The sequence below is a fragment of the Rhinolophus ferrumequinum genome, chromosome 20 (genome assembly GCF_004115265.2).
Source record: "Rhinolophus ferrumequinum isolate MPI-CBG mRhiFer1 chromosome 20, mRhiFer1_v1.p, whole genome shotgun sequence".
NCBI classification, from domain to species: Eukaryota; Metazoa; Chordata; class Mammalia; order Chiroptera; family Rhinolophidae; genus Rhinolophus; species Rhinolophus ferrumequinum.
Genome location: NC_046303.1, coordinates 45963753 through 46224533, shown reverse-complemented (window position 1 = coordinate 46224533; position 260781 = coordinate 45963753). Strand labels below are relative to the sequence as shown.

The window sequence follows — 260781 nt, the reverse complement described above, 5'->3', positions numbered from 1 at the left end:
TAATTGTTACTTCTTCCTTAAAAAATGTTTGTTATTCCTTGCCTGGGGTACTGTTTCTTCAAACTGTGGCTCAGGTTCTCCTGCATGAGAACTATTGAGAGAGTGACCTTCACGTTCGGATTCAAGGGCCAGGGTCCCAGTGTGGACCTGAATTACAATGGGGCTAGGAATACGTGTTTTACTGAAGCCCCATGGTCAGTCTGGTGCATAATGAAACTGGAGAACCAGGCCCACAGGATCAAGTATCAACTTAGCAGATCATGAAAGACCCCTTCCAAGATCTATCTGCTGCTGAGGCCCGTAGCCTTTTCTGTTTACACCTGTGCTCCAGCCATAACGAATTACTTCCTTTCCTCAGCCCCTCCCTCCCCCACCTTATTCACACTATGCTCTCTGTCTCAAACACTCTCTTGTCCTGGTCTTGTGAGCCCTGCTCATCAATCAAAACTTAGTTCAAGTGTTGTTTCCTCTATTAAACCCCTTGTCCTGTTTCTCACCAAGTCAGTCAGTCATTTTCTCTGTCTATTCTGTATCCTATTCATTAATCAATGCACTTGAACTTTCTGCTCTACTAAACTAGCCCTCTACTAAACATCTACTAAATAGCTAAATGTGCTAAATAGAACTAATTATGAATGTAAGTATTTTCTTAAACATTATCCTGACATAGAGTAGAAAGTAAATGTCAGTTGAATAGATTAATTGAATCCCAGACTATAGCGCATGTCAAAGTCGGTAGTCCTGGTTTTGATTTATATTCCCAACCACCCTCTATTAAGTGTTTGTATTTTCAAACCTTATACCTCTAGACATGTGACTTACCCACATAAACACACCTGGAGTGATGTTTAGCAATAGGTAAGACTTCTTGCTCCTGGAGCCAGCTAATAAGCACAGTAGTCAAACATCAACCACTCACTTTGCCAAGAACTCATGCATAGTTTCCAAACTGAACGGCTCTGTTCTAAAGACATCTATGCATATTAAGAACTTTCTCATGATTAAAAAAAAGGATCATTTTGTGCTAAATGTGAAGGGGAGAAATAAAAATGCAATTTACAGTCTGAAGGTTTTTAAGAGAAACTCAAGAATGACAATTATATTTAGCCTTAAAATGTATTCTGATTGCAATATTTTTTTGAAATATGTTCTTTGGTACTCTTGATTGTAACCCATGAAATCATTCTAGTTTAATCCTTAATATAAGATTGGATTGAATTAAGTCATTGTGCTAGTTTTGGGAAAGTTCTGGCTGCTTTTGTTTTTTTATACAGATACCTCCTAATTAAACATGCTTTTAATGATGTTATTTTAGAGACCAAAAATTCTATTAACAGCTTTCTAAATAATGAGATGTGAATTAGTTTCAGTTTTTTAATACTCTGTTCTCCAATTTTGGATCTTTGTTACCCAGCTCTTAAAGGCCAGAAGCTCGTATTTTAATTCTGGCAGATGGAGAATTGCAAAAGCTTTGACCATGATTTTGGCACATAACCGCTCAATAAGCAGCCCTTGCATATTTTAAAAGTGCAAAGTAGATCAAGTTTTTATATCAACTGTACTTAACAGATTCGCTGCAATCTGTTCCCTCTATTTGTGTTGAAGGTGCACAAATCTTGTAAGATATTTAAATGACTAATATTTAGATCATAAACAGTTTAACCAGTGGAAAGCAGCTATGCTTGGGTAGCTCAATGAGAAGTATTTGTGCTCTAAACTAATAAATCGGCTTTATTGAATTAGCTGGGGAAAGGAATTCCAAAGATTCCAGTCATTTTGCATTTTTTTGAGATAACATGGCTTTATGTACTGTTATAATTTAATAGCATTTGTGACTTGAGAATTCTCGCCAATATTTCAACAAGAATATATTTTTTAGCTACTATGGATTTATACCCAAGTACCCAAATGTTAAAAAATAATTCTAAATCACTCCTTAAAGTACTGTTTTTCCTTTTTTATCAGTAATTTTTATTTTTTCCAGAGTTAACTTTTTTGCAATGAGAAATTTCGAGATCCACTCTCATAGCAACTTTCAAATATGCAATACAGTATTTTTTAAAACTTTTTTTTATTAGTTTCCGGTGCACAGAACAATGTAATAGTTAGACATTTATCATTTATATCCCTCACACAATGACAACCCCCCTGCCCCCATCCACTATCCCTCTGACATCGCACAGAGCCATTACATTTCCACTGTCTCTATTCCTAATGCTGTACTCCGCTGCTTGTAACTATATACATATATATATAAACTTGTAGTTGACATTCATTATTGTTCAGCGTCAGCTTCAGGTGTACAGTGCAGTGATCTGGCATCTACATCATCCCTGAGGTGGTCTCCCTAATGAGACAAGTGTCCATCGGATACCCTACAAAATCTTTACAACATTATTGATTACATTCCCCAAATTGACTTTCGTATCCCTGTGGCCATCTTGTGGTTACCGACTGTTTTCTAATCCCCTCACCTCCCCCCTTATTCCCACCCCACCTCCCATCTAGCAACGCTCAGTTTTTCCTCTATGTCTCTGAGATTGTTTCTGATTAGTTCATTCATTTATTCTTTTCTTTAGATTCCACATGTAAGGGAGATCATGTGATATTTGTCTTTCTCTGACTTATTTCACTTAACTGTTCTCTAGGTCCATCCATGTTGTTGCAAATTGTAAGATTTGTAATATAGTATTATTAACCATGCTCTACCTTACATCCCAGGACTTATTTTACAACTGGATGTTCGTGCCTTTTGACCTCCTTCCCCCATTTTGCCCACCCCATCCCCAATATTATGTTTTTCTGATAGAAAAATTCTTCAGTAGGATTAAGTTTAATAAGTACACAAATGTACAATGTATACAGCTGGAATATTTTAAATTATGTGCCTTTTTAAATTTTTTGTCTACTTATTTATAATCTATTAGAATATTCCCAATACCTTCTAAAACTAACATGTGGAAAAGCATTTAAATTTACTATATTAAACATGAAATCTAAGTATTTCACATTTCTCATTGTATTCAAAGTAAGTACATTTTCATGCAGCTTCTATGCAAAAAAATGGAAAATACCAAGCTAGGGATCCCATATATGTCTTATAATTTGAAAGATGTAGTAATTAGCTGAATTTACTATTAGAAAAAACACTTTTTAATTACAATTCTATATATACACATTTCATTGCTTCAGAACAGTGAATGCAGTTTATGGGGGATTTCTTATTATCCTTCAAAATAACAAAGTATTCTTAGCACCTTTTCAACCTAAAGTGAGCTGTCCATTTTAATGTTACTGTCAATATCTATTTTCATGTAACAGAAATAAACTCAAATTTATATGTAGAATTTTTTGAATTCAGACTTTGCTTTTATTTGAATTCGCTTGAACTTAGGAGCAAAGATTTGAAGTTGGATTCTTTGACTAAGGATTCCAAATGGTAGCATTTATTTCTGTAGCTGCAGGGTTGGAACATCATCGAACTCTTCCCCACTCTACCAGAAGAGGGCAGCAAAGCAAAACAAGGAAACATTTATAGGTCAAAAAAATCAAGAAAGGCTGTCAAGAAAATTCAGGAAGCTAATAGCCCAAAAGTTTTTTGGGGTGGCTTCACTGAAAGTATTTATGAAGTCCCTAATGCAAAGCCCTCACTTTGCAAGAGACATGAACAAATCTTATGGTACCAATATACCGTCATGAAGACTCAGGCCTGTCTAATATTATTAATCTTGCTGAATGTTTACCATGTGCCAGGCACGCTGCTGATTTCTGAACACATGTCTTTCTTAACTTTCACAAAAACCTTGCCAGGTACACATATTCCTGAGGAATACAGGCTTTAGGTAATTTAAAGTCACACAAAGTAGCAAAACCAGAATTTAAACCTAGCTCTTATTCCAAAATCCTTGCTTTTAACTACTGACTACTGTATACCTCTAGATTTCAGAGCAGCTCAGGGTGTAGATTTTAGCAGGCAAGAAATGTGTGTGTGCTAGTTAACTGACTAGGAGCTATTTAAGTCAAATGTCACTCAGAGGCTTTAAAACATACAGCTTGAAAACATGAAGGCCATGTGCGTGGTTTTCCTCCCTGTCTCTGTTTACTTCCTATCCTGCAGTAGGGTCATTTCTAGGGCAAAATGGGTAAACATTGCATGGGGCAGAAGTCATAATCTGGAATTTTGCCAACTTGGTCAACTTGCATTTCACAGTTAACTTGGTCAGCTACTGTAGTAGGTTGGAAATCACGGCCACAGTATTTTGCAGCCCCTCCCATGGAGATGGGGTCTGTCTTCCCACCTCTGGTGTGTGAGCTGGCCTCATACCCTGCTTTGACCAGAAAAACGCAGCAGATGTGTTTCTGGGCTGATTCCTAAGAGGCCCGGCTACTTCAGTCTTTGGGACCTGCTAGCATGTAAAGAAGCCAAGCTCGGCTACACCACAGAACAGGGAGAGAATGAGGAGAAACTACATGGAGAAGGTCCCAGCCAAGCTGAGCCCTAATCCCCAGAACTGGGAAATAATAACGTATGGTTCTGAAGCCATTATGTAGTTTATTATGCAGCAATATAGAACTGAAACAATAATGGAAAACAGAAAAAGTCGTAAGTTAAATCTACTGATGTTTAATGTAGAGTCCCCTTTTTTCCCATCTAGTATGACTTTTCCACTGTCCATAGTGTACAAAATGGCACTGTGTGTCCTCTTTTCCTTTTCACAGCATAGAGTTGGTAATGAACAGTGAAAATGTCAAAAAGCTGTAGCCAAAAGCCAAAGAATTGCCAAAGTCTTAAATCAAGCCTTAAATTAGGAATGTAGCCATTTATTTACTAACACTGTGAGCAGCTCCTACCTGAGCTCTAAAAGATAAGGGCATCCTAGTCGTCCTCTTAGTGATTGACTACCTTCTTTAGGGCTAGAATGATATACACACACACACACACACACACACACACACACACACACACACATATATCAAATTGATATATATATATATCAAATTTTAATGTGAAAAGTCTTAAGCCCATGGCTGGGAGTTAGCACAGATCTAAACAAATCTAAAATTCTTCCCTTTTTTTCTATGCCTCAAAACAATTGTTTGAGAATTTCTGATAGGTAGAGCTATGTCCATTGTCTACAAATTATTTACGTAATAAACATTCTCTATGTCCATGCACTGTTGTAAGTGGTTCATTTAGGCACTATCTTTAACACTCATTTTACAAATGAGGAAATCAGGGTACCGAAATAAGTAACTTGTCCAAGGTTACAATGCAGGGATATTGTGATCCCTCTCTGCTGGATGAAGGAGATGGGGGGAGGAGGCAGAAACGGGGTTCGGTGGTATTATGTATTCAAATAGCTCCATTTAAGTAATTCTTCCCAGGGAAGTAACCGTGAGAGCAGGGAGGCCTTCACATGTCATTTGAGATCCGTGGTTTGGCTCATTTGTCACCACTGGCCCCTCCACCCTAACCTTCAGCTTTAGTCCCCAGATATACCTTGGAATCTTTTACCTCTGCTTTGCTCATCTGGTCCAACCCAACACCCACCCCGTGTGTGGACAACCCTCACCAACTTCTTCAAACATAAAAGTGGAGTTACGGACCTTTCAAAGTACTCCACCAGTGAAACTTTCTTCATAAAGCCTTCCTACTTCTCAATGTATGACTCCCTTGATTTCTGGCAGAATCAGTTAGTTGTTTCTTACATTAAATCTCCTTAGCTCTAATATTCTAAGCAATTTTTTCACGTCATTTTAAATTAGTTGTTTATAAGATGTATCTTCCACATCAGCTTGCAAGCACCTTGAGTGCTAACCCAGTCTGCTTACAATGTGGGCTACGTGCACATTCGTTACAATCAAATCAGCTTAACAGAGGTGGCATTCAGTCAGGGTGAAGAGGGCACCTTTTTGAGACTCAGTTCCTGTTATACCAGTATAAACTTTAGAAACAAGTGGAGGTGGCATTTCTGGTATTGCCCCAGGGGAGTGTCAGTTTCAGGGTAAAGAAAAACAGTCTCACATCTTCCGTTCAAGCTAGAAAATCCTACAGCAATGCCACATAAGCAACATTTGCGGGGGGGGTGTCTACAAGTATAGGACACCACCTCTAAACAGTTACCAAGGGGTTTTAAGATTGTTTACGAAGCACAAAGTTTAGTAGAGACTAGCAATTACCAGTCAATAAGCTCACTGTACGTCGACATCATGAGTCAAGGGGCTGCAGTGCCCCCAAGGAGCTACTGGTCATCCCTTTAATCAACTAATTACCAGTTTTCTGTAGGTAGAGAGGCCGCAATTTTCCTTGAAAAAAGTGACATTTGGTGGTTCATTTTTAGATAAATAAGGTAGCATTTTGATTTTGTAAGCCATTTGAAATCGGGGGGAAAAAGACCTATATGTGCTTAAGAAAAAATATTTGCTTTTAAAATTAATTTAAAAAGTAAATGTAACGATATCCATTTCCAAGAATGTGAAAACATGATTTAAAAATCACTGTATTCTAAATAACACATCTTTTGGCTAAGGCAGTGTTTCTGAAACTTTTGTCATTATCCACCGTCCCCCCCCCCCCCACACACACACACACAAGTGGAAAGTTTAAATTAAATTTAAATTCTCCTTAGTGACAGAAATAAGGAATAAGGTTTTGTTGGACAGGGTTGCGGCTTGGAGGGGCACAAACCACGGTAATATCTAAGATATTTTTTCCGCCCCCAAGAACAAAATTACAGGATGCGTGGACCAAAGCCCATGAACAGACAGAACTACAAATTCGAGATTACAGCCAACTACTTGGCTGTGATGGCCCTTTGGATGTGTCTGAAAACACCAAGCCTCTCAATGTGCTTCTCACACGTCACGCTGGTTGGGGGTGTGCTGGGGTTCAACCTCATCTTTAAAAGGAGACAAGAGCTGCCCTCTCATAGTTTCAGGGACAAAGGGACATTTTGAAAACACTTCGAATATCGGGTCTAATGTTTAAAGAATCTAACAAATGTGTTTTCTTGAAAGGAGATAACTGTTATCTGATGATTTACCTTACCTGATGATGTCCCTTTCCTGAAAGACAGCCCGTCTCCTTGTTCTTTCCCACACATACCAAGTGTACCTTTAGATAGACATTTGTTTTTAATCCAATTCCAGGGAGGCTGTAATAGGTGTTTCCCTAAATGCACACTGTAATTTACCTTCATCACAGGATTGTTACAAGGATTAGGTTATTTAACGTGTAAAATGTGTAGCAGAATAAACTTTCTCTCCAGTCTAAAACCCAGAGCCATAAATTATGAAAGAAACAATGTATAACAACCTGAAAAAGAGAGATGATTGTGAAAGTGATTGAAGAGATTGTTGATACAATCACAATATTATCGTGTCTAAAAAATTACAATCACAATAATATCGTGTCTTTAATATGATCAATTATCCAAGCATGTGTTCAAATTTCCCTTAGAGTCTCATAAAATGTTTATGACAATTGGTTTGTCTGAAGCAGTATTTATACATACGAGATTCACACCCTGCTTTTACTTGATAGGTCTCTTAAATCTTTTAATTGTAGATTCCCCTCCCTTTTTTGTCTTGCCATTTATTTACTGAAGAAACTGTGTCATTTGTCCTGTAGCGTCTCCCCACGCTCTGGGTTTTGCCGATAGCATGTCTGTAGTGGTGGTAACATGTGCCTCTATTCTTCTGTTTCTTGTAAACTTGGTATTTGGATCTGGAGCCTTTCTCAGATTCAGGTTTGATGTTTTGGGCAAAAATACTTCATAGATGCTGCCCATCTTCTTATTACACCAATCAGAAGGCTCAGAATGTCTAGTTGTCTCAGTGGTTACGCTGATCAGTGCGTCCAGCTCTTCTGAGCCTGATCTATTCATTAAAGAGTTTCCAATAGCCTTTCATCTAATGTCATCCTCTTAATAGATCTTCCTGGGCTTTAGTGTCTGGAAGGCTGAAAATGTCCTTGCAGCTAGGGTGATGGGTGTGATTTAAACTGGGGGGAGAGGCAGGTTGGGAGGCATCATTCTTGATGGAGTGTATTATAGGAGGGGGGTGTGGCTGTGAACCTGTGGCTGTCTGGGGGGCTCCCCCATTCAGCAGCTGGCTTCTGATCCCGGCACCGCAGCAGTGTGGTGACAGCCCAGTGCCATAGCAGGGACCTGCGAGTCACTCCTCCAGAGCAGTTTCTTCAACCCTGCCAACCACTTATTAATACACCATGTGATAAAATCCCTTTTGGCTTAAGTTACATAAGGGTGGATTTTGTTCTCTGCATTGAACACTGACCAATGAATCTCTGCTAAGAAAAAGTATTGTCAGCAATTGTCAAACAATTCTGATTTTTCCTTTAAAAGTGAATCTGATTAACTTGTTAACAATTTCCTGAGTATGTAAAATATTCTAGGAAGATAAACCTTTTTAAACAAAAATATCATTTAGCTATTTCACATTCCTGTGTATACATTTTAAAAAGAAACACAGAAGTGCTTTTTAAACATTTAAAAATTAATCCATTAATGAAGACAGATTTATTGAAAGGTAGTTTAAATGTTGTCTTAAAATTGAAATTCAATGATGTGAACTATAAGGTATAAATCTTCAGAGCCTAGCAAAGAGATTTTTAGTCAATATTTCATTATATAAATGTTCAAACACAGAAGTCGAAAGAATGATACAATGACCTATATACCTTTCACCAATTCCACAATTAACATTGTTATATTTGTTTTATTGTTTTATCACATATCTAACCATCTATGCATCCCTCTAAAATTTGTACATTAATCCATTTTATTTTCTGATACATTTCAAAGTATGTTGCAAACATGAATACACTTCACACCTAAACACTTCAGCATAATAGGATTTTTTTTTTCCGGGTATATTAGTACTTGGCCACTGGAGGGCTTCCAAATGCCATAAAATGCATCAGGAAGTAAATTATAGTCTCCTAAGTGTCATATATTAGGGAAGGTTTAGGGAAGGAGCTGCACAGAGTAGAAATGGTAACAATTAGAGTAAAAGACCCAATCTGAAATCAAGTGAGAAGACTGCAACACCCTCATGACTCCTCCTTTTACATCTACTTTAACCATAAAAATAAAAAATACATAACTGGCCCCGTCTTCTTCTCAAATGGTTTGTGCTATTGAAGGTAGCAATTCTTTAGGTCAGGATCTCAGAAAACTTGATGGATATCAAGATGTTCTCTTTGTGGAAATGAGCTAGTGTTGAGACCTCCGTGTTAGCTGGTTGATTGTTACTCTGCATGAGGGCAGGGCTTAGAGCTTATCACTTGTCCCCAGGATATGGACACACCAGCGCATACCTGTGCTCAATGCACATTTACTGAAGGAAGGAATGAATTCCAGTGCTTCATTCCAAATATAATCTTCACACATTTAATGTCGTTACCAATCAAATAAGTGGTTTTTTGTTGTTTTGTTTTGTTACAAAAAATAAGCCTTCACATAAAAATAAGAGCATAGGTTGGTTATCCTACAGCTGGGGCTGCAACTTTACAGAAATGAACGTGTTCTCCATAGAGCAGCAGGAAACTCAGTGTCTGCCTACGCTGCACCCTGCTCTGGGGTTCAGCTGACTGGGGCGGGGGGGCAGGACCTGCAGAAGCCTGTCGCTGGGCAGAAGCAGCCCTGCCCACTGCCAGGACACAGAAAAGCTTCCCAGCATTTTGGGGGTGTGGGGACAGAGCCCCAGAGAGCAATTTCCAGGCTCTCGGCCTCACATAGAAAGGTGCTGGCTCAGGTAGTAAATGGCCATCAACTGTGATTGGATGGCCATCAGCTGTGGCTAGTTGGCCGTCAGCTGTAACCAGTGAGCCATTGGCCACTAATATAACTGCTGTGGCTACACTAGCAGCAAATGGGGGCTAGCAAGAAGATGGTGGTTGAGCTAGCAAGAGCAGATTGCAGAGAGGCGGATGCCGCCAGCGAGAATATAGTGGTATGACTCCCCCATCTATGGCTCCGTGGGTGTTCCTTTTTGGCCTTACCATGTCCTGCGTTATGTGGGGAGCGGAAGCTGAGACCCTGCAGGCCGACACATGGCGCAGCAAGCAGTCTCCTGCACGACAGGGGGGAACTTTTCAAACGTGCTCTGGGGTTTCCCAGACACAAATGTGAAGTTTTGAAATGGGGCTGATGTCTTCTGTGAATCAGTAGGGGCAAGAGTCAGTGGGATTTGAATCATTACTGTTAGTATTATTCCCATTTTGTACCTTCAGACTGGTGATACCTGAGGAAATTCAAGTATGTTGCAATTTTTAAATTACCTTTAACTTTTTTTTTTCAATGTAATCTCTTTTTAAAGATTTTTATTATGGGCAGCCAGTTAGCTCAGTTGGTTAGAGTGTGGTGCTGTTAACAAGGTTGCCGGTTCGATCCCCACATGGGCCACTGTGAGCTGCGCCCTCCTCAGCTAGACTGAAACAACTACTTGACTTGGAGCTGATGGGTCCTGGAAAAACACTCAAATAAATAAAACGTTTAAAAAATATGTATAGCTAACATACAATATTATATTAGTTTCAGGGGTACCTTGTAGTTATTCAACAGTACCCACCTGGTACTATGCAGAGTTATTACCATAGTATTGATTATATTCCCTATGCTTTACTTTACATCCCCATTACTATTTTGTAACTACCAATTTGTACTTCTTAATCGCTTCACCTTTTTCACCCACCCCCAAACCCTCTCCCATCTGGCAGCCATCAAAATGTTCTCTGTATCTATGAGTTTATTTCTGTTTTGTTTGTTTATTTTGTTCTTCAGATTCCACATATAAGAGACAGCACATTGCACCTATCTTTCTCTGTCTGACTTACTCCATCAGCACAATACTCTCTAGGTCCATCCATGTTGTTGCAGATAACAAGATTTCATACTTTTTACGGCTGAGTAGTATTCCATTGTATATATGTACCAGCTCTTCTTTATCCATTCAGGAACACTTAGGTTGCCTTCACGTCTTGGCTATTGTAAACAATGCTGCAATGAACTTATAGATGAGCACATCCCCTCAAAAAAACGTTTTGGGTTTCTTTGGATAAATACCCAAAAGGGGGATTACTGAGTCTTTCTTTGTCTGTTATAGTCTTTTTTTTTTAAACATTTAACTTAAAAAATTTTATTTTTTACTTTTTATTGGGGGATATTGGAGAACAGTGTGTTTTTCCAGGACCCATCAGCTCCAAGACAAGTCATTGCTTTCAATCCAGCTGTGGAGGGTGCAGCTCAGCTCCAAGTCAAGTCGCTGTTTTTTTTTTTTCAATCTAGTTGTGGAGGGCACAGCTCACTGGCCCATGTGGGAATCGAACCGACGACCTTGGTGTTATGAGTACTGCACTCTAACCAACTGAGCCAAATGGCCGTACTAGTCTTTGTTTTACAGTCTGTTTTGTCTGGTGTAAGTATTGCCACCCCGGCTTTTTTTTTTTTTTTTTCTTTTTCATGAAATATCTTTTCCATCCCTTTACTTTCAGTTTGTGTGTATCTTTTGATCTCAAGTGAGTCTCTTATAGGCAGCATATGTAAAGGTCTTGTTTTCTTATCCATTCAGGCCCCTTATCTTTTGATTGGAGCATTTAATCCATTTCCATTGAAAGTAATTGTTGATAGGTATGTAGTTATTGCCATTTTATTATTCATATTTTTGATCTTTTTTTCTTCATCTTAAAGAAGTCTCTCTAAGATTCCTTGTAACATTGGTTTGATGGTGATGAATTTCTTTAAGCTTTTTCTTCTCTGAGAAGTTCTTTATCTGTCCTTCAATTCTAAATGATAGCTTTGCTGGGCACAGTAATCTTGGTTGTAGGTTCTTGGTTGTAGGTCAAATCACTTTGAAGATTTCCTGCCAATCCTTTCTGGCCTGCAAAGTCTCTGTTGAAAATTTAGTTGACAATTTTATAGGAGCTCTCTTGTAGGTAACTAACTGCTTTTCTCTTGCTGTTTTTAAGGTTCTCTCTTTGTATTTAACATTTGGCGTTTTAATTATGATGTGTCTTGGTGTGGGCCTCTTTGGGATCATCCTGTTTAGGACTCTGCACTTCCTGAGCTTGAATATTCCCTTTGTTTGCTAGGTTAGGGAAGTTTTCCAACATTATTTTTTCAAATAGGTTTTCAATTCCTTCCTCTTTCTCTTCTCCTTCTGGTACCCCTATGATGGAAATGGCACATTTGATATTTTCCCAAAGGCCCTTTAAATTGTCCTCATTTTTGTTGGATTCTTTTTTCTTTTTTGCTGTTCTGATTGGGTATTTTCTGCTACCTTATGTTCTAAATTGCTGATTTGATCCTCGGTTTCTTTTAATCTACTGTTGAGTTAATGTTTTCTTCAGTTCAGTTATTGTATTCTTTATTTCTTTATTTCTGACTGATTCTTTTTTGTTTTTTTATCTCCACTTTTATATTCCCTATCTATTTGTTGAAGTTCTCCCTGAGAACACTGAGCATCCTTTTATAACCAATGTTTTGAACTCTGCATCTGGTAGATTGCTTGTCTCCATTTTGTTTAGTTGTTTTTCTAGAGCTTTGTTCTGGTCTTTCATTTGGGACCTGTTTCTTAGTCTCCCCTATGTTTGTTTCTATATATTAGGTAGGGCTGCTATGTGTCCTGGTCTTTATAGGGGCCTTATGTAGTTAGGTTTCCTGTGGGGCTCAGTGGTGTACTCTCTTTGGTCACCTGAGCCACACACTCCAGGTGTGTCCCTTGTGTGGGTTGTGTGCACCCTCCTCTTGTACTTGAGCCTTGTTTGCTGTTTGCATATCAATGTGAGGGATTGACCCTCAGGCTGATTGGTTGTGAGGACTGGCCATGCCTACAGTGGAGGAGGTGTTGTACAGGGGCTGACCCTACAGAGTAGGATATGCCTCAGCAGGGCTCTGATGCCTGCCCAGTCTGCCCCTTGGGTGTGTCGTTTTTGGAGGCAGCTGGGTGATGCTCCATCTTGTTTTGAAGCTGGCCACTGGGCTCATCAGCTCCAGGGCTACCTGGGAGGGGACCCACTATAGATCAAGTGCACCCACAGCCCATGCCCCACCCAGGGCTACGGGGCAGGAGCCACAAAGTAATCTGCAGATGGCAGAAGGCCACTTCCCATGCCGTGCTTGGAAGTGCCTCATGTAGTCAAGTTGCAAGCTGGCTACTGCTAGTACCAGGCTTAAGGCTGCTCAGCCAGAGGTACAGGACATGATCAAGCTAGATGCTGCTTGTCTGGGTTCCATGAACCTTTAAGAGACCCTAAAAAAGTCTGTAGCATGAGCAAGAGGCAGGTGGTTTTGTGAAAAAGCTTGGGTGTGCCCAAAAGTGGGTGGGGCGGGGTCTCAGAATCACCAGGGCATGGCAAATGAATGGTGTCAGCCAGCTTAATGGAGACTCAGATATTGCAGCCACCTGCATCTTTACGCCAGTAAGGGGGAGGGCTCAACAAAGAAACAATGGCTTCTACCAGCTCCTCCATCCAGGAGAAAGCTGCCCCTCACCCCCGTCCCAAGCCAGACAACTCAGTTCCCCCTTCCATATGTCCCTGCTGCCTCTCTAGTTGCTGCCTACAAAGGTCAGTGATTCCGTTGGTGAGTAAGTCTGTGCACGGTCCCTTTAAGAGGAGCACCTGGAACTCCAGCCACCCTCTATCTCACTGAGCCACAATCTCTGCTAGTTTTCACAACCAGAAACTATGGGGACTTCTCTCCCTGTTACTAGAACCCTGAGCTGTATGGCAATGGAACCCTTTGTTCCTTGGGGGGGGGGGAACTTTGCAGCTGATATATCCCTCCTGATTTGTAATGATTACACACAGGTGTGGGACCAGACCAGCCTGTTCTGTGTCTCTGCCCCTCCTACCAGTCTCCAGGTGGCCTCTTCTGTTTGTCCGTAGTTGTAAGGCTTCATTTCAACAAATTCCAGGCGATTCTCAATGATGGTTTTATAGTTTTATAGTTTAGTTGTAATTTTGATGTGGTTGTCAGAGAAGGTAAGCACAGTATTTACCTACTCTGCTGTCTTGACCAAACTCTTAAATTACCTTTTTTAGGTGATGATTTTGATACTTCCTTGGCCTGGAAGGGTATTTCGATATTCAGCACAAGTTAATTAAGCTAGCATACATCTCAACAGCTACTATGAGCTTAACAACAACAACAAAAAAAATTGTCTCTGCAGCAGAATGAGAGACAAATTATTTTTGATTGTGCCTGTATAGAGAGCAACATAATAATGTCAAATCTATCAGTTTTCCTGTTAGAGATCACAATGGCAGCCTACCTATGTGAAAATCAAGAATAGGGAGAATAGAGAGCTTTAAAAAAAACACTATTGGGCCGGCCCGGTGGCTCAGGAGGTTAGAACTCCATGCTCCTAACTCCGAAGGCTGCCAGTTCAATTCCCACATGGGCCAGTGGGCTCTCAACCACAAGGTTGCCGGTTCAACTCCTTAAGTCCCACAAGGGATGGTGGGCAGCGCCCCCTGCAACTAAGATTGAACACAGCACCTTGAGCTGAGCTGCTGCTGAGCTCCCGGATGTCTCAGTTGGTTGGAACGCGTTCTCTCAACCACAAGGTTGCCAGTTCGACTCCCGCAAGGGATGGTGGGCTGTGCCCCCTGCAACTAACAATGGCAACTGGACCTGGAGCTGAGCTGCGCCCTCCACAACTAAGATTGAAAGGACAACAACTTGACTTGGAAAAAAGACCTGGAAGTACAAAGTGTTCCCCAATAAAGTCCTGTTCCCCTTCCCCAATTAAAAAAAAAAACAACTTATTTAAAACAAACAAACAAAAAACACTATTAAACCACCTTGTATTTTATACTCAAAATAGGTATTTGGAGAAATTGTATGACGTAAGCTATAAAAGGTTAGATGTTCAAAGCAATCTCCTGCTACAGCTAGAGATTTGCTGCCCTCTTACTAAGGAAATGTATGATCTGTAGGGTGTACAACACTTTCAAACGGTCCAGTGATGACTTGTTAAAGTGTAACCCTAGACACATTACACCCTTCCCAGTGAGCCATGGGAGGCCCACTGCCACTTGGTGGAATGTGATAGGATCTAAGCATTGAATGTAGGTGGAAGGTGGTTGATTGAGACCAAATATTCATGTGTTCTTTGTCAGAACATTGTTTCTCTGTGTCATAGGTTCCAGCTGTCATTGATACACTCAGAAAAATAAGAAACATGCAGCGAGTGACATTTTCATAAAGGTAAATTTATCCAATTTAACTAAATTTCCTTTTTATCTGTTTTTATGACTTTCTTATTTATTTTGGTGTTAAGGTGTCCTCTGTGAATAGTGATGATGAATGACAGTTTTGTTTTTTTTTCCATTGTCCCTTCTTTGGTAAAAATGAAAAGTAAAAAACTCCATGATAGTCTCCAAAATTATTTCGGAAATTTTATGTACATAAAAGTCCAATGCCTAGACAGTCTAAAAAGCCTCTCCCAAATTAAGATCCTATAATGCAAAAAAATAAATAAAATAATCAATAATTCTATGGTTTCATTTTTCTATTGAACATGAAACTGAATAAATTGAAAACTACTGAAAGGTAGAAAAGGAATTCTCCCATTTTCAGTACCCCAAAGCATCTCAAATTCTCTCAAGGGATGTAGTAAAATTAATTGATAAAAGATAGAATTTCAGTTTTTGTTGATGAAAAATTTGGGGAGATGGATGGTGGTGATGGCTGCACAACAATGATAACGTACTTGATTTCACTGAACTGTACACTTGAAAATGGTTAAAATAGTAAATTTTATGTAAATGAAATGACGTAATGTGGCAGAGACTATTATAACCACTGAGTATTCATTCTTCCTTTTAGATTTATGTATGCCCAAGTCGTATACACCCACACATACTTATGCATTCCAATATGCTTTCCTGAGAGAGAAAAGGGTAAAATCACAGCTGCCATGCAGGGAGTTATACGTCACCATATACATGATACCTTTGTCACCATTTTTAATTATTTTCATATGTTACCTTTTAATAACAGATCCCCCTCTCCACTCCGCATGATTACTTGTGAGAGCCTCATAAAAAATGTGATACACCAAACTGTTATTTCACTGAGGTTGCAAGTGCTGCATGAGAAACCATCCAAGACAATGACATAAATGACTTATTATCTGCAAGTGAGAATTTTCTAGAGCAAGGTTAAAACAAGCACTAAAGGTGACTTTATAAAGCCCAAGGGGTTTATAAAACCATGTGTTTTTGTCTTTAAGTATTGATGCTTTCCATTTCATCATTTACTTCACTGGAAGTATCATGGAATCTGAGTGAAAGAGAGGTTGAATGAGAAAATAAATGAGAAGTTGTTAAAGATAGGCTCAATGCACTCTACAAGCAACCATATTTATACTGCAAGTTACTGGGAATGTCTATTTTCACTGTAACCAGGAGACAACTGGGAATTCAGCTTTTAGAACATTTTACTTTCCTTATATCATGATCAACACTTGGTTTCGTATTTCATTATTCGTGCATCTCTTTCTTTCCCTCCTAGACTGTAATGTTCTGAAGGGCACTGGTTGTGTCTTGCCACTTTTAGGATCCCCCAGTGCGTAAGGTCAGGGAGCCCAGGGTTTAGAACTCTGACTGATTAGGGAAGAACCGAAGAACAGCCCCAACAAGTGGATGCTAATGCTTTTTTTCTTCAGACCATAGCTGAGATTTCTGCTTGTTGGAGCACTCTTGCTGTTTGCTACTGTCTAAACATGGTTCTCCAGTCTGAAAATCCTCTGATGTCTTTCCAATAAACTCCCTTTTGCTTAAGTTAACCAAAATTGATTTCTATTGCTTACAACTGAACGCTGACAGGATAAAACAAAGGCAGCCTGCTTCTTCCACAATTTTCAGCAGTCTTTCCTGGTATCTAGCCATCTGAATCCTTTCCAGTTTTTATCACAAAAATACTCAGAATCATTCAAGCTTTAGTTCTGGAGATCCCAAGCACTAAATTTACATTTATACCAATTGTTCATGGAACAATCTTTGAAGGAAAACTATGTGGAGGAGATCCTTTTATGGATTTAACATTGGATTTTTAATATGCTACTGAATTGCAACAAAGGTGGAAATACTGGCTAAGACAGCCATAGCTAAAACAAAGCCAAGTAAAATCCAACAATTGTGGCTGATGCTAAGTTGGATGAGTCTTCTCTATGTTGAAATAAGAGACAAATACTTTATAGGATTGTATTAAGGCATGTGTGCTAAAAAGGAGAGAAGCAATTATTTTTTATTTATTTGGCACTGGGTAGGCTTCAGTTGGAAAAAAACTGTATTTAATTTTACATGCCATGCTGTATAAAGAGAAAAAAAAATAACTTGGAGAGTGTTCAGAGGAGAAAAGACACTGATTAAAGGTTTGTGAAATTAGACCTGTGAGAAATTATTAAAAGAACTGGGCATGTTCAGTCAAATACAAGACATTCAGGCAGGATGAACAATTAACTATAAGTATGTGAAGAGATGCTTCCCAAGTCTAAGGTTTGGGTTAAACAGAAAGTTAAATCATGGGATTAAGAGCACTAAACAAAACAAAAAACCAGAGCAATGGAAGTAGAAACTAAATATTGTGAAAACATTAAACTAAAAAGAGTTTAAGACATTAACAAATACAGCTATCTATAATCTGGAGTTCTGCATATATAATAATTAAAACAATTTAAATTTTGTACTTAAACAGAAATAATTTAGAAAATAGAAAAAACATTTGATAGGTTGCACTTAAAAATTAAAGCTCATCAGATCAAGTATGAAGGATGTTTTTAAGGAAAAATGTTGTATTTGGGGGCCTTCCTTGGGACCCAGGTTAGTGAGAACAGAAAGGAGCACTCTTTGTAGGGGTCTTATCTCGAAGTGGTGTGGTTCTATAGGATCCCCCAGGCGTGGCCTGGCTGTTTGGGGCTCAGTCTATGGTAATGGCTGAAATGTGTTGGTCCTTCTCACTCTCTTCTGCCTTCTTCAACTTGTTATAACTTTAGAAGAGTATGTATTTTTCTTGAAGTCATGTGAAATGGTCTTTTTGTCTACCTGTGTATCTTCAGAACCTGGTAAGACAACAAGGAAGCCCGGAGAGCATCGGGTTGGGAGAAGAAAATGGGGGCAGGCAGAGGTAGGATTATGTGGGGAGAGTGGCAGGAAGAGGCATGAATGAGGGAGAAGAGGTGCTTGGGTAGGGTCCTCTGACCTCGCTGTTGCATCTTGATCCAGGGTAAGAGTGGGACTTCTTCTACTGTTTGGTGCGTGTGGTTTGTGGCTCCCATGGTTTCTTGGTCCCTTTTGTCATGTTGAAGCCTCAGTTGTCTATTCCAGGAGTCCTGTCCTCTCTGTCAATAGCCCCTCCCAGGGAGGCTGAGTCATCGCACTCCTTCAGCATTGTTAGGTCACCAGGGCACTCCTCACTGCAAGTGGCTATGGGAGCTCAGACATCACAAAGGGCCACTGCAGGGGGTGGGGAGGCTGGGGAGGCCCAGATGCTCCGGTTCAAAAAAGCACCCACTGAGGAGCCTCGCCATGCTGACCTCACACCCCTCTCGTCTCCCCATGTGCCATTCTAGTTGTGAACGTGGCAGAGAAGGGTGCTGCCTGCAAGCCATTCCCCATGGTTCATTCTACTGTCTCCCACCATTCACTGTTACCTAGTGTTACACACATCTTATCTAAAATCAGCAGGATACAGGTATGGTAGCCTGATCTGAAATGACAGGAATTAGAGAATTGAGGGAAAATGTTTGAGGCCTGGTTCCCTTATGGTCAGTTCAGACAAGAAAGCTTTGAAATATCTCTGGGCAAGGTGGGTGTGTATGCATGTATGTGCACTACGGTTACTCGTGCACGAGAAATAAGGTTAAAGCTATGAAATAAGATCAAATTTAGTCCCTTGATTGCATCACATTGGCCCTCCCTGGAGTTCTAGGATTTTGGTGCCTATTAAATACCTCGCTTGTAGGTAGCTAAATGCTTTATGTGTGAGCTGACTGGGAACATCTGTAACTGTCAGAATGCCACATCATTCACGAATGAAGTGCTTCATTTACTAAACATTTACTGATCGTCTGCCAGAGTATTGGGAAGGAAGCCCTGCCTTCAGGGAGCTTCCAGTTCAGCTTCCATGTAAGCTTTAAAAAACAGAAATGGACAAAGTGCTATGGGAGGAAAGAAGGGAATTACAAAGGTCATTGATGCTCAAAAAAAAAAAAAAAAAGAAATCAAATTTTGGTAGAGATAGATAGATAGATGTTTATAGATATCATATCTGAATATCTTTTGGAGATCAGATGGCAATCTTTGGAAAAAAATTAATCTTCAAAGGGGAAAGGAGTTTTAACTTCAAATTTGGGGGGTAGAAGATAAGCAGAGCTCAGAAGTAGCTCACCTCCAGACCAGAGCTCACCTTTCTCCCCATTTGTACCTGACCCCTTTACAAACAGCAATAATAACAAATCTCTGGAAGACAGGAAGTATGTTGATGACTGACTAGGGCTGGCAGGACAATAGGGGAGACAGGGTAGGTGGTTTCTTTCTGGGGTGATGAAAATGTTGTAAAATTAGATTGTCATGCTGCACAACTTTGTAAAAAGACTAAAAACCATTGCATTGTAAAAAAAAATTACTGGAGTATGATTTAGTTATATTAAAATATGATTTAACTACAAAGAGAGCAGAAACCAGGCAAGCGCTAAAGCTACAGGCCCTGAATGGAAGCCTGAGGCCATAAAATTTGTACGACACAAGAAGGGATCAAATAGACTAGGCCTTCATTTTTTCTGAGGTGAGAGGTGGCATTCCAGAAAAAAACGAGTAGTCTTTTGTGAAAATCAGGATTCTGCAAGGGGAAGGCATAAAGAAGAGGGCTGTGGGAAATGAAGGAAGGAGAGCTGAGTTAGGAGATAACATGCAAGATCACACTCTCCTATGGCCTAGGTCATGAGACCTCTGTCAACCAGCATGCAGGCTGATCTGTAAGGGACTGAAGTAGCTGGACCAAGGCACAAGAGCTGACCCTCTCCCCCAACTGACTGAGGCCTCTTCTGCCCCGGCTTCCACCTTGGTAAGAATAAGCTCTCACAGATATATCACCCTGACTGAAGACTCCTGGCGGTGAGGATACCCGTCTGCCCACAGCTGATGACCTGGGGGTAAGGTAGAGAAACAGTGCGGCTAGAGACAGGCCCTGCAAAGCAGCAAAGGAACAAGGCCTGCTATACGAATTACAGAACATTAGTATACTCCAGACTCAGGTTAAAAAGAACATAATCTGATTCCCGATGGCCAAGAATCTAGAATAAACAGCTTTGCCCCTCTTTTGTCACTCCCACTGTGCTGTAAGTTAATAAAATAAAGGATATTAAGACTATGAGTAGACAGTTTAACTGTAATGTATTTTAAAAAACCTAAAACATTAGGAATCAATGAAAATATACCAAAATATTATCAGTGATTATTTCTACCTGGCTACAATTCCCTTACTAGACTTTAATTCCCACGGAGGCAGGTGATGAGACCGTAATAGACATTTAGTAAACATCTGGTGACTTGAATGAATAAATAAATGGATAAATAAACGGATAAATGGATATGTGTTAGTGTGGTACAATTATAGATTTTTGCTTTGCTTGAATATGCTTGTACAATTGACTAAACATGTTGTGTTACTCTTTCTGGTTCAAGTTGACTGACCGACAGTGCATATTTATCTCTTCTCCCCAAAGATGCCCCATTACAATGATAATAAAATAATGTTTTTAAAAGGTGTAAAACCACATGAGGAGAATGGCAGAAGCCATCCATGGCTGACAGATTACATTTCTGGATTACAAACCTGGGGGAGGACATATTTTGCAGAGATGGAGAGTCCAGCAGAGGGGACAGCCACTCCTCCTGCAGAACCTGGGAGAATCTTGGGAACAGAAAGGCCTAGGTCCTACCAAGAGCGAGGTATTGAGAGGAGGGGCCTCCCAGAACTCAGAGGGGGGATCCTGATACTGTTTTACCCGTTATGTGAATGGCTTAGGAATGGGGGAGAGGGAGGGGACTCCGGCTTTTAATTCTTTGGGTTATTATTATTATTATTATTCCAGCAGAGGTAGAAGCTGGGTTCCTTTAGATCTGGGAGAATAACTGTGGCAGTTGTGCAGGCACAGACTGAGCTACTTCATTGAAAAGGCTGTAGTGACTGGCAAATCTTAAGACAAAACGCCTTCACACGGGGCACTATTCCATCTAATAAATTTAACCCTTGGCCACTGCTTCATTTTCTCTTGAAACAGACCAAAAGAGTAAAAGCAGCCCAGATAGCCATTCCAAAATAAATTCAATTAAATCTTAAAAATTCCAACAAAAGGCATTAGCCTTATTTGCTGAGGTTCTAGAGAGTAAAACGACATAGAATGAATGGAGAGGGAATAAGGGGGGAAATGGTTCAGTGAAAGAAATAACTTTATAATAACTAGGGCAATACAAAAGTGGAACAGGATACTCCGAGGTAGCAAATCCCCGTTCACTGAGAACCTATGTGCTAAAATAACGGTCAGCCTCCACTCTTAGGCTTAGATGTAGTATATGTCGGGAAAAGGGCGTTGTCTTAATGGCCCTCCGAGTTACCCACCGAGAAATCACTCCTTAGCTTCCCAGACACTTCTCTGCCAGTCCCTAGGCTCAACTTTGCTGGTCACTGCCTAGAACTACAGGGAGTCTCCGTGAAAAGCTGTGCTGACCTCACCATAGTGCCAGAGGTGTGCGAGTGGCAAGTCATCTATATGAATGCGCGTTAGTTTAAGTTTTATGGCTTTATTTAGCTTAACATTGTAAATGCTTTTCCCTTGCTTTTGCTTCGCTATGGGTGGTACTAATGAGGCAGTTTGTTACTAGCAGTAGATAGCCAGAGTGTTTCTCTGCCTTTTTCCCTATGATATTGACTGTTTCACGAGACCAAATCAGTTATCTTTGTAGTATAATTCACATTCTTGATCTTCTTTGTGACTTCATTTAAGATGGTCACTTCCTTAATTATGCAAAGACCCAGGAGAAAATTTGAAATTACTTTCTTTAAGGGCTTGATTAAATTCTAAACCCAAAGTTAATTTCTTTCCAGGTTTGGTCTGGGGGTTGAGGGGCTGTGGCAATCCTACGGGTACAAAGATAAATCGGATACAGTCAGTTTGCTAAGCTGCTGAGGGAGGTGAATCAGGCAGGAAATTAAACCCACTGACCTGGGCTCTAACATTTAGTTATTCAGTGATTTCTTTGGTCCCCTTGTGTCTACTGCCACTGCACCATGTACTTGGGTTTTCCTTCTTCCATTTTTGCTCCCCACCAAATAATTCCTCACACAGCTATGAATGATCATTATATTAATAAAATGTAAGTTAGATTCCCCAGTTTTTAAAAGGGCTTGGCACAGTTCAGTACTTCTCTAATCTAACTTCTCTTCTCTAACTTATACTCACTAAATCTTAGGTATACAAATATTCATTGAGTCACACACAAATATTTCTGTAGTGCCTATTATGTAACATACATTACTCTAGACAAAAGAGAAAAATCTTTTTTTCGTGCAACTTAATGACCTTCTTTTTCCTTAAAGAAGCCCAGGGCCTTTGCACAAGCTAGTCTCTCTGCCTACCTAGAAAGCTTTTCTTTTCACTTTTCGTTTCTTTTCTGACTGTTCTGTTTAAACTAGCCTTTTCTACTTCTGATGTAGAAAGAACTGTTTATTTCCTCCATAACTCATAGCAGAGATTACACATACATATCTATATAGTGTATATATATAATTATATATTAAGTTTGTGTGTGTGTAATATATCTATCCTACGAGGCCAGGATTGTGTCCATGGAGTTTGCCACTGTATACTTGAAAGTTAGCAAGATCACTGTTAGCACATGGTAAGGGCTCAACAGCCATTTGCTAAGAGAATAAAAATTCTAGGTATACTTTTATTGAAAAGATTCACTGATGACAAAATTATCTGAATAACCTGTGATTTATATCATTTTATATGTACACTTCAGAAAAAAGTAGAAAAATCTCTGAATTGTTATTTATGGGCTGTCAGATTGGCCACCTGACCTATCTTGATCTTAGAAAAGTGAGCCATATGATAAATACCATGGGTGTAAAAACTCTAATTCTGAAGGACTCCACAGCCATCCCTACCCTCTCTGTATGGTGCTAGTTTTTATAACAATCTAAGCATATAAAACGTATATATAGTTCTAAATATTTGTCACCTTACAGCTATATGATTATAAGTCATGGGTGAGGGAAAAATAACCATGCATTAAACTGGACAAACAGGTTTCTGAGTCTATTAGAGTCCAAAGGTAGCGACAGTGTAGTAAAGTGAACAAAGCAAAACCAAAAATTGTTAAAAGCACAGCAGTGAAAGCAGGATTAAAGCCTTTGACGAGAAACATATTTCTGTGGAGCAGTAAACATTACATTCTCAAGCAAGTAGCTGTAGGTCACAGACGGCTGTGTTGGTCACAAAGGGACCAAATTAGAGACAATAAATGGATTCTTATAAATCCAAACCCACTACTGAAAAGCAGCCCTAAGCATAGTAGCATGTTTATTATCCCCATGCATATAAATTCCTTTTCATTCTGCTAAGAGATTATACACTGATTACAGAATATATAATCACAAAATACAGCACTTCCAGACTAGATATAAGGAACAGAGTTTTAAAATATCAAGTTCTCTATGACAGGATAAACTGCCTAAAGCAGTTATTGCATATTGGGCTCCCAAATAAGAGTTCATTTGAAAAAAGGGTTCTATTACTTTTTTAAAGGCCTGAAAATTACTTGTCTAATGGATGGCAGAACTATTACACATACATGTGGATTTTTAAAAATATAGTAGTATTTCAAAATGCTTTAGTTGACTTGCATAAATAAGGCCAAAAATGATCAAATATTCCATGGCCCACAAAGATTGAAAATGCTCAAAATATAATACACAAAAATATTTTTGTATTAATACATTAATTAATTAATGCATCTCTGACTTCCAGATTTTGCTGACCTACAAACAGGCTCGAGAGAGCCACGTGTGAGCTTAGGGTGTTATCCCTGGCCTTGAAATCTCTCTCGATCATTCTGGTTTGGAACCCTAGGCACATGCCTAATGTATGACTTGTATAAAAAGGACTCGTCTTTAATATCTGAAGGTTATGTAGCTAGAATGAAGCATGTTTTGCCTACAGTCCTCCCTGAATGGATAATACACTATTTTTTTTAAATTGCAGAAACAATTTTTAATCTTTAGTTTGACGTAAACATGGCTTTTAGTATGATGCCGACACGAACTGTGCCGAAAGGGCTCTGGAGAGATGTTCACAGCATCACACACCTGCACTGGTCTTCAGTCTGCTGGCACCAGGCAGCCAATACTGCTTCATCAAATGTGTGCTTCAGGCCTTACTGTGTGAGTGTAGAACACCCCACGTAACTGACAGCCTGCGGGTCCCGGGCCAGCTTCTCAGCAGTCTCTGGAGTGACAGGCTTCTGTTGGTTCTTGGCAAGTTTCTCAATCACAGAAGGGTCATCTCTGAGATCAATTTGGGTCCCAAAAAGCAAGAAAGGAGCCTTTGGACACTGGTGAGTTATCTCAGGCACCCACGTTTGTTTCACATTTTCAAATGAGGATGAAGAGACCACTGAACAACAGACTAGAAACATCTGTTTGTGGGTAACTCAGCAGTCATAATCTCTCATAATCCTCTTTCCCTGTGGGATCAAAAAGTCCAAGAGCATATGGCTCTCCACCCATCATAACCGTGCCTGCACAGTTGTCAGCAACAGCCGGTACACACTCAGGTGGAAGTGTGTTTGTGGCGTAGGTATCAGGAGACGTGTTTTAGCTACGGCACCATCGGCCACAACAGCGCACTGAATTGTCTGCATTGCTGAAACAGTTTTCTATCCACTTTAAATACTTCACATCCGATGACAACCCCAGCTTCTCGCCAGGGCGTTGGCCCGATGATATACTATTAAACTCTTCACAGCTGTGACTCCTGTGGGTGGGACCTTATGTCTGATTTTGGCTCCACTTAATGGGGTTAAATGTAACCCCATTTTTTCTTAAATGTAAAATTTGTCCCCCTAAAACGGCTGCATACTATCACCATGTGTATTTTGAGCTAAAGATCAAATATTTCAGAAATTCCTCTTCTTGTAACATAAATTATGCCAAACACAAATGTGAACAAATTGTTTTCCAACTATAATGGCTTTAAAAAGTAGGGAGTAAGTAGTAAGAAGTCAAGGAATCACTTCAAGTTAATTACTGAATTCAGAGACTGAATAAAGACAGGACATAGAGAATTTGGACTCGTAAAAATAAACCAACTCTTCCATGACTCCCCATTCATCTATCTAATCAAGATCTCCAAACTTTTTACCATGCAGCATGTATTAGTTTCTTAGGGCTGCTGTAACATAGTACCAAAAAAACCTGGGTGGTTTAGACAATAGAATATTATGTCTCACAGTATCAGAGACTAGGAGTCTGAGATCAAGCAGTTGGCAGGGTCGGTTCCTTCCGAGGGCTGTGAGGGAAGGATGGCTCCGTGCCTCGCTCCTAGTTTCTGCTGGGTTGCTGGCATTCTTAAAGTTGCTTGGTGCACAGAAGCATCACCCCAATCTCTGCCTTCATCTTCACGTGGTGTTCACCTTTTTACAAGGACACCAGTAATAGTGGATTAGGGGCCCACTCTATTCCGGTATAACCTCATCTTAACAAATTACATCTGCAATGACTCTATTTACAAATAAGGTCACATTTTGAGATACTAGGCGTTAGGAGGATTTCAACATAAAATTTGAGGGGATACAATTCAACCCATAATGCACCATAATACATGTATATTTATTTATAAGTTATTTACATCCAGGACTGCAATAAGAATTGTATACACTGTAACCCCCTACAAATGGAAGGAGTACTATTTTCTTTATGAACCCTAACCGCTGACCTTGCACACTCCCTGGATTACACACATCCCATCGGTCTCAGGATACAGTCCTTTGGCTTGATACATCCCACCTCCCGTGATCTGCCCTCTGCTTACTTCTTCTGCCTTGTCTCCTGTCACCCACAACATATCTGGCCTTCCCACCAGTCTGAACTATCTGCAGCTTTTCAACTTTGCTAGGCCCTTTTTCCGTTCAACAACTCTGCACATGCTGTTTCCTGTTTCTGGAATGCCCTCATTCTCTTTGCTTCATGTGAACACATGGTGAACTCCCAATCGTTTTCTGAAACTCAGTTCGTGTCATCTCTGGGAAGCCTTCGCGGACTGCTCCATGGGGCACGAGGCACTTTCTCAGTGCATGGAGCACCGTGTTCATATCTCTATTATTGTAAATGTCTATTTACATATATGTTGGGCTGAACTGATATATGACCATTTCTGACCTAAAAGAGATGCAATTTCATCTGGTTCAATTTAATATTTCACTAGAGAACAAGTGTAGTAAGAGGAGGGACTGTATTTTATTCATTTTTATATTTCCAGTGACTAAAACAGAGTTCAGCATAAAGTAAGTTTAATATATGCTTCTTGAAATTGAGGAAAGGCTTAGTGTAACACCACAAACATTCCACGTTCAGATTTTCCTTTTCAGGAATGGGTTATGAATTGACTCAATCCCTCCCATAAGAATGATTATTGGTTTAAGCTTCATCGGCTTTATTTACGTGTACAGTATTTAACAGTATTTTTCCTTGCTTTTGCATCTGTATATGTGGTAAAATCTCTTCAAAATAGACACTCATTTTTTAAAAATAGAGAAAAAGCAGAAAGAAGCTACCTAAGTATTGTTTTATAACCAACATCAAACTATTTCACTCTTTTACTTTCAAAATATTTTCCCTTTCAAATAAAAAATGTAAGTGATCATAAATAGGAATATAGATAAAAGAGCTAAATAAAGAGATGAACTGTGTAAAATGAACACGACCTTTTAAATTCCACCAATTTTTTAGTAAGAGCAAAGGTAAATCTAATTTCAGAATTTCAAGTTTTTCCCATTATTCAGTTTGTAGAAAAGCTGTGGTATCTGAAATAGTGTTTAAGTGTTACATGGATAGTTAAAAGGCAAGTGGGTCCTGCATGGCATGCAGAAATCTTCAGCCAAGTTAGGAAGCAGTACCTGGGGAAGCCTGTGCACATTTACCAGGAAGTGAACCATGGTTACCTTTTCCACTCTTCCTCATTAAAGCCCTTAAGGTAACAAATGTATTCACTGGCTCTCTGGCATGCCAAGGCAGTCATGAGCAAACACTTCCCACAATCTGGCTCGAGTCCATTTTAGAGACGCCTCTCCTTTTATGGCACTTCACGTCCCTCATACTTGAACTACAATGAACTTCTCACAGAGAACACCACACTGAACATGTTTTTATTCCGTATCTTTTTCCAAATGCTCTTTCCTCAGCTTCAAGTCCTTCACTATCTTCTTTGCCTACTAATCTTTAAAAATTCATCTCAAATATTATCTTCTCTGTGATGCTTTTCCTCATTTCTCCAGCTAGAGTTGATCTGCCTTTTGTATTTTCACTGTATAAAGTTCATGCCACAGAGATAGGGTAGGTAGCTTGGGAAAACGACTCCCTCCAGGATACAACATGAGGCACCTTCCTAGTTACAGTTTCACAAGAAACTGTACACCACACCTGCAGCTAGACAAAAACACAAACCAGTTTTATCTGGCAGGACCAGCATCCCCGGCGTGGACCCGACCTTTAGCTAATTTTAATGTCATTGCAATCTTCCTCCCCCCTTCTTCCACCTCCCCACCCCCCCCCCCAATCTAGTTCAAGCTGTTGTTTCTCAGTCTAGGTGTATAGGACACAGCTCCCTGACCCATGCTGATATTATGAGCCTTGTGCTCTACCGGGCTGAGGTAGTCGGTTGCCGCTTGTCAATGGGCCTCTCACAGTAGCTCACGGCAGCTCTCGCTGGCTGCCGGCCGCTCACGCTGGCCACCCGCCACTCCTGGCAGCCCACAGCAGCCTGCGGCAGCACACACCGACCTCCAGCTGCTCAGGGCAGCCCAGCTCCAGGGAGAGCTGTTGTTTACAGTCTTAGCTGTAGAAGGCGCAGCTCACTGGCCCATGTGGGAATTGAACCGATGACCTTGGTGTTAGGAGCACGTTGCTTCCACCACCTGAGCCACCAGGCCGGCCCTCATTATAGTCTTTTACATTGTGGTTACTGCAGCTCCTATCATGCACCTGACACCATGACAGTTCTGGAGGTACTAAATACATAAGAAAAATCAGGAGATGGAGGGTCCCACCCAGGGGGAGGACCCAGCTCCTAAGGGAGATAAAAACCCTGGTCAGGACTTCCTCTGGGGTGTCTCGACTCCCAACTTCGCCTGCACTTCCTTCTCAATAAACTACCTGTGCTTTCCTGCATCTGTCTAGCTCTTGAATTCTTTCTTGCAGGAAGACAACTTGGCTTCTGCTCCGGGTTGAGTCAACATCGGGACATCCCCAGAGCCTCCAACAACACCACCATTGCATTATTTTAACCATAGTATTATGATTTATCTGTTGAGGTCTATTTTCTCAGTTTATCATCACACTGTACTGGGTACACTACAGATATTCAATACTGTTTTTTGTATGAATAAAAGAATAAAAAATGAAATGACAGTCTGGAATAACAAAGCACCAAAGAAAGACTTGTTTGGAGACAGGAATTGTGACTTCAGAGTAAGCTCTGCTCCATGAGGAAAGAGACTGTGTCTGCCTTATCTGTTGCTATATTCCTACGATATGTGGGTGCTTAATAAGTACTACTAACTAAATACTTAATATATGTGGAAAATAAGAAAAGCAGACTCTCTAATAATCACTTGAAGATAAACTGAATAAGGGGATCTATAAATACGTAGTAAGAGAAGTACATCTAGCATAAGTAGTAGTATATAAAGGAATAAAGGAACTGTGGAAAAAAAATAACATCATTGATTAGCAAACATTTTTAGAAAATTTTCTGAACATGTCATTATAAAAATGAAAGATTATCTGGTGGAAGAAGCAATATAAATTGATGTAAATATGATTTATGCTTTCAATTATAGAGTGGTCATAGACATTAGTCTGTCAAGAAATAAGTATTAATATAATGATGTCCTTCATATTTGCAAAAAAATCTGTATCATGCCACTAATGTATTTGTGGGGATTTTTGTTTAATGTCTTCACCTTGGGCATCAGAAGTGGTATGTAATCCCCAACCTGAGTTATTTATTCCTTGACAAGCACACCACATTATGAATGCATACCTGTAGTTTATATTGGTGCTGCATTATTTTAGGCTTGTTTACCCATGATAATCGCTGAAGCACTTCCCTAGGCATCATCATCAATGATACTTAAGAGAACCATGATACCTCTACGCCTTTGTATGGACAGTTCACTGTGAAGAACGTCCACATTACTCACACTTCTCACCTAAATCAAGGTGATAGGCAAGAAGGTACACTGGTAGTATTTGTAAACTCAGATGGCAAGATTAAGACTTCAGGGCAAACTCCACCCAAATTACAAGAACTTTACAAACAGAAAGCTTATCCTCTTTGCTTGGCTCTTGGACTTGTCCCATCTGGCAAGGTTGGATTTAGCAAAATTGGATCTCAGGTTTCATACCTTGGTAGTTAACATTTCCGGGTACCTAACTTATACCTCCTTTTTTCTGCCTATTTTACTAAAGATGTAAAACTCCCAGTGACATTAGTCTAAAACTTAGTATTTTCCACTTATTGAAATCCAGTGTAGGAATTAAACAGAGAAAACACTAGGACTCAAATCCTAAGAATCGGAATTACAATGCAAACAAATTTAATCATAGCGTGGGTTAGATTTAAAAGTTAACTAAAAAAAATTGTTATTTATTTGATTTTTTTTTTTGGCCACTGAATTTTATGTTTATTTATTTAATAATCTTCAAAAATTTTTCCAATTACAGTTGACATACATTATTATATTAGTTGCACATGTACAACATAGTGATTAGACATTTATATAACTTACGAAGTGATCACCTCAATAAAACTCACCTGACACCATACATTACAATATTGACTATATTCCCTGCTACACTTTACATCCTCATGATTATTCTGTAACTACCACTTTGTACTTCTTAATCCTTTCCCATTTTTCACTCATTTTCCCAATCCTCCTCTCATCTGGCAACCATCAAAATGTTCTCTGTATCTATGAATTTGTTTGTATTGTTTATTTTGTTCTTTAGATTCCACATATAAGTGAAATCATATGGCATTTGTCTTTCTCTGTCTGACTTACTCCACTTAGCACCATACCCTCCAGGTCCAGCTCTAGGTCCACAGCTTCTCTGTGTTCATGTTGTTGTAGATGGCAATATTTCATTCTTTTTTATGGCTAAGTAATATTCCATTGTATATATGTACCAGCTCTTCTTTATCCATTCATCCATTGGACACTTAGGTTGCCTCCATATTTTGGCTATTGTAAATAATGCTGCAATGAACATATGGATGCACATGTCCCTTTGAAGTATTGTTTTGTGTTTTTTTTGGATAAATACCCATAAGTGGAATTACTGGGTCCTTTGTCTCTTGTTATAGCCTTTATTTTAAAATTTATTTTGTAGGGTATAAGTATTGCTACTCGAGATTTTTTCTTTATTTCCATTTTCAATGAATTATCTTTTTCCATTCCTTTACTTTCAGTCGGTGTGTCTTTCAATGTGAAGTGAGTCTCTTGTAGGCAGCATATGCATGGGTCTTATTTTCTTATTCATTCAGCCACTCTATGCCTTTTGACTGGAACATTTAATATATTTGCATTTAAGGTAATTATTGATAGATATGTAGTTATTGCTATTTTTTCATATTTATTATTTTTTTCTTCTTCCTAAAAGTACCTTTAACATTTCTTGTAATACTGCTTTGGTGGTGATGAACTCCTTTAGCTTTTTCTTGTCTGGGTAGCTCTTTATCTGTCCTTCGATTCTAAATGATAGCTTTGCTGTGTAGAATAAGCTTGGTTGTAGGTCCTTGCTTTCATCACTTTGAATATTTCATGCCAATCGCCTCTGGCCTGCAAAGTTTGTTGAGAAATCAGCTGACAGTCTTGTGGGAGCTCCCTTGTAGGTAACTTCCATGTTTCCCCGAAAATAAGACCTAGCCAGACAACCAGCTCTAATGAGTCTTTTGGAGCAAAATTAATATAACACCTGGTATTATATTATACCCAGTACTATATCATATTATATTAATTATATTATACCTGGTATTATATCATACCTGGTATTATACTATATTATATTATATTATACCTCGTCTTACATTATAGTAAAATAAGATTGGGTCTTATATTAATATTTGCTCCAAAAGACGCATTAGAGCTGATTGTTCTGCTAGGTCTTATTTTGGGGGAAACACGGTAACTTCTTTTCTCTTGCTGCTTTTAAGATTCTTTCTTTATTTTTAACCTTTGGCATTTTAATTATGATGTGTCTTGCTGTGGTCCTGAGTTCATCTTGTTTGGGATTCCTTATCTGAGCTTCCTGGGCTTGTATGTCTATTTCCTGTTTCCTTCACCAGGTTATGGAAGTTTTCTTCAAATAGATTTTTAATTCCTTGCTCTCTTCTTCTGGTACTTTTTTGAACATTGGTACACTTGATGTTGTCCCAGAGGCCCCTTAAACTGTCCTCCTTTTTTGGGTTATTTTTTCTTTTTGCTGTTCTTATTGTTTTCTGTTATCTTCCTTTTCAATTGCTGATTTGAGCTTCTGCATCATTGACTCTACTGTTGATTCCCTCTAATGTATTCCTCATTTCAGTTATATTCTTCATTTTTGACTGGTTCTTTTTTGTTTTCTATCTCCATTTTTATGTTTCCTGTCTCTTTGTTGAAGTTCTCCCTGAGATCATTGAGCAGCCTTATAACCAGTGTTTTGAACTCTACATCTGGTAGATTGCTTATCTCCATTTTGTTTACTTTTATTTCTGGAGTTTTGTTCTGTTCTTTTATTTGGAACATGTATTATTGTGTCCTAATTTTGGCTGCTTCTCTGTGTTTGTATCTATGTATTAGGTAGAGCTGCTATGTCTCCCAGTATTGGCAGAGTGAGTGACCTTATGTAATTAGTAGGTGTCCTGTGCAGTCCAGGGCACAGTCTCCCTGGTCACCTGAGCCGAGTGCTTCAGGTGTGTCCCTTGTGTGGGTTGTGTGTGCCCTCCTGTTGTAGTTGAGCCTTGATTGCTGTTTACACATCAGTGGGAGTGACTGACCTTCAGGATGATTGGGTGTGAGGACTGGCCCTAAGTACAGTGGCTGGGCTGTTGTGCAGGGGCTGACCCTATGGAGTGGAATTGGCTTATCAGGGCTCTGATGCCTACTCAGTCTGCTCTTTGGGTGTGTGGTTTGTGGAGGTGGTTGGGTGGTGCTCTGCTGTGGTCTGAAGCTGGCTACTGGGTTTATTCATTCTGGGGCCCTTTTGAGGGGCTCTGTTGCAGGCCAAAGTCAGCCGCTGCATGAACCCTGCCAGGGGACACTTGTTATGAGCTACAAAGTGATCTGCAAATGGTTGCTACTTGTGCTAGGTTTGGAGGTGCCTGAGGCTGGTAGGAGGGGTGGAGACTTGGAATGGGCTGGTCCCACACTCACATGTGGCAGTTATAAAATCAGGAGTAATATCTCGAGTGTGGAGGTCCCCCCTGCGGAGCAAGAGGTCCCAGCCCCACAACAGGCTCCCCAGCCCAGAGTTCTAGTGCCGGGAAAAGAAGTTCCCACAAATTCTGCAAACTGAAGCCAGCTGCCACTAGTGCTGGGCTTGATGCTGCTAAGAGCTATAAGGCATGCTGAGCCCAGATACTGCTTGTTTGGTATTTGTGAATTTTTGAGAGATTTTAGGAATGTCTGCATTCCTAAATGCAGCCATGACAGGCCATTAGTATGTAAAAGCCACTGAAAGTGGCTTGGTGGACCTGCAAGTTGGGTGGTGGGGTCTCAGGGAATCGCCAGGGTGGGGCAAATGGTGTTACCCAGGTTGATGGAGACTCAGATATGGCTCCAGCCTTTGTCTGCATGCTGGGTGAGGAGAGAGCTCAACAAAGGAACAATGGATTATGCCAGAACTTCTGTCTAGGAGAAAGCTGCCCCTCCAGCTCTTGCCCTAAGGCCAGAAAATTCAGTTCGTCCCTGTATGTCCCTGGTGCCCTTCGAGCTGCTGCCCCAGCACTGGAGCTCAGAGGGAGTGAGTCATTGGCAACTAATTCTGTGCGAGGGCCCTTGAAGAGGAGCACCTAGGACTCTAACAGCCCTCCATCTCATTCAGCCACAATCTCTACTGGTTTTCAAGCCAGAAGTTGTGGGGACTTCTCTTCCTGGCACTGGAACCATGGGCTGGGGAGCCGGGTGTGGGTCTGGGACACCTTGCTTCTCAGGGGGGACCTCAGCTCCTGAGATATCCCTCCCGATTTTTTAACTGCCACACGAGTGTGGGACCAGCCCATTCCAAGTCTCTGCCCCACTACCAGTCTCAATGTGGCTTCTTCTGTATATCCTAGTTATAGGATTTCTGTTCAGCTAGATTTCAGGTGATTCTCAATGATGGTTCTTGTGTAGTTTAGTTGTAATTTTGTCATGAGAGGAGGTAAGCATAGTGTTTACCTACTAGTCAGCACAGGAATCTGAGGTGAAGATACATGTTACCTCATGGCATTGTACAGAAATTATACAAACAAGCTTTTTTCAAAGTAGAATCTGTGAAACTAAAATAATGAAATAACTTTGTGACATTCACTTTTGTAATTTCTTGTCTCTAGTGACATGTACAGTATTTGCACAAAACTGTACATGTCACTAGACTGTGAGTCATTCCCCCCTTGGATTCTGTTAGACTTGCTTCAGACTTTCTCTGGGCAACTGAATTATGAAGTGTCTCTAGAAATTCAAGCCACTGTTTATATAGGTCTATCTGTCCATACCTTCTCCCTCTCTCATTCCTTCCCTTAGAAATAAACCTGGTCTATTCTTTTCTGTGAGATGAAATTGTGTCTACAAGCGCTGAGAAACACTGCATCTTTTTTGAATGTATATTTTCTGAATATAATAATTTAATTAACTGAAACTTCTAAAAGTGGCTGATGAAAGTTTGGATTTAAAATTCTTTTGCTTCCTTTTATCAGATAGGACATATTAGAAAAGAAAACTGGTTTAGAGTCAGAATGAACATGAAATTCCAGCTCAGTTTTGAAAAAAGTCTTTGAATACTTTTCAAAGCATGGGATGAAATGAAATATCCACAAATATGAGGCTTATATGAGGGACTCAGTAAACATTATCCTCCTATCCACAGTGACGGTCCGATAGTATGGCTGAAAGTATGAGGAGAGAACAGTTGTTCTGGATGTGATGTCTTCCTATTCAAGAAAAAAGTGAAGGATAAGTGGTAAAGGAAATTCACAAATTGGGTACAAGGTCTGTGTTTCAATCTAGACATTCTCTGAGTTTATCTTTTTTTTTTTTTTCAACTTTTACCACACTGAGGTTATATTATACTTTACTCTCTACCCACCAGTTTTTTTTTTTTGTTGTTGTTTCTTTGTTTTTTAAAAGATTTTATTGGGGAAGGTGAACAGGACTTTTTTGGGGAACAGTGTGTACTTCCGGGACTTTTCCAAGTCAAGTTGTTGTCCTTTCAATCTTAGTTGTGGAGGGCGCAGCTCAGTTCCAGGTCCAGTTGCCGTTGTTACTTGCAGGGGGCGCAGCCCACCATCCCTTGCGGGAATTGAGGAGTCAAATTGGCAACCTTGTGATTGAGAGTCCGTGCTCCAACCACCTGAGCCATCTGGTACTGGCCCATGTGGGAATCGATCCAGCAGTCTTCAGCGTTAGGAGCACGGAGCTCCAACCGCCTGAGCCTCCGGGCCGGCCCTACCCACCAGTTCTTAACTAAAATAGTTTCCTCTTCCCAGAGAACTGACTAGAATTACAAAACGTATGTTTTTTTTTTTTTTTAAGAGATTTGTAAGATTGAATAAGGCTGCCATCACACATTTTATAGGCTTCCTATCCCTTTCTTAAAATAAGTATCAAAATGGTCTGATGTCCTTCCATATAAAAATTCTGGCAGAAAAATTAACCCAAAAAGAGACATTTATGGATGGTTTTTATTTACTCTGTTTGGTCCTTTTTACTTTTTCTACCTTCTTCCTGCTTTGTGGTTGCTAATAGCTCTCCAATGAAGCCTTGAAACAATGGCTGCTCCCCTTACCTATAATTTTTAACTTCACTTTCACCTAGTTTGTTCTCCTTCCCCTATACTTGAGTACATCCTCAAACTGGAAAGAAGACTGTGGTTGAGCAAGTGATTAGGACACATTTGTTGTAAAATGACATTATTGGTTAAGAGGTGAGAATTCAACTCATCTGAAATGTTTAAGGAAAATACAAGCCGAAAGCTTTCAATCTTGGTAATTTCTGCCCTTTGTTTTTCTCCCTTATCCAAGTTCTTGGTAGGAGAGAAAGGGGTAAGAGCAGACAGGTTCAGTGCCCCCTCCCGCCCATAAAGGAGCTGTCCTGAAAGCCTCAAGCAAAGAATTCCATGATGTCATTACCAGCCCTAACAGTTAGGGAGGGGGGGAAGTCTACTTTTTTGTTTTTCTAGGTAGGCACATTGCACCCTGAATGAAATGAAGGTTCGGGTAGAAGGGAAGAAGGGGGAAACAGGTACTAGCCATCTCTGCCACAGACATGTTGAGTTTGAGGTGCTTTTTGCCGGAGCAGTCAGGTTTAGAGATGTACATTGGGGAGCTGTTACTATAAAAATAATTTATTGAAGTTATGGGCATGTTTGAAATTGGCTAGGAAAAAGAATAACATGAGGGAATAAAGGCCCTTGAATTGAAACTCGAGGGCTTCTACTATTTAATAATGTCTGAGAAGAGAAGCCTGAAAAATATCATGAGAAGGAGCTGATATGACGAGTCTGAATGTTTTTGAGATGTCCAAGCAAACTGACACTGGCAGTTGAATTTAACAGAAAATTCTCTCCCAGTGTCCCTACATTCATCCTTTCTTTTTAAAAAAGAAAGAAACCAAAATGTTTTATTTTAAATACCATGTGGCTAAACAAACACTATGAGTATTTTAATTTTTTCCTTATAACCTGATCTCATAATTGCCTTTTATTATTTAACCAGAGTTACTTTAATTATTTCTGTATGCAACACCTGTAGAATATATAGTATGTCCCAACCCTCAGATAGGTTCTTGTCTACTTCCTAAATTTATAGTCAGGGTGAGGGAAAGGATTTACATACTCATACAGAGCTCAGTATTGGTGGATGCCAGAGACATTAATGATGAATCTATGGTTCATTGGGTTCTCTTCTCATGTATGTATACATGGATTTCAAATTTGATAGGTATCTTATTTGTCTGAAAGAGCAATAATATGTTATGTCACTTAATAAAGTTTCTCTTCTATAGTTAATTCCAGTAGTTCTTTTAACAGGTTAGGTGTGGATGAATGTAACGTTGGTCTATAGGCTTTTTTACTTCAACAGTACCTAACAGAAGGTTTTCAGATAAATACAAAGAGACTAGCCTTAGATAATATGTTTTATTCTAGTTAATAGAGTTCTTTTTGAAGTTTATTCAGAGTTGCTTAACTCCATGGTTTTGAAGACAGCTGTTGAAGAATGAAAATTGACGCTCTTACTTTTGTCACTACTTTATCTGTTATCCAGATAGAGCTTTCTTCCTAAAAGGCAGGATGATGTCGGTGTTTTCCTCACAGCCCTGATCATCCCTATATGAGGCATAATACGACCTAAAATCTCATGCTATAAACTTGGTGTTATTTTACCTATTCGGATCAGCACCTAGAGCTTTCTGCTTCTTTGGAAAAGTTATAGAAAGGCATTCTGAGTTGTATGAAGTTTCAAAGTATCAATGTACTGATACATTAAGTGAAATGAATACATTAAGAAATGGTCACTATGACAGAAACATACATGTAGGTATAACTTGATTCATCAGAAAGCTAAAATTTTGACTTTTTTGTAGATGTACCTTGGAACTACTATAGAAGTACTCTATCAGTTTCTGGTGAAAACAATTAAATTGGCAAATCAGAATTCAGGCTGAGTGATTGACTGATCCCTTCAATAAACGTTTGGTGAGTGTTTAATGTGTACAAGGTATTTTGCTAGATTCTAGAGACACATTGGTGAATACGAGTGAATAAGAAAGGTGGTCCCTGTCCCCACGGAGCTTACGGTTTACTAAGGGAGACAGACGATTACAAGTAAAAAAAAATAATTGTAAAATAATTACAAACTGAAGGAAAGAGGATGCTGTGACAGAAAATAATGAAAAGAGAGCCACCCTAAGTTGAACAGTCAAGGGAGGTCTTTAATGACATCTACAAGAAGAGAGCACTGGGGGTAAAAGGGAGGAAGCGTTCCAGGTGGAGAAACAGCCTGGGCAAAGGGTCTGAGGCAAGAATGGGCGTGATCAAGGGAAAGAGCAAAAGCTAGTGTGGCTGATGAGCAAAGAGGAATGTGGCATGAGACGTTCAACTACCTTTTCACGTGGTATAAAGGTAGAAACCAAATCCTAGAGCCAGAGCCAGCAAACTATATTTTCTAGGCCAAATCTATCCTGCCTCCTGTATTTTTATAATGTTTTACTGAAACACAGCCACACTCTTTCATTTCTATATCATCTATGGCTGCTTTTTTGTTATAAGCAGTTGTTGCTACAGAGACCATGTGATCTGCAAAGCCTAAAATAGTTTCTATTTGGCTTTTTACAGAACAAGTTTGCTGAACCCTGTGCTAGGTGTGGACTAAATTAGAACTGCCATGATGAAAGTTGAAAGTCAAGCTTTAGGAAAACACAGAACCACCCTTTCTTTACAACTGGCCAGTGATGATTCAAATGAGAAACACAAAGATGAGAAGGTCAGTGTAATAGAGGCAGGACTCATGTCCATGCCAAGCCCATAGACCAGGGGTGTCCAAACTGCGGCCCGCGGGCTGCAGATCCATTTTTTATTGGGCCGCAGCAAATTCCAAAAATATATTTAGTTTACGTAAATAAACCAGGTGAGGCAATACATACTTCACATCGAGTGAGTGACCCGGCTGTTTGTGTATTTTACCGAATATGATCCTTGGTGAAAAACGTTGAAAAAAGTTTGGACACCTCTGCCATAGACCAACATTACATCCATCCACACCTAACCTGTAAAAGAACTACTAGAATTAACTATAGAAAAGAAAACTTATTAAGTGGCATAACATTACATTATTGTCCTTGCTATCGACAAACAAGATTGCTACCAAGGAATCTTAACTCTAAGGTTAATTCGGGGTTTCATAAAGCACAGGACCCTTTATCCAAGGGGGTCAGGAACCGGATCAACGCCAGATGATAGAATACCTGCAGAGTGCAAACACAGTTTGGCTCAGGAATATTAGAGGAGATCATGTACAGAAAAAACACATTCTAAGAGGAACCGAGGACAGTTCTGAACACTGCTAACAGAGCACAGTTCTGAACACACATTAATTACAGCTGGAAGTTGAAGTATATTTGCTTAGCCTCTGTCCCAGCAATTGACAAAAGTAGGGCTTGGATTAGCAAGCAAACAAAACTCTGAAAGCTACTTTAACCAAACTAAGCCACACATTTCTAGATCAGAAGTCAGACTGGGTTATCTGACCCATAGATGATTTATTTGACTTGCACAGTTCCCTAGGAAACTTCTTATTTAAAAAATCTAGATAGTTAGCAAATAGGCCCACTTCATTTCCATATGGGAACAATAAGCGAGAACTGAGAAGCAAATGTGCCTTGTAGATAAGGCATATTAATATATTCCCAGTTTTCCACAGTTCTCACTACTTCCTATTATATTACATTCAGCCTGCCTTATTATTATTAGTTTTTAACCTACCAAGACCATTTGGCATTTAAGTTTGGAACTTCTGGTCCTCATCTCAATAACATCACAAACCTGTACACTACATATACTTCTTTGCAACATGTATTTATTAAGCACTGACCATATCCCAGATACTATGCATATATAAATAATGCATGACACCTGCCCTTGGGAAGCCTGTGGGCCAGAAGCAGAGACCAGTGTGTTCAATGATCCGAGGCAGAGTGATGATGGCGCAAGGAAAGATCAGCGCTGACCTGGCAGGTCGGGGAGCAGGGTACTAGGGCGACGCCTGAACCACATCTTGAAGGGTAAGTATAACTTTATTAGGGCATTCCAGGCAGAGGGAACAGAATGGCCGGAGGGACAGGGAATGCAACTGGTTTGACAATTACACATGATTCAGAGTAGATGAAACAGAGGGAAGTTGTAGGAGCGCGAGAGAGACAGGAGAGCTGGGGTTATATCAGCATGGCTAGTGTCTACGCTAAAAAGTATGACTTTTATTCCATCTGGAAAAGGGAATTACTGAAGGGACTGAAGCATAACAAGGTCAGTATTCGAGAACTATAATTTGGTAGCAACATGGAAGATAATTTAAGAAGGTGGAACATTAGAGGCAGACAGACCTGGTTAGGAAGGAAATCATTGACAAAATCCAACTGACTGGAGGCGGCCTGAAGGCACGAAGCAGCAGTGGGATGGAGAAGAGAAACTGACCAGAGAGAGTGACTCTGGAACGTGAAGGGAAAAAGAAGCCAGAGTCCCAGGCTTGTAGCTTGAATGCTAAGGTATCGATAAGGAAGGCAGGAAAGTGATACACGGGGAGGATGGGACTGGGTGCTGTGAAGTCTGAGGCGTCTGTGATCACACAGGTGGTGACGTCCACTTGGCATCCGGGTAAGTCGGGAGTCAGGCCGAAGGTCAAGGCAGGAGACTGGGAACTGTCAGCATTTACATGTCAGGACACTGTGATGCGTAATTTCACACACAAGTGTGCAAATGAGATAATGAGCAATGACACATCCCTAATAATCCCAACACTTAAAAGGGAGAAAGTTAGGATGTAAAAGAGCAGGTAGAGGTAACGACCTGAGGTTGGGGGTTAGCAGCATAGAGATGAAGAGAATTAGAATGAGGAATTGAGGTGCTAGCAAATGTTTCGTACACATTAGGTAACACAGGTCCCAGGTTGGATAGGGAAAAAACTATAGAAAGAATAAATTAGTGTAGGGTTTCCACATTTATTGGGGAAATAAAAAAGGGTCATCCAGTTACATTTGAATTTCAGATAAAATACTTTTTTCAGTATAAATATGTCCCAAATATTATGTGGGTATATTCATACTAAATTTCTTTTCCTTGTTAATCCGAAATTCAAATATAACTGAGTATCTTGTATTTTATCTGACAATCACAATTAGGTGAAAAAGAAAGACCTAGAGTCTGGGAACTCTCCTGAGGTCAAAACTCCATGACTTCGAGGAGTGAGAAAGCTGAATACTCAAACACTGCAGTTTAGGATTTCAGGGATGGAAGGGTGATAAAAAAGATGAAGGAAGGTCCATTGAAGCTTATGGCTGAAAGAGAATGGAAAGGCAGGTCCAAGAGAAACACTGAGGCAAGAATATTGGATGGGTCATTAGCATGGACACTGAGGTCAGTTAAAATGATGGCTGGAGGGCAGAGGGAATAAACATGAGCCAAGTATCAAAGAAAGGAATCTAGTCTTGACAGGGAAGAAAAGGTAGGCTTTTCTAAAGCAGTGAGGCTTGGCTTATGCTGAGATCCAAAGGATGCGATGTCTCACAGGCACCTCATGTTCATCATGTCCAAGGTCAAAGCTTATCCCAAACTTGTCACTCTTCCGGTGTTGCCTAGCTCAGTGAGGTACCACCGTTCACCAAGTCATGCAGCTTAGAAATATAGGAGGTACTTATATCTGCCTCTGTCATGTCCATTATCCAAACTATCACATAAGTATCAGGTAAAGAGGAAAGCATTCTAGGCCAAGGGAACAATATATACAATATTCATATGTTGAAAGATAGCATGGTGCATTATGGTAATTAAAGATCTTTTCGCTTGATAATAGAAGAGGAAGGGGCTAGATCATGATGGGTCATGTAGGTCATACTAAAGATTTTGTTCTTGGGGCCGGCCCGGTGGCTCTGGCGGTTGGAGCGCTGTGCTCCTAACTCTGAAGGCTGCCGGTTCGATTCCCACATGGGCCAGTGGGCTCTCAACCACAAGGTTGCCAGTTAAACTCCTCGACTCCTGCAAGGGATGGTGGGCAGCACCCCCTGCAACTAACAACGGCAACTGGACCTGGAGCTGAGCTGCGCCTTCCACAACTAAGACTGAAAGGACAAATGACTTGGAAAAAAGTCCTAGAAGTACACACTGTTCCCAATAAAGTCCTGTTCCCCTTCTCCAATAAAAAATCTTTAAAAAAAAAAAAAAAAAGATTTTGTTCTTTATCCTGAGCAATGGAAGCCATTTTGACAGGTCTGAAGCAAGGAAAGGAACATGATCAGATTTAAATTTTGAAAAGAGCATTCTGGGTAGAATGGAGAACAGATTTGAGAAAAGTAGAATATAAGGAGACAAGAAAAAAAGGCTCGTGCAGTCATTCAGGTGAGAGGAACCAGTACTTGGAATTGGGCCCCAACAGTAGACATGGAAGGAAATGGATGGTTTTAGTGCTAGTAGAGATGAAGCCAGTAGGAACTGGTGATACTGGTGGGAATTCTCTCCTAGTTCAGTGTTGTTAGGAATGATCTAGTTGAAAGGCATGGGGGAGAAAACAGATAATTGAGTGTTTTATAACCATACTGCCCTTAGGCCTGGTTAAGGACCCTCCTGCTGCTGCAAATGGTCAAGGGGCCACACCTGCCCAGAACCTGCACTCCTCTTTTAGACTGGCTAGATCTCAGGGCAGACCCAGTTGCCGATTACCCATCGCTATTTGCAGGGGGTGAAGGGTGTGGACATAAGCTTGGACATGTCAAGTGCATACATGCATGGTCCCTTTTGGTGTGAAGGGTGAAAAGTTGGGAATGGGAAGGGAACGAGGTCAGTTAGACAACTCTAGAAGTCTGATAATTTGAAATGTAAACCTGGCCTTCCAAATTATTATATAAGTGACTTACCAAGGTAGTAGAGTAGAATATGCTTTTTGTTTATCATCTTGATTTATAACTTAAATATTTATAGATACATGGTATATGAGCCTCCATAGCCACATTCTTACTCAGGCTCTGTAAATTTAGAATCAAGCCTGATAAAAGAGTGTGTAATAGTATAAAACAGTATAGTGTAAAGAGTAACAAATTCATGCCAGTGAGAATTTAGCTGGGCCCTGATGTAGTCAGATTTTCCAGACATCTGTGTGGGAGATGAGAGAATAAGTGGCATGAGTTTCTAGGCACTATATTAACATATATAAGAAGCATTTTTCTATATCTGGGGGGGGGGGTCAACAATTAAGAAGCTATTTTAATTCTTTTTAAATTTATTGGGGTGACAGTGGTTAGTAAAATTACATAGGTTTCAAGTGTACATTTCTATAATTCATCAACAAGCTATTTTAATTGTAATGGTTTCAGCGTGATTTTGAAAAGCTTCTTGAATACAGAAGGCAGAAGTTCAAAGCATGGAAGGGAGCTTAATGATCACATAATCAAATTTACTCACTTAACAAATAAAACAGGTTCTGACAGATGAAGCACCCTGACTGAGGTCACAAAGCTTGCTAGTAGCAGATGATTTCTAGCCCTATCCTGTCTACTCTTACACCAATGCTACTGTTCATGAAGACATCTGTTGCCAGTCAATTCCAACTACAGTTTTCACTTGCTGGAAGTAAATACTTTCAGTACTTTAAAATTTTGAGGCACCTAAAACAAACCAAAACAAAAAACAAGTCCATAAACCACCATTAAACTTTGACTCCAAAATATTCTAAAAAACCGCCCCAAAAAAATTAAAAAAAGGGGTAGGGGACAAAATGCAACTTCAGGAGATCACAAATAAGTATTGGCAATCCTCGAAAGTTACAGGCACTTTAGGGCTCCTTTAAGGACTCAAAATATCCTCCAACTGGTCACCTGATCTATTTTTATTTTTACGTCTATTCCTTTTACTTTTTGACCTCATGTAAGACTTTAGAGTTAAATTAAAATCGTGCTCCTCGCTTCGGCTGCAATCATATTACTGTAACCCAGCTCCCCAAATTCCTTATCTTCTAAGCTAGAAATCAAAGCACACGCTTACAAAACATCTAACACTCAGGTTGCTAACTAAAAGCTCAACTACAGACACTTAAAAAAAAAAAACCCTTGCTTTTCAAACATCTATAAATATCGCAAACATATTTTTCTTGGAGAGTCTGAGTTATAATAATAATTATAATAAAATTAAAATCTTTAAGGGTCGAATCACAAAAGTGAAAAAAAAGTTCTCCAGGGCGACTCTTACCTTCAAGCTCAGAAGTAATCCGAAAGTTCTAGGTTTGCAGGAAGTTATCTCCCTTCAAGTATTAACAGTTGAAGATTTTAGCAACAGTAACAAATCTTGTGAAAACACCAAGTGATGTTTTTAGCCCCTCCCTTTACTCGATTACTGCCAAGAAGGAAAGACGTAATTCCCGGCAAAATTTTCTCTTCTTAGCTGAGAACCTGCGAATCTCGGCTTTCTGGGCGTGAAGAGGCAGAAAGAGACCTAAGGGACCCAAGAGAAAAATGATGAGAAAGTGGTGCAAGACAAAGTCATCGAGGCAGACACGAGAGCAACCTGGGCCGGGGAAGATTCTGGGGTCCGGAGTGGGTGTTCTTCCCGGACAATCACCGGCCACCCGAGTTCACGGTGGCGACAATTGGAAGACCCGCCCCTTGCAGCACTCCCGGCCACTAGCCGCGCCCCGCGGAGCTGTGACCTCCAAAGCGGGTCCCTTGGCGATCCCGCCTCTTCGACGAGACATTCGCACCTTTGATTGGCTTCTAGTGGGATCCCTCAATGTGGCTTGCCCAATGGAAGGCCCGGCCGGTGGCCCGGACGCTCCACCCCTCCCCCGCCCCTCGCGGAGGGCCCGCCCCTGCCTCGCGCCCGGGAGCGGAGGAGAGTAAATACAACAGGAGCGCAAAATGGCGGAACCGCCGAGCTCAGTGCACTGCGCTGCTGTCGCCGCCGCTGCCGTCTCGGAGAAAGAACCGTTTGGCAAGGTGCAGCCCGCCTCCCGGGACCCAATGGGTCCTCTGTCCGCCAAGAAGGTGCGGACTGAGGAGAAGAAGGCGCCGCGGAGACTCAACGGAGAAGGGGGCAGCGGCGGGAACAGCAGGCAGCTGCAGCCGCCCGCGGCACCTTCGCCTCAGAGCTATGGCAGCCCCGCGTCTTGGAGCTTCGCCGCTCTGTCTGCTGCCCCCTCCCCTTCTGCTCGCAGCAGTTTCTCTTTCTCCGCTAGCACGGCCGTCCCCTCCTCAGCCTCCGCTTCCTCCTCTCAGCCCGTGCAGCGCAAACTGCTGGTCCCTCCTACGCTGCTGCACGCCCAGCCTCACCATCTCCTGCTGCCGGCCGCCGCCTCCTCGGCCAGCGCCAAGCCGCGCAGACCCAAGGAGAAGCGAGAGAAGGAAAGGAGGAGGCACGGCCTCGGCGGGGTGGGCGAGGCCGGCGGGGCAGCCCGGGAGGAGAACGGGGAGGTGAAGCCGCTGTCGCGAGGTGAGTGCCGGCGCCCGGAGGGGGGAAGGGAGGGCGCCCCGGCCCCCGCCCCCCGCTCGCGCCCGCGGGGCTGGCGCAGGAGGCGCGCGGGGGCCGCGTGCGCCAGCCTGAAGGGGGCGGGAAGCGTCCGGTTCTGTGCGGGCGCTTTTGCCGTCCCCGTGGGTACAGGAAATGGAGCCCGTAATTTCGGTCGCAGCGAGGGGAATGGCCGAAACTCTTATTTTCTATATCGTTTCTGCCTCCTAGTTAATGCGCTGCAGGGTTTGTAGAATTCCGTCTAGAGGACCCGCCTGAGTGATTTTGGCTACGGAGGGAGATGGGAGGATTTGGTCTTGTAAAAGACGCTTGATTAGTAGACCTTCTAGACTTAATCATGGAATTCATATTTGTGACAAGCTCTAGCGCCAGAAAACCCTGTCAAAAAAGGGGTGTGGAGAGCCTTGGCGTCAGCTGGAAGCTACTAGAGGCCTGAGCTTTTCATCCCTATTAGGGAAATGAGGTAGTGTGCAGGCCCGAAGTGTGCTATTTCATAAGGTACCCTCCCGCCTCCCTCCTTTCCGCTCCGTAGTCTTAAGTGTTTTGAGTGGTCCTGTTTGAAATACCACCCTTCAGAAAGAATTTTTCAGCCATATTCTTTTTTTCCTGCAGCAAACGATAAAATCTGGAAGCGTTGACATTTTTTGGCCAGATCGAGTAGCTGCAAAATGTTTTAGCATCAGAAAAAGGCAAATTCTTAAGCGTCCTTTTCAGACACGGTTAGACAGTTTTAAAATGTAAGCTAGTCATGTAATTTTCAGAAAGTATTTCTTTAAAATATACGTATAGTTCTACCTATTTAGCTATTGATGCGCGAAGATCTGACAGTGGTACAACATAGAGACTGGTTGAAAATTAGATCTCTGTGTGATTAAAAAGCTTAAAGCACATAATGATCTTTACTATAAATATACATTGATAACACAGTATTGTCAAAGTATTTTTGTTTTTAAAGGAAAAATGAAATCTCAAGTGGTTTTAGCATTGCTGAAGTAATGGTAGCTTAGATCATGAAAAATTCTCTGTATATTTGAATTAGAATATATTTTCACAGTTTTCAAAAATGCACTACATGAGTATGTAGCAACAGTTACATACTCATTGATGTTTTGCCTGTAGCAAAGCTTTGACATCTAAGTATAGCCATCAGGTACTTTGGCACAAGGTGAAAAATCTCTCAGCTTTGGAGAGATACTTCTGGGAAAGTGGTTTTGAAGATGGAATTTATACTACTGTTAGTCTGGAATTTAGGTGGTTAGTATTTTGATTTAATGGTAACATTTAAAAGTTATAATGCCTGGAAGTCTGCATTTGCTGCTCGGTATCAGCCTTATTTGTGATGTGTAAACAGTATATTTGCTTTTCTAATTCTTTGAATGAGGAAGTGAGTATAACGTTGTCAGTGTATTGGAATGGCTGAAAATAAATATTCTTTAACAATTGTGACATAAAATATGGAGCACATAAATGGCCTTTAAAGTGAAATGGCTGTTAAAGAAAAAATTTTCTAGTCTTTTAAATTACATTTAGAATCCTCCTTTTGAAGGCTACTGCTTGCATTATTAAGTCTGAATATAAGCAGTGAAAGCTTTATGTTAAGATGTGGGGAAGATGATTTTCCATGACCTATTAAGGTCTTTTTTAGTGACTTAGGTATCAACATTAGTAAGATTTTCATTTTTTGACAAAAATGTTGCTATTTTATTAAGAAAAAGCTAAAAATCAAAGAGAAGGATTGCTTTTCAGTGTCTTGATGGTAAATTTAATGGTAAAAATCTTTCCCTCTTAATTTAGGAAGTACTCATATCCTTCTAAAGTTCAGGTTTAACTGAATTGAGGTTCTGTTTTAATCAATTAAGGAGATTCTTAAGCAACAGTGGTATTAAAATAAAATAGCAAAATCACATAGATGATTTAATATAGATATAATTGCAAATATAAAAGTCCTAATTTGTAGTACAGTTCTTGGAACTTTTTGTAAAAATCTTAGTAAATGGATAATAACCAAGTTGTTTTCGGTATACATACCCCTCTTTTTAGTGTTGCTCTCAGTTGGATAGTTCAAAGCATAGCGCCTGGGACAGCTCAGTGACCGCCTCACTTATTTCATAGTTCATTGGTTGAACAATCTGAATCAGAATCAGAAGTTAGCTATAAAGGCATCTAAGCAAGGAAGATCCTTCAAAAAACAAAAAAGAATTCCAAAATATCTAGCCTCCCAACTCCATTAAGCAATTAAGCTCCTCTATTTATTTGTAGTAAGTTTTTTTTAAAAAAGTCTTTAGTAAGAACCGCTAAATTTTTGCGTTGGCTACCATTGTAACACAAATTATTTATATTAAATGGAAGTGCATATGAAAGGGCTTGGCAGGTCATTGAGTAAATGTTGAGTCAGAAGCATGATAATTTGTTTTTTTATCCCTATAACAAATTAGAAGTAGACTTGAAAGTTAAGAGTGATGAACAACAGAATTATAAAAGCATACCCGTCTAGGTCCTTTGTATACGGGCTGATGCCTTACACACCTAAAACCTCTGAGGCCATCTAGTCATAGTGCTGTAGCTGACTTGTGTGATAGATAGCCTGAGTCATCAAGTAAAATGTATTTCTTATAAAAAGAAAACGTGCAAAACATTTTTGATTTTTAAAACTAGAAAATGACCAGACTTTGGTGCTTACAGAGGTAATGTACTGAACAGTTCACAGCCCATTTTCTTGTAGGACTGAATGAATTACTGAAGTGTGGAAGGTAAAGTGGGACATGTACTGAAGGTATCCCAACATTTAGAGTTACATTATAACAAAAAACAGAACATACATTTCATTAGAGAGCAAAATACTGATACTAGTAACCAATACAACTTTCATAGGTCTAATTTTTGTTAGTGTTTTTGCTTTGCATTTAACTTTTTTCTCCTTAGAATTGACCCTGTGATGTATCCCAAAACAAAACCAGAACATTTCACTGAATTTTTGCCTTGAAAGTGTAGTTATAGAATTTAATGAAAATAGAGGCTTTCCTTAGAAATGAATAATTTGAGGTATATAATTATTAGTGATTTTAAAGGGATACATGTTCAAAGATTTTCAAACTAGACTTTCCCCATCTTTCTAATATTATTCCACAATTTTAGGTTAAATTCCTATTTAGTGTTCATCATTATAACCAAATATTTGTCACTGCTGGGATAGTTTACTATGATTTTATTTTCATGTGTAATCTTTTATTTTCCATACCTTGTTTTTTCATTTGATTAGTTTCATCTGGCAAAGTCTTTGTATCCTCCAGCAGCTCCATAAAATGGTTTTCAGCACAATTTTCCACGTGGTCAGATCTGTCACATAAACTTACCAGTTCCGTTTGTTCTGTAGTCATCTGTTCCTTCTGTAGCTGTCCTTCCTGCTTTAGTCTGGATTGTTTCCTTTTAGGCCTGCTGCAAAACTGTCATCTTGGGGCTTCCCTTAGCTGACATTCTGGAAATTTCTTTCACTTTTATTGAATCTCTTTTTCTGGATCCCATACCTTCCTTTTGGTTTCTTCCTTCATATTGGTTTCCTCTACTATTACTGTGAAAGAATGAATGGGAATTTTTGGGGGATTTTATTTTTACCCCTTGACTTGACTGGCTGTTGAGAGATTTCTATTTTGGAAATCATTTTCCCTCAAATGTTTGGAGGTGTTCCGTTATTGTCTGGCTTCCAATGTTGCTCTTGCAAAATTTGATCTCCAAAAAGTTGTCTTTTGTTCTGTCTGGGAGATTTGAACCCTTTCACTGAATTTTAAAATTTCAGGTATCTTTTAAAAAAATGTTTTATGAGCTCTTGTTCATTGTTCCTGTATTATATATAGCGTCTTGTTCCCGTTTTTCATGGGTGCAACATCTTTTGTTATCTCATCTTTGACATGTTCTTCTGTTCCTTGCATTGGTTTTGGTTCCTATAACTTTTTTTTCTGTTTGTTTTGGTTTCTTTCTTTTGGAGGCTTTCTTCAGATCTGTGTGATCTTTAGCAGTTCCTTCATATTCAAGAGAAAGTTCCAAAAGGGGTGGAAGGTTCACTGGGCATGCATGAGCATGGCTTATTGACTAAAGAACCCTTTTGTTTTTACCTTTATTTCTTTTCTCTGGGTGGTGGATAAGAAGGCTTCCGTTTTCTTCAGAAAAATCTGTCTGTAAATGGAATAATGGAAAGAGGAGGAAATTGGCACAGGTAATGAGTTTAGATGGCAGTGTTCTCCTGCTGGGAAGGAGACGCAAGCTCGAGACGCAAGCTACAAGTCCCACCTTTCAGTTTATAAAGTTTCACTGAGTCTCCCTGTTTTTATGCCAACATTTCACCTTTGTGTGGGATGCCTGGAGCCACTCTGCTTCAGTTTTGTTGGAGACCATACCTCTCATTCTCTTACGACTGTGTGCGCGTGCGCTTATGTGTGTGTTGAAGGAGGGGTAAAGGGTTGGTTCTCCCCTCTTGCCTGCCCCAGCACCTCCAGTTTCTAAGCCTTTCTGGAGTAAATAGGGTTGTTTGTCATTATCGCTTTCTGTAGGGACTTACTTGAACCTTCCATTATACTTTAACCTTCCATTATGCTAAGTCACTTAACATTCCACCATCAGCTTTCTGTCTTTATACAGTACTTTGTATTTCAGGTTACAGTTACAGTGTTTCCTGCCTATATCAAAGAAGGAATTTCTGTTTCTTTTTCTCCTTATTGTTTGGGTATGTTTTTCAAGAAGAGATTTTAATGTTAGCCTTATTTTGATTTTTTCCTATTTGTCTGACATTGGTAAAGTCACTCAATCTTTTTGAGTCCATTTCATCTGTTACATAAGGATACCTTTTCCACAGCGTGATTATAATTACATGAACCTGGCGTATTGTTTTCATTCATAAGAGGTATTAGTTCCTAACCCTTTTTTTCTGTTTAACACATTGGAGACATTTAGCTTTCGTGAATTCGTGGATAGGTATACAGTTTTCCCATTGATATCCTGGTGTCTGGTATGGTGTCTGGATATTCTGGTATGTATTGGTATGATCCATACTAACTTTGAGAGAAATTTATATTTCAGAGATTTAAAGTCATTATAGTAAATGTCATTAATTTTTCACCGTCTTCAAGTGAATTACACTTTCAAATTACAGGTAAACTACCTAAAATAGAATATTGAAAAAATAATGATCCTTAATTTGTATTAGAGTAAAAAGAATCGTGAAATATTATGGCTTGTATAAAATCTTTTTGTGTGTGATTAAGGAGAATTGATAATAAAAATACATTCTTACCAACTAAACTAATATTTTTTACAACATTTGTTTAAATTTATGTTGTACATATTTTTTTCTTGAATGGTAGATTGAAAATATTTTTATCATGAAAAGTTTTAAGTAATACAAAAGAAACCAGAACAATATAATGAATTTTGGGTTTACCCATCATCCTTCTTCAACAATTATCAACATTTTACAATTCATGTTTAATTTCTGCTCCTCCACTTATTTTTATTCTTTGCTCTAGTATTTTAAAGCATATTTCCAACATATATTATTTTATGCCAAAATAACGAGGATTGAAATTTGTTTCCATTATAGAACTAATAATGCTTATAAAATTTCAATAACGTGTGTGTACTTTAAAGAGTGAAATTCTCCCCCACTGCCAAACTATCATTAACAGTTTGGTATATCTCTTCTGGAATAGATGTGCTTATATATTTTTTAGGTTAACTCTTTATAAAAAATTTGTTTTAAATTTATGATAAAATACGCATAAAATTTACTTACTATTTTAGCTGTGTAGTTTAGTGGCATTAAGTACATTGTTGTGCAATCACCACATTCATCTCCAGAACTTTTTCATCTTCCCAAAATGAAACCCATAGCCATTAAAGAATAACTCCCCTTTTTCTAGCCCCTCCACCCCTGGTAATCATCATTCTACTTTTTGTCTTTATGAATTTGACTACTTACATGAGTGGAATCATAAAGCATTTGTACTTTTGTGACAGGCTTATTTCACTTGATCTAATGTCTTCAAGGTTCATCCATGTTGCAATGTGTCATAATTTCCTTTTTAAGGCTGAATAATACTCCATTGTATGTATATGCCACATTTTGTTTATCCATTCATCCCATACTTAGATTCTTCTGCCTTATGGCTATTGTGAATAATGCTGCTATGAACATGGGTATACAAATACAAATATTTAGTATCAGAAAAGTAAGTAAGCTAACAAAAAACTTGTAACAGCTAAGTGACGCAGATTACTTGTGAAGACATTGTGCATTCAGCCACATCAGCATAGGAAATAAAATATTTCAGTTTGATGGAAGAAAGAAAAGGCACTTGCCATGTGCTGTGGTATTATCTCAATATTTTTAGGTTAAAATTCTGAAAATTTCCTGGCTTGACCCGAGTTGTATAGCTAACACATAAAGAATTTGGATCAACACCCATCTCTGCCAGGGTCAGAGCCTAACTACACAGAGTTACAGTTAACTTAATTTTCCCCCTTAGACTGTGATAAACAGGAAGAAGAAGGTAAAGATGAACTGGAAAAAATTTCCCTAGTTCCTTTTTTTTTAACTTTTTATTATAGTTTTAATTATACAGAAAAGTTGAAAGAATAATAATGATTCTGTGTATATTTTCCTCTTTGATTCAATAGCTGTTAATATTTTATCATATGTATACACTGAATCATTTGAAAGTTGTAGACATCGTAATACTTCATTCTTAAGTGTTTTAGCCTTCATTTCCTCAAAGTAACCACATAACCACAATAACATTAAAACAATTAAGAAAGTAATCACATAGCCTGTCTCTATACAAATTCTTCCAGTTATCCCCAATTCCCATATTGTACCCAAATACACTACATCTATTTATTTATTTTAATCTGGAGCTCTCCTGCTCACATTTTTCTCATATGACATTGATTTTTTTGAAGATGCCAGTTCAACACACCTGTTATATTGTAGTTTTTCCTATGTTCATGATTTTTAGACAATTGTTTTATTGTGATACTTAGCTTGATTCTTTATATTTCTTATAAACTAGAAGTTTGGTATAAAGCCTTATTAAATGCAGATTAAGTAGTTTTGGGAAAATTAATTTATAGATGTACGTCATACTACATTCCATCAGGAGGCATGGAATACTGATTGTGCCATTAGTAATGATGCTGAATTTCATCACTTAGTTGAGGTGACCATTGTCACCATTGTAATAGTTCGTTTTCTATTTGAATTTAGTGTATAATTTGTGGGGTGATGGCTTTGTGAGCATCTAACTCCCCAACCATCTTTTGACTAATTTATGTTCCTTGTCTGAGTCTCCTATTTCATTGGGGTTAAAGAAAGATGCTAAACTCTTTCTGAATAAAAAATGAATTCATTTTGGGGACGGGGAATTAAAAATAAATTGCTACTCTTATAGCTAGATTAAAATTTAGCAATCTATTTTGATATTGGTTACCAAAAAATATACTACAAATTCATTGGTATGACTAGAATCTTATGGTTAAACATTTTTCTTGAATTCTTAATAAACCATAGTTTGATAGTTTAATGCACAGTAGTTTGAGTTTTGGAAAGCTACTTGCAGAATGCTTATAGTTAAAGATCGATTGTAGTTGGCCAGTTACAACTGGTAATTATTACAGTGTTGGTACCATGGGCCCAAAATAAAAAACCCCTACCAGGTTTTTTAAATATAGTGGGTATACATTATAATCTCTACTCTGTAGTGTCCTCTGTTGACTAATATAAATGAACTATATACCTATATGAATTCCCATTTAACTAGGTTATATCAATTCTTTCAAAGCAGGCATAGTTTTAGTCATTTTATGATCTTTGCCTTGCACTCAATGATTGATTTGAAGAAACAAAAAACAATACTTTTTCTATTAAAAAATTAATTTGTCTTTGCATTACAAATTTAAGAAGCTATTCTTTTTAGCTTTTTTATAGAAAGGGTACTCATTTTATTTAGATATTGTTTAATTCAGAGACATTTTCACTGGTTTAACATGTATAGCAATATTCTGGAAAGCAGATGTCCTGGGTTTATTTTTCTGGTTAAATCATTGATGAATTTTATATCTTAAGGGAATAAGTATTCATCATCTTTCAGTTTTCTTCTTGAAGATAATGAAAGTACCAGAATTATAAATTCTGGCAAGCTTTTTTGAGATGGGTGACGAGCTGGTGCAATGAGTACTTGGATTAGAATATAAGCTTTTTCAGGACAGAAACAGCAACAACAATAGTTAACATTTATAGAACTGTGCTCAGCACTTTATATGTAGTTTTATTTAATTTTCAAAACTTTTTAAAAGTTCCGTTAGACATTAGTTTTTTAAAAGTAATTGTGGAAGCTCAGAAGGTTTAAGTAACTTGCCCAAGGGTATAAAATAAGTAGTAAATCTGGGTTTCAGATCTTTAGATAGATTGACTTCAGAGCTCTAGCTATACGCTACTGTGCAAATGGTGTTAATGTTTTTAAACACCCTTCTTCCAGAAATGTACCTTTCATTGTGAAAGAGTTTGCCAAATAAATGAACTGCACTTTGATGGAAAAGTAAGACTTAGGTAAATGGAGATGCTGGAGACTGGCTTGTTAGGCAGAGGGGACAGTGTGAGCAGGTTGTAGAGACTGGAGAGTGCGTGGTGTGTTCAGTGGTCGGGGAACCCAACCGTTTGGCTGCGTTGGTGATTTTGTACAAAGTTGGGAGGTAGAACAGCATGGCAGTTGAAAGACTTCTACAATTAGTCTTTTATTTGCTAGGAAAAGGAGTTTAGGCTTATTCCGTAGGCAAAAACAGCAAGGCACAGTTGTTTTAGTAGGGCAATAAAATAAAATATTCAAATCGGTATTTTTGATAGTATTGTGTAAGGTGAATTGGCTGAGAGAAAAATTAGAGACAGGGAAATGGGAAACTAAAATGAAGTGATTTTCGTGGTACAATGGTTGGTACTCCTAGACACAGAAAGGAAAAGGTTTTGAGAGGGAATATGTGATAAGGCATCATGATTATCAAATACATATGTAACAATAAAGGAGGGTTCCTATGTAATTCTGTGGTTTCAGATGGAGAAAATAAGCATATCATTGAAAAATGTGGGTAGGTCTGCAGGAGAACTGGTTTAAAAAGATGGATATGAGTTTGAGATGCAGGCAAATACCTTATATTAGAATTCTGTTATAAGATGCAAGTGAGATTTACTGGTGAGTCAGTTGGTAAGGTTTAAAAACGTTCTGTGTATAGATTCTTTTCAGTAAGTGTCTGTGTGCTTCAGTATGCATGTGTGGAGAGGACCCTTTTAAAAGTCTCCTTACAGTGGCACATGCTTTTTCTGTGAGGAGCAAATAATCTCAGATTCTCTCTGTAACCAGCTATTCACAGACTTTAAAAGGTCCATAAAAAACCCTCAAGATTAGGCAAGGTCTCTTAATTTTCCTCTGGTCTAACAATTGAACCGTTTATCTTCCATTTGTCCTTCCCTTCCTCACCTCCCCTGCCATTCTCTTTATCTCCGCTGCTCCTTATTTTAGCATTTGGTTTAAGTTTGGGTCCTTTTATATAGTACTCTTCTCTCTGGCTTTGCTAATTGCCCTGTTAATTTTCTGGTTTCTTTTGTTCTCACTCCCAAAAATCTTAGCTTAGTGCAGTTTTAGATCACATATTCAACTGCCTCTTGATATAACCACTATTAGATATCTCATAGAACTGTAAAATTAGTATGTTCAAAACTCTTAGTCTTCTTTACCCAAATTTGTCGTCCTTATCTCAGTGCCATCATATATACACAGTGGCTCAAGCTTGAAAACTCGATTCTACACTTTACCATCATCCAACCTGTAGCCAAGTCTTGTCACTTCTAGTCACTATCTTGCATACGTGTCTACTTTAGTTCCATTCTTTCTACTAGCCTTAGTTCAAATAACTGCCTCCTTATTGGGCTCCCTGCTTCAGATCTGTGATCTTTCAATTCATTGTTCATACCACAGCCCAAATGATAACTAGAGATCTAAATGCATATTTGATATGTTACTTTTCTGTTAATATGATGATGTTCAAATTCCTTAAAATGTCATCCAAGGCTCTGTATGATCCTATTCTTTTTCAGCTCTTCAAATTCTCCCCAGTACTCCTTGCTGCCTAGAACTTTCTCTAACCCATTATCCTTCCATTCCTAGTTCCACACTTCTATACCTAGTTATTGTCTCCTTACCTTTTAGGATTCACCTTGAAAGGGAGGCCTTTCCTATTCTCTGGGCTAGGTTAGGTCCCCTTACTGTTTCTTCCCATATCACTTTGCACTTCTATCTTGGCTTTTCTTCACTTCATTTTAATCACTTGTTTGGTTGTCTTCTCTAGACTATAAGCTCTGTGAAATCTGCAGCTACGATCATCGTGTTTCAGGTCAGGCCCTTAACTGCTAGCTACTTGATAAATATTTGGAAAATGAATGAGTTGCTCTACATTTGAGTACTTTTTGTCCGCTCAGAAGAGATGTCTTATTATTCAGGAAAATTTTGGCAGGTATTTCAAAGTGAGAACAGCAGAAAGGTGATAATAGGATGAGACGTTGATCAGCAGCTCACAGACAATGGGCAAATTGTTAAGTAAGCAAAAGAGGCAGGTATTTGATGGTATGAGAACTATTAATAGAAAGGAAATGAACCTCGTGGATAATGCTGATTGAATTATGTTTGACTAATGTTATCAGAATTGCCATTTTGTGTACTCTTTAATCTCAGGAAAAACAAAAACAAAAACTTACCACCGCATTGTACAAAGAAGATATGTTTTTAATCTGAGTTTGTTTTCTGTCACTTCAAAAAGTTCCCTGTTGCCATTCAGTGCTCACCCAGGGGTGATCTGTTTTCTGTCCCAATAGTTTTGTCTTTTCCAGAATGTTACATAAATTGAGTCATATACTTACTCTCTAGCTTTTTTGTCTTTGGATTCTTTTTTTTTTTTTTAATTTATTGGGGTGACAATTGTTAGTAAAATTACATAGATTTCAGGTGTACAATTCTGTATTACATCATCTATAAATCCCCTTGTGTGTTCACCACCCAGAGTCAGTTCTCCTTCCATCACCATATATTTGATCCCCCTTACCCTCATCTCCCAGCCCTCAACCCCCTGTCTTTGGATTCTTTCACTTAGCGTATTGCTTTTGAGATTCATCAGTGCTGTTGCATTAATTAGTTCATTCGTTTTTATTTCTGAGAGGTAGTTAGTTCATTGTATAGAGATACCACAATTTGTTTTTTCATTTGCCTTTTGATGGCCATTTGGATTGTTTCTAGTTTTTGATGATTATGAGTAAGCCTGCTACAAACATTCACATACAAATCTTGGGGTGGATATATATTTTCATTTCTCTTTAGTAAGTAAATACCTACAAGTGGAATTGCTGGGTTGTGTGGTAACTTTATGTTTAACTCCATAACAAACAGCCAAACTTTTCTAAAGTGGCTATACCATCTTTCATTCTCATCATCCCTTCAAATTGTCAATTTACTAAATTTTCACCATCCTGATAGGTATGTAGTAGTATTTTATTGTGGTTTTAATTTGCAGTTCTCTAATAACTAGTTATGTGTAGCATCCTTTCATGTGTTTATTTTCCATCCCTGTTTCTTTGGTGAAATGTCTGTTCAAATTGCTTATTATTGGATGTGTTCTTGTTATTAAATCTTGAAAAGTTTTTACACATTCTGTGTACTAGTTTTTTATGAGCTATGTATTTTGCAAATGCATTCTCCCATTCTGTTGCTTTTCTTTCTCTTAATATTATCCACACTTTTTTTACAGTACAAAATATGATTTTGATGAAGTATACTTTATAATTTTTTTCATGGTTTGTGCTTTTTGTGTCTTAACTAAGAGAGCTTTGCCTAACCCAAGGTCACACACAAGTTTTCTCTTATGTTTTCTTTTAGGTGCTTTATAGTTTTAGATTTTATATTTATGTCTACAGTACATTTTGAAACTTGTATATGTATCTTTTTGATTAATGTGAGAATTATTTTGTAGTTATCTCTCCACAATCCCATAGGGGATTTTAATTAAATTTATTGATTAAATTAGGGACAGATTGCAATCATTACAGAATTATCTTTATACTTAAAAGCTACATGTATCTCTTTGCCTGTTTTTATATTCTTTTATATTTATATAAAATTTATTGGTATTACAGATTATGAATTTCTTCTGGTATTTTGTTTTATTTTGGGGAGTTTTTTTTTTTGCAGATTATTACTGGTATATAAGAAAGCTTTTGATTTTTTTCTACATATACTTGATAATTGGGTATATAATTTTATAAGGTTATCAAGATTATTTTTCATCAGGAACAGATTGAATTATATAGTAAGATACTTTGTAATATTCAGGAAGTGATTTCTTTGTGGTACTTCAAGCATTGTGTTTGTCTTTGAAACCTGAAGTCTCTATTAGCAGAGTATAACTATTCAACTTGACAAACATTTTAATACTTAGATGCTGTGGTATGTGTTAACGAAAATGACAAAATCTTTAATATACGATCCGTGCCTTCAAGTAACTTAAACGTTGTAGTAGGAATACTAGAAAAAGTAATGATAACAGTAAGTTAAATACCATAAGACAAATGGAAAGTACTGGTGGTACTAGGGGCAGGCAGATATGAAGAAAAGGAGAAGGGATGCAGGAGGGAGGAGGGGATGTTTGAGAGAAACTGAAAGACTGTGGTAGCATTTCAATAAAGAGATAAAGGAGTTCTAGGTAGAGAGATTATGTGAAGTGTTAACATTCATAGGAACTACATAGGAAAACAATTGTGCGACATCACAGAAGCTAAGGGAGGAAATAATTTCAAGATCTTTGATTCTCTTTATAGCCCTGACATTATATGTTGTTAATAAGTATTTTTATTGTAGCCCTTTATGCTTAGATTTTAAAATGTCAATGTGTTTTATAAGATACATTTTAACATTTCTCTGAAGTCAGTACCTGTCTTGTGCATACTACATAACTTACCCCAACTTCATTAATAATAAGACGACTTTGTAAAGGCTACATTATCTATTGCTGTGTTACAAACTCACCTAAAACATGGTGGCTTACAACAACAACCATTTTATTTATATCTGATGATTTTATGGGTCAGGAATTCCAGCAGGATTGGCTAGATGACTCTGCTTCACGCAAGGTTGCTCGGGGGTGTTGAGTTGGTGGCTGGTCTTGTCTGGTAGGTCCATGTGCCTGTTGCCTTGTTCAGGGATGGCCAGATGCTGAGCTGAGCCCGTCTCTCTGTTCATGTGTTAGGGCCTCTCCATATGATCTCTTCATCAGGATAGTTGGGTTTCTTTCATGGCAGCTCAGGACTCCCAGATACCTGGGTGGAAACAGCAAGGATTCTTATAAGCTTGCTTTGGAAGTCTGAACCAGTTCCTCCCTATACTCATAGTAGCGCCTTAGGCCTTAAAGATACATTTGTTTTGTAGAATTTCATTTAGAGCACATTCTAAATTGAAGTGAAATAGATCAAGCACCTATAGGAGAGTTACTTGATATTAGCTAAATATATAACATTTTAAATTTATAACTTTAATTGGTTGTATGAAAAAATATAATTAGTATAAAACAAGAGCAGTGATTCCCACATGTTATCATTAACCAGAAAGAACTATGATTTACTATTTTCATTGTAGAGTATAATTTTAGTTAAATTATATAATTGTATAATGTTGATTTAGAGGTCTAGAAGGCCCCAGGTTGTATATGAGTCACATTTTATATGACAGCTGTTGTATAAGACTCAGCGCTAGAGTGATTTAATTCTGTAACTTACATACCAAGTATAATGCCTCTCTAATTAATGTCTTGGTTTTACAATATACTGAGAAGAGAAGTAATTGTACTTCTGTTTTGGAGCAAATCTTTCCTGGTAAGTCAGTGAGGAAAACCTGATCTGAAATTTTTCATTTTGGCAAGAGAGGGAGCCCATAACTTTTTCGTGTTATGCCTGGCTTGGCTTTCGTGTGGGTATACACGGATTTATTTTTTGTTTTCCTGTTACTCTTTCTGTGTTCTTGTGACTACTGTCGCTATACTACTTTGTCATTCAAATGCACGTTACTAGATGCTTTCCTAATAAAATTCTTCTATTTGTATTTAATAATAATAGCCACATTTGTCAAGTGCCTATTACATGCTGGGCATAATGTTGGAAAGAATGTATATATTGCCTTTAATCCTTACAAAAAGTCTAAAAGATAAGTGCTGTTATCTTTGACAGATAAGAATACTGAGGCACAACACAGTTAAGTAACTTGTTTTGTGTCAGTTACTCAGTGGCAAAAGTGGAATTTGAACTTAAACACGTCTGACTACAAAGCCTCAGAAATTTCCACTGTATTACAATACATTTAGGGTTTCTTAATCCAGCTGTTCTAAACTGTCCCATTTTCAACATTCTGTTCCTTTGGGGGTGGGGCTTGAATATGTTAGCTAAAGCAACCTGTCTGTTCCTGAATCCTGAGAGGTAAGTATTGTTCAATTTGAACTTCCTCATAATCTCTTCAGGCAGAAAGTTTTTTGCATTATGTACAAAATATGGGAAGTTTGTTACTGTATGAGTCATTATACTACATTTTCCTTTTTATAAAAAATAGAAACAGAATCAAGGAATACTAGAAAAGAAAAGGGGTCTTCAGAGATCAGTTACTATAAACCCCTGATTTTGTAAGTAACTGGAGTGTAAGTACAAGCCCCCAATGTTATAAGTAGAAGCAGCAGAAGCTCCACAACTCTCTCAGTTCAGTAATTCACAAGTCCTATGTTCTTAGTTGACTAGATCTGCACAAGTCTTTTGGATCTCAGGGTTCTTAACACGTATCCATTTTTACAGTTGTGTCCAGAAGGACCATTCACCTTTTTAGCAGCTTCCCTGAATATGGATGGGCGAATAACTCTAGGGGGAGGAGTGAGGTGTTTTAAATACCATCTACCTTGTGTTTGTCAGATCTCAGCCATCCCTTAATTAGGAAAGAAGGGTTTCTTTTCCGTCAAAGTTTTTGGAACCCATTTCTATGTTATTTCTTCCCCTATCATAGAACTACATCTACTGGGGAATACTTGGTGCGGAGAGTTAGAGGTAGTGCTTACATGTGCAGCTTATAAGTTAGGAACTATTATTAGCCAAATACCATAAAACATTTGTGGTCCAAATAATTCTCGTTATGTTTATTGATTTTCTTTTCTCAAGCGAGGTATGAGCTTTTAACACTACACTGGGGAACTTGTTAGTTGTCCTAGTTCTCAGTCTCTTCCCCTGGGAAAGTCTTTTAAATGCTCAAACCCCAACTATTTCCACTTTAAAATGAGGACATTAGGTGAGATTTCTAAATTGCTCCTATAAAAAAACCAATTCTGTGGAAATTTTCTGGCAACTGCCCCACTCCAACACTATCTTAGTATTCTTCTGTTCTCACGCCTCACTATATCCTGTTTATTTCTAGAGTCTTTTAAAAGCATTTTCTTTCATATATTACATCACGGTTTCTCTAATTTGTCCTCTGCTTGTTTCTTATGTGGGCTCAATAAACATTTTAGTGTCGGCTGTGGGGGGAATGCAAAGAGGAAACCTGTTTATATTTCTTGTCTTTAGAAAATTTATAATGTAACTGGAGAGATAATTAACTGCCATGTAAGAGACACTCTGTATTGATGCTCGTCTTGTTTCTTACTTTTTCTGTGTTTTGCTCTTTATTTTTTGTCTTCTGTGACTGCTGACCCTTCAGATGTTTATCACTAGTAATTTGTTTCTATTTACTTTAACCCTTTTCTTCTGGAAACTTCATTCATATCTAGCATCAATTATGTGCAAAACACTATTTTAGGTTCTATAAAAGATAACAAAGATGAGTAAAATATGGTAACTGCAAAAGAGTTTATAATCCAGTAGGGCAGATAGAGCAGCTACACAAGAATCAGAATTTAAATCATAAGAGAGGGAGGAGGAGGCCACGATCATTTCTAGTTGTAGGGATCAAGGAATGCTTAATGCATGAAGCTGAATTTCACCTGGCTCTTGGAGGGTATGTAGGATTTGGGTAGGCAGGGTTAGGATGGGCGAAGGCATTCTAGCTAAATGGTGTTAGCAGAAATGGTGGGAGTAAGACATTTGAGTAATAATGAATCAGACGATCTGGAATCTTGTGTGTATACACATGTGGTTGTGTAGTGGAAGAAATGATTAAAGATAGGTGAGTCCTGACTGAAGATTCTTGAATGTGGGAATTTTCTTTTTTTAGGTAGGGTTTGTTCATTTGTTTAAAGCAGAAGAGAGTGACATGATAAACTTCGCTTTTCAAGGAACATTTATTGGTCACTGTATGCTTAGTGGATTGGTGGAAAGGAGAAATGTGGTTGTGGCTATGGAAAGGGAAAAGAAGACAGACGAACATATTTCAGAAACATAGACTGAACTGAGCAAGTGATTTAATGTTAGGGGAGAACATTATAAAGGAAAGAAGTATTATAAAAGATGTTGAGGAGTTTTTGAACTGAGATGTGGGAGGATGTTGTGCCATTAACATAAATAGGGAATTTAGAAGGAGAGCTTAAACCTTATTTATATGAGAAAGATAATTTTGGTGTTAAATATTTCTTAAATATTTCTTATGGAGATGAAGGTGTGGAGCTTGGCAGAGCTTGGGTTGGGAGATTAATTTGGGGATTCTTTTGCCTAAAGGTTATAGTTTAAACTGTAGGAGTGCATTTTTTGAAGTATAAAGACGGGAGAAGCATGCCAAAGATGGATCTTAGGTGAATGTGCAAGTTTGGATGGGAAGATCGTGAGGTTTTGAGTAGTAGGGAGGATAGTGCAGTTTTCCTGAAACTTACCGAGACGTTTTGACGAAGAGGTCAATAATGTCTATTGCAGTGAGGACGAAGAGAAAAGGGCTGAGAAGGCATTAGATTTGGTTGTCTTGTTTAGCTTTGTTGGAGAGGGAGGGGGTGTGATCAGTCTCTTCCTTTCCCATTCATTGTATGTGCAATCCTTTCTCTTCTTTTTCCTGTCTCCTTCATCTTTTACTTTCCCTTTATATTCTTACCACTTTTGTAATGGTACTTTCCCTTCTGCCTCCCCACTTGACTTCTGTATTATTTCTCTTTTTCTTCTGGTTCCTGCTAGTTCTCAGATCTCTTTCCAGCCATACTTTTTCCTGGTTGTTGGGTTGCGGGGGCGGGGGGGTGCAGCTGTGGCGGGCAGATCAGTGTTGTTACTCAGACCAACCGATTTCATGGACTGCATTATTGTAGTGTGAATTATGGCACAAATCCAAAGCAGGCAAAACTGTGATAGCAAGAAGCCTGTTTGAGGTTTGTGCTTACAAGAATGTATGGCTGAAAGCTCTAGCAATGAAATTCTACCAACATTTCTTAAGAACTGCCAGTGTGGATTTTTATGACACTTCTATTAAAAAATAAAATCTAGGGAACCTATATGAAGATACTTCTTCATATCAAAATTTGTGATTTAATGTGTCATACTATATAGTATGGGTTTCCTATCTTTTTCTTAAAAGCTGTTAAATGTAACAAATTATGTATGTATACATATGCAGAATATGTATGTATCATATTTTCTCCGTTTCTTTTGTTCCTGTCTTTGTTAACTATAACAGAACTTTGAAATAATGTATATAAAGTGAGGTAGAAAAGCACTTGAACAATTTTAATGAAGGGAGAAGTTTGGAAAAAGTACGATTATTTTCATGTATGTGTGTATATTAATCATGTATGTGTGTATATGTGTGTATATTCAGTGTTATATTTTGAAGTGTTTTTTCTTTTATCTTCTAATATACTTTAAATGATTCTAAATCTTTTAAAAAAATAATTGTCTGAATATAATTGTCAATTATTCTTTCAGAAAGGAGATTTAGACTAACAGCTTAATTACACAAGTAATATGTAAATAGAAATCCCTTTCTGTTGTAGAAATTTCAAATAATTTAGAAGTACATGAAATAAAAACCAAGAATTCCCTTTGTTTCTTCCCCAGGAGTAAACCCTGTTAGGTGTTTGTATTTGTCCTTCCAGACCTTTTTCTATGTATTCACATATACACATACATACACACTCACAGAAAAGACTATATAGCTTATTTTTAAAAACCTAAATATACTATATGCATTTTTCTATAACTTGCTCTTTTTACTTAATAGTGTGTCTTGGAACTCTATTACATAGTGTTAAATTTATACACACGTGTGAGTGTGTATTTCTTTTAATTAAGTTTTACCTTTATAAATTTGTATAAATGTAAATTTCAGTAAGCTTTTAGTTTTAGAAAAGTTGCAAAGATGGTATAGAGTTCCCATGTACTCTGTACTCACTTTCTCCCATTATTAAAATCTTACATTGTATACTACATGTGTCACAACTAATGAACCAGTATTGATACATTATCATTAACTTAAAGTCCATACTTTATTAAAATTTCCTTAGTTTTTACCTAAAGTCTTTTTTTTGGGGGTCAAGGATCCCATCCAGCATACCACATTACATTTAATCAGGTCTGTTTAAGCTGTTGGCTATGTTTCTGAGTTTCTGAGACTTTTCTTGCTTTTGGTGACTTTGACAGTTTGACAATACTAGTCAGGTATACCCATTATGAAATGTTCCTCAATTGGGATTTGTCCAATTTTTTTTTCTTGTGATTAGACTAGGGTTATGGGTTTTGGGGATGAAAACCATGACTTTGTAAAATTTTTTTTTTTTTTAAAGATTTTATTGGGGAAGGGGAACAGGACTTTATTGGGGAACAGTGTGTACTTCCAGGTCTTTTTTCCAAGTCAAGTTGTTGTCCTTTCAGTCTTAGCTGTGGCGTGCTCAGCTCAGCTCCAGGTCCCGTTGCCGTTGCTAGTTGCAGGGGGCACAGCTCACCATCCCTTGTGGGAGTCGAACCGGCAACCTTGTGGCTGAGAGCCCTCCCTCCAACCGACTGAGCCATCCGGGAGCTCAGCGGCAGCTCAGCTCAAGGTGCTCTGTTCAATTTTAGTTGCAGGGGGCGGAGCCCACCATCCCTTGCGGGACTCGAGGAGTTTAACTGGCAACCTTGTGGTTGAGAGCCCACTGGCCCATGTGGGAATCGAACCGGCAGCCTTCGGAGTTAGGAGCATGGAGCTCCAACCGCCTGAGCCACTGGGCCGGCCTGTAAATTTTTAAAATAAAATTTAATTAAAAAAACCAAATTTAATTTAAAAAATTGAAATTTAATTAAAAAATTAAAAATATATATAATGAGACATGGTCTTCTCTCCATTCTCTGCCTCAAGCTATAACTCTTAGTTCTCATTTTTTAATTCCAAATTTCTGAATAATGTGCTATTACCTTTTATTTTTTTATTGATTAGTTCTAGATATATATTGCATTCTTGTTAAGGGAGGTAAGAATTTAGCACTTTTATTACCTAGCTTCTTTTTTCTCTCTCTTATAATTTCATAAACCTAAAACAAAAATCAGTGCTTATTATGACTTTAAAAATGCTGTTCAATGCAGATAAGAGATTCTTTTCTGTGTGCCTTCTTGGTTGTCATATAGTTAAAAATTGCCTCTTTTTCATTTACATACATACCTATTGCTTCATTTTCTGTTCTCTGTGTTTTGTGATAAGAGTTAATCTGGCGATTCCCCTTCATTCCTGGAGGTCTTGTTTCTGCAATGCTCCTCCGTTTCTGTACTTTGATCTGAGCTGCTTACCCTTTGAGCCAGCTGCACAGCTTTCACACTTGTATTTTCTAGTGTGCTGTCCTGTGCTGTGCTGGTTTCTTGAGTCTCACGTGGTCTCCTCTGTTTACTCAGTGTACTTGAGCACACTGCAAGTAACTTCCTAAGAAAGGCATCATGTGCGATAAACATTTTTAAACGTTTGCTCGTCTGAAAATGTCTTCCCTCATATTTGATAGTTTGGCAGATTCTAGACTTCTAGGTTAAAAATTATTTTCATTCAGAATTTTGAAGGCCCTGCTGTATTGCTTTCTAGTATCTACTGTTAAGTTGTAGAGTACAGCTGATCTCTCATGGTTAGCTGATCTCTCATATGTGATGTTTTTGTCGCCCCACCTGGAGGCTTTTAAGACCTTTTCTGTATCCCCAGTGTACTGAAGTGTCGTGATGTTGCTGGTGTTGCTGGTGTATGTCTGTGGGAAGGGGGTACGGTGGTAAATTCCGTTCTTTGTACTCATTCCTTGATTGAAATCTTCATTTTGGAGACTGCTCTTTTCTGAAAGAATTTCTTTCATGATTTTTTAAAGTATCTTTCTTCCCTATAAATTCTGTTCTTTTTCTGAAATTTCAGTTAATTTGATATTGCATTTCCTGAAAGATCTTTTAGGTCACCTTATTTTCTGCTGTTTTCCACTTCTTTATCTTGTTGCTCTGCGTTTTGGAAGATAATCTCAACTTTATCTTCCATATTTTTAATTAAGCCTTTTGACTTTGCCATTGTATTTTTAATTTCCTGATTCAGTTCAGGTTCAACATTTTAGGGAAGTATAATCAGCTTGTTTTTATTTTTTACGTTTTTTACAGATTTTATTGGGAAAAGGGAACAGGACTTTATTGGGGAACAGTGTGTACTTCCAGGACTTTTTATTGGGGAACAGTAGTGTATTTTTCCAGGGCTCATCAGCTCCATCCAAGTCAAGTTGTCCTTTCAGTCTTAGCTGTGGAGGGCGCAGCTCAGCTCCAGTTGCCGTTGCTAGTTGCAGGGGGCACAGCCCACTATCCTTTGCGGGAGTCGAACTGGCAACCTTGTGGTTGAGAGCCCGCGCTCCAGCCAACTGAGCCATCTGGCCACCTGGGAGCTGAGCGGCAGCTCATTGACTCATTGACTTCATTCTAGTTGTGGAGGGCGCAGCTCGCTGGCCTATGTGGGAATCAAACCGGCAGCCCCGTTGTCCAGAGCTTGCTCTGTAACCAACTGAGCCTCCCATCTGCCCCAATCAGCTTGTTTTTAGCTGCACCCTTTGCCTTGCCTAGGATACCTGTCTTGAAGACTGTTTAGTTTTTCCACAAAATGAAAATTCAATGTTTGCCTTAAGGTTTGAGATTGAAATGACTAGACTGTTTAGGGTGAGGGTGGGAAGACCGAAGTTCAACTCTTATGTAAACTTTTAAACATTTCCCTTGTTTTAAGATCCCTCTGTGTGTGTGTATACATATATATGTACACATATATGATGTGTTTACACAAATGAATATACACATAAATATATGTGTATATATGTGTCTACATATATACACACAGGTAATGCATATACACATATATATGAAAGACTTGGATTCTCTTATAGATTTACATTTGTATATAACTTGCAGTTTTTCTCTAACGTCATTCATGAACATTTTCCCCATGATAATTGTTACTCAAACATGATTTTTAATAACTTCACAATTTTCCACTTATGAATATACCTAAATTTATTTAACCAATCTCCATATTAAACATTTAAGTTATTTACAGTTTTTCACTATTATAAATAATATGGGATGAGGATCCTTGTACAGATATATTTGTGCAGACTTGGTTATTTCCTTTTTATGAAACCTTAGCAGTGGAATAGTGGAATCAAAGGAATGATCAATTTTAATAGTTTCTCAATATGTTGCCCTCCAGTAAGACTTTCAGTGTATACTCATTATCATTGTGTAGAAGTGTCTGTTTCACTTCACCTTTGCCAGCACTGGTTATTATTATCGTTAAGAAAAATAGTTTGATAGATGAAAAATGGTTTCATATTGTTTTAATTTGTATTTCTTTGAATATTGATAAGGTTGAACTTTTTTTATGTTTATTTGACATTAATGTTCTATTTTTCTATTTTTAATTTTCTTTTTAAATATTTTATTAAAAATAATTTTCTATTCTTTGTAGGTATTAAGTTGTAAGATAACTTTATATAAAAAGAGCTCTGCATAAAAAATTAACCCATTGTCTTTTGGGAAAAATTATTTGTCTTTATTGAGACTTACCCAGAAAAACTGTGGGTCCTTAATGTTATTGGAGGAGTAGCTTCATTAAATCTTAAAGTTTTTTGTGAAAAATGACCAGGACAGTTAGAAAAGGGAAATAAATTTGAGGAACTACTCCTGGGAGGGTTTAAGGACTAAGAATTCTCTTCCTTGCTGTGGCTTGGCAGAGGAAAAGAAGAAAGGATAAACAGAGATCAACCTAGAGCATCACATAGGAGAAAAAGTCGTAATGTACACTTACTGGACCGATTTCATGTAGTAAACAAGCATTCATCGAGGAAGAGCCTTCTCTACTCCAGGACCGCATACTGGTCGGGGCAAGGATGGTGACAAGGATACTGTGTTTGTAACTGACTAGAATGCAGTGTGACATTTGCTGTACTAGAACTAGAGATAGAGAACCTGCTCACTGTATTATTTGGTATAGTACTAATGGGCCTCGTGTAGTTACTTAGCACGGAACACATTATTCATAGAATGAGCCTATCGGTGGCTGCCAGAAGTTACGCCTTTCAACTCTATTACCTGGAATGATAAATGACAGCCGAGATAATAAAAGTGAAATGGTACCCAACCTTAGTTTTGAGCAGTTAATTTTTTTTTTCTGGTCATCAATATGAGTATTTTTGTTATAATGAAAATACTTAGTTATATTTCTTGTATTTTTTTTAAAAAAAATACTTTAAAAGCAGGGAAGTATGTAGTACATTTTTGAACGTTATTAGAATGGTTTAAAAAAGCGGCAATCTTCTGTTATCTGGAAATCTGTGAGTTAAGTCAGAAGATTCCAGAAAAATAGGTTGTTGATGTATTATTTAATCTCGTGAAAGGATTCTCTAACAGTGCTTTTCATGTTTTACTTGAGTGATTCCTTTAATATTTTTATATATATGTGAGTGTGTATTTTCATCTCTACGTTATTATAATGACTTTAATACTGGTGGAGACTCGTGAATTTTATTATAACCAGATGAAAAAAAGGTTTTATTTTATTTAAGAACTGGTTTTCTAAAGTGGTACTTTATAAGAATCAGCTGATGTCTCGTTAATTTTAAGATTCTTTAGTACAGCACTATTATTTATTTTTATCTCTTGCACATAAGTGCTCAATAGAAATGAATTGGGTTAAGGAAATACGTGTTATAATGATGCATATGTGGCATATACGCTGAATTGTGAATTGACCATACATTTGAAAATTCCATTTATATTTTGTTTTAAGTTGTTTTAATCAATTATTTTTTATATCTTTTACATACAAGACATGTCTTTAGCCCATGTGTGTTTTTCCATATATATAATTTATAGTTTGTTCTGGGTTGATAATGACTTAGTCATTTATTCCATCTCCTTTCTTCCATTCTTGTATTCCTTTTGCCTCTTTAGGTTCAAACTATATCATGGGTCTATCTGCATCTGTTTTCCCTCTGTGCCCCTTTTTATTTTTTAAATAAAACGTGTACTCCTTATGTTAAGTTGGACTCTTCTAAACAGATCATTTTTTGTTCTTATGGTGGAATAATTCTTACTTTTATTCTAAGAATTGTGATGGGAAGATGAGCTACAGCTTTCCAAGCTTTAGATTAGACCGTGAAGAATAAAACTATACAAATTCTTGGTCATGAAAAGGGAGGAGTAAAAACTAAGAATGACAGTTTTTGGAAAAAACAATGTTCTAGTAAACACGATGCCAGGGAGCCATTTTCCTTGTGAAAAGAGCTGGAAGTGATTTTTATAAATATGAATGCATGAATATGAGAGCAGCAGACTTGAGGTTTTTAATGACAGTGATATTCTGCATTCTTATGGCCAAAAATGTTTATTATTGCTCACCATTATGGATTATATCTATGTCTATGTAGATATAGATAACAGTATTCTGCATTCATAAGGCTTATATCTTTATAAAATGCTCTTGTGTATATTTCTTATTTAATCTTAACATAAACTTCATTTTACATCTGAAACTGGAGATCTGAAAGTTTATTACTTATCAAGGTTGCAGAGTTTAAACTTGAACCTAGGTTTTCTGAGCTTGTGGGCTTCCAACTTTCTTGTAGCTGTAACATGATTGATTACCTGTAATATGGAAACATGTAACAAAACATTTTTATGTTATCTGTAACATGATTACAGAAAATTTAATGGTGGAATGTAAAGTTGGATTCTGAAAAAGGATATGCTCTGACAAGCAAAAATTGTAGGAAAAGTGAAAGGTGGGTTGAAAGACCTACACAAGTGTGTAGTTTGGGACAGCGGTTGTGCCAGAAAAATGGTTTTCTACTATGGGCATATTGGATGGTTTGTGTTTGTTTCTTTTGCTTAGAACGTTTTGGATGTGGGATGGGAGGTAACTGCAATTATGTTGTCAGTCACTCTTCTTGTCTTGCCTTTGCAGTTGCTTTTGTTTCTACAGATGTTTTTGATATAATGACTTCACACGTTCAACTTTCATTGAACTATTTAACTGTAGCTGAACTTTAAGGCATTTTCTGACCCTTTTCCCGACCTTGTGTTATGAAACTAATATGTTACTATTACAGAAACTTAGATATTTGTCACTCAAAAATAATGACTTTTAATAATTTGCACTATTGACTTTCAGTTGGTTTCTGAATGTGTGTATATTAGAATTTTGTTTTTTTTAAATTGGGACGTGTAAGGACAGGAGGTGTAGATGGGAAATCTCTGTACCTTCTTTTCAGTTTTGCTGTGAAGCTAAAACTGCTCTAAAAATAAAGTCTGTAAAGTCTACCAATACATACGTTTATAAATAAAATCTATAAAAACTTTGGTCATACTATATCATAGTTTTATTTCCTGAGAAGCTAATATAATTTTATCCTGAAAAATATTTTGCCACTGTGATAGATTTATATCATATTCTTTATATATGCCATTAAAATTCTACATTTATTTTAATCTATGTGGTTAGAAGTCAGGATCGTGGTTATCCTTCGGGGTACTGCATAGAAGGGAACACAGAGGGGTTCTGACGTACTGTTCATTTTTGTGAAAATTGAGCTGTTTGCTTTTTTCTGTATTAATATACTTTAATAAACTTTAAAAAGTTTAATAAGATTAATAGGGGTAATGGGAAAAAGAAATGGAGCAACATTTCAGATGACTGTTTTCTTCAGTTGTGATTTTAAATGATATATAGTTTATGTTTTAAAAAATGTGTGCTTGGAAAATAATAACATATATATGTATATGTATTTTATGGCTGGATGATGGCCTATAACAGGATTTTAAGGATTTAAATTTCAAAAAATAAGAGTAGCAAACTAATCTGAAGTGTGAGAACAGCTTAATTTATTCTATAATTTAAGTTATATGTGAAAAGATGAGGACCTTATCTAGCTTACTCATCCCTGGACCATAACCCTTTTCTTATATTCAGCAATGCATATTTGTTAAGTCAATGAATCCTTGCTTTGGTTTGGTCTACCATCAACTGTCCTCTCATCTACTTTCAGTATTACCACTTTTAAAAAAGCACTTTGTCAGTTTGATAGGTGAAAATATCTTATTTGAATTTGTTTTTTATTATTAATGAGTGTAAGTTTTAAGGTGTTTCTTAAATACATGGATTTAATTTTTTGAGAATTACCTATTTAAGTAGCATGGACTTGAGTTTTTGAGTGTGGCAGCCACTGTGTAGTGGCATGTGACTGTTGACCACTTAAAGTGGAGCTACTTGAAATTGAGATGTGCTGTAAGTGTAAAATATGTGAAATGTTTTAGATACATTGTTTAAATAAAATATTTTATTAAAATAATGTCACCCATTTCTTTTTGTTTGTAATGTGACTACTAGAAAAACTTAAATTTACATTATGTGGTAAATGTTTCTATTGGAGGGTGCTGATCTAAACAGTAATCTAATCATTAAGTGACTAGGATCTGAATAAAGGTAGTGTTTATAAAAAGGAAAGTAAGGAGGGATTTTAAGAAAGTATGCAGTATGCATATATACTATATAATCTCTGTTACATTGAAAGATATTTTATGGCTTTTGTAGCTTCCAGCAAGGCTTTGTAATCAATAGTACACTGTTTGAGGGCAAGGACTACGTCACTGTTTTTCAACACTCTACATCTTTTGCTGGGTTCACAGGCAGTGGATTGAGCAAACAAAAATTAATAGGACATCAAATAATTTTATAAACTCAGAGTTTGAATTTTTAGATTGCAGGCAGTGATTCCTAGAGTTCTTATACACTTTACTTTAATATTGTAATATCACCAGCTAGACAGATCCAGTCATACCCTTTTTAAAAGGTGGAAGGAAGGTTAAGGGAACTAATCTCTAGTTTTATATGTAACCGGCTTTGAGTCATCATTTTATATTTTTCTTCATTTAGTCTTTACAGCAATTAACGAGAGAGATATGAACCACCATTTTGCAGATTAGAAATTGAGATTAAGTAATTTTTCCAACGTTATGTTACCAGTCTAGATATGCCCAACTTCAAAGCTAGCACTTTTTCCACTGTAGTTTACTGTATCAATTAATGTTAGCCAGTTATTTTAAGTGATTTGAAGTTAGCCTAATAATTTGACATGAAGTAAAAAATAATCTTTAAAAATTACATGTATGATAAATTTTGACAGTTTATGACGTGTGTATTATGTATTTCATGTTTAATATATGAAAGGAAATTTAGAAATGTTTCCCAAAACCTGAGAGGAAGAAAAAGGCATGTTTTTATCCATTGTGATTTACTCGGTATATTGTAATTCCAGAAATTTCATTATAGTTCATGGGGAAAAATACAGTTGTAAAATAGTTTAAAATATTTCCTTTATTTTGTCTTTTAGATAAAATCAAAGACAAAATTAAAGAGAGAGATAAGGAAAAAGAGAGAGAAAAAAAGAAGCATAAAGTCATGAATGAGATCAAAAAAGAAAATGGAGAAGTAAAGATTTTGCTGAAAAGTAAGTTTATATGCAGTAATTTTAGTTGTATTATATTGTTCAGTATACTTGTTGGCTTAGTGATTAACATAAGAAGTGTTATTTGGTGCTGAATTTTGCTGAGAATAAATATTAATGGCCAGAATACAAAAAGTAAATGTAGTAGTGGGGAGTTCAAATCTGTATAGTAACATGTCTTTAGTATATTTATTTAGTGAGTCATTAAAAAGTAACAGTTTAACCTTCATTAAACTGTTAGGTTCCTTAAATTATTTAAAAATGGGTTATCTGATTCTGTGTTTTCATTACTAGTCTTCATCCATATTTAGATAATCTAAAATAAGAGGCTAAAACAATTTTTAGCCCCATAGGGATGATGGAAGAAGTGATCTTTCAAATATTTGACAGTAATCATCTAGTCTGGGATTTAAAGGGAACATTTTACTCTGAGCTAAATGAGAAGATGTACTGTTTTACTGTATGTTTTTTACATGCTTAAGAATATCCCGTTTTTATTTCCTGTTTTTTCTCTATTGTTAAAATTATCTTTAGTTGCTATTTATACATGGGGTAGGTGGTTGGGTAATAATACAAATCCTATCAATAAATCTGAACTGTTTCAGAGAGAATTTGTGGTAGAATAGAAGTAAGGACAGTCTTAAATTCACTCAGCAAGGTAACGAGAATCAGTGGCATTTGGTTACTAGAGAGCTAACAAATTCATTAGCTGCCCTATCAAGTTGATAATTTGCAGAGAAGAACATGTAAATGATTTTGATTAATTTCATATTGAATTTGCGTGTTGATAAACCTTTACATCTACGTAAGGGAGAAAAGACCAAGCATATGCAGTGAAATAACTGGTTAATTTATATTATTTTAGATAAACAGTATTTCTACAATATATTTTCATTTCATTCTTTGTCATATTTCCAGATGTTCTTTGGTGGCACTTTATTTAAGCTTTATTTATTTGTCAGAACTTTATTTTCTGTAAAATTCTTTCGACCTTGAAGAAACATGTCAGAGGTTCAGTTGATGGCTACTTAGTCGGTGCTCAGGGTCTTTTTGTTCTGTCTTTTCTGCCAGTGTGTTTTATCTGGGTTTTCTAATTAGGTTGTAAGCCTTTGAGGCAGGAATGGCACCAAACCACACCAGTGCTGTTAACAGCAGCTAAGGGTTAATGCTTGAAATGTTTACTTTATCCTAATGGCTTAGTCAAAAAGTCATATTTTACTGGTTTAGTCATTTTCTCATCCATTTGAATGTACAATGATGTAAATTCCAGTCTCTTGGTTGAATGTTAGATTCCTCACATGCCACTGATGTGTAATATGTGACTCTAGAGATTACATATGCTGCAAACAAAATTTAAAATAGCCTAAAAAAGTGGAGATTTTTCAGTAATATGCAATAGTAACCTTGACTTAGATGAAAAATTGAGGTAGTATTTTGAACTGAGTTAAACTGAAACCTAGTGATGATAAGGAGGAAAAATGAAGTAGAATTGGAAATGAATTGGTGACCTTTGGGATGACAATGGGAAAATGTATTTACTGTAAAATGAAGGTAAATAATAATGTAATTACTGCCTTACAGGATGCTGAAGATTAAATGAGATAAATTATGGGAGAAGTGCCAACTACAGTGTCTGGCCCACGGATACTCAATAAGTGGATGAGAATCTTTCTTGTAAACATATATGAAAGATTAACTCTTATTAAAAAACAACAAAACTCTCCTCAGTGGGTAGTATGTAGATAATTAAATGAATAAAAACATGATTCATTTTGGGAAACAGTGTCTGTCCCATTGGAAGCACTAAGTGTTAGCTATTGTTATTGTTATTATCCAGAAAAGAACAGTTTGCTCTGATTGTGTGGCCATTTCCCAAGTAAGCCTATGGTCAGGGAAAGGCACACTTCAGTATTATTGGTGTCTGAGAGCAACAACAGAATCAATTTGGTGGGGCAGTTTACTGGTATGTACCATTGGGTGCCCCTTTTTCCTTTATGGCCTTCAGCTTTTATTCTCTCCTTACAGTCTTCTCCTTCTGATAATGCTAATGTTGCAAGCGATGGCACACACAAGCATTGTTTGATGATGGCATTTGAACATCTAAAATAGATACTAACTCTTACTCTACAACAATCCCATTTCCTCCAGGTTTTCATTAAAAACTGCATCAAGTTGAGTATGACTAGAGATATATACACAGTTACATACATGCTAAAAAGTTTTTATTGATGCAAAAATCTTGTAAATGTCTTTCACTGATAAAATAAGATTATTTGGTTTATTAAAAATAGTTTAAGGAACAAATAAATGTGAAACATAAACTTATTTAGAATCATCCTTTTATATCTATGTCTACCATCTACTTATATGTACCAGCCGTTTTTTTGTTATTTATCAATAAGTTTTTAAGAACTTAGATGTTATGATTATAGTCTGTTTGAGAGTATATTTTATCATTATAGCATATCAGAGAAGCTTGCTGGTGAGCAGGTGGAATGGGAATTAAAGAAGCCAATGTCCAGGTTATTGGTAGTGTACTGAAAGTCACAGGTAGCTAATTCATTTCAGGAAGGTGAAAATATTGCAGTATGACAAAAGCAGTCATTACCCAGACTAAAGGTTGAAAATAGCTAATTACTACTTTTTTCCTATGTATGATAATAGAATTATATACCAGGGTGCAAAAACAAGATATGCACATGACTTGTATTCATCTTTTGTTATTGGTATATATTGAATATTACAATTTTAATATAGTTTTTTTCCTTTCTTAAAATGTGTATACATTTTTTGGCACCCCCTGTATTCCCATTAGAATTATATAAATTCCCATATTAGATATGAAATCAGATCCAATTTTTCTGGGCAACCTTTAATTTTTTCTTTATTGAACACTAAAAGTATACTAAGATTAGTGGTGGAAATTGATGCCAGTGAATTTGTGATTTTTAAAGTTTTTTTAGTATATATAATTAGCCATTAACAACACATACTGTTTTGTATCTTTCTGTGTGTGGTTTTTTTCCATCTCTGTATGCCTCTCTCCGGCTTTGTGTGTGTCTGCATCTCGCTTGGTGTCTGATTCTCTCTCTGGCTCTCTATGCATGCGTGTGTCTGTGTTGCTCTGTGTATGTGTATCTGGGTTCACTGTGTGCATGTGTTTGTGGATCTGTGAGAGGCTGGTCCCCCAACAACCTTTACTTTTACACTTTCTGAGGGTCCATATTACTTAGGCAGTAATTCTGTTCTTTCTGTTGTGGATACTTATCAGTATCCTTTAAGAAAAATAGGTCTGATTTATTGGACTCTGTTTGAAGAATTATAGATTTTGAGTAATTTGTACTTGAAATACCTCTTAGTATAAAAGAAATTGATATTCAAAATGATCTTGTTTTAAGTATTTAAAAATTTCCTGCATATACATCTATTGCATTTCCTATGGCATTCCAAGACAGGAAATGAATGAGAGATTATATAAAACCTTAAAATTTTATCTAGTGAATACCGGTGCCTTTAAATGTAAAGAATTTACATTTACATCAGATTAAATTAAATGTAAAGAATGCATTTTGCCTATGTCCATCATGGGTCTTCAAGACTACTCCCAGGTTTGATGATTTGCTAGGGCTCACAAGATTCAGCATGTAAGTTGACTCATGGCTATGTTTTATTATAGTGGAGGAGGCGAAGTAAAATCAATGAAGAGAAAAGACACATGGGGCAATGTCTGGAGGAAACCAAGCGCAAGCTTCCAAAGTCCTCTCTATGGAGAGGAGTCACACAGGTGCACTTAATTCTTCTAGCAGTGAATTGTGACAACATGTGAAATATTGTGACAACATGTGTGTCTACCAGGGAAGCTCACGAGAAACTAAATGCCCAGGGTTCCTATTAGGGGCTTCACATAGGCACCATCTCTATAGCATGTACCAAAACTCCAGACTCCCAGAAGGAAAATAGATGTTCAAAATAAACTATATAGTTTGTACAGATAGTTTAGGCACAGTAAGCCACTCTTATCAGGGAATGGTGGGAAGCTTCCCAAAATACAAGTTCTCAGATGCCAGCTAAGGGCTAACCTTGCAAGCAGGCCTTTCTAAGGATAGAGTTCTCAGACATGTTATGTTAACCTTTTTCTGCACACTGTGTTCACTTTAGTATTTAATTGCAGAGTAGTTTGTCGTGGAAATTTAATTCTTTGATGCTCAATATAAGAATCTCTTGACTGATTTCTTATTAGTTTGCATTTTTCAGTTTCTGAATATTATACTACCTTTTTCATCCATCCTCATAACTGGAAATAGACTGTTGTGCCTATTTCAAAGTAACATTTAGTCTAATGATTGGTTATTTTCTGTTTTAACTTTTCTAAATGTGTTAGGCATACCTGTAATAGGATACTAACCTTGTATTTTATTCAAGTGAAATTCTGTTTATCTTGGAAAACTTATTTAATTTGTGCAATTTTACGTGTATTTTCAGTTTAGTTATTAATTACATCTAAGTCCTTTAAACTTTAAGTTCTATTTTTTGATTGACTATTGCCTTTTTTCCTTTACTCATTTAGATTTTGCTAATATGTATAAACCTCTCTTATCTTTCATTTTGATTAACTTCCTGTTTTATTTTGTTCATTATTTATTTTGTTTTGAAGATATTAACCTGAATCTGATGTTTTGATAGTTCATACCAAGATAGCAAGTATGAATTTGTTAATTCTTAACTAGTTGCATGTAGACTTGTTAGAGAATTAACACTTGGCATTTTATGACTTTACAAACCTGTGTAATCAATAATTGACAGATTTTTATTTTTGCTTTTCATGATGATACCAATTTGGTCTTCATTGCATACCTACGAATTTTTAGAAGTGATAGTTTATTGTTAACATTAAAGTTTCCTTTTTAGAATTGCTATCAACTTGAATTTTTGTGTTTTTTATTCCTCCCAAGGTTAGGAGTTAGTGGTATTCATATGTTACAAAACTTTGACTGAAAAGGAGACCTAGGGAAAAACCTATAAACCTCAGGTAGTCTGTTGGTGAGAGAAATCTTTTCATTCATAGGTTGATTAAATGTTCATCGATAGCAATGTTCTAAATGCCATGAGGAATGTGTGATTGTGGGAAAAAGTATCACTTCATTCTGAATTTATGTAAAAGTTACTTGTTTTACTCATGCAGTATGTTAAGGACATTATATACAGGTATCCTATGAGTGAAAAATAATAACTTTACATGTCACATATATTTATATATGTGGAATATATAATAACTTGATAAATTTAGAGTTTAGAGTGAAGTGATTTCAGTTCTAACTAGAGAGATAAAGGAAAGCAAAATGAAGGAAGTGACATAGAGCTGTTTTTAAAAGATGGGTAAGGAAAGAGTTCAGTAGTAAGTATTGGCCAGGGCAGGCGTATTTTAGGGAGAGGAACTGCCTTTGTCAGTAGTAGGAAGATAAGTTAGGACTAGGTATGTCTTATAAGAAATTGTAAGTAGTGCAGATTGATCAGAGCTTGAGGTACGTGAGGGCATTGTCTTTGAATTCCAGGCTGGAGAGGTTATATTTTATTTGGTAGTCATTGAGAAACCTTGAAAGCAGTTGAGCCAAGGGATGAATATCAAAATAATGTGTAAAACTTACAGAAAGATTAATACAGCTCAAACATTCAGGATGAGAGACAGTCATGAGGCAGTTAGACCAATTAGACCAAAAATAAGGTGGTTGTATCAAGGAAGTCAAAAATAGTTAAGGATGAGCCGGATAATTCTATTAAACCTTGGAGAGATCAGGAAGGATAATTCGAGAGAATATCATTGATATTTGAACATTGTGGGAAAGAAAATTTGAGTAGACTGGAAGCAGACCCAGAATTTAAGAGAGAAGATGGTAGGGTAAAAAAGAGAAGGCACTGGACGTAGAAGTGTTTTTTTTCCCCCCCATAAGTTTGATAGTCAAAGAAAAGGAGAGAATTATTAAGTGTTTTTGGAGTTGGTGGGAGGGACTTATATTTGGAAAGCAGGTAGGACATCTCACTGGAGACAGAAAGGAATACGAGATGTGGAGATGGAAAAATTTAGGTAAAGCACTAGTTTGGGAAGTTTTAATTCATGGCAGGTTATCTATAAAAGTGAAATAACAGGTGAAAACAGTGAATGCCTTATTTTCTCAACTGTTACCTTAATGGCTTTTTCATATTATTTTAGGAAGCATAATTTCTTGAGAGAATATTTACTTTTTTCTATTTTTCTTATTGTATAGAAGCAAATATACTCTGATAATGTTAAGTGTTTACATATACACTTAGATTCTATAGCAGTATAGTCTCTGGATTAACCTTTTATTCTTTGGAGTTCTAAATTTCTGAGCCCAGAGTCTACTTTCCTTTGGTTACAGAAGCTCATTCACATATGGCTTATAATGTCCTGTGTCTTTTTCTTTTTTAATTTTTAATTCATTTCTTTATCAGTACATGGGTATCATTTGTACTTAAGAAATGATAAATTATTCTAATTTTGCCATCTCCTTTACAGTATCTGGTGGGGTCTTCACTGGGAACTTTGTAAATTCTAGTGGACCTGAAACAGCCCATTTTAGATGTAAGAGTAGTTTTCTGAGGAGGAAATACGTTAAAAGCTAAGGAATTGCTGTGCTTGTTGCTGTTATACTGTGCAAATATTTTTCTCCCTTTATGATTTATAAATTTTGACACCTGTATGCAATTTTTAAGAACTTAGATAAAGTAAAAATTATATATATGTATATGTGTATATATGCATGTACATATCCATATATATATATTCAATGGGAAACATCTGGAGGGTGTTATTCATATTGACTTTTATTCAGCTTTTCATTTCTGATTTTCTGCATTTAAAATGTGAAGATTATGCTTTCCGAAACATTCATTAATTTCATTACTTCATAAACACTGAGCATCTGCTACATGTCAGAAAGATCATGTCGTCTTAAGGCTTTGTGTGTAGAGAAAAGCAAAGAGACTGAGTAAATTATGATTATCAGTACTGTGTAAAAGGAATCCCAAATGTAAACCTAATTTTGAGTACACTTTGCTTATTTATCATAAAACAGTTCTTAAAGCGTGTTTTTTTTTAATTAACAAAAACATGGAGTCTCAAAAAAAAATTTTTTTTCCCAACAGGTGGGAAGGAGAAACCAAAAACAAATGTAGAAGATTTACAGATTAAAAAGGTAAAGAAGAAAAAGAAAAAGAAACACAAAGAGAATGAAAAACGGAAGCGTCCAAAAATGTATAGCAAATCGATTCAAACCATCTGCTCAGGATTGCTATCTGATGTGGAAGATCAAGAAGCCAAAGGCATCCTAAATGATAACATAAAGGATTACAGTGGAAAGAATTTGGATATCAAGAGCTATGATTCCAAAATTCCAGAGAACAGTGAGTTTCCATTTGTCTCATTAAAGGAGCCACGGGTTCAGAATAACCTCAAAAGGTTGGACACGTTGGAGTTCAAACAGCTCATTCATATTGAGCACCAGCCTAATGGAGGTGCGTCAGTTATCCACGCCTACAGTAATGAACTCTCCCACCTGTCTCCCGTGGAGATGGAGAGGTTTGCAGAAGAGTTTGTGGGTCTAGTATTCAGTGAAAATGAAAACTCGGCCGCTTTTTATGTAATGGGTATTGTTCATGGGGCAGCTACCTATTTACCTGACTTTTTAGACTACTTTTCATTTAATTTTCCCAATTCGCCAGTGAAAATGGAGATACTGGGAAAGAAGGATATAGAGACAACGACTATGTCCAATTTTCATGCTCAGGTAAGAAGTTTTTAGTTTTTTTAAAAAGAAACTTGATATATTTTAGACAAGTTTCTGTTCTTTGCTTCTCATTTCACTCTAGGTTAGAAATAAAAAGGTAAGAATACAATGAAACCTTTTGGGAATATTAAGAATAAATTACATTCTTGATGTGAACATCAGAATTTAAACGTGTGTCTGCTTCTCTATTTTTTCTTAAAAGTAATTAATGAAGTAATTAAGATTTCGTTGTCCTTTTTTGCAAGAATTTATCTTGGAAATGAAATGAGGGAAATTAATTTAGCTTTGTATTTTCCAGTCCTTCCAACAGTTCTCTTTACCTGAAAATCACCTAAAATTATCTTCTTGGTTTATGTGATAATGCCTTAAAGGCATTTAGCATTGGGTCTGTTACATAGTAGGTGCTGAATAAATGTTGGTTATTAAATATATTGTGGTACAAGAGAGTTAATTGTGTGATAATGTGAGAAAATTTGCATTTTATCAGTGCATATATTGAGCTAATTTCCATTTCCTATCCTTCTCTATGGTGTAGAATATATATTAAATTAGGAAGCAGAGGCAGAATGGAGTCTCCTGGCCTTTGAACGGGAACGTGGTCCTATCTGAAAGGCTGGTGCTGTTGTCACCCACTCTCAGATCAGGGACTGCTTAGGCCAGGAGATCAGCCAATTTCCACACTTATTGGTGCTAAAATGTCTGGTTTTCTAAGTAATAATTGACATCATTATAGTTTGGAAGGAGGAAAAAAAGTCAAGAAAGTCTCAAAGGGATCTTAGTGATCGTCTGTCCTAACCTTTCTCAACTTACAGATAAGCAAACAAACACAGATAGAAGTAACTTACTATTTTAAGGTTGGCAGCAGTGTCAGGAATAGAACAAAATCTCCTTAATCTTCATCCAGGAATGTTTTCCTTATTCTGAGTGTGTGTGCATGCGCGTATTTTTTTTTTTTTTTTGATATGTGTTCAAGTTACAGTCTCCACCATGATAGTCTGATGTCCAGTCACATCCACACTTATCAAACCTCCCGCTTCCACAGTATAGTTGGTATATATCATGTAATATACTGTAGTCTGGAAAATATGGTAGTATTTCAAGTTTTAATGTGTGTGGCGGAATTAATCTCTAATATAACATGTTTAAGAATCAGAATTTAAATCTTTTTTAGAGCTGAAAGGGAGCTATGGAGCACCTATCACTAGTCCTATCATTTTATAGAATTCCAGAATGGTAGTAACTTCTTTGAGATTATACCTGAGTTTTAGTGGTAAAACCAGTCTAGCATCTAGTAATAGTGGCTGTTGTTTATTGAGTACTGACTATGTCAAGAACTGCTATAAGCACTTTATATGTAGTAACTCATTTAATTTTCATTACAAGCTCATTTTAGTGAGAGAAGAAATAACTTGTCTAAAGCCCTTCAGTATTAGATCATTCATTTGTTATTCATTATATTTCTGCTAAGTGCCAGGTTTTATGCTAGGCCTCTTGATTTCTAATCCATTTGTTTCCACTATATCACAAACTTTCTCACTGTCATACTATGCAAATTTATTTCAGTCATCTTTTAAATGTCATAATTCTTTCATTTGCTTTTCAAATAGCTTTTAAGGTTAGGAATTATTAATTTTAAATAATAAGAATTTTCATCTCAGCTTTATAGTAAGTACAACATGAAAACCGTGCTTTTGTTACTAAATATTAAATGAAACAACATGGTGGGACCCACTAATCGTGCCAGTATGTGGCCAGGGTGTGGGTCTCAAGTCCTTCAGAGCCGCCTACCCTGGTTGCTGTCACGTATTCAGGGTACTTGGCTAATGCATATTGCACAGAGGAAACTCTAGGCAGATGCACCGTCTTTGTTACCGGCTGTGGCTCTGGCCCATATCTATGTGATCTGTCAACGGCGAGGACTGCTTTAACCGCTTCGGCTTGAGGCTTATTGGTAGGAAGCTGCCCCTGCAAGGTCCATGTTCCTTTATCCCAAGATCCACCAAATCCAGTCATTCTTACGGTGTGGGAAAGACCATCTAGTGGAAAATTGCCCTGAACTGCTCGTTTGATACTTCTTCCACACTGGATTCTTAGTTTGCGTGGTTTTTGAAGAGCGTATGGGACTGTGGATGTGTTTTGGTAGTCTCAGGTTTGTTCTTATGCACTGGCCCTGTGAAACTGAATGGGATCCAAAAGACAGCGGAAGGAAAAAACCCAGCATACTTACTGTAGTTTAGTTTTATTTCAAATTTCTTGACTCTTCCACTAAAAGCTCTGTCTGAACCTAATTCATGGTATCCCTCCAAGAAATACTTTTTTAAAACCATGTATACAATTTCCTATTTAGGTAAATGCTTTATGAATTGCAGGACAGACTTATAGACATGTATTTAGAGCTAACCCAGTTTATAGCTTGAGGCTTTTCTTGTCCTGAATGTGAGAACCTTTCTTCCACATTTAATTTGTAGAATGATATATAGTGAGCGCAGTGAGTTGTGACTGAGTTAGTGTGGGTACCTGAATGCACTCTGCTATGGGTTGGCTAAAAAGGAAAGGGGTCCAGTCCTGGTTCTGCCATTTACTACCAGCTGTGACACTGGACAGCTACTTAAGCTCTTTACATCTCAGTTTCCTCACTTGCAAAGTAATGATAATGATGATAGTACTCAATTCACAGCGTCGTGGTTAGAAATGCTTGGTAGAAGGTAACAGGTTATACAAAGCGAGTTGTTGCACTTAGTGCAGTGTTATAGTCGCTTTCCATTTTGTTAAATAGGTGATGACTAGCTTCTGACTGAGGACTTTTAAGTGTGTTATTGATAGTAGGGGGTTCAGCAAGTACTGAAGATAAAAAATTACCATAAATACTTCATATATAGATAAAGAGTTGATTAAGTTGTGGTATGTATATACAATGGAATGTTATTTGGCTGTAAAAAGGAATAAAATACTGATACATGTTGCAGTGTGGATGAACCTTGAAAACGTTAAGTGAAAGAAGCCAGTCACAAAAGCTCACAAGTTGTATGATTCTGTTTATATGAAATATCCACAATAGGTAAATCTATAGAAACAGAAAGCAGATAGGTAGTTGCCAGGGGCTGGGAGAAGGGGGAAATGAGTAACTGCTTAATGGGTATGGGGTTGTCTCTCTTTTTTTTTTTTAATTGAGATTTTTTTTTATTGAGATAATTGACATGTAACATTGTATTAGTTTTAGTTGTGCAACATAATGGTTTGAGACATATGTTATATACACACACACACACATGCATATATATATAAATGATTACTACAGTACATTTAGTTAATATCCATCACCACACGTAGTTGCAGTTTTTTTCTTGTGATGAGAACTTTTGTGCTCTACTCTTAACAACTTTAAAGTGTACAGTCCAGTATTGTTAACTGCAGTCATGATGAACATTACAGCCCCATGATTTGTTTATCTTGCAATAAGAAGTTTGTACCTTTTGACCACCTTCACCCTTTTCATACCATCCCCACCTCTGACAACCACCAATCTGTTGAGTTCAGGGGTGTGTGTTTAAATTCTATAAGTGACATCATACAGTATTTGTCTTTCTCTGACTCATTTCACTTAACATAATGCCCTCAGGGTCCATCCATGTTGTCACAAATGGCAGGATTTCCTTGTGTTTTTTTTGTGTGGCTGAATAATATTCCTGTGTGTATGTGTGTTTTCTTTATCCATTCATCCATTAGTGGATACTTGGGTTGTTTTTATTTCTATATCTTGACTATTGAAATGCTGCAGTGTGGGGGGGTTGCATATCTTTTTAATATAGTGATTTTGTTTTCTTTGGATAAATACCCAGAAATGGAATTGCTGTATCATATGGTAGTTCTACTTTTAATTTTAATTTTTTTAAATAAACCTTTTAAAACTGATTTTTAAGAATAATCTTTTTATTGAAGTATAATATGTACACAGAATGCTCACAATGTAAATGTATAGCTTAATGAATCTTTACAAAATGAACACACCCATGATTTTTAAAAGTAGAATATTACTGGTAGCCAGAGCCCTCCCCAACCCCCTCTTTATCCATACTCCACACTTCACCACCACGTGCTGTATGTATACACAAACACACAGGTTACCACTCTGCTGACTTTGAACACCAGATAAATTTTGCCCGATTTAAACTTTCATATAATAGAACCAAATAGTATGTACATTGTCATGTGTGGCTTCTTTCCTTCAACATTATGTTTATGAGATTCATCCATCTTGTGTGTAGCAACTATTTATTTTCTCATTGTTGTATGGTATTCCATTGTATGAATATACCATGATTTATTTGTACTGTTTACTATGGGTGGATGTGTGAGGTCTTTCCAGTTTATGGATGTTATAATAGGGGTGCCATGAGTATTTTTGTACATGTTTTGGTATTTTGGTGAGCATACACGTATTTGTTTCTGTTGGGTATATACATAAGATTGGAATTTCAGGATCAAAAGGTATGCAAATGTTTATCTTGACCAGATACTACAGGTTTTCCAAAGTTATACTAATTTACATTCCCACCAGCCGTGCTCCACGCCCATGGCCATACTTGGTAGTGTCTGTCGTTTTCATTTTAGCCATTCTGGTGGCTGTGTAGTAGTATCTCATTATGGTTTTAATTTGCATTTCCCTGAGGACTGAGGAGGTCAAGCACCTTTCTATATAATTATTGTTCAGTTGTATATCCTCTCTTGTGAAAGGACGTGGTCTACTTTTTTCCGCATTTGCCTGTTGGCTTTTTTGTCTTAATTGATTTGTCGTTCTTTATATATTGTGGATAAGAAGCTTGTCAGCTATATATGTATTACAAACACTTCCTTTCACTGAGTGGCTTATCGTTTCACTTTTTTTTTTTTTTTAAAGATTTTTATTGGGGAAGGGGAACAGGACTTTATTGGGGAACAGTGTGTACTTCCAGGATTTCTTTCCATGTCAAGTTGTCCTTTCAGTCTTAATTGTGGAGGGTGCCGTTCAGCTTCAAGTTGTTGTCTCCAGTCTTAGTTGTGGAGGGCGCAGGTCAGCTCCAGGTCCAGTTGCCGTTGCTAGTTGTAGGGGACGCAGCCCACCATCCCTTGCGGGAGTCAAACCGGCAACCTTGTGGTTGAGAGGACGTGCCCCAACCAACTGAGCCATCCGGGAGCTCAGCGGCAGTTCAGCTCAAGGTGCCGTGTTCAATCTTAGTTGCAGGGGGCTGAGCCCACCATCCCTTGCGGGATTCGGCAACCTTGTGGTTGAGAGCCCACTGGCCCATGTGGGAATCGAACCAGCAGCCTTCAGAGTTAGGAGCTTGGAGCTCCAACCACCTGAGCCACTGGGCCGGCCCCTCGTTTCACTCTTAAGAGTGTCTTTTGATGATTACAAGTTCTTGTGTTTTAATGTAATCTAATTTATAAGTTCCCCCCTCCCCCACTTATGATTAGTGCTTTTTGTGTCCTCTTTAAGAAATCTTTGTCTACCTCAAGGTAATTAATATATCCTGTGAAGTTTTCTTCTGGAAAGTATTTGTTTCACCTTTCACATTTAAATCCCCAGTTCTTCTGGAATTAATTTTTGTATATGGTGTGAGGTAAAGATCAAGGTTCATATTTTTCCTTATGGGTATTCAGTGTACAGTCATTTATCAAAAAGACATTCATTCCCCATTACGTTGCATTGTCACCTTAGCCATAGATCAGTTGATCATATGTGTGTGGGTTTTTGGGCTCTCTTTAATTTTATTATTCTATTTGTCTTAATTGATATAGCTTTATAATAACTCTTGATATTTAGTAGAGTAAGTTTATCAATTTTGCTGATCTTCAAGATTTCCTTGATTCTTTATATTTCCATATACACTTTACAGTTAGCATGTCAGATTAAACAAATCTGCTGGGATATTGATGGGGATACATTGAATGTATATATAAGTTTGGGTAAAATTGATGTTTTTATAATATTGAATCTTCCAGTCTGTGGTCATGGTAGTTCCCTTTTTATTTTCCCTCAGTATTTTTTGGTTTTCAGCCTACAGATTTTACACATCTTTTGTTAGACTTATTCCTAGGTATTTGAGGACTTCATTTAGTTAATCACGCTTTCTGAGAACTTGGAAGCTTTGAGCACCTCTTAGTATGTGACATTAGTACTCATCTTCAGAAATTGGAAATGTGCTTGTACCTCATTTCTCTTCCAGGGAGCGTCCCCTTTCCTTCTTATCTGTGGCATTATCATGCATGCTTATTAGTAGAATCACATAGTGAAGCTATATATTTTGGTGACGTCAAATGAATTTGATGAGGCCTGCATACTGCCCTCCAATTTGTCTTTAAAAGAATAGGTTGAGATGATAATATTAATTGAGCTGCTGTGTTTTGTGATCCTAGGGGAAGGAAGAGAGTTACAAGACTGGAATGTAGTTTCACTTAATATTAATCATAACAAAGACAAGTTGTGAGCAATAAAGCCCAATCCATGTTCCATTTATTCATGCCCAGGAATAAAGTTGATGATTTGGTCATGATGACTGCTCGTTAACTAAGTTCAAAAAGTTAGGTTCAGCAGAACCTGTTTTAGTTGTGAGATAATGCTTTTTACAGAGCAGAGGAAAGCAGACCTGTAGAGAAAAGGTTCAAATTAAAAAATTTTGTAATCCAGTAACTCCTTTAATTTCTTTTTAAACCTTTTATATTATGAAAAACTTTTGATCCAGTCAAAACCAGTCTAAAAACAGTATCGAAAAGATTCAGAAACATGTGAGAAGAGATAATGGAGTGAGTTGATAGAGAAGAGAACAAATCTGACCTTCATTCTTTTTATTTAATCTTAGTTTGGAAAATACGTTTAGTGTCAAAGAAATCCATGATAATGGTAATGAGTATATGTAATTAACACTTTTTAATGGATAAAATATAGTGTATGTATAATAATGTTAAAATATATTTTTTGTGTTTTCTTATATTCTGATACTGTAACCTGTGCAAATAGTGAAGCTTGGAATGTTGTAAATAAAAACCCAATAGTTTGAATTTTAAGACAGTCCTCATATGTCCAGGTGTAGATCAGGCCTGAAGAAGCAATACCACCAGCGTGGCCGCTCCACTATATGATGGCATAAGTTGTCACTGCAGCCATTTGTAGTCCTGTGAGTAGCATTCCCCTGATTGTATAACCTGCTGGCCCTGACTACAGTGGCTTGTGGGACCCACACCAAGTTTATGTTGGGTTTGCATCCTGAGGAGACTAGTTTTTTTTTTTCCAAATATTAAAATCAGAGAACCAAAATAATTTGGCATAAATTATGTGGAAACAAATGATACAGCCATTTCTGTGATCGTTATAGTGACGGTGTGTATCTCTGTAGTAGTATTACTGTGTATGTAGTTTTCAGAAAAACTCATTTTGCACTTGTTCAGCCTTAATTCTTGAAACATGTTAATTTGAGATTGTTTTATGTATAGTGACACACACACACACACACACACACACAGACAGACACACAGACACACACAGACGAAGGATCAAGATATCCTGTTCTTCTGTTTTCCATCTTTATCTGTTTCCTGGCTGGTTGCCTGAACATTTTGAAGACCATGTGGAATTACATACTGTGCTAATAGGTCGTGTCATTTTTCTAATGTTGTGGCTCTGAGGTGAGTGGTATAATTTCATTCAAACTGTATGATAAAAATCTGTTTGAGTGTAGAAACATACATACATGATTTTTGCTGAAAGTTTGAGACCTATCTGTATCGGTTCTTTTTTGTTTCAGTAAACAAATAAAAACCCTTAAGGCTTAGTGGCTTTAGTGGCTTAAATTTCTCACAATTCTTTGGGCTGACTGGGCAGTTTTTGTCTTTGTCAGCTCAGCTGGGGCGCAGTGGCCTCATTCCCGTCTGGTGGTTAGTGCAGTGTCAGCTGGGGTGATGATAACATTTCTCTCGTCGTCTTGCAGGTTAGCTTGGGCTCATCCACATGGTGGGAGTTGCAGGGTTGCGCAGAGCTGAGAGAGGGCAGTTCCCAGTGCGCAGGCTCGTCTGTGTTGTGTTTGCTTATGTCTCATTGGCCGCAGGAAGCACACAGCCAAACCCAGACGCACCTCTTGATGGGAGTGGCACAGTCACGTTGCTCAGAAGCGAGTATACAAACTTGGGGAGAATTTTTGGCCAAGAATTTTGCAATCTTCCACATCCATCTTAGTTTTTCTACTTTATTTCAAATATTCACTAGGACATTTATTGTTCTCCTGTTTCTTTGATGGTAGGGAAACGAAAAGGCAAGTAAGACAGGGATTTTACTTATTAAGGAATAAAAGAGATTTCTAGCTTGTCCTCAGTATTGAATCAGCACGCAGTCTGAACCCTGTATTAAAAACTGTGAGACTATGAAAACAGGAGCAGTTCTAACTACCCTTCCTGCTCCCTCAAACTCCAAATCTTGTTTTATATTTTAACCTGGTTCTCAGTTGTTTGTATCAAATAACTTAAGTTAAGGTGTTAATTCATGATTAAATGACAGTGTTTTAATAGTGAAACAATTATTAAACCTGATCTGATATTTGGCCTTGCAAGCAAGCCTCTCTGTAGAAGGAGGGGAGAAAAGTGACATTTGTTGAATTCATGCTGGGGTCATTCACTGTACTAGGCCAATGAAGAAGACTTGACATGCCATCTTTGAGCCGTTGACTGCCTTTGTACTAAGTTGTCATTTTGACTAATTGTGTCTGTCACATCCTTGAGTGCTTATAAACTGATCTATACAAAATATTATGGTAGGTACCAGGTGATTGAATTGAAAAAGGAGCCTTTTCCCTTTATTATACTAATTTAAAAATGAATAACACTTTTATTCTTATTTTAGTTGAAGAAGTTATGTGGATATTTTTGAAATAAAATGTCGATAAATGTCATTACCTGTGTATTTTGATAGATATGCCAGATGTGATGGCGAATGGCTCCCTCTTGTGGCACACTCATTTATGTTTTACATTGCCTCAGTAAGAATACGAGGAGCTGGCCTTGTTTTTAAAAATGAGACTTCCCTCTCTCATCTTTCTACCCCTTCCACCACCCCACCTCGTGGCCCCCATAAAACCAACCAGCAAAATCGAACCAACAGCGTCTTCTGCCCTCACCCCCTAAAAATTTTGGCTCTAATTACTGTCCTACTTTTGTATTTTCTTTACTGATGCTGATAACTAGCTAGAAACATCTATAATATTCCCTGTATTTATTATAGATCACTATTAAAGTAGTCTGTGAAATTTTTAATATTTTGAGTGTTGATAGTTATACTAAAACAACTATAAGAAAAAACAGGTTTTTTTGTTTGTTTGTTCCTTTCAATCTTAGTTGTGGGGGATGCCGTTCAGCTTCAAGTTGTCCTTTCAGTCTTAGTTGTGGAGGGCGCAGCTCAGCTCCAGGTCCAGTTGCCATTGCTAGTTGCAGGGGGCGCAGCCCACCATCCCTTGCGGGAGTTGAACCGTCAACCTTGTGGTTGAGAGGATGTGCTCCAAACAACTGAGCCATTTGGGAGCTCAGCAGTGCTGAGTTCAGCTCAAGGTGCCGTGTTCAATCTTAGTTGCAGGGGGCGCTGCCCACCATCCCTTTCGGGACTCGAGAAGTTGAACTGGCAACCTTGTGGTTGAGAGCCCACTGGCCCATGTGGCAATCAAACCGGCAGCCTTCGGAGTTAGGAGCATGGAGCTCCAACTGCCTGAGCCACGGGGCCGGCCCCTCTTCATGGTGTTTTGAATTATTTATTTCTGCATTTGTTTTTTCCCTTGTTACAGCAATTGTTATAAGTAAAAGAAGAGAAAGCGGTATTAAGTCTTAACGATTTATATTTGGCAATGTGTTTCCTGTCAGGAAGGCTACTTTTTTTTTTTTTTTTTTTAGCAAGCCACTTCAGAATCATAAGCTTTTTTTTTTTAAGATTACATGAGGAATAATGAACAGGATTTTAATTTAAACATAACTTAATTAAATTACTCATTTCCCATTAACTAAAACTTCTGAGATTTTTTTATTGGCACTTACTGGCAGTGGGTACAAGAAGTCTCCTATTTCCTGCTTTTTCTTTCTCTTTATAACATTTATAGACAGTATATGAGGGGAAAAGTGAAAATGTAGTCATGATGGTGATAGGTTTTTGTAGGGAGGAGATTTAGATTTAAAATGTTAAATATGCATTCTAAAAGGCACTATTTAAATACAAGCTTTTGCAAATATATAAATAAGTATCGTTCCTGTCTTTTGTCATCTTTTGAAGGTGCTATGCCTAAATTGGGAGGAACACTATTATACTCTTAATAACTCTGCATTTGTCTTTTAGGAAGCATATAGGATACACTTGAAAGCAGTGACATGTTTCGATCTTTTCAGGTTAATTTTTTAACTGCATCAGAAAACTGTGGTTTGAATAATATTTACTGAAGTGAATAGAAGCAAATCTATACTAATTTCATGTCCATTGTCTTCAGGACATGAGGTTATCCAGATAAGTGATTTTTCTAGACAATGGAATCATATCTTAAGTAGCAAGATTTTAATGAAGATATCCTTTTACTGAGCATGTGCAGCTTAAGTTAGCTGTTTCTTTGCAGTCTAGGTTTGTCATTATCATCTATAATATCATAATGTCAGAGGGGAGCTGTACCTGTGCTTGCCTCTTTCCCCTCTGCCCCCTTCTAAATTTGTCGGGGTTTTTTTTATCCTTTATCATTTTAGTGATTAGAATTATGCCTAATATAGAAACATATATATGTAAGAAGAGTACCCTTTTATGAGTCACAGTCTTTGTGGTATTTATTTTGGCTATTTAGATATTCTTTCAACCCTTACCTGTTACCGTCCTCTACCCCCACTGCCCTTGAGTTGTGATTGTTGGATAGGTGAGTTATAGAGAATTGAGGGTTTTTCCTTGTGATGTTAAAGATGTACTTTTATTTCATGTAATAGAGGAAACTGGGTGTTTGTTGCAATAAAATAGTTGTTACCAAATCAGGAAGTATTTACTTTTTTCTGGAAAGTGTGTGGATTATATTCTTTTATTTTAACAGCTGAAGTGCCATCTATATATTTTATTGAGGTATATACTTTTTGAATTTGAATAAATTGTTACATGTAATTTGCCATGTTTAAGGTATTAATGGTTCCAACTGATTCAGTATATGTTTGAATTATTAAACTAGAAAGTTGTGTTAAATGGTATATAATTAAAAGTTATATTACAATGTACTTAAAAATTCAAATTAGTTTCACAAACTCAGATTTTGATGGCTCCAATTTAATTTAGTTTTAAATTTAAATATATTTGTATTCATCCTATTGGGTTATCAGAGTATTATTTTGAATATGTAGAGAATAGATGTTTTAGAAGAAAATTGCTATATTGTTTTAAACATGATAGCTAAGTATACATAGTTTTTATAAGTACCATACGTTCTAGTGGAATTTACCTCAAGTTTAGTGGATGAACAGGATGTACTTTATACTCTTAGCACATTTTGCTGAAAAGGGAGAGATACCTGTACTTTTATTAGAGCAAATTACGTATGTAAATGAATTTTATATATATGTATTTTGCCATGAGATGATAAGAACTAATTATAAAGATCCAAATAACAAATTTAAGATTGTAATCCAAGTAGTAGGGTCTATGTTACTTTATTCTTTAAAATTCAGTTTCTCCCAAATAACCTTTGCAATGTTTGTGAGTTTTATTAGGACCATACTTTACAAAATCATCAAAAGATTTACCCTCTTTTTAGGTAGCTCCAAAATAGACATAGGAGGGGGAGGGAAAATCAAATTTGTCCTAATTTATGTAATGTATTATGTTAAAGTTTTTAATATTTAGGTCTGTATTAATTTAGACATGTGTTTTATTTTATTTTTAAAGAAAGAACAACATTTGTAAACTTGGAAATTAATGCAAACGTGTAATTTGAATGAAATGACATGGCTAGGTCAGTAATATTCTCTTCAATCAATGAAATGATCATTCTAACCTAAGATAACATCTAGTTAAATCAAAGTTAGTAAACTACTTAAGTTATAAAATAAAACATACTATTTGTTGTGAATATTAACCACCCAAGAAGCTTTACCCATTCTTTGTTAATAAATGATACATGCTTTTACTTAACATTTAAACACAAAAATTTTACTGTAAGAGGACTGAGTTAAATTTGTTGATAATTAGTTCTGGTTTTCTGATTATTAATTGTATCTGTCCCTTCTCTATATAGTTCAGTAATATTATACTAGAGTTTTTATTTTGTGTTTTAAAACCGGGATAGACACAGGCAAACTGAGACAATTTGCTCCCCCTAAATTTAGTGGATACAAAGGTTAATCCAGAGAAAAAGATAGTTAGGATTTAGCTTAAAGCTTGTTTATGTAAAGAAGTTGTTTTGCTTAAAAAGACTTGTTTAGGGGTGGCTGGTTAGCTCAGTGGTTAGTGCGTGGTGCTGGTAGCACCAAGGTTGCTGGTTCGATCCCCCCATGGACCACTTGTGAGCTGCATCCTCCTTTAAACAAACAAAAAAATTTGTTTACTAGTTTTACTATATGAAAAGGCATGGGTTTCTTTGCAGGGTTTAAATGTACTTGTGAAAATTCAGGTACAAATAATTCTTGAGACATAGGCTGTTTTATGTTTGATATTTGAAGAATACCCATTTGCCAGCACTCTGCAGTTGGCTGTATATAATTATTAAGTTTTATTCAGCAATCTGAGGTAAATCGTTCCAGTTAAGGAAACTAAAACTCAAGGAACTTAAGTGATTTCTGAAAGTCACATTGCTGGTAGATAGCAAAGGTAGATTTGGGACCTAGGACACCTGTCTCTAGTAGTTTCTCTGTCTCAAGTAGTTTTTCATCAGAGTTAGAAATGTAAACTGGGTCCTAATTAATATGGTAAGATCTGGAAGAGAAGATCATTCCTGATGGCCTTTTAGGTGTACAAACCCCTAGTGATGGTTAAATGTAACGTTTTCAGTGTGTACTTTTGAAAATTCTGACAAAAAGATAATGAACCATTTAGGGAAATGCAAGTACATGAACTTTCAAATATAATTTCAGTGGCATTATTAATTACATAGTGAACTCATGTATTATAAGAAGTTATAATCAGCTGTTTATCTCAACTGTTTTCATAAGCCATGTGTAGGAATAGCTAGAGAAGTTAAAATAGCTTGATTTAATGTAGATTTTTTTAATGCCTTTTCTTTTACTGTTTTTAAAGGCTTTTTGTTTTGTTTTGCTTGCCTCACATATTCTAATATTCTTGGACAATATGTTTAGTGTTACACAGTGATAGCAAGCATTGTCTTATGTGTAACTTTTAATTAATTCCATATCCTTCAGGTAAAAAGAACGTATTCTCACGGTACTTACAGAGCTGGCCCAATGAGACAAATCAGCTTGGTGGGAGCAGTTGATGAAGAAGTGGGAGATTACTTCCCTGAGTTCCTTGACATGTTGGAAGATTCACCATTTTTAAAAGTAAGAGAAAACAATATCAAACAATCTAAATTGTGGGTGTTACTTTCAAGCTACAGGTGATAGAGATGGCTGCTTCAGAATTACAAAAATTTTTATTTCATTTGAATTGGAGGGAAGGAAGAGATGAGAGAAACTAAAAGTAAATTCTAGTGTAATGTGTGTTTGTGACTTCTCCCATACTAATTATAATGGCAAAGCTTTGTGGTGGATCAGAAAGTAACACTTGCCTGTGGCTGGCACTTGAGGAAATTAGGTTCCATTTGTTTTTTAGCTTTTTATAAACTGAGTACCAGAAGACTTAAGAAGTACAGGAAGGAATCATTATGTTTTGTACATCTGAAACTAATTTTAAAAAAAAGTACAGGAAGGATGTCTACTAAATGAAAGTGCTTAGGAGAAGGGAATGGCAATTTGGCATTGTGGAAAATTCTGGGAAATTGTACATCTGTATTTCATTCTTGGCTATAGTGAGGTGGGTTGGACAGCCATTTAACTTTCTGCGCTTCAGTTTTCTAGTCCATAAAATAAGGCATTTAAACTATGTCGTTTTAAGGCCCCTTTAACTTCTTTAAATAATTTCTAGCTAGATTTCTTTTCTTCAACAGTCTCTGCCTTTCAGAAAATACTTATTTCTTGTGGGCTGCTGGGGCTGTCCCATTGAGAGAAATCTCTGAAATATGTAGTTAGGTTAATTATTTAATTAGTAATTCGAAGGTCAGGATGTAACAAGATCAATTTATCACTATTTGCCACTTAATCTATTAAACTTCTTTTTTCACTTCTGCTTGCTCAGTTTTCTTGTGTATGTGTGTATCTTTTTCACCCCATTCCATTTCCCTTTTCATTTCCTTTTTTATTCTTTGAAACTTTTTGTTGTTTTTCTGTTTCTCCCAACTAGTGACATATAATTTGATTGAATTTATTTTGAATGGTATTTTTAAAATACCATTATTTAAATAATTGTGTTTCAGATTTTAATTTTAAAACAAATGAGCTACACATTCTTTCTAGAGAAATTCAGTTTGACAATTCTCCCCTTTTTGAAAAGGGGGTATTGGATGAATGGTACTTTAAAAATACCATTCTTACCACTCCATGGACCCTTAGTCCTTTCTCTTTTCAAAGATTTTAATCTCTGCTTTTAGACTAGCAGTCTCTTCAAGCAACTACTAAACAGAAATAAATTTTTATTTTGGTTTGGTTTTCCTTTTTGTTTTATCAAGTTTTGATTATAACTAATGATAGAGTTATCTATTTTTTTTGAGATAGCCATTTTTTAAAACTTAATCGTTCATTTTTGTAGATTCTCATGGAGAACACTTGCTTATTTTGCCAACTTATTAACATCGTATATTTGGTAAAAGGAAGAATAACAAATGATGAATATAGTGTATCATATCTGTGGCAGGGTTGAGGAGGGAATCATCCAAGAATAATTATTCTCTTCATGTGTTTGAAATAGAATTTTTTGATGGAGAATGTGTGAGTATATAGGGATATATTCAATATAGGTATACATTTCAAATGTTTAAGTATGAAGGTGTATATGAAAGTTTGTTGGGGGGCAATATTTTTTAATGTATATTTAAAGTCACATTTTGAAAATAATTGATTTCTATGTAATTATTTGCCTCTAGTGTACACTGCCATGGGGGACACTATCTAGTCTAAAACTAGAGAGTCGAAAAGATAGTGATGATGGTCCCATCATGTGGGTACGCCCAGGAGAACAAATGATCCCTGTGGCTGATATGCCAAAGTCACCTTTCAAAAGGAAAAGGTATGTTGGATACAAATTTTTATTGCCGGGGATGGGTGTTTGTATGTTGGTGTGTATGTGTTAGTTGAAAATTGGAGGAAGGAGGAGAAAGTGTAAGGCATAACTGGAATGTAAATTCAGAAATGGCCACAAATGCTGAGGTAATTAAAAAAAAAAATCCAAATATAAACAAGACATGGGAAATGTAGGCAGATAGCAATAAATTATAATTATGAATGGAAAAAAAACATCATTTACAACAGAAATCTTACATAAACTATTTGGAATAAATTTAATAAGAAATATGTCAGAACCCATACTAAGAAAACCAAAATATCTTATAGTGGATATAAAATAAGACCTAAACAAATGGAAAACCCTGCTGTGTTCTGGATTGTATAAAAATGATATTCCTCTGAACCTTTTAGCATTTCAATTGGACTCACACTTCTAGCACTGGATAAAACAATTTTAAAGTTTATAAGGAAGAATAAATAAAGCCAGCAAATAGCCAAGAAAATTCTGAAAGATGAGTGAGGGGGACCTTATGTTATTAGATAATAAAAATTATAAAGCTCAAAAAGATCATTGGAATAGGATCAAGTACACAAATAGATCTAAGTATATTGGGAACTTAATATATGAGATAGGTGGAAAAAGGAAGATTTATTTAATGAATAATGCTGGTATAATTGGCAGTCCATGTGCAAGAAAATAAAACTGTAGCCACGATATTATACAAGAATTAAATTTGAGATTTAAACATAAGATAAAAAATAAAAATATTAAAATAAAAATTTTCGAGCCTAGGAGAGACCTTGCTTAGCAAGATAAAACAATATAATGACAACAGTATTTGAGAGAAAAGACAACAACGAAATTGACAACTATGATAGACTTGACTAAAACGTTTGTAATACTTGACACTCTAAAAGTTAGTATACAAAGAGCATTCCCAAATGGCCAAGGTAAATGTAAAACCACCCAACAGGAAAATAGGCCTCAGACAGTATAGTAAAAGATTTATGAGATGTTATTTTTACCCTTTACATTGGCAAAATTATTAATAGAGCAGTAATATTGCAGGCTGTTAAGTATGTGAGGAAACGGTCATTTATATATTGCTGGTAGAAGGATGAGCTGCTATAATCATTTTGTGAAAGTAATCCAGCAATAACTCCTAAAATTTAACATATGCGTATGTACTTTGATCCAGCTCCGCTACTTTCGGAATCTGTCCCAAGAGATAAAATCACTGAAAGTAAATGTGTAAGAATGTTAATGGCAGCATTATTTTGTAGTGAGAACAATATTTAAAATGATTTGAATGCCCATTAATAGGGGAATGGTTGACTACATTTTGATACATTCCTATTAAAGATTATGGTGAAATAGTTAAAATAAATGAATTATTTATGTTTGTTGATCTGGAAGTGTCATGGATACATGACACTTGGAAAGAGCAGAAGGTAGAGTAATATGTCCTGTGTGATTCTGTTTTTTTCCTGAGAAGAAATGAAAAAATATGTATAAATGTATATTTATGTGAGCACAGAGAAAAGTGTGGAAAAATGTATACTAGGTCAACATTATTGGGAGTGGAGTGGGTGATGCTGGGGGAGAGTGTATCTTTTTCTTAGATACCTAAAGATGGTTTCACTGGTTCCAGTGATTATTAATTAAAAAAAAAAAAAGACACCAGGGAACAGTGGTCATTGAGTAAAACTGTAGGTTGCATGAAGTAGGGACTGTGTTGTGTTTGTTACTAAATGTGTCCCTAGCACCTAAATCAACAATGTCTAGTGCTTAGTAATAAGTTTTTATTGGTGGAACGAAATTTTTATAAGGTAATTTGTAAGTTGGTAGTAGATGGTAAAATTGGTGTTTCTTAGTGGTTCTTAACTTGGATATATAAATCATTTTGAGAATCTGAATGATTCTCCCCAGAACAATGCAGCTATACGTGTAATTTAAGGGAATTCAGCAGTCCCTGAAGGAACTCGCCTGCACTTCCAGGATTACAGTCCATGGTGTATGTGATAACTTCATATCACATTACAGTCTGACCAAACTAATAACAACACTGCCCCAGGCACTGTGCCAAGTGCTTTATATAAAGTCTTCATTCATTAAAATATGGTGTTAATGAGACCAAACTTGTGGTCTTGAAAGCCTGTTAGCTTTCCACAGGAAGCAACCTCATCATGTAACTTTCTGGCACCTGTAGAACATTAATTACAAAGAGCAAAAAGGTTGTTAGAGCGCCGTGGCGCGCATGCGCGCGCGTGTACGTGTATGTATATGTATGTGTAATAAGACTGTAATACAGGAGTGCACAGAGAGCAGTAAGTGGTAGAGTTGAGGTTGGGAAATTAGAGAACTCATAAGGAAGAGTGGCCCTAGGGGATAGACTAGGATGAGGAGAAAATTATGGGGCGATCCAGATTTGTCTTTGGAAGTAACAGAAAAACCATACAGGAAGATTAATAAGATGATGACTCCCAATCAGAGACGTTCTTCTCACCCTTTCCTGCTTCTGCAGCAAAATTGGAGAGGGTTTCTGCAGTGAGTGAGGCTAAGTCAGTAGCTTCTGTATGTATATGGATTCTAGACAGTGAGCAGGGGAAGAGAAGGCCAGTGGGAGATGGCTGTCCTCAAAGAGGGAGAAGTTTTTCCTATCTGCCCCCCTAAACCATGCATGTTTTGTGGAAGCAGTGTTATACCTGCTATTTTCTTGCTTTTTTTTTTTCTTTTGGTCTTCTTCTCACTAGAATATAAACTCCTGCAAGAGTAGGGAACTTGTCTGTTTTATTCACTGCCGTCTTGTTCACTAGCTCCAGTGCCTAGATAATACCTGCCATATGGTTAGGTGTTCTATAAATATTAAATTAATGCATCTTTTAAAGTTACCTGTTTGTGCCCGATATATACCTTTCTGTGTTAGCCATGTGACATGATTGGGGGCATGCTTCTGCAGATAAGACCCGAACCTCAGGTGGAGATTCTGGGTACAGGGAAACCTAGGTAGACCACACCACCTGTAATTTAGTTTGTTATCTAAGTGTACTTAAAACTGCCACTTTTATGAAGGGTGTTTGTTAAGAAAAGGAGTGGATTATATATGTGTTCTTGTTTGCACTTGTTCATTTTAAAAATAAAACTTGATTTGGCAACAGGTGATTTAAAATTTCCTTTTGTCTGAATTACATGATTACTAAATGCTTAATGGCAGTTAAGCCTCAGTACATTAATGAGAATGTTTGAGGGCAATTAAACCTTAATACGTAAACCTCTTTTCTCCCTGCTGCCCTCTCTCCTCTCCCTCCCCCTCCTCTCTCTCTCTCTCTCTCTCTCTCAGATTTATATGGGAGTTTCCAGTGGTGCAATTGGTTAGTGCGCGATACTTCTATAAAACATATATAAAACATAAATGTAATTTTTTTAAACAGAACTACCAATGAAATAAAAAACCTGCAGTACCTACCTCGAACTAGTGAGCCCCGTGAGATGCTCTTTGAAGACAGGACAAGAGCTCATGCAGATCATATAGGACAAGGTTTCGAACGACAGACTACAGCTGCTGTTGGAGTGTTGAAGGCTGTGCACTGTGGAGAGTGGTATATATTAACTACTGCTACTTTAATGAAAGTTTTTCTTAGCCTCTACGTTTTTTCTTGGGAAGTTTCAGTAATTCTTACTGTGGGGGAAAAAGTCTTATTTTTCCCTGTATTTGAATATTGTGACTGTATCACTGCACTAAAGAAGATTTTCAATTTCTAGAATCTAATTTTAGCTTTTGGGTTTGACAAATAATTTCATTTTCTAAGTGACTAGAGGTGAAAACAAGAAAAACTAAGACTCACTTGATGCTTACTGTACGCCCATTTACAAATGTTCATTTAATTTTCTCCTCTACTTTTAGGCCCATATTTATCACACAAAGAAACTGAGGATCAGGGTTGTTAAATAAAATCATCATAGTTCTATAGTTAATAAATGGTAGAGCTGAGTCTGATTTCAGATTTGACTCCAGACTCTTGTGTTTTCTCTTTCTACTGTTCTACTTTGCTGCTCCCTACTAAGGTTTGGTATCTATTTAGTGTTTTTTCACCTTACTACCCTGTTTCCCCAAAAATAAGACCTAGCCGGACAATCAGCTCTAATGCGTCTTTTGGAGCAAAAATTAATATAAGACCCAGTATTATATTTTTATGTTATGTTATGTTATACCCGCTCTTATGTTATAGTAAAATAAGACCGGGTCTTATATTAATTTTTGCTCCAAAAAACGCATTAGAGCTGATTGTCCGGCTAGGTCTTATTTTCGGGGAAACACGGTATATTATTTTTTTTCCCAGCTTCACTTGCAAATTTCACTTTGAATCTTTTCATAGATTAAAAAAAAAAGACAATTCTCTTTAATATACTAAAGGTATTATTCCATACATTCAGAAGTTTTCCATTTATTAAATTGATAAAAAACATAGCAAAGCTATATTAATACAGTAAGATGAGTGCTCAGTTAGGCTTTTGTTTCAAACTGAGTATTGTTGGAGTATGAAACTTAAGTTGGAATATGCTATTTTACTTATTAAAGCAGTGGAATTAAATATTAAACATGCAAGAACATTTTCTAAGTAAAAACAAACTTTAATTCTGAAAATATAAAATGTTAATATTGCAGTTCTCTAAGATTTTATGAAAAATATAACCTGTATTTTGTACATGAGGAAATTTTATTTTCAAGGGCTACTAATATATAGAATTGACCCTTTTGTTCAGAAGGGAAAATTTATTATAAATTGTTTTTAATATTTTATAAATTATTTAAAAAATATTTTATAAACTAATACTGAGTGGAGAGGCCAGTGTAAACTGACCTTCTTTCTTAACATAAATGAAACTATCAATTTCAGACATGCAAAGGAGCTAGTACTGAACTAACTTTACCCTAAGAGATCCTTAGGAAAACAGTATAAATAGTTTATAATTCAAAAATTTATACCTGAATTTTGTTTTAGTTAAATGGTAATTTTCAAACATCTGTGGTTATTGTTACATAGTTTCCATGCTCTTCCTATTATCTGATGTAAAACACCAATTTTGTCAAAGAGTAAAGGCTAATTTATCTCTGGAAATCATTACAAACTCATTTCAAATTATTGAAGTTTCTCTTGAATGTTTGGTACAAAGGAGTTAGGAGTGGCATCAAGATATACTTAGGGTGAAATCTGATTTATAGTGTTCAATAAAGTTAGCCGCATTTACCTACTTTCTTTTAGATAAATGTTCCTGCTTCATGGCCTTAGCACTTTGTTTAAATCTCTTCTAAGCTTCTTTAAATTATTGTTGGTATATGTTCTCTTCTCCTTCTTATGTATGATTTGAGATAAGAAATTGTGTCTTGTCCATCAGGGGCCCATCATAGTTCCCAGTAAATATTTATTGATTAAAAAACACTTTTGTGGCTAGCAATTTCATAGAGACAGGGACTATTCCCAAACAGCTAATAATGTTAGGTGGCCAAATTTAAGAATATTCTTGAGACAGATTTTGAAATGAGATATCGCTAGCTATGAGTTTCCCCATTATTATAAAATACAGTTTGCTTCCTTTATCAATGCTGCTTTAATTACTAAAGCAAGAAAATTTTGTTAGTTCTATCAGAGGGCTTTATGGCTCTGATGCAAAACATGGTTTATGATCCCTTTATTATTATTCCTTGGTGTTAAATTAAGCTATCCTAAGGAAGTTGATGCTTTATTTTCTCCTTAGTGTTTTGAATTCTGCTTTTTCTCAAGGGGATATTAGGGATTTGAGTATTATCTTCTAGCCAGGCTTAGCACCAGTTTGAAGTAAAACAACTGGGATTTAGACTTCATAGAAATCTTCAGTTAGATAGGTTTGTGAAGTATTGATCAAATCATAGCACGTTTTTGGTATTATGAAGGATTCATACAGATTTATATATTTGAGGTTGCTTCTTTGAAATCCAGTTTTTTTAAAAACAATCAACCATTGAAGTGTAAGTTACTTTCAGTGACAAACACCTATTATATGTATACAGTTTGATGTGTTTTGACAACTGTATATGGCCATGTTACCTCTACCATAACTAAGGTACCGTGTTTCCCTGAAAATAAGACCTAGCCAGACCATCAGCTCTAATGCATCTTTTGGAGCAGAAATTAATATAAGACCAGGTATTATTATATTATGTAAGACCCGGTCTTATTTTGATATAAGACTGGAATAAGACCGGGTCTTATGTTAATTTTTGCTCCAAAAGATGCATTAGAGCTGATGGTCTGGATAGGTCTTATTTTCGGGGAAACACGGTAATAGAACATTTTGTTTCTCCCATACTTTTGGTAATTAATCCCCTTCCTTACCCCAGGTCCAGACATCTATTAATCTGTTGTGTGGTTTTTTTTTTGGCTTCATAGATTAGTATTGCTTAGTCTCAGATCTCATGTGAATACCATCATACATGTTGCCTGACTTCTTTCTCAGCATGTTTTTTGAGATTTATCTGTGTTGTCACATGTGTTAGTAGTTCATTCCTTCTTGTTGCTGAGTGGTATGTCATTGTATGGATACATCACAATTCATTCACATGATGATAGACATTTCAGTTTTGGGTTTTTATGAATAAAGCTGTTATGAACATTCACTTACAAGCCTTTGTGTGAACATATGATTTCATTTCATTTCAGTAAATACATAGAAATGGAATTACAGGGTGTTAGAGTAAGGCAAAATAATTGTGTACAGAGAAAATTTTAAGTCTACAAAAGAAGTACTAGAAATATTAAAAGTCTCAGGGTAAGACAATATGGAAAAGTCAATTGTATTTCTATATATTATCAATAAACACTTGGAAAATGTAATAGAAAAAAATGATGCCACTTACATAAGACATAGCATAAGAAAACTGAAATAGAGAGAAATTTTGAAAATATGTAACATACTGAAAACTATTAAACACTAATGAAAAAATTAAAGATTTACATAAATGTAGAAATACACCTTGTTTCTAGACTGGAAGTCTATATTATTATGTCAGTTCTTTCCCAAATGATCTATAAATCATCTCTATCCCATTCAAAATCCAACTACGTTTTCTTATAGAAATACAAAGACCCTACGATAGGCAAACAGTCTTGGGGAAAAAAACCCCAAAACAATTGTGGAGGATTTATACTGTACTGCCTGTCATTTTAAAGCTTACTTTGAAGCAACAGTAATTAACAGAGGGTGGTATTGGTATAAACATAAACTTTAAGATTAATGGAACAGAATAGTATCTAGAAATAGACCCATCATTGATTTTCAGTGACAGTGTCAAGATAATTCAGTGAGGAAAGGAGTCTTTTTAAAAAATGGTGCTGGAACAACAGGGTGTCCATAAACAGAAACAAAAATTAGAAACAACAAACCTTGACTCTTAGTTCACACCATACAGAATAATTAAAATGGATCATAGAACTAAATATAACCATTAAAACATAAAATTTGTAGAAGAAAACATCGGACGAAATTTAGCATTAGGCAAAAATTTCTTGTACCATAGAAGAAAATGATACCATTAAGATAATAAAAAGGCAGGCTACAGACTAGGAGAAAATATTTGAGATGTACGTGCATGTGCATATGTGTATAATGTATCCAAATTTATATAAAGAACTCTTACAATTCAAGAATAAGACAACAGTCCAATTACATTTGGGCAAAATATTTGAATAGACATTTTACAAAAAATACACAAATGGCCAATAAATAAGCACATTAAAAGTTGTTCAATATAATTTTACTGTGAGGGAAATGCAAATTAAAACCACAGTGAGAGAGCACCACATACCCGCTAAAATTGCTAATAATAATAATTAAAAAAAATTTTTTTTACTGGGGACTATTGGGGAACAGTGTGTTTCTCCAGGGCCTATCAGCTCCAAGTCGTTGTCCTTCAGTCTAGTTGTGGAGGGCGCAGCTCAGCTCCAAGTCCAGTCGCCGTTTTCAATCTTAGACGCAGCCCACCATCCCATGAGGGAATCAAACCGGCAACCTTGTTGTTAAGAGCTCGCGCTCTAACCAACTGAGCCATCCGGCCACCCTAATAATAATTTTTTAAAAGACCATACCAAAAGCTAGTGAAGATGTGGATTAACCAGAACTTGCATACACTACTCTGGAAACAGAAAAGTTTGGCACTTTCTTATAAAATTAAACATACACTTAACCATAGGACCTGTAATTCCATAATTCCATCTGTTCCTGGAATTAAAACTCCTCTTGGTTTTTGTGTATTATCATATATACCATATCTGTATTTTGATTACATACATATATAACAATATGGAATAACCAAGAGAGATATGTGTGCATATATGAAATATACATTTTATACATGATTGTATATGGTATATATATGTATATATGTGATATAACACGTGATAATATTTATGATCACACACTAAATAGTGCTAATTCAATGTCAATATTACTGATTTTTGTGTTTATATTTTTGTGATTTTTGTGTCTTGACAGACTTTACTAATTTTATTGATCTTTTCAACAAATCAGCCATTTATTTCATTGATTTTATTTTTCTGGTTTCTATTTCATTATTTCTGCTCTTATTTTAAGGGAAGAACTTAACTCTTCTCTTTCTAGCTTAGATTATTGATTTGAGACCTTTCTTCTTTTATGATACAGTATTTAAAACTAAATTTCTAAGTACTGCATTAGCTATATTCCACAAACGTTGATACTGTTTTCATTATTATACAGTTTAGAATTTTTGTTTTCCTGTTTCGTGTTTTGTTTTTTTAAATGGTGGATTATTGAGAAGAATGTTTACTTTTCAATATTTGAGAATTTTTTCCAGGTTTTTTGGGGGTGTTTTTGATTTCCAGTTTAATTCCCTTGTGGTCAGAGAACATGCTCTGTATAAGTACTCTCTTAATTTCCTGGGGTTGGTTTTATGGACGATCTTGATTAATGTTCTGTCTGCACTTAAAACGATGTATATTCCGCTGCTGTTGGGGTTATCGTGCTCTACTAATGCCAATGAAGCCAACTTTCTTGATAGTACAGTGCAAGTCTGCTATGTTCTTTATATCCAACTGTAATACTGGATTTGATTGTTTCTCCTTTCATTTTTGCTAGTTTTTTTTTTTCCTCCGTGGATTTTTCTTTGGTAACAGCTTTATTGAGATGTAATTCATGTAACAAACAGTTCACCCACTTAAAGTGTATATAATTCAGTGGTTTTTAGTTTATTCAGAGTTGTACAACCATCACCACAATTATAGGGTATTTTCATCACCTCAGAAAGAGATACACCTTGTTTATGGATTGGAGTTTTTAGCTATTACTCTGTGGTCCTGCATCCTCTTCAGCACTAGGCAACTGTCAGTCTACTTTTTGTCTCTTTATATTTGTCTATTCGAGATATTTCATATAAATGGAATGTTATGTAGTCTTTTGGAATTAGCTTCTTTCATTTAGCATGTTTTAAACATTGTTCATATATTTTGAAGCTCTGTTACTAGGTAACTACACATTTAGAATTTCTTCTTCTTGATGAATTGACCTCTTTATCATTATAAAATACACTTTTATTCTTGGCATAATATCCTTTGTTTTGAAATCTACTTTGTTTGATGTTTACTATAGTCATTCTAGCTTTCTTATGATTTTAGTGTTTGCATGTTACATCTTTTTCCATTCTAAGTCTTTTCACTTGTGTCTGTATTATTGTTTCATGTAAATAACCATATCTTGCTTTGAGTCTTGTTTTTTTTTTTAAATTCCAGTGATAAGTTTTGTATTTCAACTAGAATATTTAGATCACTTATATATAAGTGGTCCGTCAGTAAATTTGGATTTATATTTACCATGTTACTTTCCCCCATTAGCCTCTTACATTATTTTTTCCTTTTTCCCTCTTTTTTAGCATTCCGTTATATTGCCACTATTTGCTTATTAGTGATTGCTCTAAAGTTATCACAGTCTACCTTCAAATAATAGTATACCTCTTTATGTAATGTGTAAGAACCTTTAATAGTATACTGCCATTTATCCCCCCCACCCCATTTCTGGCCTTTGTGCTAATTGTTGTCCTACATTTACTTAACATATGTTGTAACCCTCCCTCCCATATGCTACTTTAGCTATAAGGAATTATTTTTAAAGAGACTTTTAAAATGAGAATAAAATACCTTTCATGTTTACTATTACTTGTGCTCTACAATCCTTTGAATAGATCATCATTTTCATCTCAATTTCATTTTCCTTCAGTCTAAAGAAATTCCTTTAATATTTTTTGTTGTACTGGTCTTCTGGTGACAGATTCTCTCAGCTTTTCTTTGTCTGAAAATGCTTTTAATTCACATTTTTGAAAGGTATTGGTGGTGGATGTAGAACTCTAGATTGACTTTTTCTTCCAATACTTTAAAGATAGTCTGTTCTCTCCTGGCTTGCATTGTCTCTGATGAGAAGCCTGCGATCATTCTCATCCTTCCTTCTCTGTATAGTGATGCATGAATTTTAGATTTTTCCCTTTATCACTGGTTTTTAAAAATTATGATTTTGCCTTGGATGTTTTTTTTTTCTTTTGTATTTAGTTGCTTGGAATTTCATTACGAAATCCATTTTTGAGCATCTTCTGTAAAAATATATTTGTGTATTCCTAATTAATTGAAGAATTTGGGGATTTTTTAGAATGTATTTAAAGACAAGCAAATAGAGTGGTAACGGTTTATTTTATTATAACTTTTCTATTAATCCCAGCAAATAGAATGGTGCCAGTTTATTTTATTAGTACTTTTTAAATGAATGTCTCTTCATTTATTAAGCATTACTCAGGGGATTTAGGTATCATTGCAGTTATATGTCTTTATTGAAAGAAAGTATTCCCTTCCCCTCTATTTAACTGTAATTTTTATGTAGTATTTTCAACTTTAGAACTTAATTTGTCAAAGTATTGATCTTAACTTTAAAATAGAACACTTAGTTTTTTTATTTGCGTAATTAAGCAATTCAAATTATTTTAATTTTTCAAAATATGGTTACCACATAACTATAATAAAATTAGGTGAGTTTTTATCTGTTTAGGTCTAAACTCATGGCATTATCCCTTTGTTTAAATATGTAAAGTGGTCTTCTAATTACAATTTAACCTTATTTCTAAAACATTACTTTGGTTTGACTATAAACTGTTTTTGCTTTGAATTTAATAAGACTTAACAGAATGACTTACTAATGACAGATTCTTCCTTATCTCATGTTCTTTCTTTTTTAGGCCTGATCAACCACGAATAACCAAAGATGTGATTTGTTTTCATGCTGAAGATTTCTTAGAAGTAGTTCAACGAATGCAGTTAGATTTACATGAACCTCCACTGTCCCAGGTATATTTTAAACTGTTATTGTCTTCAGTTTAATTTTTATTGTGGAAAAGACTTATTGGTATTCCTTGTTTCTTTTTTTAGTGTGTCCAATGGGTTGATGACGCAAAACTTAATCAACTGAGGAGGGAAGGCATTCGCTATGCCAGGATTCAGCTGTATGATAATGACATTTATTTTATTCCAAGGAATGTTGTTCATCAGTTCAAGACAGTCTCAGCTGTATGCAGTTTAGCATGGCATGTTCGGCTCAAGTTATACCACTCAGAGGAGGCCACTGTTCAGAACACAGCTACTCATGAAACGGGCACATCACAAGATTCTGTGTCATCAGTTCTTGGACCTCACACTGACAACATGATTTGTGCTGTAAGCAAAACCTCCTTGGAGTCTGTTTTTTCAGACAAACTGCATTCTAAATATGAAGTACAGCAGATTAAACATGAACCTCCTGCATCTGTTAGAATCAGTGAAGAACCTGTGAATGTTTATGTTCCTGAAAAGACTAGAGCACCGAATAATGTGGATGGCAAGAATGTTAAAGCAAAATTGGATCATGTTCAATTTACAGAATTTAAGATTGACCACGTGGACTCCAAATTTGAAAATAGCAACAAAGACTTAAAGGAAGAATTGTGCCCTGGAAGTCTCATAAGTCTAGTTGATACAAGGCAACATAGTTCAGCACATTCAAATCAAGATAGAAAAGATGATGACATTTTGTGCTAAATTTGTACATACCATTTAAAATCCTTTTTTAAAAACTTAATAATGTAATAAAGATTCATGAATTCTGAAAGCAAGCCAAGGACTTGCTCCTAAGTCTGTTACAGAATAAGTTTATGTAGCTTTGTAACATTCCTCAGTGCCTGTCCATAACTGTGAAGTATCAAAGCACTTAGGGCCAGATGCACTGTAAACGTTGCAGGTTTAAACAGTCTTTAAACAGTCATTTGAGTTGGAGTTGTAGGTTTTAGAATAGAGCTGACATTAACATACATATATATATATGTTACATACATATACACACACATGTTGTATATGCGTGTGTGTGTGTGTATGTGTATATATATATATGTATGTAACACATATATATATTTTGTAATATGAGCCAGAATTCTTTTTTGACAATTTAAGGCTTTTCCATAGAGCTTATTTATACCTTTTTTTTTTTCATTTTAAATGTGTCAGCACTGTAGTGTAAATAGCTTTAAAAAATTTTTAGTGTTGATTTATACTGAAATGTGAGCCACTTAATAAAGGTTCATAATAAATGTTTTTTTGTTGGGTCTGCAAAAAGACAAACTGACAATTCAGTTAAATCATTTATTTGATCTATTATGTGTCTGCTGGTATATCCATTTAGAGTGGTAAAGGAGCGCAAATGTACATATCCAAATCAGTGAATATTTAAATTCCCCACATTGCAAGCATTTTTAAAACCAAGATTCAGTTATGAAAGCATATTTATATATGTGTGTGTATGTATGGGAATATACATGTATATCATATTTTATATAACTTCTTAAATTGCTGAATAAGATGAATATGTGAAACTTCTAGCCCTACTCCCTGAAGTACATTTTAAAATATTTATATTCAACATTAAGAAAGCAGTTTAGGTAATAGAAATCATTTTGTAAAGTTGGGAGAAACGAGGTCTGTTAGTGATATCTAATCCTTCTAATTAATGAAGTTTTGTGTCCAGATTACGTAGCCCTAACACACATTTTCTTCGTAGCGTATGGAATAAGAAGTTGAGAAAATTTTCTTATTAACAGGCACCTATGCTATACTTAATACTAAGTAGCTGAGTAAAAATCTTTAGTTACAGAAAGTTTAGTTGTGAGCAGTTAAAATCCTTTTACATTTTTCTTGCAGAACAGGAGGAAAATATGGCAAATATAAAAATCTTAAAATAAGGGCAATGACTCAACTGCCATATACAGAGATATATCTAACAAAATAAGACATGTTACCTCATCTTTCTAAGGATCCCTCTCCCTACCCTAATAAGGTTGACCCTTGAACAGTGCGGGCTTGAACTGCATTGGTCAATTGAAAAAAATCTTTGTAAGTGGACCTGCATAGTTCAAACCCTTATTCAAGGGTTAACTGTACTTCTTTTTCAAAAGAAGCTCTAGAAAGTAAAATTGGGGTAGGAAACAGGATTGTTAGTGCCTAGCTAAAGATGATTAAAACATCTCTTCGATGATGGACTTCAGCACTATTTCAGAGTGCTTCCACTACTGTAATTGAAAGTCAAACAAATGTCTTTAATGTATGCTGTGATATAAGGAACTCTGCTCATTGCGGATCTGTTTTATTTGTCTTTGTTTTTTTTCTGGGCTTACACTTTTGGTTGATGACTTTCAACTGGGATTCTTTGTGCTGCCATTTGGACTAGAGTTGCTGTTCCCACTTCAATGGTTGTTACAGTCTCATTTCTGGGACCCATAAAACTGCTTGTCTTTCTGGTTAAGGACAAGCCGCTTATCGTGTTTCCCTGAAAATAAGACCTAGCCGGACAATCAGCTCTAATGCGTCTTTTGGAGCAAAAATTCATATAAGACCCGGTCTTATTTTACTATAGGGAAACAGGATTTTTCCTGTTACTATAGGAAAGACAAACTGTGAATATTTACTATAAGACCGGGTCTTATATAATAAATATAATATAATAAATATAATATATAATACTGGGTCTTATATTAATTTTTGCTCCAAAAGATGCATTAGAGCTGATTATCCGGCTAGGTCTTATTTTCGGGAAAATGGTAAGAAGAGGGATTTCACCAGAAAAAATAAACTGTGGTAATGTCATTTCTCGCCTCCAGTTTAGAAGGGTAGACAAATATTGTAGGAAATCTTGATGGTTTGTAGGAAATCACTGTATTTGCAACATAGGAATTTTCATGGGATAAGGAAGGTATAAATCATGATAATGTAAATAGAGACTTTGTTTTATATGTTACTGTCTTATCCTACGCCTCACCATTTGAATCTTTTCTTTTAAGCTAAATTTATGTATTTGCACCTACATTTTTGGGAGACGAAAGTTCTAAACCAGTATTGAAAAATAGGAGGGGATGTGTTTCTAGTTTTCTTTTTTTAATTGGAGGGTGATATTTTAACAAGATTTGTTTCAGTTAACAATTTTCCAGTAGCATACACATAGATACATGAGATCATACTGTAAAAAAATGTCTTTAGGGTATCCCTCCAAAATATGAGCCTTAAATTTTTAAAGATATATGAAAAACATCAATAGTGGTTTCTTTTAGGTATAGTTGCCAATATAACCTATAATCAAACTTTTCCATCTTTTGAAAATTTGTTTTGTAAAATGCATACATCTCTCTCTGTCTCAAGGTGAAATATAAATGAGTTCATATTTCAAGATGCAGCCTTGTCACCTTGAATAATGCTGTGTTTCTTGTCTTACGGGGTATAATTTAAAAATCCTCTTCAGATGCAATCTGAGAACTTGTTGACTACCTTTGTTACACCCAAATAATTTCTATTTCAGTATTGCATTGTATTAATGGTTTTCTAGTTAGTACATTCCAGTTCCTTATCTGAACACAAGTTTTTTGCTGTTATTTCCAATTTCTTGGACCAGAACAATAAAGAACCTAAGATACAGTTTCTATATAATCTTATATTACATAGAATAAACAGTTATGTAAATTAAATTGATACGCAGACCTTTACAAAAAGCTAAGGCACCTCAGTGGTGTCAGCTACAGTGTTTTTTTTTTTTTTTTTTTTTTTTACTTTTGTTCATACCCTTTTAGCTATCTAAGTAATACATATGCCATACTCAGGTTAGCTGGATAGCTACCAAAAGAATTAAGCATTTGTGATAATTAGTTGAAAACTTTACAAAAGCCATATTCATTATCTTGTCACTAAGGCTGTTGACCTTCAATAAAGATTAGGCTGACCTAGCACAACACTCTGTGTGCGCGCATGTGTGTAAGATATTTGGAAATACTATGTTTGTTTCCACATATATTCATTTTTAATCCATCCTATAACTTTGGGGGGGGTAAGAAAGATTGTATTTCTTGGGTTAAGTCTTCACTGAGTGTGAAGTGTTCCTGAGTGAAAGCTTTTTTTTCCCTCAAACACATCGCAGGTAAGCATTTTTGTAAATAACAGATTGGCACTATTTTCATAAATTTGCATTCAGTATTTTTTGTCATGTAAAGCAAATATCTCAAAATTCATTTTACATTTAGCAAGCGTGCAAGATTTGTTTTTGAAGATGAGAGGAATTTTCCTTGTCTTCCACCTTTCAATAAGTACTAAAATTGATAATATTTTTAACCTTTGTTTTGTAATTATTTTCTTATATTTGACATTTATTTTTCATCTTGTCATCTTTAAAAGTTCTTGTTTCTCGTCTTCAACAGAAACCATAAGGTCTTGAAAGTGATTCCAATCTGAAAAGCTTTTTTTCTTAACTAATTATCAAAAGTTGCCATGCCAACAGAGAATATTGAGGATTGCTTTAAACAAGGTCACTAGTAAGGTGTGCGTGCTGGGTCGGCGTGGTAAGTCACCTTTTCCTTGTAGACAGGACTGTTTCTGTCTCGGGGGGAGGACAAAAGTTCCACTGTTTTCAAAATAACTTTCAAGCTGGTATAAAAAATGACATGAAGGATTTTAGGTCTTCACAGTTGTAGAATAGCTCTTAATCTTTCTTCCATCTGATATAACTACTTTGATTTGTAAACAAAATTTTACTGGTTTTAGAATGTGCTTTTTCATGAGAGTTATGTTTGATATGTTTGGCAGCGACAGTATACCTCAGGTAGATAATTAAGAGAACAATTCATGAGAGGTATATAAGTCCCTTTATTTCTGTCCTGCCTTTTTTGTTCAGTTCTTCCTGTAACTGCACATTGCAGATGGAAATGATCTCTTTTTAGAATGTCAAGGACATGGAGCGTAAAAGCAGAAATGTCTTTCCTTTTTAAGTTTACAGGCATTGTAAATCATATCTAATGGAACAGCAGGGAAAAGAAGAGGAAAACATCTTGCATTTCAGCTTATCTTCCCCTCCAGGACTTCATACCCAATTAGGGAATGTGAATGAGCTGAGAACAAAATATGGGCAAATAGAATTCATGTTAACTAGAAATTGAAGGTAAAATTTACTAGTTGTATGTTTTATTACTATTATAATAGTGCCTTCCAAGAACTGCACTATTAAAATATGAGACATTCTACACATTTTGAAATTTAGAATTTATGCCTCCATGATTTTAAAATGTTATGTCTTTACACTTTCCTCTAAAACTCATTGCTGTTGTACTACTGATGACTACTAAGTAAGACTCAGAGTCAAGTCAATATAGTTGCAAATATTTTGAGTAATAAAGGGTTCATAATTTTATTTAGAAAGACAGTTTGATCTCCCCTCAAGTTTTTTCTTTTCTTGGAATTTTGTTTTTAACTGAGCCAGATTTTTATGTAAAAAATCTCAGGTCTGTATTTAAAAAAAACCACTTCTCTCAAGTTTGGCTTTTGTTTATGCTCTTGTTCCATCTCTTCCCGACTGACAGAGTTTAGAAATCTCAGTCTGCCTTCACTTCCTCATTTCACTACAATTACATTTAATCCTCAAATTTAATCACTCAGCTGAAATGTTTCTCTCAAAGGTCACCATTTGAGTGCCAAATCCAGGGGCTGCATTTCTTAACAAGTGCTTTTACTTCTTAATACCCAAGACCTATCTGTTCTTTTTTGTTGTTTTTCCATTTTTTTGGATGGCTTCTTTTGCCTGTCCACCACTGTTTAAAGCAGTCTCCATGGTTCTTTTCCTTTAGGTCTACACTGGGTCCCTGAATTGTCTTTATCACCCCCATGACTTCAGTCAGCCTTGATTTCTCACTTAAGCTCTAATGATCCTTGTAATCAAATCCAGATTCTCTCTTCCCCCCAAGCATTAGCTGTTCCTTTTTCTCCTGAGCTGGTTATGGCATCACTATCTCTACAGTCATCTGATAGTCACCTGATTTATCCTTTTCCCCTGTATCATGCGATTTTGTTGACCCCAGAAATGTTTATAATTTGTCTACTATTACAGATGTTTGGTCATTGTAGATGTTCATCTCACTTGGACTTTTAAGAAAGGCTACAATGTTTTAGGCTGCCTGCAGTCCTCTGCCCTTGCCTGCATTGCAATCCATTCTTTTTTTTTTTTTAAATTTATAGTTGACATGTATTAGTTTCAGGTGTACAACAGTGACTCAACATTTATGTATCTTACAAACTGATTACCAGAGTAGTAAGTCTAGTACCATCTGTCACCTCAATCCATTCTTTATGTTACCACTAGACTAACCTTCCTCAAACAGATATGATTGTTATTCTTCTGCTTGGAAATACTCTGTGGCTCCGTTCCCGCAGAAAAGGCCCAATGCTCAGCACAGCACTGAAGAGCATTCATGATCCAGCCCCTTCTTTTCAGCCTCATCTACCACAATCTCTCCATTTGATGTGCCCAGTTTTTGGCTTTACCAGATGGCAGTACTTGCCATTCTGTTTGTGCACTTTTAAAATTCTTTGCCTTTGCTGGGGAAATCTCTGCCTGCAATACAACATAGAGAAATCGTTTTTCAAAACTCCAGTTAAACATGATCTCTTCTGTGTATCTTTTACCGATAATTTCAAACTGTCCCCTCACCCCGCAACTGGTATAGAGCCAATTCTTCCCTCTGCTTGTGTCGCTTTGTTCACATCATTTACCATACATGTTAAGTACATGTTGGGTTCTAGCTAAACCATGAGCCAGACGTTACAGATTTTCTTTATCCCTTTGTATCCCCCAAATCTAATATATAGTACACTTGGTGTTCAGTAAATATTTGAAGGAACAAAAGATGAACTTGAACTTCATTGGGGGTAGGAAAATCATGTAGGTTTTTGTAATTTAAAAAATTAGATCAGTAGGCACTATAAAGAAACAATTTCTATTTTGTACTTACTTCAGCCTTATTATGGATAAAGTTTAAGAAGATACCTATTTGACATCTAGGCCCATTAGGCAATATGTAGATAGTAAGTATTGTAAAAATAAACCTGTATAACTTACCCAACTTTTTTTCCCTTCTACTAGAGATGCACTGAAAATGATTACAAATTAAGAATAAAATTTATACCTAATGTGATTAAAATGGCAAATATATAAGAAGCACCTTAATTTCTCATAATCTGAAGCAGAGTTTATTCCTAAATCTTATTTGGCAAGATAAAGTGGTTATCTAGTTAACAGATAGGTATTGATTAAGCTTATATGGTTCTCCCTATTGATATAAACAACATGAATTAAAAATATTGAAACAAGATGATAACGTAGTGGTTTTAATCTGTAGTATCTATTCTGTTGTAGGATTGGTACAAGGACATAAAGGTGGCACCTTTTCAGACATCTTCCTGTAAAGCTACTTCACTGGAGTGTTAGGCTGAGGGCATTTGTAGCAGTACAGCTGTGGGTCATTAAAGGGGAACATTCCACTTACATGATATTGAGAAAATAGTTTAGTCTGTATTTCTCATCTGTAAAGTGGGAGGTAATACCTATTGTTAATTGGTGGCGAAAATTAAATGACAGAACATGCCAAATGTTTACTTAGCACATTGCTTGGTATATCATAGACACTACAAATGTCAGCTTCTGATCCAGGAATTAAGAGAGTAAAAATAGAGAGCTACGTGCTGGCTCACCCTAATCATTTCACCTCTTCCACACTTCTCCCCTATGTATTCTCTCAAATTTTGGGCAAAGGATAGGCATCTGGGAAGAGGAAAAAGTTTCATCAAGTGGTCAAGGTGAGGTACGGTGGAGGTAGGAGGACACCAATACCTAACTTCTTCCTAGTTCACTATTGCAGGGCTAGCAATTCAAAATCATGTCACATACTGCCTTTTCCTGATACAAGCAAATTATAAATTCATAGTGTATAGATGATAGTGGCAGTAAATTTGTTTTGTGGTATAAGATTCCAGTATGATTTAGCTAACTTGAATTCAGGGCAAGCAAAACGAGAATAAAACATTTCATATGTAACGTAGATCCCTCATAAAACTTTTAATCAAGTGTGTATCATTTGATAACTGGTATCTTTTGTAGGTGCTTTCTATTTTCGTTTTTCTTCAGTAGGAAATCTATTTGTGGAAATAGCATTTGGAGTTAAACGTCTCCATTTATCGATGACCACAGGCTAATTTCATTTATCTAGTCTTTAGTTCTTCATCATTATAATGAGGGTTTTTTCTTTCTTGGCTCTAAACATTCTATAATTCCTGTGTACCTTCACTGTCTATGCCATGAATTATAAGAACACTTAAAGAGTGATGTTTACTGTGCAAACATAACCAATCAAGATTAAAGGAAACTCCTTTGGTAATTTGTGTCTTGTCTTGTAATACTAAAAAGACTCTGATAATTTTCCTAAGAGAAATAACTACTTTTCTTGATGACACAGGTACATGGTAATATGCTTGCCCCTATATGAAAAATGGTGTTATGGTTTCCTCTCCTTTTTTGGCCACCGCTTGTGTTCATTAGTCAACATCAGTTCCTCTGCTTATTTGGTGCACTGTGAAAAAGCAAAGTGGAAAGCAGATGACCCTATTTGTAAGCAATATATTTTGTAAAACTTAAAATTAAGCTTTAGCTATCTGCTATTTTCTACTTTTCATATTTTCAAGCCTTATAAAGTTGTTTTGTTCACAAGTTGCTTTTATTCAGAATTTTTGCCCAAACCAGATTAAGTTACTTCTTGTCCATGCTGTCCTGAAAAATAATGGCTTCACTAAGAAACGTTCATTTTGCAAGGTTCTTTCTTAAGGCAGTGTTAGTTCTTTTCACACTGTTAGTAAACATCCCTGTATTATAAAGGAAGTATAACTGAAAACAAACCTAGGAAGGCATTTTTCTACAATGCTAATTGTTTATGTATATTCTGTTAGTTTTGCTTTTTATATCTGTGAGCATGATTCCTATCTTTTATGTCTTTCATTACTTAATGTTTTAAATATATTCCAATTACTGAGGCTGTGAAATTGATTTATAATAAGAAATATATCTGGTCTTCATTCCCATTCTTGGCACAGGAATTTAACACCCTTGGAATTGCCTAAGTGATAAGTTTGATACAGGTGTCTTTTGAGCTTATGTTAATGAGGTGACTTGGAAAGCTCCTTGGTAACCTAAGGATGGGGCTGGTTGCTAGGGGAACCAACCGTGTTATTAAAGGATTGTAACTTTTCAGTACCTTCCTTCACCCCCTAAGGTAGAGGGGCTAGAGATTGAGTTCAGTCACCAGTGGCCGATGATTTTTACCAATGACTAAATCAAGCCTCTATAAAATCCCTAAAGGACAGGGTTCGGAGACCTTCCAAGGTGGTGGACACAAGATGGGAGAAGAGTGGTCATCTAGAGCAAGGAAGCTCCATGCCCCTTTCCCCATACCTTGCCCTGTGCATCTCTTCCATGTAGCTGTCCCCAAGTTACATCCTTTTATAATAAACTGGTAATCTAGTAAGTAAAATGTTTCTCTGAGTTCTGTGCGATACTCGAGCAAATTAACTTGAGGAAGAGGTCATCGGAACCTCCAGATCTATAGCCAGTTAGAGCACAGGTGACAACCTGGATGTGCCATTATCATCTGAAGTTTGGGGTGGGAATTAGTCTTCTGGGACAGAACCCTTAGCCTGAGAATGTGATGCTGTCTCCTGGTATATACGTAGTGTCAGAACTGAGTTAATTTCTTGGTGGTGTGGGGAAGAACACATCTGAATTGGTGTCACAGGGAGGCACACATCAATAATTTACTGTGCTGCTTCAAGTTGTTTAGTGTGGCACATACCAAATTAAGGAAGAAAAAAGGTCTACTTTCTAGGAACCTTCCAGATACTATTACAAATGATTGATCCTCACATGTATACAGGTTGGTTATTCTGTTACCTTTTACATACAATTCTTACCCAATTTGTCCCACTTTTCCTTTTAGCAATCTCATACAGAATTTGTTTTTGCTTGTTTTATGACCTAGCTCATGGTTCAGCAAGCTACTGCCCACCACCCTTATATGGATATTTTTTTGTTTTTGTATGGACTGTAAGGTGAGTTTTAAATGGTTGAAACAAAAATCAAAAGAATATTTTCATATGTGGAAATTATATGTAATTTATATTTCATTGTCCATAAAGCTTTATTGGATCATAGCCATGGTCTATGGCTGCTTTCTTGCCACAAGACCTGAGCTGAGTAGTTGCGACAGAAAGCTTAAAATATGTACTATATAGCCCTTCACAGAAAAATTTTGCTGACTCCTGGCCTGACTACCTATGGGCTGTCCCTTCTTTTTCTTTTCCCTTAGATAATACTTGCATGAATACAGCTTTTACTGAACTACAAAATCCTTCTGTCTGGTTTCTCAGAAATGAAAGCTTTCTTCTACTTTTGAGTTTAATCATAGATTCCAGAGACCAAATAGTTTGGGTCTCTCAATCAAATTAGGAATATCTGATCAAGTCTGGAACATTATGTTCCCCATATTAACTATTCTTCTCAATTCTATTTTTAGATACCCAAAATACGAATATATACCAATTATAATACAGGAAAACGTGTAATTAATCTTTGTATTGTTTAAAATTAATTTTTATTAATTTTTATTGTTTACAGCTAGCTCTGTAGTTTCAAACAAGGAGTTAAGATGTATTAGGTTGGTGCAAAAGTAACTGTGGTTTTTGCAATTATTAACCTTTTAAACCACAATTACCTTCGCCCAAACCTAATACTAATTTGTAGTGTTATGGCTGGAACTTTGTCAGGTTATCTGTCTTTACAAAGGGTAACTAGACCAAAATGTTATATTCAAGCAATCCTCTCAAGTATTAGCAGCCAGGAATCCCTTTCTTGTCTGTCAGGTATTTTTAAAACGAACAAAATACTTTGATTCCTCCCAAAGCTATAAGTGAGGGCTGTATAAGGCCAGAACAGTCACCCTGCTTTAGGGTTATAAGGTAATTACTGCTGCCTATGCTTCACTGGAACTGGTTAAGAACCTTGGTGGGACAATCTATAATTTCTCAAGTCAGAACACTTGCAAGAGTGAAAAGGCACTAACTCCCTGAGACCCCAGGATAAGAGGCATAAACGGGGCCTGCTCTGACCTACCCAGGGTGTGTCGTTCCCCTAACTTTCAGAAGAGACAAACTTCTGCTCTTTTAATACACCACCTCTAATTCATTTGTCCCAAACAGAAGGCAGAGGTAACAAAGAGCTTAGATAAAAATCTGTCAAACTCGCAGATTCTTTCTGAATGTAAACATGAAGTGACAGCCTTAACTATTTCAGTGGTTTTTTTCCTTCATAATTATTTAGAAGCACAAATGACCATTTACTTTTGTTGTAATGGGGCCATGATATATTAAACTTCCCAAATATGTAGATTAAAAGGTTCATATTTACTTTAAATATTGACAACAGATTACAACATATTAATACTTACAACAGATTATTTAATAGTCAAGTAGAAATATAAAGTCCAAAACAAACTTTATTTAAATAGGGATAATAAGGATATTAATAACTCAAATATTGAATAATTAAGCTTTGGGTTGATTCACAAAGACTATTTTATGGAAGCAGTATAAAACTACATTTGGTATTTTGGTCAGTCAGTTTTCTGGTATTCTTCAAGCTTGCAAAGACTCAGAATGCTTTAATGACAGCTTGTTGAACAGCAATAAAATGAGATGATGTCCTTAGAAGTCAGTCTCTCACAAAAAAGACGTTATAGCCAAGCTCTAATAAAGCCCCAGCCAGTAAGGCCCACAAAGGAATGAAGACGTAGGACAGATTCATGGTGGTAAACTGTTCCAGTTTAGCACAGAGTGCAAGGCAGAAGGCTAGTTTAAGTAACATTGCAATGAGGTACCAGGCTTTTTTTTTAATATTGTGTGATCCATGTCGAGGGTCAAAGCCAGCCTTACATCGCCCAGCCATTTTCACAATCAGCATGACAAGAAGAATAGTATCAAATATCCAGACTGGAATAAATATGAGGAACCAGTTCCAAGGTGCCTTCTCATCCAGTTTCAACACCAACATGATCAAGAAGAGTAATGTGAAAAGCCAGGTGAGTAGTACTCTCTGAGCCAAGGACATTCTCATTTAAACAGTTTAAAGAGGCTGTTGCAGAGTCGAAAAATGGGAAATACACCCTAAGAGAAGGAAAAAAAGTCAAGATTGTTTTGCTATCAGAAAAAAAAAAAAAAAAAATCACTTCCATTCCTGGTGAACAAAGCTGGCTCTTTTCCCACTCACAGATTTCCTAATTTTGAAAACATTCTATCATTCTTCCTTTCAAAACCTGTAAAGTTTGTAGCCATCTTTAACATTATATCCATTATTATTTTTAGCTCATGACAAAATACAATGTTTTAATACACCCACTGGGTATAAACTCTGTTCAAAACGTCTCCAGAACAGTCTGTTCCTTTTCATTGCTATCACTCAAGTCCAGGCACTCATGACTTTTTTCTGCACCTCAGGGATGTTCTTAACCTCTTTTTGTATATTTGCACACCTACAAATTATCATTCAGTTTCAAGGAGAAAAAGCATCCAAAATCAAAGTGAAAAAGGAGGAGGTGGTATCAAGCCAAGAGTTTTAGTAAGGAGGGAATGGTTAATAAAAATTAAGAAAAGGAAAATTGAGAATTAAGATTGTAAAGAGATCAGTGGGCTAATATAGAACAGATTAATAATACTGTGTTTCCCCGTAGTTTAATATATGGGTGATATATATATATATATACACACACACACACATATATGTATATATACATATAATTTTATTGGGGCATATTGGGGAACAGTGTGTTTCTCCAGGGCCCATCCGCTCCAAGTCATTGTCCTTCAATCTAGTTGTGGAGGGTGCAGCTCAGCTCCAAGCCCAGTTGCCCTTTTCAATCTTTAGTTGTAGGGGGGCACAGCCCACTGCTCCATGCGGGAGTCGAACCAGCAACCTTGTGGTTGAGAGCACATGCTCTAACCAACTGAGCCATGTGGCCACCCAGGAGCTCAGCGACAACTCGTTGTCTTCAATCTAGTTGTGGAGGGCACAGCTCGCTGGCCCATGTGGGACTTGAACCGGCAGCCCCGTTGCCCAGAGCTCGGGGTCTAACCAACTGAGCCATCCATGCGCCCCTAATCTTATGTTTCTGTTTTGTACTAATACTATATGATTGGATATGTTCTAATATCTGGAAGGTCTCATACCTACTCACTGTTTTCTTTTCCAGAATATTTTGTATTTGTCCTTTCATTTTTCTCATTAATTCTTAAACACTTGGAATTTTGATTGGGAATGCATTAATCTAATACTTAGATATAAGCATTTATTTACTCTTCACATATAGGCTTATAGTATATTCTATACTTATTCAAGTTTTTTATATCAAACTTGTTACCATTTGTTAAAAGGGCAAGTAGACTAGCAAATCACAAGCTAGACTGCATGCAGTTGGGTGAGGAGTTATCTTCTGATAACACCAGCTGACAACATTTTATCCCCCTTGAAACATTGGGAGAAGATGAACAATAAGACATATATAATGAGACTGAGAAAAGGTCAAGAAGAAAATTTCAGTAATGGAGGAATCCAAGTATGATTATGAACCGAGGGATATAAGCCACTGGGGAATGATTGATTGAAGATAAGAGAGCACACCCGATGGAAAGAAGATCAAAGTGATTGTGATGATAACAAAAGCATGAGTGATAGAAGTAAAAATACATAAACATGAGAAACAAAGAAAAGGTGAAGAAATTGGGTAGATGAATCAAATGCCCTACACTAGTGTGTGTAATAAATTACATTGTAGAACGAACTGCTGTTCTGTGCTACATCTCTACTACTATAAAAACAGTGGGTGGCTACCATGGCGCAGGAATATATGTTTTATTTCAATAGTGATTTATGAGTCGTCTAAATCCGCTTTCCCCTTATACTCATCTGCTTGCACTCAATTTGTTTACTTAGCTGACAGACATTTCATACTGTAGTATGAAAAGTAGATGCTTTTGCTCCCAGGAAGGCATTTTCTGTGCTGGTCTCCTTTCCTCGCCAGATGCTGTCATAGTGGGACGTGGGACTGAACTTGGAAGAAAAGGTGGAGGGGTGTTTACTGATTAATAACTACGGATGGATTTCATCCTGTAGATTGTTTGCCTAATCCTAATCTCCAATCTATCTGGCCATTTTGTCAACCTTTAAAAAGTTTACAATAAAAAAAATGTTTACAATAATATTCTTGCTTATACATAACTTTTCCATCAGTCACTGGATAAGTCAAGCTTCATTTTTTCTCATATAGGACTGAGTAGCAACTACGTAGTCATAGGAAGGGTCGCTGCACTCAACACAGGTATTTAGGGACTGGAGGTGAAAAGGATGCAAAGAACAGTCTTGTGGCTACAAGTTTTATAATGGGGGATGCCACAAAGTTCTCAATGCACTTGTGCTAAAATAGCCTCAACCGGGAAAAACTCTGCTGATACTGAAACGACGCTTGAAGAATTGTGGATGCTGGGCTAAAATGATTACACACGACCCCAGTTTTATTAATTTAATAAATCTTCATTAATTTAAGCGATTGTATTTGTTTCCTACTACTCCTCTCTGCTCAACGGAAGGGGTTGCATCCTCCAAAACAAAAATCTAATCTACTCAACTTAAATATTTTCAATGCGAGGTGGTTATTGCTGGTACTTTGAAGATAGTTAAGTATTAGTTCATATACTTCCTTATCCAGTCTTTAAACTGTCTGTGTTGCCCCCAAATGGGAAAATAAAGGGACCTGCCCACAGCTTCAGCGTCTCGGGGGCAGTTGCGTGTGGATTCAATTTGTCCATGGTGCGTCTCACACCACCTCCACTTTCCCTCTCTCGCTGCTGCCAGTACTATTAGAAGTAAATACGCCTCAGGTTAAAGGCAGTTTTGCTTAATGAGCCCACAACACAGAATTCCGCTAAATAAGGAAGGAGTCGCTTTCGAAAGGCCCCTGCTGCTAGCCTGGGCCAACGTAATCATCCTTCAAAGAGCGTTTTGCTTACAACTTACCTGATTTTCGGACCTACTCGTCCCTAGAACTTTAGGACTTTATCCTAAACTATCTTTGCCTTCCGACTTCAAACGGCGAGGGTCGGCCCGCTGCGCCCAATCCCGACCCCTTCTCCCCGCATTCTGCGCTGCGGGCCCAGTACGTTTTTGGAGTTAAACGCGTTCCTGCACGACAGGATCCACAATGCACACAGAAGCCTGGTGCCAGGCAGGTGTACGTGCGTTTTGCGCTGGGAGTGTGAGGGGGTGGGGGGCGGCGACACAGCCCACGGAGGCATCCGGGGGCCAGCGCCGGGGCACCAGGGGGCGAGTGCACTTCGCGGGGGTTGCGGGGGGGATGCCGGCGCGTCCGAGCCCCGGACTCACCTGACAGCGTCACTGGTCGGATACCGGAGAGGGGCGCGAAGATCGGGAAATTCGCCAGTTCGGATCTTCGGTCTATTCCACACTTTTTCCCCCATTAAAACCAGAACCCATCACATGATAATCAAGAAAAAGATCTCAGTTCCGCCTCTCCAAACGACCGCGGTAGACGCTTTCTCACTTCTACCTCAGGGCCGCGCCCATATCCGGGGCAGGTTCTCACCGCCCCTGGCTCTACCCTATAGGTAGAGAGGACACCAATCTGGTTTCAGAGTCCCCTATCCCCGCGGTAATTGGACCATTTGGCCGCCAGTGCAAACCAACCGACCTTTCCTTATGTTCGGCTTTGCCAAAAGGGCGGCAATAAAAGATCCAGCTACTCCGCCTCTCTATTGCTACGGGCTACAAGGGAAGTCAGTCAAAGTACAGCCTGGAGTATCCGTAGTCCCATTGGGCCCACAAATGCCAATCAGACCAGCCAGCGCTCGAATCCGCCCCCGCGAGGCGCCCCGCCTCTCCTCTCTTCTCTGCCAGCGCGCGGAGACTGCAGGCTCCAGTGCAAAATCCTGCGGGAGAGGGGGTGGGGCGACGGCTGTGGCGGCAGCGCGCCCGTCCGCAGCCTCGTTGTGACTCCTAGGTCTCCCGCGGCGGCGGCGGCGTTGCTCTCCTCGGTGTCTCCCGCGCACTCCAGCCGCCTCCTAGCGGCGCGGCGCCCGCTTCTATGGTAAGAGCTGGCATCACCTTCGTGCTTGGGAGGGCGGTATGGAGGTCGTTGGGTTCTGACAGAATCCTGAGGATGGAGCAGAACCGGGTGGAGAGCGGCGGGCGGGATGGAGGTGGGGGCTCCGGGACCAACGCATCGCCCTCTACCGCCGGTGACTTCCCCGGCAACCACTGGCACCTGCGCCCTAGCGTCAACCGCGGTCCCCTCGGATCATTTGGCGGGTGGCAGAGCCACTCAGCCGCCCTCGGAGCCATCGCAGTCTTGGATCCTTGAGGGGCCGAAGCCCAGCGCTGCCTCGCGTCCCTCCGCCCCTTCCCGCGGCCCCTCTCCTCTCTTCTCTTCCTACCCCCTGGTGCTGTACTGGGGGTGCGTCGGGTCCTGGCGGGCGTGAAGGGGCTTCGGGTGGCTGAGCCCAGGCCGGCGGCCGGAGAAGCAGGGTCGGGAGGAGGGGGCGTCTCCGCGCGCTGGAAGCAGGCTGGAGGGAGGGTCGCTGCCCTGCATCCACTGAGCAGGCAACAGTTTGGTTTTCTGATTCCTGCACTGACTGCGAAGCGGGTGCTGAAATCCTTCGCACCGGCGTTAAGGGTTCTTTCTCTTGTGGAAAGGGTAGCGCGGTCCATCTAGCGTGCTTCACCTTATCTTATTTTTATCTGCCTGATATTTACAGTCAATGTTCTGGTATTGCTCCTTCTGGGCGTGGCTTTCTAACTCAGTACCTTCTGTTTAACTTCGGGGATCATTCTGCCACTAATCTATCACCCTTTTTATTTTTAGCCTGGCAAGAAAAAAAAGGAACTGCTTTATATGTCAACATATACTGACTAGGGAAGTACAGAATCTGGAACAATTTATTAATCTCAGTATCTATATACCAAATAATTTTTAAGTTCGTTGTGACTATATTAAATAATCTAGAGTTTACACTTATTGTCTTTGTTAATGGTATATCCTGCTTACTTTGAGACTTTTTTGTTGTTCATGGTACTTAGATTTTAAAGTTTTGGTTAGCTTTAGCCAACTAGACATTTTAAGAGTCTTCTTTTTTTCTCTTAAGATTTTGGCAATAGCCTTAGTATTTACTGTAGTTTTTAGGGATTATGTATTTTTTTAAAAAATTGTTTTCTCCAAAACTAGGCTTTTTCATAGCATTTTTAAAGTTGGGAGGTAGAATTCTGAGAATTTTGAAGTTACGCACTGTAGCCTAGAGAGCCTGAAGATAGCATGACAATTTGAAATCCTTTTTGTAGTAAGGGTTGCTGAGTTTAAGAGAAGGAAATGGGTGTCTCCTGTCAGTTGTAGTGGCTCAGCCTCCAGATTCCAGAGGAAAGGAATATGAGGTCTGGGTAGAATGAGCCATGCCTGAGACTAGACACAAGCTGGTTCCAGGAAAATTTCTTGCTGAGGAAATACCCTGCCTCACACACAGGTTAGTTGTCTGCGGGCATCAGATAGTATTAAAGTAAGAAGTATCTGTGTTCTAATTTTCACCACTTCCTGGTAGGGCATGAAAATGTGGTACAGGCCACTCCTGAATAGTTAAGCCTCCAAGAATAAACTTTTCTGGAGTCCAAACTGGCACTGGGCGGTTGGCCCTAAAAATCAAGTAGGTGGCCTAAGTAGTTTTTAAACTATGAACCTTTTTGGCTGGCCCATTTAATGCAGAATTGCAAGGAAGTTGTAACGAAAAATGCTTCACTAGACTAAGGCAAAGAAAATTCAGGATGGCATGTCAAAATAAAGGATCAAAAAATAACTGGATTGCTTATAAATTTATCTCATTCAATCCTTATAATCCTGTGTTGTGATGAGTGTTGCCCCTATTTTATAGGTGAGTTAACCAAAACTTAGGTTAACTTTTGTTCAAGATTTCTCTCAGATATCAATTTAGTGGATTTGGGAGTCACATCTAAGCGATCCGATTACCAAGCCTACATTCCAAGTTGTTATGCTTTACCACCACAGTAAAAGTGGCGTTTTAGAAACTTGGTAGAAGGAGACTAATAAGTGGAAAATAATGCTGCAAAACCATAAACTGAATAAGAGTATTACACATAGTCAGTACTACTTTAAGATCATTGTATAATAGGCACTGTTGAGTGTTGCTGGGGATATAAGTATGGACTCATCTTTCCTGTCTTTGAGGAACTTTCATTTAGTGGGAGACATAGATATTTAAACAAATAATAATAATATATACTATAAGAGAGTGTTGTAGTGTGTGGAAAGAGAATTCAGTTTAAATTGAGACAGACCTGCATTTGAAGTCCTGTTTGGCTTTGTGACCTTAAACATGATAGCAAGCCTTTTTCAGCTTCAGTTTCCTTATCTGTTAAGTAGAGAGGATAATACTTCAAAGGGGATTACTAAGCATTAAACAAAATATGTAAAGTACTGGCACATTGGTATGCCCTGAATAAAAAAGAAAAAACGAATAATTTTAAGACAGAATAGAGAAGGGGTTGGGGGCTTAGCAGGGAGCTATCACCAGAGCCTTAAAAAGTGAGTGGTAGTTTTCATTGGTGGGGAAGGAAGGTATTTTGCAAAGATAGATGGGGAGGCAGGGGCTCAGAACAGGAATATGGACAGTTGAAGGAATGGCAAGTAATTGTAGCTTTGCATAAAAACTATTTGTGAATGCCAAATTTAAATGGTAATTGTATATAAATGTGGCTGGGCAAAGTGAGTACTGCCCAATTTTGGTGGTTGAAAATTACATACATAGATACTGAAATTATAGGGAAACCTCAAACGTTTGTGCATTGTTGTATTTTTATTATTTACCTTTTAGTATTTATTTTCCCCAGTGTCAATTAAAACTTCATTTCCAAACCTGTCCAGCTAAGCAACTATTTCATTGTTTTCTTGTGAGATTTCATTCTAAGCTGTAAAAGAAAACTAATATCATTGGAGGCATTTGCAGTTAATATGTGGAATGTATTTTGGGATTATTTTTAAAAGAAGGAGAATCTTTAAAAAAAAGAAGGAGAATCTTAAAGTGACTGTTGGCTTCCATTCAGCCCTTTATGTAGTCTGTAGCCACATAGACTCAATATTGCAAAGCACGCTTTGCATACATGTTGACTCTTTTCTGAACCCAAACTTGAGACATGACAGTAGGACAGAATGTTTTAAATTGGGACTGTCCTTGAAATTCCAAGAAAAAGTCCCATGCTTATAACTGCCCCTCAGTTTAGCACAGAATCATAAATAGTCAGATTGGATTTATAACTGTGTATCACTTGATGACCAGAATCATATGACTAAGTTGAAAATATAAAATGACATTTAGGCAAGCTGCATTTTTAGTCCAACTCATTTGCCTTATACAAATTGCTAAAATGATACAAAATTATAGAGATAAGTTTTCAGATGAGGAAAACCAATTGCTTCCTAAAACAGGTAGTTTTAGAGCACTAGGAAAGAAAATATGCTGGTCTTCATTCTGAATCGTGAACAGGAACTGGGGCAGGAAATGGCTGTGGCTGAACCACCACTACCTGATAATAATCGTAACGTGATTAAATTTGACATTTAATGAAAGGAAGTAAAGGGGCAAAAAGTGCACTGTATGCAGCTTTCCAGTTTCAGCAATGGTAGGGGAAAGAAACTGTTAAAAGTATATCCACAGAAATTTTGAAGACATGTAGTAAACACTCATGTATGTTGTGTGAATGAAAGCACCTTAGTGAAACATTCAGAAAAAGTTCTGTGACAGATAGTAAAAAATACTTATGTGGCACAGGTTTTGGTGCTCTGTAGACCTAGGTTCAACTCTGAATTCTGCAGTCTACCAGTTGTGTGACTTTAGACTCATTAGGTAATCTTTTTAGGTTTACTTTTATTTAATCATAAACTGGAGATAACTACTTTGCAAGATTTTGAAAATTAAATGAGCTAATGTATGGAAAGCACTTGACACATTGTCTGGCTTATAAGACTTAGAAAATGGTTGCTGCAATTATTTGACTACGTTAAATGGATATGTATATGTGTGTGTGTGTGTGTGTGTGTGTGTGTATATATATATATATATAAATATATATATATAATTTCAAATACAGTAAAGAAAGCCAGAAAATGGCAAACAAACAAAAGCTTAAAAGGAAGCAATAGGATGTTATATATGTAGGTGATAGGTAGAGTTGAATAAAGAATCAATTCATTGCAGCCACATACAAAAGAAGAGAAAAGATAGAGACAGCTTCACATTCTCAGACTTTTTTTCTGAAGAAAGTAGGTCAGACTCATTAAACCAGATAGAGTAAATAAATAGGGTTTTGCTATTCTAAATGGCAATAAAAAGATCACTGAAATTGGGTCTCTTGTACTGTAAATTAAGTATAGGGAAAAGGACTTACTTTCTTAAATCTCTTAACCACCTTCTCATCCCTAAAATTCTTTTAACAGAAAATCCATTAATAGTACAGTTATAAAGAAGGCTTTAATTGTGAGTAACCCTGGGATATAGCAAGGTAATTTAACTACATAGGTTTCCCAAATGTTGATTCCATATATCCCGTTGCCTACTGTGTATCTTGTAGGCACTGAATGTCTAAAGGTGCCATACTCGTGTGTTGAAAATAAATATACCTTCTTGTTCCCAAAGCTGTTTTTCTTGTATTCCCTGTCCTAAGGAATGGTTCTGGTGTTTAAGCTAAGAATCATGGAGCACCTTCATTCTTTTACTTTTACTCCCCATACCTTTCATGTTTAATCAATCATTACATCTAGTCATTCTTTCTAATAGTTATCTATCTTTTAATGCCTGTCCCAACACCCACCCCAATATTTAAAAAAATCCCCATTGCCACTGACTTATTTCAGACCCTCCTCATTTCTTCCCTAGATTATCATTACTCTCCTTTTAATTTAGCCTCATATCAGTCAGCTTTCCATAAAGCTTTCTTCCAGAATAATTTTGCTGAAATACTAACATAATTATATCAAAATTATATCCTTACTGCCTGCACATGATAGTTAAATGTTTCGATCCTCCATGGGTCTTAAAATTAAGACAGTACTTCACAACTTGCATACCTATGCCTGGAGGTTGTGTGTGTGTGTGTGTGTGTGTGTGTGTGTGTGTACTACAAAGAAATTTTAACTACAAATTCAGTTTCTTTAATAGGCAAAGGGCTATTTATTTCTTTTTGAGTGAGCACCAGTAGTTTGTATCTTTCAAGGAATTTGTTGATGTAACCTAGGTTGTTAAATTCATTGGCATAAAAGTGTTATAATATTTCCTTATTTGTAATTTCTGTAAGATATATAGCATTGTCCCTCCTCTCTTACTCCTGTTAATGTGTGTATTTTCTCATTTTTTCCTGTTCAGTCTGGCTAGAGATTTCTGTTTTATTGATACTCTCAAAGAGTTAGGGTTTGGTTTTCTTTACTGATTTTCTATTCTCAATGTCATTGATTTCTGTTCTTTGTTATGTCCTTTTTCTGTTTACTTTGCATTTTATTTGCTCTTGATTGGGCTAGAATCTTAAAATGGAAACTAAGCCCATTAATATATTGTCTTCTAATATAAATGTTCAATGCTATAAAAAATTTTAAATAATGCTTTGGCTGCATCCATAAGTTTTCATATGTTGTGTTTTCATTTTTATTCAGTTCAAAAATCCTTGCTGATTTTCTTTGTGATTTCGTCTTTTACCACATTGGTTATTTAGAAGTATGTCTATGAGTTTCCAAATATTTGAAGATTTTTCAGGTAGTGATTTCTGATTTAATGTCGTTATAGTTAAAGAACATACGTTGTATGATTTGAATCATTTTAAATTTATTGAGACTTGTTTTATAGCCCAGAATATGGTCTGTCTTGGTAAGTGATTCATTTGTACTTGAAAAGAATGTTGGGTGTTCTATAAATGTCATTTAGATAAGTTGATTGATAGTATTGTTCACATCTCTATTCTGACTGAGTTTATGTCTATTCCATCAATTTCTGAGAGAAGGGTGTTGGAGTCTCTTACTATAAATAAGGACTTGCCAATTTTTCTTTGCAGTTCTATCAGTTTGGCTTCATATACTTTGAACTTCTGTTACTTGATGCATAAATATTTAGGACTGTTATAATCTCTTGATGAATTGGATCCCTTTATCATTGTGAAATGGCCCTCTTTATCTCTGGTAATACACCTTACTCTGAAATCTACTTTGTCCGGATTGCCACTCCAGCTTTATTCTGAATGGTATTAGCATGGTATATAACTTTTTCCATTCTTTTACTTTTTACCTATTTCTGTGTTTATAGTTAAAGTGGATATCTGATAGCATATAGTTGGGTCTTGCTTCTTTATTCAGTTTCCTAATCTCTGTCTTTTAATTTATATCATTTACATTTAATGTGATTATTGATATTGTTGGATTTAAATCTACCATCTTGCTATTTATTTTTTATTTGTCCCATTGGTTCTTTGTTCTTTGCCATCTTTTGTACTATTTGAGTATTTTTGTGACTCTATTTCCTTTATTTGCTTATTTAGTATTTGTAGGTTGTTTTTTTCTTTTTGTTGTTTGTTTGTTTGTTTGATTATAGTGGCTATATCCATCTTTAACTTATCATAGTCTACTTTTGAGTAAAACACCACTTCACATATTGTATAAGAACCTTATAACAGTATACTCTCATTTTCCCCTCTCAACATTTGTGTTATTGTCATACATTTTAGTTCTACGTGTGGTATAAATGCCACAGGTTACTTTTAGTTGTTTAGCTTTAAATGGTCAATTCTCTTTTAAAGGGATTTAAAAATCAGTTTTAGAAAAAAAGTTTCTTAAATTTAACCACATGTTTAACATTTTCAAGGCTCTTCATTCCTTTGGAATTTCTTTTCCATCTGCTATTATTTTCCTTTTGCCTGTAGGACTTCGTTTAGCATTTATTCTAGTGCTGAACTACTGCTGATAAATTCTTTCGGCTTTCGTATGTCTGGAAAAAGTACGTTTTTGACTTCATTTTTTGAAACATATTTTTGCTGGGTACAGAATTTTAGATTGACAGTTTTATTCTTTCAGGACTGTAATGATCCACTGTCTTCTCATTTGCCTTTTTCCAACATGAAATCTACTATTTTCCTTTTTTTTTTATGTTGGAAGTGTCTGTTTTCTCTGGCTAATTTTAAGATGATTGCTTTACCACTGGTTTTAAGTACTTTTATTATGATGTGCTTTTGGGGTAGTTTTATGTTTCTTATGTTTGGGGTTTGTTGAGATTCTTGGGTTTGTGGATTTATTATTTTCATCAAATTTAGAAAAACATTGGCCATTATGTCTTCAAAGAGGGTTTCTGTCCTCTTCACTCTCTCCTCTCATTCTATTACTCTGGTTACACATATGTATATTAGGCCAGTTGATATTGTTCCACAGCTAACTGATGCTGTTTATTTATTTTTTTCAAGTCTTATTTCCCTTGTTTCAGTTTGAATATTGTCTATTGCTGTGTCCTCATGATTACTAATGTTTTCTTCTACCAGTTTCTGATCTGCTTTTAATATCATTTAGTATATTTTTATTATTAGACATTGTATGTTTCATCTCTAGAAGTTCTCTTTGAAACTTGTGTATATCTTCCATGTCTCTCCTTAACATGCTCATAGTTTCTTCTATTTTCTTGAATACATGGAGTCTATAATAGCTGTGTTTTTTTAAATTGGGGTAAAAAACACATAACATAAAATTTATCATCTTAACCATTTAAAGATATACACTTCAGTAGTATTAAGTATATTCACATTGTTGTGAAACAACTCTCTAGAACTTTTTCATCTTACAAATCTGAAACTTTATACCCATGAAACAACACTTTTTCCCCTTCTCCTAGACCCAGGCAACTACCCTTTACCTTCTCTCTCTAAAAATTTGACTATGCTAGGTACCTCATATAAGTGGAATCATACAGTATTTGTCTTTTTGTGACTGGCTTATTTCACTTAGCATAAGGTCCTGAAGATTCATCCATGTTATAGTGTATTACAGGATTTCCGTTAAAGCTGAATAATGTTCTATCATATATATATATACATGTGTGTGTGTATATATATATATGTGTGTATATATATATATATATATATATATATATATATATATATATACACACATTACATTTTCTTTATCCATTCATTCTTTGGTGGACATCTGGGTTGCTTCTACCTCTTGGCTATTGTGAATAGTGTTGCTGTGAACATGGATATGCAAATATCTTTTCAAGACCATACTTGCACTTCTTTTGGATATATACCCAAAAGTAGGATTGGTGTATCACATGGTAGTTCTATTTTTAATTTTTTGAGGAACCTGCATACTCTTTTCCATTGTGATTGCACCACTTCACCATTCCACCAACAGGAGACAAGGGTTCCAATTTTTCTACATCATTGCTAACACTTGTTGTTTTCTGTTTTATTAGTACTAGCCATCCTAATGGGTGTGAGGTGTTGTCTCATTATGGTTTTGATTTGCATTTCCTGAAGGTTAGTAATATTGAGCATCTTTTCATATGCTTGTTGGCCATTTGTACATTATCTTTAGACAAATGTCTATTCCAGTTCTTTGCCCATTTTTTTTTGAGTTGATTTTTTTGTTAAGTTGTAGAAGTTCTTTATATATTCTTGATATTAACTCCTTATCAAATGTATAATGTGCAAATATTTTCTCCCATTCCATCAGTTGTCTTTTCACTCTGTTGATGGTATCCTTTGATGCACAAAAGTTTTTAAGGTTGATATAGTCCCATTTGTCTATTTTTTCTTTTGTTACTTGTTCTTGGTGTTATATCTAATAAATCATTGCCAAGTCCAATGCCTTGAGGTGTTTCCCTTAAGTTTTCTTGTAGCAGTTTTATAGTTTTGGGTCTTGCATTTAGGTCTTTAATCCATTTAGAGTTATTTTTGTTTATGGTTTATAGATAAGGGTGCATTTTTATTATAACTTTGGCATGTGGGCATCCAGTTTTCCCAACACCATTGGTGGAAGAGGCTGTCCTTTCCCCATTGGGTGGTTTTGGCATTCTTGTGGGGCTAAGAGATATTTGTGGGGCTTTCCAACTTTGTTCTTCTTTTTGAAAATTATTTTGGCTATTTGGAGCCCTTCGCGATTCTGTCCCCTTCAGATGTCCCAATCACAAGTCCCACATTTGTCACCTGTGCTTCTGACCGACCTGTTGATCAGATATTCCCACATCCCCCGAGGGTTCCATTAAAATCTAGAATGTCTCACAGAACTCAAACTGTGTTTCCCCAAAAATAAGACCTAGCCAATCAGCCCTAATGTGTCTTTCGGAGCAAAAATTAATATAATACCCGGTTTTATTTTACTATAAGACTGGGTATAATATAATACTGGGTCTTATATTAATTTTTGCTCCAAAAGATGCATTAGAGTTGATTATCCGGCTAGGTCTTATTTTCAGGGAAACACGGTAGAAACATGTTACTTACTAGATTACTGGCTTACTGTAAAAGGATATAATTTCAGGAATAGCCAGATGGAAGAGATGCAGTGGGCAAGATGTGAATATGTGAGAAGGGTGTGGCGCTTCCATGCCACTCCCAGAATCTCCACATGTTCAACAACCCAGAAGCTCTCCAAACCCTGTCCTTTTGGGTTTTTATAGAGGCTTAATTACATAGGCATGATTGGTTATATCATAGACCATTGGTGATTGAATGCAATCTCCAGCCCCTCACCCCTTCCAGGAGGTTGGGGGTGGGGGAGAGGGTGGTAGGACTGAAAGTTTCAACCCTTTAATCACATGTTTGGCTCCACTGGCCACCACCTCCCAAGTTTAGGTTCTTTTCAAAAGTCACCTCATTAACATAAAAGACATCTTTATCACTCATCATAGGAAATTCCAAGGGTTTTAGGAGCTTTGTACCAGGAATGGAGAGTATTACCAAATATATATTTCTTACTGTGAATCCAGAAAGGGATTACTCTGACATTCCAAGGGTATGTTATCTTACCATGTTTCCCCGAAAATAAGACCTAGCCGGACCATGAGCTCTAATGTGTCTTTTGGAGCAAAAATTAATATAAGACTCAGTCTTATTTTAATATAACATAAGACTGGGTCTTATATAATACCGGGTCTTATATTAATTTTTGCTCCAAAAGGTGCATTAGTGCTGATGGTTCGGCCAGGTCTTACAAAGATTTACCTTTGTCAAGGAAGCTACAGGCCAAGGATGTGACTACCGGCCACAACGAGCTTTTAGTTAGGGATTTTTATGTTCAGACCATCTTACATGGTTATTTTCAGTCTCCTGAGCTTGTCAGGTTTTACATGTGGCCCCTTTTCTATCCACAAGAAAAACATGATACGGTCAATATTTTATAAAGATAAATGGTGAAAGTGAAGAAATGAGTAGAGACTGTTAAGAATAGTCTTGGCAATAGATGATAGTCCCAAGCCTGTGGTAGTGGGACTAGGAAGGGGTTATATGACAGATGTTGTTGGCAGTATGACAAATAGACGATATTAATTTATTCCTTCATATTTATTGAGTGATTCCTATGTGCCAAGTATAGAATCTGTGGTGGTGGGAAAGGGAAAGAAACAAGAAAGATTCTAGGGTTTATTGCTCGAGTAGCAAATTGAGGAAAGAGTAGATTTGAGAGGGGAAAATGAGTCTTATTTTTTCTTGGGGGTAATTGTAACAGGTTCATAGAAGAGCTTTATCTATGAGTCTGTATTTTCTGTTTAGTATCTTGGATTTATAAGAAGAATTGAAACTGGTTGTGTTCCCTTTACTTCTTTTTGTTAGAAATAATAGAAGTAAAAGTTTAACTTTTTTGTATTTGGTATAAAAATAAACATTAAAAAAAGTAAATATAGGGATTTATGAGTAAAAGTAAAGTATGATCACAGAATTTTCTTTCACTAAAACCAAATGAAAGAATGAAAAGTGGGTGGCTAAAGAGAGGGCAAAAAATGGAATAGAAAAGGACAAAAAACGACTATGTGCAACCTTATGCCAAATACTTCAAAAATGGAGGCCAAAGAAATAATGAGAAGATACAGGGTGTGTATGAGAGCCCTTGTAATTCCAGTCCCATATTCCAGAAGCCAGACTAAGGAAAGATGAGGCCTACAAAACATTAAACTCTCCCTTCCCCCATTTCCTATGGGTTATAGAAAAATATACTGAAATCAATACAGTTTTCAAACTGAAGTGTGTGTGTGTGTGTGTGTGTGTGTGTGTGTGTGTGTATGTGTGTTAGGCATGGCCAGAGGAATGAGTCGCGGGGGACCAAGATTGGTCTATTAGAATTTATTTGGCATGTTTGAGCTGCGGGAGGTCAGGCTAGAAAAGACCATAACCTCCCCAGCAAAGAGGGGTATGGAGTTTTATAGGAGGGGGCAAACGAGGCTGTTCCTCCTTCAGTGCTTCAGGGGGTTTCATTGCATTGTCTCTCGCAACAAAGGGTTTCAGGGCCTGACCAAGCCCCCCCCCCCCCCCTCCATACCCTGGCCCCAGGTCTTCATACCCAGGCCCCTAGGAGATAAAGCAAGACAGGATTAAGACAAGATGGCTTTTAAGATAAGGTTTCTGCTCCTGGCCTAAATATGACTTACCAGTGTGTACACAGAAATAAAAGTGGTCCCAGCGAAGGTGACAGGGGTGGTAGGTTGTCATGAAGAACCTGTTGGGTATCAGAGTAAGTAGGAGCTCTATTTAGCACTTCCCACATTAAACATGATAAACGATTAAAAAAAAGTAGCATGACAATTTTTACAGGTATACTACAGGAAAAAAAATGACCATGAAAAGACTCCTACATAGAAAAACTGGTATCCTTGGAATAGAGAGTCTAATAAATGGAACAGAAACAGTATTCAGAAATAGAATATAGACAAAAATTTCTGAAATAAAAAGTACATTTGCAGATTGAAAGGCACCAAATACCAAGAAAAAAATTATGAAATGATTAAAATTGACTATACCCTAAGTCACTAACTTAAAAAATAAGGAGAGAATTATTTTCGCATCCTGGCCAAAAAAAGAACATGATATATGTAAGGTTGGGGAGGGGAGTCTAGCTAGCTACAAACTTCTCAGTTATGTATGGTCAGTTCCAGAAGACAATAGAACAATGTTTGCCAAGTTTTGGTGGGAAAAAAGTGGTGAACCAAAAGTATTGTATGTGGGGGTGTCAACATAAGAACATCCAAACCTATAGAAAAAATTTATAGAAGTTTATTCGCGTTTGTTTGAACCAAACTGAGGATGTGCCGTGAAGCAAGATCTCAAATGACTGGAAAATGCTCCAGAGAATGGCAGATTTGCAGTTCTTTTTATCAAAGGAGAGATTAAGGAGGGTTACATGAAATCCCTTGGTGGTAGATTAAGGGGGCAGGAGAAGGCTAGATGGGGTATCTCTCTGATTGGATAAAAAGTAAAATGGAGAGATGCATCTTTTCCACTGGCGGGTACAGGATAGCTAACATTTAACATTTACAGTAAATAGGGACAGCATATGGGCAACAAGATTATGTGTTCCCATGGAGGTGGTTACAACTCACCTCCAAGGGTTCTGGAAAAGAACATCAATCTCACCTTTCAAAGGTATGTTGTATTAGATGCACAGAACAACGGACAGGCCCGCTTAAGGCAAAGACTAACATTTTACTACGAAAGTTACAGGCCTAGGGTGTGACTACCCAGCATGACCTGCCCAGTTAGTAACTTGTGATCACATCATCCTGTCAGCTTACTTTAGGTCACTGAGCATGTCAGGCCTGACATGTGGCCCCCTCAGCTTGTCAGACTTAACTGCGTAGCCCCTGTTTTCATTCACAGGGAGGAATAAACTTTCCTTTACCCCCAAGATTCTTTCAGGAGCAATAAATAAACCTGAGACTGATTAGCAAGAGAAAATGACCAAATTTAATTATATAGTGTGGGAACCCCGCATACATGAGAGAGTCAGAGACCCCACACACATGAGCGGTTCACAGACGGGGAAATGGGGCATTGTCAGTTAAGGATCACCGTAAGGCTTCAGAGGGCAGGAAGGTAAGAAGAGCAGCTGTTCATACTTAAAAGTTTGTCCTGTCCTATAGAGAGATCAAAAAAGATTATTTCTGATAACCTCTTACTACGGACAAGACCCCTAATTAAAATTCTTCTAGTTAAGGAGAGGCAGAAGTTTCTCTTGACCTGCAGGGTCTTGGTTGCCTTTAGCTCAGTCTGCATACCACAGAGGCACATCTTGGGAGGTCACTTGTTCTGAACCCCTATATATACCCAGCAGTGTCAGCCAGATTTGGTTTGTCTGTTAATAGCAATAGCTAAAACCATAAAGATTTATAGTCTTGGATACACGAAGTAGAGAGGTAGGCAGACCAGACTTCGTCTGGTGGCTTCACCAAAGTCCTCCCAGGTACCTTCCTCTGTGACTTCACCTGGCTGCTTCTCTCATTGTCACTGTCCATGGTGGCTCCTGGAGCTGCGGCCATTGAAACAGCATTCCAGGGAGCAGGAAATGGGGAGGGAGGGAAAAACCAAAGGGCTTTCTCCAACTGAGTCAGATTCTTTTAAGGGGCCTACCTGGAAGTTCCGCCTAATGCATTTGTTTGTGTCTGGACCAGAACATAGTTGCAGCCACACCTGGCTGCAAGAAAGCTTAGGGAAGGTCTGTTTTGGGCAGCAAGCTGCCTAGCAAAATTTTTGCAAAAGGAAGATGGTAGAGTAAGGGGAGTCAATTAGCAATCTCTGGTAATTTGTCACACATGTCCTCTTCTTTATCAAGCATTTTGTCTTATTCCACTCTGACTTCCATCTCCTCCACTCCATTGAAATTGTTCCTGCCAAGGTCATTTCTAACCTCTGTTTTGTTAAACCCAGTGATCTCTTAGCAACCTACTTTATCCTTTGTGAAAAAGACTCCCCTCTCAGATTCTGTGACATTACCTCACCTTTCTTTCTACTCATTTTCTGTTCTTGGCCTCTCTTACTCCACTTCCTCTGAATAGTAGTAGACTTGGGGCTGGGCCTTTCTTTAATTATACTCTTCTTAGGTGACATGATCAGTCAGTCACATGATTGTATTGAAGTGATCTGAGAAAGGCACAGATCTTAATTAAGTGTTCAGTTATGACACATGCATATACCTGTGTAACCTACCTCTGATTTTAAATATTGACTGTGTGTGTGGCTCCCAAACTCATCTCTCCATCCCCATTTTTATATTCAGCTTCAGATCCATGTACCTAATTACCTGTTTGACTTCTTTATTTTTATGTCTAGTAGGTGTTGTCACCTTAACAGGTCGAAAACTAAATTTTTGTATTTACTCTCAGAAAATGGCTCAAGCCAAAAATTCGGATTCCTCTCCCTAATCCTTTCCCCCAACTTGCTCGATCCTAGTCAATTCCCAAATCTTAACTGATTTCATACGTAATAAAACTCAAAACCGCTCACTTATTGCCATTTCTGCTGCTTGCTCCTGAGCTTAATAAACTGTCAGCCTCTGCCTGGGACTCAGACTTCCTTAACTAGTCTCACCACTTCCCCTCTGAGCTCCTCAGTCAGTCTGCTCTGTGCGCTGTGGGAGTGGTCTGCAAGTCACACGTCACTCCTTGGCTGGAATCACTTCAGTGCCTGCCTACCTGCCTTTATAATCCAGATATTTGCTATGGCGTCTATGATGCTATGGTCCCTACCGCCCTTTCATTCTTCATCTTGAACCACTGTCACCTGTGTCACGCTGGCTTCTTTTCTGTTTCTTAAAAATACGAGGTTCATTTCCACTCAGAGTTTTAGTGTTTTGTTTCCTCTGCTCAGGATGCCCTCCCTCAATTCTTGACATAGCTGACTGAGCTTACCTCTCAGATCTCTGTTCACATGTCGTCTCAGAGGGGACTTCTTTAGCCATCCTTTCCCCGAGTATCCCACCCCCCCAATCACGTCTGCTTGTTTATTTCCTTCATGGCACTTTCTCAACACAAAATTATCTTATTTGATGTTCATTTTCTATCGTCTCTCCTTGTGATGTAAGTTTCATCAGGGCAGGGACCTTGTTTCTTGTTCACTGTTGTATCTTCAGTGCCTAGAACAGTGCAATATTAGTAAGTGTTCAGTAAATAAATATTTTTATTAAATGATCAGGTACTGCTTGGAACATCGCTAAAGTATTTAAAAATAAAATAAAGTGAATTTTATTCATAGCATTTTTGATGAAACATAGTTAGCAATTTTTAATCTCTAAAATCATTTTGAATATCTATTAAAGTTTTAAGCCACTTGAATATCATTTAGTGAATTAATTTTTTGACAGAGTACCTGGAACACTTACTTAGTTAACGTTTCTACTAGAGGCCCATAGGAACATATCTGTGTTTGAGTGGAGCTTGGTTGGTTGATGGTAAACAATTTTGTGAGTAAATAAGGAAGTTAAATTATTTAAATAGATTGTATATCATTGATTTTTCCACGTGACAACAATCAAATAAAACAAGAATCACTTACCAAATACACTGTCGATTTGATATTTAAAGGACCTTTTAATTATTGTTTTTTAAAGCCCAAAAGAATACTCAAGGAATAGTAGAGATTTTGTGGGTACATGCTAAATTTAAGAAACCCTAAAATTTAAGTTATTTTCAAGGACATACAGGGTGAGGTGGTTGTACCCATGAGGAAGTTCTACAGTGGGCTTTGTGTGTGGGATTAAGATTGTAACTCTAGGAATTCTGTTCGATTTCACAATAGCACCAAAGTTTATGTAAATACAGATTTAGAGAGAAGTTACTTGCCTATAATTTTTCTTCTTAGATTAGGTGTTATCTTCTAGCCCAAAAAACACAGACTATGCACTGGTTCCATGAAGGAAAATGAAAATTACAAATATTCCTTTTATGAACTGACATAATAGAAAATGTATAGCTCTGTTGATTAGACCTCATTTTGCATTTCATTTTTTCTATCCTAATGTTGAAAACAACTTTAAACATATAGTATGTGGTATTTATTCTTCACAACATTTCTATGAAATAATATCCTCATTCCAGATGACGAATTAAAAACAGTCCAAGAAATTGTAACTATTTATGAGTCACATGATTAGAAGGTAGCAGCCCTAAAACTAGTACAGTAGTTCTCCCTTATCCACGATGTAGCTTCCCGTGGTTTTAGTTACCTGGGGTCGACTGCTGTCTAAAAATATGAAATGGAAAATTTCAGAAGTAAACAATTGATAAGTTTCAAATTGCTCATTGTTCTTGGTAGCTTTCTGAACTCTCATAACGTCCAGCTGTGTCCAGGGGGACCTGAATCATCCCCTTGTCCAACGTGTCTGTGCTGTAGACATTCCCCGCCTGTTAGTCACTTGGTCGTCATCTCGGTTGTCAGATGGACTCTTGTGGGATCGCAGTGCTGTGTACAGGTGACCCTTATTATACTTAATAATGGCCCAAAGCCATGCTCATAGCTTTTATGACAGTATGTTGTTGTAGCTGTTCTATTTGGTTATTAGTTACTGTTGTTAATCTCTTACTGTGCCTAATTTATAAATTAAACTTTATGATCAGTGTGGATGTACAGGAAAAAACATAGTATATATAAGGTTCAATACTGTCTGTGGTTTCAGGCATCCATCTTCTGTAGGTAAGGGGGGGACACGGTAGAAGGTTTCCCTCTACGAGAGTTTCACGTTTTTGTGACTTCAGTATCAATATGAAAAATTGGATTTGAACCTTAGCATTTATTACCTTTTTAAGGGCAGAACAGCTTTGTTCCCAGTTTCTGAAGTCTAAAAGTTGCTAATTTTAGCTGTGGAGGAGGCAACTGAGTTATATTTAACTTTAGCATTTAGGAATGGAGTTAGACTAGACTTGGCAGATTTGACCTTAACTCCTTTTTATTGTACTATTTAGGTCTGCAAATTGTTATATATTGGTGGATTAGTTCATACCTCGGTAAATAAATGTGTCATATTTATAATACTTCACGATATTTTTGTACCTCTTAGTGTTGGGAAAGAGTATGGTTTCTGTGTTTGTGCTTATATTGGGCTAGTGCAGGTGTTGGACTGGTAGAATTTTCCTTTCTGGTCCTTAAACTTACTCATCTATGATGGTGGTTTGGTTGCCAGCTTTCTTATTTGGTTTATAATCATTGTTATTAATACAGTTGACCCTTGAAAACAACTCCGGTTTGAATTGTGTGGGGCCACTTATAAGCGGATTTTTTTCAATAAATACACAGTTGGCCCTCCATGTCCAGGGTTTCACATCCACAGATTCAACCAACCGCAGATCCAAGAAAGTATTTTCCATCAGTGGTTTGGAATCCGTGCTGTGCCATTCGATTTAAATTCTTTTTTTAAATCCTTGAGCACACATGCACGGATTATGGTATCTGCAGGGTTCCTGGCACCAACTTCCCCCCCACACACACACACAACACACACAGATACCGAGGGACGACTGAAGTTTTGGGGATGTCTAAAGTTATGCGCGGATTTTCTGCTGTACTGGGGTCAGTGCCCCTCCCTAACTCCCGCCTTGTTCAAGGTTAGCTGTATACATGGAAAGCTATAGGAGAATGCAGAGATAATAAAGACATTGGACCCCAATCCTCTTTAAGAAACTGTGGGGGCACCCCAGTGTAACGGGAACAGAGAACAGGATGAGGAATCTTTAATAGAGAAATTTTGGAGAAACTTTTAGAGAAAGTGGAATTTAGAAGGCCTTCTTGAAATCCCCGTTGTTTTGGAAAGAGAAGTGTTAATATTGGCACAGAGGTGGAAAAGCGTAGGAAATGTGGTATGGTTGAAACATAGCATGTATGAGAAAACAGTGAGAAAAGTCGGGTAAGTCGGTTAGGGTGAGATTTTAGAGGGTTTAAATACAATTCTAAAGGGTAGTAACTAAATATGATTCTGAGGGCAGTAGGGAGTGATATAAGGTTGTTTGTTGAATAGAATAACAACTAGTTCAGGGCCTGAGAAGATTTACATAAACTACCTTTTAAAAATAACGTGTTTTCCATTTTGTCTAAGTTTCTACTGTGTTAAATTCCATATATGTAACACTGATTTAAAATATTAATGTTTATGAGTGTGCTAATAGGGGAATTCAGAGGAACTACTGTGCGTTACTCAAACTGTTACCTGTTTAACCTTTATTGAATTGTGGCATGTGTGGCTAGATGGCACTGGCGAGAAACTGAGGCCCAGAAAACTCAGAAACTTACTCAAAAGCACACAGCTCTTAATATCAGAACTGGGATCTAGAACCTAATTCTCCTGATACTTAGTCATTGATTTTTCTCTGCTTTACTTCCTCTACTGCATATTATAATTTACGGGCTACTTAATAAGACATAGAGAAAGAAATATGCCTTTTTTCCCCCTTAAGAGTGTTTACGTATGATGCAGTTTTATTTAAATGCCAGATTTATTAGTACAGATCAGTGCTGGAAGAGACATTAATCTTCAACGTTTTTTAGGCTAAAAGAATACCTGTAGGAACTCTTCATCTTAGAGGAAGTAGGATTTGAGCTGATTTAAAAGGATAAATGAATGGAGAAAAGGAATGGGAATAATAGCACAAGCAGAGTGTCAGGGGTGGGTAGAAATTGTTGTCTGAGTGTAGTGTGAGTCACGCTGGAACAGAAATGTGTTACAGAATAATGAGAAAAATACATTATAACGTGTAGTATTTGATAGATTGATTTTTTTCTAACAGGGAATGGTTAAAAAACCTACATTTGTACAAAGAATACTCCTGGGCATTACTGTATTGATAGTGAGATTCTGTAAGACAGACTTACATACTATCACTTCATAGTCATCTTTCCTGCACCCTGGTCTTTGAAATAAGAAAATGCATTTTGTATGAACCTTGACGTAGTAAAGAATAATTTCCGATGTTTTGACAAGGTATAATGATTAAAACAGTTAAACAGAGAATTACCTCAGAGAAACTTGTCTATATAGTAAGATTTAAATGATATGCTCTGTGGTTTTATAACTGAATTATTTCCATAGCTTAATACCCATCCTTCTATCAAATCAGTTGGTCAAAAAAAAGAAAAGGAAGAAGATTTAAGATCCTCTGTTCAAGACGAACAATAAGCTTTCTGTGTTTTTTTCCTGTAAATTAACTTTAATACCATAATTCAGCATTAAAAGTGAATTATCATGAACTATCATGATAATAGAGACTATAAATCTGTATTCCTAGACTGACAGAATCAAAGAAGTAGAAAGGCTTTAGAAAAAACCTTCATGACATCATTTGTTGAGTTATTAATTTTTGTTGTTTATACTCATGTGAAATTTGCGTGTCTTTGAGTATACTTTGTCAGATGTCTGATTCAGAAATCTTTCTCAGCGTGCTGTAAAACCTGTTTTAAAAATAGGTATGAGCCACCCTGTGTCACTGAAATGTTGTTGACACAGTGGAAAAACTATTAAATGAGTGTACAGCAAACTTTACCATTACTAAAGAAAGGTGTTTTTCTTTTTTTGAAAACAAAATTGACTGAATTTTTATTTCTGTAAATTCAAATAAAGATAGTTGAAATATTTAGAACATTTTTTATACCTAGTATATTGTTATAGTTGATATTTTGAAATTTATTTCTAACTGTAGCTTGGTGTAAACCAAAGTATATAAAGAATTTTTCTTTCAGATCGTTTTATTCGAAGCAGGCAACGTTTTCTGCACTTTCATTGAAGTTTTTAAAAAATTATTATTATTTATATGTGACCATTTAAGTATTCCCCAATACGTTAAATATATCATACATTTAACAGATTGAGTGAAGAAAAAAATTCTTTCACATTTTATGTAAATGTATATTATTTACACTTGGGGTTAGGAGCGAGGATCTTTATCTTGGCAGGCAACATGGAATTTTTGTCAGTAAAGATTAGGTAAAGTAGAAGGAGGTTAAAGTGAAAAGTTGATATTCTCATACTTTTTGTACTGTTTTTTTTTTTAACAGTTTGCATTTGTCAAGGCAGACCAGGAGTGGGGCGAAGGAGAATTATAATCAGTTTGGAAAGCATACACAATTGTCTTGACAAAAAAATATAATGAAGGTGTAATATTGTACTCAGTAGTCCCCTAGCAGAATCAGTGGAGAAAATCCTCGAGGGTGAAAGAAATGTGGATAAAGCTAATGAATCACCCCCAGAAGCCTCCAGGACAGGAAAATCAAAATGGAAGATTTAAGTCAATACTTCCAAAAAAAAAAACCCCAGTGAGAGAAATGGAGGTACCCATACCTGACTGAGAAACTTTGTGGAAGTGAACTTTGAAATCTAAATAATCCATATGTATATAGTTGAGAATGTACATTGTGATTTTATGATAATCAGGTAGCTATTTTTTTTTAAATGTCACCAAAAACTGATTGCATGTATACCTTCTCTAAACTGTTTGCCATGTTTAAAAAAGGAAATATAAATACTTAACCAGTTCATGGATTGCACAATTTTTTAATATAAAAATTAATGATACACAACCAAGATTAGTCTAATCAGCAAAGCTATCATTTAGAATTGAAGCACAGATAAAACAGTTTCCCAGACAAGGAAAAGCAAAAGGAGTTCATCAATACCAAACCAGTATTACAAGAATCTCAGGGTTCTTTTCTTGAGGGATGGATAGGTATAGTTATTCCTATTGTACAAGTGAAAGAAACTGAGGTCACAGAGATTAAGCGACTCCTTCAATATTGCATATTAGATAGAGGAAGACAATATTTGAATCCAGGTCTTTTGACTCTATACTCCTCCTATGACAAATACCAGGGCATTTGTCAGGAATTTCAAAACATAGTTTGCTTGAATTTGATCAGTTACAGATAGAATCAGTATTTTAGGAAAGATAATAAATTAATCTGATCTATAGCACTGTCAAAAATACAGGCACTAAATAAATTCTGCCTTAAACTTTATAGGTTGATCATTTGAATGTTTGAACTTGCTGATAATGATTCTCATTATATTTCAATCCTAATCTGCTTGCAAGAATGATACGTAAACTTTTAGTATTTTATTTACTTGGGTCAAGTATATTCGTAGCATCTGTACGTTTGCAGATCTTCACATGCTGTGATCAGCTCAGCAGGGTGCTTTACTCCAGGATTTCCCTGAGATCCTGGTGGCTTTGAATGGTCTTGTCTGGAATGAGTTTGTTCTGGGGCAAGTGTATCTGTGTTGGAACCTGTTGAGGCTCATCCTTAACACCACACCTGAGGTGCCCTCCATCCAGCCTGGTCTTACAACTAGAAAAATATTCCAGAGTTAACTGGAATCAGTCTGGAATTACTTCTTTCTAGAAATTAATTCTTCAAAAACTGTTTTAGACAAACACAGAAAAAAATGCTTTGGAATGGTCTGTGGTAAATTTCTAAATATTAGCAAACTGGGATATCTGGGAAGTCCTTCATGTTAATTAATCCTATGTAATTAACTATAATATTGGTTATAAATTAACTAGGTTTCTCCAGTTATTTGATTTTAGTTCAACTTTGTGTTTACTGAGTATCAGGGAAAATTAAATATGATTATAAATTTTGGCATTTCTATCAAGCCATCCTTTAGCAACAGTAATTGACACTAGTTCCTAGGTAGAAGCTACAGCAAAACTGGTCTGTTTAGGAGTGAACTGATTCCTATCATATGTGAATTTATATATGAAAAATTTCCAATATAACCGGGGAAATTCTGATATTTATTTAAAAGGCTGATTTAAAAACAAACACAAACAATTCAACTATTTTGTAAGAAAATTGAAGTGTTATATTCATGTAGAAAGAGCCTTCTTTTATTATGGCAACTGATTTTGTTTACTTAAGGAACCTGTTGCTAAAATAGTAATGAGGAAGAGTAATGTAAGTGTAGTCGTACACCCTTTGCTCTACAAGTAACCAGAGTGCTATATATGCATGTTGTGCAGTTTCCTTTCGGAAGGTGGAAGTCATTTGTATGTTTTTCTCCCTTGCACAGCTTAAAATGACGAATGTGTGATTTCAGTGGAATAAATGGCGTCCAAAGTCACTGATGCTATAGTCTGGTATCAAAAAAAGGTAAGTTGATAGTCAAAGCTTTTAACATCTTTAATGTTTTTATTCTAAAAATGTGTGTGTGTATGTGTGTGTGTGTGTGTGTGTTCACACGCGTGCGTGCTATGGATTTATATCAGGTATTACCTAAAATAATGACAAATAGATTTCAGGATCTTTTGGGTGGAAGGGGAAGAATATTTTGGTTTTCCTTGTGACAGTTTTACTTCTAAATGGTTTCAGAAGTAAAATAAAATAAAAAATATTTTTTCTCCAGTTTTTACTTCACATATTCAGAGTAGCTAGAGTGATTATTTTCAGTTATAATATAAACCAAATTTCCAGGATGATGAATATAACACTTTTATAAAAGCATTAAAATTTAAAATTTTTCTTGCATTAATTTCTTTTAAAAGAAAGCTTGTTTAGCAGAGCTGTTATAATTTTATAGCTATTTTACATAAAAAGAAACAACAGTTTCAATCTGTTTCTTGTAAGTTACAATTCAACAGCTGAATCTTTTCAGTAAAATACACCTTTGGGGACTGTATTTTATAAGCTGAAATATTAGGATGTTTATTTTGATGTTTTAGGATCGTTGTCATAACTACTTAACTAGCTGTATCATCCGGTACATTTCAAAATATGCTTTACCAATGTAATGTTTTCTTTATAAAGTGCAAGAGAATAAATGCCTTTTTAAAAATATAGTAAGTATACTGTTTACTCCCAAAGTGTGTTGTTTACACTCTTTAAATGTGTATTTTATTATATGTAGTATCTTAGATTTTTAGTGTATGTAGTGAATTATGTTTGTTTTCATATTTTAAATCATTCTTGATCCTTATTCTTCAGGTTCCTAGTAACAAAATATATTGAAAGCTTTTCCTATGTGGGAAAGTCAGACAATTTTAAAATTTAGTTGAATTGGAAATAAGTAGTAATTAGAACACTTTAAAGATTAGACAAACATAAGAATACTGTTCATCTTTGGATGTGTTGTTTCTTTTCTGGGTAAAACATATGGCAGCTATACAAGATCACCTTTTTTATATGAGGTACTAAATTGGAAGTAGAAGTGTTTTTATTCTATTAATTCAGCCTTTTGTGGTTCTATATGGGTGTCATCTTTACTTTTAAACTTCCAATCAATTTAAAATAAAACTAAATTAAAGAATTAAAGAATTAAACTTAAAGAAAAATTTTATTTGCTACTTAATTCTTTGAAAGCGTTTCTCCTAATTTCTATTTATGAGAGTTGATAATGTTTTTTAAGCATTTTATCTATTTGGCTTTTTATGTAAAACACTTCAAACTTCACTGAAGATCACTTGTAGAATGTACTAGGTTGACTTTTCTTCTGATCCGAGGGTTTGAAACATTATACTCACATTCAGTTAGTACAGTGACACCCTTCCTGTCCGAGTGGGGGCCATTTACCTCACAGCTTTGGATGTGTGTAACAAAAAATTCTCCAGAGCAAATAGAACATGTCACAAATAATATCGAACAATTGTAGTCACACATTTTATCTTAAGTCCCAGAATCATTAACCAGATTTGATTTGCTGTATATTTTTTCTTTTGCTTTTAAATGTAATTTTCTTGAAGAAATACATGGGACTACTTTGAAAGGTTAATTAGTGTTTCAAGGCTTATTGGAAATAAAAAGCGCACCCCCCAGTAGTCCCTCTTCTATCCTTCCCCATTCTCTGAGTTCTGCTCCCCAGAGACAATCACTTTAAATTCTTTATAGCTCCATGGTTCTTAAATCAAAGTTCTACTCCGCATCACTGGTAGGGAGTTGGGGAGGATGGGTTGCAAATGTAGGGTGTGAAGTTTTGGTTTTCATAATTACTTTTGGGGGAATACTGACGTTTGTGGGTAGGAATAAGATACTAAATGTCATGCAATACAGTAAACTAGAGTTGGCAAACTTCTTCTGTAAAGGGCCAGATAGTAAGTATTGTAGGCTTTGAGGGCCATAAGGTCTCGGTGGCATCTACTCACCATTTTCACAGTACAAAAGCAGCCATAGACAAGACGTAAATGAATGAAATGAATAGGCTTGGCCATGTTCCAATAAAACTTAATTTACGTAATAGGCAACGGGCTCGATTGGCCCACATGCTTCAGTTTGCTGACCTGCCTTCTAAGAAGCCCTATACTACAGAGATTTACCTTTCTCAAAATGCAATAGTATCCTACTGAATAACACTGTGTGGGGTCCTTTTTATGGTATTTTCCTTATGTTCTTAAACACACTTACCTTGTCTTTACTTGATTATTTTATTGTAGATGTTACTTGTTGATTTCTGACTGTATGATAAAGATTTAGCTTTTTTATGAACTCCCTCAGTTCCCCTTTCCGCCCCCCATTACCCCAATAACTACAGATTTTGGTTAAATCAGTATTCACGGCTCGTGTTTGTATATGCATTGTTTAGAGCTGCGTCATATAATGTACTGTGATAGTGTTTCCTGTCTGTGCAACTTTTTCCCCCCTCTCCCCTAATTCTCCAAAGTCTGTTAGAACCGGAAAACTCCTCGTTACAGTCAGTCCCATTCAGGTATTCTAGCAGTTCCCTTTTTTCTTTCTCCTGAAAGACCCTCTTAGAACTCTCTGTCCTCCTGCTCCACCCTGGACAAATTGTTCTGAAGTCATACCTCTCATCTGCCATGTTGGTATTGCTTTTTATCATCAGCTTGAGAGTTCCCTTCACTGCTTTTAGGTCTTACAGATTTGTTTTTCTCTTAAACAAGTGTTTACAAAAAAAAAGTCCTTTTAGAGATATTTATGTTTCAGTGAAAAGAAGGCTTAAGTGCTAAAGCTGATACTTGCTGATTATTTGATCGTGGGCAAATAATTTCTTTGGGTCTCACGTATCACTTTCCTACATTAACTAGATAATACTTCTCAGCCTCTTTTCAGTCATATGCATCCCTTTGAAATTGTGGAAATTTTTAAATTTTCAGGATCTTATTTCCAGAGAAGTGTATATAATGTACATACACACAAAATTTCACATATGATTTTAACCCCAGGTGACGAATTCCCGTTAGATGATTTTAAAAGTTTTAATATGTTTTTATTTTATTAGTATCATTCCATAGTATCCAGCTTATACTAGGAGGTATCACTATAAATAAAAACCAAGAAATGTTCACATTCATTTTCTTGAGTATTTGTTTGGTTTTAACTCACTTTAGAGTCACCTTTCCCACTGGAAAAGGATGACATTTTCATGTTTTGTTTTGAGTACTGAACACTAGCTAGCCCCAAAGACCATTATTTGATTTGTGGACTGTTGTAAACATGAGCTGTGATATTTGATGTGAAATTTCCTGGAGAAAATAAATAAAAACAAATTGTTTTAAAGTATTAAAATGTGTGTGGAAGATCTAATGAAGGATCAGGTACCTTTTGATGAATTATTCTTTACATGGTTTATTTAGAGATTTTTAAAAGTCCTTTAATATCTAATTTTAAACTTAATTTTGTAGCATCCATAACCATGCATAATTTGAACGTTATTATTGAAACAAATTTTCAATCATTAATTCAGAGGAACAATTAATGCCTCAAGAATGGTGACAAGGAGAAACCAGAACAGTTTTGGTTAATATTGGGCTATTGAATGTTTTTTTATAAGGCAGTACTCTGCTGTCGTATTTCTAGTTTTCTGTTCCTAAGGAGAGGGGATTGTTTGTCTTTTGGAAGGCATCCTAAATAGGGGCTTAAAGTTATAATGGGTTCAAAGATAATTGACACTAAATATTCCTTTAAAAAACTGACCCCTAGGATTCTATTGTAAATATGCAGGTCAAATTTGAGAGATTGAGGTTGTATTCTCAGGAGATGAATACATACGAGAAGGGTGGCCCAGAAATAACCTCCAAATTTTAAAGGAAAGAAAAGCATTGGCAGTACTGTAGAGATAGTAAAATAGTGAACTTACACGTAGCTCACAGAACTGAGGAAGGACTGTGTTACATATAGACCTTGATCATTGCCTTTCTGGAGCCAATAGCCAGCAAGAAAACTTGAATAAATATATTTAATGGCTTCTAAATAGGAGCTAACAGTCGGATTTATTTAGTAATATAAATGAGAAACTAGCTTGAATAACATGAATTTGACTGATTAATCAGTTGGGAACTTTAAATTCTCTCCCTTTTTAGTAAGGTTCAGTTGTGTGTGTGTGTGTACGTACACACACACCAAGTATATAAGCAGGGCATTTCAGAGCGATAACTTGCCCAAGGATGTACAGATGGTTAAGAAGCATTAAATCGCAGTTCTCAACTCCAAAACCTATGCTTATTTACTTTTAAGATTTTCCTTTCTGTATCAGTCAGGGTTTTTTGCAAGTAAGACAACTTCAGCTCAGACTATGTTTAGCAAAACAGGGACATTTATTGGCTGTCAAAGTAAACCATGCAACGTGGTGACGCTTTTCTCAGCGTTTGCCAAACCCCAAGACCAGAGCCCCATCAGATGTGTCTGTCTGCCTCTTTCCTTCCCTGTTCCTAGAGCTGGTGTGTTTCCTCCTATCACAGGAAACTTCCTCCAAGTTGTGGGAACCTACCCCAAGGCACCCCCACACCCCTCCGCTTTTAGCTCTGTGAGAAGAAAGGAAGTGTGGAGGACGGGCATAAAACGGATTTCTTACCCCAATCTATTGCTGCCCTTTTTCCCTGTGGGAAGAGCTACTTTGTGACGGAATCCATTATCCTGCACAGAGCCTTAAGGCCTGGGAGTATGTACCTAAATCCTCAGAGGCGCTGAATCCTGTAGTCTAAGCCGATCTTGGAATTCTGTTGCTGGTGATTGGCTTAGGAAGGGGCCTGTATTCCAGTTCTGACTAATGAAAGAGGAAGGCATCTGGAAAAATCTTCCATCTCTTCAAAAAGGCCCAGCAATAAAAATAGCAAAAATTATATGGCATTTATTATGTTCCGGGCATTTTCTAAGACCTTTACATATATTACCTAATTTAACATAGTAAAATGAATGAAATGAAATAGAGGATCTGTTTCCTGTCTCTGGACGTTGGTGGGTGAGGTTCTGCTGCTTGGAGCTGTTGTTGTGAATTTGCTGCCATGAGGGGAGCTTGCCAACAGGCTGAGGACGGCAGAGTTGAAAGATGGAAAGAACATGAGTTTTTCAGGACTTTTTGAGACACCGAATTAATTAACTCCAGAAATGTTTTACTTTGAGATTTCTTATTGTGTGAGATAATAAATCCCCATAGTTTTTTCAGTCACTTGACGTTGAGTTTTATTTCCTTGCAACTGAAAGCCTTCTGAGTGATACACAAGAAATGCTTTCTGATCGGATATGGTTTCCGTACAGTCCTCTTCTGCTTCTGGATGGTTATAGTGGTAGATAGAAAATTAAGATCTACCAAAATAGAGGTACTTAGCCTCAGACAAATGGGCTTATTACATTTTCTCTTTTAGGTTTTTTTTCCCTCGAACCATATTCTCATATGTACCATTAAGTCTTTAATGTAATTTTAGACTACTGTGCCCGTAATGTGGTATGGTTGAATGAGCACTTGTATTTGATTTTATGGCATTTACTAGCTTGTATTGAAAATGTTACTTAATCTCTCTGAGCCTCAGTTCTTTTATAAACTGAGGATAGTAATGCTTCCCCTGTGTGCCTCTCAGGGTTGTGCAGAAGTAAGTCAACTTTAAATATGATTTTTAAAAAGTTTTTTAAAGTGGCTTATGAATTGTTCAATACATATGAAGTATCCCTTTTTAAAATAATATTAGTCATGTACCGTATTTTACCGTGTATGATGCGCACCCATGTTTTTGGCCCAAATTTTCTGGGGGGGGAAATCTTTCATTTTAATTTTTTTAATTCAAAGTTTTATTTGTTTTTATTTAGGTGCTTGTTTTTTGTATTCTAAAGGCATGTTAGCATTTATTTATTATTGCACTTTTAACTCATAAGCATAAATAAAAATTAAAAACATTTATATAGATATGGAATTAATACTACTCATGATAATGTGCATCCTTATTTTTCCTCACAAATTTGGGCAAAAAAGTGCACATTGTACACGGCAAAATACGGTATCTTATGAATTGGAATATAATAGATGAGAAATTAGAATGGGTTTCAGTTCTCCACAGTTTCTTTAACGACCACATCTGTGCTGTACATACTCCTTCAATCTGGCCAAAGAGGTGAGTATGCGGCTAAGGCAAGATCGGAGATGGTCCAGCTCCTTGGCCACCATGACCAGTCCAGGTTTGTCTGATGACCTGAACTCTCCTTCTACAGACTTTTTTTTTTTTTTAATTAGAACTGATGGAAAAGATTCTTGCTTCTTTCATCAAGGAGCTAGAAGATGAAAGTGTGGAGCCGCCGTTAGGCGTGTTACCTCAACATGAAGAAAGCTGTGGACAGTAGAAGAAAATGAGGCAACACTGAGTGGGGCAGGAGTGGGGTAAAAAGAGGCAGCCAGAGGCCAGTCAGCTCTCCGGGTTCATTGCACCCTGAGATTATCTTCACCCCACTTTTGAGGTGTTTAGCTGTGACAGCCAGTAAATTTCCTCTTTTTGTGGAAACTAGTTTGACGTGGATTTTTACTTAACAAAAGAGGGAGTCCTAATGCATAGAAGCTATATTTTATTGTAAATTTTATTGAGGTATATTTATTGAGAAAACCACACAGGTTATAAGTGCTCAGCTTGATGAATTTTTACAAACTGAACACGTTTGTGTTCAGGACTGTTTTTGTCCTGTTGTAAAACAAGACTCAGGTCAAGAAAGAGAATGTTACAGCTCTACAGAACCTCTGTACTGCCTGTCAGTCCCAACCCGCCCCCTGTGGTGACTGCTCTGTGAGGCAGTGTGTCTTCTTGGGTGGTGGGGTTGGGACTGAATCCGTGTTCTGGAAAGCCTGTATAATTTTGGACAAGTTGCTTAACTTCCTTGAATTTCACTTTCTTTATGTATATAAATACTATCTTATATTTATTTGAAGATTAATTGATGGTATATGTAAGTGTTCTACACAGGCTAAGCCTCCAATAAACGGGAGTTATTTCCATTACTTATTACTTCATATTCACACTTATCAGAGGAATTGCTCCCCAACTTGTCAGAGTGCTTTATTTCATGCATTCTAAGAATTTACATGACGCTAAAAAGATTCTTACTTATAAATGAGAAAGCTAAAATGTCAGACTTCTAATACCCAGTATTAGAATAGTGGGAATTTAGTTGATGTTTATTGTCTAACAGCCAGCCATACAGCAAAGTCATGATTAAATGTAATTTATAAACCTCAACTTTGCTTCAGTCATTGATCATGTTTTCCACCTCTTCCTTTTCATTATCACTTACCTGCCAAAAAATAAGACTGTCATAGCAGCAATAGACTGGTTAGTTTAGTTGCTGAAATATGTACCTTTTCACTTAAGATTTTTCTTCCTCATTTTGGTCATAAAGTTCTTAATTTTCCACCCTCATGCTCTCTCCAGTTTGGGGATCTCTAGCATAAATTAAGTTTTAGTTTTATTTACAAGAAAGAAAGAAAACGTATAGACTACTGCTATACAGTAGTCAAGATAGTTTGATTTTAGAGATCATGTAGTTCCTTTAAACTTTTTGCTTTATAAATAAAAAACCTAATGCCTGTACACATAATAACTTTTTAATAGTCGTGAATTAGTGATAAAACCAAAACTCAGGTCTGCTGATTTTCAGGCCACTCTTCCTTCTGTGCTAAAGTTGCTTTAAAAAATAGATAAAAATTTTTTTATAAAATTAATTTGCTTAATTTGAGACGTTTATTTTTTCTTTTTTTTTAAGATGACTTCTGATGAGAGAGTATCTGAGGAGTATACATCTTTTAAAAAGAAGCTATAATTAGTATTACATATACATATGTGTTGATATCACAGTAATGGTACTGATGGTGATGATGGTGTTATACATATTATAACAGCATCATATTTATACATATGTAAATCGCATTTATTTTTCAGAATGCTTCCATATGTATTTTCATGGTTTGATTTATTGTGATGAAATGGATTAACTCAGTTGTTATATCAAGATATTATAGGAAGTTGTGTAAGTTTGCTGTGACTTTTGTAATGAATGATCACAAACTGGGTGGCTCAAAACAATAGAAGTTTATTTTTTTCACTGTTTAGGAGGTCAGATGTCCAAAATCACGTGTCAGCAGGGTTGGTTCCTTCTGTAGGGAAGTTCTGAGGGAGAAACTGTCCCAGGTGCCTCTCCAAGCTTCTGGGAAACCCAATCTTTAGTATTCCTTCCGGGCCTTGTAGATGTGTCTTTCCAATCTGCCTCCATCTTCACGGTGGCTTCTGTACTTTGTTTCTGTGTCCTCTCCTCTTCTTATAAGGACACCAGTCATTGGATTTGGGGTCCACCCTAAGTCTAGGATGATCTCATCTTGAGATCCTTAGTTAATTATACCTGCAAAAAACCCTATTTCCAAATGAGGTAGCATTCCAAGGTACTGGGCAGACATGAATATCTGTTCATCTCATCGAATGTATGAGAATGTATTTTTTTCTGTAATTGCAACAGTCTATTGAACAACCATCTAGAGATCTTATCTAGTCTAGAGATCTTGTGAACTACCCCAGGAATTACAGAATTTCGAATGAGCAGTACTTGTTCATTGAGATAGCAGATTCAAATCCCATGGGTAAAGAAAATGGTTAAAAAAAAAAAAAACCTCGGACTGTTCCCTAGCAGTATACATAGTAATGTTTACAGGCTCCAAGGGGATCTATATTCAGTACTCCTGAGTATAAAAGTACTGGGTTCACAAAAACAGTATCAGTAGAAAATTCTTTATCTGTTTTTAAGGTTCTTGAGACATCTTTTCACCATGTTCAGATACTGTGAATACATAAACACCCAAATACTTAGTATTTATTCCATGTTTGTCCTCTTTAGAAGTTGAATATTTGGTAATAGAAAGTTTTTGGTTTTGTTTTGCAAATACTTTGATACGTCAGAACTAGGAATTTCTACATAGTACATAACTTCTTTGAAATGCTGCAGTTCTCATTTATTTGCTTATGACTTTTCATTGATAAATGGAATGGCATTAAAAGGAAACATTCATTTGCCTACAGCAGTTGCCAAATACAGTGTCTAAAAATTAGTTGTTTACACAGGTATGAGGAGATCCAAGAAACAATGTTATTGGAATAGAGTTGAAAATCTGTAATGAATAAAGCTTCTTATTCCTGTTGGGAGTTGGGAAGAAAAATATTTTATGACATACTACTGGAAAACTAGTCTCTAACCTTTTTCATTTTCTAATGAATAGATTTAAAATAGAAAGGTTAGTCAAGGATATAATGTTTGCCAGTTATATTCCAAATATCTTGCAGTCAGTTTGTCTTTAACCATGGTAACAGACATGTTGGTAAAACAAGTTGGTAGGTTGCCATTGGCAGCCTAAAATTAGGCAAATGTACCAACTTTGAAAAGGCCTGAGAGTGTCTAAAACACTGGTATTAACCTGCTGTATGCTTATAGTTCCACAAAGAATGACATTTATAAATGCTATATAACAGGGTAACTTAGAAGCTACCTCGTTCTTTGCTAACTGGCCCATAGAATTTATTCAAATGAAAGTTTAATTTGGTACCAAGGATTGATTCACAAGAATAAAAGTGCTGGAGAAGGTATACAACCTAAACATTTCCCATCTAAATTTTTGCCCCAAATTAATATCCTTATTAAGATATATTATATCTGGTCATTTAAAGTGAAATGTTGCTTTAGTTTGCTTTCCGTTTTTGGTGTCTCCCCCGACCCTCTATGATGCGATTAGAATTATAGAGTTCTGATTTCTGTGGTTTGTGGAGAAGTGGGTTGTGTGCATAGCTTTTAACAGGTAAAAGACAGTACATAAAGAGGAAATAAGGTGGCCTTATTAAAATTTAGTTCTTTTGGAGCTTTGGGGAATCAGAAGATGAGATCTTATATTTCCAATCTCAATGGTAGACATCATTATATATTTTAAATTACTGCTGGATGGCTACTGTAACACTTTATTATGTTTTCTGTTTTTATTTAGTGTTATAAAACTAGAGAAACTTGCTAGATGAAGCCTCATTACATTGACTTCATATAGGAAAAATTCAGTACATTTTGTTTTACCAGTACAGTTTGACTTTTAGAATTAAAGATTTTTATTGCCTAGACTCTCTTTCTCTCCAAAAGAATCATGCCCTGGTAGAAGTTGCACCTATCTACTTTAAGTGGCATTTGTGATGGACCTTCTATGTAGCAAATACTGAGTACCTATCTTAAAAGGACCCCACATCATTGTCCCCAGTGATGCAAACAAATAATTATTGTATTTTATGGTAAATGCTACAATAGAATTATCTTTAAAGCACTATGGGAACTCACATAAAGTTCCATGTAAATGTGTGCTTCTGGTCACCATTCTGTTAATATTATCTCCTAAATATTGCTCATATTTGCTGTGATCCCCCTTCTTTCGTTGTTTCTTCATTCTTGTTCCAGTTAAATATTTTCTCCCCACAGCCATCAGAGTGGGTTATCTGAAATAAAAATTTGATCTTGTTACTTACCTATTTAATAACACTCTTGCATATGGTATAAACTCGAAGTTTCTTCACAAGGCCTTTAAGAATTTTTCAGATCTAATTTCAGTTAGCTTTCTAGCCTCTTCCAGCCCTCAGCTTTTACTAGCTCCGTCCATCCAACAGATACAACTTTTTGAAGTCTCCCCAGACTGTTTTCCACCTTACTGCTTGGGAAGCCCACTCCTGGCCCCCTTCCCCCCCAACCTTTTTTTTTTTTTTTAGTGGTTTTTGATTTTAAAAAAAAATTTTTTTTTTTTTTTTAAATTGGGGAGTATTGAGGAACAGTGTGTTTCTCCAGGGCCCATCAGCTCCAAGTCGTTGTCCTTCAGTCTAGTTGTGGAGGGCGCAGCTCAGCTCCAAGTCCAGTCCCCGATTTTAATCTTTAGTTGCAGTGGGCGCAGCCCACCATAACCCCTCCCTGCCCTTTTTAAAACTAACTCAGATTGGTCCTTACAACTGAAAGCTAGAATCTTGCCCTAAGGACGTCTTTCATTATCCCGTGGAGACTGGATTAGGTGTCCACTGCCTGCTTCTATGGAAAAGTTGGGTGTGCTCCTTTCATGGCAGAAGTATAGTGCTTTTTTCTTTTCTTGATTCTTTCTGTTTTTACAAGTTTACAAAGTAATGTGGTAATTACCTAGCATCCTCCAAAGTCACCAGTTGTTTGTTTGTATTTAATTATCTGCAAACTCTTGGCTTTAAAGATAGTTGATGTGTTTCAACCTGTTGCAGTTATTGCTGCCCCGATTGTTTTGTGTTGCCAGTAGGAGCTTATTCAAGTTGGCTTCTGAGTCTCTGACAGGATCTAATAGGATTTGACTGCATTCCTTGAGGGAACAAATTTGAAATGGGAGCAGTCCTTTCTGTGTAGGGACAGGCAACACTACGGAGAGATCTTGATCCTTTTTTACCATCCTAGATATAAATATCCAGAGTCGTTCACGGTATAATTATAACCTAAATTCACTCTGTTCCATCCACCAGCAATTATAGGGGCATCTCTTTTATAAATTGTTATTCTTCGACCTCTGAGTTACAGTGGCATTTTGTTTATTCTAGCGCTTACCACAGCTTGACTTGCACTATAATTAATCCCCTTGCTAATCTTTGTATCTCCATTATTTATTTCAGTGCCTTACCTTATAGTTGGTACTTGGTAAGGGTTTGCTGCTTTGATGACAGCAGTGCTGTCAGAAGACGATACTTCTGGTAAACTTTTAGTTCATGTAGTTCTTCATTATTGTGCTGAGTTCCTGTGCAGTGCCATGCACCAAGCTATACACCTACTTCAAGTGACTTGATTTAATTTATTTAGTTGTAACATGTGAAGTAGTCCCTGTATGCTAAATATCTATTACATTCAGTACTAAATATAATACGTTAGCCTAGAGTCACTGTCCGGTGGGGAGGCGAAAGTGTAATGGCCAGCATTACACCTTTGTAGGTGTATCTTCAGGCCAAAAGACAAAGCAGGCGACTCCATAGAATACAACAGAATTTATTATAGGGTAATTTACTTCCTGGAAGATTGAGTTGGAGCAGACAGAAGGCCCAGTACTTTTGTGCAAATTATTCTCTGCTATAGACTCCTGTTACTGTACTGTTTTTATATCATAAAAACCATACCTGCTGGGGGTCTGGCCATGCCTCTGGGTGACCACAGTTAACTGTCACCAGTTTGGTTTTCATCTTGATTGTCATCCAGGCCGTTGCTAACAAAAGTAGTTATGGTTACAGTTTAAGGAACACAGATAATCATTAAGTGGAAAACTCTGATACGCTTACTAAGGACAGTGAGGTGGGTCACGTCACAGCATGAAGGGCCATAAAGACGGGATGGTTTCTGTTCACACCCACATTTATACAAGGAATGTTTCCCAAAGTGTGTTCTGCAGGATGTGAGTAGATGTTGGTAGAATAGAGGGATTTTGTGATCAAATAAGTTCGGGAAATACTGAGTTAGACAAAGATAAACAAGTTTTATGATGACAGGTTTCATAGTGTGAATAACTTGCAGTGTTATGGGGCTGCATTAGAGACAGAGAAGGTATAATTTCTCAATTTATTTGACTTAAGTTATTTTCCTTGTCTCATTAGTACAAGAAGATAATACTGGTCTGTACAGCGTAAGATTGCAAATTCTTCTCAAGGCACTTGAAAAAAATTAGTACTTTAGCACAGTCTTATTATCTAGATAAATGGTTCATTATAACTTTAACAACTATTGTCAGTGAATATTTTATTTCTTCCTAAGCCTGTAATGAAAATTAAAGGTGTAACTTCTGTAGGCATACCAGTAGTCGTTCTTAGAAGTCATTTTATAGCCATCTGGATTCTTGCAATTACAGCACACCTTTTCTTTCTTTTTTTTTTTTTTTTAGATTTTTTTGGGGAAGGGGAACAAGACTTTATTGGGGAACAGGGTGTACTTCCAGGACTTTTTCCAAGTCTAGTTGTTGTCCTTTCAATCTTAGTTGTGGAAGGTGCTGTGCAGCTTCAAGTTGTTGTCCTTTCAGTCTTGCTTGTGGAGGGCGCAGCTCAGCTCCAGGTCCAGTTGCCGTTGGTAGTTGCAGGGGGCACAGCCCACCATCCCTTGTGGGAGGCGAGGAGTCGAACCGGCAACCTTGTGGTTGAGAGGACGCGCTCCTACCAACTGAGCAATCCCAGAGTTCGGTGGCAGCTCAGCTCAAGGTGCTGTGTTCAATCTTAGTTGCAGGGGGCAGAGCCCACCATCCCTTGCGGGAGTCGAGGAGTCGAACCGGCAACCTTGTGGTTGAGAGCCCACTGGCCCATGTGGGAATTGAAATGGCAGCCTTCGGCATTAGGAGCACTGAGCCACCAGGCCGGCCCCCAGCACACCTTTTCTTGACCAGTGAGGACAGTGGTCCAGGTCCCTAAGATTCTAATTCTGGGGAATCTGAACTAAGCAGTTTATCTTAACTGTTTCTCCATTTTGATTTTACCCTATGTAGATAAGTCGAAGGAAGCCAAACAATATTCGACTTTGAATAATTTACATGTTTTGTAGTCTCATTTTTTGTTTCAAATGATTAAAGAACAGCAGTAGTGTGCTAGGTATTTTTTAAAATACAAAGATATTTTAATACTCTTGGCATTTAAATTACTTTAAAAATATAATACAGCTTTTCATGCTATTTATAGTAAATGGTTAGAGATATTTAAACAAGGACGCTGCTGTAGTCTTGAATCATTATGTACACATTTCTTTAGTCAGGGTTATATTTTAGAATAACAAATCAGAGTATAACCTATGACAAATACTAAAAGAATGTAAATAATGCATGTACATTCCTTCCTTGTCTTATGCTACAATATGAAGGAAAAGGAAGCAATTAGGTAATTTATTGAAATGACATGATAGCTAACATTTATTGAGCTCTCCTGTGTCTAGTACATCTTGTTAGTTCATTAGCACATTGAATCCTTATAGTTACTCTATGATTACTAATAATATTAACTGTTTTACTATGTTTAGGGCTGATAAGTCAGACTTCATGAAGACTTTTGTACATCCTCATTTGCTTTCTTGACAGAGCCTGATAGCTTCCTTCCTAGCAGGGCAGCCATGGAGAGTCAGTAGAGGCAGAAGTATCTGACAGTGATTTAGGGGTTAAATGCTACCCTTCCTTTTAGCGAGTAGAGCCAATGCAAGAGGACATAGGGTGGTCTTTGTGAAGGATGTGAATGAAATTATGGTTGGTATGGCTCAGCTGTGGAGTCAGTTCATCTGGATTTGAATTCCTGTATTCTTCTATGTACCGCTTAACTTTGTACAACTTAAGGTTTAGTAACTATAAAATAGGAATAGCAGTAATATCTACTTCATAGAGTTGTGAGGATTAAATGAGTTAATACATGAAAAGTGTGCCTGGCACTTGATAAATAATAAATGCTATTTATTATTATTATTAACAACATTAACTGCCTCAATTGGCAAGAGAGTAGAAACCAGAGACCCTAATATCTTTAAGTAACCAGGGGTGGGGCCTTCCATCCAAGTTGGAGTCCTAGTCAGTCCGTGCTGCAGTGTTTAGGTGTTGTTTTAGAGATCAACAACCTGTTATGCTATTTTGGGTGGCGTAAATGATTTTTTGTTCTGTTCAATGAAATAACCCAATACCAGTACTGTTTTTACTTTCGTGTCACCTGTAATTTTTTTACATATTATTTTTCAAATAAAACTTCTCATGCAGATGTTGTTATTACATAATTTCCTGAGTAGAAGGATTGGGGGGAGAGATTCCTAAAAAATGGGAAATTTCTCCGGAAATCTCTCTCTGCTACAATAAATGAGATAACTCAGAGAGGTCAAAGTAATTTGACTGAAGTCATAGAGTTAGTAAGTGATGAGGCTGAAATTTAAATCCAGGAATTTAGTTCTGTGCCCTTACTACTACTTAGTTCCCCTGTTTTTAAAAAACAATAAAACAAATTATTTTAGAGTGAATATAAATATTCTGATTTATAATTTCTCTTTTAAACAGGGTAATGTCCTAAGTTAGTCGTAGGACTAGGTTCCATTTTTTAAAAAATTGCTTGCATTTCTCGGTACAGAGGATTCTTTTCCTGAAAGCACATTGGAGACAGAGTAAAGCAAATACTGTGGTATCAACAGACTATAGTCTAATATTGTTAGATTATAAAAATCAAATCAAAATGGAATTAAATATTGTCTGATACATAGAATATCCTAGATTGATGTCATATATGATGCAAATTAGAACAAGATTTCTTCTTCATTCACTTGGCTATCAAAAGTTTCTATGAATGAGGAAAATCCTCATTTACCCTTAAGCAAAAATGACTATACAGAAATGCAGACCATTGCTAAATAAAAAAGTGAGGAATTCTTAAGAGTACCTGAAAGAATATTCAGGTGACAGTTACTCAGATTTACTTTGTTTCTCATAGTGGGTGCAGGCCATCTCCTCGTGCTTTGTTCTTTGGAAAGTTTCTTTAACTGAAATTGTTTTTGTACCTGTGATGTTTAGAGAAATGCTCTGATATGCTTTTGCTTTGTTGAATAAGTCAAAAATGGGAGGCTAAGAGAGCTAGGTTTTCCAATAAATACTTCAATTTAAGAATTGCTTGTTGTCTAAGTGATTTAATATGAGCTTAAATTCCTTCATGGCATAAACTGTTCTTAATATGAATATTGCATTATTTGTCATCCCTATTTACAAGTTCATGCCATAGTTCAATTTATCTAAAAATCGGAAATTTACTCAGCTTTCCATTGTATTTGAAATATTAGGTCATAGAATTAAGAACTTATATTTTTATTTTAATGTTGATCCAAAAATTCAAGAGAGATCATATTGATGAAGTCCAGTTACAGAGATTTTCTCTAATTGTATATGATGATATTTTTCTGTGCTAGACATAGCTGCTATTAAAAACGAAATAAATGTCTACTGTAGACTAAGTGCTTTGCTAAGTGATTTACTTACTATCACTGTCTAATTTTCAAAATGTCACTGAGGAAACATGGTCAGGGTTTCTTTATTTGGTTTGTTTTGTTTAAAGTGCTCTAGTCACTGAGTAAATGGCAGAACCTTGGTCTGCCCAGATCTTCTGTCTTTAAAGCCCTGCTTGGTAAAAGAAAAAAAAAAATTCAACATCATTTACTGTCATAACAATTACCTGGTCATTCAAGCAAAAATTACATATTTAATAATTGCAAACAAGTTTTCTATACATATTTTAAAATAAATCCTAAAACTCCAGATAAAGCAAATTTAGCAAACATTTACACAGCATAGACAATTTCTTTATAAAACATTTATTTTCTCAGTTGCTGTGATCTATAATTTGCACTACTAATGTTTAAATGTCTCAAACCATGTAAATATGCAGAGCCTATATAAATATGTAGAGCCTATACATTTGCAAGTTAATGTTAGGCCAATATTTAAATTAATTAATTATAATCTAGCATATATACCAAAAAGAAAAAAAAAAGCAGAAGCAGGCTCTGGAGTCAAAACTTGATAGAATTTTTTTTTTTAATTCCAAATTACCCTAGGATCCAAGGACACACACACACACACACACACACACACACACGAGGTCAGACAATTAAGTTTGAGAACTCATCCTAGAAAAAGTGCTACAGGCCTCATTGCTGAATATCATTATGGTCACCTTCGAAGTACTCCCCTTGGGAAGCTATGCACCGATGCCAGGGCTTAGCCCATTCTTCAAAGCAATTTTCGAACTCTTTCTGGAATGGCCATCAGAGCTGTCGTTATATTACCCTTGATGTCCTGAATGTCATCAAAATGTCTTCCTTTCAATATTTCCTTTATCTTCAGGTAAAGAAAGAAGACATTGGTTGACACCCTAATAAACTTTAATTAAAAAAAAACATAAAGAAGTCATTGGGGGCCAGATCAGGTGAGTAGGGAGGGTGTTCCAATACAGTTATTTATTTACTGGCTAAAAACTCCCTCACAGACAGTGCCGTGTGAGCTGGTGCATTGTCGTGATGCAATAGCCATCAATTGTTGGCGAAAAGTTCAGGTCGTCCATCTTTTTCACGCAGCTTTTTCAGCACTTCCAGATAGTAAACTTGGTTAACTGTTTGTCCAGTTGGTACAAATTCATAATGAATAATCCCTCTGATGTCAAAAAAAGGTTAGCAAAATTGTTGCAACAAGTTCGCGAGCTTAATTGTCAAATGTGTGTGTGTGTATGTATTTTTTCCTTTAAATACTTGTTATGTTATTTTATATAAAGAAATCTTACAAAAATATAGCTTTTTAATAAAGCAGTTTTATTGATATATAACTTAAACATGCCATAAAATTCACTTGTTTGTTTTAAGTGTACAATTCAATAATTCTTACTAAATTTATAGAGTTCGTAACCATCACAATCTAATTTCAGAACATTTACTTCATCCCCAAAGGAAACGTCTTGCTCAGTTGTAGTCACTCTTTATTCCCACCTCCACCACCAGGCATTCACTAATCTACTTTTTGTCTCGTAAGATTTGCCTTTTATGTACATTTCACATAAATGGAATCATTCAATATGTGACATTTTGTGTGTGGCTTTTTACTTAATGTTTCTGAGTTTCACCCGTGTTGTAGCAGTATGGTTACTTCATTCCTTTTTATTGCTGAGTAGACTCCTATCGTATAGATGTATCAGATTTTATCTATTCACAGTTAATAGACATTTGGATTGTTTCCACTTCTTGACTGCCATGAATGATGGAGGTATAAACATTCATGTACAAATCTTTGTGTGGACATGTTTTCATTTCTCTCGGGTAGATAATTAGGAGTAGAATTACCAGGTCATGAGCATCAAACTGTTTTCCAAAGTGGCTGCTTCATTTTACATTCACATGGGCAGTGTCTGAGGATTTTAGTATCTCCACATCCTTGCCAACACCTGTTATTGTCTGTCTTTTTTATTATGGCCATTGTAGTGTGTGTGAAATGGTATCTCTTGGTGGTTTGCTTTGTATAGCTTCTTTTAATTGATTTTATATTTTGGGTATTATAATTTTAGTTTGAATTTACTATATCTTTGGAGATCCTTGAAGACTTAAACTTAAAAATCAATCAGGAAAACAAAAACCCACAAAAAACAAGGCCCTTGGGGGCTGGTATCTCTTGAGTTTGAATCTGGTTCTGTCATTTGCTATTTTGTGACTGAGCAACTTATTGAAATTCTCTATGTCCAGTTTTCTTTAAAATTGGGATAACATAATCTACTTCAAGTATTATTACAAGGATTAACAATGAATTTGTGTAAGTAAAGTAGTGGGCCCAGAGCTTCCTATGTCATGGTTGTTGTACTAGTTAAAAAAATGACAACAGGTGATGTTTATTGAATACTTACTATGTGCTATACACCGTTCTAAGTACTTTACATGTGTTTAATCATCACAGCACCCCTGTGAATAGTAATTACTGCATTGTCCTGATTTTATAATTGAGGAAACTAAGATTCAGGGTAGTCTGGTAGTTTTCTCACGGTCACATAGAAAATACATGATAGAGCGGAATTTAAACCCCGTTGGAATGGGCTACAGTATCTGCACTCCTAAGCCGAAAGTGATTCCACTCCTGTCTTCACATCCAAATCTGGCCTATTTATTCTTCCACTGTTCCCTCCCCTGGCCTTTGGCTCTCAGGTGGTTGTGGGTGGAGGCATTAAACATGGTGTGTGTGTCTTATTCCCTGCTTGGACTTCAGTCTGTGAATGAACAGCAATAATTGGAGCAGCACCTATTGTTTATCCATACAAGTATTATTTTAGCTTAAATGTATTTGTTTAGTCTATTGGAAGTCTTTCACATATACCAATTAGCTTGGTTTCGGTCATTATTATTTAACTAAGTTAATTCTTATAAATGCATATTTGACTAAGAGAATTATGACCTATGTTGTCAATGAATCCCTTTTCTTTAACTAGGTGGGAAGATGAAGTTCATGTTATTTGGAGGTTTTTTCCCTTAAGTTTGATACATAAAATATGAGCATCACTGTTAGTGGTAAAATGAAGACAAAGTAAAGTTCATATTTGTTCTTTCATTGTGTTTTGATGATTTAGAAGCTCAGGAAGTGAACCCTTAATTTTTTTTAAGCTGTTTATTACAAGTTATAAATATTTTTTTAAAAACTATTTTAAATAGTTAATTTATTTTAACTATTTAAAAAATAATTTCCACTCAATGTTGAAATAACATTTATTGAAAAATCCAAGTAATTGTTAATTGGGTAATGTTAAATTTTATGGGTTTGGCTGTAAAAGCTTTAACACCTGGGAATTAATGTTACAGGTTTGTTAAATAGAACTTTAGTATTTACCCTGGATGATTTGTTGACCCTCCGATTGATTGGTAAAGTAAGGCACATTTGAATTATTTCATATGATTAATAAACAAAACTAATGATCTTGATTTCTTCACCAATAGGGTCTTCACAATTCATGATGCAAGGTTAGGTTCAGCAGAAAAAAAGTTAAATTATCTTTGCCAAGATGACTTCTTGGGAAAGGTTATTAATTGGGCAGTACCTTGATTAATAAATCCACTGAGAACATACTACCATGTACCAGCAAGTTGGATAATAAACAAACTTCGTAAATTATGCAGAGTGGTGTTGGTTTGCATTAACAGCAATGTTCTCATTAAAGTTGAGCCAGGAAAAAAAACACCAGTGTGCTCTGCTTCTCCTTTTCACTGCACGTAACGTGCACCAGCAGCAGACAGCCAGGACCTGGGAAAGAATGGCAAACCAGGGCTGTGTTGGGCCCCTCAGCAGCAGTATTTCTAGAAACTTCTCTGTAGGGCTCTGTTGTTAATGTTACTATTATTCCCCTATATTAGCCACTTCTGTTTCTCCTGTATACCTGACATTTAGAATATAGAGAGAATCTGATTGGTTCCGCTTGAGTCAGCTGTCTAGCTTTGGATCGATGTGGGGGAAGGGCATGTGCGTGATCAAATATAACAGACATGGTCTTTGGGAGGCCGCCTCAAAATATACCCTGTTTCCCCAAAAATAAGACCTAGCTGGACAATCAGCTTTAATGCATCTTCTGGAGCAAAAATTAATATAAGACCCGGTATTATGTTATATGATTATATTATATTATATTATACTATATTATACTATACTAAACTATACTATACTATACTATGCTATACTATATTATACCGGGTCTTTTTATAGTAAAATAAGACCAGCTTGGTCTTATTTTCAGGGAAACATGGTAAGCGGGGCCTCAGTCCTTTATGCTTAGTGATGTAATGATTTTACTTACATATAAATGAGAGGCAGGTGTTGAATCAACTAGATACTTGTTTTTTAATCTTTAAATTACAGATTTAGTTCCTTATTAAAGATGAGGGCTTTGGGGGGTTATCGAGGGACCCCTGAAATTGCACTGTATCTAGTAAGTCTCCCTAGCTCTGAGAGTCTTTAATGTCTTGAGGACTGAAGGGGAACAGAAGAGAGGAGTCGATGAGATAGTCATGGCTGCTTCTTTCCCTTATATGGTTGTTGGTGGTGCCCTTCTCTCCTTGGCTTCTTCCAGAACTTGGAGTTCTCCCAGCTCTACCACGGAGCTGCTTGCCAGGCTCTCTTCCTTCCATCTCCTCCCTTTCCTGTGTGAACCAGTTGAATTCCTTCCATCACCACCTAATGCAATTTCAGTTACCCTTCTGCCGCAAGAGACCCACATGGAATGTTGTTTCCTTGGGCACTGGTATATTTTAGGATTTTGGTTCTTCATCTCATTTTTTCTCCTAGGCTACATCCTGTTAGCCTAGGATATAGGTATGTATCTGCCCTTCTATAATACTAGAACTTCTGAAAGTTTTGTTATTAAGATATAACTTACTAGCTCAAAATTTCTATTATAATTATATCCTAATATAATTATATAACTCATAGGAAAAGCCTTATTTATTTTTATAATGAGCCTTAATTAAATTGATTTTGAGCAGTGGTAGTTGCTTTCTTAACGACTTGCCCCCTCTACTCACAGTACTTTTCCATAAGAAAATAGATTCAAAAGCACCTAACTCTTGATGCTACTCATGGTATTAGCTTCCATTTTTTCTTGCTTTTTTAATGATGTTTTTATCATAATTTAAAAGTAACACATGTCTATCATAGGAAAAGCATAATAAAATACAATCACTCAATTACCCTATTGTGAATTTTCCCCAACAAAATTACGATCATTGTATATAGTTTTTTATTACCTGTTTTCATGAAACGTACCCAAAGTACTTTCTCACATCACTAAATGTCCCTTTCAGACATAATTTTAATGAATATAATATCCTATTGTATAAATATGCCATGAGTTATTTATTAAACCTTTCTACTTACATACAGCATTTATATCATTCAACTAACTTCGTATTTCTTTACTGGCTGTATAAATAGAGGTTTCTAGTAAACAGAGAGGAACATTTTCAGGCTTTTGGGACGTCAGTTCCCACATCCACGTGTGTAACCAGTCTCCCATCTCGGCCGCCGTCCATCCTGTGTATGGGTTCCTCCTCCATCCCGTTCACGCCCTGCACCCTAGGCCTCCTGTTCTCAGCGTTCTTGGGCTCTGCCACCCACCTCAGGATATCCTCCGTGTGGATGTCCTACTCGCCCTCCTTGGGGTTTAGCACCCAGGGCTGGGTTACCCCACGTGTGCTCTCCCTCCCCTTATACCACAAGGTGCCCCTCGACACCCCACTTGGGCTGGTACCCCACACCTGGCCACCTCCATGTGTGAGACTGACATCCTGCTTTGGGCCCCCATGGCTCTGCTGCATCTAATGGCTTTAGCCCTGAATTGTTCCAGAGAAACAGGGGGAAGAGAAAGGCAGACATACAGTTTGAAGGCTTACTGAGGGGCCTTGTCAAGTGCATAACGTCATGCCTGGAGTATTGTAGGTATTTGGTGGCAGGGTGTGTGTGTGTGTGTGTGCGCGCGCGCGCGTGCGTGCCGTGTATGTGATTCCTCCTCCTGATCTGGGCTGTTGAGCCTTAGTGGTAAAAGAAAAAAATGCAGGGGCGGCCGGATGGCTCAGTTGGTTAGAGCACGAGCTCTCAACAACAAGGTTGCTGGTTCAATTCCCACATGGGATGGTAGGCTGCACCCCCTGCAACTAAAGATTGAAAATGGTGACCGGACTTGGAGCTGAGCTGCACCTTCTACAACTAGATTGAAGGACAATGACTTGGAGCTGATGGGCCCTGGAGAAACACACTGCTCCCCAATATGCCCCAACTGAAAAAAAGGAAAAATGCAAACATAACCCAGCTGACCACTTCTAATAGGCTCAAGTGTATCTGCTCTTCCTGGTATCCGTGTTCTGACATTCCAGTTAACACTGCAATCTCACTGCCCTGGAGGTGCTTTCTTACCTTCCTTGTCCCATTTCCCACACTCTCCAGCTTGATCATGGCTTTGCCCGCCACTTCAGTGAGATCAAGATTATTTGACACGAATGTGTTTACCTAACCCCCTCAACATACTTCAGTATTTTTAGCTCTCCCGACTTTACCTTCTTTCTTAACTCTTTCCTTATTTAGCTTTTACTAGAGTATATTATCCCAGTTTTATTCCTATCTGACTCATTTTTCTAAGTCTCCTTTCCTGACTTCGATACTTCTCCCCTTCAGTTTGAATATGTGTTTCTCTTAATACTTTGTTCTTGATCTCCCTAAAGCTATTCTATTTCCCAGAATTATCAGATTGCCCACATAATGTCCAAAACACCTAGTTTATGCTGTTGAGTTCCAAATTTTGTACCTTCCCAATTCTCTAGAACTCTAGCCATAATTTCTAGCTGCAACAACTTTTTAAAACTTGTTTTTATTCCATGCCATGGTTAATGATACCAGTGCAGTGCCAGGTATTCAAGCCAGAAATCTTCATTTTTTTCCCATGCCCCCATATCTAGTAAGTTTCCTACCCATGTACATCTTACCTCACAGATACTGCTCTTTTTCACACTGTCTCTCACTCATGTATAGTACAATAGTGCTTATTTCATTCTGCTTTGAATTTTAACTAACTCTCTTTGGATTTGAATCTTCGGAGAGGCAGATTCTACCGTAGTAATCTCTCTCTGCTGAATTAAAGAATACTCTTCCAGGCTTTTTTCTAAACTTGAGTCAGTGTTTTATTATATCATTAACTGGCTTTCCCTAGGCAATAGGAACTTGGCCATGATTCATGATTTGATTATATGTACGTGGCCTGTAATAGACTATTCTCAGGGTTAATGCCGGAAAGGGTGTGGTTGAGTCGATGCATACATAACCTGACACAATATGTGGGAAGCATTTCAAGTGGATTTAGTTGTTATTACTTATAATGAATGGAATCTTTGCTAATTAGCTAAATTTTAGTATCTGCAGATGAGAATGCATTTTCAAGTTTTGATGTTTTGATCTAAATGTCAGAGGCTAGCTAGACATGTATTTTAAAATTGATTCAATTCTGTAAATCTATTTTCTTTCTCGAAAAGTTATGTTCTCCCACTGAAAAAGGTTTTAATCTTTTAAAATAGTTTTATTTTCTATTTTCCCTTTATTCAAGCAGTTTTACTTTTCTGTAGTGACACTTTTGGTTGTGATATGATTGTTAATAATTGATAGCAGAAGTAGTAAGTGATAGTTGAAGCAAAGATATTGCAAAGAAGGCTCTTTGCTTATTATTATTCATATTTATTTCATGATTTATACTTCTTTCCCCAATTAGGATATTTTAACTTTGAATACTTACCCATTTCATGTCCTCCCTTTCCCCAAATAACACTAGAATTATAGGGGAATATTTTAATGATTATTACATCAATAATTGGATTTAAATCTATGGTTTGGTTCTCATACTTTTTTTTAGAGTTCCAAGCAAAGACTGATTTAGAAGAGTTAAAGATTTGGTAAAATAATTTGGTAATTATTATACACGCAAAAGAGTTACTCGTTCTTGCCAAGTCCTCAGAACACTTGTTTTTGTCTGATATCATCATTCACCGTCTGTATTGTGTCATTAAATGATTCAACTTCCTCATTGATCCTCATCATTAAAGTCAGCTGAGTGTTTGCCTTCTATAGGGGTGTGTGTGTGTGTGTGTGTGTGTGTGTGTGTGTGTGTGTGTGTGTTGTGTGTGTGTAAGTGTAATGGCACTCAGAAACATTGGACAGTATTTTAATTAAAATAGGACATTGTAAGAAAATAGGAGAATAGAATAGGATAACATATAAATGGAGACGTAATGCGAATTGTTGGGCAAGATAGTAGGGTAGAAACAAGGCTTTTTAGGAGCAGTTATAAGGACTTAGGGATATTCCTAGGCATTCAATGGACAAATTTGTTTGAGAGGCAGTATTTATGAACAAAAGTACAGCGAAAGGCTGATTGATATTCAAAGCACTGAGAGCTTTACTTTGGAATTAGAAGTTTTTAAAAAGTCAAGACAATTAATTTTTACTAATTCTGAGTAGACATTTGTCTGAAGGTTAATAAGTAATCGTAATGGTTTTAAGTGGCCCTAATTATTTCTTCAGTAGGTTTTAGCAATATGAACAGAAATACTGGGTATAATTTCAGAATACCCACCAGGACAACATAATTTAGGGGATTATATATATTTTTTCTTTCATTGGTGTTTAATATTTTATTCTTAGATCCACTATTTTTGCTCAGTAACTTTAATTTTGTTGTATTGCTCAATCCCTCAATTTCTCTTTTTCATCAATCTTACAGATCATTGTGAGAATGAAAACCATATAGTTTAGGTGTCTAGGCAAAGAAGATTTGGAGTGCTGATATCTCTGTTTTCATTTATAAGCTGTAAATATTTCTAAAAAGTATTACATTGGTTATAAATTAAGAAAAGGACATTTATCTCCACATTCTTGTTTTTGCTTTCTTCCTTGTACCTTTCCCTGGACATTTCTAGCTGCCCTCATTGGTTCTTTTTTCATAGTAGCATTGAATCTTTACTCTCCACATATTGGCACATAAAAAAAAAATTGTGGCCATCCAAATCATCATTAGTGAGTATAAATATTCATAAATTAATTTAGATATAGTGCTACTTTATCAATTTAAAAATGAAATAATTGAGGCCTAGAGGAGAGATTTTCCAAGAAAGGAAAGAACTAATATTCACAGAGCATCAAGTATTTTGATTAAAATAGGTGATGCAGAAGTAATTGCGGTTTTAGCAATTTTAACCTTTTAAACTGCAGTTACTTTTGCACCAACCTAATATGTAGCAGACATTATTTTTTTACAGTCCATTTTTATGAAGTAGGTCCCCCCCCCCTTTAATTTTAATTGGGGAATATTGGGAACAGTGTGTTTCTCCAAAGCCCATCAACTCCAAGTCGTTGTCCTTCAATCTAGTTGTGGAGGGAGCAGCTCAGCTCCAAGTCCAGTTGCCGTTTTCCATCTTAGTTGCAGGAGGCGCAGCCCACCATCCCATGCGGGAATTGAACCAGCAACCTTGTTGAGAGCTCGTACTCTAACTCACTGAGCAGTCCAGCCTCCCCTGAAGTAGGTTTTCTTGTCCCCATTTTAGAGGCTCAGAGGTCAAGAAACTTGCTCAAGAGCGTCAGATTATTCATGGTGGAGGCAGGATGGAAATCCAGTTTTCTTGCACAGCCCAGGGTCTTTTCTACTGTCAGCAAACTAAGGCAGCGGGGAAAACAAAGGACTTAAAAAACAACACTCTAAATATAGCAAAGGATATATTCTGATTGATAACTTTTACCTTTATAAAAAGACACAAAATATAAAAATAAATTATCTTTGGTTGTACAGCTGTTAAAATATGGGACTTGCCATAGCTGTAAAAGCTACATGGCTTTGCCTATTAGGGTCATAATAGTTGATGATGCATGTACAAAAAAATAGTCACAGAAAGTATAGAATATATTTAACTATCCATCTAGAGATGGCAAAGATCACTAAGAGCACAGGCATCTTTTTTATTTTTTTTAAAGGAGAATTTCTGTCAAAATATTCTTCAACCTCTTGCCTTGAGAGTATTCTTGTCATGCTTTTAACAGACATACTCCAGGTAACAAAGGTAGACTGTATTTGTCCCGTCACATGATTGGCCTCTAATGTTTGTTGAATGGGCCAAGCTAGGAAGGGATTTGGGCTTTAAGTTTTTGAATTAAATTTGGTGTTCATGAGAGTTAATAGCTTGTTTTAGAGAGTTTCTGAAATGAGATTCCACAAAATGAAACTAATCCACAAAATGATAGTACTAAGAAAAATTAAGACTTTGACTTATAATATTATTGTATGTCTGTTCACTAGTTAAGGAAATTAGGTGCTTAAAATATGTGTGCAAATCTGGGCCTCAATTTGCCCTACTTACATTTATTTGTGAATTCTAAATCTTTCATCTAAGCACTTAATCTAATTAAACTATTGGTAACTACCTTTTTGAAGAGACCTTCTCTTTAGCCTCTTGATATCTGAGCCAGTGCTGTTCTGAATGTGATGGCCTAAGGGGTAATCAGATCGCCCATCACTAGCTTTTCAAATGGTTTTCCAAAGATACTTCTTTTCTAGAATTCCTAAGTGATACTTGTTTCCCATTTCACCATGTAATTATCTAGGTTTTAACATTCCTACTCTTGGCGCTGTCATATTCATTAACAAATATTATTTTTTTTTAAATGTCAGAGCTAACTGGCAGATAGCTAGGCAATCGTTTTCCTCTCCCTACCTCATCCCTCTTCATCCCTGAATTCCCCTCCTTCATCTCCCTCTCCCTGTCCTCCCGTTCTTCCCTTTCCCATTTTGTTTATGTCGGTGTATAAAAAGATACATCACCCTAAGTCTTGAGATGATGTTTCTTTTCTTCAGTCTAAGTCTCACTTTTCTTGCTCTATGATTGACCATAAGATTATGTTTCTTTCAGGGGAAAAGCTTGACCCCAGCCACAGGTGTTGTGATCTGTCTATTAATACTATCTTGTCAGATTTCAGTGTGCAATAAAGTGAGGCTTTAAGTCAGAAAGGGTCTTTAGAATCCTTTCCTTTCCCTTCTAGTATCCTGCCATCACCCTGATTTCATGATGCCTTTGATGTGCTACACACATATTCCAAGAAACAATCAACTTTCAGAGACGATTCAGTCTGAATTCAGATATAAGAGTAATTTTTTTTGAATGGCATGCTTATCACTAAGCAGAACCTTGAACATCTCCTGAAGCACCTGCATTTAGGTTAACAGGCACACTCACTGTTTTCTTCAAGAAAATGATTTATTGGCTTATGTAACTAAAGGATCCATTCTGGCAGTATTTTCAAAGCAAAAACAAAGTTTACTGCAAAGGAGAACTGATGTCCAGTGTACAGACATTTAATTGCTTGTAATTGAAAATAACATCTAGTTAAAAAAATTAAGATCTCACAGGGTATTCGATTACAGTAAAAGTTATCCTTCCTTTCACCCATCAAATCTTTGAATAAAATTGATTCTCCAATAAAACAAGCCATCTTTATCTTTTTTATCTCCTTTTCATAAGAATATCCCACACCACCACTGCCCTTTTTTAGGGTTCCATTCTGCTATTTACAAGTACCTCAGTCTTGAGAAAGCTTTTCCACTTTTAGCCACTGCTTCACTGCAAGGTTTATTAGAGTTTTCTTCACCTTTTTAAAGTTTGTATTAATTTTTTACTTTTCAGATACAATTGGCATACAATATTAATATCAATTTCAGGTGTCTTGTAGGCAGCATATGTAAGGGGGGGGTCTTGTTTTCTTATCCATTCAGCCCTCCTATGTCTTTTTTTTTTTTAAGATTTTTTTTTTTTAATTGGGGAAGGGGAACAGGACTTTATTGGGGAACAGTGTGTACTTCCAGGACTTTTTTTTTTTCCAAGTCAAGTTGTTGTCCTTTCAGTCTTAGTTGTGGAGGGCGCAGCTCAGCTCCAGGTGCAGTTGCTATTGCTAGTTGCAGGGGGCGCAGCCCACCATCCCTTGCGGGAGTCTAACCGGCAACCTTGTGGTTGAGAGGACCCACTCCAACCAACTGAGCCATCAGGGAGCTCAGCGGCAGCTCAGCTCAAGGTGCCGTGTTCAATCTTAGTTGCAGGGGGCGGAGCCCACCATCCCTTGCGGGACTCGAGGAGTTCAACCGGCAACCTTGTGGTTGAGAGCCCACTGGCCCATGTGGGAATGGAACTGGCAGCCTTTGGAGTTAGGAGCACGGAGCTCCAACTGCCTGAGCCACCGGTCAGGCCCCCTGCTATGTCTTTTGATTAGAGCATTTAATCCATTTACATTTAAGGTAATTATTGATAGATATGTAGTTTTGCCATTTTATTATTCATATTTTTATATTTTTTTTATTTTTAAAGAAGTCCCTTTAACATTTTTTATAATATTGGTTTAGTGGTGATGAACTCCTTTAGCTTTTTCTTGTCTGGGAAGCTCTTTATCTGTCCTTCGATTTTAAGTGATAGCTTTGCTGGGTAGAGTAATCTTGGTTGTAGGTCCTTACTTTTCATCGCTTTGAAGATTTCATGCCAATTCCTTCTGGCCTGCAAAGTTTCTGTTGAGAAGTCAGCTGACAGTCTTATGGGAGCTCCCTTGTAGGTAGCTAACTGCTTTTGCTGCTTTTAAGATTCTTTCTTTGTCTTTAACCTTTGCCACTTTAATTATGATGTGTCTTGGTGCTGGCTTCTTTGGGTTCATCTTGTTTGGGACTCTTCATGCTTCCTGGGCTTGCGTATCTGTTTTCTTCGCCAGGTTAGGGGAGTTTTCCATCATTTTTTCAAATAGGTTTTCAATTCCTTGCTCTCTTTCTTCTCCTTCTGGTACCCCTATAATGCAAATGTTGGTACACTTGACATTGTCCAGAGGCCCTTTAAACTGTTGCTCTTTGTCATTGGGAGGGTTTGGTCCTTGGGCTGGTTGGTTGTGAGGACTGGCCATCACTAAGTGGAGGAGTTGTTGTGCAGGGACTGACCCTGCAGAGCAGGATTCGTTTTCTCAGGGCTCTGGTGCCTGCCCAGTCTGCCCTTTGGGTATGGCATTTGTGGAGGTGGTTGAATGGTACTCTTGTATTGTCTGAAGTTGGCTACCAGGTGAGTTGGTTCTGAGGCCTCTTGGGAGTGGCTCTGTTGCCGGTCAAGGTCAGCAGCTGCCTGTGCTCTGGCCAGGGCCACTTAGTATGAGCTACAAAGTGATCTGCTGATGGTTGCTGCTAATGTCAGGCTGGAGGCTGCTTAGCTATAGGCACAAGGCACTCCGAGGCCAGATGCTGCTTGTTTTAGGGTTTTGAATCTTTGAGAGATTTTAGGAAAGTCCGCAGCATGAGTCAAGACAGGCCGTATGGAAAAGCCACTGGAAGCAGCTTGGGTGGGCCCACAAGTTGGGTGGGACGGGGTCTCAGAGAATCACCAGGGCAGGCCAAATGGTATTGGCCAGGTTGATGGAGACTCAGATAGGGTACCAGCCTGTGTCTGCACGCTGGGTGCAGGGGGTGCTCAACAAAGGAACGATGGCTTCTGCTAGCTCTTCTGTCTAGAAAAGCTGCCCCTCCAGCTCTTGCCCTAAGGCCAGAAATTCGGTTCTTCCCTGTATGTCCCTGATGCCCTTCGAGCTGCTGCCCCAGCACTGGAGCTCAGAGCGAGTGTCTGTCAGCAAGTTAGTTCGCATGCGGTCTCTTTAAGAGGAATGCCTGGAACTCCAGCAGCCCTCTGTCTCACTCAGCCACAATCTCCACTGGTTTTCACAGCAAGAAGTTGTGGGGAGTTCTCTCCCTGGCACTGGAACCCTGGGCTGGATAGTCTGTTGTGGCACTGGGACCCATCATTCCTCAGGTGGGACCTCCGCAGCTGAGATACCTCATGAGTTTTAACTACCACACATGGGTGTGGGGATCAGCCTGTCCACGTGTCTGCCTCTCCTACCAGTCTCGATGTGGCTTCTTCTGTATGTCCTTAGTTATATGTCTTCTGTTCAGCTAGACTTGAGGCAGTTCTCAGTGATGGTTGTTCTGTAGTTGTAATTTTCATGTAGTCATGGGAGGAGGTGAGCACAGTGTTTACCTACTCCTCTATCTTCAATTTTCCACACCTTTTTAAACCTGGAGCTATTGAGGACCATGCTGGTGTTGCACTGAACCTGGTTATGCCAAAGGCTAAGATGCATTTTTTATTTGGTCTGTTGCATATGCATTATTTTATTTTCCCTGATTGTAGGATTGTGGGACATATATTTCCATGTCCATAGTTTTGAGTCACCTTGAAATAAAAATGCACTTCTTTTTAAACATAATTTAGTGCATTCTTTTGTGCATGAAAACAAGATACTATTACCAAAAGAATCATTAAAACACATTGGTATCTATTAGTTTGGGTTATTATTTCACTAAAAAGTATGCAGTACATTGTAATAGTTACACATTTTAAAAATAAATTTTGATTGGATTAAGCCCAGTCATTCTGAATTATCATGTTAGAGCAGAATTACTCCTATGGAATCTATTTTCTCATACTGAGCTTTTCTGACTTTAAGGAAGATGATTGTTTGATTGAATTCAGAATTTAATTGGGTAAGGAGCAACTAGTCACTGCAAATCAGTTCTACCATTAGGACTGACCAGTTGGCTATAGCTTACCTTAGAGCTTTTTAACCCAGCTTTATGGAGACTGATGGTTGTTGTGGTTACGTGTATGTAGGTTGTTCAGTCTATCTGGATTGGTCTAGGTGTTATAAGCTTTTAATGTGCAGGGTATATTATATCATAAAGTGATTTTAAAAAGAAGAAAAGAGTCACAGAGAAGACATGAAAAAGAAAACAGGACTTAAAGGCCAGAGATATTAGTATGAATAAATAATACATAAGAGAAAATAAAAATGAAGGGTTCTTATAGAATCATATGACAAATTTTATTTTACCTCCTTCACACCATCTTTAAACCATTCTCTTATTCTCAGTTTCTCATTTATTAAAACAAGATTTTAAAAAATAAAAAGACTTGGATAGAATGATGTTGTGAGTCAGAAAATTCTTTCCTGAATTTCCTCATCTATTAGTTTTGGTTATTATTTCACTAAAAATAATATCTGCCTATCTCTGGTCTCTGTCTGTCTCTGGTGTCTTAATTGTAATTATCTGAAGTAATTTTAATACCTTAGGATTCTAATTTCAATTAATGCTAATAATGAAAATTCTCAGTTACAACTGTAGGCTATTGACCCATTTCACTGTCCTGTTGGATACAGGGGATTAAGTGGAAATGGAAACAGTAGGAGCTAATAGCAGAGAACTTGGGGAAGAACAGTAGGAATGTTTGTTCACCTGCCCAGGTGAAGGTGTGGAGTTCAGAAAACTTTCCAGCATCTGAGAGTAGTAGGCATAGAAGCTGCTACAAGGGATTCTGCTTCTTGAGGCTTTCCCTGTGTCTTCAGTTGCTTTCATGACTTTATTTTTCATTTTAAACCTTAATTCAAGTGGTAGTTGTGGTTCTACATGTTCATGAATTTTTAATTCTATAGAATTCTTTTCTTTAAAAATAACTCAATAAAGGATTTATCACTTGGGAGTTTTTTCTTGAATATATCAGAAATGTCACAATTGTGTTTATTTAAAATAAATGATTTCCTAAGTCAGTGGTTTTCTAACTTTAGCAGTGTATCAGAATCATCCGGAGGAATTTTTGAAACATAGATTATTGGGTGCCACACTTGCATTTCTGACTCAGTAACTCTCTAGGGTGAGGCCAGACAGCTTGCACTTCTAACAAGTTCACAGGTGATGCTTAAACTACTGGTCCTGAACCCATACTTTGAGAACCACTGCAGTACAGTGTGGACCACAGACATCTGCGGCAGAGCTGAAGCTCATCTGTGCTGGAAGAAGAAGCAGTGATACCTATTGGATGGGTGCCCACCATGATCATTGCATGTAGTGTTATCTTTTCTTTCCTTTCACAGATTGGAGCCTACGATCAACAAATATGGGAAAAATCTGTGGAACAAAGAGAAATTAAGGTAATAAGTTAATTTCATTTTTGCGTATTCTGAAACATAGTTTTGTAAATTGATTATTCAACACATTTTATTTAGTATCTTTCTATATACTATTGAGGTACAAGTTAATATTACTTATTCTATCCAAACTTTTAAATAAAGAAGGTAAACTCTTTTATGATGGTATAGTTCTGTGTCTTTACCTCTGATTTTATTTTCTTTGCTTTTTAGCATCTTTCTGTTCTTCTCAATTTTAATTTTTAATGATTATTTTTTGTCAGCTCTTTTTCCCTTTCACTTGTCACCTTATACTTCTAGTTTGCTTTTCCTCCTTTTTGATGCTGTCATTGTTCTGTACAGTTTATTAAACTGGTAAGTATCTCAGGATTTTTCTCGCCTGAGTGATCCTGTGCAAATGCTGCTCTGCTTAATTAAGATCTGCTTTTGGTGCTACTAACAGAATGACTTGGACGCAAATAGAGTCGCTGAAAAGTTGGTCATTTTAAAAAAGAATTTAGAGAAATAAAGCATTAATTAAAATGTTTTTGTTGTAAGTAGTTTCTTCTTGAACATGTAATCACTTAAGACACTCATAGGCTTCCTTGCTAGCATGAAAACTATTTTTTAACTAAATTTATTGTTTCTCAACAATCCTTTTTGGTAATAAGATTTCTATTTTTCATTTGCTTAAGTAATACTAATCAGTGTGTTCTTGCACAAGCTAAATTTTATCTGGGCCCAGAGAACGTTTAAATGCTTGACATTTTCTATTTTGTACAGAAAAGTTTACATTAAATTGAAAACCAATGTCCCAGATACTTAAAAACCTGTCCAAAAAAATCTCAGTGTTTAGATAATTTAGTCATCTATAATGAAGAGCAAAATTCTTTTCCATTTGTTAAACTATTTTCATGAAGAAGTAATACAGTTAACAAAGTTTCAGTAAGTACCTACTATGTATTAAACATAGGATTAAATCATGGGGACAAAAAATGAAATAGGTTCTAATTTTGTAGATGAGATACATAATTATAAATGAGACTAATCCAGTTAAGAGAGGAATATGTAGGTCTCTTTAGGGAAGCACAGGGGGAAGTAGCCCTGGAGAAGTTAGGAAAGATTTCACAAAGGAAGTGACTCATGAGATAAATTTGAGAGTCATTAGGGAGAATGAGGAAAACATTACAGACAGAATGAAGAGCATATGAAAATATATGTAAAGGAAGGAAGGAGCGTCGCTCCCCAAGGAGCTTGATTGGTAATAGGTTAGATGCAGGAAGTAGATTAAGGTGGTTAGTAGTAAAACTAGAAATGAAAATGGAAATTAGATCATGAAGGGGCCTGGCTGCCTTATCCAAAAGTCTAGACCTTATCTGAAAAACAATGGGGGAGACCAGTGAAAGATTTTAAGCAGAAAATTTATGTAAATTTAACAGTTTTACTCAGGTAGCACCAAGTATGATGGGAAATACTAGAAGAAGAGCAAATAAAGAATTGTTTTAGAAATATCCAGGTATACTTGGGTAAGAGATTTAGGAGTCCTCAGTATGTAAAGTGTGTGTGTGTGTGTGTGTGTGTGTGTGTGTGTTATGTGTGTATACATATATGTGTATATGTGTGTTACATATACATTCTCTACACATTATATAGATACAGCTATAGGAGTAAGTAGATTAACATTGAATGATGAAAGAAGAAAGCTGAGAGTGGAACATTGGGAAACATTAATATTTAAGTGAAGGTGAAGGAAGAGATTCAAGTGAAGATGGAAAGAGAAGTAAGGATCCATGAGACAACAGTCTGGCGAGAGGGTCATGAAGAGTTGGGATACTCAAGCAAATAGAGAATAGCAGAGAGGTCTAGCAAGATGCCTTAACATCTTTCATTCTTTTTGACAGTCTTTAACTTGGACAATAAATATTAAGTACTTTGAGAGGCTGTGTTACTAGTTGACACATTTGGATGTTTTTTTTTTTTGAAATTTAAAAACCTCAAAAAATATATGTATAATATTTTAGTTTTAAGCCACTCACCACAAATTACTTCATAGTTAAATAATTTCCTCATTTTTGAAAGAATTATTTTGGTGTCTAAATAGTGGTTAGGGTAAGAAAGGATTATATTACTTGGTATGCTGATAGGATGAACTTAGGGAAGGCCAAGACCTGTAACTTGTTTCTAAAATATGTCTGTCTTTAAAGAAAGTACTTGGTAATAGTAATCGAAGAATTAAAACAGTATTAAAACTTACTCTTGTTATTTTGAATTAACAGAACAATTTGTTGAACCTAAAATCATTCTTGCTAAACATTCTAGAGGCGCATTATTTATAGGGTGAAATAATTTTGCATTTATTCTAAGAAAGGTAGACAAGTGTATAACTGGTGTATTAATGTTAATATTTGATATTGAAAAACAAAAACACCATACTGTTGTGTAGAGAATACTGTACCAAATGTATTGAGTTCATCCTTCTATGAGTATTATGGATTCACTCATTATCTGTGAAAGCAGTGAACAACAACTAAAGAAATAAAAGAAAGCCATGAAATTATATTTCTTGGAAATGCTTATTTTTTTAAATTAAAGGTCCAGAGTTTATATTGCTAAAGCGTTATATAAGCCTTGTAAATTGCAAATTATGTTTTCTTAAACATTTAAAAAAAGTTGTAACTGAAAACTCATTTTCTGATCCCCTTAACCCAAATTATTTAACACTGAATATGGCATTTCCCCGTTTTAGTACCTACCAGTTTGTTTTTTTCTCCTCCCCCTTGCCTCCTACTAGAGTTTTAAAGCTTCAACAACAACAACAACAACAACAAAACTATGCTATTTAAAGTCATTATAAAGAAAAAATGGGATGGGGAAAACTAAACAGGATGTCCAGAAAGTGAAACTGTTGGAATCTAAGTGTTATAATAGTTCCATGCACGGCAAGTCTGGTTCATTAAACAGAAGGATTTTCTAAACTTAAGCAGCCCTTTTAAGTTTTTTGGCTCAACATTATCTGTGTACTTACAATTTCTTTTTAATTTAGAACTTTATCCTCTTGTGTCATTGTACTTTAGGAATACAGTATAGGAATTTAAGTATATTCAATAAAGAATATATTATTTGAATTTTTTGAGATTAATTGTATTCATAGTACCTGATTATTTCTACTTTCTAGTTAAAATGGTGATTTTTAAAATCTTTTTTAAAAACTAACTTAGTTTTCATCTTTTGTTTGTTCACTTAAACTTTTTTGTTATATTTTCTTTTTATTGAGGTAGCATTGGTTAATAACATGTAACTTTCAGGTGTACAACAGAATTCAATATCTGTATACACTGTAGCATGCTCACCACCAAAAATCTATTTTTCCCACTTCAAATTTTTGAAGTTCCATAATTATAGCTAGTACTGAAAATTATGCTGTTTTATGTGAATGTATTTACTCTAAACTAATTGAAAATTTTCCAACTTAAAATATCTACTTAATTAAAATCAGATTTTATGAATACTCATGTCTTGGTGCTAATATCATTTGTTTTTGTGAATAAAATCATCAATGTTAGATATTTTATCAGTGCAATTTTTCTGTTTTTAAACCCTTAAATATTTTGATAGGCTACCTTGAAGGGGAAGTTTTATCAAAACTGGCAATTATGCTGTGACTCTACAATGTTAACTCAAAATAAGTGTTTTAATGAAATATAAAATAGGAAATCACCACATATAAAAAGATCAAGTAGAATGAGCATAGTGAAAAACAATATAATTGCATAAATCAAGATAATTTATTGTTCCTCTTGTAAGGACTTTAAGTTCTTAAAACAGTCTTGGTAAAAATTTTAGGTATACAGCAGTAAATTAAGCCTTAGATTTGTTGTAAAGCATTGGCAATAAGATTATTTTCAAATTATTTTTAAAAGAACGTATAAAAGACAAGTAAATTAAAATATGTTACTGTTTCCAAATTTGTTGGCACTAATAAGGGTAAAATCTCATAACAATCTTCATACCAAATCTAAATAGTGCTCTATTAATGAAATTTTGTTTAAAATATATGTATTATTAGAGCTATCTTTCCAATAGCAAAATATCAGGAATGATTTATAGTCTATCAGCCACTCTCTCATGACATTAACACGGGAAATGAAGTACAGATACAGTCGATTCTCATTATTCACAGTAGTTATTTTCTGTAACACCAGGAACACTGAGTTAGTGAATATTCACATTACTGTTAGGGGAAATTACTGTATTTTGCAGTGTATAATGCACACTTTTTGGCCCAAATTTGTGAGGAAAAAATAAGGATGCACATTATACATAGATAGTACTAATTCAGTTTCCCTGAAAGTTTGCGCTAAAAATGTGGGTGCGCATTATACACTGCAAAATACGGTAAATTCCTGCAACCCTCTTATCACAATCCTTTTGTCAGCTGAGCAGTACATAACCTTGTTTTATGTGTCTCTGTTGAAAGACCCCTTATTTAATATGTATTGTTGATTCATTAATATTGAACTCATGGCCAACACACTATAACTTCATGCCTGAACAAACTTACTTTACACGTTTTCTAGAGGCACATCCCACAGCCTTGCACCCAGAAGCACTGGAAAGTTCTTCAGCACTATGCCTGGGGGCCATTCTAAACAAAATTACCAACAAAAAAAGCAGAAAAAAAGCAAAAAAAAAAAAAAAAAGCACTGAATAGACTGTGAAAAGGACACTTAATTACAATATGAGAACTGAAACTAGAAGGCTGTGGGTTGCCTTGTTTGACCTCAGCTGGGAATGTGCACATTGCGTGACTCAAATTTTTTGCCACTGTCACTGCACATGTCTTCAAACAACTGCAAAAGAACAGCAAGTACTGATTTAGGGGTACAAATAAATCTTAGTGAGTAGGTGAATTTGCAAATACGGAATCTATGAATGTGAGGATCAACTATATAAAATTATTGTGTCTATATCTTCAATCCTGACCATTTCTTACTCGTTTTTCTGTCTCTGGGTCGTTTGTAACTTAACATGGACAGGCTGTTTGCAAGGGTTCAAAGGTTAATTGCATCTTGATTTTAGGGTACATTTTAGGGTACAGTTAATTCTGAGCTCAAATGCTGTCCTCTCTATGGTTTAGATGCAAACAGTAGTTAATCAGATCTTTAGGTGATTGTTGTTACTTGGATTAGGACCAAAGCACTGCGTAGGCCCTTGGTTAATTGAATGAATAAACAATTCATCTAAACACTGTCATCTCTTAGCACTTGGCTCCCAAGGAGTTTAGCTCCCAAGCTCTTCCAATTCTTAACATCCTAGTCTTAAACTATAAAGTGTAATTTATTTTTTCATAGGTTTTTTTCCAATGATTTTGATCTCCACACTTACTCACATTCTGTACACTGGTGGCAGAAACTTAATTTTAGTGTTCAGTAATTCCTAGTTTAAACTAATTCAATTCACCATTCCAGCTTTCCCCTTTTCCATCGCTGGGCATGGCATCTAAGTTCTGAGGTGATTAGGTGGCATTGTGGCCTGGTTAGTGGTTGGCATGTGAACATAGTGGCAGCCCTGAGATATACATCATCCTCTCTGGGTCTCAGCTGATACCACTCCTACCTGCTGGCATCTGCTGAGAAGTCTGCATCCCCGTTTGTCCTCAGCTGTGTGGTCCACTGCTTTCTGCAGCAGCAGCCTCAGCATCTCACACTGGAGGGCCCTTCAGAGCCACCCCAGCAGCCTCCGCACTCTCCTGTGCACATTTGGGGCCAGTGCAGGCTACTATACATCCGCAAGGACTGGTAGCCAGAGTCTTTGTTTTAGAATATTAGTTTTTGTGATACGCAGGTATCGCATGTTACACACATCCTTACATTTATCTTTTTGGAAAGTAATAAAATTTATTACAATACTACACTTATATTCCATTTATAACAAATATATAACATATTTCTGTTTGGCATTATTACTTGAAATTTTTTTTTTAAATGGATGTCTTTAGAAGTTGATTCTTTTCTGCTCTTCTGGATTTAAATATACATATAGTACATATATATGTATATATATATATACACATATATATATGCACAATTCTACTAGTACTTTTTTATTAAGGTTTAATTGACATACAACATTATATTAATCTCAGGTGTACAACATAATGATTTGGTATTTGTATATATTGAGATATGATCCCAATAAGTCTAGTTGACATTTGTCCCCATACATAGTTACAAAAAAAAGTTTTTTTCTTGTGATGAGGACTTTTAAGATCTACTCTCTTACTGATACTACTTTTAATATATTATAGGGTTTAAGGAATAAACCAAAGAAAACAGCGCATGTGAAACCAGACCTCATAGACGTTGATCTTGTAAGAGGTGAGCCTTGGATAAATAAATGCTTAATGCGATTACAAAATGACCTTGATGAAACAGAATTCAAAATGGGTTAGATACATATATATGTAGAATTAAAAGCAATGTGAGCCTAATTGAAGGCAAGAATAGTATAAGGAGAGAATTTAAGCATTTAAATACTGTTATTAGTCTTTCGTCCCACCAAAGATCATTCCAAGAAATAGTAAGTGCAAAGGCAAAACAGCTCATGTTTGCTTTAGCAAACTATAAGCCTTGGTTATAAAAATTAGAGTGGTTAAAAAAACTAATTTTTAAAATTTACTTTTAAATTATAGTTGACATACAATATTATATTAGTTTTGGGGTTAAAGTGGTCATTTCAAATTCCTAACTGGAACTGACATTTGAATATCATCTTATATTTATAAAATGTGTGGGAGAAATTCTGTTATTTCAGTTAAAAAAATTTTTTTCAAAGTACCTGAGTGAATACGGTAGCATGAAGAATGTTTTTAAAAGTGTCTACTACCCAAAATTGGACATTTCTCATTCATAGAATAGTAAAAAATAAAATTATACATGTTTTGTTCTTCAAATATTGAAATTTTTTCTCTAAGGAAATTAAAGAATGATAAATGTACAATATCATTTTATTTTACTTTCCTCAGGGTCTGCATTTGCTAAGGCAAAACCTGAAAGTCCTTGGACTTCACTGACTAGAAAGGGAATTGTTCGAGTTGTGTTTTTTCCCTTTTTCTTCCGGTGGTGGTTACAAGTAACATCAAAAGTCATCTTTTTCTGGCTTCTTGTCCTTTATCTTCTTCAAGGTATAATTAAGTGATCAAAATGTGTTTTGCTTTTAACTTTCAGGATATATTTTTAGTGTTACTAAGGCTTTTTAAATGATATATAGTGCTACTGAGTATGAAGATTTTCATTTATTATAATATTTCATTTAATAAGATACACTAATTTGATACTAAAAATGTTTGAGAAAACAAAGCAGTTATTTTCCAATATTATGAAAATTTGAATCTGTGGATGGGTAAAGAAAAATACAAATTGAGAGGATTTTTAAAACTTAGGAAGTCTCTCCAAATGCACCCCCTATGCATACATACCATACCAGTCTTTTTTTATACAAGTTCATTTTTCCTGCCTCAGCCATGGTTTATTTTTTCTTTTAACCACTGTGATCTGAGACCATCCTCATTCTGTATTGAAATTCTACATACATGTAAGTGCTTTTCAGAGATTCTTGTTTAATTCTCACAACAACCCAGTGAAGCATAGGTACTATTATTGTGCCGAGCTGTAGACATGGGATCCTGAAAGATCTGAGGTCCCAGTCACACAATCACCAAGTGAACACAGGTTCGAGTCGAAACTGTCTGACTCAGAGCCACAAACTGAACAGCTGCTGCTGCCTCCCCAGCCAGCAGCATTCTAGCGTGCACTCACAGCAGCGGTATCCAATGCAGTGTTTGCACAACACTCTGCAGCATTTGGAGACTTAACGAAGAAACCACTCACTCTTCATCCCTCTTCACAAAGCAATGATTTTAATTTGGTTGGTACTCTCTCAGTCTTTTTTAATGTCTGACTGTTTTAAAACCACGATTGTAATCTTGAATGATTATTTAAATACGTTTTATCAGCAAACTAAGTAAATTATAATTTCTTTTGAGTAAAAGAAAATATAATAAAAACTCAGACTTTTATTTAGGTTAAGTTGTGTCTTTTAAGTCAGGGTACATCTTATATGCATAAAAGGGAGTGAACTATGAAGATTTTGTGATTATTGTTAATAGAGTTTAAGCCTGTGTTTTTCTGATTAAAGAAATAACACATGTTCATTGCAGAAAATTTAGAAAATGTAGAAAGAAAACTAAAGGAAAAAAAGGACCCATAATCTTGCCTTTCGGTTTACTTTGTAACATGTTTGATATAGTTGAGATTATTCTGTATAAACAATTGTATTTGTTTACTTAATGTCATAACAAGTATTAGAGACTTTATAAATATAATTTTAAATTATTAGAAAATATCCTACCTTACATCAATATTGGGCATCTCAGCTTTTTGCTGTCTTTTGCTATTATAATTAATACTAAAGTGAACATATTAGTTTGTGAAGTGTTTTTATATTTTGAATTATTTTCTTATGTTAAATTCTTAGAATGCTGTAATTAAGTATAATAACATTTCTAATGATTTTCATACAGTTTATAATTGATTTCAAGAAGTTGACCTTTGTTGTTGCTAAGTATTCCATTATATTATATGAAAGTTTTTCTAAGTGTATTTTTAGCTTATTTTTTATTGAGTTACTTTCTTGTGTTTCCTTTGCTCCCAAAAGTATTTAAGAGAGCTTAATATAAATATAGTTACCTTCTAATGCTTTCTAGCTTACCTAAAGGATTGAACTTTATTCTAAAGTAGTCAGAAATTGCAGTTGCTTTGTTAAGAGAAATAATCAGGACCATTGATTATAACCACTGTGCATTGCGCTTTTTTAATATTGTTGCTTTCTAATATTTGAAGTAAACAAGTTTCTAGTGTAACTATTAATAGAAGTTTACAAATTGTGTCTGAAATTCACTTACTGGATTTCCTAAGTTCTTTAGGGAACACAGAGTTCAATCAGGCATGAAAAAGACATTTTTCAGTTCATAACTGAAGTTTAACATTGTAAGTGTTCATAAGTGATGAACACTGAACATGCTCCTCATAAAGCTTAAAGAAGTGACTTAACCTGCTCCACGTCGCACCGCCGGTGACAAAATCGTGCTGTGAGCCTTATCACCCTCAGCAGCCTGTTGGTACCTTCAGAACCCCCTGTGCCTCTATCTCGGTGCATATAAAAGTAGGGTCCACTCTTCTGAGTTACGTCTTCATTCTCTCTCCAACCCTCATCTGAAAGGTAGAGAGAATCGTGTGCAGTCAAATTTGGTTTTATATTACTACATACAGGTTTTTACTTCAATTACATGTCTTCTAAGTATCTCAGCTTTATATTCTCAGCTCCATTCCTCCTTTTTGCTTGTATCATTTTTCGCGCAGGTTCCTTTATATCTTCTACGTTCTGTTTACTTACCTTTTGAATTACAAATACAAACCAGCCATTTAAAGTCTAAATTGTTTCCTAGTTATCACTAACTTCAAGATGTAAGCCAAGTTTTCAGTCAATCCCTCGTATCTTTCCCCAGCTTTAATTTAAGCGACTGAATTAGTTCTTTGCTGTTTCTTAAACATTCTGTGCTGCTGCTTTTCTTGTTATTGTTGTTGCCTATATGCCTTTGGATATACAACTCTCTTTGCCTGGTAGCCTTTTTCCATTTTATTTACCTAGTCAACTCCTATTTGTTCTCTTAAAGTTAGATTAGGCATCGGACATCACCGCCTTTGAGAATCCTTTCATAGCCTCCCAATTTAGTTACATGTCTTTCCTATGTATGTTATAGCATTTATCATAGGTATTCTAGTAGTCTGCTTGGACTGCCATAACAAAATACCACAGACTGGGTGGCTTAAACAGCAGAAATCTTATTTTCTCACAGTTCTGGAGGCTGGAAGCCCAAGGCAAGGTTAGGTGCCGTCAGGGTTGGGGTCTCGTGACCCGCAGATGACTGCCTTGTCACTGTCCTCACATGGCCTTTCTTCTGTGTGTCAGTGGAGAGAGATCAATGGTATCTCTTCTTATAGGGAAACTGGTCCTATTGGATTAAGGCCCCACCCTTATGACTTCATTCAACCTTATTACGTCCTTATACGCCCTGTCTGTAATACAGTCACATTGGGGGTTAGGGTTCAACATATGAATTTGTAGGGTAGGAACACAATTCAGTTCATTATAGGAGTTTTAATTGTTTCTTTATATGGCCACCTTTTCCTCTAAACTGAGGAGGGACAAGGTACATAGATTGTGTCTTATTTGTCTTTTTACTCCCAATGCCTAATACCCACCACCGAATCCAAGAGATTGACAGACCTGAAAATTGAACTTTAGAAATTTTGTATTCCTGATGATTGTCCCTAGAGTTCTGCAGTATCTGAAGCCCTCCCTTGGAACTACTTGTGCCCGCCCGATAAACACTTGTGTCTTGGTTGATCTCTTGCAGAAATTTCTAGAAGTACTGTCTAGCAGAAATCTTCAGCAGTATTGTCTAGTTCACAGGACTGCATTAAATGATCAAAAAGTATAGCTTAGAGAAGTGAATGTTTTCTCCTTGTGTCTTCTAACCCTTAACTAGGGCCTGGGGGACAAAAGGGAGGAGGTGACACCAGAACCACTGGAAGGAACACGGCCACTTTGAGAGAAACAGAGGGAGAAAGAAGGAAAAAGACAGGAATAAAGTGGCTTTCCCTTCCTCTTTTCTAGTGCATTCTGTTGGCAGAATTTTACAAACTATAACAACCTCCTGTTGAGATTGAAAATCGTTTTTAGGTTCCCAGCCCTAGTGTTACAGAGAATGGTGGTCATGGGGCTGAGAGTACAATTAAATAACCAGCAAGAGGTCATATCAAATTGAAGTTCGTTAAGATGTTTTTTGCACCTAAAATTTTGAACCTCGTAAGTAGCATTTGCATCTCCCTCCTTTTAAAAGATAGTTAAGTTACTGATAGGTAATAAAAGTATCATTTACCAGTCAATATTAGGTACACATTTACTGTATGTAAGGAACTTTTCAAAGTGTTTTACATGTATTACCCCACTTGAATTCTATGTACCTATATACATTTTTTATACAGAGGAATAACCAAGGCTCCAAAAAGTTAAGGAACTTGATCAAGGTCACATTAGAGTTCATATTAAAAACAACAAAAAACTCAATTTTTCCAAATTCCAGACCCTGTTCTAAAATAACTAGAGAATTTGCATTAAATTCCAGGGTAATTCATAAAGATGATTAGCATTTTTAAAAATTTAAGTCTTTTTTTCTTTTTAAAGAAGCTTATTACTCAAGAGACTACAAAGCTGAAATTTGTTTCATGATACTTAATAAACATATTAGAAAATAAAGTGGTGTTTTAAGCTGAAATCTTGGTATGCTAGACCAGGATTCTTTTAGTTGCAGGTGGCAGAAATTAAATATAATCTAGCTTTTGTAAAAAGTGGTTTTTAAATTTTTATTCTTATCATAAAAGTTTTCAAAACAAAAAAACAAACAAAAGAAAACACCCCAGGAAACTAGATAAATTTACGCAATAACCAGAGTGACCATATGTTCCAGTTTGCCAACTATCTTAAGTTTACTTGTGTTGTCCTCGTGCTTTTATTAACACCTCTCATCTCACTCTCAAAAGAGCCCTAATTTAGATGATAAATTACATAATCACTCTAAACACCCATATGCCCATCTCTTTGATTAAATAGTTAACATTTTGGTATATTTAATCTGTTTTGTTAAAGTAAATTGTATACATCATGACATTTTACCCCTGAACACATCAGTATGTGGCTCTTCAAAATAGGCTCATGACACAATATTACAATGATCACATCTAACAAAATGAACAAAAGTCTCCTAATACTCAAATTTCTCCAGTTGTCCCAAAACAGAATTAGGTACTTGTTGGGCCCATGGTTCAAGCAAGCATTGCTGAATCTAGAGGCTCAGGTGATTATCTTCACTTTTTATGCTGTCGCCTCTGCTTTCCTTATGGTGGTCTCATGCTTAGGGAGGCTTTTTCTGAGTGGTGGCTGAGGTGCCTCTGGCGATTTCATATTTCCATAGATAGTCCTTAGTGTTTGTGATCCAGGAGGAAGGCCTTCTTCAAGCACCTCTGTTAAGCCCTGAAAACGATCCCGATTGGCCCTGCTCAGGTCGCATGCCCACCTTTTTATTAATGACTGTGCCCAGAGTGAAGACTGTGGCAAGGCAAATTACATGTCTGTTCCCGAGGTGAGAGAAATCAGACCATTTGATTGGCAGATAAGGAGGCAGATTCCCAAAAGATAGAGAGTTTATGTCTAGAAAGCCTAAGGGATGCTGAGCAGGCAAAAGCAAGATTTCTTCTTCATGTGGTAATGGTTAGCATTAATGGGTGTTTAGTGGTTTCCCTGAAAAATATTCCCAAGTAAATTTGTGTTATTAATTCTGAGTAGCTAGACCTCTATTGAAAAAAAGGCTTTTTACAGCTTTATTATACACTTACCATAGACTTGCTTATTTGTTAAACAAAGAAATAAGTGCACTTGAGGTTAGTGTGGTTCTATTGATTGTCTGAGCTCTTACCAGGAATGGCATTAGATGCATATGCATGTAGTTTTCATTGCAGTGTTAAGGGGTGTAGTTTAGAGACCCCATTGGGTGATATCTTGTTCCAAGAGTTTATTACTGAACAGCATGGTTAGCCAGCGGCAAAAAAATAAGAATTTGATGGAGCTTGTCTGGAGTAACATTTACACTCATTTAAATTTAGAAAAATAATCTGGCAAGAAGCAGTGTTAAAACAGTTTTTAAAGCTTTGAAGAAGTGACGGTCAGCTCTGTACTTAAATGCGTTTCCTTTCCCTCTTTGTAGTGGCCGCAGTAGTATTGTTCTGCTCCGCTTCTAGCCCACACAACATACCTCTGACGGAAGTGATCGGGCCCATATGGCTGATGCTGCTGCTGGGCACGGTGCACTGCCAGATTGTTTCCACCAGAACGCCCAAACCCCCTCTAAGCACAGGGGGCAAAAGAAGAAGGTATTGTCTGCTTAAAAGTGATTTCTGCAACTGGAATCCAGGAATTGTTCTTCACTTGAATAAAATGGGATCTTGTAAAGATGTTCTTTCAAATGAAGCGTTGAGCTTCAGAATCAGCTACCAGATGATTTAGTTTCTGTATTTGCTACAAGGCCATTTTGAGACCACCTGCCTGTTTTTGTTTTCTTTTCTTGAAGCCCATTTCTGAGGCATCTAATATCAATGTAGGCAATATATGTTAAGTGGAGTGGCTAATAATTCCCACCATTTACAAAATGTTGTTCTTATAAGATGTTTTGGCAAAAACAAGAGCCAAGAAAAAATTTCAGCTAAATTGTATTTATTAAATACTATTTGAAGCTGTTTAATATTATCCCCTAGATTAAGTAAACATAGCAAATCTCACTGGCCACGCAACAAAATGGAGTTTTATGTGAAGGGTCTTTCAGAGCAATTCTTCTTTTGAATATTGTTGCTAAGATATTGTGACATTTGCAGTTTTGGGATTTTGAGATATAAGCACTTTTTATTTTGAAAAGATAATACCTGCATTAGATAAATAGCATTGCTGATCAATTAGATTATAATGCTTTTCGATCTAAATTTTCTTCTTTCTCATCTACAGATAAGTGGCATTCACCTAGTGAAGAAATGCTTTTATAAATATCTGTCTAATGCGATCTTACAACCTAATGTCCACTGACCTGTCCATATGAGCGAGGAATGATACCTTAACATTTATAGAAATTGGTCTTGAATATGTACTTTATATTTGGGTTAACTTTTATCCAGTAAATCTGAATTTCATTATGTTAAATTAAAGTTCCTGTGTTTTATGTTTACTAAAATTTTGAACATAACTACTGAGAAAGTTGTTGTTAAAATTTTAAAGCTACCTTCCGTTCTTAATCTCTTCTGATGAAGGAAATTAAGGAAAGCAGCCCATTTGGAAGTACATAGGGAAGGAGATGGTTCTAGTACCACAGATAATTCACAGGAGGGAGCAGTTCAGAGCTACGGTACAAGCACTACGTACAGCGTTGGCGCTGTCTTCAGAGACCTCTGGCATGCCGCTTTCTTTTTATCAGGGTTTGTATTTATTCCGGGTTTCGTGTGGTATAGAGACGCACTATCCCTTTTCTGGCCCTTCAGTCTCTGGTATTGATGACTTTAAATATGATAGCCCTATTATGGATTTTGGTTTGATAAATTATAATGCTACAGATAATGAAAAAATAGAGACCATGAATTTTATTTTGGAATATGTGTAAATATATAGGAGAGAGAATATATACCATCAAAATATATATAGTTAGGATTTCTTGATTTTGGCTTCTTTTGTGATTTCTAAAGTACTATTTTACTTCTATTAAATTGGTTATTTTTATCAGTACTCTAGGTCAAATTGGCTTACTTAGTGTCTTGTGAGTTGTATGGTACTTTAATCTTTGCCTCAGTTAATCTAACATGATGTGAAATAAAACATAAAGGCATTGTTATTTAAAAGAATAAAATATATTCTATAGTATGAAATTCTATTTTTGTGTATTGGGCTTTTTTGTATAGTTCGTACCACAATAAAGATTTACCAAATACGGAAATGTAATTATGGCAAATTTCAAAAATAAATTCAACGTAACTCAATCTCATATTTTTATTTTGAATAGTTAATTCAAAACATTTAAGAGTTTTATTACTAGTGCACATGTACATATAATTTTTAATATAGTTAAAAGGCTATGATTAAAATACTGAGTATAACTGATAAAGGTTGCTGAGTTAATCAAGAAAAGGGATACTGCAAATAACTATTTTGGTCACTTTTGTTAACTTCTCTACTAATATCATTGTTTCATCAATTTGTGATTGTGCTCTTCTGATAAAGTTTATCATGCATTATATAATTAAGCAATTCTATCCTGGGCATATTTTAATTGATTGCAATTTGGGGGAAATTTTCCAGAATTTTAATAGTTTGCAGTCACATTGCATGAAGTTGCTTCCTCCAGAGGAGGTACAGATTTACTTTTTAACTTGCATTGGATCTGTGTCTGTCTCTGTTAGTCTTTCTACATATATATGTAGATAGATAGATAAATATACAGATCCATATATATATATGTATGTATATCTATCTATCTATCTATCTATCTATCTATCTATCTATCTATCTACCTACCTACCTACCTACCTACCTACCTATCTGGCTCTCCTTTCTAAGAGTAGGATGTGACAGTTTTATCGCTGCAAAGTCAGTTTCTTAAACATTTCTCAAGATTTCTTGATAAGCAGTTATAAATTGCATAGTGGATATGTTTTGCTTTGGGAAATCATTTACTTGTTTTGGTTGTCCAAACCTGATACTGTATTAAGTAGTATTCAGAATCCCACCAACAACAGTAGGTTGGTGCCTTTGGAATTCTACCATGTTTCTCAAATGAGAAGTCAGACTTCACTTTCCCTCCTTACGGGCTGTAGAATGACCAGTCATTGATATTATAATAGCTAAATCCCTTTGAATTTATTCCCTTTTATCATGACAACTATCTAAATGTTTTTAAAGATGCACTGTTTTCAACTATCTCATTCTGGGGCTGATTTGCCAGCATATGAATAAGAAGACTTTTTTTTTTTTCCTTTAAAGATTTGATTGGGGAAGGGGAACAGGACTTTATTGGGGAACAGTGTGTACTTCCAGGACTTTTTTCCAAGTCAAGTTGTTGTCCTTTCAGTCTTAGTTGTGGAGGGCGCAGCTCAGCTCCAGGTCCAGGTCCAGTTGCCATTGCTAGTTGCAGGGGGCACAGCCCACCATCCCTTGCGGGACTCGAGGAATTGAACTGGCAACCTTGTGGTTGAGAGCCCGCACTCGAACCAACTGAGCCATCCGGGAGGCAGCTCAGCTCAAGGTGCCATGTTCAATCTTAGTTGCAGAGGGCAGAGGCCACCATCCCTTGCGGGTCTCGAGCAGTTGAACCGATAAGCCCACTGGCCCATGTGGGAATTGAACCAGCAGCCTTCGGAGTTAGGAGCTTGGAGCTCTAACCGCCTGAGCCACCGGGCCGTCCCTGAATAAGGCTGTTTTAAATATTAGTTTTACAGAAAGATCTTAGGAAAAATGTTAATTTTAGAAATTCTAAACTGAGTTCTGAAATCTTGATAATGTTTTGTTCTCTCAAGTCAGAAAGGGCTTAAACTGAAATACCAGCTGCGACTTAAAATTGTTTCTGGAGATAAAAAGTTAAGGCATCTGAATTAACATAACTGATGGGGAAATAAATACCTAACCACACAAGAATCTAAGTTGTGTGTCTGGTGTCTTGTCGGTTTTCTAGATATTAGGATGAAAACTACTATTTTTACATCTTGTATTTATAAGTTGGAAAGGCCCTATTTATCATCTCTAACTACATTTCATTCTCAAAATAAAGCTATTCTTTTTTTTATTAGTTTCATGTGCACAAGACAAAGTAATACTTAGACGTTTATCATTTATGTCCCTCACACTGTGTGAACCCCCTCCCCCCATCCACTATCCCTCTGACATCGCACACAGCCATTACATTTCCACTGTCTCTATTCCTAATGCGGTACTCCGCTTCTTGTAAGTGTGTGTGTGTATATATATATATAAACTTGTAGTTGACATTCATTATTCTTCAGCTTCAGTTTCAGGTGTACAGTGCAGTGATCAGGCATCTACATCATCCCTGAGGTGGTCTCCCTAATGGGACAAGTGTCCATCGGATACCCTACAAAATCTTTACAACATTATTGATTACATTCCCCAAATTAACTTTCGTATTCCTGTGGCCATCTTGTGGTTACCGATTCTGCTTTCTAATCCCCTCACCTTCTCCCCTAGCCCCACCCCCTCCCATCTAGCAACCCTCAGTTTTTCCTCTATGTCTCCGAAACTGTTTCTGATTAGTTCATTCACTTATTCTCTTCTTTAGATTCCACATATAAGTGAGATCATATGGTATTTGTCTTTCTCTGTGTGACTTATTTCACTTAGCATGATGTTCTCTAGGTCCATCCATGTTGTTACAAATGGTAAGATTTCTTTCTTCTTTATGGCTGCGTACTACTTCATTGTATAAATGTACCACATTTTCTTAATCCAGTCATCTACCGATGGACATTTCGGTTGTTTCCGTGTCTTGGCTATTGTGTATAGTGCTGCAATAAACATAGGAGAGCATAAAGATTTTTGAATTAGAGTTTTGGATTTCTCCGAATAGATACCTAGGAGTGGAATTGCTGGATCATAAGGTAGTTCCATTTTCAGATTTTTGAGATACCTCCATACTGTTTTCCATAGTCCTGCACCAATCTGCAGTCCCACCAACAGTGCACGAGAGTTCCCTTTTCTCCACAGCCTCACCAGCACTTGTTGTTTGTTGATGTATTGATGATAACCATTTTGACTGGGGTGAGGTGGTATCTCATTGTGGTTTTTATTTGCATTTCTCTGATGGTTAGTGAGGTTGAGCATTTTTTCATATGTCTGTTTGCCATCTGTATGTCCTTTTTAGAAAAATGTCTCTTCATGTCCTCTGCCCATTTTTTAATTGGGTTGTTTGTTTTTTTGGAGTTGAGGGGTGAGTTTTTTATAAATTTGTGATATTAACCCCTTATCAGATATATCATTGGCAGATATCTTTCCCCATTCAGTAGGATCCCTTCTTGTTTTATTGATGGTTTCCTTTGCTGTGAAAAAAACTTTTTAGTTTGATGTCATCCCACATGTTTATTTTTTCTCTTACTTCCCTTGCGCAAGGGGATATATCAGTAAAAATCTTACTCCGGGTAATGTCTGTGAAGTTTCTTCCTATATTTTCTTCTAGGAATTTTATGGTTTCAGATCTTACATTTAAGTCTTTAAGCAATTTTGAATTTATTTTTGTATATGGTATAAAGAGGTGGTCCAGCTTCATTTTTTGCATGTGTCTGTCCAGGTTTCCCAGCACCATTTATTGAATAGACTGTCTTTACCCCACCATAAATTCTTGCTTCCATTGTCGTAGATTAAATGGCCATATAGGCATGGATTTATTTCTGGGCTCTCTATTCTGTTCCATTGATCTATGTGTCTTTTTTTATGCCAGTACCATGCTGTTTTGATTACTGTAGACTTGTAGTATAATTTGATGTCAGGTATCGTGATACCTCCCATTTTGTTCTTCTTTCTCAAGATTGCTGAGGCTATCCGGGGTCTTTTATGGTTCCATACAAATTTTAGGATTATATGTTCTATTTCTGTGAAAAACGTCGTTAGTAGTTTGATAGGAATTGCGTTGAATATGTATATTGCCTTAAGCAGTATGGACATTTTAACTATATTAATTCTTCCTATCGATGAACATGGGATGTGTTTCCATCTATTTGTATCTTCTTTCATTTCTCTCTTCAGTGTCTTATAATTTTCTGAGTACAGGTCTTTTACTTCTTTGGTTAAATTTATTCCCAGGTATTTTATAGTCTTTGAAGCAATTGTAAATGGGATTGTTTTTTTTAAATTTCTCCTTCTGATGTTTTATTGTTGGTGTATACAAATGCAACTGATTTCTGAATATTAATTTTGTATCCTGCTATTTTACTAAATTCATCTATCAGCTCTAATAGTTTCTTGGTGGAGTCTTTAGGGTTCTCTATATATATCGTATCATGTCATCTGCATATAATGACAATGTTATTTCCTTCTTACCGATTTGGATGCCTTTTATTTCTTTTTCTTGTCTGATTGCTGTGGCTAGAACTTCCAGCACTATGTTGAATAGAAGTGGAGAAAGTGGGCAACCTTGCCTTGTTCCTGATCTTAAGGGGAATGGTTTTATCTTTTCCCCATTGAGTATGATGTTAGCTGTGGGTTTATCATATGTGGCCTTTATTATATTGAGATATCCCTCTATTCCCATTTTCTTAAGGGTTTTTATCATAAATGGCTGCTGGATTTTGTCAAATGTAAAGCTTTCTTTTTAAAGCAAGGCATACATAGTATTTCTCATAAAAAATTAGGAATTACTGTAAAAGAACTATGCACCTGAGAAAACAAAGCCAAAGAAAGTATGAGTTTAAACAGATATAGAAGTGAACCATATTTTCTAAGGATTTAGTATTTTAATTTCAGTGAATTATAGTCTTAAATTGGCATGATTATCGTTTCTACTAAAAATATCAAATAGGAAGAATTACATCTAGCTTGCATATCTCTTCAGCATAATACCTATTTCAGAATTCGGTTAGACCCTAAGATTTATTTCTTGTCCTTTAAGATTCATTTGACCTTGACAATATTATTGAAAAACAGTCAATAGGAATTATGCTCTTTTTTTCAGTAGAACAAGCAACATAAACTTGGTGCTTAAGACACAGAGACCAGAATAAAACCAGTTGCCATGTTAACTCATATGCCCTACTGACCTACCTTAAAGATTTCTGTCCCATTTAGCCTTCGTATTTACTGTATTTAACACTAGAGTCACAGATTTAATAAATTGGTTTTCTTTACTTAATGGAGTACACTATATAATATAAGATAAAGTGGAATGCAGTCCCAGCAGAGATTTTTGGTATTAAGGATTAAAATTTGTTTTTCAGTGACTTTAAACAGTTCAGTCATTTAAGCTGTAAATTGGGTGAAGCTCTGTTGCCTGTCTTCCACAGACAAGGATGAAGACCGTGTAAATGCCAGTATAGCCCAGATTTTAAAGACTATCTTATGGCCATACTAGATAACTCATTAAATTTGCTAAAATCACTGTATTTTAGAGTTGGACTGGTCCTAGAAAGATTACAAGTACCATAAATAAACCTAATTTGTTACACACTTCTCAAACTTATGTGTTGTAGAGGCTACCTGGAAGCCCAAAAGTCTTTGAAGGTCTATGTTAGCACATACTCAGGGTGTGTGAATAGCTCCAGATCGCAGGGATACAGAATATGTCGGCTCCTGTGTCACTTTCTTATATCTGAGATGTTATGTATTCTGTTTCCTTAACCTCCCCTCTCCGCTTGATGCCTAACCTTGTGGAAATGAGAGTAGAACTACCAATTTCATACTATGTTCTAGAACAGAAGTTATCTGCTACTGTTAACTTTCCCTCTAGAAACTCTCTAATGTCTTTTAATGCTGAAAGAATGATCTTCAGTTGGATCTATTCGTGTACCTCTGAATATTTTTGAGAGCACCAACAAATACTTCCAACTTTTCTTTTCCCATGGCAATACAGAGTATCATAAGTGTTTTTGATTACCTGACTAGCTTTTTAATATAGAAACACGCTGGTTTTCATGTTTGGTACAGTAGATTTGAGATTTTATAAGTAGATTTTATAAGCTAGTAAGTTCTTTAAAAGCTCTGTTAACTTTTCGTTTAAAGTGTTTAATGTGAAAAACACATCCAGTGTTATGGTTTATTTATGGTGTAGATTGTACATTTGTTCTCATTTTTTCAGAAAAGACTAAGATCATCATTGATAAATGATGTTCACAAAAGTTCTTAGTTCCCAAAAGAACTAAGGTAATTTTATGCATATATTTCTAAAGGTCATTTCCTCTTGAGAGTATTTTTGACATAGAGCTATTATCCCTCTTGAATGTCAAGCATAATACTTTAAAGAAAACACTACACAGGTCATACCATCCAAAGATTAAAGTGGCAATCTAGTTATAAAACTGTAAGCATTGACCATTGCAATATAATTGCACATTATTTCTTTGCAAATGCTTTTTGTTCAAAATCCAGTGCAGGAAATACTGTTTAAATCATGGAGTAAGTAAAATCAGTGTAGACTTGTTGTATGTTTCCTGTTTTCAAAATACTGCTAACCTCTCTGCACAGATCCTGTGACTCACGGGGTTTGGGTTGATCTAAGAAAATACTGTTAACTCTCGTTTTAATAAGTAAATGTATTATATGCATTAGGTGTAGCTATCAAAAGGTAGATATTTTGTGGATAGTACTAAACAGTACCATTTCTTTCTGTATGTGAATTCCTAATACCAGCTTCTTTCTACCCTGCTTTTTATTTTTGGTAGAGAATGATGATTTAAGGAATGATACGTGTTTGTTTTAAAATCAAAATGCTATTTACCTTGCTTCAGTTTGTTTTGTACGTATTTTAAAGTTCACTTAAATAGAAGTAGCTTTCCTTTAAAAAAATACTCAAAGAATTTTACAATATTTATTTGTTTAATAAGTCTTATTCCCACCACCTTTCCTTAATATTATTACTCCCTAAAACAAGGGAAGGGGAGAATTACTTAAACATGTGAGTCTCGGTAACCTGTGTTCCTTTTGAGAAATTAATATTCTGTAAAGTTTTAACTTTCAGCTATTAACTGCGATATGAATGATACTGTACAGTCAATGTGAAACTAAACCTCACCTGGAACAGTCACAATTTTTGACCCTTTTTACCTGCATTAATTGCAATTTAGCTCTCCTACCATTTCTCCCTTCAGCCTTTCCTCTATGCTCACATCCAAAGAATTCCCCTATCAGGGTGCAAATCAGTTTGTACTTTTAGGGACAAGTTTCATGTGTTTCACATTTATAAAGACTACAGGGCAGTCACTTTGTAGAATGTCCCTTAATTTGGGTTTGTGCCAGTGGTGCTCTGGGTCTGGCTCCAAGTGACTTGGGAGAGTCGAATATGCATTTCTCTTCCCAATTCAGTGTTCAGCATTATCAGTTGGTACTTGCAATTGACCATGGAGGGATTATGTACACCATGGAAATCAGGAAACACTACAAATAAGGACTTTGCACCCCTGGAGAGTTGGTCGTTCAACATTTAGCAGTGTCCGGCTGGGTTAGTAGTGTGATGTTTCTTCACGATTAAACTTACGTATTTTTGGCAGGAATATCATAGAAGTGATACTTTATTCTTCTCATTGCATCCTATCTGGTGGCAAGCAATGTATATTTTGTTCCCTTTCTAGTGATATTTACATTAATCGCTTGATTAAGATAGTATCTGCTTGTAAGTTTATTTATTTTTCCCTTTTTGATCAATAAATGTCCTGTGTGCGCATACAGTACGATTATGAAAACAACTCATTTCTCATCCTACCTTTTCCTTCTAGTTTTAGCATCCATTGATGATTCTTGCCTGAATTATTATTATGATTGCCAAATGGTGACTTTTCTAACTCCATCATTCCTTCTACATTTATTTGTTGGCATTCTACTTTAAGGAAAAGCTTTCCCTTATTTATTTACTCATGGATTTATATTTTATTTAATTTGTTACTTTCATTTATTTTGATGATCAGATTGTCCTGAATTTGGCCAGTGAAGCCCCTCTGAGCAGTTTCTTTGTCTTTTTGACATGTCCCCATCCTTCTTTGAGCACTCCCTTACTTCCTGGCACAGTAGAATGTTTCAAGTTCAACTTGTACTTCCTCTGCCTCAGCCCTGGAATCAGCCATTCCTTCAAGGAGAGTATTCTGTAGAAACCAAGGTCTGAGTGCTAGGTGTGCTCATTATTCATTACTATTGGCGTGTTCAACCCCCAGGCCTTCGATAGGAGAGCTAGAAACTGTGTGTGTGTGTGTGTGTATCCCTTTACGTTTACATTTATTTCTATATGTTTCTAGATATAGCATAAACCATAAATTTGCAATGATAGCTCCAATTCATATACAATACCACAGAGTTTATTTTATCTTTTCTCCTTTTTATTTATATTTTCCTTCTCTGTCACTGAAAAATAAGTTCCCATTGTCCTCAATATACTTACTTATTCTATTAATCTTCTGTATGTAGCCCATCTCCCAGTCCTGCTGGGCTGCACTTGGCACCCTGCCCTAAAATTGTCTTCGAATGGGCTGCCGCTACTGTCCCACTCCAACAGTACTCTCGCAAGTGTTATTATTACCAGCCACTGCCAAGTTGCATGATTTATATTTTGAGCTTCTTTGTAAAAACTCTGATGTTGTACATGAACTTAGTATTTTGTCATTTCAGCTTGGTTTGCAACTTACCTGCCTTTAGTTCATGAGAAACATCAGATAGCTACTATAGCTTAGTAACTTACTGTTCATGACTCCTGAGAGTGTTCCACATACTTTGAGGAGAGAAACAACCCAGAGAAGATTGGAAGGAGGCAGGGCTAAGGAAGGGAGTAAGTGGGAGATAACTGAAGGGTACCGTGTGGAATGGATGCTACTAGCACTGTTTCCCCTGCTTAACATAGGTGATACCCTGTCCTGGGAAGGAAAGAATGATCCTTAGAGCCGCAGTTATTACTAACTCAAAGCCCTTTTCACTGGACCCTTATCTTTTGGCCTCTCCAGTGCTGGTTCACTCTGCAAGTTTTCAGCCACTTTTTCTATTTTGACCACTGGCCTCCAGGCCTGTTTTCAAATGCCTGCTTATTTTAGGATGTTCCTGAGTGCTTCCATCTTTCCATCTTTCTTCCCAGATAAATTTCTCCTCTTGCATATCCTGTCTGATTACTGGTTCTACCAACTTTCCAGTCTTCCTTCACCTCCTTTTGCCCCCTCCCTTTCTAGCCCAGTATAATTTCCATGAACCTGGCACTAGATGTAATTTCCATGAACCTTTATAACCTTTCCAAAAAACTCCTCTATCTTTGAGTTCTCCCATTTTTATAAAGTAATTTCACTTCCCTTGGTCTTTTCCCACATCTTCATGGTGCACAATGTTAAAGGGAGAGATAAAGGGAACAACTGGTAACTGGCGTTTCTATCACTTTCTTCCCTGGGCAGAAAAGGTCACCAGTTTTCTCTGCAACTTTTATTTTCTGTTTTTGCCCTTTCTCCTTTCCACTGTAATCCATTTTGCTCCCTCCCAATGCCACTCTTAAATGATCTTTGTTCTATGGATCATTTCCTTGGTCTCTTCATGTGTCTTAAGGTCTTATAGAAAGAAAAGGGTCAGAAGATCGAGCTGAGTTTTGCAACTCTGTGGAGATGTATTGTGAGTGACTAGAAAGCACTGAACCTCTGTCAAGCATATGGGAAGTATGGTCTGTCTGTCCCCTTTAGCACCTTGCAGGAGAAGGTCAGGAAGGAGAGGGGTTGTGTGTATAAGACAGAAACTTTCTCGGCTTTGAGGAGTGCGTTAAGAAGAAATACTAACGGCAGTTTCCCAGAGAGTGGGCAGTTGGAGGTTATGTGGAGAATATAATTAACCTCATAGTCAGGCGGTCTTAATCTAGTGCAATGTTTGCCTCTAACTGGCTGTGTGACTTTAAATAAAGTCAATTAGACCTCTTTTAATTTCTTATTCCAAAATGAGCATGTAGAATAGCGGAATGCTAAGGTCCTGCACAATTCTAAAACATTCTAATAGAACTGAGTAATTATAACGTTAAAGATAACTTTTTTGGTGCATTTTTAAAACCTTCTGTTTTTTTTCATCTACATGAAGGCAATATACTAGTTTCATTTTTCCTTTCTTGCAAAACTGGTACTCTGGGGAAAATTCAAGGGGATTTATTTAAATATAATTAAATACAATTGCTCTTTAATAATGTTTATGATAGACTTAATCTGCATTGAGCACGTACATTGTATTTCTACTAACCATTTCCTTTGGATAGCCGTTCTTACACTCATTGGAGTCTCTGAAGAGGACTCCTCAAACATTTGCCTATTGATCAGAAATGTCTTATTATTTCCTTTGTTGTAGTCTATGTATTGAGAAAAAAATTAATTCCTATAATGCCTTTTAGGTACTTATAAGCTAACATGATTACTAATATTTTTTCAGAGTATTTCAGTGGGTGAAAGAGGTTATTTTCTTTGTGTTCTTTGTTTCTACTTCTTTATTTAGAACCTTGTATAAATTTTTCCCTTTTTGCACATTTTTTTATGTAACAAAGGTCCTATGTCTCCACTGTCTGTTAATTTATCAGAGATATATATTTATATATATCAATGGTGATACAATGGTAATATATTTGGGTAAATGAGAGTATTAAAACTAAGTTAAACCACTAATTGCAATGTGACCTGATAATTAACTGAGATAGTTTTATAAATAAAACTTTAAAAATATATTACTAACCATAAAAAATGGGCAAAATTTTGATTTAGATTTTGCTCAAAGACCAGGTAATTTTGACCAAGAATTGTTTGATAAATTAGGGCATGTCCTTAAAATTGCTATTTGTAAGACCTCAGAACATATAAAATAAGCTGAACTGGGACATTGATTTATAAATTTATTTTGCATGATGGATACTATATTTCTCATTTATTGTAAAAATAAGATAGCCATTAAAATTCTGAGAAATAACTACCAGATTTTATTATTAACAGATCATAATTTGTATCAGTAACCCATCCAAAGTAAACTAAGTCCCCATAACATACTTCTGCATGGTTTTTTTTAGATCGAAGAAAGCAAAGAATTCAATTGATAAATCAACTGAGACTGACAATGGTTATGTATCCCTTGATGGGAAAAAGACTGTTAAGAGCAGTGAAGATGGAGTACAAAGCCATGAACCTCAGTGTGAAACTATTCGACCAGAAGAGACCACCTGGAACACAGGAACACTGAGGAACATACCCAGCAAAGTGAGTGTGATTTTTTAAAATAGTTTGCTTGTGTGATTTTACGTTAGCTAATGAGAAGTGACTTAGACACAGCAGTTGTCTTTGAACTATGTATTTTCTCCAGAATTTATTCTGTGAACCTTTATAAATCACGTGGATGAAGCTGAAAATCAGATGAAGTAATGTGAATGAACTTGAGTGCCAGTATAACCTGGCACCTTCTTGACTTGATTAATGACACCAATTTTTCTAAATGTTAAAGCACTTTTAATTTATAGTTGATACTTATTAAACCGTATCTTTTCTTGTCCCATTTCTGTGTAAGAATTTGCTTTAAATGGAACGTCTGAATTTTTCTAGAATGTAAACTAGGAAACTTTTCTTCCATTCATGTTCTCCCTAAGAAAATATAATAGTACCTTGTTTCTTCTACCTTCGTTAACTTTGGTATCAGCACATTTATTTTGTTTTTAATTGGAAAAAAATTCTTATCGAGGATGTATTTGTTAAGATAACGTTTGTTTACTTTTCCAAAATAATAAAGAAACTGGGTTTTTGTAACAAAGCATAATGTAATATCTTCTACCTCTGTTTCACTGAATTTTTATTTTGGTTAAATAATTTATTCTCTAACAGCTGTTATAGTATTAAAATACGATCAAATTGAAAGATGTTGCCTCTGTTATATTTAGGAATGTGAGCATGAACATTTGTGTTGAAGAAAATATGTAAAGAAAAGAGGATTCTCTTAATTTTGAAAGGACTATGTGTTACCCCTTGACAGTACATGTATTTTCAGTACCAGTAGGTACACAGTAAATAGTATGGGGCTGTAATGAAATATAGTCGGTCCCTTATTTGACTTTAGATTTTTGAAGCATTTGCTGTCTGATAACGTGAGCCTCACATCACTGTCATCACTCAGCAAATACGTTTTCCATCAAACAGTTTTCAAACACGTTTGCAGGTATGTGTTACGTACTAAACTTATATGAGAGGACCATGAAAGTGTCCATGACACTTATGCTCTGGAGTCTCTCAATTTCAGAATTTCTGAAATCTGGATGTCTCTTACAAATTGATATGTATATAATGTTGTTTGATACGTGCACGCATTCAACTGTCATTCACCTTCTCCTGCCTCGTAAGCCAGTGATGGTCTTATAATTGATCACATTTTCAGTTTGTGAAAATAGTGTAATTAGTTCCATCTCAGTTCTCTCACCTTATTTTAAATGGTCTCTGTTCTGTTTTTATCCTAAATTTTAATTTTGTAAGCTACTTCAAATTCTTTTGTGAACAGAAACGTTATAGAACAATATTTGACAAATGGCTATTGAATTACTTTTAAAATACCAATATAGTCACTGATTTAAAACATTGTTTTCAGAAAATTAGGTGGTACTGATCAATTATCTTGAGGTTTTTGAAGGTATTTGAAGCTGTATGTGTATATGTATGCATAATTTAAAATTTTTCATTTTTAAAACTACAGGGTAAGTCAGAAAAGGGCAATAATCTTCTTTGTGTACTCCCAATTTAGGATACCCAAAGGACAATAACAAATGTCTCTGATGAAGTCTCCAGTGAGGAAGGTCCTGAAACAGGGTACCCATTACGCCGTCATGTGGACAGGACTTCTGAGAGCATTCTTCGGAATAGAAAGTCACACCATTATAAGAAACATTACCCTAATGAGGTATATACTTTGGCCTTACATATGTACATACATTTCTATTCTACTATGTATGTTACCAATTTACAACTTCTTTCAACAATTGAATATAATTATTGAAATAACATATCTCCCATCAGTATCAATATCTTACTGTTGTATGATCAGGATTTATAGAGTAGCAGTTTTAGATTTATGTGTTGCACACATGATAAATAGCCACATATTTGTACTCATTTTGTGCATTATCTCTGAAGACTCATACATTCAGTTTTGTTTTTATTGTTAAAGAAGAACATCCTGGAGAGACAACCTGTGAGTTCCTGTGTTAGTCTTTTCTGCAATTTCAAAGGCTTTATAACTTCTTGATTATAGCAAAGTTATTATATTATTGTAAGTAATTTCCTTCATGTTACTGTCACCAGTTATTAAGTTGCTCATACTATTAAATTCAATCATTTTTCTTCTTTGATTCTATTTTTCTTTATTAATGTTTGTTTTTTTCTAAACCTTTTTCTAACTTTATCAAATCTCTTGAAGTTACCACATTTCTTGAAACTATTTACCGCATTTTGCTGTGTATAATGCGCTCCCGTGTATAATGCGTACCCATGTTTTTGGCCCAAACTTTCAGGGAAAAAAATCTTTCATTTTAAAATTTTAATTTAAATTTTGTTTACATTTAGGTACTTGTTTTTTGTATTTTAAAGGAATTTTAGCAGTTATTTTTTAACATATTATAGCACAAGAAATTTTATGTAACAAATAATTACAAAACACAAGAACCAGATATAAAGTACAAGAAATTTTATGTACCGGTAACAAACTTAGAATATTTACGCGTCATAGAAGGCTAAGAACTCTTCATCCTTGCAAGTTCGTAAGTTCAACTAAACCAATTATCATATCCCAGGGCATTATTTTGCATATGGATATCGTTATTGATTTCTAGAGTTACACTTTTGACTCAAGCATAAATAAAAATAAAAAACATTTATATAGATACGGAATTAGTACTACCCATGTATAATGCGCATCCTTATTTTTCCCTCACAAATTGGGCAAAAATAGGGCACAATATACACGGGAAAATACGGTAAATAGAAAAAGAATTTTATTCAGTTGTATTTTCAGTTTTTATTTGAAGGATAGAACATTTCATTATCTCGCTTCAAGGCAAATGAATTATTTCTTATGTCACTCTTTAGTAAACATAATCTTCTCTTTTTGGACTATATTAGCATATTTTTCTTGATGGCTTAGGGTTAAACTTTTGAAAACTCAAATATGCTGTGTTGGAATGTGAATACTTGGAGGGTTTTAAGAAGTGAAGAGTTATTTGTTCTTTAGATGTTCTTCTCTGTGATTTTACCTCTAGTTAATCTTTCTGGTGACTGTGGCTGTGTTTCTTTTCTCAGTGTCTCTATCAGACAGACACTAATTCCAGTGTGTCTGCTCATTGCTTCTTCAGCCACATCATCTGATGTCCTATCCCCTGTTCTGAAACCAGATAACCATGCTTGTGAAATCCGCAGTCTTATTCTACGTACAGATAGAAGTCAGTCAGTCCTGGAAGGGATTCAAGATCTCCTATAGAAGAAGGTCTCCACTTTTCTATACAATAAGTTATTTGGCTTTAGAGATAATTATCACACCCCCATAACCTTTGCTCTTTTTTTGGTTTGTGCTGTGTTTTGAAGTATTGAGATTCTTGAAGACAAAACAATATTCACCAACCTTAACTTTTAAATAAATATGTTGCTTAATAGCTTCTAGATTTCATGCTAAGTGAGGCTTATAATTAGGTAGTAGGCATTGGTTATTTTAAATTTTTTTTAACGATGTAAAAGATTACATAAAAATAAAATTGGGTTTTCAAATTCTCCACCTGTAAGATGAGGAACTTTAGAAGAGCTAAAAAGCTGCATTTCAGTTCCAAAAAATAGTGACTCTCAAATCAAACCAACTTCAAAGCATATTTTTAAAAAGCAAAACAGAACCTCCTTTGAATAAGTAAAATTGAGACAGAAGATTTGTAGTGTTGTTTTGCGTCTTTATGTATCTATTACAATATTCTCTTTAAATTACCGGTGATATTTTTTCTTTAAGGATGAACCACAAGTAAATCATTTGGGGAGGCACTTTGTGCATGGGTGGGACTGGTGGGCTTGACTGTAAGATGACTGGTCAGGGACCCAGCCATTTGTTTAAGCCTCCCAGGTATCAGTATCTATAGATCTGCTTTTTTAGGGGAATTTAGTTTTTTAGGAAGTATCATTCAATCTTTGGTGAGATGGAGTGGCAGATATTATTCTAGGCTACCATGGCGTTTGGCCTCAAGGGGCTTGGGGATGAGGTGGTGATCTTGTCATTTAGTGTGTAGACTTTCACTTAACCCCCACTTTGTCTGCCCCATCCTCACCCCAGTTTCTTACCTTTTTCTATTATATACTTTATCTGGTTGGCTTCTTCCAGTCTCCAGTGGTAAGATGGTGGTGGAATAACTTGATTATCTGGGGTGTAAGGGGTATCCTGGGGAATTGATAGCTTCTTTTAAGCATTTGTCCTATTTTCTACTCTGTCCTGCTTTCTTAACTCTACAGCGTCTTTCTATTTTTATTCCCTATTATAGATTAGCTTTACATCTAATAAAAGTAACACTTGATGGCAAGCATAATGAAGAACCCACAAGCTTGGAGTCAAACTTTGGTAAAATTATTTCACTTCTCTGAGCTTGTTTCTGCCTCTACAATGGAGAGAGAAGAAGAGCAGCCTCAACAGATGGTTAGGATTAAATAAGATTATGCATAATTGCCTGACACAAAGCATTCCAGTGATAAATGCTTATTCCCTTAAAATAAATAATTTTTCCCCTCAGAATTTTATTAAATGCTCAGTTTTAGATAATCTGTCTAAAGATTTGAAATGAGCAGAACAAACCAAATTAAATGAGCTATTAACTTGAGCTGTTTTCTTCCATTCTAAACTTTGCTATTCAGCAATGTGTAATGGAATTCACAGCGACCATTTAATCACCTAAATATTGCAGGTAAAATACTGTTTGAAATGTAAGCAATTTAGACAGTAATTTTTATATTTTACATTTGTAAAATGGCCCACTTATTAATCAGTATTTGGCAAAACACTTTTATAAGGAATTATAGACATTTCTTTATCATTGAAATTGCCCATTGTTTTTTGTTCAACAGTCATCAGGCCTTTAATCCTGTTATTTCTATATCTGATTAGCAAGTCTGCATCAGAAATTAGTGATAGATTATAAGCTAGCTTTAGCAAAAATTTTAAAATTATCAATTACCGATTGCTTAATACATTCTGTGTCTTACAAGCTAATGAAAACTGTTGTGATGAAAACTGTTTATGCTTCAAGTATTCTGCTTGACATTAGTGAATCTGAAATATTTTTGGAGTGCTTTATATAAAAAAAAATAACAGACTAATTTTTTTACCCTTTTCGTTCTGTCATTTTTTCTCTTTTTATTTCTTGATTCATTCTCCTACTCAACTCTTTCAAAAAAATTTTACTTCTCACTCAGACAAACAACCCTCCTCCCACATGTACTCTTATACACTAAATATTGATTCATGGTGCCCCATTCTAATATCAGTGAATTAATTATTGATAATGTATCTTACTCATTCAAGATATTTTGTTACCTGTGGTAAGGATGGCAAAAAAAAGAGTGTTTGGTTTCTGTCTTTCGTGGACTTATAGTATATTTGAGTTATGATTTATTTGAGAACAGAAAATACACAAACATTTAATTAACACAGACAATAATGTAGATGCTGGATAGCAAGGCGAATTTTATTGCCAAATGAATTTAAATAATAATTCACTTCAGGGACAAAGTGTTTACTCTAAGTAAAAGGCTTTAAACTAACATTTGTTGAGACCCCGCTTTGTACAGGTTTGTATTAAAAGCTATAGTGCTCATTTAATTTTCAGTATCTCTTTAAGGTAGGTAGTTTTAGTCCTCATTGGTAGATGACTAAACTGAAGGCTCAGAAACAAGGTAAGCCAGCTAGAAAAGGATAGAGATGGCAATTTCCTGACACTTCGTTGAGTGAGCTTTAAAGGAGAGTAGGATTAATAATTAGCGGTAGGAACATAATCAGAGGCTGGCATGGCAAACAACAAGCTGTGTTGAAGGGCTAGGGAGCAGCCCAGTGTCACTGGAGGAGAAAGTCGTGGCACGGCGAAGTGGAAAATAGGGTCTGACAGTAGTACAATTGAAGACAAGCATGCCAGGTGAAGGAATTTGAACTTGACCCAGGAGAGCAGTGGCAAGCCACCTAAGGATTTGGGCCAGAGGAGGGAAAGAACAGCTATACTTTAGGAAGGTTAGCCTGGAAAGAGGGAAGCTTTTTGGATAGTAGCCAATAGGAGGCTTGTATAGCAAATGAAGTATGAGTGGTAAGAGTCTGGACTCTGGTAATAGCATGGGAAAGAGAAAGGGGTCTTTATAAGACATTTTGAAGGTAGAATTGACAAATCTTAGTGATGAGATGGCTAAAAACATAAAACATATCTAAAAATTTTAGCATACTTTGCTATAAGGATGACTGTTAACCATTCTTTATTCAGGAAAAGTTCTTTTGCATTCATTTAAATTAAAATTTTACTCAAAACTGTTTATTTTGTATATTAAAAACTCCTAGGAAAAAAGTAAATTGATGAGAAATTCTTTAACTTGTGCCTTTTAGTTTTTCACTTTTATACCATAGATTATCGCAAAAACATGAATTGGCAATTATCTTCCTAGTATATATTATTTGTTAATTTTCTGTCAATTTATTGAACTTCTGTTTGAGAAACAAAAACAGTTTTTGAGATACATGAAATCTATTGCTGCTAAAAAAAAAAAAGACTAAGTACGAAAACTCCATTAAACATATCAGTTAAAGTGGGTTAGTCCATAAGAATTTAGGCTAATCTCTGCCTGCCTAAATGCTGAACTTTGTATAAAGTTTAAGAGAAAATAGGCACAATCTTTGCATTCTAAAAACTAATAGGTATTTTTAATGTTTTGCTATCTATTTCACTGTCATTTGACAGTGTACTTGTTGTTTCAGTAAAAAGTAGCAATATATGGTTCTAATAGAATCCTTTGATTTGGAAAGGGTACATAAAATTGTATTAATGTCAAAGAATATCTTGATTTCAGGATGCCCCTAAATCGGGTACTAGTTGCAGCTCTCGCTGTTCAAGTTCCAGACAGGATTCTGAGAGCACAAGGCCCGAATCTGAAACAGAAGATGTGTTATGGGAAGACTTGTTACATTGTGCAGAATGCCGATCATCTTGTACCAGTGAGACAGATGTGGAAAATCCTCATATTAATCCATGTGTGAAAAAAGAATATAGAGACGATCCTTTTCATCAGGTTGGTTTCCAGTCTTGGATTATGTGGGGCTATCAGTCCCGCTCCTTTGAATGTATGTGCAGATTTTATAAAAGTGAAGAAAAAGCTTACATCCGATTAAAATAATATTCCCATAATTTTTTTTTTTTTTTTAAATATGAGCTTTGGTCTGGCTTCATCGAAACATGGAATCTCAGTATTTATGTTATGGTTGTGTCTCTCACCTTGGAAACATATGTTCCATGAGAGGTTGTTGGTAAATGGAGTCTTGTAAGTCAAATTGTGTTGTAGATGCAATTATCTTTTTCTCACTCAACGTACATCATGGTCAGGTCATCTGCACCTGTGACCTGAACTCCACCCGTAAGATTATAATTCACAAATCTGCATTTCATGAATACAGATTTGTATCTCCAAGTGCTATAGTAATGATATCCAATAGAAATAAAATGAGAGTCACATACGTAATTTTAAATTTTCTGATAGCCTCATTAAAAACATTTAAAAATGGAATTAGTTTTAATATGTTTTATTTAAGCCAGTATATTTAAAATATTACTTCAACTAATGAAAAAATATTAATGAAATATTTTACTTTTTTTATACTAAGTCTTCAGAATCTATTGTGAACACTTACTGCACATCTCATTTGTACTAGCCACATTTCAAGTGCTCGGTGGCCACATGTGAGTAGGGCATACCATCCTGGACAACATTTGAATGTCCTACCAGTACTGCAGATTTAAGCAAACATACCATCTTCCCTCATAAATCTGTTTTTCTTACGGCACTCAGGTGGGTGACAGCTCCATCATCCACTCCCTTGTCCAGAGACTCGGTGGTCATTTAAAATCCTCACTCTTCCTCACTTTCATCTCTCTCTTATCCAAGTCCTCAAAAAGTCCTAATAAATAAAACCAAAAAGTAAATCCTTAGAAACCTAGAGCTAGAAAGGAACTTCCTTAACTTCATAAAAGGTAGCTATCAAAGAACCTTCTAAAAACCTACGTATTTAATGATGAAATTTTAGGAGCATTTTTATTAAAGGCAGGAATAAGACAGAGATACCCATTATCACTGCTTTTTCTATCAAAATCCTACCAGCATGTTTGTTTGTCTGTCTGTTTTCAGTTGGACTTAGACTGATTTAAAGTTTACATTAAAGAAAAAACTGTCAATAGCAAAAACAATTTCAAAGAGCTACATGAGACTTTCCCTACTAGATATAAAAATTTACTTCAAAGGTATAATAATTAAGATAGTATGGTATATGTGTATGCTATAGACTGAAAGGTTGTGTCCCCACCAAAATATATATGGTGAAACCTAATCCCAGTGTGATGGTATTAGGAGGTGGGGCCGGTGGGGGGTGACAAGGTCATGAGGGTGGAGCCCTCATGAATAGGAGTAGTGCCCCTATAACAGAGGTCCCAAAGAGCTCCCTTACCCCTTCGACCAGGTGAGGTTACAGCAAAAAGAGGGCAATCTATGAACCAGGAAGTGGAATCACCAGACACCAAATCTGTTGGCACCTTGATCTTGGACTTCATAGCTGCCAGAACTGTGAGAAATAGATTTCTGTTATTTCTAAGCCATCCAGTCTCTGACATTTTGTTATAGCAGCACCAATGAGACTAAGACAGCATATAAACAAATAGACCAATGAGTCAGAATAGAAAACCCCAAAATAGATACATACTTATGTGGATCCCTGATATATAACATAAGTAGCATTACAAATCAATGGAAAAAGATGGACTGTTCAGTATATGGTTGTGGGTCAAATGATTATCCATAATAAAAATATATTCCAAATAGTTCCTAAATGTGAAGAAGCAAAATTTTAAAATATTTAGAAAAAAATATTGAGGAAAATCTTTGTTACTTCAGGTATGAGAAGAATTTTTTAAATAAGATACAAAAAGCAAAACATCAAAAATTCGGAGGTTCACAAATTTGAATATCTTAAAATTTAAAACTTTGGGCTAAAAAATTAAGCCATAAATATTGTTAAAAAAAAAAAGCCACAGGCTAGAAGATATTTCCAACATGTCAAAGTATTACTATACAATGCATATAAAGAATGAGTAAGTAAAACAGAGGAGTAAAACACAAATGACTCAATGGATAAATGGACAAAGAATGTGCACAAGGCATTCACCTAGATGGATAATATATAAGTAAAAATGGTCAGCCTTATTAATAATCAGGAAAATGTAAATTAGAACAAAGATATAATTTCATATTGATCAGATTGTCAAACAATTTTAATCTGATAAATTACACTGTTGGCAAGAATGTGAAGAAAGAACTCTTATTCAATGCAGATGTTACTATAAATTTGTACAACTGCTTTGGAGAGCAGTTTCTCATTACATGGTAAAATTGAAGGCCTGCATACTGTAGGACTCTTTTATCTGACTCCAAGGAAACTTTAGAAGATAGGCACAAGGAGATATGTAAAAATAATTTCTATGTGTATGACACTGCATTGTGCATAATGGTGAAAAATTAAAAATAATTTAATAGCCAACAATAAAATTAATAAATTATGGCATATGATAAAACAACATAACAGCAGTGAAATTGAATGAACTCGGCTTCATATATCAAAAGGAATAAATCTTGTGAATATAAAAAGGAATAAATCATGAATGAAGAAAGCAAGTTGCAGAAGTATACATACAATATACCATTTATATAAAGTTTTAAAACATAAGGCTATATTATATACTGTTTATTGATAATAGCATATGCAGAAAGAGTATAAAAACATGCAAGGGAATAATAGACACCAAATTTAGGATAATAGATCTGAGGAATGAAAGAAGGAATTGAGAGTAGGGAAGGGTACAAATGAGTTTCAAATTTGCCTGTAATATTTTTTAAATTAACATATCTGGAGCAAATAAGGGGGGATAGTTACAATATGATAAAGTCAAGTATTATTATTCTCTATCTGATTGAAATGTTTCACTTAAAAAAATATATCCCTTAGTTTTGGCTCTGGCCATGGGAAAAGTGTCAGGGGAAAGAGGCTTTGCTGCAGGGGTTTGAGAGGTGAGAATGAGGAATGAGCTTTAAGAAGCTGGCCATGAACGTTTGGAAAATGAACTAGTAGTTAGATGGGGAAATAGAGCTGAAGGAATGTGTTGGTTCCCACCTGACTCCCCAAGTTGTGAAATATCTGACCGTGTGTGTGTGTGTGTGTGTGTGTGTGTGTGTGTGTGTGTGTGTGTGTGTGTGTGTGTGTAGCACTATATGTATAATACGTAGGAGAAAACTAGCAGGGAAAAATTGAAGAGGTACAGGAGAAAAAGTTGGATGAGGTTTCTTAGGATGCTGGAAGGGAAGCATAATTAGGAAGCTTAATTAGCCTTCCTCAGTAAGAGGAACACATCCTCTGTTGAGATAGGAGGAGGAGCAGTGCATAAACGAGTAAGACGATGAGATAGTTACTGCCTAATGATCTCTGTTCTGTGCGTGCAGGAGGGGAGGGGGTCTAACAGTAAGAAGTGAGGTGATAGGACACTCATATGGGACTTGTGGATGGTGGTGAAGGCTTGAAGTTACCATTTGCAGGAAATGGAGACTGGGGAGAGAGACAGTATGTGTGTGCATGTATTCAAGCAACTTCACACATTAAAAGAGTCACACTGTCACTTTGTTGAGGGTCTAGCTGGAATCTGAAAACATGAATTTGTAGTTGCCCATTCCACACAGTTGTGTGATGGTTTCTGGAATACTGTTGTAATACTCATAACAATAGCAAACATCTAATTAGCATTTATTATATGCCAGGCACTTTGCAAAGTAATCTAGTTGCATTATCTCATGTAATCCTCACAACCCATGACAGTGTGGTTTAGTTTTTATTTTATAGATGAGGAAATTGAGGCTCAAATAATGCACCGAAAGTCACAGAGCATAGGCGCTCAACAAATAGTTGCTATTCAAAGGACAGGAGAGGGGATGGTGCACTGATTGAAATAATGGATAGGGTAGGAGTCTAGACATGTTAGATTGAGAAGGAAATGAAACCAAGAAGGGACTGATAGATTAAAAGATAGGTGCATTCAAGGAAACAAGTGTTTTAGAATTGAAGGTTTGAGAGATCTGTTAAGATGAGAGGTGTGTTTGAAGATTCATTTCAGAAGTGGAGCAATTCTGTGTGGTGAAGAGGTCCAGGGTGTGTCCATGAGAATAGCGGAAGGTTCCTGGAATTTAAGAAGGAAAAAAGCAGCGATCAATCCATGAGAAGAGGGTTGAGTTTATCCATGGGACTGGACCTGCAGTGTTTGCATATTCATCTGAGTCACTGAGGACCACAATGGGAGGGAGGTTCAGGGACATGCTGTAAGCTGTTTTCCCAGCGACACCTAAGTGGCCTCAAATTGGGGACCCTGGTTGAGTCACACAGTGCCTGTTACATAGTGTGCGTTTAATAAATATGAGTTGGGTGAGTGAATGAAATGAAATAAATTATTTTTCTAAGCATGCTGATTAGGCTTTTCTTAAATGATTAAAAATTGTGTTTAATGAATGCTATACAGAATAAATTGGCACTGAATCTGTCACACCATTCTGCTCCCTTTTTGGTAACACGAAAATTTTTAAGAGTTCTACTTGGCACAACTAGTTATAGTATCCATTGGTTTTGCTTTTGGATGAAAGACTTGATTTTACACACATTTCTTATTTTCAGACTTCTGAAAAATAAGCTCAGGTTTTCAGTTTTACTAGTAGCCATGTGATGGAAATTAGCTCCCTTTGATGAAAAGCTACTAGTTTTTTCTTGTTTGACTAAGGTCTTTATTAGGTTTAGAGGACTCTTTTCTGCCCACGGTAAAAGACTGAAAAATCCCTCCCATGAAGAAACTGAGCATTTGAATCAATGTATTCTAGTCAGGATGTTACCAAATCTATAGTTTTGTTTTTTAGTTTTTTTAAATGGTTTGTTTTATTTTCTTTATAAACTACCTGAAACATTTATACAGGAGAAAATTTTCCTCCTCCAATTATGGCTGAGTATACAATAAAATATAAAGCCATATTAAAGAGAAATTCATCTTTCAGTAGGAAAAGCCAGATTTTAATGAGTACAGTTCCCACAGGTGGGAACTCCAGTAAAGCAGTTGTCATGATGAACTTATTTGAGATAAAACCTGCCACCATTTAAGTATTATGGTTTTAAGGAAGTTTTGAATGAACAAGGAGCAAAGCAGTTGAGATTTCAATGAGAATAAAGAACAATCATTAAGAGTTCCAAATTTCAGTTTGAAAAACATACTAAAGAACCTATATGAAAAAATGGGATTATTTGCTCTGACATTTCCCCTGAGCCTTTTTAAAAAATTGTTTCCTGTAATACTGCCCTCCATACAGTTCGGCAGTGCCTGTTTCAACAAGATGGTCTTTCAGAATAGATACATACATTTGACAAGCACAAGTATAGGGTTCTTTTAATTAACTTTTTAAATTCACCAGTTTCTAGTTGCATTCTTCGCTATTGCTTTCTGGCTTTCTAGAAATAAGGAAATGATTCTCAGATGCTAGATAGAGTAACTGACAAAGTAGCTGGGCAGAACGAGCACTTTTGGAAGGAGAGTGAAGGACTTCTTGATTTCCTGTTTCTGTGTCTAGATGGACCTTTGTGGTGTTGATGTACCTTGCTTCATGTAATTGAAAAACCTTTAACTCACTGTTACAGACTGAGCGTTAAAACGGAACCAAAAACAACAAAAAAAGAAGCCTGTAAATCTGTGGTTGAAATCTGTTGCCTCTCAGGCTTAACACTTTCCATTCAGCTTCTCGCTTGTTCCCAGCTTTCTAGTTTCATTATGTTTCATAATTATTAAACTTCCAGGGAAAGTTTGATACATATTTTGATGCAAATTATTTCTATCCTAAACCAGAATATTTTATTTGGAGATAAATTGTGAAACATTATTTGAAAAATTAAGTGGATAGTTAATAACCAGTATATCATAGCTCTTAAGGATCTCAAATAGTGAAATATATAACTCTGAAGGTTAATGTATATTAAAATGCTATATCTGTGGGTAATATAAATTTTTAGAGGAAACCTGTTCCTAGTCAAATAATTACATGTAAAAGAGCTTTGCCAATAGCATGACCACTAGCATTATGATTTGCCTATAATTATTCATCAGTTTTTATTCTGTTTACAGTAAACATGGCATATATAGCTTTACATAAAGAAAATTAATGTATGAGGTCAGAATAATAATAATTTCCTTTCTCTGTTTTCTTACATATTACTGAATTATTTTATCCTTTTAATGAAATGAATCAATGCAACTTTATTCTCCCTAGAGGAAAATGTATTCCTTAAGTTTACAGAAACATGTCTTTACCATATTTTAATCACATTTTGTCCACCAAAGAATAAATAAAACTAGGGTAGGTTATTCTGTTCATTGTCAAAAGTTATTTTAATGAAATGTGTTATAAAATAAGTTAGAAATACTGTAATGCCAACAAATTCATCCCATTCTAAGTCTAATCTTTTAGTGTTACTTCTATCACTATCTAATGTAAAGATGACTGTTCCATTAATTTTGTTGCTACCTTTAACCCCCAACTATCCTATTTGGAAGTTTTATTCCTTTATGGGTCTAAAACAAACAAACTTAAGCATCTGATCCTTTGTATTAAAGCTTTCAGTGTTTCTTTTTACCTTTTTTATTTCTTGAAACATTGAGAAATACTTCATACTATTACTTGGGAGAGTGCTTCTAGTTCTGTGTGCTTCAGCTTGCAATATTTGCTTTGAGAAAAAAGTTAAATCAGTTCTTTGGAGAAATGCTATATTAAAATATCAGAAAAATAACTAAGTCAAATATTAAGGGTAGGTATGTGAGGACGAGTGTCGTTCAGTGTGAGATTATATCACTATTTAGTCTTTCAAAGAGGTTCAATTCTCAGCTGTCATTTTTTTGTATTGAATGATCATAAGTTGGACAATCAGTAATATGAACAGTTTGATGCCCATTTGTCTTTGAACATTAATATATTAGTAGCTATGTAGACAGATTGAAAACTAAGTGCTTTTGCTGACACATTTTAGAGTATTTTTGAACAACATGTTGCCTAATATCTGTTATGGAAAGTTCTTAACTTACACATTTTTATAACTGTGTAATATCTTATGCCATCTGTTCAATGTATATGCTAGCTAATTTTAAGATAGAATTTTAGTGTCATTGAATTGAAATTGTCTGTGTTAGTACAGATATAGCTATGCACATATATGTGTTTTATTTATAAAACATTAATGCATTCACCAATTTCTATTTTTTAGTATAGTTAAAATTATGTGTGTATATACATGTGTATGTTTTATTTATGAAATGTGATAAATGTATTCACCGATTTCTCTTTATTTTTTGTAGAGTCATTTGCCCTGGCTCCATAGTTCCCACCCAGGATTAGAAAAAATAAGTGCTATAGTGTGGGAAGGCAATGACTGTAAGAAAGCAGACATGTCTGTACTTGAAATCAGTGGAATGATAATGAACAGAGTGAGTTTTTAAATTTTATTTTTTTAGTTCAAGGATAAGATAGTGATTATTAATATACTAAGTAATTACTGGAATATTTATAACCTACTGTTCTCATTTCTTCAACCTGAAAAAATAAGGTAACTGTATTTGCTCAGTCAGTGATTTAAACAGTGATTTGTCAGCAAACCACTCTGATCTTTTAGTGTTTCATTCTTGTGACAAGAGTAGATACAAATCTAAAATTTTCTTATTTTATATTATTCTTTCTTTTGCTTTCTGTGGATCAAATTGAGGAACTACTAGATATATACAAGTTTTGATGAAGATTTATTTTTCTTTATCATCCCTTTTGGTTCATTTATTCATTAGTACCCAAAACATTTAAAAAAAATTTCAAACTAGAAAATTAGTATTGATACTTGCTTGCCTAGTTAAATGTATAAAAGTAATGCAACCAGTAGTAAACATTTTGAATAATTTGAAGTAGAGTACATTTACTATGGATTTTAATTTCAGTTTCTATTCAGTTGTTTCTTTTATCAGATCATTGCTACATTTTAAATTTTACTTGGTTCCTCTGGACAACTAGTCATGACTTAACTCTCAATTCTAAATACCTTGTGGGTTGTTATGCTAGAACTGTTGTACACACTTTATATAAAAGAGGTATTAAAATAAGTGGGTCTAGAAATTTTTCTACTTCCTCTTACATATCTCAGTATGAGCAATGAAAAGCTACAGACAAGCAATCTCTAGAGACTTAACTCTAGTTGGTGCTCTTAACAATCTCTGAACTAGTAGATCATTTACATAATGTATAATATGATGGTAAAAAGTTAGCTAGGTGATATTTAATGGACCTCCCAGTTCCATCCATCTTATATTTTTCTATTATTTAATTTTCAGTTTTTTATAATCCCCCCCACCCTCTTTTCTCCTCTCTTATTTAATTTTCTCCCTCTAACATACTGTCTTCTAAAATGATTTTAGAGTTTAAAGAGACATCCATTTATATTGAGATTTTTGAAGAAAAACACAAATTACAAATTTATCAAATAAGTATAATTCTGGAATTTTTTCTTTCATGAATTAAATTTAAGTGGATGTGAGATCTCATTCTTTAATATTGCAGTATTTGTGAATATGTCTAACATTTGAAATAATGAGATACATTAAAATATTTTCAAGATCTGGGTAAGACCAAGAGAGTTAATCCTTTTATATCTACTTAGTGAATTAGAGAGCTAATAATGAACTGTTTTTAAAAACTGAAGAAATAATGACTTTTTTATGTGTAATAGGCTCTCAACCTTTGAGTAACTTATAATTTTATTACTCGTATTCAAACTAATATATTTTAACAAAATGACTTCATATTGCTATAAAAAAAACCATACTTAATGGGAATTCATGTTACTGTAGGTAAATATGTGTAAGTTTTTTTTCTTTTTTTCTTTTCTCTCTATAAAGGTGAACAGCCATATACCAGGAATAGGATACCAGATTTTTGGAAATGCAATCTCTCTAATCCTAGGTTTAACTCCATTTGTTTTTCGACTCTCCCAAGCTACAGACTTGGAACAACTCACAACACATTCTGCTTCAGAACTTTACATGATTGCATTTGGTTCTACTGAAGATGTCATAGTTCTTTCTATGGTTATTATAAGTTTTGTGGTTCGTGTGTCTCTTGTGTGGATTTTCTTTTTTTTGCTCTGTGTAGCAGAAAGAACTTATAAACAGGTGGGTATAATACAGACTTCTGAATAGAGACTATTTTATTCTTGTCCTAATATTCCAAGTATTCTGAAGTATTTAATATTTCATTTTGACCTGCTAATTATTTTCCTGTTTTGATTTTGTAGTACTTAACCATTAAAATCATAACAACCCATATTTTGTTGATTTTTTTTTTTCTGTGGTAAGCTACTTGAAAATTAATCCTTACCTTTACCTTTTTTAGCGATTACTTTTTGCAAAACTCTTTGGACATTTAACATCGGCAAGGAGGGCTCGAAAATCTGAGGTTCCTCATTTCCGGTTGAAGAAAGTACAGAACATAAAAATGTGGCTATCTCTCCGGTCCTATCTTAAGGTAAAATGATAGAGATAAAAGTACTCTTAACGTGCTGTCTCTTTCTCAGAATTCCACTTTCTTTCTTAATATGTATGTATGTCTAGATGTATAGTCACATATGTATTCACATCGTACTGTGTCACCCATACTTGTTCTTTTCGATCCATATGCAGAAATCCAAAATAAATGTTTCACTAGTTCTTTATAGTAGAATACATGAAGTCTACAAGGCTTTAAATGCATTTGAAGTAGATGATTCAAGATCAGATTGTCCTGAGTTTATCTTTGTTCATGATCTCACCAATTTCTGCTCTTTCATAAGCTAGATCGGGGTGTCCAAACTGCGGCCTGTGGGCCAACTGCAGCTCGCAATCCATTGTTAATTGGCCCACAGCAAATTCCAAACATATATTTAGTTTACTTAAATAAACCAGGTGAGGCAATACGTATTCCACCTCAAGTGAGTGGCCCGGCTATTTGTGTATTTTACCGCATATGGCCCTTGGTGAACACCATTGAAAAAAGTTTGGACACCCCTGAGCTAGATTAAAGATTTTGTTTCTGCCTAGAATGGTTATCACAAGCCAGCAGAGGGAGCCCACTGCTTTAAAAAGAATTGGAAAAAAATAATCGGTAATCAATAAGTCCCTTCATTGAAGTGGCACCTATTACTATTTAAAAATATTAGCTTGCGATTCTAAGTCATTTTTTCCATACTGTTCTTTTAATCTTTTTAAATAACTTTCCTAATTATGGAAATAAGATTAAAAAAAGATACTCAGGAGGGAAATGGGGAACATCAATTAGTTTTAGGAAAACACTTCTTAGGATTATTTCTTTGCTGCAGTAAGTAGCAGTGTATTTCATTACGTATGGTGTAACCATGTTGTAATAAAGGTGACCCAAATACCAGATATCCTCTAGCATACCTAGGTTTTTAATGCTTTTTATTGTGAAGTAACAATGAAGGAGTGAAGAAAGTTTGCACTGTTTGTCTGCCCTTCTATTTAAAAAATTAATTATTCTCTTTGCTTAACTTATTATTCAACTAATTGAGTCTCCATTGGGAAATGCTACAAATTGGCTTAGATTATTTTTTCTCACTGTGACATGTTTGTTGTCTGGAGAGATGAATATGTCTTTGGTGTGTGGCTTAGTGAGAAGCCAACCCAAGCTTCCCGTCATTATCAACCCTAAGTAGGTTTTGCATTCTTTTGTCCATTGATCACCTTATTCAGTAAACATTTAGTTAATGTTAACCATGTGTCATCCACTGTACATGAGATGAAAGTCCCTTCCCTCAGGAGCTTATACTTCAGTGAGGGGAACATTTAACCCCAGACCTAGGAATTATCCTTGGAATTTACTTCCTTGTATTTCCAACATCTGATTTATCACCGATTCCCACCTTTCTGCTTCCAAGATATGTCTTGAATTCATTTACTTCCATTTGTTTTTATTTCCACCGCTCCCCCACCCCACAATTGAACCAGTCGTCTTCTGTATTGGGCTGTTTTCAGTTGCCTCTTACCTGGCTTCCCAGCATTCATATTTCCTCCTTCCAATACTTTCTTCAGTCTGCTCCCAGCGATCTTATAAAAATGTAGATTTGACCATGTAATTCTTAGAACTTTTTGGAGGTTCTCTGTTGCTGTTAGGATAAAGAACAAAATGTTAATAGGGCTTCTAATGCCCTTCTGACCTAGCTCCTACTGACAGCCTATCTTTCTTGTCTCATTTTGAAACATTTTCCTCCCTACCTCCCAGCCACACTAGACTGCCTCAGTTCTGTGAATGCACTATGATCTTTCCAGTTCTGTGCTCTTGCACATGGTCTTCTTTCTGCCCAGCTTGCCCCTGCACCATAGTTGGGTATAAATATCACCTCCTTAGGGCGACCTTCTCGGGCCCACACACTGAATTTGAGAGCCAGGAGTGGGGGCCTGGGAAGGTCTCCCTGAGGAAGTGATTTACATCAAACTCCCTTCTGATTTTCTCAGAGCATCCTGTAGCTTTCCCTCACGGGACTCATCACGACTTACCACATATGTGTATCTGTGGTTGTGAACTTGCTGTCTGACTCCCTACTAGTTTCTGTGAAGGTTGGGACTATATCTATTTTGTATTTCCAGCACCTAGCACAGAGCCTCATTCTGAGCAGGTGCTTAAGAAACATTTGTCGAGTAAATGATCGGTGTTTTAAAAATGAAATATTTGGAAGTTATGCTAAGAATTCTAGGCTATATATTCACCATTTCACTGTTTTGCAAATCCTCAGGAAGTAGTAACAGTTTGTAATTAAAATTCATTTGACAAATTAGGCATGTTTTCAACGTTATAAGTTATCAACCTGCAGTGATGGATCAGCACTTTAATTGAAAGCATGGAATTACCTGCTAATTAGTAAATATATTTAAAACTGTTTTCTCTTTTTTATCCCCAGCGTCGAGGTCCTCAGCGATCAGTTGATGTAATAGTTTCCTCTGCTTTCTTGTTGACTATCTCAGTTGTGTTTATCTGTTGTGCCCAGGTGAGTTAAATTATTCTGTGTAGAAATTAGATAATGAGATCTATAAGTGTTCAGCCTCAGAAGGCTTTCTAATAATAAACAATAAGAGTAATAATGTAAGTAAGCCTAGCTACACAATTTTGAAATTGACTTTTTGCAGTTTATTATTATTTTTCAGTAGAATAAATAAATACACCTTATTCAGTTCTATGTCACAACAGTGGCTAGCATATTCTCAGATGTCTGTTGATTGGACATATAATAATTAGTTTTTGTCTACAGTTCACCTGGTTATCTTTACTTCCCAAAAAAAAACTTAGGAATGATGCTAGAAATTCTCATTGATCAGATTAATCAGGAAACACAAAAGTATTTCAGGATATACTATGCTATAAAATTTAAACTTTCATTTCAAATAATAGGACATACCAGATTACCTGAAAATTCTTCTCCTTTAAAACATCATACAATGCTCAAAAATAAAACCCAGCTTTTTAATACCCATATATGAGCTTTTTAAGTATGCATATTGTGTGTGTGAGAGAGTTTTTAAGACAGTAAGGGGCCAAAATGAAGATAAAACTGAAAAACAGAGCAATTAAGTATATATTTTGATGCCCTGGCAGCCCTAGGACAAGGAGGTGAGGTACATTTGTCAATCTTAGTGTCCTAGAAACTTGAGATTTTATGCCCACATGAGGACAGAAGATGAGGCCTTGACATACACTCTTATACATGCTTACCCCATAAGGCCAGAACCCTCAAAGGCCTATAGTCTCAGTGAAAAGGTGAATAAGAAAAACAGCCTGCCCACCAGCACAGGAAGACAATAAAGAAGCTTGTCTGACTCTGCCTGGACTCTGGCAAGGAGGTGGGGAAAGTCTCTCCTAAGAATATGTAGCTGTAGGCCTGCCCTTATTACAGGTTCAGGTTTCAAATAAATGTACATTATAGATCTTGTCCTATAACCCTTATGTCAAGAAGTTAATTTAAAAAGTGATCCTAGGCTCCTGGGTACATGGTGGAAGCAAAACCAAGACTATTCTGCCGTATGTGATTTCAATCTAGGCCTCACAAGATTTACACAGATAAAGCCTCTTTAAGTTTCAAAACACCTGAAGAAACAATCCAACATGCGTGGGTCAACTGATCAATAAACAGCAGGATTAAATCTCCAGCTACTTCAGATAATAGACTGATCAGATAGAAACTATAAGATAAGTTTGTTTAAAGTGATTAAAAACATAACACCATGAAAAAAAAAGATTTGAAAGAGAACCAAAGAGTGCTTCAGAGAAATGAAAAATATGGTCATCAACATTAAAAACAAAACAAACAGAAAAAATAGCCAATTAAAGACAACTGAAAATCGTGAACTGGGAGGTGGAAAAAATTACCCAGAATATAGGACAGGGAGAAAGAGATGCAAATATGAAAAGGAGACTGAGACACATGAAAGATCCAATGTACATCTAACAGGAATTCTAGAGGGAAAACAATATTTGGAGAGATAATGGCTATGAATTTTTCTGAATTGAAGAAAAGCATTAATTTTCAAATTTAGGAAACAACAAAAACAAAAAGCAGCTATAAAAGTAAATCCACACTTAAATACATTGTAGATAAACTGCCGAACAATCTTAAAATCTTAAAAGCAAACAAAAGGGAAAGACTGATTTCTTTATTCACAATTTCTTATTATATCTCAGTCTCTTCAGGATTTAATTGCCATGTTTCTGATGTATATCCTGTAGTTCTTCTCTTATAAATACAAAATCTATTGCTATCAACAAAAGACACATGGAACATAGTAATGTTGAAAGGTCTTAAATGTAAAAGGATAGAAAAAAATATTGTAGGCAAATACTAGCCAAGAGACAGCTGGTAAACTTACATTAATATCAGATGAAATAGACTGTAATCCAAGAAGCCTGACAAAAATTAAAAAAATAATTCATCAAGAAGATCTAACACTTCCAAACTTGTATGCATGCAATCATATACCTTTAAATATATCTGTATATAGCCAAAATCAATAGCACTATATTGAGAAATTAACAAAATACCATGTTGGAAGGTTTCAATACATTCTTTTGGTAATTGATAGATCAAGCAGACAAAAAATATAATTAAGATAATGTATCCAAATAAGAGAGTCAAAATTTTATTCTAAAATTGGAGAATACATATTCTTTTCAGGCATAAGCACAGTTACAAAACTTTCCCATGTACTGGGCCACAAAGTGCTCCTCAACTGATACCATACAGACCACTTAATCTAGTTGTAATGCAGTTAAAGTAGAAAACAATGACAGCAACAAAAAACCTCATATATTTGGAAATTTTAAAATAGATAAATAACAAATACTGGGGGTGCCCAAAAGATGTATACAGGTAGACACTTCGGTCAACGTTGCTCAAGCATCAAAAGTTTCTGGACGCTGATGGTAAGTAACCATTTTGAGCACCTCTTGTAATTGCAGAAGTCAAACGTGACTTGTATTCACCTTTTGTTATTGGTATATATTGAGTATTATAACTTTAATACAGTATTCCTTTCTTAAAATGTGTATACATTTTTTTTGGTACCTTTTGTATTTAAAAAGAAAAAACACAGTATTAAACTGAAATACTGGCACAAATGAGGATTTTTTGAAAGAATACCAGTATAAGTTACTATATGTCATTAAAGTTGAAAGCTTACGTGGACAGTTTTTTTAGAAATTCATAATTCTTAAAACTGACTCAAAAAATAATTGAAAACCTGACACCTAAAACCATAAAGCAGTATTGATTCAGTAGTTTAAAAATCTGCCACCAACAAAACTCCTCTAGACCCATGGTTTCACAGGTGAATTTTGCCAAATATTAAAATAAACAGGTAGTCCTAATCCTACAAAATATCTAGAGAATAGAAAAACGGGGCATATTTCCCCAACTCATTTATGTGGCTAATATAATCTTGCTACCAGCACCAGAGAGAGCAGGATGACAATGGGAAACCATGAACTAATTTCCCTTATTAACTTAGATGCACAACATTAGGACGATGAAGCCAGCAATTTAATAACAATAAATGTGCCATAATCAAGATAGTTTATTCCAGGAATGCAAAGATTCTCAACTTTAGAAAATCCATTAATTGAGTTTGAGCTCCCTTAATTGAGTAAAGGAGGAGGAAACATTCAATTATCTCAGTTAGATGCAGAAAACAAATTGGTAAATTTCAGTGGACATTTATAGTACAATGACTGGAAACTTCTGTCTGTCCTTAATCTGATAAAGCATATCTTTCAAAAGTTGGAGCAAACATTGTACTTAACGATATTTATTGCCTTAGAGGTATTAACTTTAAAATCAGAAATAAGAGAGTTACCTTCCCTACCATTTCTAGTGAGCATTTTGGTAGAAAGTATTGACCAGGAAAGATGGACACAACATCAAAACAAAAAATCAGTTTTGCCCTATAATACAGAGATCAGCAAACTTCCTTTGTAAAGGGCCAGATAGTAAATATTTTAGACTTTTCCCTGATACATGCAGTCTTTCATATATTGCTGTTCTCCCACACCCGTCCCTTAAAAATGTATGTACTACAAAAGACACCATAATGACAAAATGAAGTCTGGGAAAAGATACTGACAAAATATGTGACTTAAATAGCATTGCTATTCCGATATACAAGTAACTTCTACAAATCAATAAGAAAAGCAGACAGCCTGATATAGAAAAAGTGGAATAGGAAAGGCTATCTTACAGAAGAGGCAGCCCAATGACCAATAAGCATATGAGACATATTCATCCTCCCTAAGTAATCAGGAAAAGCAAAATCAAAACAATAAGATAATTTACACCCATCAGATTGGTAGATATTAAGTTTGATAATACCAAATGTGGATATAAATGAGGGGTGAAGGGAACTCTGATAACACTGCTGAGAATATAAATTGGTACTACTGTTTTAGTGAGAAATATGTGAATATCCAACCCAGCCATTTTACTTCTAGAGAGTCTTACACGCAAAGAAACGTGTAAAAGGATGTTTATTATAGCATTGTTTATAATGAGGAAAACTGACAGCAAAGTAAATGTTAATGGATAGAGGAGACCAGTACATTGTGGTTGATTCTTTTACTATAATACCTTCCTTACAGGAAGGAGTTAGAATAAGTGAATTTATATCACATATTAGCATGGGTAAATCTTGAAAACAAAATTAGGTGGAATAAAAAGCAAATTGAAGAATGATATGGACAACGTAATAACATTTTTATAGATTATAAAATAGATGTAAAATAACATAGTTTAGGATATATATGTAGTTAAATTACATATATATAAACTACATATGTATTTGCGTGCATTATTTTTGCATGCAAAAAAAATTAATGTATTACCCTTACAAAGGGAATGGAGAAGGGGAATAATAATCAAGGAAAAGTTTAAAGGGGCTTCAACTGAATCTTTAATCTTTTATTTTTCAATAATCTGAAAGAAATATTGTAAAATGTTAAGATTTGACAAAAATGGGTAGAGGCCCCATGTGGTTTGATTACATTATACTCTGTACTTTCTGTGTGCTTGAAATATTTCATAATAGTGAAATGTTTTTAAAATGTAACACTACATTCATGATCAGTCTGTATGAAGTAAAAATGTTATTTTCTGTTAAAAAGAATTTGAATCACATTGCTTCTTCATGTTGCCTTTTTCAAACACTTTTAGTTGCTTCATGTGCATGAGATCTTCCTTGATTGTCACTACAACTGGGAACTGGTAATCTGGTGCATCTCGTTAACACTTTTTCTCCTAAGATTTGTTACTCTTGGATCAGAAACAAGTAAAAAATATAGCAATACCTCAATATTACTAACAGAACAGGTAAGAATACATGTTTATTATGTTACAAATTAATGTCTGTAGTCTACATATGAAACTAAAATGTTTTCATTTACTTCAACTTTTTGAGGAGCCTGTGTTATTAGATTAAGACCATTTGTGTTGTAAAGCAAAACTTGTCATTTATAGGACACAAGCCTTTCTTCAGTGTTCCTGCATTGATGCAGACTTCAAATCTAATCTACTGTTTTTATGTCTCATCGTCAGTTGAAATGATGGATTTTAAACCATTAGTGGGATATATTTGCTTTGCAGTATAGCAGAGCCATGTTTGAATTTTTATTCAATAGGAAGGAGAAAGCATAATATTATTGATGGTTAACTTTATTTTGTATGAATTTAATATTTTCTTTACCATTTCATAGGAATTATTTAAAGAAACTTACCGCCAATGAACTTGAATATTTTTGTCAGGGGTAGTTTGATTTTAAAAAATTGATAACCTTGTCAAATGAGCTCAGTTAAAAGGGAGAGGAGCCAACAAACCAACTGATTAACTTTACTCTAGTTATTATTATTCTTTAGGTTGATTTGATTCTGGGACTAAAGTGTTTCACCTTTTAAATAATGACATCCAGTTTTCCTTTCTTGTTGCAGCTTTTAATTGTATTTGAAAAGTTTAAATGGTTATTTTCTTATTAGAAAATAAGTTTATTGTGGGAAATTTGGAATATAAAATATGAAGAATATTAATAGCCCCTATAATCTCAATAACCAGACAACTACCATTGATATTTTTTAAAGAAATTGAAAGATATAAACTAAAAATGACTATCGGTTGTCATTTTAAGCATTTTTAATTGTTTGCTTTTTTTATGAAAGATAAACCTATACTTGAAAATGGAGAAGAAACCTAACAAAAAAGAGGAACTGACACTAGTGAATAATGTTTTAAAACTGGCTACTAAACTGCTAAAGGTAAAAATAAAATTGAAAATGGATATAATGTACAATATGCCGTTCTAACATTATATCTTGGTCTTCTGTTTGTAGATTCTGCCTTGTATTTGGTTTTCATGATTATCCACTTGTTTCCAAATTATATTTGAGATCATTCATGCCATTTACATTTTATTTCTCATTGCAAAGCTAGTAAAGTAATTCAAATCCTTTCATTTTGAAATTTTAATAACTTGAAATTTTGAGACATTTTATAATGTTTAGAGTATTGTAGACTTTGGTGTCTTTGGGAATTTTTGCCTGCTAGAACTTTAAAATAGATTTCAGAAACGAAGATATAATGTTAATTTGGAAATTTTTTCATGTTGTATTTCTTAGAGCAGTCTTCTGCTTGGCCTGAATTAGCTTAAAAAGTAGCAATACATAATCATTATAATAAATACATATTACCACTAAACAATTTATTTTCAAGTCATTTTGGGTAATAATCAAAAAGAACATAATTTCAATATATCTGATCTCATAATAATAACTCTTTGGAGGTAATTTAATAAAATATTTTTATCACTGCTTTGCAGTGTTAGTAATGCTTTTTTTTCTTAAAAGGAAAATATTTTTTAACATATTTCTATAACTAAATATAATTTCTATAACTAAATATAATTCTTAGAGTTGTTTATAAGTATTCAGAGACTGGTATGAAATTAGTTGTGTCTCAATGTTATGATTAATTCTCCACTCAACTAAAAAGTATTTATTGGCTATAGACTGTGCCGCATAATGTATTAGGCATTGAAAGGGTTCAGAAGAGGAGCGTGGGCTTATTTGATACATATGGATCGAGTATCTTCAGCGTGTAGGCACTATGCTAGACAGGATGAGGCTATAAAGATGAGATTTAAGAGCAGCTTCTATCTCAGAGGAGAGAAAAATATTAAAATAACTAAAATACAAAGCACAAGTGTGATCCTTTCTGATCGTGCCTAGTCTTCTAGTCGGAAACCTGGGACTTGATATAGATTTCTCTTCTCTCTCACTTTTCACAGCCAAGAAATTCTTAGGCACATTGATGCAGCCTCTCAAATATCTTCCAGTTCATCACCTCTTCCCCATCAATACTGTCCTAAGTCAGACCCCCATGATCTCTCACTTAGGCTTTTGATGATGCACTCAACTCTTAGGGCATCTTGCTCTGCTCTCACTGCCCTCTCCTCCGTCTTCCCTGTTGCCGACCTGGCTGCCTTTCTCACATGCACCTCTGATATACTATCCCTCTCATTAAATTCCTTTAGTGCCAGTCTGTCAATACAGTCTGCCTAAAGAATGACCCGTACGTATGTAGTCCGTTTTGTAAATTGGAAGTACTTTTTCCCTTGCACTTGGGCTCTAACAAGGCTGAGCAACCTGTAGCAATTCAAAGGTGCCATGTGTTCATGTGTCCAGATGGAATACCTGCTCTCTCCTACCCATGAAGTTTCAGGGGCACCTTCCTCTGTGACCCACTGCCTTTTATGTGAGTGGCTCATATGGGACTCTCATAGTTGACTTATTTACCATGTTTCCCCGAAAATAAGACCTAGCCAGAAAATCAGCTCTAATGCGTCTTTTGGAGCAAAAATTAATATAAGACCCTGTCTTATATTATGTTAGATAAGACCCAGTCTTATATTATAGTAAAATAAGACCACGTCTTATACTAATTTTTGCTCCAAAGGATGCATTAGAGCTGATTGTCCAGCTAGGTCTTTTCAGGGAAACACGGTATTTGCATGTCTGTTAGACTGTAAGGGCCTTCAGCGCAGGAGCTGAATCTTAACTTCCCAGAGCCTAGCACAGGGCCTGGCATACAATAGAGCTTTGAATGTTTGAACCAGTCAATTAATTAATTAATCCACATATTCAAAAATTAATTGTCTCAAAGAGGAGTCTTTGCATATGTATTAATATTGATAGAAAATTGGCTAATTAAATTTCTAATTCTTGTGCAAAAAGACATTGTTCTTTCTCACTTTCTATTCGCATACTAAAAAGTGTTCTCTAACCTCCTTGTAGCTTCTAGACCAATACTTTACTAGTCATTCATTTGGGATAGAAATTGGAGTTACAAATTTACAGAGTCCTTTTTTTTTCTCTCAGTTATAGTTGATATTTAATGTTAAATTGGTTTCAGGTGTACAGCATAGTGGTTGGACATTTATATAACTTACAAGGTGATGCCCCTCTGTAAGTCTTAGTACCCACCTAGCACTGTGCTTAGTTATTACAATATTATTGACTCTATTCTCTATGCTGTACTTTACATCCCCTGACTATTTAATAACTGCTGATTTGTACTTCTTAATCCCTTTCCCTTTTTCACGCAGCCCCCCAGCCCTTCCCTTCTGGCAGCCATCAGTTTGTTACAAAGTTCTTTTAAAGGAAGTCACCTTATAGAAAAGCCCATAAAAGTATATTTACTTATTTTAGGTTAACCAAATGGATCCTTTCTAAAACTATCCACAATTTGTTTTTTGAAAGCTTTTTTTTTTAATCCTCATTGTATATTGCCTTGAATTGGTTTAACTATGACAACTCTTATTGAATCTGGGCTCGTGCTTTTTTTCTCTTCTAGGAATTGGACAGTCCCTTTCGATTATATGGGCTGACAATGAATCCTCTGCTTTATAACATCACCCAGGTTGTCATCCTGTCAGCCGTTTCTGGTGTTATCAGTGACTTGCTTGGATTTAATTTAAAGGTAAGAGCTTGCAGGTATTCTTTCTGACTTAGTGCCCTATTCCATTTTTGTGACATTTATTTTCCTCTAGCACTCCTTTGAGATCTCACGTGCACAGTCATGGAATCATTTTGATAATATTGTACACAATTAGTGAAAATAATTTCACATTTAATTTCAAAGAATGATGAGCATTCTTGGTATATAATACTGTTGGAACTCCTAATTTGGAACAGTATTCATTACAAATAGGACTCTTGTGTAGGGTAAGTGGAGGGATTTATTTTTACTCATATAATCGGAATCTTAGTTAGGTGACAAAAAATGAAAAAAGGCCTACTTCGTTTTTTGGCCAAAAGTGATATTATTTATCTATATAGTAATGCATACGTGCTCCAACATATGTTCAGCTGTTAGTGAATAAGTTGTAGAACATTCATATCAAGCAAGTAGTATATGTATATTGCCACTTCCTTAGAAAAGAAAGCAAGAGAAATGTGGTTTTCCCTTTATTTAAGGTGAACTCTTCTTGAAAATAAAAGGATAAAGAAGTTTAAATAGTAGAACCAACACTTGTTGATGAATGACATTTAGATAAAAAATAGTATTATGTGATATAATTTAATAAGTTGCGATATTAAAACTGGCTCTAATGGTCACTGCTTCTGTTATTTTTTCACTAGCTGTGGAAGATTAAGTCATGACAATTCAGAGAAAAGAAGATGTAGCCTCTTTTCCAGAATAAGAGTACCAACTAAGCTGCCTGAAAGCAGTCACTGACTCTGCTTCAGGGTCTCAGCTGGGAAATTGAAGTGTTTACATCAGACTGTCTTGTGCAATTCTTATATTTATTTTACTTGTTCACTGTTTTTTTTTTTTTACATTTATTTTAGTCTTTATATTTTATTTGTAGCATTGATGTACTTAGTTGTTGATGAAAGGGTGATAAAACTGATATCCAGATACTTGAGATCCTGGTAATTGCTCACAAATAATTTACAAAACAACAAATCGTGAGAATAGGAGCCATTGCTAAGCACTGTTTCTCCACCGGTGCTGTGAACTTGCCTTACTTGAGGAAACTTCTTTAACTTTGGAATATTGCATTGGACTCTGCTAGACACATAAAGCATTTTCTTCAGTAAATCAACATCCAGTCAGGGTTTCTTTTGAATTATTTTGGAACAATGCCAGGATCTAAACTGATTAAGCTGCAGTTAAGCACCCTTCAGTATTAATATATATGGTATTACATAACAGGTCAACAAAGTGCTCTTTGATAAAACTCTTAATAGAGCAATAAGTGTAAATGGGTACCATACTGTAAGATATTTTGATAAAAATTTACTAGTAATAATTGTATTTATTTGAAACACTGGGCTGTTTGCACAGCTCTAACTGTGCATGCTCAAAATGTGCACTTTTTAAACTTGTTACTTTTAATGCGTATCTTTATATGGGATATGTTATAGTGTACTAGGGCATGATATGGTATCCTTTTGAGTGAGGTATATACTCATCTCACAAGTGAAGTGCCTACTGATATTACTAAAGTACATTATGTTTACTCAAGTATAATAATTTTCTCCCCATGGTACACTATAGTGTCTGCTGTTCATGCCACACTCAAATGAACAATTTAACAGTAAGGTAAAAAACCAATAAAATATTCCCCTGATTGATAGTTGTAAAAGCACTGTATACCCAAATTTTCAAAAAAGACAACTTAAGCTTGCAAATTCTGTCCTCCAAACCTAGTCTGGTACATCCCTCCCTCCCCCCTCCAATTATATAAGGGCTATTTTAGATGCTTTTAACCTGGAAAGTTAACCACTTCCACCCCCAACCCCCAAATAATTTGCCAAGTGTCCAAATGAGAACTTATCATGTTGGCATGTTAGGCAAATAGGGCAAATACGGTAGTATCTTACATTGGACCTTGATTTTAAGTTGTTATATTTGTACAATCAAGAATACTTTAGGAAATAAATGAGACATGAAATGTTTTTGCCATTTTTTTAAAACTGAGCATCTAGTTTCTAAAACAAAGAATTTATTTGAAACAATCTAGAACTTTTGGTGCAAGATGTATCGTGTTGAATATCCTCACATTTTTAAACCACATTTTAGGGGATTTAAAACAATTAATTGTAAATGTCTTATTTGGTGCAGTTCTAATCCCCAAATCACAATCTTAAGATCAGGAATGTGTAGAGAACAGAGCCATGTCATAATATCACTTTGCTCCTACCATTCCTTTTGATCAACCTCAATCCAGCCTCTCTAGTATATTTTCTTTCTGTAGAAAACAACAAAAGCATTTTGTTTTATTTGCCTGTGTTCTACTATGTTTAATAATGACCAAAGTGCATTCTGAGTTTTTTCAAGGAATGTATTACTGGAGCTTTAAGAACATACTTATTTTCTCATGTGAAAAATTAGGCTGTGTCTGATATGTTTCTTCTTCTATTGTCTAATATTGAGGTTGTTTTTAGGAATTATATTTTATAAACTTTTTCAAAATAAGGTACATACCTATACAGAACTTAACATTTTGCACAGACAATGTCAAATATATTTTGAGAAAAAAAAGTACAGCATGAGTTCTGTTAGGAATAAAAGATGAAACTATTGTATCACACACACACGCACACACACACAAACTTATTTCAGAATGGAAATATTTTTGAGAAAAGTAGCTGAGTATACAGATTTAGGAAAATGCTTGTTTTGGATTGGAGTTCATTTAAACTTAGAGGTGGGAGTTGACTTACTGAGTACCGTATACCTCTCAACAACTTATTAATATTACGTTGAATGATTTCATTAATGTGGGCAGCAGTAGAATTCTAAAGGGAAAAAGTTGTTATTTTAAGCAATTTCAGAACATTAATGGAAGTGTTTTCAAAGCAAAAAAAAAAAAAATTGACATTGCTGCCTTTAAAAATACCATAAATGTAAGAAATTGAAAGAAATTGTAACATATAATATAGAAAAGGCAGTTCAAAGATAGAATTGTGGCAGATGTTGTGTGTTAACTGTTTTTTTGCCACATGTGTGGCATTTGAAAGTTTGAACAGCAAGTTTAAAATAAACCATTCTATGACTGACAGTGTTAAATTTAAACTGGAGGTGTTTTTTAAAAATTTTTCAAGTCATATACATGTCTACGGAGATTTTGTACTGCCTATAGCATAAACTTTAGTTTTAACTATTAGATTTGAGTGGAGTGGAAATAAATTTTTTAAAACTTCCCAACAATCAAATTTTGTTATGATTCTCAGAACATGAAAGCATAATATATACACCGACCTTTTATCACCAGAATTTTATGACGTCATTAATGTTTGTTTGCTTGTTTGTTTGCATCTAAATACTGAAAACTGGCTATAGCCTGAGGGACTAACACTCATTTTCAGAGGATAGTGGTGTTTCTAATCAGTTTTTCCATGAGAATTCAGCCTGAGAGGTCATGGCCGACAATAAGGTGGGTAAGCATTCTGATTGGCACAAATATGCATAGGACTTAAATTAATCAGGGACAATTAATTCCAGTACATTTTCAAACGAACTTTAAGCTTAGAATTGGCCCTTTTAATGAGTCTTCCTTCAGACTGCAAAGTAGAGCAATATGATTGGCGTCTCTTTAATTGACTGTATCGCTTAGAACACTCATTCTCAACCTTTTTTTTCTGCCAAGCCTATATGAAGGATACCACGAATGTTTACAAAGGCTGTGCTCCCACAGTGCTTACTTCCTGAGGAGCAGACAGCAGATCTAGGAGGCGGTACAGGTGTACTTTCAAAAAAGTTACCCAAGCGATTTGGAAAATTTGTCCCACCTGTAGCTCCTCACTACATTGAGAATCAGTGTCTTACGATGGGGAATTTTTTAGAATGTAAATTCCATGAGATTTTAACTGCATTCACCACTATATTCTCAGCATATAAAACAGTGCCTGGTATTTAGAAAAATCACGATCTGTTTGCTGAATGAGTGAATGAATGAATGAGTGAATGAATTGAAGCAAATGGGATTCACACCACCTAGTCCAAAGACCTCATTTTACAAGATGAAAAATCTTAGGCCACAAAAAGGTTAAGAAGCTTGCCCAACGTGCACAACTAGTTAATCAGAGCCCACACACTGTTTTATTTCCTTTGAGGGTATATCCTGTAATACCGTGTTTCTCCGAAAATAAGACCTAGCCGGACCATCAGCTCTAATGAGTTTTTTGGAGCAAAAATTATATAAGACCCAGTCTTATATTATTTGAGACCAGGTCTTATGGTAAAATAAGACTGGGTCTTATATTAATTTTTGCTCCAAAAGACGCATTAGAGCTGATGGTCCGGCTAGGTCTTATTTTTGGAGAAACACAGTAGCACATCGGTACCTATTGACTGATCAAAGTATTTAATCATAGGCAAATTCTGGAGAGAGCAAAGATATTGATAAATTATCTGTCCATATTTGTAATTAGGTCATGTATAAGCTAATAAGCCTTGGCAATGGAGAAAGAAATTTTTGACATCTCCCTATTCAACTCTGCAGTGTCGCCTGTGGAAAGAGCGTATGCTTTGGAATCAGACTTTTTACAATCTTGGGCAAATTACTTTACCTCTGTGAGCTTTAGTTTTCTCAGCTATAAATTACTGAGAGTAATACCTATCTTACAGGGCTAGCATGAAGATTAATGAGATAACGAATGTAAAGAACCTAGCACAGGAAATGACATGTATTGGTTGTGCAGAAATATGCTTCTTCCTCCTTCAAATGAGTAATGGCCTCGAACAGTACACAGAAATTTCCTAGCTAAACCATTCATGTTACATAAGATATCATATGCATCCCTGCCAAATTTGAGCCATAATTAAGAATCATGCTTCATACAAATTATCATTCATGAATTCTTTTACAAGGGGTCGACATTTAATTCCCTTTCTTCATAAATAGGCAGACTAAAATGTGGAAGGGAACTTTTCCCAATTTTTTGTAAGCCTACATATTATATCCAATTATGAACAATTTTGCTAAAATCTCAGGTGCATATATTCCATTCATATCTTATTATTAGATCTCTGCTTCATCTATATGTGGATTCCCACACCAACAAAACCCTAGAGTCTTTATTATCTGCCTGGTCTCAACCCTAACCTTCAGTTGTCTGCTCACTGTTCATGCTCTGACTTGCTGGAAAACATCTGACTTGACTTTCTACAAATCATGCTTATCAAGATATTACTGGAGGGCTGGCCCGGTGGCTCAGGTGGTTGGAGCTCTGTGCTCCTAATGTCGAAGGCTGCCAGTTCAATTCCCAAATGGGCCAGTGTGCTCTCAAGCACAAGGTTGCAGGTTCAACTCGAGGTCCGCAAGGGATGGTGGGCTCCGCCCCCTGCAATTAACAAAGGCAACTGGACTGGAGCTGAGTTGCACCCTCCACAACTAAGATTGAAAGGACAACAACTTGACTTGGAAAAAGTACTGGAAGTACACACTGTTCCTCAATAAAGTCCTGTTCCCCTACCCCAATAAAATCTTTTTTTAAAAAAAGATTACTGGAATTTCTAGGTCCTGTATTTGGCATTTCTAAAAAATAAATTTCTTGTCCATTTATATGTTCCCTGCCATGGCTCTCCTAATCTATTTTATCATCCTCAAGCTACTCCCTCTCATCCTGTTGGCATTTTTCTTCTCTAACTTTAGTGAAAAGGTAAGAATCATCACGCGTGAATTTTATCATCTTCTCCCTTCTTCGGCTCTGTGGAAGACATTGCTCTCTGAGGCCAGCTCCCCATCAGTGCTCAGGATTCTGTCCCTGCCCTCCTGTATGATTCCTCCTCAGTGGTTGCCCCCGTTGCTGTCCTCTTTAATCTTTTCCTTGCCCGATTTTATGTTATAAACCATTTAGATTTCAATGAGGCGCTTGAATCTAGAGTAGGAGAGCACTGTTTCCAGTTTGTAGGTCGGATGACACTGTAAAGGCTTGCCTCCCTCTCGAGGCTTATGTGAACAAAGCAGGAAGTTGCTTCTTTGTGTTTATCAAGTTCTGTTGGAGGACATCACGTTTCTCAGCCACAGCTGAATGGGTCAGTGGTTGGTGCCACATCATGGGCCTGCAAGTAACCTGTGAGACCCTCTGGCACAGGAGCTCAGCCCAGGACAGGCACTCACTCTGCCCTTGACGGTGACTTGCTGACCAGTCCGAATCTGTTGTTGCAACTTTGTGTCTACACAGTGCTAAGCAGGGAGACCTGCCAGAAAAGCAACAGACCCAAAAGAAGCCATGAATGAAGCAGAACCATGAAGTACTGGAGAAGAGCAGGGATAGTGGAGAAGGCAGAAGAAATGAACAGAAACTGCCCAAAGCTGGCAGAAGCCAAGGACCAGTAGTAGCTTGGCGGGTGTGCTGGTGGTTTGGTAGAGCTGTCTCAGGCTGTGCAAGCATCATCTTGTATCCTGAGTTGTGAGGCCAGTTGTCCTTATCAAAAACTGAAGTAACCAAGGGATGACTTTCAACCTGAACAAGCTTCACACATTTGCCTGGCTGTTTAATCTTAACCCCTTTTTCTCCTCTAATTGCTTCTCCCTCTCTGTTTTTCTACTCTCATGTACTCAAGTATAGTACTTGGCTATCTATGCTGTCTACCTTTTCAACATATTTAGGCCTCCTATGTCTACAAAATAGTTACCAATCTCAGTGCTAAGAGTTTTGCTTGTTCTTTTTCATGTTATTCAATTCTGTGTATTCAGCAATTATCTGAAATTTAAATTAGTGGCTTGTTTTCTTTTTTGTCTTTTAAAGCTAAATCCAACTCATACAGCTAAATGTAGTCATTGACTTTCTGTAGTTATTTAATAATCTCCTTGACAGGTTTTCAGGAGTTTGGGGGTTGTCTTAGTCAAATCTCTTACAAGTTTTCATCAATTATTTATATATGGGAATTTCTGGTTTTCTCAACCTTGGTACTAAAATATGTGCATTAAGGCAAAATATCTAATTTCCCCTTCTAGCAGGAAATATCCTGCCACTTAGGGAAAGTGCTTAGTTCAGTGCCTGGCACAAATTCATCTGACGATAACTATTAACTATCAGCATTTTATTTTTATTAGCATCCCTTTTGGATAATCGTCAAAGATCTTAGTAAATTAAATAAATTATCCAACTGGAAAATGAACTGGAGAAACTGAAGCTTTCTAAAGAAAAATCTAAATTGTTAAAAGGGATGAAAAATTGGCTTTGGGAGAAAGCACTTGGATTACTCAATATGGAAATGAGAAAAAAAATGGAAGACTTCACGTTTGTCTTTAAGCGTGTGACAGCTTGCAGCAATAGCCCTGACCAATCCCAGGATTTAAAACAACAGATAATGACTTGAATTGCATTGTGAAATTTTGGTTAGTCACACCCACGAAAAGTATCCAGTACGTACTCAGTACAGAATGTTAATGGAAGTTGTGGGCGTCCCTACCCTGGAGATGCTTTAGGCAGTTCTGTGGTTCACCTGCTTAGAGGAAAGGACAGGCGTATTTGATGCATTGGGTCCTCCTCAACTTCATGATTCTCCATGTGCTTCTGTCACTTAGTGGGTGAGCCTGGAAATCATCTTTTCTCATCTACGATGGTATAGTTTTCATCTCAGTCGAATATGCAGTGAGATGTGGCATCAGGAACCTAAGTGTGTATCTTTCCTTTTAGACTGATTTCCTAGGTGACCTATAGTAGCCATTTATCCTGTATCTGAATAAAGATGGGAGGGAGTTGGAATTTCTTGATCTAGTCTCATTTAGCTTTACCATTCTGAGACTTTTTTTCTTCACTTTTTTTTTTTTCTGTACTGTTATGAGCATTAGAATGAAGAATTCTTTTAGTCTAGAGAGTAGACTTCGGTTGTAATCTAATGTAAATAATTTACAAGCATCTAGTTTCTAAAAGGAAATTAAAAGGTTTTCTTGAGAAATGTAGCTATTTCATTATTCTAACAGAAGTCTGTATTAATCAGTTCTAATTTGAGGGAACCTATTTCTCATGGGACGGGTAATTTAGAACACACACCCTTGTTTCTGACCATGGCCCATCTCTTTAGCAAATTAGGTATTTTTGGGGGGTTGGTGGGATTAAGCAGTCACAGTAAAGCAGAGCCTTGGTGTTCAGGCAAGAACATTGGTGTTGGTGTTCAGTTTAATGGGAAATCAGTATCTTAATTTAGCCATTTTACCATCTGACCATGGAGTGAATCAGACCACCTCTCATTACAGGGTCTTATTTAAAACTCTAGGGACAGAAGTTTCTTCTTGCATTGATCTCCCACCCATATAGCTCTTGGTGGCAACTTTTTTATTTTCTACAGGCTTGCCTCATCCTAAATTGGTGAATCCTGGGATTGGGAGATGGGATCCTTGACTGCTTTCCATTTCATTCCCTCCATGCTCCACTCCTGACCACGTCCTAGACAATGCCACCTTGCCAGATAGTGACAGAATGTTTGCTCGTGGCTCTTTGTGCATTGTTTAGTTTGGCCTTCTGTTTACAACTTACTTTTTCTATCCTCTTTAAGCATCTTATTAAAAGGTTAAGTAGACATACAATGTAAACCAGGCATTTAAACAGTGTCTCATGTCTTCACCATTTTCTCTTCCCTCCTGCTCCTTCCTATTTGCTACCCATTCCCTTCTGCCTACTTCTGTTTGCTTTGTTCTCCACTCAACCACAGAATAACCCCTGGAAGCCCTAAGGTCATACGGATCTTTGAGTTCATGAGTCCAGAGACAGAAACAAAGGTGCACTCTTGCCTCATCCAGAGGCCCAATCCCTTGAAGACTTCTATTGGCTTAGCTTGGGTCACATGCTCATCCTTTGAACAAATGACCTTAAACAGGGCTATGGAGAAACACGATTGGCCAGACTGGGTCATGTGCCCACTCCTTTGGCAGAGAGTGGAAGACAAATGAGCATTGGCAGCCCCATCAGAACCCCAGAATGAGACAGGCGGCTCGGGGGAGCGGTGAGTGGGGCGCTGGGCAGACGGGACTCGCAAAGTGGCATCAAGTGAAGCAGACTGTGCCTTCGTGTGTTCATGGTTTGAAATAGAAATATAACTCTGACTATTAGAGCATCGTTAGGAGTTTGATATTTTCTTCTGAGTCGCCCAATTCTCTTCTTAGGAACAGTTTTCATCTTTTGCTGTTGCTTTTCAGGTGTTTCATCTGCATGGTTTAGATTTCACCTTTGTTCTGAGCCCTTTTACCAACTTCTGTTATGCCAAGAATAGTCAGCTGCACCCAGCATTCCCAACCAGTGATTCCAAGTCCTGCCGACACATTCGTGCTTCCTTTCAAGTCTCAATCTTTTGTACCTGAATCTTTTCTTGAACTTTGATATGTAAGAGATGTAGAGTTAGAGTTGATATAAAAAGACTGCAAATCATTAAAAAATCGAAGAGAATGATCTCTCGATACGGAGTCCTCATCAGATTTAATGTTTAGTTGATCACCTCCAGCCTTCTTGGAAGTGCAAAGTAGAGTGAACACAGGTGAAGGATTTATTCACTGCACCAGAAATACTTCGTGTGCAAGACACTGTGCTTTCCCTGAGAGAGCAACGTCTAGTCAAAAGCTCTCTCTGCTAATCCACTTTGGAATCTCATTCCTGCGTTTTCCCCTTTTGTCGAGAAGGACTGAACAAAAATGGAGACTCTGAATCTGTTTGCTTGGGAAAATAAGATCTATAGTGTTATTTTAGTCATAGATCATAGAATACAGCTTATCACGTACATATTATATTTAGATTGGTACTATTCAAAATGAAAAGGCAACATACCAGGTGGTGGTTATATTCTAGCAAAGAAACTTGCATTTGGAATTAAATATAAGACCCTTGACCTTCCAGAGATCCAGCTCAGACTCACGATTCAGTAAGAGACAATCTGGCATTCAGGTATTGTATACCCTTAAATGGGTGGGCTGCTGGAGAGAAACTCCAAAAGTTAGCAGAACTTGTCTCTGGAGATGAAAATATATGCGGTCTTAATTTTCTTTACTCTTTTCTACTGTTCAAATTTTCTGCAATGAGCACATAGCACTTTTAAAATAAAAATATTTTTTAAAAAACTACATGTCTGCTGAATTGTAAAAGTTCTTGGTATATACCAAATTATGTTTGAATAAGATATACCTAGTGAATGAAACTGACTGACATCCAGAAAGCTCCGTGGCCTGAACCCCGTTTGGGGCACTCATAATTCTCCCTTGACTCTGCAGGAAGGTCCCAGGGGCCTGGCACGTGCACCCACCTCAGGACCCTTTGCCATTAGGCTCTAGGAGTCCTCTCTGCACGGGCACCATCGGGCCTCTCAGGACAAACCCCGAGGGCACTCTGGAGCTGAAGTTCAGGTCTCCAGTTCACAAGGTTTCAGACCACGTCAAAAAGACGAGTTTCCCTCAACCTCTGGGAGCGAGGGCCAGGGGAGGAGGAGGGAGATTCACAGGCTCACTGTCCTGAACGCAGACGCTTCACTCCCAAGCCCTCTTCTCAATCCTTTGCCTAGTTTGCTCTCAGCACTGCGAGCAGGAGCACTGGCTCATCTCCCAGTGCCTGTAAGCTCGGGTGTCAGGATTGGATAGTGTCTGCTGCCCAGCACACAGAGCTGGCGATGGAGGGTGCCGAAAACAGTGCAGTGTGGGGAGGTAGTACAGTTCTCAAGTCTTCCAACCCAGCCCGTGGGAACTGCTCTTTGGGACTCGTAATACATTTGTTCAAGAACAAAGTCACAATTAGAAGCCTTCAGAGGGCCGTGACCACCCACAGTGGCATCAGGTTAAGAGCGCGAGCGGCCTTGGAAGTCGGCCTGATGTGAGGCCGCTGTCACTCGGCTGTGGAGAGACCTTGGGGAAGCACTTCCTCACCCTGAGACGTAATTTCCTCACGTATATAAGTGGGTAGTTTATTAAAGGTTACCAGAAATAAAATGAGGGCGAAATGTTGACAATAGAAGTTGATCAATACATGACAACTGTCACAATTAAATGCTAAATCATGTTGTACAAAGGAAGGTCAGTCTGCACAGCCATTTCTATCAGACTCAAAGCCCCATTCTTCAAGTTTCCCATCGAATCCGTCAGTGAAACCAGTGACCGTCTGTGGCTTGCGTCTGAAGCAGCTGTACATTGCCTTTATTGTGCTTCGGCAGCAACACACAGGCCGAAAATGACTGGGCGCCTGTCCTTGGATTCTGGGGATGACGTATCACCCTGGGATGCTGACGCAGGTTTGCTTATAGCAAGTGCTGATAATAGCAGGGCAGGTCATCAGCACTAGGATTGAAATGAAAATATATCACAGTGTTTTTGTTGGTTTGTTTGTTTTTAAGGAAAAGAAAAAAGCCCTACTGAGTCTACTGACCCCATCGTGGAACTCAGGGCCCCTGTTTTTCGTGTATTCTACTTTAACTAAGTTAATTTCCACATTTTACTTTTCTCTGGTTAATTAGACCATCTTTGACAAAGTTGTGATCGTAAATTTGTCTGTTTCTCTAATAGAGTAAACATGTTAGAGATGACGGAAGCCTTCGAGCATCTGGTCTTACCAGAAACTAAATATAAAGTGGACCACAGTGGACTGGAGCAAAGGAAAGCATCCTTGGGATTTTCATGACATCGTACACATTATGGATAATCTTGTTTTCTACATGCAAATGTTAGTGTAAGGAAATGGCTACATTCTGTTTCCCCCCACATCATACATAAATCACCCAACAATATAACATGAACAAGTAGCTTGCCAAACATTGTTTTATTGAATCTAAGATGAAATCTATTGTATAATATATCATTATTCTGTATATTACTAAGAAAAAGCACTGCCATTGATTGATGTTAAATGAGAAAAAGTAAGTCTTGAAATCAATCAAAGATGGTAGATTCTTCTATGTTTGATGAGCTCATTTTAACATCCTTTGTGTCTTCTTCCTCCCATTAATACTTAAAGACATTTGTTGACTAGTTTGAGAGCACTAATCACAAGTAAAATAGATGCTTCACTATATACAACACAAATACAGCCATTCGCTGCTGAATGCCCTAATCTTAATGGCATTTTAAGCATTAATGAAATGAGGCTAGTTTACATTTCTTGAATTGATTAAATAAGATAAGGGCTCAGTCAGTGGGCAGATCAAGAGGACTGCCTGGATCTTAGAGAGTCGGAAGGATTTGTACATGGAAACGTTATTTCCTACCTTTCTTCTTAAAAAGGTTATCCCTACCTTCTTGAGCACTTGTTTCAAACAAATCCTTGCGATAATCCCAGGTCTCCCCCCACCCCCACCCCCACCACCAACCAGTCACAGAAGAGCTTTGGATTTAGGCTAATATTAATGAATTCACCCCAGGCAGTTATAGCATATTCTCCAGGAGTAGAGCAGGCAGACTTGTGTCAGCAAGAGACTTTCTTAGCAGAGGGCTAAGAAAAAGCTCAGCAAGGAGAATGGTAGATGGAAAATGTCAGTAGAGAAATTGGGTTTCTATTTTGAGGATAGTAAGAACATTACGTTTTAATGCATTCAAGTTCAGACTGATTCATAACCAGTGACCCACACAAGTTAAAGCCAGAAGGTGCACGTTCCCACTGAGATGCAGGAAATTTGGGCCCTGCCTTTCAGGAGTCAGGATAGAGAATGAAAGGAGGGGCTTGACCTCTGGGAGCCTCAGTTTTCTCATCTAGGCTGTTGGGCTGGAGGGTCTCCAAGCCTCTTTCAGCCTGTGGTGCTGTGGACTAGCTAGAGGTCTTCACTGAACAGCAGGATGAGCGCTGGGTCAGCCTTCCCTAGAAGGAGGTTCAGACTGGGTAACTGTGTCACAGCACCAAGGACTTCTGGCTTCAGACTGGCACCCAAGATCTCAGACTTTGGGTTCCTGGACCTTGCAAAGTGGTTCCTGAGATTGTTCCTGAGTGGTTCCTGAGAGTGTTGGCTGCCCAGTATCCAAACGCCCTTCCTATTGGACAACCCCAAGTTAGGTAGGACAGGGGCAGCCAGGATGTGGGCAGGTATGAGAGCTTAGCCAAGCAAGGTACAGACACAAAGACACAGGGAGAGGTGCAGCTTTCTAAGGTGGCCTGAGCAGCAGAGGTGAGCCTGAAGCAACACATCATCTGGCATCCCATGGCAGCATTCTGGCCGGACAGTTCTGGGCACAGAGTCTGGCTGTGCGGGCACTGTGCCGCCTCCCTCTGTTCCTTCCCCGCTCAGTCTATTTCCCACCTTCCCACAAGGTCTCATTAAAGCTCTCCTTGGTCTCCACGACTTCGTGCTGTTTGCCACTAAGCCTGACACCCAGATCTCTGTCAGGGGAAGATCTGTACTGAACTGTGGAGCCTGAGATAAGGGCCTAACATAAAGGTGGCCTGCAGGGCGCTGCTGGGGAGGCCACGGGGAAAGGTGTAGAGGGCTGCCTGCTAGGTAGTCCATGCCCCCTAAGTCTGATCATCTGCCTCTTTTCTCTGATCCCTTCTGCCCTCTGTCCATAAACCCTTCCCAGTGCCCTGGGCATGCAATTAAATATTTTAAAATCAAATTTTATCTAAGCTTCTTATGGGTTATCTCTGCTCCCACAGAGTCACAGGAAACCGACAGCACAGTAATTACACCCAGCTTGGTAGGCAGCCTGGGAAGCTGAGGTGCCTTTTCTGGCTTGGCGGGCCCCTCTTGGGTTTTCAGTGCTTTTCTCTGAAGCCCCTGAGATTCAGTTGTAGTTTCCCCACAGTGTAGAGAGTTCCCTGTATCATAGTGCTGGGGTAAGATGGATTTCCTTCTTTCTTCTTAAAAAAAAAAATCATGTTTATTCAGGCACTGGGTAGTTCCTGGCATTTAAGAGACGAGGCCTGTTAAACACTGAGTAAGGCCATTTCCTCTGCAATTAGAGACTTTTGGCTCTAACAAGATCTTTTCCAAGAAACCATAAGCCTATGTTCTGGAATTTCAACATTTCATTCCTCGTCCTCTCCCTGCTCCGCACTAGGGTTCATATCGTTCTAGAAATTGAACGCCACCACGAAGCCATCACCCAAACACCACTCTTTGTAGGCTTAAGAGAATGTAGTTCTAAACACACACACACACACACACACACACACACACACACACACACCACAAAACCTTTAGTAGACCTCTAGACCTAACATATGTGAAGGACCATTTCCAGAAGGAGTAATAACGAGAAGGCACAAATAAAGCCCTGAAATCAAATCCCCTTTTAAATGATGTATAAGCAAAGTAAATTAGTAAGATCCAATGGCACTTTAAGAATAGAAATTTGCCATTTGCTGGGATTTATTTCATCACTGAAAAGGAAGGGCAAAAACAGAAGTAATACAGTTAATTGGACTTCGTGTTGATGACAAAGTGCTTCACATTTCTGATCGCTTCTCCCCGGTCCATCAGCATACTGCCTGAGCTGCACGGGGTTAAAACTGTCATGAACAGGAGAGTTATTTTAAGGGGTTGATGGTCTCTTGAGCTGAGAAGATGGAACATGACGGTCTGACTTCTCTTTCTTCTGTTTGTTCACTCATTCATTCATTCATTCACTCAGTCACTTGTGCATATGCAGCCCCTGGGATATGAACACAATCAGGGCTTCACAGTTTCTCTCAGGACTTAAGAATGGAGCCCCTTGCCATATGTATTCTTCACCAGATGATTAGAGAAGATGTTTAACAAGTGGCTCACTTTGAATTTCAAAGGGGATCCTCTGCTTCCTGTTGGGGTGATCAGGGATGAATTCATGGAGAGCAGTGATTTGAACTGAGTTTTCAAAGGTAAATAGGATTTTGACAGATGGAAATGGGCAGGGCAGGGGTACTTCGGGAGAATGGGGATGATAAGTATCTGGAAGATTCCAGCAATATTCGTTCAGGAGGAGGAACCCTTGGAGTAAGATGAGAAGATTAGTTTGGAGCTGCCCAGTGGAGACCCTTGAATGGAGAACAGAGTTGGTTCTGGGGGAAGTTTGGGGAAGGGAAGCCTAGTTTCTTCCTGTCCTTGAACCTTCCTGTATTAATTGCTCCTCTGCTTTTCAGGTGATGGGCCTGGCTAATGAAAATGGAGGGCTTGCTGTTGGATTCTCCCCCTTCCAGCTTCCCTGCTGGAATCGGAGGAGCCAGGGAGTCTCAGAGGGGAAGCTGGACTTGCTCATCCCTGAGATCCCTTCTTGTCGGGCTATCCCCTGCATTTCCCATTTTGATGGGGAGCCCCCTGTCTCATTTGGCATGAGGTTTACAGGTCTGCAGGCTACAGTTTTCTGAGCTTTCTTGCTAATATTAAAAGTCACATTTCTTTTTTTATTTCTTTGGATTGCTTGAATTTTTAGAGTGATCAGTTTTTTAAATAGCAAGGTTTAAAGTCTCAAGTCCTCTTAGAGGCTGTAATTCTTCTGTGATTTCAGCTCCCTGGCCTCATTCGTGCCTTTGATCATCAAGTTTCCTATTATGTTGGATGATTAAAGGCATGTGCACGTCAGGGGGAGAGCCGCCTGGGAGTGACATTTGAAGGGCTCAATTAGTCTTCTGTAGATCAGCTAAAGTCAGGCACAGGATGTTGTTAAAATTCTAAATTCTGATACTTTGTCGCTGGGTACATGTACTCTAACATTCAGGGGGGTTTGCTGCCCTTTGAAAACTGTTGAACTCATAATCACATGCAAATAACACAATAATAGTGACAGTAGGCACTTTCTACTCTGTGCACTACACTAACCCATTTACAGGCATTGGCTCACTGTGTCATCAAAAGACCCCTTAAAATTAGCCCATGTTACCCAAGGAAACTGCAGCTATGAAGATTACATATATGCTCTCGGCCACTCACAGGTAAGGGGCGGAGCTTGGTCAGAAATTCTGGGTTTGCTTTTAACCCTTACACAATCCTACACCCTTGGAAGGGTGTGAAACAATAAATACCCTTCTCACTTTGTGTCTGAGAGCTAAAATGTCCTGAACCAAGTTTGTGGAAATGGATTTACCTCTGGAGGTTTTGTATACCTGCGAATTCTCAGCAAAGGAGAGCCCTAGGCAGGGTGGTGAGGGAGGGAAGATGACAGCAGATGAAAAGCTAACCCATTTCTATTGTATATTTTGAAATTTAAACAATTCTTTGAGCAAATTTTCTTTAAAAGTGTTTTCTTCTTCTGATTTAAAAATATACAGAGCATTAAAATTATTTATTATCCCCAATCAGGAAGAAGCCCTGTAAAAAAATTTTTGTACTTTCTATGTGTGTGTGTGTGTGTGTGTGTGCGTCTGTGTGTGCATGCAAACCAAATTGGGGATTTTTACATATATGTGTATATATACATATTTTGTTGAGTTTTGCATCTATATGTACAAGAAATACTGGTCTGTAGTTTTCTTTTGATGTTTTTGTTTGGTATGGTATGAGGGTAATAGCGGACACAGAGACTAAGATGAGAATGTTCCCTCTTCTACTTTTTGAAGAGTTTGTAGAAGTATTGGAGTAATTGTTCTTTAAACGTTTGTAGAAGTCATCAGTGAAGCCATTTGGGTGAGGACTTTTCTTGGTATGTCATTTTTAAATTACTAATTCAATCTCTTTATTTATTAGAGGTCCATTCAGATGGTCTATTTCTTCTTGAGTCAGTTTTCGTTGTACTTGTCTTTCTAGAAATTTGTCCACTTAAAGTTATCTAATTTGTTGGCATACAGTTGTTTATAGTATTCTTTTAAAATGCTTTTTATTTTTATAAGGTTGTAATATCCCTCTTTCATTCCTGATTTTAGTAATTAGAGTGTTCTCTCTTTTTTCTAGATCAGTCAAGCTAAAAGTCTTATCAATTATGTCGATCTTTTTAAAGAACCAACTTTTAGTTTCATTGATGTTCTCTATGGTGTTTCTGTTCTCTATTCCATTAATTTCTACTCTAATCATTAGTTTCTTCCTTCTGCTTGCTTTGGGTTTCATTGCTTAGTACATATTTGTTAAATTATAAAATAAATGATAAATAGTTTACACAAAACTACACATTAACAAAACTACACAGGAAGATGAGAAATGGTGCTCTAACTAATAATTATGTGTGTACACTACAGAATAAGTGAACTCATTGATAGTCCTCAATCTTACTGATCCTGCCTCAAAGAGTGACTTCATCTTGAAATCAGCAGATGTTACATGTGGGAGTATCAGGATCACTTCAGGATTTAATGCCATACTCAATGCTCTGATTAATCTTCTTCAATAAGGTTTCTTCAAATAAAGAGGCCAAACTAATCAACTAAATTAAGGTTTGAGGAGAAGAGGGCTGGGGTCATGGTAGTTATGTTTGGAACTCAGGTTAAAATTCTGAAAACACAGAATAAGGGATATATAGTCAAACTAGAAACTATGTGTTTACCTTTGGAACCAAAAGGGAATCCCACTTGTGAAGATGCAATGGGCAATGTTCAAGTTTAAAAATGAAGGAATCTGACTAGCCAATGCCACGAGTGTTCCAAAAACTTCTGGCTTAGAAACTATGACCCAAATCAGCAATCGTGCTCTGAAAGAGAATGGCAGCAGAAGGGATCTCGTGCCAATCTCGACGTGAGCCAATCCTGATACTTGACCTCCTCTGGCTTTCAGTTTGGGGAGACTATGTGTTTGCTATCTGAACAGGGCAGTGTGAGGTGGGCTTTCTGATATTTGGAGCCAAAAACAACGTAACTGACATGCCTCTTGCTATTTCTGTTTTCAGTTCTCTCTTAAGTCTCTGGAGGTCTCTGTCTGAAGAAAGATTGATATCTAGGCTCTAAATGCATTGCTTTGGCTCTCCTCTCACCTCTCATGGTAAGCAGAGGTGACATTTCCAGCTGTAGAGCTGAAACATGATCTTCACATCCAGCAAATAATATGCAGATTCCCAAACGAGTAAGGGTAAGGATCATGGGGCAGGGGGTGGAGGTGGCTCTTAAATGGGGAGTGTGGTTAAGTGTGTGTTGGGTGGGGCGCAGGAATCTGCACGTTAAATAGCCTCCCAGGCACTTGTGGTACAAGATGTCTGAGGAACGTATTTGAAAACATCCCTCCCTCCTCTGACCATCTCCTCGCTGACCTCATATATCAACTTGTGGCCCTCATTCAGGGTTTCATTATTGCTGCTTCTCTTGCTAATCTCTTCCCTAGGACAAAGACATGTTTCCCCACTAGGGCTCTCTCAGTGTTTACCAGCCATGACCACATGCATCATCCATTTCTGCAATAACACTAATTAACTACTCTGTGTATGGCATTGCAGTAAATTCTGTCATTCATTCATTCATTCATTCATTCATTCATTCATTCACAAATATTCGTTAAATTCTCACCACACAGCCACTGTAGTTCTAGACATTGGGGGATCCTAAAGAGGACAAAACACAGTTTCTGGATACCAAGTTAAATAGACAATGTGCTCCTCTCAAGGGAGCGTACGTACGATGTTTTCAGACAACTACAGTAAGGAGGACAGACAATTAATCCTGACATAGTAAGATATGCAATATAATAAAGAATATTAATATTATCTTAAATATGGCTTTTTTTCCCTAATGACCTCAAAATATTTTATGATCTATTATTTTATTTTCAAGATATCAGTAGAAGGAAACCCATAGTGCCCTTTATTTTTATCTCCGATTTCCCCTTATCCTGCTACCAGCCATATTTTCCACCATCTTCTTTGCTAGCCCTCTATTACCAGGTTGTAATTTAGTTCTGAGGCCTGAAACATAGCCATGACTAGATATTCTGGCCAGGGCTCTTAGTTGCAGATAACAGGATCTATCAAAAGCTACTTTATTCACAAGGGCATTTATTAAGGGAAGTATTTTACAAATTAGGAAGGCTTGAAGAAATAGACTCCATGTCAAGTTTCTAGGAACAACCCTCCAGACGACACTACAGACCAGGGCTGCCAGACAACGAATTGCTGTCCTGACCCCTACCAGGAAGCTGCTGTACCACTCTGGCTCCACTTCTGCCACGGTTTGCGCCAGCAAAATCGATGCTTTTGCCTTACCCCTCTTCCCATGTAGCTTAGGACCTCAGTCTCCTCGTTTATAAACTGTGATGGCATCTATGTCCAGGTCATTTCACAACTGGTGTGGCATAGGCACAGCCTAATAAGAATGGGTGCAGATTGTAAATCACTCATTAGAACTAACTGGTGCCAACCAGCTGAATGTCAACCCTCTTGGCAGCATTACAAGAATAAAATGGGCTTAGCACAGAAATGCCAAGTGGCAAGGGTTCTCGTGATGGACCTGGAGACATAGCACATGAGCAGTTTGACTGAGAATACACAAGATGCCAGTGGGCAGACTGAGGTGAGAATGCTCTGAACACTTCTAAGACCTTAAAGGAGAGAGAATACTTTCACAGATTTGGAGAAGAAATGCAGCATGGTGGGAGCAAGAGGTTGGCATCCTGGTCTTGGGCTCTGAACATGTGGCATCTGGGCCATCCACTTGAGTACAACACCTGCACACCAGGAAGAGGGCTGGTGGGGTGGTGGTGGTGGTGGAGTGGCTGCTCCATTTCTCAGCTGTTCTAGTGAAACACGTGGCTGAGTTTGAGCCTGAGAGGTGCTAAGCAAGCAGAATACCTGGGAGCATTAGGCTTTGGGGTGCTCTCTGCATGAGAACGATGAGCACCAAACCTGACTGAGGGAAATGAACAGGAATGAACAGGAATGAACACATCAGAGACTGGCGTACAGAACCTTGAAAGTTTAATGAGGACAGTTAGTGAAGCAATGCCCTGTGATTAATCACATCAAAAGCATCACTTAAATCAAGCAGAACGATGGTGGACAACAGCCACTTAATTTAGCTGCTTAAAGGTCATCTTTGGAGCTCTTAGAATGGAACTCTTAATACTGCACTGTCAGTAGGACTCGGCTTCTAAATCCAGATAGATGAAGGTCCATTAAGTCCCTGGAGAGGAGGACGTAAGATTTCAGCCAACTCGACAGACCCGATGCACCTGAATACATGAGAACAGGCAAAAGGAGAGAGATATATGTCAAAGAGAAGCAGAGCCACTGAGGGCTTTTTGCTTCTTAAATTTTTTATATTTTAAAGATCTTCTCATTTGAGGTCCTAGAAAAGTGATATGAAGAAAGGCAATAACTGAATGCAAGGCTATTAGAGGGAATATTGCTATTGTGTTTTGTGAGCAAATGAACGTATTATATAAACAGCAAGTTATAAGGGCTATGCACAAAGCACGTACTTTCCTATAACTGAATGTATCTGATGCATATTTAATGAAACACATAATCAAGAGTTATTAGAGCTATAAAGGACCTGGCTGATTGTCTGGTACAACCTCCTTGTTTGCACAGATGAGGAAAATCATTGCAGAGATGACGCCTTGTCCCGAGTTTACACAATCGCAAGGGGTGGGCAGGGATTAGCATTTGGGCCACTCAACTCTGTCCAGGCCCATCCACTCCATCGTTACTGTGCTGTGAAAGCCGATTTCTAACAGACATTTCACATTACTGCGCTGGAACTCCACAAAGACTTCGGGGACGCAGCTGGAAGAGGGAGAATCGGAGGGAGCCAGAGTTGCTCAGGAGATCCTGGAAGCCTATGGATTTGGAACCCAAAGGGCAGAGCCTCCTTCTTCTCTGAGAAGGGGTGTCTAGAGCTTGGGCACCCTGCCTGCCCACCTACCGGGAGGCTGCTGAGGTTGGAGACGGCCTGGCTTAAGGGGGCAGAGGGATGGGTGCACACAAGTCAAAGGAAGGAGTACTCCTCTCAGATTCCCGAAATCAGTCCCTTGTTCCTGGTGGCTGCCCTCAGCTTCACCATTTAAATACACAGCTACTTTTTCTCATCTGTCTTACCTGCTTGTAAATGGATTTCTTTTCTTGCTCACTTTCTTATTCCATTTCTCCTTCTTTGCTGTTTGGGAGGTTATAACCTCTATTTCTACTTTTTAGTGTTTGTCCTTGAAATTTGAACATGTATACTTAACTAATCAGAGTACAAATTTAATCATATTTTAATTCCTTTCCTATCAATATAAGGGCAGTTGACGCTTTTTTTTCCCCCTTTTTTTAAAGATTTTATTGGGGAAGGGGAACAGGACTTTATTGGGGAACAGTGTGTGCTTCCGGGACTTTCTTCAAGTCAAGTTGTTGAAGGCCATTTGACTCTTTAACTCAGATCTTCCTCTCCTTACTTCCAAGCTATTGTTGGGTGTCTTAATGCCTTTTTTAACCTTCAAAATTACAATTTGCTTTTATTTTATTGTTAGTGGTTTTTGGTATTTTTTAAAATTTATTGGGGAATACTAGGGAACAGTGTGTTTTTCCAGGGCCCATCGGCTCCAAGCCCTTGTCCTTCAATCTAGTTGTGGAGGGCGCAGCTCAGCTCCAAGTCCAGTCACCGAATTCTGGCAACCTTATTGTTAAGAGTCCTGCTCTGACCAACTGAGCCATCCAGCCGCCCCTGTGGTTAGTGTTTGTGGTTACTTCCATGTTTCCCAGTTTCTTTACTCACAGTCCTTTCTTAGACCTGTCTTTTCTTCTGAAGTATATCCTTCCTGTAATGCAGGTCCTGTTGGTGGTATACTCTTTCATTTTGGTCATTTGCCCTGTCTTTCTTGAAAGATAGTACCATATTTGCTTTATCCCTTCATCTATTGATGGACACTAAGGGAATTTCCATGTCTTGATTATTGTAAATAATTCAGCAATACTTTAAAAAGTTGTATTTGTTATAATTAATCCAGGATCTAGTAGTCTCATGGAGGGATTTTTATCACAGTAATCCATAATCCTACCATAAGATCAATTCTCACAAGAGTGTTGATCTATCTATTCATTTTTTATACCCAAACTAATTACAAAATTATTTAGGTGGTTTACAGACAGTAGTGTGCTAGAGTCACCTTGTACATTTTATGAAAAATGTATTGCCAAATTTTTAGGAATCTTGCAAGTCATTTGTTAAATACAGCCATTATTAACAATTAAATTACATAAACTTACCATAAAATACATTATATTAAAGATAAAGGTAAGAAACACTCAAATTCTTCACTTCCTAGTTATGTTTCCCTATTATTTATCCTGTTGAGGTTATTTATGCCTGTTGTATCCATATGGTGAAAATGCACAGGATGGTGTCCTACTGCACATCCCTTCCTAAATCCATGCTCAGTAGCTTCATGTCGGTATCTTGAACTTGCCATGGTGGGAATATTTACACTATAGAAATGGGCAAACCTACAAATCAAAGCTTTATTTGTTGCTTTTTTCATTGTCTAGACTTCATAGAGAAGTGGATAGACTGAAAACAGTGCAGAGTTGTGCCACGTCTACATCAGGTACATTCTGAACAGCACAAAGAATTGAGGAAACATCCTTTCAGTATTTGAAAACAACCAATTTAGCAAAGAAGTTGCTCACATTATTGAGGAATGAGTGAAGTTCTGCCATATGACATAGGTCTTGTTTCACTTTCGCCTTTTTTGTTAAAATAAAAATATCAACCAACATTCATGTCTGAACTATTCTTAATTGTTGATTGCAAACACAGCTTAGATATGGATAAAGAGTTGGGCAAAAATCAACAAAAGCATTCTGTGAGAATCAATTGCCTGCATGGAATTTTCAATAAAGAGTCTTGTGTATTTTATTATGATTTGCTTATTGTGGGTTATACATCATTTATAGCAGCAAAATTTGTTTCTACACACACACACACACACACACACACACATATGCATTTTTTTCAGAGAACCAGTTGTAAAACATTTAGCAGCACAGCTCTACTTATAGGGATGTACAAATATAATACGGTAACATGGATTTTAGTAGATGAGAAAGAAAAAAGCACAAGGAGAGGGACATATGAGAGCTGGAAATGATGTTAATACAAAATATCATATGATGCACGCAGATATGTGCCACGGTCAGCTGCAGACTTATCTCCAAGCTTCCTAGCTCTTCTTGTAGCAAGATTGATTATGTACTGAATTTTCAGTGTTTTGGTGAGAAATTGTGTTTTTCCTGAGCCACGCCCAGAAGGAATCTTATGCTGAGGGTTTATGTAGAGGAGAGACATGTTTTTATAAATGTCGACAATGTCCTTAGAGCAATGAGGGTCACAGGGATGTCCCAGCAGAGCCGTTCTCTGAAGGGTGAAAACTTCTTGCCAAAGTGTATTTGTGTTAGAGATACATATTGAAGTATTTATGGATTAAATAATATGAATGCTGAGATTTGTTTTTAAATTCCCCACAAACAAATAAACAAACATCTGTTGGAGTGAATAATTGAATGCAGAAGAGCAAAATATTGCTAAATGTTGACGCTGTGTGATGGGCAACTGGATAACCGTTTTACTCTTGCCTCTACGTGGAGACAGGATTAAATCCGATTAATATGTCTCTTGTCTCTTGTATTTGATCACAGCTCCTCCTGCCGTCTCCCTACCACACCTCTACTTCCTTTACCCACCTGCTATTCATGTAGCGGCCAAAACCAGGTCATGTGTCCTGTAGAATATCCTACATTATGGTCCTCGTAGTTACAAAAAGTGTTACCTTAGCAAAGAAATCCATTCAACTGAAATCTTATCCTGCGGGGGCGGGGTGGTGGGGTGGTGCCCACAGGGCAGGAATGTTTTAATGGAAACAAAAGGGAATAGAGATGAGGCCATCTGACCCTAGGAAAGGAATCGTAGTAAAGAGGGAACGGCCAGCCGGGAAGGTGAAGGGAATGGGGGCCAAAAGGGAGAGAGAGGAGAGGGAGAAAGAAACGCTCTAGATAACCGTCAGTTCCTCCTGATTTCTCTCTGAGTCCTTTGTCTCCCAGCAGTCACCTTCCTTTCCCTGGCACCTTAACCCGCACGCCCAGTGGTGGGGGCAGGGGCAGCAAGGTAGGAAGGTATCAGGGGCATTGACCTTCCTTCTGGCTACACTGTACGAAAACTTAAGAAGGGTTTTTTTTTTTTTTTAATTATTTCTCTTGAACCACATGCTTTAAAAAAGGACAAATACATTTAAAATCAAATCAGTTTGGAAGGGGTAGCATCTTTATCATCTACCGTCCTTGGGATTTCATTTCACATTCAAATAAATAGAAAACTACTTGCAAAAAGGCAAATTAGACCCAGATTTACCAGCAGGTGGCATTTCATGTGGTAACATAATGGCACTTCATCAACATCGGCTTTTCTGTGCTCACTGATTAGTTCGCGCCCTATGAAAAGTGCTGTGCCATAATTCTTCATTAGCTTCACAAATTATGCCATTTGGAACCATGGAAGGTGGCTAATGTTTTAGTGATTTTAAAAAACACTTTACAATCAGAAATTCGAGGACCAAATACCAGTGACTCAGGAACCATATAGACATCTGTGATACGACCATGATTAAAGATTTGGATATTGTGGAGTCTGCAATAGACGAACACGCATGCAGACTGGTGACGAGCAGTAACCCCAAGTATTCCTGCGGCTCGGCTGCCAGCAGAGGGCGCTGCTCTCAGTCCAGGCTCTCCACCGTCAGGCACTTCAGTTTCACAAGAAAATGCCAGTCCTGCCAGAGTTCTCCTGTCTGCCATGGCAGATGGTTCTGTTTTCCAGGCAGGCAGCGCAGAAGATGCCCTTACCATACTCCCCTGGAAGAACAATGTGGAGCCCACAGCAACCCCAACCTGGGAGATGCTTGGCAACGGACAGGATCGGTCCTTGGAGAACTGCCTGGAGGAGGGTTTCTCTAGGACCTCTCAGTGGGTCCTACCAAGGTTTTAGAAAATGGAATACAGCAGAATGGACTGGAATGGGAAACCATCAGAGCATGTTATCAAGACAAGTACTATTTTGTGAAACCTTTGCTTCAGCGCTGTATATGGGTATATGTGTGTGCAAGAGACAGCACGTGAAATGTATTTTTTAATGTGAGTCAAGTGAAAAGGCCGGTAAGAATGCCGCTGGAAGAATTTATCACTTCGCCGTGAGTAAGCCAGGCCAGCAAGACGCTGCTGCTCGGTCACATCATCTGGGCTCTTGAACCCAAGTTTGAACATTTCCAAACTAACAAGTTAAACAATACAAACCTTCCCTCTCATGTCTTACCTCTCTGAGATGTATGTGAGTTTATGAATTCCTCTGCTCAGGTAATGAGACTTAGCAGTCATTCATTTGTTCGTTCATTCAACAAACATTTACTGAGAATGTTCAAGGCTCTGAGAATATAAGAAATAGTGGGGGAAAAATAGACAAAAATACCCGTCTTAGTGGAAACTTATGTTCAAGAGTAGAGGGGGAAGCACAGATTATAAGCAAGGGAAATAAGTAGAAGAGAAAATGTTAAGTGGTTATAAGTGTTAAGGCAAAAAGTAAATAAACAGAAAAGGATAACGGAGTGATTGGGGGATTTTATTTTATTTTTTCTGTGTAACAAACTACTACAAATTCAGCAGGTTAAAACAACACACACAGTTATAACCGCACAGTTCCCATGGGTCCATGAGTTCCTGCACGGCTTACCTGGGTCCTCTGCTCAGGGTCTCACAAGGCTGCAATCACCGTGCCAGCTAGGCTGAATTTGCGTTTGGAGAATTAACTGGAGAATATCCTCTTCCAAGCTCATTCAGGTTGTCGGCAGAATTTAATTCCTTATGGTTGTATGACTGAGGGCCCCGGCTTTATGATGGCTGCCCACTGTAGGTCGCCCTAAGACCCGAGAGGCCGTCTGCAGTTCCTCCAGGCCTGCCAGTTCCATTGGCCCTCTCTCAATACGGCAGCTACTTCTTCATGCCGGCAAGAAAAACCTCTTGCTCTAGGTTGGGAAGACGGAATCCTATATAATATAATGTAATCATTGGTCAACAACCTTGCCGTATAACATAACCTAATCAAGGAAGTTTTGCTATCTTGCCATTAGTTTTGCTATCTTTTATTAGTTAGAATCAAAGAGGTTCTACATCTACCCTAAGGGAGAGGAATTCTAGGCATGACTTAGGAGGGTGACCCTGAGGTGTATCTAGCACAATGGGGGGGGTTTTGCAATTTTAGGGTGGCCTGAGAGGCATTCCTGAGAGGTATCAGTTGGGTAAGGACCTGGGGAGGAGAGGGAGAGAGAATCATGTGGATATCTTGGTCAGAGCATCTCTCCAAGAGGAAAAAGCAAATACAAAGCCCTGAGGAACATTTTAAGAAAAAATAACCCATGTGCTAATGAGAACGATCAAAGAGAGACACAAACAGAATGACGCAGGAGAGAGAACGGCTGGAGTATCGTCTCTGAGTGAGTGAGAGGAATCTAGTGCAGAAATGAAGGGGGCAGTATTTCCTACTCCACAGACAAATAATTCATGGTGAAAGGCCTGGAGCCAGAGCATATGGGCACAATAAAAGTGTACATATGCTGGTGGGAATTTCTACTTTCTCAGTGAACTAGGAAATAAGAGTGAGGATTAAGGGAAGAAGAGGAGTTGGCGATTTAAGGGGGGAATGAGAAGGTATGAAATAGCTATCAAGGAGCGTGGATGAGAGTGGACCAGAAAATGTCTGTCTTGTTTGGTGGGCAGCAGACAGGGCCCACCAGAGGTCAGTGGTCATGAATTTAAAAAGAGATCAGTCAGCATGGTTTCCGACCACAGTCAACATGTGTGGAGATAGGCAAGGCACATGCAGAGAGCTGGATTGAAGGGTTGTGGTTTAGGTAAGTGAATTTATGGAAGGACAGAGGGCAAGGTGCAAAGGAGGGAGTAGCGTGATCGAGCATGGAATTTAAGCTAAGGCAGATGGAGAAGGCAACAATCAGAAAGGATATAGTTGAACTGAACAACACTATCAATCAATGGGATCTAATTGACATTCACAGGCATACCTCATTTTATGGCGTTTTGCAGATACTATGTTTTTTACAACTTGAAGGTAAGGTCTTCCACCATCAAAGAGATGATGACTCCCTGAAGGCTCAGATGATGGTTTGTATTTTTTAACAATAAAGTATTTTTAAATACAGTATGTACATTGTTTTTTTAGATATAGTGTTATTGCACACTTAATACAGTGTAGTGAAAACATAACTTTTATAGGCACTGGGAAACCCCAAAATTCATCTGACTCGCTTTATTGAAATAGTCACCTTATTGTGGTGATCCGGAACTGAACCTACAATATCTCCAAGGTGTGCATCAAGGTAACTTTTTTTTTTTTTGCATGTGATTATCCAATTGCTGAAAAGAACATTCTTTTTCCTTTGAATTGCCATTGAGCCTTTGTTGAAAACTAATTGACCTTATATGTATAGTTGTGTTTCTGGACTCTATTCGATTCCATTGATCTTTGTGTCTGTCATTTGCAAAAACCTCACAGTCTTGATTATTATAGCTCAGTGGTTTTCAACTTGAGACAATTGTGTCTCTCCTCACCCCCCCTGGCTATTTGGCAATGTCTGGAGACAAGTTTGGTTGTCATAATTGGTGGGTGGTGTCCTGCAATGCACAGAACAGACTCCCACAACAAAGAATAATCCCGTCCAAAATGTTAATTGCACCAAGGTTGAGATACTCTGTGAAGCTTTACAGTAAGTCTGTCTTGGAATGAGATACTGTCTTGGAATGAGACAGTGTGACCTTAACAAAAGCAGTTTCTTTGGAGGAGTGGAGAGAATATTATGAACACAGAAGGTTTCTATGAGGATAAAACTGGACAGCATATGTAAAAGTGTTGCACAGGCAGCCCATGCTAATTAAATGCTAATACCCTCATTATTTGTGACTACTCCTGACCTTGGCCAAGTTTTCTCCTCTTTGCAATTCCCTCAATGTGAGTTCTGCACTTGTCCAGAGCCTACATATTCGATGTAGAGACTCTCACCATAACAAGTTCTCTGCTACTGGAATCCCTCTGCACACACATGAGGTGTAGGGCCCATGTAGGGCCCGGTGCCTGCTGTACAGGCAGAGTCTCTCCTTCAGCCACCTGCTCTTCAAGGAGCTGTGTGTGGTGAGGATGCTTCAGACCTACTCCCAGCAAATCTCAAGTGTACAATACCATCTCATTAGCTACAGGGACCTTGTAGCCTCCTTTGTGGAGGTGGTCCAGCTTGGTGCTAAATAGACTGATGTATTGGACAAGGAGGTGAAAACCCCCAGCTTTCCTGTTCTGTGAGGGGCCAGGTTGCCAAAGGTTAATGACCTTGATAATGACTTTCTCGTGTCTCATGCTGATTCTATGCTACGTAGCCACCCTGACTATGCAGGTACCCAGGCCAGGATGGAAGTCAGAGAGTTTGCTACACCTTTTCTAACCTGCACATTTTCTCTAGTCTGACATTCATTCTTTCAGTCTATAATGTGCCATCTATGTATGGTATTATGTTCAAGGACTACAGTAAGGAACAAGATAGATATGACTCCTGCCCTCACGGAGTTTACATTTTGACTGGGATCAGGGGCATTAAGTAGCTTAATAAATTCTCAATAAAGATTTGTGAAATGAACTACAGTCAGTTCTCCATACTGTGTTTATATAATGTGAATGAATTTACATTTTGTCTGTGGTTGTTTTCATTGTTAGAATGATAGAGCTGAGTGATTACAACAGAGACAGCATGGCCTACAAAGCTCAAAATATTTGTTATCTGACACTTTACAGACAAAGTTGGCTGACCTCTGGTCCATTCCCTTGGATGTGTTCAGAAGGCAAGGCCATCAGGGGTGCCCTCTGTGGTAGGGTGAGGAGGGAAGCAGCACTGGTGGAAACCACATGTTGGGAAGACTCTGGTGGATATGATGGTTTGTGGGAACACACCTTCTTGTCTAATACATCAGGTCACTTGTCACAGGCTGGACCGCCTTCTTAGAGAAAGCTGCATAGTGACTATAGTTAATAAGATGGTATTGTACACTTGAAATTGGTTGGAAGTACATCTTAAGCATTCTCACCATGAACACAAAAAGTTAACTATGAGAGGTGATGGATGTGTTCATTAACTGGAAATATTTCACAAAGTGTATGTATATCAAACCATTACGTTGTTCACTGTATATATATATATATATATATATATATATATACACACATATATATGTATATATATATATATATACACACTCACATATATATGTGTGTGTGTGTGTGTGTGTGTGTGTGTGTGTATATATATATATATATATATATATATAAAATATTATTTGTCAGTTTATTCCTCAGTAATGCTGGGGGGAAAAGTCCCACACAAAAAAAAAAAAAAACAAACTGGAAAAATTCCCATGTTACTTTACCCTGAGGCAATTTCTAGGGGAAAGGAGGAAATATTCTTTCTTCCCATGGGAAAAATACAAAAACTATTGTAAGTCAGAAATGTGTGTCTGTCCACCAAAATCTATCCTCCAAATTCCATCATGTGGAGTGGTAGTATGCAGACAGCTGGCCACTCAAGAACTACATTTCCCAGCGATCCTTTGTGTCCAGTTGTGGCCATGTGACTTGTTCTCACCAATGGAATCGGATTAGAAGTGACCAGTAATTTTTAGGCTGGGACGTTAAATATTCAAAGAAGGAGTAGCACTCACTACATGCCCTCTTTCTCCTTCTGCTATCTGGATGCAGAGGCTTCTGAGGTTCCAGAGCAGGGCTTCTCAAACTGCTATGCATATGAATTACCCACACCTGGGGACCTTAAAATGCAGGGCTGGTGCAGTAGATACAGAGTGGGGCCTGAGATCATGCATGTCTCACAAGCTCCCAGCGGACACCAGTGCTGCAAGGCTCCTGGGGATGGTGGAGCCATAGAATGAAAGGAACATGGATCCTTGAAGTACTAAACAAAGAAAAGCTAATTCTTCAACTAGCAACTCCTGACTTCACCTGAGTGATAAATAAGCCTTTTGGAGGGCGGGGGTAGAGGGTGGGATTTATTTGTTAACAGTAGCTAGTCTTCTGGGAGTGGTTCAGACAATTCACTGTTTCTGTTTGAAAGTGACTTGGCAGAGTAATTCAGGACAAAATCATCCCTGGGCACCCCCATCCCCTTAATATGTTCCAGATGACTCCTTCCTGTGTGAAGAGATTTATTCCTAAGTATACTTTAAAACCCTACCAAGCAGAGAATGAAAATGTGTTTAAGGGATTGGTTGTGAATGATCTGCCTCACCTGGTGGGAAGGTTTGTGGAGATCAGACCGTGAGGGTCTTTGATCATGAGAGGTGGATGTGGGGAGCTCAGTCTCTTAATCCAAGTGGCCAGTGGGTGAGTATCAGGGCCCTGGTATAAGCTGCAGGGCTGAGGTTGGCTGGAACAGCCCAGCCAAAAGTCTACTTACTCAAAGGCTGCTTGTCACAAGTGACAGCAGCCTGGGCAGGAAGTCAAATGGGATACGTGGTGTGTGTGTGCGTGTGTGTGTGTGCATGTGTGTGTGTGTGTGTGTGCATGTGCATGTGTGTGTGGTATTGGGAAGTGCTGCAGTTGGAGCAGAGAGGCAGCGGGAGCCTGGACTAGTCCAAGTTCAAAACCCACAGGGGCCTTTTGTATGCTTTCAGCAAACATTTATGGTGAGGAGGCCAAATTCATCTAAGGAACTGCAACCAGCTGGACCCAGTGTGCTAGAATTCAGCCAAGGATACTAGTGAAAAGTCTCTCCTGGGTGTTGAGCAGGGAAGGCTGCTCTGGTCCTGACCTTACCTGCCTGAAACAAGAGGCAGAGCCTAGTCCCACACAAGCCTTGCTGTCTTTGGGACGAGGCTGGGCCTGAGAGCGAGCAGGGGAAATAGTTATTGGGCTTATTTTAGATAAAGCACCTGGATGAGTGCAGAAGTCAGCCTTATCCCAAGCAGTGCTCAAATAACAACATCAAGCCCC

At 36.8% G+C, this 260781-nt stretch overlaps 3 protein-coding genes and 1 pseudogene across 5 annotated transcripts; 2 read left to right on the top strand and 2 right to left on the bottom strand.

The window, feature by feature from the left end:
* Positions 1-23871: 23871 nt before the first annotated feature.
* On the bottom strand, positions 23872-43611 carry LOC117012537 (cell division control protein 42 homolog; annotated as a pseudogene).
* Positions 43612-43734: 123 nt separating this feature from the next.
* Positions 43735-107536, top strand: RSBN1L (round spermatid basic protein 1 like). 2 transcript variants are annotated; one of them, XM_033088894.1, is made up of 8 exons: positions 43735-44729; positions 71637-71753; positions 78915-79555; positions 92936-93073; positions 94711-94853; positions 98282-98449; positions 106138-106246; positions 106328-107536. In XM_033088894.1, exons 1-8 carry the CDS (start codon positions 44159-44161, stop codon positions 106970-106972), a joined length of 2532 nt encoding a protein of 843 aa, XP_032944785.1. In that variant the 5' UTR covers positions 43735-44158; the 3' UTR covers positions 106973-107536. The 2 variants fall into 2 exon arrangements, with proteins under 2 accessions (XP_032944785.1, XP_032944786.1); XM_033088895.1 differs by lacking the exon at positions 71637-71753.
* A 10271-nt stretch (positions 107537-117807) lies between these two features.
* Positions 117808-121937, bottom strand: TMEM60 (transmembrane protein 60). Its single transcript, XM_033088898.1, has 2 exons — positions 121761-121937; positions 117808-118492 (listed from the first exon to the last, which is right to left on the bottom strand). Exon 2 carries the CDS (start codon positions 118440-118442, stop codon positions 118041-118043), a length of 402 nt encoding a protein of 133 aa, XP_032944789.1. The 5' UTR covers positions 118443-118492; positions 121761-121937; the 3' UTR covers positions 117808-118040.
* Positions 121938-122132: 195 nt separating this feature from the next.
* Positions 122133-233485, top strand: PHTF2 (putative homeodomain transcription factor 2). 2 transcript variants are annotated; one of them, XM_033088896.1, is made up of 19 exons: positions 122133-122481; positions 144454-144533; positions 176614-176670; positions 177010-177021; positions 182954-183023; positions 183671-183829; positions 189530-189695; positions 190620-190784; positions 202064-202250; positions 203773-203928; positions 209094-209312; positions 216707-216835; positions 218288-218560; positions 218781-218912; positions 221338-221424; positions 226129-226284; positions 227125-227220; positions 229814-229939; positions 230602-233485. In XM_033088896.1, the coding sequence occupies exons 2-19, from the start codon at positions 144489-144491 to the stop codon at positions 230620-230622; spliced, it is 2256 nt and encodes a 751-aa protein (XP_032944787.1). In that variant the 5' UTR covers positions 122133-122481; positions 144454-144488; the 3' UTR covers positions 230623-233485. The 2 variants fall into 2 exon arrangements, with proteins under 2 accessions (XP_032944787.1, XP_032944788.1); XM_033088897.1 differs by lacking the exon at positions 177010-177021 and having other exon boundaries at positions 122139-122481; positions 230602-233028.
* Positions 233486-260781: the final 27296 nt, after the last annotated feature.

Excerpts from the sequence above, each read along its gene's own strand:
- RSBN1L (XM_033088894.1), top strand. The coding sequence starts at position 44,159 with ATGGCGGAACCGCCGAGCTCAGTGCACTGCGCTGCTGTCGCCGCCGCT. Across the intron at positions 94,854-98,281 it reads TCACCTTTCAAAAGGAAAAG|AACTACCAATGAAATAAAAA; the intron begins GTATGTTGGATA and ends TTTTTTAAACAG. Across the intron at positions 98,450-106,137 it reads GCTGTGCACTGTGGAGAGTG|GCCTGATCAACCACGAATAA; the intron begins GTATATATTAAC and ends TTTCTTTTTTAG.
- TMEM60 (XM_033088898.1), bottom strand. The coding sequence starts at position 118,442 with ATGAGAATGTCCTTGGCTCAGAGAGTACTACTCACCTGGCTTTTCACA.
- PHTF2 (XM_033088896.1), top strand. The coding sequence starts at position 144,489 with ATGGCGTCCAAAGTCACTGATGCTATAGTCTGGTATCAAAAAAAG. Across the intron at positions 221,425-226,128 it reads TGTTTATCTGTTGTGCCCAG|TTGCTTCATGTGCATGAGAT; the intron begins GTGAGTTAAATT and ends AAACACTTTTAG. Across the intron at positions 227,221-229,813 it reads TGGCTACTAAACTGCTAAAG|GAATTGGACAGTCCCTTTCG; the intron begins GTAAAAATAAAA and ends TTTCTCTTCTAG.